Source organism: Lutjanus erythropterus, chromosome 7 (genome assembly GCF_056507025.1).
Source record: "Lutjanus erythropterus isolate fLutEry1 chromosome 7, fLutEry1.hap2, whole genome shotgun sequence".
Classification (NCBI taxonomy): domain Eukaryota; kingdom Metazoa; phylum Chordata; class Actinopteri; order Lutjaniformes; family Lutjanidae; genus Lutjanus; species Lutjanus erythropterus.
The window spans coordinates 9,029,565-9,259,447 of NC_139323.1; the positions used below are offsets into that span (position 1 = coordinate 9,029,565).

At 38.4% G+C, this 229,883-nt stretch overlaps 3 protein-coding genes across 10 annotated transcripts; 1 reads left to right on the plus strand and 2 right to left on the minus strand.

Moving 5' to 3' along the window:
* Positions 1-45,122: 45,122 nt before the first annotated feature.
* Positions 45,123-122,053, minus strand: gabrg3 (gamma-aminobutyric acid type A receptor subunit gamma3). Of its 5 annotated transcripts, none has more exons than XM_084722135.1 (10): positions 122,001-122,053; positions 121,603-121,748; positions 97,984-98,051; positions 87,437-87,640; positions 71,253-71,473; positions 66,140-66,222; positions 57,139-57,276; positions 53,172-53,324; positions 48,433-48,632; positions 45,123-45,904 (listed from the first exon to the last, which is right to left on the minus strand). In XM_084722135.1, exons 1-10 carry the CDS (start codon positions 122,051-122,053, stop codon positions 45,626-45,628), a joined length of 1,545 nt encoding a protein of 514 aa, XP_084578261.1. In that variant the 3' UTR covers positions 45,123-45,625. The 5 variants fall into 5 exon arrangements, with proteins under 5 accessions (XP_084578261.1, XP_084578264.1, XP_084578265.1 ...); XM_084722138.1 differs by lacking the exons at positions 87,437-87,640; positions 122,001-122,053 and adding exons at positions 47,971-47,980; positions 48,171-48,186 and having other exon boundaries at positions 48,429-48,632; positions 121,603-121,855; XM_084722139.1 differs by lacking the exon at positions 87,437-87,640.
* Positions 122,054-134,595: 12,542 nt separating this feature from the next.
* gabra5 (gamma-aminobutyric acid type A receptor subunit alpha5) lies at positions 134,596-169,818 on the minus strand. The gene is made up of 10 exons (XM_084722566.1): positions 169,389-169,818; positions 167,507-167,591; positions 167,191-167,315; positions 165,023-165,090; positions 162,866-163,086; positions 155,992-156,074; positions 143,524-143,667; positions 138,279-138,431; positions 137,924-138,135; positions 134,596-136,509 (listed from the first exon to the last, which is right to left on the minus strand). The coding sequence occupies exons 2-10, from the start codon at positions 167,587-167,589 to the stop codon at positions 136,234-136,236; spliced, it is 1,365 nt and encodes a 454-aa protein (XP_084578692.1). The 5' UTR covers positions 167,590-167,591; positions 169,389-169,818; the 3' UTR covers positions 134,596-136,233.
* gabrb3 (gamma-aminobutyric acid type A receptor subunit beta3) lies at positions 141,224-214,167 on the plus strand. 4 transcript variants are annotated; one of them, XM_084722564.1, is made up of 11 exons: positions 141,224-141,710; positions 171,947-171,994; positions 176,345-176,436; positions 176,549-176,616; positions 196,632-196,852; positions 198,974-199,056; positions 199,645-199,782; positions 202,608-202,760; positions 209,109-209,356; positions 211,573-211,653; positions 213,694-214,167. In XM_084722564.1, exons 1-11 carry the CDS (start codon positions 141,610-141,612, stop codon positions 214,039-214,041), a joined length of 1,581 nt encoding a protein of 526 aa, XP_084578690.1. In that variant the 5' UTR covers positions 141,224-141,609; the 3' UTR covers positions 214,042-214,167. The 4 variants fall into 4 exon arrangements, with proteins under 4 accessions (XP_084578690.1, XP_084578691.1, XP_084578688.1 ...); XM_084722565.1 differs by lacking the exon at positions 141,224-141,710 and adding an exon at positions 157,898-157,954; XM_084722562.1 differs by lacking the exons at positions 141,224-141,710; positions 171,947-171,994 and adding an exon at positions 175,651-176,256.
* The last annotated feature ends 15,716 nt before the right edge of the window (positions 214,168-229,883 follow it).

Here is a 229,883-nt window from a genome sequence, read left to right on the forward strand (position 1 = left end):
CTGTTTGTTACAGTCATCGGGAATCTATTTGTGTTGTCCACTTTGTTGCCATTACAGAGCCATGCTCTGGATCACAGCATTAATTAGCATCTAATTTATTAAAGACACTTCCGCCCTCAGAGAACTCTACGTGGTTATACATCATTAATGTGTTAAATGTGTTCCAGGAGTAACACAGTAATTAACGGCTGGAGGCTGAGACCCTAATTTTTGTTCTTCTCCACTACAGTGAGCTGTAACTCAGATACCATACATTGAAAAAACAACCAAAGTTGGTCTATAGGTTTGACTTTTTTCCCATCAGCCACACAATTGAAGTGTTATGACCCTGTGGGTCATTTGTGAATGTGTTTGTCCTTTGCTGCAGTGTCTCCTCTCCCAGTGTGTGTGTGTGTGTGTGTGTGTGTGTTTTTTGCTCTCCAGCGTGAATTGGGAACAGGTGGCGCAGGATGATGATGATGATGAGGAGGATTGCTGCTGTGCGATTGGTCAGGGGGCGGAGCCCAAGGCCTATTTGAACGCCGGCGGCCTGCATTCTGTCTCCTCTCCAGTCTCTCCACTACAAAGAACCGCCAGCATGGTGTTGCGACTTGTTTGGTCAGAGTAATTTTTGTAGACAAGTAGACGTAAAATTGTTTGTATTTACTTAGAGAAATTGTTTGATAGATCACTAGGAGCATGTGCAGAATAAGCCTCGAGCTTTTGTAAAAATGGTAAATAAGTGTAAATAGTAGGGCAGTTTAGTGGGGGGGGGGGGGGGGGCTTTTATTTTTAACCTTGTTTTCTCCTGTTTATATTCAGTTAGGAGCTCAGGTTAGTATTTCGTCATTTATTTTCTATTACTTTTGTTAGGTAAGTTCAGGGTTTTCTTTAGATTGTTATGTTTGTTATTTTGGCCTGTTTCTCCCCCTGAAGTAAAATAAAACTGCACCTTTTCTTAAACTTGGCAACTTGGTCGCTGGCCTTCTTTGGAGTGGGAAGACAGAGGGAGCACACTATCTGTTATGTCCAGGGTTCCCCTAGACCGGGGCATAACAGAAGTTATACTTCACATTTTGATAAATTACTGAAGGTCTTTTCTTAAATTTAATGGCTCCTCTATATATTTTCAACACAGTCTGGTGTGAAAGCACAATGGTTATCGATGGAAAAGCCTGTAACAGAGAAATTCACCACCATGATAAAAATATTTTGTGGTTTCTCCTCCAGTGTCCCCTGACAGCTCAGCTTCAACTCTTATTGATTTCATTTCTTGATGGACAGATAGTTTAAGCAGCTTACCTGTTGCTTAATGTTCCCATGAAACAGTCAACAGAGTGCTTATTGATTATTGACTTGTCGCACTGATTGGTGTTTACAGTAGCACGGTGTGTTACGCCCACCCGCCATACAACTAAAGCTGTCCATGCATGCTAGGAGGGAGAGCAGATGAATTAGCAGACCTAGCTGACAGCCTTTAAGACCAGCAGAGGCCAGTTTGATGACCAGAAATTGGCTACAGGGATTTGGTTCCCAGCAGCCCCGGGCCCGAGTAACTGCTAACCAAGCTAACAGCAGGTTGCCAGGGCAAACAGTGCTAAAGTAAGTTAGCTCAGTTAGCCTGTTGGGAGTGCTGGGAGGTAAACCCAGCAAACACATTACCTCACTACGATGTTGGTGCTGAGAAAATACAGCACCAAGGTTGTTTATGTAGTTTCCACAAGAAAAGATACCTTCATTTTTTTCTAAAGAAACTAAACTAACCGCTAACTGCCGTTAGCTTGGTTAGCCGTGTCTCAGAGCCATGGTAGCACCAGGAACCAAATGCAGCAAGAAAACACCTCTGTGCTGTAGCCTGTTTCATGTCATTAAACTGAGATTCTTCTTTTGAGCTCACTTATTTATTTCTACCAAGAACCCCTCAGGAGAAAAAAGGACCAAAACAGAAGCTGAGTTCATAGGTGTCTCTGAGACCGTATGGAGCAACAAGATTTTAATTTAACCACTGAGACAAATTTAAGATCGTGTTTAAGACAACTGAGTTTTCTTTTAGAACACACTGCTATCTCGAGAGTTGATTATTTAACAAAATTTTAAGATCAGTGCAGTGAGACCAAAAAAAAAAAAAGAACATTTAGAGATTTTAAATTGGGCTCAAATTAGTCTGGGGCTGATTTTAGAAGTAGGAGAAAGTGGTCAAAGTTTCACATTGATCTTAAGTTACAGGCTAGACAAAGACGAGATCTTATTTTGAACTTTTCCTTTCCTCTGGGAAAGTACTGAGAGATGACCAGCCATATTGTTGTTTTCGGTCTTTTCACTGGGTCTATTGATAAGAAATGTAGCCACCAGGCCTTATCCTCCAGAAAAAAACTGAGAGCTTTGCACACATCGCTCAGCACACGTTCAATGTCTAAACTACATTTTGAAGCTGCTGCTGGTTTACAATTTTTTTCTGTGTGACTGTTGAACTTTTAGTACAACCTGGTGAGTATGTTGTTTTGTTTCAGTTCTTGGGGACTGATGCAAACATCTGTTCTCTGCTGTTGTTGGTTTAGATCATTGAATGTCTCCTTTATTAAACTCACACATCACACAGCTGCAGAGCTCTGTTATATTGACTGTCTGTGTCTGCACTCCAGCCTGTAAAAAAAAAAAAAAAAAAAAAAAAGAGAGCAAGACAGCTCCTGCTGAACAATTTCTGTCCTGTTTGCTTTGCTCTTTTGCATAACTGCTGACATTTTGTTGGAGCTGGAGCTAATCCAGCAGTCCAGTGAGCCACTTATCTGGTGCTCAGTGTGGCCGTCCTCAGCGAGAGTTAGGAGCATATTTATTGTGGTCACTGACCCAGACGCCTCCCTAAAGACAGTCCACTGAATATTCAATCTTTGTTTCTAGGAATCAAGAAAGACTCAAATCAAGTGGAAGAGCACACAGAGAGCGCAGACCTCTGCCAAGGCCAATAGTCCGGTCTTCTTTGATATGTAAATATGCAAGTGCAACCACTATATATGTCAGGATATATTTCCAGAATTATGTCAAAATATGGCGGCGCCCAGCTGTAGCCTTATAATCTCGCATGTTCATTTATGTTCTTCTTGAGTAAAAAAATGATTTCTGTGTCCATCCTGTTATTTTCTCCAGAATTGAATGGGTTCTTTTTTGGCCCGTGCTACGCCCTTGCAGTTTCATGAAAATCGGGCCAAAAGTTTTTTTTTTTTTTTTTTTAATAATCCTCCTGACAAACAAACAAACTGAACCAAAAACATGACCTCTTTGGCGGAGGTATTAACAATGACAAGGGTTTTCAATTACGGAAATTAGAGAAATATTTTGAGGCTTCATAGCCACTGGTGCTGTTGTTCCTGTTTTGATCATTGAAAGGATGTGATGTGCTTATCGTGAAGGTAATAATTGCTCAAGATTATTTAACCAATCAGACCTTAAAGTCACAAAAACATGATATGAAAATGTAATATACTTATATTTAGTTTATTTCATAGGGACTTCTTAGATTTTTCTTTATTCCATAATTACAATAAATATAGCACAATAGCCAAGTGAGTAGCAGTGCACATTAAAGGGATAGTTCATCCAAAAATTAAAATTCAGTCATTATTCAGTTGAAGGTTGGGTTTAGTTTTTTTGGTCCATAAAACACTACTGGTGTTTCACAGGAAAACAGCACTGCAGAATCACTTCTAAACAGTTTGAGTGAATGGTGACCCCTTTTCAAATGTAAAAAACACCTCCATACTGACACGACTGCTGTGTCAGAGACTTTGTTTCCTGCATTCTGGTAACTTAAAGAATGAAAATACACTGCAACAGCATTTTTAAGGTAAATACTTTTAATTTTACTTTTAATTTACAGGAAATGATACAGAAAAAATTGCCCCACTGGTGTGAACTTGCATAAGTCTCTGGCATAAACTAATATTCATCAGCTGTCTACTATTCCTTTTTTTGTTTTTGTTAATGCCCTTCAAAGAAAACTGATTCTGCAGATGTTACAAAATGCATATTGCTTTCCTTTAAAACTGTCCTTAAGAAACAGGATTTCTTCTTTTCAGATCTGGTTTGATGTAGCTGTATTATTATACACATGGAAACAGTAGACTTTTAGAGTCATACTTTTAGAGGTTATACACCCTGTACAGGTGTCAGAAATTGGTTGTGATATTGAAAAGGACAAATGAAGGTGTGAAAATTTGTCAAGGGCAGAGACTCTGGGATGGTTGGCAAGTATGGTGTTATGCCCAAAAAACATATCCACCATTTTAACTGTTTTTTTTTCAGTGTATGTCTATGGGTAAAAGTCTTTTAGCCCACAGAGTATCAAGTGACGTTGTCATTACATGGTTTGGCCACTATGTCAAATTTGCTTTAACGCCTGGCGCTCTTCCTCAGGGTTTGCTTTTTCACCACACTACAGACGCTTGTCAATCATAGGTGTAGCTGATAACATTAATGACATGCCAGCTACAGGGCCCTGCTGTTCCTGCTGCCTCACTGGCTCACTCACTGACTGTGGCATCAGACCTGCAGCCTGCACTTCATTTAGAGGTTTTCGTGGCCTTGCCACCTCAGAACATCCAACCTGCTGGTGAGGACAAATCTAGAGCACCCAAATTCAGCTCAAAGCATCAACCTGCTGTTGCACCAACAAAGCTAAACTCAGAATTCTTTCTTCAGTATATGAAAAATAAAACAAAAGGGACCTCAAATTGAAGTCCCTGTTTAGTAGGTGGTCGTATATGCTCTCTCCAGTACCTGATCATGATGTGACATAGAATCAATGTTAATAGACCTTTTTCCCAGCAGCCGTCTTGATATTAAATTGTAGGATAAACACAGATGTTACTAATGATACTAATTAAGGTCCGTTCCATAGCAGAACCTTTCCAGTGAGCTCTGACTCTGTTTGACCTGAATGATTACCAGAACCTTAATTAGTATCATTGGTAGCACCTGTGTTTATACTACTATTTCATGGTAAAATGGTTGCTGTGACAAAGGGTATAACAGTATACTTCAAAAAACGGAAATAAGAAATAGGAAGTTAGAAAGTGAAAAACCAGAAGGATGATATATAATAGTTGGGGTATGTAAACTGTGTGTATGGATGAGAGCAGGCAATAGGGCGGCAGCCTAAGGAGTAGTGGTATGGAGGCCCAATAGGGAAGCAACAAGAGAAAAATGCCGAAACCCAAAGACACACATCAAACTGGGGGAAAAAAATGATTATAATAGATTTATCAAAGAAAACAACCAAAACAAAACAAGGCACACCCAAGCATAAAAAAGGAACACAGCAAGGATAAACAATGGTTTAATTAATTTATTACAAATTCAAAGATATGGAAACACACAACAAGCAGGGATTATTAAGGAGTGAATAAGGTCCTCCAAATAATAAATAATGATGGAACAAGTGCTAATGAGTAAAAGTGCTCAGGAGGTCAGAGGAGGTGGCTCTGAGATATTAATGATATATTAAATTTATTTTATTTATTAGGATAAGAAAATAAGAAAAAAGTTTGTTGGGTAATTCATAAGGAAATGAGATAATCATAAATAATAAAATCAAAAATAAATTATAAATACCCAATAAGTAATAATAAGAGACAGACAAGAAGAAGTGGGAAGAGATAATACGAGGCCCAAGATCAGGGATATTAAAGTTATATAAAGAAATTATTTTTAATGATGATGAAGATGTAATGCTGTGGTTATGGGGGGGAAGTGTGGATCGGGGAGGGGGGTTATGGGTAGTCTGGAGGTGTGGCGCTGTGGTTATGGAGAGAGCGAGTGGGAGCGAGAGACGCCAGGGTGCTGGTCTTTATTTTACTCAGGAATCTCTTAGAGTATCCTCGGGTACGCAGAGCGGCGAAAAGAGTATGGATGGGGGTGTGGAGGTCTGACGGTAGGGATGAGATGCAATGGAAGCGAATTATTTGTGATTTAATGATGCCTGTAAAGGTATGTTTGGGGTGGTAGCTGGTTTTATGTAAAAGCGCGTGTGTGTCTGTGGTTTTGAAATACACTTTGGTAAAAATCTGTTTCATTTGGGAGTCTATGTGTTGGAAAAAAACAGTAGTATCGAGGAAGTGGACCTGGTGTGGATCTATGGTGGATTTTACTGAAATGGAGGGGTGATGGCTATTGAGAGTGTGAATGAAGTTTTGAAAAGATGGCAAATCATGTGGCCAAATACCGAAAATATCGTCTAAGTACCTGAGATAAAGAGATGGCCTGAGGGTGCACTTCTCTAGCACCCACTCGCTCATGTAAATGTTGGCATAGGCCGGTGCAAAACGTTGGCCCATGGCTGTGCCGTGTATTTGGAGATAGTGAAGATTGTTAAAGGTGAAATCATTGTTATTGAGGCAAAGTGAAATCAGTTGAAGAAGTTCTGTGTCAGGTCTAGAGGGGTCTGGGTTTTTCTGGAAAACGGATTTGAGTACTGTGAGTCCAAGTTCTGATGTTTGTGTAGAGGCTGTCAACGTCTATGGTGAATAAAAATGTGTTAGTCGGGACGGTCCTGTGTCTGATGATATCAATGAAATGGTAGGTGTCTTTAACGTAGCTGGGGTGTATAGTGGATAGAGGATTAAGAAAGTCCAATGAATGTTGTCAGGCTCAGTGATGAAAGTGTCATGAGGTATTTCTGCAAGGAAAGGGAGGTGGGTGGCGATAGTGTTATTGATAAGTCTCAGATTGGCCTGTTGTGTAGTGGTGAGGTGTGGTGAGAAATTCATGATGGGAATATAGATGTTGGTGTTGGGGAAAACGGAGCGAGCCTGTTTGTATAGGGATTTGAGTCGTCAGCTTGGGGTCCAGGTCCTTATTATTGATACCAACAGATAGGATGAGTATTTTAGTAGTGAGATTAACCAGGGTTTTCTCAAGAACTTTTAGAAAGTGATAGAATGTGGCACCGGGGTAACTGTCTAATTGTATCTGTGGGTGGGTGTGTGTGTGTGGGGGGGGTTCTATTGATGTTAGAGTCTCTAACTCTAACCTTTGTTCTCCTTCTTTTACCTAAGCCTAATCCTTACCCTAACCCTAACCTTCTCCTACTCCTCCTATCCTTTGTCCCCACACACACCATGCACACAGACATACGTAAATCCTTTGCAGGCCACCTGCAACAATACCACCGCTGTCTGAAATTAGCAGCACACTTCAAATCCAACTCACAGAAGCCACAAAAACCCTTCCACACAGGCTCCAACTGGGAACCCGCTCCAAACACCCTACCACATCAACTACTCACACTTATCGAACTAGATAAAACCTCTGCCAGCCAAATACCACTAAAAAAGGAACACCCGAACCTAAACAAAGAGGAAAGGTCAGCCTTGAAGGATCTACGAGACAACCCAACAATAATCATCAAACCAGCAGACAAAGGATCGGCAGTAGTTATATTAGACCGGAAAGATTACGTAACGGAAGCCACACGCCAACTCTCAAACACAAACTACTACCAAAAACTAAACACACCAATCTTCCCAGACATGGCTAAAAAAAATACACACCATAATAGACAACATGGTTACGGACAAATTCTTAACACGCACCCAAGCCCTCTACCTGAAGGGCACATCTCCTCACCGCCCACTATACTTCTACTTGCTACCGAAAATACACAAACCCCCCCAAACCTGGCCAATCCCACACCAAATCCCAGCCGGGAGACCTATTGTATCAGACTGTGGCAGCGAATCCTACGGCTCGGCTGAGCTTTTGGACCATTATCTAAATCCACCGTCCAACAAACACCCAAGCTATGTCAAAGACACTAACGACTTCATAACCAAAATCCAAACTCTCTCACTACCACAGACATTCTACCTCTTTACAATGGACGTGGAAAGTCTATACACTAACATAGACAGAGAGATGGGTATGAGAGCCATCCAAAAATGCCTATCAAACAACCCAGATACAACACGCCCAGATAAATACATTTTAGAACTACTACACATAAACCTCACATGCAACGACTTTGAGTTTCATAGCAATTACTACCTACAGATTAAAGGCACAGCCATGGGCAAACGCTTCTCACCAGCTTACGCAAATATCTATATGGCGGAATGGGAACACTCAGTTTTCCAAAAATGCCCACTAAAACCATCGACCTTCCTGAGATACTTGGATGACATCTGGGGCATTTGGCCACACTCACAAGAGGACTTTGAACATTTCATGACAATCCTCAACACACACCACCCTTCAATCAAACTGCAACCTACATTAGACAAAAAAGAGGTCAACTTCTTAGACACAACAGTCTTCAAAGGGCCCTGCTTCACGGAAACAGGCCAACTCGACATAAAAGTTTACTTCAAACCAACTGACTCACATGCACTACTACATAAACAAAGCTTCCACCCAAAACACACCTACAGCGCCATCATCTACTCCCAATTACTCAGATACAAACGCATTTGTACAAACCATACAGACTTCGAAACAGCACGCGCCACCCTCTTCCGCGCACTACACCTCCGAGGATACTCCCTTAGCTTCCTACGCAAAATGCACAAAAAAATGACCAAAGAAAAAAACCCCTCACAACCATACCCAAACACAAGAATAATCCCACTAGTTTCCATTTTTTCAACCTACGGACAAAAGACACACACACAAATCAAACACAGTCTCCAAACAGCATTACAGAACTCAACCCTGGAAAACCTTAAAGTAGTATCTGCTTACAAAAAAACCCAGAGCCTCCAGGACCTCCTAGTTAGAGCAAAAATGCCCCCAAAACAACCAAAAAACAAAAGACAGGACACACATCAACCCACAATCAAGAACCACAAAACAGGCGTAACATATTTTGGACAGAAAGGCCTATCCTTGTCCACGGAAAATGTGATCTACCTCATATCCTGCAAAAAATGCAAAAAACAATACATACACGTGACGCCATAAAAACCCGCATGTGGGCACACCGCCATAATATCCGCCGCAGCCGCAAAACAAACACCCCTCTGGTACAACACTTTCAGGACCATGTATTAATAAACCTACACGTACGCCCCCTACAGAGCCAAACCGGATGGTCTTGCGCTCAAAGGAGAAAAGCGGAACTAACCTGGATCCAACAGTTGGACTCCTGGTTCCCACACGGTCTGAACCTAGCACTCCCGTAACAGCGCAACAGTATACAACACAGACTCGGCACTACAACGCAGCACACCACACCACAAAAGCACTCGGACCCCAGAAAAGAACAACACTTACAGGGGAACAAACCCTGTATTGTAAATAAATGTATATAAAGTGTGTGTGTTATACATTTTTTTTTTTTTGTCCCACAAAATGGACTCCTACTCAGGAGACATCAGAATTTACACACAAATTTTTTTAAAAATTCTTCTTCCTTCTTTTTTTTTACACTTTGAGACAATTCACCGATTTCTTTTTTTCATACATTTAAAAAAAAAATATATATTTTTTTTTAAATACAAAACTATTGGCAGGGAGTGGAATGACGAAACAGTAAAACCAGGGAAGAATCCCAGACTGTACAAAACCAACCACCCCCATTGCCATTTCCCTCCCTCCTAACTCCTCTGACACTTCTCTTCTAAATAAATACCAAAACCTTTCATTTTCAACTTAATCCCATCTACAAAATTAATTTACCCCACCTCACCTATTATAATTTTTTCTTCCCCTCTTTCATTCTCCTCCTAATTTTACTTTCTCTTTTCCTCTCCTCTATACTCACCACTATTCTTATCCTAAACCCAACCCCCTCCCATCCTTATCTTATTCAGTAATTGTAGCTCTCCTTACTATACTCTCCCTCATCTTTACCCTAAACACAACCTCCCCCCCCCCCCCCCCCCTACCGCCTAATCCCCCTTCCCTATACTATACCCACCCTTATACTTATCCTAAACCCAACCTCCTTACCCTCTGACAGATCAGAGCTACCTAGCGGTGTTAACAACTGATCTGTTGCTACCAAGCCAGGGGTAAGTATGCGGCCTCCCGTGTCCCGACTATAGGGCAATGCACTACGGGGCAGGTGATCCAGGGCATCAGCATCTTAAACGTAGCCCAAGTCTTCTAAGGAGAATAGCTCCACCCATACAACAGCACATACTGCACTACACACTTCACTACACTTGCAATTTGGTTTTTTGATTCCCCCCACAAACCTCAACTGAACTCCTTCAACTTGTCACCAGCTCCCCCAAATTCTCCATCCCCTAGCCCAGCTTAGGTGGCTAGGCCGTGGATGCACCGGGACCTAGGCAACGGCTACTTCTCACACCCAACCCCTCTTTCCCTCTACCTTAAATCCTTTCCACAACTCAATTAATACACAATTTGTGTATCCGGCACCTTTGCTTACAGAAATACCTTTAAATACTCAAACGTCCAGACTAATTTACACCAAATTATTATTAATAATGGAGATGGAACACAACCCTGCCCATTTCAAAACCCTGAAGACTCCTTTCTAAATCATACAACGACTTATGAAAGACTATTTTCAAACGGTAAGACATAGAAAATCTGAAAGTGAACTTAAAAGACCTCAACTGGAACTAAACCACTGAAACCTACCAGGACAAAACACATGACTCTGACTGACTACCTGCAAATCGTCAAAATATGACCACTCAATGCTAATTGGGCAAAGGACACACAGCAAGAATTGATCATCCTCGCCTGGGCCTCCCTCGGAGGAGGGTGTCTAGTGTTAATGGCCGAAACACCCTATGATTCTGAGGTCCACTACTGATGATGTGTCCTACATTTCGATAGTTTACAAACCTTTATATTCATGGAACTCCCGGGAACATAAATTTCTGGGCTTCTCAGGATTCCCTGGAATTTATGTCTTCCCAAAACTGGACAACTAAAAACCTTTGCAATTACTTACAATTAAAATCACAACTGCAATGAACATAAAATAACATCATAATGACTCTTCCTGGAAAAACACAATGACTTACCAGACTTAAGGCCAGGGATTCTTCATCATTAGTCTAAACCCATATATGCCAATCCACAAAAATAATTCACTTTATTACTTTCATCTAATTATTATTATCATTACCAACTTCTCTTGCATCTTGTTCCCACACATTCTTCTTTTTTCCTTCTTTCTATACCCACCCCTCTGCTCTTATCCTAAACCCAACCTCCCCCTGCCTTTTTCTTACTCACTGTCTCTAGTTCTCCTTTCTATGCTCTCCCCATCCTTATCCTAAACCCAACCTTTCACTTTTTTCCTCTCTCATCTCCTTTCCACACATTCTCTGCCCCTCCTTGCTATACCCACCCCTCTTCTCTTATCCAAACCCCAATCTCCTCCTACCTTTTCTTACTCACTGCCTCTACTTCCCAATTCTATGCTCTCCCCCATCCTTATCCTAAACCCAACCTTTCCTCTTCCCACCTAATCCTCCTCCTCTACCCTCCCCTATACTATACCCACCCTTATCCTTGCCCTAAACACAACCTTCTCCCTAGTTCTCCTTTCTATACTCTCCTCCACCCTTATCCTAAACCCAACCTTCCCCCTCCCACCTAATCTCCCCTTTTTTACTCTTCCCCATACTATACCCATAGTTATACTTATCCTAAACCCAATTGTCTCCCATCCTTATCTAAATACTCACTAATTCTATGCTCTCCCTAATCCTTACCCTAAACACAACCATCCCCGCCCCCCTCCTAACTAATCCCTTCCTTCATTATTCCCTATACTATACCCATCCTTTACTCATCCTAAACCCAACCTCCTCCCTCTCTGACCTAACCCCTCACCTTCACCCCTCCAACTAAACCTTAACACAACCACTTCCCCCCTCATGCCTAGCCCCCCTCCTCTGTTCTCCACCTCCAGCCTAACCCCCTTCTCTATCTTCCCCTATACAACACCCATTCCCCCCTTCCCTCTCCATAGATCCACTCAACCGACTCTGGACATACAAAGAATTTTTTTCACACACTGGACCAACCGAACCTGGACTCACAAGAATAATTTTTCAACACTCCCTCCCCCCTCCCCCTCCAGTTCCCCATCAGGAATCTGGGAGGTGGCGGGGAGACACAGTATGAGCCTACTCCGGACGGGTTTTGATCGAGGTTAACCGACTTCTCATTACCTCTATACTGTTGTCCTCCTTACCACTCACCCATTTTCCCATATGTTATTCCACACAACCAAGATGGTGAGGATTTGACATGTCGGAGATCTTTAGCAAGTAACATGCGTCGGCCAGTGCATTGCCTTTGACTCTCCACACCAAACTGAGTCGGTTACACGACTGACCCAGGGAAGTCATTGAGATAATTCCTACACCTAACCTTCTCCTACTCTGATCTTCCCTTTTCCTTGCCTGGGTGAGGGTTAGGGTTAGGTGAAGGAAGTTTTTTCTTGATGACTTCTTCAAGAAAAACCCGGATACAGAACTCCTCCAACTTATCTCTCTCTGCCTCAACAATAATGATTTTACTTTCAATAACTTTCATTATTTGCAAATACATGGTACGGCCATGGGCCAGCGGTTTGCCCCAGCTTTCGCTAACGTCTACATGAGCGAGTGGGAGTGAGAGGCGCTAGCCAGGTGCACCCTCAGACCGTCTCTTTACCTGAGGTACCTAGACGACATTTTTGGCATCTGGCCCTATGATCTCGCCTCTTTTCAGAAATCCTCTACCCAAACCAGGGTTTGTATCCCCTTCCTCGTTCCCCCCAATTCCCCTACCTGAAACAAGATCTGTATCCCTCTCCCCCCAGCCCTTTATCCCCCTACCCGCAACAGGACCCCCATCCTGTCTCCCCGCCCCCTCCCACCTCTTCCCCCACCCTGGAGGATTGGTGCAACCTCAGTATTCATTTGGACCCCCCAGAAACCGCTAACACCCAGCTTCTTCCACTCATCTCCACCTTTTCTCACCCCATCACGGCCCTCCATTGCCAACTCAAAGCCAACTTCTTCAAGATCCAACCTGACCTCCCCTGCTCACAGAATTTGAGAATCATCTCTGCTTATAGAAGGAATTCTACCCCCCTTCCCTAATTCTCCCTATACTATACCCATCCTTATAATTATCCTAAACACAACCTCCTCCCCCTTCTGCCTAATCCCCAATCTCTATTCTCCCCAATACTATACCCACCCTGACACCACTCTACCCACCCACTCCCACCCCACTCCAATTCCCCCTCAGGAATCTAGGAGATGGAAGGAAGACGCAGGATGAGCCTACTCCGGCTGGGTTTTGATTGAGGTTAACCCACTCCTCATTACCTATATCCTGTCGTCACCCTTTCCATTCACCCATTTTCTTAAATTATCGAAAAAAACAAAAACAAAAATAATGAGGTTTTGACTTTGTCGGAGTTCTTCTCCTACTCTGATCTTCCCTTTTCCTTGCCTGGGTGAGGGTTAGGGTTCAAATTCCAATAGAATTGGTGGCACGGGCCTACTAGCCGAGAGTCCTCACTTGTGCCAGAAGGGATTTGTGCTGAATAAAGGTTGTGTTGTGGAACGATGAGAGGTCCGCGGAATCCCGGGTGGAGGCACCGGGATCGAGCCCCAGCAGGAACAGGAGGAAGTCCCCGCCACCTCCCATCAGCCCTGTCCCATGTTGTTATTTTTTGTATTTTTGTATTATTTTTTTTAATTTTTTAATTTTTATATTTTTTATTCATTTTTTAATTTTGTTTTTATAGAGAATAGGGGGGAAGGGGAATAAAGGGCTGAGTGTTGGAGAGTCGGCAATCTGGAGGTAAGGCCTAAGGGGAGTGGTATGGAGGCCCAAAGTGCAAAATTAATTGTATAAAATATAAAATCAACACTCAAACTCATCACACACACACATAAACAATATAAACAAGGAGTAGAATCCGAATCAAGCAGGAGGAGGTAACAAGTGCTCAAACATGCCTAATTAAAAGGACACGGCAACAAAGGAGACAAAATTGAAAAGTATCTATAATTAAAAGCCATATTAGTAAAATTCTGGAGTAAACACACAGCAAACTGGGGTGATAAAATGAGAGGCTTCCAATTGCTGGTATAATGAGAAAAGTGCTGGAAATCAGAAGTGCTAAATGGTGGAGAGGTAAGTGCTCTGAGTGTTAATGGTCCTGTATAATTAAGTTTAAGTATAATGCATTACTCAAGAATAAAAATTGAGTGAGAATTATCATAATGAAAAGACTGATGAAAAATTAAAAGAATAACAACAACAACAACAACAACAACAACAACAACAACAACAACAAATAAGAAAATGTTAAAGTAAGGGTATTAAATAAATAAGATGAAAATAAATAAATCAAAACCAAGGGATAATTTCATAAAATCAAAAAAGATCAACTGCATGTATCAAGTTGACATCCTAAAGATAAAGTTAAATACAATTAAAGAAATATAATTAAATAAATACAAAACAAAAATAAGATTGAAACTGAGTGAACTAATTAGACTCAGACCAGGAGACAAGGAATTAGAAAAACTAGGGAAGCTGACATGAAGTGGATGAGGGGGTCGAACTGAGATGAGTTAAAATGTGGTAAGATGAACCAAAGTAAAAGGTGTAGGAAAGTAGGAGGACGGTAAAATAATGTGGACATAGGGGGGACCTTGTGGTAGAACACTATGGAATTAGTGCAAGAATATGGTATCTCCTAATTGTAGAAATATAATATTATTGAATACAACCCCAAAAAAGGATAATAACAATATGCAGGATGTCAGGGACAAAGCAGTAAGGCAACGAGGAGAACAGGAATTTGTTGAAAAGAGGGTTTTTATTTACCCAAAAAATAATGCCAAACAATATAAATCAAGAACTTAATAATTAGGCCTATAAAAGAGGTCAACAAAATATAACTATACTCAAAAATGACAGCAACAAAACTGTGTTAACTGAACAAACTGACCTAACAAAATGAAATGTGAGGGAACATATATACCAGCTTGGCCAAACCAACTAACACAAAAGGGGAAAACAAAATGGTATCTACTAAAACTAATACACAGAAAAAACAAACTAAACCCAAAAACCCCCTCTGACACGGCTGCAGATGGTACGGCCTGATGAGCTGGCCACAGAATTTAACAGGTTCCACTCCTGTGCCACACCTTTTGCCCGTCCAGGAGGAAACCACCCCCACCAGCATGGTATCTCAAAAAAAAAGACAAAGGAAAAATGATTAATACAACAGAAAATTACTAAATCTAACCTTACAGTGTGAAAATGTGTGCACTCCATTTAAACAGTGTAAAGCTAAAGGAAAATAAAGAAATTATAACTCAAACTGTGTGGACCTGAATTGTTTGGGGTGTGGTTGACTGCAAATTAAACTAACCTGTGCATTGAACAAAGAAGTGAGGTGAGTGTGCATGGTTTTTACCCTCAACTGTCCATTTGTGTGGCCTTGGCCATCACACAGGAATATGGCACACTTAGAGCAATTTTTCAGATAGACACAAGTTCAGGAAACACTTCTTGGATCAAGTTTTTTTTTATTATTTTCTCCCAAAGGTTACCTGGAAGAGGGGAAAAAAAGAGTTGCAGGTTATGTATTCTTAGGTGGTCATAATTTTTGGAGCAGTTTGAGAAGTGAGAATTTAGCGGGGTGTTGGGGAACACCGTAGTGATGGTCGCTGTGGGGAAGATGAGGAAGAGGACAGGGGAAAAGAGATTAAAAATAGGGGAGTGTTGTTAGAGTTAGGGGAAAAGAATGGGACCGAATAGGATAGGGGGAGGGAGGGAGGAGATGAGGAGAAGGGAGGTAAAGCAGGGGAGGGGTGGTTATGGTTAGGAGGATAAAGAGGGCAGGGTTGTGTTAGGGAAGGGAGGGGGGAAAAAAGAGGGAAATGGGGATGAAGCAAGGGAGAGGTAGTAGGGGATGGGGAATATGGAACGGGATTAGAAATAGAGATCTGGGAAAGGAGGGTAGAGCGAAAAGGGGGGACAAGGGAAAGAGCCGGTGAGGGGATGGTTAAGGTTAGGAGAGAGAATTGGGATGGGGTATATTACAGGAAGGGGAAAGGGAGAAAAAAGATGAGACAAGGGAGGGGTAGTAGTGGAGGAAAAAGAGGAAGAAAGAAGCCGGGGGAAGGGGAGGAAAAAAAGGGGGAGGAAGGAAAGGGAAAGGGAAAAACGAAAGGAAGAGGATAGGGGGGGCGGGAAGGAAGAAGACACAAATGAGGGTTTTGGTTAGAGAACAGAATTAAGGAAAAGGGGAGGAAATCAAATATCGCAGGGAGCCGCTCCAGAGGGTAGGTGGTGCCTGGAATAAAAAAGAGGAGAGGGGAAGAGGGAGGTTTTTGTTAGGGGGAGTCATTACGGCCCCTGGGAAAAGTGGTCCCCAGCCTCTCGATCCAAATTCTCTCCATCCTCCTCCTCTGTCCGGTGGTCCAATGGTCCACCGCTTCCAGTCCAGAAATAATCAAAGATGAAACCGGGTGTTGTTGGAAATGTTGGACAAGGTGTGTGGTGAGAGAATTCAGTCTTATGTTGCGAAGATGCTGTGTGAGCCAGGCGAATAGTGTATTTTGTGTTTCACCGATATAATGCATATTACAGGTGGAGCAGGAGATTATGTAAATAATGTTAGTGTGTTGTAGTGAGAAGGAGCCAAGGGTGGGGAAGGAGTGGTTGCTGTAAGGATTGATAATAAATTTTCTATTTTTGAAGTGTATTGATTCTGGTGATTGTGGGGACTGAGTGTGTGTGATGAATTTAGAGCAGACTAATATGTTTTGCAAATTTGGGTTTTTCCTGTAAGCCGAAATGATCTGATAATTCTGCAGGCACGGGAGGTCAGGTTGAATCCGTGTGAAGTTATCTTTTAGCTGGTGATGAAGAGATGTGACATGATGAGAGAAAGTGGAGATGAGCGGGAGGAGGTCGGTGTTATTGGTGTCTGAGGGGTCCGAATGTATAGTCAAGTTGCACCAGTCCTCTAGGGTGGGGGACGAAGTGGGAGGGTGCGGGGGGGTGGGATACAAACCCTGGTTCGGGTAGGGGAGGGGGGTAGAGAATTCTGGGGGAGGCGCAGGTGTGGGAGGAGCATTGATTTGAGATTGTGCGGGTGTGATGTTGCGGGTGTAAGGAGGGGGCGTGGGTGAGAGATGAGAGTTCTGGGTGGTCTGGTGAGAAATGGCAGTAGGATGGTGGGGGGAGCGAGCGGGAGCGAGAGACGCCAGGGTGCTAGTTTTAATTTTCCTCAGAAACCTCCTGGAATAACCTTGAGTGCGCAAGGCTGTAAACAGAGTACGGATGGATTTGTGTAAATCAGAGGGGAGGGATGAAATATGATGAAATTGAATAATTTGTTTTTTAATAATGCCTGAGAAAGTATGTTTTGGATGGTAACTGGTTTTCTGTAAGAGTGCGTGTGTGTGTCAGTGCTTTTAAAATAAACCTTGGTCAAGATCTGTTTGGGCTGGGAGAAAGAAAACAGTGGTGTCTAAGAAATGAACCTGATATGCATCTATTGTGGATTTTACAGTGATGGAAGGATGGTGGTTATTGAGGGTGTTAATGAATTCCTGAAAGGATAGTAAGTCATGTGGCCAAATTCCAAAAATATCATTGAGGTATCTGAGGTATAGGGAAGGTCTGAGTGTGCACTTTTCTAGCGCCTCTCGCTCCCACTCGCTCATGTAAATATTTGCATATGCTGGCGCAAATCGCTGGCCCATGGCTGTTCCATGAATCTGGAGGTAGTGACGGTTGTTAAAAGTAAAGTCATTATTTTTGAGACAGAGTGAAATTAACTGCAGAAGTTCGGTGTCGGGTCTGGCAGGGTCCAGTTTTCTTTGAAAAACGGATTGGAGCACTTGAAGGCTGAGTTCTGTATTAATATTGGTATATAAACTGTCTATGGTAAAGAGAAAAGTGTTGTTGGGAACGATTCTATTTCTGATGATATCAATGAAATGGTACGTGTCCTTAATGTAACTGGGGTGTGTGGTGGAAAGTGGGTTAAGAAAATGATCTATAAACTGGGAGACGTTGTAGGTAGCACTATTACAATCAGACACGATAGGTCGACCGGGAGGAACTTTATGGATTTTTGGTAAAAGGTAAAAGTATCTATTGCAGGGAGTGTTGGGACCGTACAAGAAATCTCTTGTTTTGCTGATATGTATTTTTTTTAAATATAGAGAATGAATAATGTTCCTGAGTTGTGATTGTGTGTTGATTTGGGTAGTGTCAGGTATGGAGGTGTAATATGTGGTGTTATTAAGTTGGCGGTTGGCTTCCAAGAGGTATTGTTGTCTGTCCATCAGGATGACTTTAGACTCCTTGTCAGCTGGTTTTATTATAATATTGCGGTTATGTGACAGTTCTTTTAATGCGCTCCATTCGGCCCCTGACAGGTTATCTGGGATGTCTGCCGGGGGCTGAAAGGCACGCAAAGTTTTCTGGTCCAGATTAATGAGTTTTATTGTGTTATGATGAAGTTGATTAGTTGTCGGTTCCCAGTGTGAAGGGTGAGTAAAAGGTAGGGGGGTATGGCTTGGGCGGTTGTGAAAGTGGTCTGTAAGTTTGATGCGTCTATGATAGGTGTGGATGTCCCTTCGAAGCTCCTCCCAGTTGAAACGGGTGGGACGGGGGATGAACGAGAGGCCTTTTTCTAAAAGTTGGGTTTGAGCGGAGGACAAGGTGAGAAGAGTGGAAAGGTTGAGGACATTAGAGTGAGAGGTGATGTGGGAGGCGACTAGTTGTGGGTTCTGGGGTGAGGTGGGGGTGTGCGTGGCTGGGTTGGCTTTTGAGGGATGGATAAATTTAGCTGTTGGCACCAATAACAAAATATTGCATTCGCCGTGGCAGGGGTCCAGTGGATGTGGTCCGGTTCAGTGATAAATGTATTGTGAGGTATTTCAGCCAGAAATGGAAGATGGGTCGCGATGGTGTTATTAATAAGTTTCAGATTTGCCTGTTGATTTCCCTGGTGGTAGTATAAGAGGGCTCAGATAGGGAAACAGTGTTGGTCAGTTTGACCTTTTCATTCCCTTTCATCATGTTGTTAGTGCCCTGCTTAAAATTGGGATTCTCTTTTTTCTGGTTTGGGGTACTGATGAAATTATCATTCTTGTTATTGAATTCGGAGGCCCGTCCGCCGTCACCATCCACCGTGCCGCCGGAGTTCTCTGTGATGGGGAGTGAGGGAGAAATGACTTCTGAGATGTGAACTGCAACATTAGACGGATGAAATGTAGACTGAAGTGGAATGGAGTCAAAAGAGGGGGTGTTGGGTGGCGGTACTTTGGTCGGGGGATCGTGGATCAGAACCCCAATCTCCTGTGCTGCAGGTGGGGATGTAGGCCCACAGCCATTGCTGTTATGATGAGAGGTTGGAGGTGTAGTAGAAGCCTGGCTGTGCTGTGGGGAAATGGGAGGAGCCGTTGTGACGGAGTCATAAAAACTGGTGCGTTGGAATGGGTAATATGGGTGAAACAGGTGTGACTATAGAAGATGATATTGTTTTTTTGTAATGGGATGTTAGTGTTATGGGGCTGGTTCTTTGGGGGAGTGGAGGTGGGAGGAGGAGGGAGAGGAGGAGGAGGAGGAGAGAGAGAGAGAGAGAGGAGATGGAGGGGCTGGAGGGCCTCACAGGTAGGAGGCAGGGTATGCCGAGGAAGGAAGATCCTCGTCTGGCAGCCCAACCCTATCATCAGTTCCACCGAATACAGCCAACACACGCTGGCTCCGGGACGGCCCACACCACCCAGCTGCCCAACACCCCCGCCCCCGCCCCCTGGGGAGGTGCCAGGACCCACCACCCATGTGACCTCCGGACACTCCACAGGGAATAACGGGGGACCTTCTCTCCCCTTACCCAGTCTATGGCCAGGCCACATCATTATCCAACTTGCCCGGACACAACCTCACAACCCTGAGGCCCACTTACCTGGGGTCAAACCAACCACCCCTCCACTCCCCTCCTTTCTCTTTCCCCTTTTCCCACCCCTTTCCCTCTCTCCCCTCTTCCCACTCCCACTATCCTTTCTCTTCCCCCCCCTTCTTTTTCCCTGCCTTTATTTTTTTCTCCCACAGCAGGCACATGTACGGAGTCCCCCACAGCTTAAACAAAATAACATAAGTCAGAAAATAAAAATATAAAATAATAAAAATAAAAATATGAAAATACAAAAAAATAAAAAAAATAAAACATGTCACTGAAACCTGTGTGTTCTTGTCACAATTTCACATATCTTGTGTATTGCTGGCAACTTTGTTATTTCTGACTCCACAATAAAAACTATATTTCTTCACCACACCACACCCCCTTTTTTTCCCTCCACAAAGACCACACACGGACGCCACGGGGCTTTTCTTTATTTCTCTTGATTTTTCATTATTGTTTCCCCCTTTCATTATTTTCCCTTTTTTAATTTTAGTCTTTTTAATTTTTCCTCTTTTTTTTACTTTGCCCTCACCCACCACCCTTGTGGGAAAAAAAAAAAAAAAAAAAAAATCCAGATGGAAAGGATATGACATACCTGTTGGAGATCTCACGAGTAACATGCATCGGCCAGTGCCTAGCCTTTGACTCTCCATATCAAACTGAGTTGGTTATACGACTTACTCAGGGAGAGTCATCGAGAGAAATCTCCTACACCTAACCTACTCAGATCTTCCATTTTCTTTGCCTATGTTTTACATGTCTGTTACATGGGGCCTTTGGATGGAGATCAAAACTGTATACTTGCAATGCCTACTTTATTGCGTTATGTCAATTAAGTTAATGTTCAGATTAATTAACAAAAAAAAAAACAAAACAAGATGATAACGTGAGAACTCATGCAGGTAAGTAGGCCAGACAATAGTGTCTATTTATTGCTAAACATGTTGTATTTTTGGGTTAGTCGTGACAGTATTATTCCTCTGACCATATAAACTAATTAATTACACCAGTTCAATGAGAATTCATTCGATTTCCTCTAAGAAGTCTCCTCTATCCACAGCTAATGCTCTTATTCATCAAGAAGGGATTAAATGTGTTCTACCCTCTGTAATTAAGAACTGGAGTGACGGAGCTTAAGAGGATCCACTTTAAAGGCTATTTTAAAAAAAGCCTGATCCTCCTGTTACAAGATGATATAGACTGGAATAAACATTTCCCTCTTTGATCACCCTAACATCGAGAACTGACCTGATAACATGTCTTTCTTTTTAATTAGTCTTACAGGGAAATGACACAGTGCGTTATTAAATACCATAGGAGCTATAAGAAGATGTGCAATGTTGTTAGATTAACATTCACAGACGATTAAAGGGCTGTTATTGTAATAGATATGAAAAAACAGAAGAAAAAGAACTTGAGTTGAAACAAAGTATGAGAGAAAGCAAAAAAAAGATGCCCAGTGACTTATGATAATGCTGTAAGGACTGTAGTTTGAGCTGAAGGATGCCAACAAGCTGAGTAAAGCTGATGGGCAGTTGATTCAGTTGATGATTATCTTTGGATTGATCACTACGAATCTTCCATTTTCCAGTCATTTGATCCATTGTTAATTTAAAAATATTAATCAGAAGTGCCTGAATTTCATAACTAGCAGAAATGCCGTAAGTGGTCATTTTGATCTTTAAATATAATCTCTTATGATAAAAATCTAATGCATTTATTCTGTTAGGATATCTCTTGAAAAATAGAAGTAGCGCAAAAATATAATTTTTGTAAGAGTAATTATGTATTTATCAATATGTATGCCATTGCATATATTAGACCATAGTGATTGCAGCAGTATTTTATTGTAGGGTAATAACCATCAGTGATCGAATTCAGATTTTAGATTCATCTTGACCAGAGGTGATAATGATTAATCAATAATTAATTAATTGGTTGTTAAGAATTTGGTTAATCAAGTAATTGATCTTCTAGCAAATAAAGATCTGAAACATAACAAATTATTTTTATGAGTGTGCTCCACATGTTGTCCAGTATTCAAGTACATGTGTTTAATATGTAAGCTTTCACATCTTTATGTTTCACAGGCTATGTAATGTTGTCAGAGAATATGCAAGATGATGCTGTAGAAATAAATAAAGTAAAATTGATTGTGGTGGGAAAAAAACACATGGTATTGTTTGGTATGAGCAAAGTTTTAATGTTTTTTTTAGCGATTAATCGATTATTTGATCATTAATATTACCAATGATTGATTAAGGGAAGTGCTTACAGTTTGCAAGACTAATTTTGAATGACTCCACTTAATTTTGTTCGAGCCTGGCACTGCCGTTTGGTGTATGCAGCTACAGTTACTGCTAGGGTTGCAAACATTGTGCATTTTCCTTGACTTCTAGTTGAAAAGGTAAACAATCAATTAATCGATTGATCATGAAAATGTAATAAGATACAAACTGCACATCTTTTTCCTCATTTTAAGTTTTAGTTAAGCAATTCTGTGGCCCGCTCATTTTATACACAAAGTGATTTTTTTAATCATTCAAATTTGGCTCAGAACACACATTTATTGTTGCTTTACATGACATCTAATTTATGAAGCAGAAAAAATTTACATGCACAGTAAAATAAATGAATTGATTATTGATAAATCGTTAACATCCCTAGTGGCTGCTTCTGCTGCTGTTTTACATTGTCTTTGCCTTTTGGGTAATTTCTATAAAATTATTGTAACACCAGTCTTGTATTTCTTAATTCAACAAATGCTTTGCACATATAAATTAGAAAACAGTCAAAATGGTTATAGTTAAAGGGGAACTATTATGCTTTTCCTCTTTTCTGACCTATAAATGTTGTCACGATGTCGGTATACTCATGTTAAAGGATTCCAAAGCGTCAAATAATGAGGTTCATGCATTTGGAAGTGAGCCGTGCAAGCTGTTTTGGAGGCTCTGCACGCTGTGTTTTACTGTCTTTTTTTAACGATGTAGTCCCGTTGACGTTAATGCGTGCCAGACTTACTTATATGGTCAGCGCTGCTCTGCTGTCTACAACGATTTCACAGTGTTAGCATGTTGAGCAATGGCTCCCAGAAAATGTTTGATCGGGTGTGAGGGAAAGTTAACTTTGTTTAGCTTTCCTAAAGAGTTGCTTCTTCCCAGCCAGCAAAAGCAAATAACCTCCATGTTTGACTGTTTTGTCAATATGGGCCAGTACGAAGCTGGATTAGCTGGTAGCCGGGCTCGGCAGCGCTCGCCAGCCCTTCGGAAGTCCTCGGGAGTGTGACCAATCACAGCGGAGTGGGCTTGGCGAGAGGCATACATGGAGGAGGGCCGGGGGGTGGAGTAAATTACACAGACCATTTTTAGCGGGATGCAGAAAATACAAAGAAGCGATGCAGCGAGAGGCACAGTGTCCTTAAGATCTACAAAGCTTTCTGTGCAGGCGATGGTGTGTAGCTGCTGTATAGGAGTCCAGAAATGAAATACAAAGGCCCAGAAATGAGTATAATAGGTCCTCTTTAAGTGATGCTTTGACACTGTTTTTGTGAAGATCCAAAACAGAATCAATTACCCTGTGTGTCGTGTGAAAAGAAGTGAGAGTTTATTGCAGCCTCTGAGGCTAACTTAGTGTGGAACTTAGTGTCTGTTAGGTTACGGAAATTTTTTACATGCCTGACAGAAGGAAAAGGAAACAAGATGATCACTAATGTGACACACAACAATCCCTCCCTCTGTGTGGCTTTGCTTTTATGGCAGGGGGGTTTAATCCTTCAGGCTGCTCTGGAAAGACATTCAATCTCATCGACAAAGCCCATCGAGATTGTGAATTTGTTCCAGAACGCTTTCAAAACAGCAGATTGATGGCGCACAATGAGCTCATCTCTAAACATGTTTTAATGTGTCTGAATTACATTGAAGTTTTATTAATTATTGCCTCATAGGGACATATGAACTCATCAGTCTGATAGAGATGAAATAATTACCAGATTAGTGAAATGAAAGGATTTCTCATGATACGATCATTTTCATCACTTCATGAGACAGAATAATTGGAAGACATTACTAGGGGCTCTGGTTATTTATGATAGGCTTTCATCCTCATTTGTGACATTGTAAGAATATTAATTAATAAATAACTTTAATATTACTTGATTGAAAAGTACTAAACATTGGGTCAATCAATAACTCTAACAGCATCATATTCAAACATCTGTATCTGTTAATACCCCCTGCTGCAGGACAGTATTTGAAATGACCTATTATAAATAAATAAATGACACTTTATTTTATTTTGAATGCTCTGCAAGTTGATTTACGTTGCATAGTGAAATTTTCCCTCCTGACACATTTCAAATCATCTGGTATAATTAATATTTTGTTCAACATGTTCTGCATAAAATCTGCCTTTTTTCTCTTACTGTGAAACTCTGGATCTGGCCTTGTCACCACAGCTTCTTACAGTGAGCATCAATGTACAAGCCTTGGACACACAAACAAAGGATATTCTCTTCACATCCCTTTGATTGGTCTTTGTCAACTTTAGAAATTAGTTTTTCCTCCAGCATTCACTCTGACTCAAAGTCTCACAACTTAAATTCTGTTCTTTATTCCTATTGACATCCTTGTCAAGAACCCACTGATGCTTCAAAAACATCTTGAAATGATCGATGTTTAGTGGTTGTCTCTTTGTAGCTTTAAATATGTGTGCTTTCCCCGTCATAATGATGATGTAGACAAGTCTTTTCCTTCTACAACATCTCTCAAATCACCAAACAATATTGTCAAAGGACAACAATAACAATTTGTTTTATAAGCAAAAATCCATTTTTCAATTTTAATCCCGAATAATGCTACTTCCTTACGGTACCAAAAGAGATGAATATCTGACTCATCTTCCTCTGTAAATTAGTTTTAGTTGTAACTCTCTAATGGTACAAAATAGTTGTGTTCTCCATGATACACTTGTCTTACAAATCCTCCCATTTTATCTGAATTGCCACTGGTGCAGCAGATATTTTATTGACATGTATGTGAAACTGATACATTCTATTGTTAATTTTTGTACTTCATTTTGGGACAAAATGGCATTTGATTTGTGCATAAAGATGATGAAGAAGTTTGTGTCATTGCTGTACAGAGTTGACTACATGTAAAAGGATCACAGGTGTCTCCATATGCTCCTGTAAGGACACCTTAAATTAAATTGAATTGAAATGAATATGAATAATATTCCTTTTTCAAACACTGATTCAATAAACAAAGGCTCATCCTTAAATAATATGTTTGTTTTGGGTTTTTTTTGCAACATAACACTTGATGTTGTTGGGACTGATATTGGTACTGACATCAGGCTACTATGACTTCTTCTAAAAACAAATCTGATAAGTATGGAACTTTCTTTTCTCTTTAATGCTACAAACTGAAAAGCAGTTAACTGAAGGTAACTACAAAGTTAATTTACACCATGTTTTTAGCCAATAAACAGTAGGCTGGAGCAGAGCCAAGTACACAAAGTGGACAAAAGGCAGCACAAGGACTATATAGACAGGGGAGGAGGGGGTAATGAGGGACAGGTGAAAACAATTAGGGCTGGGCAGGTAATCACAAAAGTGGGAAACACACATGGACGGAAAGTAAAGACCCTAAAACAAGAGACAAAGGTAAGTATCAAAATAAAATACTGACAGAAAAACTGGAAGTAAGGAAAACATGACCTTAACTGGGACATCGCTATGTAACAAAAACCTCTTTAAGCAGCCTATTTGGAATGAGGTCTTAGTGCCAGATTGATGGTTTAGATGAAGAAATCATTAAGGGAAGTGCAAAGACATCTTCCCTGTCAGCAGAGGAAAGTGAAAACACATCTTTAGTGACAAATATTTCACAGATACAAGTCAGTATAATCAAGGTCAGACATTTCAGAGGACATAAACATAAGAAAAAACTATTTTTAGAGTAGAAGAGCTTTAAATAAATGAGAGATATGAAATGAATGTACAATTTATGGTGCATTTCAGGATGGTGAAGCATAATGCCAGTACATTACATTATAATTTGTTGTTCCTGCAGTAAGATATCTAAAATCACTGCCATGGCCTTTAAAGAGTGAAGCTTTAGACCACCGTCTCTGCCTCGTTCATTAAAAGTGGTTTAATGGATCCATCTGACATTTGGCTGGATACACTTGTTTGCTGTCTTATTTAGAATCAAATGAACTTAACATTTATCTCTGTCTGCCCTGTACATTGTGGTCTAAAATGACATTATCAACAATGGCACATCTGTCTTCACACATCGCACATGTAATATGGTTTGACATGAAAATGTTAAGCCTGCAGGAGCGGTTACATGTTAAGGATTTGCGGACGACCGCTGGGTGCAGTGATTGAGCACAGCGTGGAGCCGGCTGCCGCGGAGGGTCAAGACACTGCAGGTATTCTTTCTATTCGAATGTTAAAGCAGCTGGTTTCGGTGATTAGGAAGTTTATCCAGACGGGGAGAAGTAATCGTACAGATCACCTGGTGAACCGTGTAGTCGGAGCTCAACCCTTCAAACTGTCACATCTCTGAGGCCTCGCACTCCTGATTCAGACCGAACAGCACTCCTCTCTCCACTATGTTCAACTTACTTGTGATAATTATCTGCCAGAACAAAAACAGGAGTCATTAAAAGGGCCCATTATTCTCTTTTCAAACCACCAGACAAGAGATTTCAGAGTAAAAGCTGCAGTGTCTCTTCCTGGTTGAACCACAGTTGTGATCCCAGCTGATCAGAACTCACTTGGCTTGTTACCGTTCCATCCCCTAATAATAGTGCATTTGCATATCTATGACAAAAATGTATTACACTTTGAATGGCTTATTGTTTATAGACATGTACGAGATGATTGCAGAAATGGGAAATAAGACTGTGTAGCATCAACTTAATTGGATTTCTTATCTCGGCATCGTGTGCATGATGAAACAGACTAAGAGTGAGAGTGCTGGAGTCACGATCCATGCAGAGTTTCACTCTTAACAACTGTTGTGGTCAAACTTTGTTGTCTTGTTGTTCAGATAATCTGATGGAGATGCATGTAATTACAGTGGTGACACCAATAAAACACAACACTGAGGTTAACTTCCTTCATAAGTAAGTTTCTTTAAAGAATTGTAATGTTTCAGAGTAGTCTTCAAATATAGGTAAAATTCTTCCAAAATAAAATAAGTAATAACTAATAAGAAAAACTTGATCAGTATTATGTTGCAAAAAAGTTTTCATATCAGTGCATACTGGACAACACATACATCGTTCCAAATATAAGAGTGATAGGCCAACTGATTGTTGAAATAACTGGTTGTCTTTAAGGATTAGGATTTTAAAGCAATAGTTCCACAATTTGGGAAATATGCTTATTCACTTGTCGAGAGTTAGGTGACATCCAGCTTGTCTGTTAAATATGAAACTACAGCCAACAGACATTGTTAGCTTAGCATAAAAACAGCGTCACAAATTAACATGCTACATTAAAGTAAATCAAGAAATATTTCAGCAATATCAAGAAATATTGCTTAGTTAAGTTTCACTGTAACTTCATTAAACAATAGATAGATACAGCATGTTAAACTAATGTTATGTATGCTAATGTCAAACATCAGTAGCTGTAATTCTAAATTGGAGATATCTGGAATTTTCCACTTGAAAATGATGAAAAGAACTACAGAAGATGCAACAAACTGTTTGCACAGTGGCTGCAAAGCCACCAGCGCTGGCAGACACTTAAATAAAGTCCAATATTAACACTAATATGGTTTCACTTAATGAATTGCCAAAAGGCTCACACAACAAACTGGCAGTCAGCAGTGAGTTTGCAGATCACAAACAGCTTCCCTCACTCTCTCCTTCCAAGCATGCAGGAGAACCCGCAGTAACAGGGATTTCTAAATGCAAAAATAGTTGGAATGATGGTGAGAACATCTTCTAACAAACCTGTGGCAAGAAGCTTTTAATCTTAGAACAACCAAGGCAGTCATTTTGACTGTTTTTAGATTTTGCAGTGTTATAACTTTTTTTAAACTAAAACCCACGTGACTATAGGATCATGACTTTTCCTATGTGTGTACATTTTATTCTATCATTAGTATTTTATCAAAAGTACAAATCACAAAAAAGCTGTGAATATTTTTTCATTTTGTCATTCCTGCTGTTTTAGATGCACGTCACTGTCGCTTACCAAATTTTTTTTACACTCTTGGAAAGCTAAAACTTAGCTTTAGCTTTGTGTCAGAACCGAGGAGAAAAAAAAAGTGTTCAGAACAAACATCAGAATTAAATGTCAGCATTGTTTATTACTATTATACTATTTGTGGAATTATATTCAGGGGTGGCTACAAAGGATTGTTTCTGACTCACGTTACCCGAACATTTCCAACAACTTCAGAGCGATGTAATGTCCAAATGCAAAAACAACAAATGATTGGACACTTGGGATGCACTGATCGACCGGTTAGATACCAGAACTGGACGGTTTTCAGCTTGACCGGCCCTGACCAGTGACCAGCCAGTCAGCGTTACATATGTGATTCTGTGCCAGTCATATTCACACACATATTCTGCACGATGGTCACATCATGCACGCAGCAGACACACTGACTGTAACGTCACACCCACAACAGCACTGATCACAGCTACATACACACACACACTCGCATGAAATCGGTGTTAGCGATAGAAGAGAGGACAGACAGTCTACAAGGAGACACAGCAGTTGAGGATGTCTCAGAACAGCAGTAGATTTTCTAGCATTTCAGACTAATGTTAGCCAGCAGCAGACTGCTGTTCACAGACTGACAGTTAAGATCTCTCCTCCTGTTCAGGTTGAAGAATAAACATGTTGATGCATCTCCTCAAACATTTTCACATCCAAACTCGTTCTTCTGCTTCTGTTTTTCTCAATGAAAAGCTTTACTACAGTAAACTGCTGCACCACATCTGTTTACGGTTTGTTTACATTTGCTTCCATACCAGATCATGTGAAATCGTGTCCCACGAAATCCCACCAGATTCCATGAGATCTCGCGAGATCATGTTCCCTCTAGTGCATAATCTTAATATAATAATATAATGAGGACAGGCTGTAACCTGGAGGACTTTTGTAGAAAATGTGAAATAGTGTTTAATTAATATTTAATTAATATTTAGCGAGTGTATGGACTTCGAATTGAATTTGACAAGAAAAGCTACAAACATGTTTGTGAATGCTGAAGACTGAAAATCGGAATCGGCCAAATTCAGAATCAGCAGGTCAGACCCTTAAAAAAACAGAAATCAGAATTGGCCTAGAAAATTGGAATTGGTACATCTCTATGGAAAACAGATGGATGCAGTCAATTCCAAAGTTTACAATATGGTTTTATCTAATGAAACATTCTAATTATAAGAAAAGATTATATTATGTTGGTGCTTAGCGCTCCATTTAAACTTTAAAAACTTAAATTATTCAAACTGAGGATTTATTTTCAAGGATTATTTTGCTTTTTAGGGTGTTGATATCATAAAGTATGACAACAGACTTCATTTGAAAACCTCAAAAGAAGCTTTGAAAATAAATCTCACATTTAGTGCAGCCTAGCATAAGTGGTCAGAATGGCCGTTCTAGTAATAATAAAATTCCGGTGGTTCTGATGTTAATTCTTTGAGCATGAAAAGACACTGCAGAGCTGGGAGATATGTCTCCTGATCATCCGACATCCCAGTGGGACACAGATTGTCTGGCCTCTACAGCGATCTAACCCTTATGCCTGGCCAAAAATAACATATAAGAAGTGTTTTTGTCACACAACCTGTAATTTCTACGGGACATTGAAGAGGTACCAAGATGCTGAAACCCACAATCAGTTGTGAAATAGTCTAATATAATGTATGAATACCAAAAGTTCTGAAGGATTCTCATCATCTTTGAGTTCAGTGAAGTATTTCTCTGAACTGTTGCCTGGTAACTTCCATACCGAAGCACAGCGTAGTTCTCAGTCTAATGTGGACTGATTAGGCTGTCAGTGAGAAACAGTACGAGGCAAGAAACAGACTATTCCAGCAGCTAATGTCTACATCCTCCAGCCTTCCCCTCCTCCTCTACACCTGCTCCCAGCTGGCTGCACCCACTGACACAATGTGCAGTCACTCAAGTTAACTGAGCAGCCTCCTCCTCCCTGAATGCACCAGCTAATGATTGTGTTGGAGTGTTGCTTAAACCGTGATAGTCACTATTAAGATAATTTTTTAAAAATGCTGCATTTATTTTTCCACAGCTAAGACAACCAAAGAGTGTTCCTCTATGACAAATGACAAAAATGACAAAATGTAAAATGCAGAATTCAAGAAGTGTCAATAAGTGTGTTTACCTACCGTTCAAGTTTGAAGAGATAGTGATAGATATGTGCAAAATTGCAGTTTTTCCACAAATTTAATATTTCTGTTGTTTGTATCTCTGAAGTCTTTGATTTTTACTGATAAGGCTTTATGGTTGACAATTTTGGACAGTCTGTCAGATGATCCAACACTTTGGACCAGACTGAAATATCTTATCTGCTTGATGCATTGCCATGAACTTCTGTGCAGACATTCATGGTCCCCGTAGGATGAATCCTAATGACTTCGGTGACTCCTTGATGTTTCTTGGTGCTCTCATCAGGTCAAAGTTTGTCCACTATTTATGCACAAATACCTCAAAACTATGACACTCCTATCAGCCTCAGCTGTACTCATTCATTGATAATTAGCAATAGAAACCATAGAAATGTGTTATTTAACACCCAGACAAATTTGAATAATTAAAATAACATACGCTTCAAAATCATGAAAAAATGAGAAGAATTCTCTGCTCCGCTGTCTCAGTGTCAAACAACAGTATGATCTGAAAAAGACATGGACGCTCTGTCTTGCAGCTTTATTGGACATGCCCAGAAATGTTTGAGCCACCAGAGCCAGAGGACAATGACAAGATGTTTTTTTTTTTTTTAACTTCTGTTTCATGTTGTTGGAACTGAAGTGAGCTGAAGTGAACTGCTGGGCTGTGTCGGTTCTTGGGGCTTATATAGTTTTAGGAGACCATGGTTCCAGCACGTCACAGAGACATGTTTCAGCTCCACCCAAAAAAGTCCTGAACACAGAAATCATGAACAACAGTTTACCAGTATAACGCCACAATTCAGTACATAGTTTTCAGCAACTATTTTCTAACATGTATACTGCATTTAGAAGAAAAACTCCCTCTTTCCTTCACAGGGAAACATTAGCATGACGCTAGCGTTTATCTCAATGCACAGTGCTGCTAGCATTGTTGTTCAACAGATATCTGCATATGAATTCATCTGGTGGCAAGGGGTTTTTGTGTCAAACTCTTCTGGTTTCTATATGTTGTCTTATTGTTGTGCCAGTAGTATTGACCAGTCATGTCTAAGTCGGCTTTGGTTGCATGCAGGTCAGCAGTCCACATGGAGAATAAGTCTCGGAACCAATCTTCTATTGCCTGACAATGATTGAGCATTGCATTAGCATTTTTTTTTTAAATGCCTGACGATGATAGCAAGGTAGTCTTTTGACAGTTTTTTAAATTTGCATTGTAATAACTTAGTAAAATAAAACCTGTGTAACTACAGGTTCCTGAATTTTCCTAAATATGTCTACATTTTATTCTAATATTATTTTGTTAAAATGACCAAACACAATAAGGTTCTGAATATTTCCTCCTTGAAAAGCCATAGCCATCCCAATGACCAGCGCACAGAGGAAAAAGTTTTGGCCTGGATGGCTGTTATCCGAGCATCCACTGACTTATACCAGAAGCCCCAAAACATTAGCTGTTGCCCCCAGAGGCTAAATCACCATCAGATTACCATATTTCTTGACACACACTTGAACAGCTGAAACCATCCATCCTGAAGGAAAGATTTTTGTTCCGATGTCTGCCCTCAGCTCTCAGGCTGCTGTGTTCAGACTGGCTTGCATATGCATTGGTTCTGAATATATTGGGCCAAAAACCATTCTGATCTTCTGTTGCCTAGCTCTCCACAGCCAGACATTCACAGACTCTTAGGAATATTTCATTCAATCCATCAGTGTCATTTTATTTCTCATACAGAATAACTGCCATCAACTGCATCCCCATAATTCTTGTTCTTGCACACAATCGTAAAGCTTTAGGTATTTTTTGATGTGGATTTTTATCTTTGGACAGAACCTGATTAGTTGTTTCTCCCTGCTTCCAGTCTATGCTAAACTAAGCTAAGCTAGCCATCCCCTGGCTCAATTTACATATTTAGCATAGCAAGCTTAGAGTACTAGAGATTTTATGACTGAAGATTTCTGAAGATTTTATGATTTTATTTTCAAGATGACGTTTATGCTTTTCAGGCATATTGCGTCGACATGTTGAACACATGACCTTTTTCCCTGGCAAACTGCATTGTGAGAGTTAAAGATCTGCGAATAACAGGGTGCCTCTATAGTAGGCCAAGTATTGTTGTGCTGCCAAGCCACGCTGTGAACAGCCATCAACAGTCAAGCCATGCAGGTACAGTGCGGGTGTTTTTGCGCTGCGTCGTAAATGGACTGCATTTATAGAACACTTTTTTTCAATCAAAGTGCTTTACAACACACGTCACATTCACCTATTCACACACACTCATACAATAATGGCAGAGGCTGCCATGCAAAGTGCCTTTGCTCTTTGGAAATTAACCGTTCACACACACTCACATGCTGACGGTTATGTCTTCAGGGGCAATTTGGAGTTCAGTATCTCACCTAACTGTACTGATCCCTGTTTCCCAGAGCCTGCTTGGTGCTACATGCATCGTGAGTTGTACCTGAAGGTCTCCCTCAAGCTTACGGGCTGTTTCCCAGAGTCTCCTTAGCTAAGGTGAACCTTCTGAAGGGTTTACCTTTAGAGGGGCGGTCTGAACCATTCGTAAACTGTCCCTTAGTGATAGGCTCCATTCATCCTGTCACTGTTTTAGCTTTATTAGGCCAACATTATGTTTTTGGACAAATGTACAGCTGCAGTATAGTGCACTTCTAGGCTATTTACACACATTACATCCTTTGTTTTATAATTAATTTGGATGAAGTTAATTTTAAACTAAGTTTTGTGCATAAAAAAATCATGAGAACGTTGTCATTTAATCGGTCTGTTCTTTTCATGATGTTAGTGATGCTAATAAAGTATAGAACCTATCCAAAACACTAATCCAATTTGTGAAAAATTGTGGGTTTTTTTAAAAAAATGTAATGGAGCTAACATAACTTTTCTGACTATCTGGTTAGTCGATAGTAGACTGAACCAGAAACTGACCCCGAGTGCTGAATACTGCCAGCAGAGAAGCACAGTGATGACACAGACCACACACACTGCAGTGAAATGTGGACATGGTGTTACAGGTGTGTATTGTGTGAAGACAACAAATTTGTATTAGATCCTTTGTTTGTATGAGAACAAATTCATTCACCCATTTCACTTTAGATTTTATCCTGGCTTTTCAAGAGTTTCAAGTGTTATATGTCCTGATTTATACTACTACTATTTTGTAGGCTATAGACTACGTATTTATTGGAACTATCACAAGATCTCGTCTGAACTCTTAAATAGATTAGCAGATGATCTTCAGTAGGCGCATGCTAGGTTAATTGGTGACTCTAAATTGCCCGTAGGTGTGAATGTGAATGTGAGTGGTTGTCTGTCTATGTGTCAGCCCTGCGATGAACTGCCAACTCGTCCAGGGTGAACCCTGCCTCCCGTCCAATGTCAGCTGGGATAGACTCCAGCAGCCCGCGACCCTTCTGGAATAAGGGATTATAGAAGATGAATGAATGAATGAATGAATGAATAAATAAATCTTCAGTAGGCATAGCTTAATTTGTTGCAGTATTAGATTGAGGTAAAATGATTATGGCAACACTTGTTATGCTAAAATGTAATTTATGAGCCTTTATAAGTGATCAGTTGACGCGTACACTGCGGTGAAAGACAGCTTAGAGCTTACGATGTACCTTAGTTCTTCCTCAAGACTGCCCGCTAAGGGACAGTCTGGGAAACACTCGTAGGAAGATAAGTTCTTTCGCTAAGGTATACCTTAGGAACCTTCGTAAAACACTAAGGTACACAGAAACTGGGAAACTTGGCCCAGCACAGTAAAGTAAGGTAAGCTGTTTATTGTGATGATTTGTTGGATATGTGCTGGTTACAAACCACAGTAAGAGCCTGTTATCTGCAGCCCTCTTCAGCCCACTGTGGGGCTGTCTCTGTTTTTACAATCTCAGAACCCATCAGCTGTCATCTGCTGACGATTTAACCTCTGGAGGCAGCGTTTCGGGGTTTTCGTTGTAGCCAGTAGACATCCTGATTAAAGATATCAGGGCATGAGAGTTTTGTTTCATGACAGTGTTCCAAATGTAACATTTTAATTCTGACAACAGTCTTACAGCAGCAAAGTGGACAACAAAACTAGAAAGAAGCATCAATTAAAACAATAAATAATGCACTGTGTTGTGTATTGTTAATATATTTCCGGTATCATTCAAGTGTGCTGAGGCCATTCAAATGACTGAGTGAATTGTCTGTGCAAATAGAAGAAAACTTTTAAAAGTTGCTCTAAAAGTACCGCAGACAAAATGTTGTCAAGGCCAGTTGATAAAACGGAGTCAAGTTCCCGTTGGTGCCTGTGATCAAATCTTTAGTTGCACTTCATTATGTCAGGAAGAACACAGTTACCATGGCAACTGACAATTTGTAGTGCCGAGTGGGCAGGAGGGCCAACACAGCACTGATCTATGAATGAGATAGAATAGTTCTGGTTTGGTTTTTATCCTGCACCAAAATCACACAGCTACAGCTGCCTCACTCCTCTGCTGCTCATGCAGAAAGAGACTTTTAATGACTCCACAGACGCCGTGTTTCCTGAATGAATCACTGTATGGACCTGGACTTGATTATTGCACTTTGGTTGTTTTCATTGGTGTTTTTTTTTTTTTTTTTTTTGCTCCTGTTTTGCACCCTTTTTGCTCAGGCTGGACTGTCTCAGAGACTTTTTTGCACAGTGTGAGTCTTGCCTCCTGACACAGGAGACCCCTGTCTCTTCTACACCTCTTGCATCTGCTGATGATGCCTTAGAGGAGTCTCCTGCCCCAGCACCTCCTCTCCTTTCTCACCCACACTGCTCTATCTGTTGTTGTAGCTGCACAAATCAATATTTCTAAACTGCAATCAGGGTTGGAAGGGCTACTTTAAAAATACATTTCAGTACAATTACATGATACAGAAGCATGTGGTCCAATATATAATTTTCATTATCAACCATTTTCTTCATTAATCCATTAGTTATTTGGTTCATAAAATTTAAGAAAGTGTGGAAAAAAATGTTGATCACTGTTTCCCAAAGTCCAAGATTATGTCATCAAATGTCTTGTTTTGTCCACAACTCAAAAATATTCAATTTACTGTCAGAGAAAAGAAAAAAGAAAAAAAAGAAAAAAAAAAAGACGTTTAATAAGCTGAAATCAGAGAATTAACATTTTTTAAAATAAAAAATGCAAAAACTTTGCTTTTGGTGTGAACATGCCCTAAGAATCTACAGCAATGCTAGTAGCTCTGTGAGGCATACTTGTTCTTAGTGATCATCATGTCAACATGTACACCATTCTAACATGATGATGTTTAGCTGATATGATGTACCATCTTCACCATCTTAATTTAGTGTGTTAGCACTAATTAAGCGCTAAACACAAAGAACAGCTGAGGCTGATGGCAATGTTTGTTTGGCTGGTATTTGATCATAAACCAAAGTACTGAACAAATTAAAATATATAATATATTTATAATAATAAATATTATAATATATACCTGATGATGGCACTAGCTGAAGAGGATTAGTTATCCTGTGGTGAATATGTACCATAATAATAATAATAAAAAGAAGAAGAAGAAGAAAAAACATGGCAACAGCAAAACACAGCTAATGCAGGTTTGAAGTTTCATGTCACTCAAATAAAAAAAAAAACATATGCTCTCACCTGTCTCTAGTCCCATAATGCCATGCAGTTCCCACCTCTGAATGTCTTCTTCTACTCAAATGCTACGTGCATTGCATTTGGACTTCTATCTGTGGTGTTCAGAGCACTGATAAAGTGCATTATAAGATTTAAGAGCAGCAAAACTGCAGAAGTACTTGAACTAGTAGCTACAGTATATTGTCTGAACAAGGAAATACAGAATGTAGAAAAAGCTCCTGACCTTCACCAGCGACAACATATTTTACAAACTTACTTTATACATTTCTTTCATACTTGCTGCAGTTTTGACCCTTTAAAACTGCTTTCCTGTAGATGAAGATGTGCCAGAGAGCTCTACTCTGCCTCTGACTGTTTTCTACCACAGAAATAGCTGCTCTTTCTATTTTGTTTCATTTATTTTGATTTCAGTGACCTGTAGAGCTCTTACAGTGATGGTTTGTGTTCTTGACAGTGATTTTTACACTGCACTGTAAATGTGTGTGTGTCAAAAACAGGCTGCATGTTCAATCCTTCCACCTTTGCAAAGCTATTGGATTTCAAACAATTGATTTTGAAGACAGACTGAGGATCAGTTTGTTATTTGTCTGAATATATTTTCTGTTGCAGTGTGGCTGGAAAAGATCTGCAGCAGATCACTGGTTTAAACACTGTGCTCAGATGGAGACTGGCGGCCATTTTGTCGGCCATCATACGGATAGTTCCTCAACAGGTCCCATCATGCTTCTTATTTTTCCAAAAAATAAAAACCAGTGGGGTACAAAGAGTCTATCAGGAGGCATTAAGTCCTTCTAAACAGAGTTGTACTACTACTACTGGTGAGTATGTGAGTAGTGCATGCACTAATCCAATACTGTGTAAATTATTAACACCAAAACCATGGCAGGGTCTGTTCTATGGCAGTGTTTCTCAAATAGGGGTGTGGGGACCCCCAGGGTCCGAGGCACTCTGCCAGGGGGTCCATGAAAACTTTTCAGATTCATTTATTTACTGTACATGATGATGACACACACAGAAAAAAGATTTTTCTTTTCCTCTTCATTCAAATAATACTTCAATTTTTAAATCTATAATAGTGATTAACTTATGTTCTAATCTGACAAGTCTATAACTTTTGATAAATATATTTATTTATGCTTATTATGGGAAACATGTTCATCATATTCATATTAATGTCCAACGCTGGGCCTGTTATTGTTAGTTTTACATGTATTTATTATTGTTATTATTATTATTTTATATGATTAACATTTTGTATATATTTCATATATTTTATTGTGTATTATGTGAATAATTAGAATCCACATTTTACTTCGACTCATTCTCTGCACTTAGAATAATTTGATGGAGCTTTTTTTTTTTACTCTACTCACTCCAAGGGACATACATGAGGGGGTCCTTCGTACATTTATTATCTAAAGTGGTCCTTGGCTGCAAAAAAAAAAGAGAACCTTTGATCAATGGCATTTATTCTCTGTGTGTTATATTTTCTAGGGCCACAGAGGGCATTGATATTTTTAAAAGCAAGCTACCTTTTTAATCTAACATTTAATTCAACTTTATTTATTTAATTATTTATTTATTGCCTATTTGTTTATACATATAGTCTGTTTGTTGTTATTTGGTACATCATTTTATTTATTTGATTTTATTTATTTATTTGTATTTTCTGGTTTGTTTTCCTCTTAACAATTTACCATTTTTTTTACTGTTTACCCACTGTTTTTAATTTATTGATGGATTTTAATTTGGGGATCAATAAAGAGTTACATTTTGTTTGTATGAAAAGTGCCACATCCATGTAGCCTGGTTGATTGATTGATTGATTGATTGATTGATTGATTGATTAGCACACTGGTATTGGTATTGGCCAGAATCAGAATGGTTATTGGGAAGCAAAAAAAAAATATTGGAACAACTCTGCTTTTTAAAAATCTTGAATTTAAATGCATTTTAACCAAAGACATCTGAAGCGTAAAACTGACCACACTGATGTACATTTATGAAAAAAACTTTATTCCATATTTTCCGGTCCTTGGTCGTAATGCACATTTCAAATATAAAAAGAACCAAAGGTATGAAAATAGCATGGGCATCAGAAATGGACTGTAGGAGCAAAATCATCAAAACAACCCCACTCACAGGACACCACGCTGCTGAGGAGTACAATCTCAACACTTGCACTTGACTGTACCATTGAGTAATGAGATATCTATGTCACAATGAAGCCACAAATATGAGAACACAAAGCAGAAAGAGTGTACAGTTGAGTATTGTGTGTACAGTTAAGTTAGATAGGAGATAATACATGTCAACAGAAATATGATTCACCACTGCAGAGGGCACACGTCTGGCTACAGAATGAAAGCTTGTGGTAGAAAACACACTTTGTTACAGCAGCAGAGACCCTCGTCGAAATCCTCTTCAGCAGCTGTTAGTGAGATTTCTGCCACAAATAATACAACCGTGGATGAACTGGCAAATGACATCAACTGTCTTAGAGCACTTCTAGACTAATAATTTCTGTTACGCTCAGAGTTTCCAACCATTTTACACTTCACAGTACTGCACTGAATACATGGAACTGAAGCCGTTCTCTTTTTTTAAAACCTAGGACAACAAAATATCCTCAAACATGATTCAAACCATCAAAGAATAAACTGAAACAGAAATATCTTTGGCTTATTCATCACAATAGTACTTACTGAATGTGGCTTAGATTCAATGCAGTGTTTGCACTGAGATTATTGTAATTCAAGTCACCAAAACTGCACCGAAACTCTCAAAACGTTTAAGTGACGATATCACCCGATCACGGAAACATACAACTTTCTTTGCACGGGGTTTACACAGCACATTAGTGACAGACTGATACGTTTCAAGTCTAAATATCTGCCCCTCACATGCCCCATCTGCATAATCCTGCTGATCCTCGGCGCAGATGACACTGTGCCCAGTGCTGGTTCACTGGTTCAGTCTGGAGCCACACACATGGCCAGACTGGCCGGGGATCAAATCCCAGTCTGAATCCCTTCCTGTGTTTACCCCCTTGGCTATCCCGGAGTCTGGAAAGATAATACTGAAAAATGTGGACTGTCCAGTTGGAAAAACATGATTCAAAGTCAACAGCAAATAAGACAGGGAGGGTGGGAATTAGGCTTTATAAACTTCAAATAGGGAGTGGAGGGAGCAGCCAATGGAAAATCTGTTGTGTCAGTTTAAAGGCACACTGAATTAATTTTGTTCAAATCTGTCATAACACTAAATGAAGCATCGTGAGGGTGCATGAATGTTCTATGTAAACCCCATAAATCACAAGTATCACTGCACACCAACTCCAATCAACAGTTCATCTATTCCTATCAGACAATGTATGGTTATAAGACATATGTCATTACACTGTGTTATGACACCTGTCATGAAGATGATTTATTTTTTATGACTGTTATTAAGTATCATTCTAATGCAAAGTTAACATTGTTTAAGATGTCTGATAATCAAGCCATTGATATCTTTAATTACAGCAACTTGACATTAAAGGTGGAGTCAGTAGGATTTGTTTGAACTTTTCGTAAATGCATCAGGACGTCAAATACCAATGTTCTGGGTTGGTGAAACAGCAAAAGAATGAGAAGAAAATGAAGAAATACAAGCAGAAGGAGGGGTCTCTGCAGATATAACCACCACCATGCACTTCTAGTGGGTCATAAGTGATGATTGAAAGAGATTATGTAAACATTTTGCAGATTATACCTTTAATCAACAAAATCAACTCAGTAAACACTCCCAGCAAACAGAGCAGTTGTGGTCAGTTTGACAAGAAATACAGTATCAAGGTGGTTTTCTTGCTCGATTTGGCTCCTGTCACCCGGGAACTGAGTTAGCTCCACAGCTAACCGAGCTAACTCGCTAACACCAGCTTCAGATAACAGCAGGCAGTGGTTAGCCTACTTTAGCATCAGGTAAACTAGCTAAGTGCTGTCTGTTCATCGGTAAGCTAAATCACCTTGGTACTGTAGTCCATTGTCAAACTGGCCTTATAACATTTAGAGACGTCTTTATGACAAGTCCAAACGGTACCACTCTACTTGGGGTCAAGGAAAATATTATGTCAACTTGTCATGACAAAGACATTGACAGGTTATGTTGTCTTGGTTAATGTCAACTTGTCATAGGACATCTAAAACAATGTCAACTTTGCATTGAAAATTAGGCGAAAAGGTGCCCCTATAGCTCAGTCGGTAGGGCGTGCGCACCATGTATTGAGGCTGTTAGTCCTCTGCAGCGGCCGCTGGTTCGAATCCCGCCTGCGGCTCATTTGCTGCATGTCATCCCCTGTCTCTTCACCCCCCTTTCCTGTCATACCTTCAGCTGTCACTGTCAATAAAGGCAAAAATGCCAAAAAAATAACCTTTAAAAAAAAAAAAAAAAAAAAAAGAAAAAAAAAGAAAATTAGGCGAATGGCACCTAATGACAACATCCATAACCAGGTATCATGGCATGGTTATGACATTGTAATGAAAGTCTTATGCACGCCCCTTCAAAAAAGTGTTACACAATGTCAAAGTCAATCTGGATATTTGATATGACAAAAGATATTTAAATACTCTCAGCAAGATCTTGCAGAAAATGTGATATTGGTGAACGTTCAAAGAGCCTCTAAAGCAATGTTCGCAATAGCTCTGGGCCTACATTTGAATCTGAATCAAGAGAAGTTACTGGGTTACATGGTAAAAGTCTTGTGTCTGTTGTTGCTAAGTGTTTTAGACACTATTGCCTGATAATACAGAGTGAGATAAGAATGAACTGAGTTGAAGGTCGGTGTGATTTTAACAGTCCTAAGTTTCTACTGGCAGGATACAAACATACATATGGGTGCGTCCCGGTGGCTCGGTTGGTGACGGTGAACCAGCCTGGGTCTGTCAGTTTGTCACACGCCTCCCCTCTCTCAGTCAGTTGTCTAATGAAGGCAGAAGTACCCCAGAGATAATCTTTTATCCCAACATGGAAATGCAACGGTTATTGTAAAGTATATAACCACTCAGAATACCTTATTGCATTGCCCTTCATCTGTCAGCAGAAGGGAGTCAGAACACGGTAACATCTGAGCTCCTCGGAGTGATGAATCAATTAACATTGCAGAACAACACTGATCAGAAATTTGCTGTATAAAACAACAGTTTTGCATTCACATTGTGGCCAACAAAACGCCAAGTGTGGCAGATTAAAGTTAGTTATTGTTCTTATTATTATTGTTACATGTGATTTCTTGTCCAAATGACTGCTCTGACCATGAAAAGAACCAAAAAGAGATTGTCAGAAGAAGTGCTGCGGGTACTTTGTGTTTGTTGAGGCGACGGGATGAACAGGTGCACTAACATATGTGGCTGCATCCATTTTCATTCAGGATCTTGTTTGTCTGCAGGCACAGTAGGCGGCACTTTACACCAGTGCTGGCTTAGTTCACAGTTGGAAATAATGACCGTTCACTTTCGCATCTACTTACTTACTGCGTACTGCCACAATGTGAACGCAGCATCAGCTCTGGCAATCATTAAACACTCCACAAGTCTAAAAAAGCCAACATTATACAGTACATATATTTCTTTTTCAACACCATACTATAGAGAGGTGTATAAAAGCTCAGTTCAGCCAGTGAAAGGAAAAAGTATCCCCATGGAAAGTCTTAATAAAGAGATAAACATTCTCCAACATTATTATACAATTATGACTTCCCATTTTTTCTTTCACTGGTGGAAATGGGCTTCCATAGGGCAAAGTCACGCCCCCTCTGAAGGACCACCACGGGACCTAACTTCGCAAAAAATATGAAGAGTAGTTAATGGCCAGAGACAAATGTTCTTTTCAGCCTGTTTGAATTGTGCCATGAATTAGACATATGATTTTTTTAAAGTTAAAAATGTTTGGCATTTTAAGACTGTGAAGATATGGATTAAAAAGACTACACACCCAGATGTCATATAGTATGAGACAAGACATTTAGTTCACAGAGCAGTTTAACACAAAACTAAATTAAACTACCACAGACCTACCACAAACTGCAACTTTTTTGTCTTGTAAAATTATCTTCTGAATTGCCAAAGATCATATGTGAAATTCATGACGCAATTCAAACAGGAACATGGAGCCATTGACTACTGTTAACATTTTTTCCAAAGTAAGATCCCACACTGGAATGAGAAGGACTTCGCCTCTCTATACTGTATGTGCAGCACCAAAACATATTAGTGTAACCATTTTGCTCAAACTTGCCTGAAAACATAAATGACAGGGCACTATGTGAAATATTTGGCACAAACATAGCAAATATATTAAAAAGAAAACAGCTCAAAAAAGGGATATATAAAAAGTTCCACTTAAGTATACTGCCCAAGGCAAAGAAGTGAGGTCTTCACCATGCTGAGGTTATCATCAGAGGTAAATATGTATTTTGGGTGTTCATCTCAGCTCTGGGTGGGCTACGCTAAGGCAATTCAACGGTTGCTAATGCCAAATCTAAACACAGGGAAAATCAAGTTATGATACAAACAGTCCATATTAAAACTATAATTCTATCTTCTTCAGGGTAGTGTTTAATTTTCTATTGCATGCAAACAAGAGTCAGCGGCCTTACAGAGATGAGTGAGCCTAATGAGTGGGATTATCATATTTGTGCCTACAGTAATATACAAATGACACCCATTATATTTAATTTGGGCGTCCCGTTCGCTGACTGTTCAGAAAAGAACTGAAGGGTTGCTGTTAGTTTAACATCTGAAAGAAGTAATTTCTTTGTCTATTCACTTCTTCTAATGTGTGTTAAGAGCTCTGGCGAGAAGTGGCTGCTGTGCAACACCAATACATGGTGAGAATATGTGTAACATCTCGAAATATAACACATGAATTATATGCATGGCTGCCTTTGTTCCCTGGGTGTTCCATCTCAGAGGGCCCCAGCCTGTGGCAGTGCAGTTGGCAGACATAACAAACTGCGGTGTTATATTTAACCTCAGATTTTTTTTTAACAAAGACTAAAACCTCCACAGTAATGCTGATGTAGAAGAAAATGCAGGCCCATACACAGCTCACACCGATCAATAAACCACTCATTACCATAGACTGGATAATAAATAGTGGATGGAGCCTCTCTGAGGTCACCCATAGGTTACTGAAGAGCTGTTCTGATGCTCAGGGTACACTGGCTTCGGCCTTTGCCATCTTGGCAGCGCCTGACTTGGCTGATCCTAAAATGAGCAGAGGTGTAAAACGAATGGACTCGTCACAAACCCAAGTTTTGTCGCAGCCCCTCAGCGACTTACACAGATGCACATGGTTATCTGTTAGCAGACTAAAAAAACGCCTATTCTTTCAAGTGACTTGAGTGTAAACCCATCTGCAACTGAATGAGACACAATGGGTTGTTGATGTAGTATAAAGAGGGAGAGATTCACATATGGAGGAGGTGGGGTGGATCAGTGGCTTCAATAAACATAGGACTTTCACCCAGCAGACCTGGATTCGTGTCCCATGTGAACCCACAACATTGTTAAAAGTTTTAAGCAGGGACAATCCTGGTGACTAGTTTCCTTCTTGATTAAATGGATATGCAATGTGGTAAACGTAACCTCAAACATGGTCTGATCTTAAACCTATCCAAGGAGTTTATTCGCCTAAATCTACCCAAACTGCGACCTTTCACAATGTTATCCATGTGATAAAAATGCTTTCCAGCAATATGTCATACATGCTAAAAGGTACCTTGTTCTTCATTATGAGACGATGAGGGGCAGTGACAAAACATCATTATGGGACGAGTTGGGATGAGAACAGATTGGTGGAGGTAGCCAAATGAAGCTAACTACCTACAATAGCATTTACCTGTCACTCAAAGCAGCCACTTCCTTAATTTATTTTAAGCCTTAATATCATTAAAACGGGAGAGTTATATAAAAATTTACCCCTCATATAGTTGTAATGAATAGGGAATAGCTATAAAGACCAAAACGGCTTTTTGTAACAGGCTGTAAACATGTTTATTTCTGCTGTAAAGTTGGGCATTTTAATATGGGAGTCCAGTATGGGAGTTCATTTTGAGAAACAGGCATAATCATTTTGATACCACTGTCACTTCTGTACACTGATCTGAAGCTTAAGCCAGCAGCAGGTTAGCTGAGATTATCATACAGACTGAAAACAGATGAAAACAGCCTGTTTCTGTCCAAAGATAAAAAATGAATCTCAGCAATTAAGACATTTATCTCATGTTTAACCTCTACAAAAGCCAAAGTGCTGGTAGGCAAATGTTGTTACCTTTGGACAGAATCAGACTGTTTCTAGGACTGGCCCCTGAAAGTGGAAACATCTCGGCCCCCGTAAGCAGTGGTCTCTGGCTCTTAGTTGATATCTAGTGTTGGGAAAAAGTGTTGCTCCTCTCCATTGTTAACATAGTTAGCAGATACAACCTCCAAAGGCATCAGTTCAGGAGTATTTGGCCTGTTTACTATATTACGTGAAACCTTGTTCAAAAATCTATCATTTCAGCAAGGTGTTGCCTAATAGTGTATATGGAAAAAAAACAAAACAAAACAAATAGTCAAATATTTATATTAAACAGCCAAATCCAGTCTGGTACAGGCCTATCTGTTTCCCTCTGCTTCCAGTCTTTATGCTAAGCTAAGATGAGCGGCTGCTGACTGTAGCTCAGCGTACATGAGAGTGGTATCAATCTTCTCGTGTAACTCTTGGCAAGAGAGCAAATAAATGTATTTCCTGACATATTCCCTTAAAGGAAAGGTGTGTTTTTCATAATTAGTCATTGAAAGGACTTCCCCGATGAGAGAGTTGTGCCTATATGAAGATAAACATAAATAAAATAATAAAGAGCCATTAAAATCATTGACACCACATCCTTTAAAGTAAAAAAAATGCTAGTAAAGCACATATTATGCTTCTTTCTGCTGTAAGGTTAATTCATTCTCTTCCCTGGGAACCAGTTTATTTATTATAGCGTATAGGGGTACTAAAAGTGTTGCAAGCAGGAGGAATGAGTCATGTCTAATGACTGAAAGTCAGTGTGAAGAGATAAAAACCAAATGATTTTTCATGTGGTTGTTATAACAAGCGGCTGTTTTATAAATGTGACTCAAAGCTCTGAATGAGAACAGCCATAATCAGTCAAAGCCAGGCTCTTGTATTTTTTTTTATTTTTTATATAAATCATTATTCCCTGATTATTGTAGCAGATAGTATCTACCCCTCCAGAGGAAGGCACTATGAATGGTTTGAATGTCCTTGGATTTTCATCAACTGGATTTGACTGATGGCTGGATAATAGGTGCCGGTACAATCCTCACAACACAAGTCTTCCTCCTGATTGAGAAGTTTGGGGTAGCAGTGCAAAGCACATTTCCTTCTTTGTCTTCACAGTCCATCCTGTCCTCTGCGTACAGCATATCGAAGGGAATCAGTATTGTGTTGTATTCTCATACCTGAAGTCTCAAGGCAGAAATCTCTGCTCAGCACGGGCCTGCAGACACACCCTGTCCTTTCTTTGTCTCCAGGTAGCTTCAGGTACCACAGGAAGGAGTTTATTTGGTGTTACCTTTCTTATTAACCTTGAATATCCTCCGTTAAACTGTTGCGTCCATCTGTCGTGACCGAAGGGGCTCCTGCAGTGTGCTAAAGGTAGAGATAGCCCACCCAGTACACGACGTTAAACAGCAAGAAGGAGGTGGGGAAAAAGACACGCGAGTATGCGTCCAGTTCAAGTAAGTCTATGTGGACGCGTCCTTTTCGCCACGCACCTTCTTTGCACTCTTCGAAGCAGCAGAAGAAGCTCTGGCAGTCTTTCCCGTCCAGACACTCGTAGACACAAGCGTCCTCAAAGTCCTGCCAGTACATGGAGTTGTTTAATGCGATGACGGTGTGTGGAGGTCTCACATCCAGGACAGAGTAGTTCTGAGAAGGAGAAGAAGAGGAAGAAGAGGTACAGGGAGGACAAATCATTCATTAGACCTTCCTTCAAACTCTGTGTCTCCGGTTTGTAGTGCACACTTTCTGTTAGAATTTGTAATCTCACGGTCCAAGTCAAGATACCCATGATGACATCCTCAAATCTATTTTCGCTGGCTGAGAAGTACACCTCATCACAAATTAACACATGTTCACATGTGGAACGTCCCTTTAAGTGACTAATTTCAACAGTGCTGTTAACTTGATTTTAAAAAACTTAATCCATTTGTGTTACCAATACAAGCATTTTTTTAAGTTGGTTTTTAATTTTAGTGTAATTAAATCTTTTATTCTGCACCTTTTCCTTTTGTGGACTTCAGTAAGACACATTTGAGTTGAAGAGCCAGATTAAGTAAAATACAGGCAAGTGAAATACTGGATACTAATAAAATTAAAGATTGCAAAGAAATCATTTTAAACAGGCTATACCTGATGCTGTGTTTTTGTGCATGACTGTATACTGATTGAGATTATTTCTATAATCTTCATCATTGTAGGTACATTTCTAAAAGTTATGGCATATTAAAGTCCACCTCCAGTCATATTTTAAACAATATAAAATGCTCTGCAAGAAGTAATTAATTGTCTGGTATGTGTGTTTTGCAAAATAAGTTCAAATACCTTGTTAATATGTCTTACATATAGCTCTACACCTCGTCATCATTTAGTATTTGAGGATCATATATATGCAAATATTCCCCACCCTCTCAACACCCCCCAACCCCAACCGACCCCTAAGTAGCTGCACTTGGCTTCTCCTCTGTTTTTCTAGATAATCACAGAAACTAACCAACTAACTAACTAACTAACTAACTAACTGCTTCTCCTGAGGGCTGAGCATCGCCACTAATGACATGTATAGCACCACCCCCTCGATTGATTGTGACTGCTCACTGCGGTTTCAAAGCAAGAAATGCTCAGACATGAAGCTTACTTCTTATTTTCCTCCTGATATGTCTTATAACATGTGAACACCACATGGGCATGTTAACAAGGTTAGAAAGGTGATTTTCACTGAAAAAAAAATACATAAAATGCATGACCATTAAGTTTTTTTAAAAATAATAACCATCCCACACATTAAAGACATGTAGTCCAGAAATCTCAAATCTCAAAAATGGAAACTTTCCTTCAGGAAGCAGCAGGATAAATCCTGCACTTAATACAAATTGGACACAAACTTAAAAATGTATTCTGATACAGTTACTAATTACCTGTTAAAAACATGTAGTCAGCAAAGTAATATCACAAAAAATATCACAATATTAAAGCAATGTAACTTCATTACTTTCCTTAACTTTTGGATTACCTCAGTAAAAAATATGGTGAAATTATTTAGCCTAATATAGTGTTTTTAGGGCTGCAACTAAGAATTATTTTCATCATAATTCGATTATTTTCTGTCCATAAAATGTCAAAATGTGTCAAAAAATGTTGATCAAAGTCCAAGATGATGTCCTTAACCAGAAAATATTCACATTTAAGAAGCTGAAATCTGAGAATTTGGACTCTAAATGATTAATTGATCATCAAAATAGATGCAGATTAATTTAATAGTCAATTAATAACAGATTAATCACTGCAGCTCTAAGTGTTTTATGGTCATTGTTTGGTTTATTACTTTGTCCAGCTGTTCCTTCCTCTCCTATGCGGTATTTATTGATTGGCTGATTGATCTGAAGAAAAAAAATGTCAGAATTTCTACTCAGTGAAGCATTTTTTCACTAGAGGCCATGATATTTAATTGACAGCTGTGTGTGCACTGTGCATGGTAGTATATTGTTATTTATTTTAAAACTATAATCTTACTAATAATCCTATTTCTTTACTAAATGTATCTGTAATCTGATGAAGTCTTTTTTAATCAGAAACTGTAATGGAGTACAATTGCCTTTTTTGTATCCAGAGTACCTGACCCTATTACATGTAATCAGTTACTCCTCAAGCCTGTTTATTCAAATAAACAGTGAGAATAAACTTATCTGGAGAAACAAGCTCACATTAACATCCACAGAGGCAAACCTCAGTCTCCAGTGCATTAATGCTCAGACAGTTCTGCATTTTGTCTGTCTACCATTAAAGCTTAGAGTTTTCTGCACAGAACATGAGGTGACAGTCTGCACTCTCTTCCCTCAGTTGTTGACGGGCTAGAGAGGGCCCGTCTGTCTCGGAAGCCTGTTCAGACTGATGCAGTGTCCCTTAAAATAGTAACAGTCTTATCAGGAGAGCTTATAAAGGGCACCGTCACATCAACTCAAACCTGAAAGATTCTCTCACGTCTGTCTTGAGATAACAAGACCAAAGCACTATCAGAGAAAAGCTACTTTTGTAACAAGTGACAGTAATCCTCTACATAAGGGCATCACCCCAATCTACATTTTATCATTTCTATCACTACTTGCCGGTTTTAAGGAATATTGTTGCAGGAATATTTAATACATCTGTGTATGAAAACTGATTCAAGGGCGACTCACTGATCTTTTAGGTGCCATGCAGCTGGGTCTCCGAGTGCTGTAGGAATAGTAATTTAATGTTGCATACTCCATCAGAGCAGCAAAGACAAACAGGAAGCAGACGGTGACAAAAAGGTCCATGGCGGTGACATAAGATACTCTGGGTAGTGACGTCCTGGCCACACTGCTGAGGGTTGTCATAGTCAGCACTGTGGTGATACCTGAAAGACACAAGAGAAGACAAACTCATCTCAGGTATCTTTCAAAGGATATAATGAAGATACACAAGGTTTTTTCTTTTTAAACTCAGGAATGAAATGAACTCTTCAGTTCGATGTTGTCTGGAGTTCTGAGAAGAAAAAGCAGAGAGCAGAGATGTTTTTTACTTCCTGATACTGATTCTGATGCCTGTGGAAGCCAGTTTCCACCAATGAAAGAAAACCTCATGGTAAGTTGTAATTATGAGATTTAAAAAAATCATAATTATGAAATAAAAAAGTCAAAATTATGAAACAAAAACTCATAGTTATGAGATAAAATGTTGAAATTATGAGCTAAAAGTGAAAATTATGAGATACAAAAAATCTAAATATGAGATAAAAAGTCAAATTATGAAATAAAAAGTAATACATGAGATAAAAGGTCATAATTATAAGATAAAGTCAACTATTACATAATTATGACTTTTATCTCATGATTTTGAGTTTTTTTAATCTCATAATTATGACTTTTTCTCATTTATTTTATATCATAATTTTGACTTTTTTTCAATCTCGTAACTTTGATTTACAATGAGGATATATTGTTTCTTTGGCTTCCAGAAATGGGCTTCCATATATACAAGTGTGTTTAAAAATATATATTATTCTTTAAAAATTCTGCTAATTCTGTATGGTTGTGGTAGCTGTCGTTGTATCATTGCTCAGGTAGAAACATTTGGTCTACATGACACTGCTGGGAAACTGTAAAACTATTATATTTTGAAATAAACTTAAAAAATTGCCAACCTACAATCTTTACTTGGGATAATGTCCTTTTCTTCTTTAGATAAACTTGATTCTTTGAGTTTTAGAAAACTAAAAAATTGTAATCAAAATATTGGTCACAATGAGCTGTGACCCTTATTTGTCATTGGTTTGGTGCCTGGAAATTAAATGGTTTTAGTAGAAAATTTTAACCATCATTCACTTTCACCTGAAAAGAGGAGGGGCTTGAAGCTTTAAGATTTAAGTTTATCTAAAGTGGAAAAGTAAATTATCTTCATTAAATATTAGTAGTTGGTAAAACCTTTCCAAAAACCAAGAGTTCGAGTTGGGCTGAAAACTCAACAATCTATTGCAGTACGTTGCCTTGAAATTCTGATCTGAGGGCCACTGGAGCGGTGTAAGAGCCACATGTGGATCCAGAGCTACAGGTTGCAGAACGCTGTCCTGGCTTTATCGCCTCTATTTTAGTAATTGTAACCATGGTAAAAGTAACCATATCTTCAGTTAAGATGTGTCACTTAGCTGCTAAGTTAGAAGCTGACATTTTCATCTTGACTAAGAGCAGATGTTGTTGATGTCACTCAGTCTGACAGACATGAGAAAAACCTCTATTCCTCAAGCAGATTTCACTCTTTCCTGTCTCCCATCTCCTCCTCCATGAGCATTATAGAGATGCTTATAAGAAAAAAAAAAAACACATCTGTGACTGTTTCGCTGAGGTTCCCATGGTAACAAGCTGGCCCCATCTATTTCAGGCGGACATCTCACACTTTTCCTTTAGCCTCTGCTTGCCACAGTGATTACACTTACCTGCCTTCTGCTGATGCTGTGGCACAGATTTGAGAGTTTTGCTCTAAATGATAGAATGAACAGCAGGTTGGAAGAGAAGAAAACTCTCAGAGGCATTTATCTTTACTGACAGCTTAATATGGAGGAAATTGTGAGGTTCTAATGTATCAGACATTAATGGTTGAAGGGCCCGGTGTATGTGAACACTTTCTCCAAAAAGAAGCATGTTAAAGCACATGATAACTTGCTGTTAAGGTAAGTTAGTACTGTAACAAGACTCGGTATTTGACCCAGGTGGGCGTGGTTTTGCAGGCTTAGCAGTGCACACTGAGCTGAGCTCATGGGCGAACTCTGTGACCTTTTCAGCCCTTGCTCTGAGTGCTCAGTAACAAAAAGTTAGACTGAGTAACAAAATATGGACTTTTTTGATTTCTAAAGCTTGGAAAATTAGGCAAACTAGACGGAGTAATACACACAGACAATATAAGATCATTTTAATTGATGGTTTTAAGCCTTGAAGCCCGTTTGCGCAAAATATTACACTGACATCAGAATAAACCCCACATCCTACTTTATTTCTGATGTTGGGCATGATTTAGATAATCTTGTAATATAAAAAATCATCTCTCTTTGGAGTTACAATGAGGCATGAGGCCCCCTTAATTCGTTTAAGTTTAATCTTGGGGTTAAGGCAAAAATTAGACTGGTAAACAACTTCTTATGTTACAGTTTTGCTAGTTTATCCACAAAGTGAAGACGAGCCAATGTGAGCTGACAAAAACACAGATCAGGTACACAACACTGTGTGCAGGACATATGGCTTGAAGTTTTAAGGTAGTCCCACGCTGTACCTATCTGCTATATACTGCTGTGGACAGGGTTAGCACCAACAAAGTCAGTATTAGTTTAAGTGCACACCATATTCAGAATATTTTCACCATTTTACTTTGCTGTCAGACAGACTTTTCCAACAGGGAGCTGCCATTACATGAGGCACATATCGTTGTCATCAAACCAGCCAGACACAATGATCAGTTATTTACAACCAAGAACACAGGAGTCGCTGCTCTACTGCTGCCTTGATTTATTAGTTTGTTTGTGTTACTGTGTTACCTCTGTGGTTTTAAAGGACAGTTCAGATTCACCAAAGTCACACGATAAAACAAAGAAACTGACAGATCGAGACAGTGGTAGACCAGCGGCTCCTTTGTTCTGCGAGGTAAAATGACTGATTTCCAGTGAAGTTTGGTTGGTTTGAAGAGAGTGATATTTGACTTATGTAATGATGGTTTCCTGAGGTAAACTGGTGGAAATATTCTAAATATTCCTGAACTATCCCTTTAAAGCTCAAACCTGAGCTGAAAGGTTGCCGCCAAAGGCTGACTCACCCCAATCCTTTATCTCTACTCCCACACTGACTCGGCTGCCCCTGTACCTCTACAATCAGCCTACATTTAATATCCATTCATTATCTTCATTCTCTCTCCTGGTTTGATCCAGATGCTTCAAATTAGATTAATATCACTCATTATTCATTTTCTTCCTTTGTGTCTTTCATCAGGTGTGGAGCACAGTGGCTCTGAGCAGATGATACAACAATGGGCCACTTGTGAAAAGGGCATAAGTCATTTGATGTTTTCATTAAAAGCTCAGTGAATGGCACATATTCAGAGAACAAAATTATAATTTAAAACAACTTCAGCAAAGATAGCTCAGTAGGTTATGTGAAAAGTGCCCTGAGATAACTTTGTTAGGATTTGGTGCTATACTGTCATGGTTTGTTAAAACGTTACACTATACAAATAACACTGAATCACCTGATCACCAGTAATGACTGTTAATGATGGTTTGACTGTCAATAATGTTAATAACTGTTAATAAATGCCAATGACCTTTGATGACTGTGAATGACGGTTAATGACAGACAATAATGTTAATAACTGTGAAGGATGGTTATTAACTTTCAGTCATGTTAATAACTGTTAAACAGTAAATAAGTGTTAATGACTGTCAGTGACCATCAATGATTGTCAATAATGTTAATAACTGTTAATAATTGTCTATGACTGTCAGTGATGTTAACAGCTATTAAAAACGTTAATAACTGTCAATGAATGTCAGTGAGTGTCGATGATGTTAATAACTGTTATTAACTGTTAATAACTGTCAATGATGTTTATAACAGTTAATTGTTAATGACTGTCACTGAGATTTTTTAATTAAAAAAATGACTCAAAACCATTAATCTAGTATTCAGTTGGGTGCAGATTGCAACCAACACCTCACCCGCCCCTTCTAACTGTGTGGTTGCAAAGCTGGCAAAAACACAAAAGGCTGTATCTAGAGCCAGTGTGTGTTCTGGGCTACTATATAAACATGGTGGTGCAACATGGGACCCATGCCTTCTGTGAATATAAGCAGCTCATTCTAAAGTAACGAAAACACAAAGATTCTTATTTTCAGATGATTATTATTATTATGGACTACTGAAAACTTACTTAGGAATATTATATTTCATTACTGCCAAACTCTGCCAAAACATGTTGCACACTGGACCAGTAATCAAAGGCCTGGCCAAACACAAGCTCATTCAACAATGTGAACAATGGATAAGATGTAAACAGAGAAAAAAAATGGATAAATTAAATTACCTTCACCAAAATATTCCACAGGACTGCACAACAACACACAGACAGCATGTACAAAAGAGGGAGAAAGCATAACAAAACAGAAAAAGCAGATGGAGTGACTCAGGTTAAGTGACAAACAAATGCAGTATAGATAAGAGCATGTGAAGACAGAGTGTATTCAAAGCAAAACATGATTAAAGTGTACAAATGGAAAACTCAAAAGTAGGACCTTGAGATGATGCCTGCATCAGTATTTCCAATTATCTCTACAGCTGAAATTTAAAACAATGTTCCAGACATGAACGGCGAGTCCTGGTGTGGACAGAGACTCTGGACTGCAGTGAGGCCACGGTACCTAGAGCCGTTCTGGCTGGTGTGGCGTCTTTTTTGATCCAGAAGGACACCCAGGAGAGGACCACGGTGAGGATGCAGGGGATGTAGGTCTGGATGGTGAAGTAGCCCATTCTTCTACTCAGGTCAAAATACACTGTCATCACCACATAGTCGCCTGTGTGTGACAAAAACAACACAACAACAACAAGTTAATGGGATTTTTTTCAAACACACACTGGTACAGAATCGGGCAAATTATGGTTGTAACCTTTGAAGATCCTGCATATGTAGTAGCAAACAATTATCATTGATCTCTGTGTAAAATAACTCCTCATAACCCATTTACAAGTAGTATATGAACATTTAAAGCTGTCCTAAAAATATGTTTTTGCTTTTTGTTCCTAGAGCTGAAAGTTCGATCTTCACTGTGCAGACTGATGTGTGCACAGTTTGACATTCATCTACTCAAAGTGGAAAAGTATCCTATAATAACTGAAAATCTGATTTTAAGGGGCGGGCCTACAAGCATGATTTGTGACATCACAACTAGTTTGGAAGTCAATCCTGGTCCAATTTGCAACTTATTCAAGTGTGATTAAAGCCTCCGTTGCACATACGCTAAGACTTTAGAGTGAAATAAGAGACAACCTATGTTCCGCAGGCAAACTTCAGAAATGAACAGCATTTGCATATTTATATATTTTGGAATTTCTTTAACACATAAGTCAACTATTGTATGTAAATATTTTAAGTGTTGGTTGATGTATTTGTCAAAACTATAATTCTTCACACGAAGCATCTGTAATAAATAATAAATGACAATATTACATAGCAAAGTTGTATTCATAAAATTCAAGTGTACATTTATTATGAAGGGCTAATATTAATTACTTGTACATACAGTAATTATTGTCATGTCATGCATTCAAAAATACTTAAATACAGATATTTTTATTCTTTGTCAAACTTCCTGAGGTCAAGGATGAAACAACAAACTCAACATATACTGTCAGTCAGTATCTGTTTATCAGTCATTTATCACCTTGTCATAAGGAAGTTTTAATTGTGGACAAATACTTTCATTAACATTTTAAAAGTGCCCTCATGTCTGTTTACAACTACATTAATGTGTAGTTTAATTTAACTTCAGTGTCAGTAGGACCTAATTAGGAGCCGGGCAGGGGGGTGCAGTTCTGCATAAAGTCTGGTACTGAAAGATTAATGAGAAATTCTACATGCAAATGATGTATATAAAAATATAAGGGCTGAGTCAGCTGTATGCAGATCACGTACAGCTTCCTCTTAAGGTGGACTCTTCGGCTGATATCAATTATTATTACTGGTGGGAAAATTGAACTGCATTATAATCCTGTATGAGATAAACTGTGGTAGCCAGCGACCTGGACATCACCTCACAGAGAAGCCTCCATACACACTAACAGTTATGCGACCGTGACACACAATCAACAGAAATCCAGGTGTGGTCAATGTCGTCAGTTTTTGGCCCCAAATAACGACTCATTACAGTTATAATCCTTAAGATTTTCAGGAAATCTAAACTCTTTTTTTTTATAACTATTTGTTGCCAGCATTTTTTCTAGCAATAGCCAGTGAATGGATTTACATTCTATAATTATCTGCCTACATGGTAGTTTTCATTGTTAGTGGCGGGGTCCGCCATTACAGAGTCTGCTCTTTACTGTTAACTCTGCTAAAACTGCATAAGAGTTGTATGAAGTTACACTCAGCTTGTGCTAAACCAACACTTCCCTTCTAGTTCAGGCACAGGCTCAGTGAACTGTTAGATGAAGAACTGCAGGTGACAAGCTGCACACCTCCAACCAGTGGAGGACTGGCCATCAGGAGCGGCGGGAGAGTTTTCGGGGGCCTGGCAAGCTGATTGGTCTGGACGTGTCAAGCCAGAGTTAAAAATGTTAAATGAAATAGGTAAATCTAACAGAAAACAACACAGGGCAGCCACAGTAGGTGCAGCAGGTGGAAATATCCAGTTACTCAGAGCTTTATGATGATAAACACAAATCCAGTCAGAGCTCAGAGGAAATGCCAGGTGCAAAACGAGCTCTCCAAATGTGAACAGAAATGAGATATATGAATATTTATTCCTGTTGCCTAATTTATGGAATTGACTAACTCTTGAAAATAAAGACACTTAGCTGTTTTAACTATTTTGGATGATTTTTTTTGTTTTTATTTTTTAACTAAAAGTAAAAGATGACATATTACTGGCACAAACACCGGCCTAAATTACTGCCCCAGTCCACTCCAACTTCTCAGCAACGTAACCAATTTTACTGTGACCTGCTGTTGTGTGGAAAATGTCTTGCATGATGTGCAGCATGAAATCAGATCACAGTTGCAATTAATATCAACTTCTTTTTTTTTTATTATTAAAACAAGGTTAATTTGTTTGGCTGCTGCACTCACTAATACCAACAGTAACCACTGGTGTCGACAAATCAACCAGGTCTCGAAGGTTACAGCTAATTATTTAAAATATGACATTTTATTATTCATGTGGAAGAGGTCATTTATTAGCAACTCTATCAAACGGAATAAGATTGTGATGTTTTAAATAATGAGAGGATTTTGCGCAGTGGGGGTGTTAAACAGTCTTCAAAAAGCTGTAAAAAAGAAAGAGTAAGTAGTTCAATAAAAAATTCAATGCAGTGGACGGTAATGATGGACTTTTGTGACTTGTACTGTCTATTTTTCTGGCTCAGTGTAGACAAGCAGCTGATATTACATAAGCAATGATGGGACAGCAAGTGGTCTGACTAATGGATTTGTCCCTTTATCTTTGAATTGATTTGGTGGTCTTCATAGGGGCTTTTTTTTATTTTATTCACACACTGCATTAAATTGTTGCAACTACTAGTGCCTCGGCAGGGAAAACTCTATTGATACTGGCTTATTTTTTGTCATATTTATCGCTTCAGTTTGTTTAAGTTTCTTCTCCTCAATCCAGCCTGGCAGGACTTAAATTCTGAAATCTAGAAAAAACACATAACAATCTGCGCTTCATGAAACAAACACAACTTGTCACATAATAAATGACTGAAGGAATGATGCTGAACTGACACTAATTTCTGCCACTGCATCTACAAAGTGAGCTCTAATGTATACTGGTAAGCTAAGGTAAAGTAAACTTTATTGTCCTGCAGGGAAATTTGCTTTGGGCTCAAAGCTGCTGCATCACACAACACACTACAACCATATAAACATAGCTTGAACATACTTAGACATGCTTAAATTCACATGTCTAGTGTGTGACGTGTATATGACATAATGAAAGAAACAACAAAGACAATAGGTCAAATCAAACCAGGTTCAAATTATAAAACCAGGTCAAATCAAACCTGTTTCAAAATAATAAAGCCAGGTATAATCAGACCAGGTTCAAATAATAAACCAGATTGAATCAGCCAGTTTTGAACAATAAAATCAAGTGTAAACAAGCCAGATAAGAAGTCAGAATACATATTTCTAGTCCCAAAATAAAAGAAATAGACTGTTACTTGTTGCTTCTTAATATTTTGATGGAGGATGGGATTCATTAATTTTAGTACTGGTTTAATCTACAGTTCCATCAGCCTGAAAGCAACATCTGAACTTGTGGGTTCAGAGTGTGTGTTGGGCTGTTTAGTATCCTCTGTGTTTCCCTGAGCACAGATTTCTCATATAAAGGCTGATGATAGTGCAGTTCCTTTTTTCCTCTGAGCTTCGTGCCTGTTTGAGTAAGATGTGCGAGCTTAGACTTTAGTTGTGCTGACATGTTACCATGCCATACTTGTCTGCCACATCAAATTACACTCTCTAAAACTGCATTATAGAGCAAAAAAATTGACGTTAGAATTGAGGCTATAAAGTCTGAACCTTCTCACTGACACTATACATAAAGACATATCAGAATGAGCTTGTCAACAACATGTTAAGCTTGAGGCAAAAACAGCACAACAGACAGATCATACCTGCTGTAGTCTTTATGATGTCTGTGGTGTTTCTCAGGCCCATAAAATCAAACTGGTAGAGACGCCAGGACTTTTGGTCAGCCGCCTCCACAGAGTTCTTCCTCCACTTGTAAATCATCTCATCTTGTGGGTATCCATCTGCAATTACACAGAGCATGTGTGTGTGACCCTTGGCGCTACGTGGCACATCCTAATGATGGATATCCTGCGCAGACAGACCTAGGGCCACCCAGCCCAACATTTGTCTTGTGCTGGAGGCTGGCTAATGAAAAGACAGTCTGGAATGAAGACAGAGGCAGAAGGAAAGTAGATTAAATGAAAGCTTTGGTTCAATAATGTACTGAATCCATCTTGATGCTTGCTCTGACCTTCACATGATGTGCACGGAGCCTGGGAGTCCTTTTACAATCGATCATGTGAGGTTACTGATGGGTTAATGATTGTATTTATGCTTTAACTGTCACACGATCCTGGATTTGTCCTGTCTTAAACAGACATATAATCATTTTAAGCAGAAAAGCTAACAAAATCATGATTGTGCCTGATAGCGATTTGATGTAATAGGCTTTCAATTAACAGAAACATTAACTGTGAGAGAAGCCGTCGCCCGAACTGCTAATTGTTTTCAAACATGCTTGATGAATGAATTCCATTAACATTTGCCACATTCTCTCATTCGCTATTAATGATGTCATTAAAGATTCAGCAATCGCTACTCAGATTGAAAATGATCAGAAAATATCAGCTGAAAATATCTCTTTAACCAACGACAACTTTTATGAATGACAGCACTGGATTAGCAATATTCTGTCTGACATTTGCATTAGTGACAGACTCACAGCACCATTCAGTGAATGATATTAATTTAACAGCAGGAGTGGAAGTAAGTGAGTACAAATATTCAAATTAGTAGTAAGTAGTTTTTTGGGGTACTTTTATGAGTAGATTTTCATGTCTGTACTTTTACCTGCACTTCAGTGTGTATTACACTATGTAATCTATTAAGTTACTTTTAAAATCATAATTGAGTACTGAGTAGAATTTGAATTGATATCCAAACCTTTCGTCTGCATTGTTGTAGCCAGGTGATCTGATCTGTTTGTTGAATAAGGGAACTTAGTCTTAAAATGAGAAGGAAAAAAAGACAAAAACCTCCAGAAAAAAAATAGAAAATGACAAATAACGTGTTTTGAATTTTATAAATTGATGATTAATCGATTACTAGTGTTTTCAAGAAAGAAAGAAAGAAAATCCACAAAAGTTGCAACCCTAGTTTGCAGAGGCGAGTGACTACTGAACACAACAGAGAGTGCATTAAACATCAACGGTTAAAAAGTAACTAATACTCTGAGTCGTTTTTGAGACGAATACTTTGTAATTTTACTTAAGCATATTTCTAACACCAGTACTTTTACTTGTAATTGAGTAGTATTTTAGCAGTGTAACAGGACTTGCACTTGAGTACAGATTTTCAGTTCTCTTCCCACCACTGTTTAACACTAATATTAGTTTAATCAGGCCTGGAGGTAACGGATTATATATAACAGGATTACTTAATCTAGATACAGAAAAGGCTGAGGGATTAGTGGGGATTATTAGGAGGATTATAATTTTAAAATACAGAAAGATATACTACTATGCACACTGCACACACAGTTGCCAATTAATTAAAATGGGCTCTTGTGAAAAAATGTGTCACTGGGTGGACATTTTGCCATTTTTTTGTCTTTAAATCAATTAATCAATCAATAAATTGCACACAACAAACTAATAAACCTAACAATGAACATAAAACATTTAGAGCTGCAAAGATTAATCTGATATTAATAGACAATTAAATTAAACTGCACCTATTTTGATAATGGAGTCATCATTTTGAGTCGGTTTTTATTTTAAAAGAAGGGCAGAATTCTCAGATTTCAGCTTCTTAAATGTGAATATTTTCTGGTTTCTTTATTCCTGTCTGACAATAAACAGTCCCCTCAATTATATTTCTGAGCTGTGAACAAAACAAGACATTTCATCTGGACAATCAATAAACGATTACTTGATTAATCGTGGCGGTTCTAGATTAAAGAGTTATTCATAGGATCAGAGGAAGCCGATCACGTGTTCTTTTCCCAGGTCATAATCTAAGACGATGTAGATGAAGTGTGTTAATTAGAGTCTATATTCTTTTCCCTTTGTCTGTCTTTTCAACTATGCTTCATATCTGCATTGTACTCAGTTAATTTATTCCAGTCGCCCAGAGACATGATGGTTTTAAGATAAGCAAATCTGACTTAATCATAAAACTGACATGTTGTCATGGAAACCATTGTAACATCTGATGATTTCCTTAGGTAAGGAAATGGGCTTGATGGATCACAGCGGGATGGGTGGCAGCGCAGTGAGCAGGCTTTAAGCCCTAATACACTGCACAAGGTGCAAGGTCTTATCACATTTAGTCACTCTGTGATCCTGATAATAGATCAGTGTGAGACCACAGCAGAGAGCAGATAGATCCACACGCTTCATTTTCAACACAATGCTCCAGCCCTTGGAGCGTCATCAGGTTTACTGGACGTCCTGCAGGGTGGACTGACAAACCTTTAAATCTCACGCCAAAGAGACAGAATCAACTCCATGATGTGAACTTTTACAGTGCACTTTCAATTGAGCAAAACTCTTCTGTTGAGCACAGTATATTATACAGTGTTTGTGATACACGTGGAAACTTATTATACATTATTAAGTACTTGTATACTTGATAATGGGTAGGCTGTCTGCTACTCGTGACTGTGGTTTAGTACTTCAGTGCACTTGAATACACTTATGGTTCAGTTTACTGTACTTATCTTTCCTTTATTTCTGTAGACACCTCTGTGTGAATTTCCACTAAGTCACATTGTTCAAATGTTGCCATAGCTACCTGCTTGAAGCCTGAAGTGAGAGGCGAAGGATATAACATACTGCTTTCCAGTGAGGGCTTGCAATGTAATATGTTGTGCTGCAGGTTTTCAAATATGAACACTGGCGGAATATACAGTATATATTACTTTAACACAAATACAGTACTTCAGTAGAATTTTCATTTACTTTCCATTTTATGCTACTTTATACTTCTGTTTGATACTACTGTTATGACGCCTAGCTTGTGGTGGGAAAGGGAATGCAACATCAGTTGTAAATGGTAAAATAAAGTTATTTATTTAACAGTGTTGCAAAATTGACAAACGATAAAAAAAGGAAAATGGCAAAGAGGGAAAAGGACTATGGGTGCAGCTCAACTCAACAAAAGAAAACAAAAGGAGGACTCACAAAAAGAGGAGCTAACCACTGGCTAAAAGTAATAAATAAACATAGCCTCAAAACTGTAAAAACCCTGTCTAACTAACTTACCTTGGTAAAAACAGTTTTTAGACCTAAAGCCTGACCCAGTCCTTTTATACAACAACAAAGTGTCTAATGCTACACAAAACATGTTACTCTAATCGACATACACAAGAAACAACACTGAGAGGCACAACTGCCAAGCTGAATGTCAGAATGTAAACCACCCAGACAGACGCTCTCGCCAAACTTATACAGTATTGCTCCCCCCGAGCTGATTGGTGGTCTGGAGTAGGACCGTACCAATTGGTAGATCGGACATGACAGGAGTGGGAAGGTGGGGTAGGCCACGCCCACCCCAGCTGGAGCCAAATACAGGCCGGGGTCCACACACTGTAATCAACATAGACATGGCAAGAGCAAAAAGGAGAGCATGGCGGTGGCCGTAACACAAGTAGATACCCGCATTTTTAAAACATGACAGTAGTCTTTTTTTTTTTTTTTTTAGAGTGTCCTAGGCACCAGAGGTACCAGGGATGCAATTCTTCTGGACATGACAGGAACGGCATAAACACTAACAAGTGCTGTAGTCTACTGTTAAATGCCAACAGAAGGAGAAGAACACCTACCAGAGCTGAACAACAACAGCTACATGTGTAAGATAACAACATGTGCAGCTGCAGCAACAGCTTCGCTTCAACTCATCTTAAAGAAAAAGTAGTGATGTGCAGACCAACCCAGTTACCCCACACAGCAGGCAGGTTTGGACTGACTCTCTAGAAAATATTACAGTTTAGGATGGGTGGGTCAAATGTGTGGTTGGAGTAGTGACTTCCAGAAACATAGTGTGTAATAGTCCTCCTTCTACGCCCCCTTCCCCCATCAAACACACACTCGCTGGCTGCAGCGGTGAACTCAGCGGCGCATCCCGTGCGCTCTGTCAGCTCAGTTAATCACTGCACAACAAAATAGGTTAAATCCTGTAAGTACAGACCTACAGATGTGTGTACTACAATTCTGTTAAAATAACTGTTAAACTAAGTGTTAAAATAAGAAGGGAAGAAGAGGAAGAGAATGAAAGAAAAAGCTACAGACACTTTCTCTAAGCAGGGATCACTTTTGCATTATTTTCCAGACATGACAACATGCTCCCCTGACAGTGATTTGTGGCAGGCTCAGTAAAACACCCCCTCAGTTTTTTGTCCTCAAACAAGCAACAATACAACCAATTTTATTCTTGTTTTAGTGATTTCCATGTATCAAATTATGAACCAAATCGTGGAAATTCAGTAGCATTGTTACTGACTACTAATTTTCTGTGAACCAACTTTTTGACATCCCTTCTACATTTCAGACAGAAATATTATACTATTTACTTTACATTTATTTCACAGATGTAATTACTTGTTATTTTTGACATTAAAAAATATGATATGCTCATGGAATATGATGTTATTCTAAGCTGCTATACAAAGTATTGTGGTGCTAATTGACTCCATAGCTGATTAATTACAACATTAAAATGCTCTTAAATGCATTTGTTAGTGATAAAAACAGAATTATAGTAATAATATTATAATATAATATTCTATAATAATAAAATACTTTGAAAGGAGCCAGTCTGTGTAATGAATACTTTTACTTCCGATACTTTAAGTACATTATGCTTATAAAACTTACTTGTTATTTAAGTAACATTTTAAATTCAGGACTTTTACTTGTAATGGAGTATTTTTAGGCTACAGTATTTCTACTTTTAGTTAAGTAAAGAAGTACCACATCTTCCACCTCTGTATATAAACAGTAATCATGGCACACTTGTAAAAATTTGTAAAAATGTATTTAGACTCGTATCTAAAGCCCTGGTTACTGACAATAATAAACTGCAATATTAATAACTACAATGTTTATTAAATGTAATAAGGGCCAAAAATAGTTAAATATTAAATAATATCAATATGTAGCTGCTATTTGTTAACACGTGTTAACACAATTTTTTAAATAAAAAAAGTAGAAATTCTCTGATTTCAGCTTCTTAAATGTGAATATTTTCTGGTTTCTTTACTCCTCTCTGATAGCACATGAAATATTTTTGAGTTGTGGACAAAACAAGACATCTGAGGATGTCATCTTGAGCTTTAATCAAGATTTTTCACCATTTTCTGGCATTTTATGGACCAAACTAATCAATTAATTGAGAAAATAATTGACTGATTAATTGATGATAAAAAATAATTGATATTTGATATTAGGCTACACAATTTCACCATATTTTATACTGAAGCAATCCAAAAGTAAAAGAAAGTAATAACGTTACATTACTTTAATATTGTGATACTTTAAAGTAAACCTCCCAGCCCTGCCTCTGTGTGGACACACACATGTATCTAGATGCAAGACAGTCGGGTGTTTGAAAAATGTTTGTTTTGTGTCTCTTTGTTGTCCTCTGATTGACTTTCCAACATGAAATATTAAAAGTCATTTCACACAGAGGCTCTGTCCTGTTATGACAGAACCTTTATCATTTTTTCTGCAGCTGCTGCACTTCACTTTCACTATGTTTGAATTGTCCTTCAGTCCTTCAGCCAGCACTGTCGTCCAACACTACTTTTGCGGATTAAAAAACATCAGTGAATGTTAAACACTCCAGATTTGCTTGTAAGTGGCCATTACAATGATTCTGCATGTCCTTGTCTGCTTTTCTCACACAAGCAGCTCACAAGCAGCTGTTTACAAGGGTGACAACAGTAAGGACTTGCTGTGCAGAAAGAAATAAAACCAATATAATCACCTGAAAAGTGCCAGATAAAAGATGGTGGTTTGTTGCACAGGATACTCAAAACCAAATATTTCACTTTTTCATACTGGTCACTTTTGTATCAGTTCTACAGTACATGTAGTATAGTGATAACTGTAAATAAATGCTATTGACCAGAGGTGTCGAACTCAATTTCATCCCAGGTCACATCAACATTATGGTTACCCTCAAAGGGGTTGGTAAGATTATACAAACATATCTAAGTGTTATCATTATACATAACAGCTTCTGTATTCAATTATTACTAGGTTTAGTATAATAACTTACTAATAAATAACCAATTCTCAAAAAATAAGTTCAGGAAAAACTCAAGGTGTAACATTCGGGTTTTCATCATGTCATTTCCTGTTTTATTTTGTAACTCTACCTCTTGTGTCTTTTCAGTTTCCTGTGTTTTCCCGCCTCTCATCAACCACACCTGCGGCCACTTACTCACCTGCCCCTGATTACCCTCCTTGCCTTCCCTGTGTATTTATACCCCCACCAGTTCCACATGTCTTTGCCAGATTGTCTTTGTTGTCAGTGGTGCTGCTTCTTGTTTTGCTGTGTTTGGCTCCATGACTTTGTTTGGACTTTGCCTTTTTATGGGATTCTAGTTTTGTGCCTTTTTTCCTGTCTGTTTTTGTTTGCCTTTTGAACTCTAGTAAAGACAGTGATTTTTATTTGAACCTCACTTTGCCTCCTGTGTGTTCTCTGCGCCTGAGTCTCAACCTTCCAGAGCTGTTACACAAGGCAAGCAGCCATTCAAGTGTACAATTAGAATAGTCTACAATTTAAAAAAAAAAGAGAGAAAAAGAAATATACAAAGTAGAAATAAGTAATAAATTTTAAAATCAAAATGACATTAAAAGTTCACTTCATTTGCATAGACTACAAGAAAGCTTTCAAATCAAATGTCTATTTTATTAAAAATTAAATTACAGCATTTTGCTTGGGTGCTGCTATTAGTGTTACTAGCTATAATCACTCAGCTAAGCGCCATCTAGCATATAGCATTAGCATATATTGACATCTCGTGGCTAGGAGCCTGCAGTGTGCGGATACCAAAATCCGGATGCATTCTGGGACGTGCAGTGTGGACATTGTACTTCCATAAAGCAGCATGGAATTCTGTTGCACAAATCAAATTCTTTACAAGCTCTTGTGGGCCACATAATATGAGGTGCCGGGCCAGATTTGGCCCACGGGCCTTGAGTTTGACACATGTGCCACTGACAGATATAGCAGAATCAGACTGGCTCTATGATGCAGTCATTCTCTGAGACTGGGTCAGGACCCTCAGGTGGGTCACTGGAGATTTTATTTGGGTCACCAAATAATTAAAAGACTATGGAAGAATTCTGTAAATTTATTTATATCTGCAGTATGACTACAATAAAGTATTTAAAATGTGTACATTATTTTACTGTTGAGAGGAAATAAAAACAATGAGCCTGTTAACTCATCCTAAATGAATGTATTTCTCATTCCAAAAATATTTAACATTTGTTTTCAATGACTCATGTCAAGATGATAGCGGAAATGTGAGTGAACATGGTCAAGAACATTCATGTATGCAGAAATAAACTCTGTGGCCTATAGGAACTGCAGTTTGTATTTTTGAAAAGTTAGTTCCATGAAAAAAGTTTAGCAAACTCTGTTCTAGCTTGTCCTAAAACAATACTTACATGGCACATCACTGTAATACTTCCTCCTGTCTAATATATGGTCATGACGAGAAGGTTAATTACAAAGAAAGTGTGGGGTGATGAGGAACAAAATGCACAGTACATAGACAATCTGTGTCACAATGCATTCTTTAGTGTCTTTTTTGTGTTTCTTTGCAGAGCTGCAGTGGAGGGACAGTGACACAGACGGTGAATTTTGTACTAAAAAAGATTTTGGATTACACTTGGATACACTTGATTTGTGTCACTCAGTGAAGCCCTGTATTAAAGGAATAATCTCTCAGATTTATCATTTAATTAAATGTCTGTTAAGTCACTGTCTATCTGTGAATGAAGTCATACCATAGTTTGTATTCCAGGGGACCTCGGCTCCACTGAAAAGAACATTGGCTCCCCTGAAAGCCTACTTTGAACCATTCAGGGGAATCTCTACAGCATTATCCTTTTACAGTGTTAAACATTATAATTTATTTTCTGTACATTATGGTTCCTGAACTAAAGAATAATAGCAAAAAATGTTCATGTGGTGTGTTTATTCAAGCGTAGTCTCCACTAATAAACGTGTATGCAGTTTGTTGTGTGCCACTGCAGCAGCCACAGTGTCCAGGGTTCGACATAGAGCGGAGGAGATTGATAGATGGACAGACTGTTTGGTTTCTTTGCCTTCTTGCCTTTCGTGGGTTGTTAATGGAACTTTTGGCCCTAATTCCATTTTTATCACATTGTAGCGATCCACAGACAGAAAGGACAGTCACTCAGAGACATAGAGGGCTGCAAGATGCAAAAAACCTGCAAATGACCATGCTGATGTGTGCTTCCATATAACTGTGCAAGTGAGCTGTTTTCATAGTGGCACACACCATAAAATAGAGCCACTGTTTAATGCAAACCCTTGGTAACACAATGGTTTTTGAGCCTATGGCCCACTATAGCAATATTTACATATTTGCAGTATTCTGAAGTGGGTGTCTGTGGCAACATTCCCAGGAAAAATGCTAAAGTAAGTTACTGCTACTGTTAGGCAATCTGAAAAATTCAAATTGCTCACATTGAAAGTATTTGACGGGAGAAACAACAGTTGACTTTGACAATGAACAGGCTTGAAGAGTAAAGGATTACATGTAATAGGGATCACATGATTAGGACACTAAAAAAATAAATATAATAGATATAAAGAACACTACACCGAACAAGGTGTACTCACAGCTGGAGAAGATGAGCGGACAGGAGTGTTCATCCATTGGAAAGTTGTGTAGCTGCAGCTGGCATTCTGCGTTTATTGTCAGCCTGAAAAAAAAAAACAGTAGAACAGTTTCTGAAACTCTCTCCTCTACAGAATGTAATACAAATCCAATTCACATAAATATATGCTTTCAAAATATCACAGCTATGAAAGTAATTTGTTTTAGATTATTTAAAAAAAGAGGCAGGATGATAATGTGGGCATGAATGCATTAGTACATGCTAATTTTGATTAAAAAAAAACAACCTCTCAGCCTCGAGTAGGGCAGCAATTTTTAACTAGTAGTCATCAACCCAGAGTGTGGAGAGTCAAGGACCATAATCAGTTAGCATGAGACAGCTGTAAGTACATGTGCTACAGCAGCACAATCTGCCCTCCGCAGCTAATTTTTCTACAGTTTAATTCTTGATTTCCCCTCCATTTGTAGTCAGTTTTGACTTTTCTTCTGATCAGCAAGTGTTAGTAAAGCACCAAGAAAAGTAATTTATTTATATAGCACCTTTAAGAACTGTTTACAAAGTGCATGGACAGACAAAGCAAAGGCAGGATAGTCATAAGGCAACAGAAAGCCAAAAAAGCAAGATAAAATGAAGGTAAAATTAAGATAAAGTTAAAACAAGAAGGCAAAAGTTAGCAAGCAAAAAAATACTAAATGTCAGTATAAATGAATACAATATCGACATATGTATATGTACGCATACATACATACATACAAATACATAGATATATACAGTGTTGTGCATGAACATGCTGAAAGAGTGGTGTTCATTGAATGGGCCCATATTTTTGGTGAACAGTGAACTGAATGATTCAGTTTGCAGTTAATGAACATGAATGTGAGCGTCATTCACTTCTGAGAGAGATAACAGCGCTCATATCCTCAGCTGGTTAAAAAAAATGTGACTGCAGCAGAGAGAGAGAAAGAGTGTGTGTGTGCACTAATATGATCAAAAACTTTCTTTGATCACGCAGCTTCATGTTTCTCTATAATTCTGTGGTTTATCAGTGAAGTGTATGAACTACACTGCAGGCTGGAGTCTGTTAACAGGGATGTATGCTCATGTTTAAACATCTGTATCTATGGCAACACATTTCTGCCAATATGATAGAAAAAAGAAGATCCTGTAAATTATTATGATGAGAATGAAATTAAATTTAAAATGACAATGCTCATAAATTGCTATAGCTATAATTTAGGGCATTTTCATTGACGTAACTGCAAAAAAAGATCAGATTGTGATGTTTATTGCAACTTCATCAGTATCTGCTGCCATTCCTTCGAAACACAGCTCTGCTCGCTCACCAGAGCAGCTCCAGTCTGCTAAAGCCTGTCTGTGGCACAGTAGCCCTCAGTGTTGATAGGCTATCACTCATGACGTGTGACCAATCAGTGCTGTAGGTGGGACACTGAGCTAGACTGCAGACAGAGCGAGGTGGCTGCATCGGAGCCTTAATTTTATTGGAAGCTGAATCACGAAAAAAAGAAAAAAAAAATCTGATGATTATAAAAACGCTAAATATCAGAGCCGATAATTGGCCAGGCTGATCAGTTAGGAAGATAATTGTTAGTTGCATCCTTGGCAACTGTAGATTTGTGGTTCCCAAACTTTTTCTGACAGGCGCCAAAAAAAGTTTGTGCTCCCCACCCAACAATTTTTTAATCAGTCATTTTGGGATGAAACTAATAAAAAGAGATTCAAAAGTTTTAATGAAATAAAGGTAAGCATGATAGAATCAGCAAACTATTGCTTGTTTATTTCCACTACATAAATCACATTCATTCAACTTTGTTCCACTCTTTATTTCTCTGGTCCACCATGTCCCCCCTGCAGTGGCTCTGCACCCCCCAGCTGGGCCTGCCCCCGAATATTTAGAACTATAAATTTAACATATTGTAAATAGATTTTTTCCTAGTATACATAGTTGTTCTCACAGCTACCTTGCATTAAAAGAAATACAGTTTCTATGTGAGCAGTAATATTAATTGAAAAATGAAGGTGGACTTGTATGACTTTTACGAGCCTTCAGTGAGCTGTAATTCATAAAACTCATAACAGACACAGTGACGAGTCACTGACTGTGTTCACTCTGTGGACTGAGAAACACTGGTGTGGTGAGACAATGTACAACTTGATTGTTCCCACTGCTTTGCTACCATGTGTACGTCCACAATGATGATGTATCAACAAACATATTTTAACCACACAACATATCATCGTGGGGAAAATACGTACGTGCTGTCCCTTCAGATGAGACAAACGTGAAGAAGTAATTATACAGCCAATATGTTTCTGACCCTCAAATATAAACCAGTTAAAGAAAGCAGGTAAGATGTCGTCTCTGTGGGAAAAGAGGCTACAGGCCTGACCTCTTTAAACATGATGGAATATACACATTAGCTTTTATTCACAAGGTTGAAAATAAGTCTGATGCTTTAATAAATCCAGAATTTGTTCCAATGAACCTACCAGGGTTAAGAGGTATAAAAAATGTAATTTGATAGAGTTACTAATAATCTGTTTAAAAATGTAGTCAGTAACATAATCCAAGTACCACAATATGAAAGTTTTACCAACTGAGCTATACAGGCACTCCGAAAAGTAACGTCATTTTTGGATTACCTCAATATAAAATATGGTGATATTGTTTAGCCTAATAGTGTCGTCATTATATTAGGCTAAATTCAGTTTACTGTCAGAGAGGAGTAAAGAAACCAGAAAATATTCACCTTTAAGAGGCTGAAACTTCAGAGAAATGTGACTTTTTGATTGATTAAAATGGCTCAAATGATTAATTGATTAATTAATCCTGTCACAGTCTTGTCACATGTTGATCAGTGTTTCATAAAACCAAGACGATGTCCTCAAATGTCTTGTTTTGTCCACAACCAAGAATATGCCGTTTACTGTCAGAGAGGAGTAAAGAAACCAGTAAAAGATGATTTTTTAAATGGAAAAAAAAAGACTCAAAACCATTAATTGATTACCAAAAGAGATGCAGATTAATTTAAGCTGATTAATAATATATTAATCGGTTGCAGCTGCAGGTGTTTTATGTTCTTTGTTAGGTTTATTAGTTTGTCCAGCTGTTCTCTCCTGTTGTTGTGCATAATTTATTGAGTGATTGATTAATTCAAGGGCAAAAAATTGTGAAATTTCCTGCCAGTGAAGCATTTTTTTCACTGCATGCCATGATAATGAATTGGCAGCTGCGTGTGCACTGCGCATAGTAGTATATCATTCCCTTCAAAAATAAGAGAAAAATACGTTTGTGGATTATACATGTAATGTCCAGGGTGGACACATGAGAGGAAAAAGAAGAAGAAAGTGGAGAAAGAAAAAAATCTGTAATGTCATTCTGGTGTGATCTTTAAACCTCATTAAAGCATGGAAATGGGACAATACCATGCATGTGGGAGAGGCATGGATATCACAAAATGTCATCTCTGTTTACTGCAGCCAAGCCAATGCACAATTAATAGCCAATGACATTTCATTGTCTTTCTCTCATGCCATCAACGGATATTACTCCTCAAAGTTTGCACGCTGAATACTCAATATCAATAGAAGTGCATGAGGGAGGATCTGGCTGGCCTTTGTTTGTGACTTGACTTGCTCATGGACAGGGGGTTACTTTTTTGTTCTTAGCGGAAATGTGCTCGCTTCATGTGGATTGTGAATGTTTTACAGCCTGACATGAATTTAAAAAAGCCACAGGAAAAAAAAAACTGCAACAGCGCTCGACTAAATCTACCTTCCACCTTTAATACAGTCTAAAAAAATGCAAAAATGCCCTTTAACACTGTCAATTAAAAATCTGGAGATGTGTCACAACATAAGGACACTGCCAAAAAAGATTGAGGACAGTCTAGAGATGCCTATTACTGAAGGAGCAGTTTATATTAATGTCGAGTGCTCCAATTACAAAGAGTGCTTTAGGGCACGAGGGTGGCTGCCTTGGTAAATTGGTCTTAAAGCTCAAGCAGGCAATTTGCACTTACAAACGGTAATGACAGGGGCTAATTGCTTTTGCAAGCTGCTCTTTTTGGGGAATGTTTGCAAATTATTTTGCATAAATTTCTGATTGAATATGACTGCTGAAGTCTGATTTAATACAGTGCAAAGTGACGGAGTGATTGATAAACCCAGAGGGAAGTTTAAATGGTCACACAGCACAAAGGACATGGAGATTCAGGGAGGTAATTATAGGAGCCATGCTAAGAAATATCCCATAAATCACACTGTACGTTTACTGTGACTAAAAGTTCAGGAGCACAGAGGGAACCAAGCAGCAGGGGTGGGAGGGTTACTTCAAAAATGTATTCAGATACAAGTACTGATTACCTGTTAAAAATGCTTTCAGCAACATAATCCAATTTCACAGTGTAACTTGATTACTGTCCATTACTTTTGGATTACCACTAACGTTAGCATTTGGTCTGTGTAGCTAACATTCATTCATGCATTTTCTGTAACCGTGAAGGGTCGCGGGGGGGTTGAGTCTATCCCAGCTGACATTGGGCGAGAGGCGGGGTTCACCCTGGACAAGTCGCCAGTTCATCGCAGGGCTGACACATAGAGACAGACAACCACTCACACTCACATTCACACCTACAGGCAATTTAGAATCACCAATTAACCTAGCATGCATGTCTTTGGACTGTGGGAAGAACCCAGAGAACCCGGAGAGAACCCACGCAGACACGGGGAGAACATGCAAACTCCGCACAGAAAGGCCCTGGGATTCAAACTCAGGATGTTTAGCATGTTTCTTTAGATTAGATGTTGAAACAAGATAATGGCTAAAAAAATTGCACCCATAACAATCTCTGCTTTTACAAAATGTAACTGTAATCTGATTACATTTTATTTCTTGTAACAGAATTTTTTGTAATAGAATACAGTTACCTTTTTTGGAAACCCAAATACCTAATCCCGTTACATGTAGTCTGTTTCTCCCCAATCCTGCCAAGAAATCCCATAATTCTCCACACCATATTAGCCTTGTTGCTGTGTTCCACTTCCATACTGTATCCTAAAACTCTTGACATCTTTGTCCTGTTTTCTGTGTTTACCTTAAGGTGTAAAGTATCTTCCCATCGTTCCATATTCTGAGCAGCTGGTTGGGCATTGTAATCCAGTGGGAATCTGCATTCTTGGAGTTTCTGAAGATGGTATCTGGGAGCCAAATAAGTCCAACCATATTGCTGTTCAGAGTCAGTTTTTTCATTGTGCTGTTGTATCTGAGTCGGCTGTCTGTCCACGTCTGGGCAAAGATGATGTCAATCTGGTATTCCTGAAAGAGAAAATCAGACAATCTTTTAATGAATACACCGTTCTGTATCATTTGATGCTGTTTCACTTCAAAAACACACAAGAACAACAGTGCTGTTCTCTGTCCATGGTAAAAGAGAGGGCTTCACCTGCTACTTGGTTTTCTTTTGAAATTGCGCTAAATAGAAGGATTATGAGTCTCAGCAACGCATCTCTGTACACCATCTATCATTCATCACTTTCACCAGCGGGAGCATTTATCATTTTATTTGTTCACTGGCCCATATGTTGAGCACAGACCTCACCTGCTACTGCTCAGTGATTTGCTTAACTCGCCATCGTGCTGACAGCAAACTCTCCAAGGCTGCAGCGCATCTGCCCGCAGTTTTAAGCTGCTGTCAGCACCTCCACAGCAACTCAATTTGTCTTGACACGTTTGAATAAAGAGTCAAAAATAATCGTCTATACCATCTGAAGCAATGTGTGGAAAAATATGGCAAGGTTAAAGCAGAGTTATACATTCATCAGCTTCATTTGTGTTATGAGACTTTGTTACAACCTCATTATGATCAACACAGTGATACAAAATGAACAAATTACAAGTCCTTAAACATATTACAAGGAGTTTTTAACCAGCCATGAAACAGTATCAGTTTAATAGAAATGACTCTATATGACTTTCATATGCAAACAAGACCATTAGTGAGAAGATCGGCTGTTTCTTTATAGTAATTCTTAATGGCTGCCATTGTGTTGGTTTCTCCTTGAAATCAGACGACACAAGTTTGTGTTTACATTTTCCCAGACAAACTCACAGCGAGCAATACATTATGAACCGGCTTTACTTTGTCATCAGCCAGGGTTTTACAATGAGAAACACCGTCTCTGCTGTCTTTACAAATACCAGACTCCACGGACAGAGAGTCGTTTTACCATGCAGGACATGGGAGTTTGTGTTTGTTTGGATTTAGTGTGACTTTGGTGTGTTAGCGCTTTTGATCGTGTCCAAACTAATCAGTAGACCAGCAACTCCCCTGCCCTGTGATGGAAAATTACCGATTCTTTTCAATGGAGTTTTGTGGCTGTGAGGAGAGCACAGACAGCGTCTTCAGTTTGCTGCCAGTAAAGACTGACTTACAGCAAAGTAAAAAGGGGAAAAAGTATAATATAAATATAGCGGACACTTTAACTGATATTAATTCGACCAGGTTAAATCAGTGTTTGTGTTAAAGCTGAGTTTGCTCAGATTGAGAGAGCAGCTGCAGCAGCAGAGAAGTTTTGTTGACCCGCATAGCAACAGACATGGATTTATAATTAGTTTGTGTAATTAATTGCATAACAAATCTCTGAGCACAAACACACCTAATTCAAACCAAGTACGGGAAAGTGTACAAAAACTCAGATGACAAAATTTGGATTAAATCTGATTTCTAATACTTTTTATAGCTTACTATTATGTACATAAGACCCTAAATTACATGGTTAGAAGGTTTAAATAAAATATGACACTTGGTGGTGCAGAGTTTTTTTTGGCGCTGTGCTGGATGTGAACTGACCCTCAGAGCTCTTTATCTGACACCTCTTGAATCCTCTATAAACATAATGATAGTTTACAGCTGTGCTCACAGCTCTGTGAGGCTGGACTTGGGCACAGCGGTGCTTTAAGCCAAATGTTAATGGAAGCATTCCATCAGCTCCAAATGACAATGCTAGCATATTGACATTTAGCATGTACATTTAATGTCCACTGCTTTAGTTTAGAGTGTTAGTGTTAGCACTAAACACAAACTATGACTGAGGCTGATGAATAGTTCTGCATGTACTTGGTCATAAACCTCAGTACTGGACTCACTGACTTGATGTTGCTGTTAGATGTTATGATGATGTGATAGATGTGACAATGTTAAAGAATCACTACAGTGATCTGAATTGTTCTTAAGAGGTGCAGGGACTTCTGTCCCAAATGTCATCGATGTACACATTGATTACTTGTTAAGATGTTTCCAGAGGTGTCAAAAGAACACACATTCTGTACTCAAGTAGAAGATACTTCTGCAACAAAAAAAGAGAAGTACTAGTGCAGGGTCTGTAATGTGCAAAAAAGATATAAAAGTAAAGTGTAAAAGTAAAATGTCACCATCTGAAGGACATTATCCCCCCCGGCTGTTTCTGTGCAAAGCTAACTGAACTTCACCTTCTCTCTGGGGTTGAGTCTCTCTCTCTGTCTGTTTCATCTTGTGTACTTTTTACTGTTTCATCTTGTTCGTTTTTCTATCTTGTTACATCCTTTTTGTCTTGTTATGTCGTTTTTCATTTTATTATGACTTTGACTTGGTTTTTGTCTGGTTACATCTTTTCTGTCCATCTTTTGATTTGTTATGTCCTTTACGTTGTTTTCTGTCTTGTGTTTTTTGTCGTTTCACCTTTTTCATCTTGTTGCATCTTTTACATTGTTTTTGTCTGGTTACCTTGATTTTAGTCTTGTTACATCTTTTATGTTGTTTTTTGTTACAGTTTTTCATCTTGTCACACTTTTAAGTACTTTTTTGTCTTGTTATGTCTTCTTTGTTACATCTTTTATGTTGTTTTTGTCTTGTCTTTTTTCATCTTTTTGATTTGTTATGTCTTTTACATTGTTTTCTGTCTAATGTCCTTTTTGTCGCATTTTTTTACTTTTATGTTATTTTCATCTTGTTGCGTTTTTTCATCTTGTTATGTCTTTTACGTAGGTTTTTTTGGTCTTATGAAGTCTTTTTTGTCTTGTTACATCTGTTGTGTGTGATATGCATTGATGAATACACAAGGAACTGTCTTGTCGATGTGTTATTGTTCTGTCCATTGAGGTTGAAATTGGTCTTGAGGTTGGGAAGGTGGCATACGATGATGCAAAATATAAAAATAAAAATACTTAAATACAGTAACAAAGTCTTTGTACTTAGTTAAATCCCACCTCTGGATGTTTCACATTCCTCATGGTGGCACTAGAAGTCATTCAAAGGGCTGACCTGAAGAGACAAACAACCATTCAGGTGTACATCCACACCTACAGGCAGTTTAGAGCTGCCAATTAAGCTAACCTGCATGTCTTTGGATTGTGGGTGAAAAACAGAACACCAGGAAGAAAGGTTTGAACCTAGAACCTTTCTGCTGTGAGGTGACAGCGCCCTTCATGAGGTAAGCATGGATAAATAAATTTACCAATAAAATTTCTGAAATAAAGCAGCGCTGCTTTCATTTAGCTAAGAGACCCCAAAACATCACAGCGCTTTGCAGAAACCTCCAGCTGCTTCATCCAGACTGCTGTCACTTAGAGCTTTGAGGCTAATCCATCCAAGTCACTGACTTGCTTTCTTTTAACAGAGGTTATCTGGCTGAGTGCTCAGCCAAGTGGATTCAGGAAAAGCAAGAAAACAGGAGCAGGAAAGTCAAGAAGGGAAACTAACTGGTAGACAGATGAGGAATTGTAGAGTCTGGAAAGTTAAAAAAAATCAGTACATGTCCAATAGGAAATAAGAGGGTCTGAAGCTGAGGAGTAAGTGCCACCATGACAGAACGCAGGGTCTCTGAAGTCTAGACCGTCTGGATCATAAACATGAACACTTCACTTATGCTTGGTTTTAAAAAATGAATGAACTGCAATGACGTTTCTTTCTTTTTATCTAAGTGAAACCACCACACCAAAGATATTCTAAAAATCACTAGAACTGGTGTTGTTTTTGCATAACATTAGGAATAGTTTGGCATTTTAGAAAATACTCTTAACTTTCTTGCAATGTCTTAGGTGAAAAGATTGATACCACTCAAGCAGCCAAGTATGTTAGCTTAGCATAAAAAATAGGGGCTTTTTGTGCAGATTGAACAGATGTTTTAGGCTGTGTTGCTGGTGATACTAGATAATGGTTTTAAGATCTCTTTTAGCCTGATGTTACCCCCACCCCCCACCCCCCTTGAAAGAAACAAACTAGTTTATTCATTTTATGTTGTGAATTCAGATGGCTTTTATTTTGGAAAAAAAACAAACAAAAAAAACACCTGTACATGGGTACCATCAGGTGTGTGAGTTCCTGATGTGGTGATTTTAGCACCTTGAGGTGTGAACTTTAAAAGTAGAAAAGCCAATATATGTTGGTCACACACACACATTTCCCAGGAGTAAATGTACATTGTCAACATACATACAGGTATGGTTGTACTTGATGCAGACACATAATGTAACTCTGAAAAAATCCAGTGACCATGTTTATTGTGTGTACATAGTAACTGGTTGGCCCCACACTACTGGAGGTTTAAAATCCTAACATATTCTAAAATCTGGTTGCACCAAACACATCAGGAGAAACTTTACAGATTATCCTCTCTCTAATCTCAAACACGCACACAGTACAAGATTTGAAAATAATGGCACAGCGCTCGCCACAGGATATTATTAAGATTACCGTGCCAGAGGGAGCACAATCTCATGTGATTTCATGGGGAACGTGATTTTGCATGATTTTGTGGTCAAACAGACGTAAACAATGGAAACAGTCAGAGCGGAACAACTCACTGTAATGAGTTAATGCTTTGTCGTGAGAACTGGAGGTGAGATTTTAGTAGTTCAAATATCTGTCAACAGTAGTATGCAAGCTAACATTACCTACAAGGGCTAGAGTTTACCGTTGCTTGGTAACACCTCTCTTTCACTTCCATACTGATGTAATCATCCAGATTTTAAATCATAAACATCAAACATGTTTGATAGTCACAATTCAGTATTGAAGATAGATCTCTGCCTGGATATTTGAATGAAATCTGTTTGAAATCACCAACATTTTGATAAGTAACTGTAATTTAATTACATATTTTCCTCCCTTCCTAATTTAATTACGTGTGTGTAGTTACTTCTCAACATTGCTGCCTAGTTTTAGCCAAGCAGTTGCCCCTATCAGCTGGTTAAGGGAAGGAGGAGTCAATAGTCAGCACACGTTATTTTTCAAGGTTTTTCAAGTTTTTTTTTTTTTTCAAAAATTGTGAATTGCAGCAACTATGGAAGGTGCTTGAGCATACAGTAATGAATGTGCACAAAACATTTTAAGGTGATACATCCAGTAGTATGCAAGATTAGATGTGGACAAGCTCCAGGCTTACGGGTGACAGAGATGATAAGCAAGACCAGTCCGTACTCTGTAATCTAACTGGCTTGAGAGTGATGCTGCCCTGGGAGCTCAGACAGCCAGAAATCTCCTCAGCACCAGTTGAGCTCTTAGGCTTCTCTTTAGCAACAATACAGATAGAGATGTACAATAAAATGAAATTAATGATAGCCTGCCCTCCTCTGAGAGCCCACACCTTCTTATGCTGCTGCCACCACCTGAAATGCGTTTGACCTTTTACCTTGTCTGCACCAGTTTGAATGGCTCACCAATTAGAATGAAGTCTATAATCAAGAGAACCACTGGGTGCTCATGACCTTTAATTGTATGGAGCTCAGGGGACTTGAAATAACTGAACATTATCCAGGATTCAATGAACAGTGAAGGAAAACTGCTACAAATCAAATAAGCTGAGCTGACGCTATCACATCTGGAAACAGTGAGCTACAGATGGAAGGTTAGAGGTAAATGTCTAATAACACACGCAAAAAAAAATTAGCTTTGTAATCTCCTATATAATTTCACATTTGAAGCAAATTATAACTATGCTGAGAGAGTATCGATCTCGCTTCCCTTCCCCGCTGCTTGCAGCTGTGTTCAGACACTCCAGCAGGCACTGCTGTGAAGAAAATAGGTCTTTCACCTCAGCTGCCTCAGAGGAGCTGCTAAATTAAGGTTGTTGATTTAGAGGAACTGTATATACTTGCGGTAAAATCAAAGACTCTGCTGTACAGTAGGAACAGACCGCATGTGTTAAATTCATTCACACTAAGGTACAGAACAAATGATCCCCTGAGACATGCAGACCAGTCACATGCTTGATGCTGCATGAAAATACCACCTATGTTGTTAAAGAGAACCTTGTTTTAGACTGAGGCATGTTCTATAAAAGTATTCTTCTGTCCACATACCTTTATTCTTTGTTCTTTATTCTGATCCCCATTAGCTTCCACCAAGTGGTTGCTAGTCTTCCTGGGGTCCTTTGGAAATTGTTTTGTCTGTGGCTGCTTTTTTAATGGTTTGGGATGGTCCCCTTAGTTCTAGTTCAATGAAAAGTACAAATACTGTTACATTGCTAAAATAATACTCAATTACAAGTAAAAGGACTAGTGTTAAAAATATACTTCAGTAAAAGTACAAAGTATTCATTGCAAAAACTACTCAGACTATTAGTTACTTTTAACCATTGGTTTAAACCACTAGGTTTACAAATTTTGTGCATTTTCCTCAACCAAAGGTTGCAAACAATCGATTAATCATTTTTAACACATAATACATTTTTTTTTTCTCAATTGGCTCCACCACAATGGAGCCACTGACTACCATGAATAAATGAATTAAATATCCATGACTACATTTCTAACTGATCCAATTCTTAATGGCGATTAATCGATCAATGATTTATTATTAACATCATCACTCTGAATCTGTGTGTGTGAGTGTGTGTGTGTGTATGTGTGTGTGTGTGTGTTTGTGTGTGTGTGCTGCTGCAGCATTTTGTTTTGTTTTTTGTTCACGTCCTGGTTTTAATTGGCCCATTTGTGATCAGATCACCTGATTGGCTTCTAAAATGCAGATGAAAGGTTTGGATATTAATTCAAATTGTGCTCTGTACTCAACTATGATTTTAAAAGTAACTAAGTATATTACACATTGTAATGAACACTTAAGTATGAGTAAAAGTACAGACTTGAAATCTTCTCATAAAAGTACAAGTACCACAAAAAACTACTTCATTACAGTAATTTGAGTATGTGTAATTAGTTACTTCCACCCCTGACTTTTTCTCCTTACATTTAAACACATGTATCTATACTTACTACTATTTAAATTTTAAAAACAGGCTCATTAGTTTAGTCTTAAAGTATTTAAAGGGGAATTATTAATTATCTTTAAAATCGCTGAACTTCTGCAGCCTAGTTTTGCATTTTACCCGTAAAACTCTAATTTTAATGTCTTTGTTTGCTTTCTGTAACTTGAAATCATCAATGAAATTTGTATGTTTTAGCACAAACAAAGTCACATTTCTCTGGACTGAGCGCTACGAGCCCTGTCATTATAATACTCAGTCCCACTAAACAGTAGAGGAGGCTGTACCAGAATCTGTTTTAAAAGTAACTGAACTGACTTTACTAAAGTTCAGCACCAGAGTAGAAATGATCTGCTCTGTCCCTTGTGATTCAATGAGGCTTTGCTTTTAAAAGACACCGGGTAGAAAGTGAAATATTTAATTCCATCACTCATCATTCTCTCCTGTCTACAAGATGTTAAGTTGTGTCGTGCTGAACAGATTTATTCTTATAATGGAATATTTCCCATCAGGCTTTAAATCATGCGGACAAATGGGAAAATTAGTCGTTATTGAAAATCTGCACATGGCTTGATGTCAACTCTGATACGTGGGGAATTATTCTGACACAGTTTACCTGGTGTTTAAAGTGACCAGAATACAAATCAGACAGCAAACGGGCTGACTAATGGCTCAGGAGGGAATAAACAGCTGGAATGTGTAGCGGCTGAAAGAGGCCACCTACCATGATGACACCACGGCTCTGCGCCGCCTGGAGAGGCGCAGCTTTTCATTTCTGTGAAAAGAGAGCGGAGGCATGTGCCACTGACCCTCCTGTCCCCTTATGCAAATAAAGCATTATTAATGTTTTTTTTTTTTTGAGAAATAAAAGGATGAAACATAATGATGTTCCCTCTTATATACCTGCATTGGATTATGTGTCTATAAAATGATGCTGTAACTGACAAACATACATTATATTTTAGGTCTTGTATTCCTTGTATTATATTGTTGTATGAATGTGTGATGTGTCAGGAAGTATTAGGAGCAACAAAGTATACAGGGGAGTAGTGGTGGATGGATGGATGGTCTTTTCTGAAATGTTAACATAAGCTGTGTTGCGTACTTCTGTATTTACACTTCCTGTTTTGAGTAAATAAGTGTGTTCATATTGATATTTACAGCCAAATGAAGTGCACAAGTACCTGGATGTTGTGCTCAAAATGGCCAAAAGGTTGAGTGTGAAAGGCTGGACACTCCTCGTCCTCAATGGTCGCCATCTTATCTATGTAGCCAAAAAGGCGGGGCTACCAAATTTGGGAACATGGCAGGTCAGGCAGCCAAAGAAGCAGCCGCAGTGACTGACTTATACAGATATAAGTCATGGAGGTAATTTTATCAGTAAGTATCATTATACTGTCAAATAGAAAATAACAATCATGCATTTTCAGTCAGTCTGAGGAGGGAGGGCCGGCCAGAGATTGACGCATATTATGGCGTATTTTTAACCTCCTGAGAAACAGAGGGGAAACAAAAGCAAACAGAACTAAAAGGACAAGCAGGTAGATGTTTTAGTGAGTGGCAGTAAAACTTTGCTGGGTTTCAGTTCGGCAACAAAGACGAAGTAGCAGTGATCAGAGATCAGCAGTTCCAGTGAGGACACAATGGCCTTTCTTGATTTGAGACAGCAAGACCCTGTTGAAATGTTTGCACTATGCAAGTGCGTACATAATGTGCAAAGTGTACTACATGACAATGTACAAACAGATTTATCTAAATTGAGACACAGCAATAGAGTGGTTTAAAAATTTGTGGTGCTGAAATTTCATTATGTTGTGTAATATAGATGAAATATTAATTTAAACCCAATCCACGATCTCTTCCTAAATATAACCAAATAGTTTTTGTGCCTAAACTTAACCAAACTGCTACTGTTCTACAACATAAACCATGTGTGTTGTGTCATGTGACTTGCCTAATGTAGTTCCATTAAGCCTGTCACTGCTGGTACTTTCCACTAGTCATATGGCCAAAAAAAAAGTCACCACCTGGATTTAACTAAGCAAATAGTCTTAGTCTTCCATTGGATAATTACTGCAGTGATTAATATGTTCCAGCTGGCAACAAGTTATTTAACCCTAACTGAGGCAGTGAGGAGCTTCTCATTTCTTAAACAACCTGACATATCCTGTGGTTGAGGAAAAGATGTTGCTCTGTTTCAGAAGGGTCAAATTATTGGCAAAGAAAACAACTACGAGCATTTCCACACACACAATGTGAAGAGAACTCAAGGATTGGGCCTTAAGAAAACCACTTATCAGTGAAGCTAATCAGAAGAAAAGGCACCATTTTGCTAAGGACCATTGACCCATGTACCCTGTTCTAGAGTGATGGGTACATCAGGGTGAGAAGAGAGGTGGATGAACTGATGCTCCCATCATGCCTAGTGCCTATTGTACAAGCCTGTGGGGGCAGTGTTATGATCTGGGGTTGCTTCAGTTGCTCAGGTCGAGGTTCAGCGACGTTATGTGTCCAAAAAATGCGGTCAGCTCAGCAACTGAATAAACTGAATGAGCAGGTTTTTACATCAATGGATTTTTTTTCTCCCCCGATGACACGAGCATATTTCAAGATGACAGTGCCAGGATTCACTGGTCTCAAATAGTGAAAGAGTGGTTCAGGGAGTGTGAGACATCATTTTCACACATGGACTGGCCACAAGAGCGTCCAGACCTTAACCCCACTGAGAATCTTGGGATATGCTTGAGAAGACTTAATGCAGCAGTCTGACTCTCCCATCATTAATACAAGATCTTGGCGAAAAATTAATGTAACTTTGGACAGAAATAAATGCTGTGACATTGCATAAGCTTATCAAAATGATGCAATAGCAAAAGCAAGCCATAATAAAAACTACCTTCTCAGTTGTGTGGGTAATGAGGACGTGTTGTATTAAACACTTGTGACTTAAAGTTTACAGTTTAACAATCATCTTTATTGTCCAAAATGACATCAGGTTTAAGTTGGATTAAGAAAAAAATAAACAAAATAATAATAGACAATATGCATTATGTTCTGTCAAAAAATAAAAAGTTTTCATTTTGAAAAATATTGGACAGTGTATATGCTGATACCAAGAGACTGATATTACTGTTACAGGCTCTGTTACATTTTCATGCTTTTTGTTGGGTTAAAAGTCAAAACAAAGTATTGGTGAAAACAAGAACTACCTTTTAACTTTCTTTCCTTGTATTCATGTATTTTTGTCAGTACTTTCTGGATTTGCACCGCTCATGTCTGACATTACCATGAACTCAAAGACTATAAGGATATTTTTCAGCTTTCACACTGAGAAGTGCTTCATCTCTTTTAAACACTTCAACATTCTTCCTCTCCTGGCTCAGATCAAGGTGAATGACCCCTTTTCAGACGTGAAATAGTCAGAAATCAACATTTCAACATCTTAGTCAAATAAACATGTTCTTGACTACATCTGTGGCAAATTAAAGTTATATAGTTAATTTCAAAAATTCCCCTCATGGTCACTGCACCAGAGACTGTAAACTAGGGCAAAGCTCTGCAGTGTGAAACTGGCACTTTATGATTATGCAGCAAAAGGGAAATACATTACATACTGTATCTGTCCTGTGCTTTGAGACACCTTATCATGTTCCTTTGTTGGCTTCAAGTCTCTCCTCGTGTCCTCATTAGAGACAGCTAAAGGTCGCCTGGAACAAGGAGACAAACTTTCATCATGTACCTGGTGTTGTTTGTCAAGTGCACAGACGTGGTCTGTTGGGGCAGGAAGTCTCAACAACTCACAATTTGATTGTGAGCGTCACGATGCAACAAAACCCTCGTTTTCAATTAGCAGTTCCTTTGTGATAGAACATCACAGAGGTAGTCATTTTCACACCGTATGGCTCTTAACGGAGCAATAGGTAAGACCCCAAAACAAAAGCACGCTGCTTCAGAATATACACACTCTGAGCTGGACTGTTTGCCAGACTCCATTCACATATTGCTCTATTTAACCATTTATTACATCTATTCCCTCTAAAAGATTATTAATGATTTCTCATGTCTCATAAATAGACACTTAACTCATTCAGTGAACATTTGGCATTAATTTGAACTCTGATTACCATGCAAACAAAAACAAGGGCATGTTAAGGGCAGCGTTGGGACGGTTACTTTAAAAATGTTAAAAATGTAGTCAGTAACAGGATCCAAGTATCACAATATTAAAATAATGTAACTTGATTACTTTCCGTTACTTGTGGATACTTTTGCCCCTCTTCAGTGGCTCCCTGTGGCTTTGACAAAAAAATATATGGAAATAAATAATGTTGTTTTTTTTTCATTTTCTTTTATGATTGCTGTAGGTCTAAAGTGATTCTTCACTTGTAAAAAAGTTGACAAAAATCACAATTTCAAGGCAACTACCTTCACTAGAGTTTTGAGTTTTTAATCAAACTCAGACTCTCAAGTTTTGAAACAAAGTAAACATCCTTGACAAGCTTTCATCTTTTGTTTAGATAATTTACCCAAAATTCTGTATTTCAAAAATTGTGATTTGTCGTTGCTTGAAAATCAAATGTTTGCAACTGAAAATATTAAGTTATTAACAATTATTTACTCTCACTTCAGTGATGTTAGTCTAAAATTTTGTGGGGTTTCTAAAACTCAAAGATTCAAGTTACAATATTGTTTTCAAAAATGTTTTCATACTTCGTCAACTGAAAGGTGCTTCATAGCCTGCATCTTCAATTCCTCTAAATTTTGCTGGTGGCCAGTCTCTTTAGGTGCCAAATCCAAATCCAAAAAAGGAAACATCTGTGAGAATTTAATAGTTGCAGCTCTGAACAAATTTTTCTTTTTTCTTTGCCAAAAATGGCTCTTTTGAGAATAAAGGTCATTGACCTCTGGTTTAACCAAATATAGTGTCTTTAGGGCTGCAACTAACAATTATTTTCATCACAAATTAATTAGTCGATTATTTTCTCAAGTCAGTTCTCAAGTTGTTTGATCCACGAAATGTCAGAAAATGCTTAAAAATGTTGATTAAGTGTCTTATTTTGTCAAAATCTCAAAATTATTCAGTTTACTGTTAGAGAGGAGTAAAGAAACCAGAAAACATTCACATTTAAGAAGCTGAAATCAGAGAATTTTTACTTATGTTTCTCAAAAAATGACTCAAAATGATGAATGAGATATCAGAATAGATGCAGATTCACTTAATAGTCAACTAACAATAGACTGATCGTTGCAGCTCTCAGTGTTTCATGTTCATTGTTGGGTTTATTAGTTAGCTTTGCAAAATACTACATTTTAAATGAAAGAGTATGAAAGCCATATCTGCATGAGTTTCCTCCCTCAGTCCAAACACATGCAGGTCAGGGAAACTGGAAGCTGTAAACTGCCCACCTTTCACCCAGTGCATGCTGGGAAGGGCTCCAGTTCTCCTTGACCCTGCAGAGTATAAGAGTTTGTTAAAATTCTCCACTGCCCTCCAGGTATCTCAATGTTACACATAGATGGCTTGTTATCGTGGTGTATTATTTATGCTTCACACTTCAATTAATTTAATCATCAGACCTGTCCAACATAATTTATTCTCTTTAACATTGTAGTTACTTTCTTCAACTCTTCACAATCTTCTGCCCGTCACAAACAACCTTGATGGTTATGGATCACTTCTCCCTCCTCAGCCGCACACAGGTTCTGTCTGCTTGGCACTAATAAAGATTTTCCAGCTCCAGTAACTTCCAAGATGGCAGGGAGGGATAAACCCAAATCCAGATTTAACAACGGGAGCAACACACGTGCTGGGTCCTTGTTTTTCTACCATCTAAAGGTTAAAGGAGCAGTTTTACTCTTTTAAAAATATTTGTTGACATTTCGTGCCACTAAGGAGCAAATTAAAACTTGATTTCAGCGCTGAAGCCATCAGGACTGGAAATGAAACAAACATGCAGCTGGAGGAGATCACTCAGCGGAGTGCAGATCTCCACCAGGTGACCTGCATGAATATTTGGATGTAACCAAATTTGTCAGGATCGATCAGAGTCACACATTTCATCTACCCCTTTATTTCAGAAACTTCAGATTTGTACTGTTTATGACATTAATATGTTTTAAATGTGTTTTTATTTACAAAATCGTCTAAGTGAAGGGAATATTCCTGAGCAGTTCAAGGCTTATTTTAGAGCGAATTCAGTTACATTCATATTTATCTCGTAAATCATCAGATCATCAAATTTCTCACTTGCAGAAGTCAATTTTCAATAATTAGTGGTACTAAATTATGAAATGAGTTTTTCCTACCTGTCAAAAATCTGTATCTCTATGAAATGCTACAAAAGACACCTGAAAAAGCATTTAAGTGATGTTTTGTAACTGTTTTGTCTCAAGTACACATGTCCATGTTTTATTTGTTTTACTCACTGTGATGCTTTTGTTTTTTACTATTGCTAAAGGGTCAGTACAGTATAAACTAATACCCCTCAACACACACTCACATTCACTTACACATCCCACAGTTATATCTTCTGTTTTTAAATGGATATTATTATCACAGTTGTTTTGTTGTTATTAGTTTGCCATCACTTGTATTGTTTTTTGTATCCTTCTGTTTGGTTTTATTTTGGGGTATTTCTGAGTTCTTAATAACTTTGTTAATATTTTATTAAGGTGGAGGCTCCCAATAAACCCTATGGGGTTTGTTGCCCCTCCTTGCAATGTACATTATTTGGCATTTCTGTCTTTTTTGTGTATTGTCTTAACTGTGCAAAAATAAAACTAAACTAAAGACAAAGGCGCATGAATTCTTGAGTTCTTTAGAGTGACCTTTGACCACCAAAGTCTAAGCAGTTCATCCTTCAGTCCAAGTGGTCATCTGTACCAAGTCTGAAGAAATTCCCTGAATGTGTTCTTGAGGTATCGCATTCACAAGAACCGGATGAGCCTGAAACATCATGCTTCTGACCACAGCCGTGTCAGCGTGGAACCTTCAAAAAATGATTTTCAACAATTGTGAATCACAGCGATTCTTCAGCAAATAGTCAAGATCAGCTGTGGAAAAGATTCAGCCCTCCTGATCACACACACACACACACACACACACACACACACACACACACACACACACACACACACACACACACACACACACACACACAAGTGGTTCTATGATCAGGCTCACACCTTGCAGGGATAACAAGGAGATTTTTTCTGTGGTCTCTGGAGCTTCCTTGATTCTGCCCTTCCAAATGTCAGTCTACTGTCCTAAAGTCTTTGAGTAAATCACTGGTGAGAAGTTTCTGAAGTGCACTTTGTGAAATCATCAGGAGACACAACCACAGCCATAACTTCTTTGAAAGTGCTGGATAACAATAATCTGCACAAAAAGATGAGAAAATTCACTCTAATTCCTGATTCCCAGTATATCGACTAAATGTGGTCTAAATGTTGTCCTGTCCATGTAACTTTTTAAACCTTTCAGTTGATAAAGAATATAAAATTAAACATTGTGACGGCCCACAACACTTTCTGCCAGGCCAATAATACGATGCTCTACATAAGTATGCCTTTTAAAGTGTCTGAAACAGAGAGAAAAGTTGCTACTTGCAATGATTGCTCAGTGTCTCATTTGAGGAGGAGCTAAATGTCATTGTTTCAACACTAAACTACAATAATTGAATTACCCATGCTGATCATTAAGATGAATCTATGAAGAACAAAGAGAAACTGGCACCAGTGGAAAAGTGTGTCCATTTTCAAAAATGTATTATTGTATTATTATTATTAGAATATTTTGTCTGCATCAGCGCCAGTGGACCATCATGATCAGAATAGGCAGAATACTATATTCATTCCACTACAGGAGAGACTTGATGTTCTCTGTAATTAGGTGGAAAAATATTAGGGATGGCTCAATAGCACATTTTCATACCAATACAGCAAACTTGAGTATCTGCCAGTACTGATACAAATATAATGTTGTCTTTTTCTCAACAACAAAGCTGTTAAAAATACATTTGTATGAGTGCAGTTTGCTTCACCTGGTCATCTAAAAGACATCAGGGTGAGTCACGACAGCTGCTAGCCAAAAGCTAAGCGAAGGATGGAGGGCGACTTGGCATAGGTCATTACGTTGAGCGAGAGCATTGGGCGAGAGGCGGGGTTCACCCTGGACAAAGCGCCAGTTCATCGCAGGACTGACACATAGAGACAGACAACCACTCACACTCACATTCACACCTACGGGCAATTTAGAGTCACCAATTAACCTAGCATGCATGTCTTTGAACTGTGGGAGGAAGCCGGAGAACCCGGAGAGAACCCACGCAGACACGGGGAGAACATGCAAACTCCGCACAGAAAGGCCCTGCCCAAGTGAGCTGGGGGATCGAACTCAGGACCTTCTTGCTGTGAGGCATACTCAAAACAATTAATTGGTTATTAAAATAGTTAGCTTTAACAGTGGGTTGTGGTTCAGTACGTCAGTTCATCTGTCATGTCTGAAATCAAAGCAGAACACAAAGTTGTTCAGAATGAAGCCTTAGTTTTACAGATGAGGTGCTGTAGATCAGACTGAGGCTGCTCAGTGGCCACACAGGTATCATGAAAGTCATGAACATGGGTAAAACAGGAAAGATATTTTTGTAAGTTCATTACATGCTGATTGAACCACAAATGCAGCATATTAATATTCCTCTGAGATCTGTTCTGTTTGTGGCGTTACCAAGAGCCTCATTATACCATCCTCATGCTGATGACTTCATTACCCAAATCTTCCAGCCAGAAAAATGGAAAAATCAGATGCATCACTTGGGCGTATTAAGTGAAAACATACTTTTCTTCTCGTCTCTGAACCATCCTGTAACTAAGTTGAACTAGCTGACCCACCTATTGAGGGAAGATTTTATGAGGTGGATAAAAAAATAAAATCAAGGTAATTTTCTGTCGCAGCAGGTTTGAGCCAAACAATTACAGTAAAGCTGCAAATTTCAGGAACATTACAAATTAATATTGTGCTGGGAGCTAAAGAAATCCACAGTACCGAGGATGTTGCAGTGGTCCTGCCAGCAGCTCGCTTACGCAGTGGGAAATGAACTGGCATGAATATTGTATTTTGGATTTCCAGTGTGTGATAGCCTGTGAGTGGGCAGCTCTCTCCACAGGGTGAGAATAGCATCAGGGACCCCACTGGCACCCGCTTTCGTTTTGGCAGGAATTCCTGGATGACTCCAGGTTGCCTTGGACACTGAGTGACCCACAAATATAAAAATAGCTTCTTTATAATTACAAAGAGGCTGCCTTCTCCAGTGTAACATATTGTTCATTGCTTATTAAAACATAGCTCAGCTATTTGTTTCTTCTGAATGGGTCATTCACGGTGTGTTGCATTGTCACGATGCCTAATGGAAAGAAAATGAAGGGCGAATAGACGGGTATCCCATTTACAAACAGTCCAGGATGTGTGTGCAGCAGCAGGTAGAAAACAGTTTGCCACAATGTCATGATAGTTTAATTATGGGCATTTCAGAATTTAATGAAGCAGCTTGCTGGAAACCAGTCAAAACACTGTTTGAAGGCATATTTGTATGCCACACTTGTCCTTGCATTTTAAAAACTGACACCTGCTGTAGCCTGTCAGCCCTGGCAAGCTAACACGAGACATGGAAATTCAGTAAGATAGAGCAGCTAGTAGCAGCGCTAAACATGACAAGACACAAAGTAAGCTCCACAGGTAATGAAACTGAATAAGTGACTCAAAATATGAACTGACAGCATAGATGAAAAGAACAGAAGGCGGTCATTGTCATGTTCCCCAGATTTATAAAGGAGTGCTGCAGGAAATCTGTCCAGAACTCCACCTACTGCATAGTTCTAAAAATGCTGGAAAAAAAAAAGAAAAAGGAAAGGACCTGCCGGGTGTGGTTACCATGACAACCACTGCATCACTGTGACAGTGCACGATTGGTCCATTCCTGCACGTGACCGAGCGGGCCGCCAGCCTGGATAGCTACCTAGGGCAACACCACTTGGACAAACCACGTAGTTTGCTGTTATTAACCTATTAGCCAGCCGCCTGATCGCTTCTGCGCAAGCAGCAAGATATGGCAACGCCACTGATTTATTAACAACACAACAGCTTACATTACAAATAACAGTATTAAATAAAAAGCTAATCACAACGAAAGGAAAAAAAAAAAGTAACTAACAACTTTAAAAAGTGAAATAGATATATTTTCAACCATTTTTATATTGTTGGCTATTGTGTTGTTGTTACATGACTTTGTGGCTGTTTGAAGGGACAATTCTTTTTGATAAAGTTGGCTGACTTTGAAATGTTTAACTTGCACCAGTGGTGTGTCTTTTGGGGAGGACTCTCATCTCGTCCTTCACATCCAGCCTTAGATTAATTTCATGCTCTGTCCCTTGATTTGGGACTCAGCATGAACTTCACAGATTTGGAAATCCTTTGGGTCTACAGTAAAATTAAGTCAATGAGACAATACAAAATGATCACTTGTCAGAACTCCGGGGTAAGCGGTGCCAAATGGATGAATGAATGGGCAGATGAAAAGATAAATCGATGGTTTGATAGCTCACTTGCTGTTTTAGCCGTGCAGGGATCGAGTGATGTCACCTTTTGTTAAAGAACAGCACAATCACAGCGATTCACTATTAATGACAAGCTCAGCTGCCACAGTTTACACCACTCCACTTAAACCTTTCAGGGACTGTGTGTAGGCAGTGCCACCTTTATGTCAAAAGACCCGCTACTGTACTTTAGTGGGCTAATGAACATTAATTAAGTCCACTTCTTGTGAGTTTTAAAATTGAAATTCAATCAATAGTTTCCTCTTTGATTGTACTTTAGTGCTGTGAAAATGGCCTAATTTCCTCTGAGTTTATTCCCACAGCGAAGGGAATTAATCACTGTCTGTCTCCAGGAGAAGTCATGACACCCTGAATTATACACCGCATTGCAATTAGAAACAATACACGTATGACAACTGATACTGTATATGAATTCTTCTCTAATAATGGGGCTTAAAATTAGCTTGTCACACGGAGGGTGTGCTGAATGGTTTGCTGCAGTAGCTCTGAATATGCACCGAAAGTGAGGTATTACAAATTCAAATTAAACCAAATAACTGGCTCACATGTATGCATGCTGCATACATGTGCGTGAAATATTCCAGGAATGAATTTCAGCAAGGCTTTGCTTGTCATATGAATAGAATGTCCCATACAGGGCTGTTTCTTGCTTATATGCAGACTATGCAGTTGCACAGGTTCCCACAGCCACCAGTGGGGAAGTGTAATGCAAGTCTAGAGATCAGCGGGGTCACATGTCATGTCACTATGTTATTCATGTGAGTACGCCTTGTGAGAATGTTAGCAGCTAGTTGTTACCATTTTTTTTATCATCTAAAATAAGTAACCCTAATTTCTTAAGTTGTAAAACTGTATTTTTTCAAATTTCCTCAGACAGAAAAGATGCTGGGTGCGTTGGATATGTTTCCATAACAACTGGCAGGTTGTGCTCCTTTTAAAAAATCAAAAGATGTTTGAATATAATAGGGTCGATTCTGAAACTTTTTCATGTTTATGCTGTCTGGAAATAGCATAAATACTTATGTTAGCTACAATTTTGTTCCTATTGTTTAAATAAACATTTTAATGAAAATGCAGCATTAGTCTCATTTATGCACATATGACATGATTCTGTAAATCCTATAAGTTTTCAAGAGTTTCTTGATGTACGGGAGCCCCAGCATTTCCTATTTATTAGCATTTTCTGTAGGTTAAGCTGCAAGGGATCAACTTGAAATGTTTGAGAAATTTGAGAAAAAAGAGTTTTTAACAGGTCTGGCCTCTTTTCCTCTTACAGTGCACCAAATTGATGCATTTGAATTTTAAATGCATGCCCAGAATTACCATAGAGGATTTGGTGCCCCCTTTAGTGCCCCCAAAAAGCTAGAAACAGCCCTGGTCCCAGATAAGACAGCAATATTTAGACATTATATGACAGGATAAACAGAGATAATGTTTTATCTCTAAAAGAAGTAAACAGTTTGGCGCGTTCAAAAGCAAACAATGAGGCACTCAGCTGTTGATCATACAACTTATCCTTTTTCTGTTCAAATGTGGCTTTCAGCTGCACACCCAGTACATGTCCTGAGAGCCGGAGAGCTGGATTAAGTTCACGTGAATTCTTTAATAAAAAACAGTCTCTGAAGGGTCTGAACATTTGTCATCTGTTCACACAAAGTGACTCGGGTGGCAATAGCTTAGAGCCACACACCCCTGGTGCAGACACACAGGTGGTTTCACTTAATTGTCCTGATTAATCCTCATCAAGACTGTGTGTGGGTGCGTGCAGGACACTTGATTGACAATTAACAGTAATGTCACAAATGTTAGTAATTACACTTGTATGTTACACCCAACGTAAACCCGAGACAAGATTTTATCACCCAGAATTAATAGAAACACCTGTGTGGCTTAGCATGGTATTAGTAGTTAATGCAAACATGCTAATGTTAGCATGAGAACTATAGCAGTAAAGCTCAAGGTACAGTTGAGTCTGAGGTACGTTGTGGCTAAGCTTTACATCGAATTTAAGATGCCTGAACTATTTTATCCCCATGAAATGAAACCAAACAGTGACGACATTTATTCTAGGGCTGGGATGATACACTTGTCTCTGTATTGTGATTGTTAATTATTGTGATAAATATTACAATTTACTGTGATTTTGTTGGCTATTTTTAACACCAGACCATGGGGAAATGTTGAGTCATACTGTTCGCTTTGAGAGACTGTTTATCATGATTCATATTTCCAAAAACATGCACATCACATGTCAGTCAGTCTTTGAGTTTTATTACAGCAACATTATTGCTATACTGCATATAAAAGTAGAAAGTTCAATGCTTTTTAAAGTAAACTTAAGGTGTTCCTGCTCATTAAGCTGGTGCTATAAAAAAACTTTCAATACCTTTGACTTGACTGCATAAAAAAGTGATAAAACAAAAAATAAAAAAGTATGTACTTTTTAAAGTAAAGTGCTACATCTAGCTATACCTGCTCATCAATTAGTGAACAATAAAAGAAATATAAAATATAAATATATGTGCTGCCTTTTCCTGGCATACATTGTCTCTTCCAAGTAGCTGTAGTTCGAGTTTGAGTTTTGACCCTTTGAGGCTGCTGTAGCTCTTCTAGTGGATCGTTGAAGCCCGAGAAAAATCAGCAGCCGTTAGCTTGTTCCAACAGAGCAGAGGAAATATATATCTTAAAGCCTGAACACACATGTTGTTTTATATCAAGCATTTGTTAAGATAATCTTATTCACAACGCTAATTACTGTTCAAGCATCAATGGGAATTCCCATTATGTGTTAGCACTGAGCTAACGGACCAAGCGCTAGTTATTTATATATGTAAAAAAAATAAATTCAGGGATATGAAAAAAGAATCATGATACTTAAGAGAAACTTCTCTGGTTCACACACAATTGTTTGTTGGACATCCTGGCCAGTGTTGAAACAGTTTCAAGTGAAATACAGATGCACTTTCACAGTTTGATCTGAGTTTAAGGAACCTCTGTTGGAAACTGGAGCCAAGATGGCAGCCGCCTGGCCACAATAAAAACTCATACTACAGCCAAACAGTGTTTTGGGTGAGAAAATTATCAATATTTAATCAGCACCATCTAATTTGACAGGTTTATCTGAGTTTTGTGAGCAGAGTGTGTTGAGATGCTGCTTTCTTCTATGCATTTGTTTTGATCTAACATGCTGGTGATCTACTGTGACTTGTAGTAGCTGCGAAAGTCAAATACAACCGCTTTAATTAGAGCTGGGTACTGAACTTGGTAATTTTACTGGTACTGTCCAGCTAATGTCCAGATAACGGCTGCAGACAGCATGTTACTTAGCCCATAATGGACAGCAAAACTTTAAGTGAGGCATTGACTTCATCAGGAGATTAATTAGCTCATGGGTTAAGGTGTTGCTGGAGATAACTGGACTTATTTTTTACCGTGATAACTGTCTTGGTTAGCTTAGCATTTTTAATAGTGTTAGCCAACATCTGAAATTCCTTACTAGCATGCTATTAAGTACACCACAACAGTGTGTGATATTTATTAGTATGTCTAAAACCTTCGTATGAAACCAATATTCATGAATTGCTGACTAGGGTACCGAAAAAAGGCACCGTTGCGTACTGGTACTGAATTCCAGGTTCTTGTACCTGTACCATATTGGTTCAAATGTGAAATTTGATTCCCTTTTTTTATACAGTTGACAGTCCAAAACCCAACGATGTCACTCTTTTCAGCTCTGAATGTATTTTTAGGTAAAGTTAAAAGGTAGATGGTTAAATAGGCCATGATTGAATACAAACATACAGGATATTATTTACTAAAAATTCCACTTAGCTGAGGAAATTTTGATGCACAAGCAGAGCAGAGAGGTTAACAGGTACACAGGGAACAGAAGGTCTTTAATTCACTGACAATATCCCCCAGTTCCTCCAACACGGCTCTGCGTCCACACTGAATGTCTGTCATGCTCTCTCAAGGTCTACAGACTCCTTCAGTACAGTATGTCTGAACATCGGTACATGTCCACTGCACATGAAGCACACAATGAGCTGTTTGACAGTGCTGTGAGGTGTTTTATGGTACCACAAAGCTCCATAATGTACATACTGCTAACTCATTTTCTAGTTCAACAGCAAGCGTTTGTGCCATGTTCCCTTAAATTAAGAGGCGTACAGACTTCAGTATTTGTGATCTGTAAAAAAAAAAGTTGCAGGGGTTTACATTAACACTTGCCCAGAGCAGGTAAACTCTGTGTTCAGTCAAGTGGAATGCCTCATGTAGTTGGGCAAATGAAAAATAAATGTGATTGTTTGGGAGCTCTGATCCCACAAACACTGCACAGCGGAATAATGAGCATCCGCCTTGTTTTTGGCTTACAATGTTCCTCCAGCCACCTACAAACAATGACAGTAAATAAAGATTGACAACACGACTCTTACTTCCTCCCACTGTACAAAAGTGAAGCCAAAATATTCGGGATATTTCCAGAATCTGTGCAGTAGTGATCAGAATTGGAGCTGTGGTATCGAGTTCCAACCCACACAGCCGGGCAGTCAATCGTTAGCAGAGCTCAGCTGTCAATCATGGTAAAAAAAACCCAAACAAACAGTTTTATAACATAATTTATAATAACTAAACTGAACTGATGAGATACATGATCACTTGAACATACATCACTGTACCAAGAGCTACCTAAAATGACAGAAAACATGTTTGGGAATAATTGATTTGATGTGTACTTCGATGTGCAACTGAATTAGACACCTGTTAAATGATTGGTTGTTTCCGTGTCGCTCGTAGCAGCTAGGGAGGAAGTGTACATGGGGTTTGTCAGTTTTGTCTGTTTGCAGGGTTAACCTATTTGGCCAGTACTCTGAGTCTGGTTTTTGTATTAGAATCAGTGCATGCAACAAACTCGACTTAAGCTCTGGATTCGATGCTGCGGATCAGGCTATCTTATTGGATCATTTTCATAAGTGGGTGGGCATTAGGGACACTGCTCTGAAATGGTTTGAATTCTCTCTTGAGCAGGACTTTCTCAGTAGCGATGGACAATGCCTGCTCTACAGCGACCCCTCTGACTTGTGGTGTTCCCCATGGCTCCATCCTTGGCCCCTTGCTATTCTGCATGTACATGCTTCAACTGGAACAAATCATAAACAAATACAAAGACCAATGATACATGATACACAAATATATTTCTCTTTAAAAACAGTGAAGAAGGCAATTTTAACCATCTTTTATGCTGTCTGTCAGAAATTAAACACTGGATATCCCAAAACCCACTACAACTAAATTAAAATAATTCTGTTTGGTCTCCTAAAGTCCACTGTGAGTGTACAGAAACATCTAGGATCTGTCATCTAATATCTAATATGTCGATGAACATCATCCAGGCTTTTATTTCACCTAGGTTGGACTACTGCAATTCACTGTATTCAGAGTTTAGCCAGAAATCCAATCTCATATCTTCAGCTGATACAAAATGCAGCTTCCCGGCTTTTAACCGATACAAGAGGACAAGACCATATCAGCCCTGTTTTAGCCTCTCTTCACTGGTTACCAGTTAGTTTTGAAATTGATTTTCAGATTTTACTGATAATTTGTAAAGCACTTCATGGTTCAGCTCCCGGTTACTGACATGATCCTCTGCTATGAGCCTGGACACAGCCTCAGATCCTCAGGCAGGGCTCTGCTGGCTGTTCCTGAGTCCAGACTCAAGACTAAAGGTGACCGGGCTTTTACAGTCACGACGTCTCTGTCATGTGTTTATATCCTGCCTCAGGGTCTGAGGCTTGCCTTAAAAAAAACAAACTTTTTATTAACTTTTTATTATTATTTGTTTGTTTATTTGTTATGTTTTCATTCTGTTTTTGCTTCATTTTTCTGCCTGACTTTACTTGTCCCATTCTGGAAATGGTCTACCATGTAAAGTATATTTGTTTTGAGAAACTCTGTTTAAGTTATCATTATTGCTAATAATGATGTGAGCCAAATGATTAGAGTCTGGCCATTAGTCCTAAAACATAGACCCCATACCACATTAGAGTTTCAAAAGAGGTGATCCTGATCAGACAAGCTGCTCAAGAAAAAAAGCCTTATCTGTTTGTCTCAGCAGTTCTTTCAACCTGCCTTCCAATCTGTTTCCCTCTCGACCACAGATCTCCTCTCTCCGTCTGTCCATCTGTATTCTTTTCCTAAACCCTTAGCTCTGCCTCCCTTGACCACTCTTCACACACACACACACACACACACACACACACACACACACACACACACACACACACACACACACACACACACACACTCGACTAAAAGTATCCTAAAATCTTCTGCCATTCACCCATCTCTTTCCAACTTTTCTGCTTTCCTTCCATTTCTACATCCATCTTAGACCCCCTCATCCCTCTGTGATCTGCCTCTCCCCTTTCTTTCCTCCCACTTGTCCAGTAAGTTTAAACCTCTCCTGCTTGAGCCTCATAAACTCCCGCGAGCTGTGATTTTAAAAAGAAGTCTGAAGTCACGCCTCTGAGCCGCAGTCTTTCCCTGAGTCCCTGTCCCACAGTAATATCTCATACAGTTAACGTCTCTCAATTTTAAGTGTATGTATCTCCAGGCGACAGTGCAGGACAATCAAAATATCATTTGTACATTTGAGCAGGACATTTAAACCAGAGTCCAGAGAGACTCAAATCTGTCACATCAGCAAGATGTAAAGTTTAGCTGGAAAGTCAATAAATGTGTGACTACGTTTGAGGTCAATACAACACCTATGAAACACTGCATTCTGATAACATTGTCAGTCTCCTGATGGACAGTTAAAAAATAAAGATAAAAATCAACGCAGCAGAACCAGAGATATTGTGTCTTTTACTGATGTCACATGAGTAACATCACACTTTGTCCATCCCTCTCTGGAGCTACAAAAGGCTTCATACAACTTACTTCACACATGCTCACAGAACGTGACGTGTTAATTTGTTGGTCTTAACCTAAATTGTAATGGTCTTTTCTGGTCTCAAGTTGGAATTGTTCGATCATTCTGTTGGTCATACACTTGATTTTAGAAATGTTGTTTAATTCTAACTCCTACTGTACACACAAATCATCTGTGATGTAAAGCTAAAGCTCACAATTTATGTGCTCAAACTGTACGCTATGATCTCGTCTCACGTAGCCTGATCCCTCTCTCCACAGTGATCAGTGCTGGAGAAAGGTCTGACTCCACGCATACACGTTCTGCTATAGAGGGAAGAACGCCCTGTCTTGTTCAGTGCTTAAGCCCAGGATGCAGCCGTGGTACTGCTGAAAAGTAATGTTGAGGGGAAACTTGTTTTGGTGGAACATTTACACTTTGGGAGGCGAGCTCTGGCATTCAAATGACTACATCACTGCAAAAGAAAAGGTAACAGCTGTTTACGCTCAGACCTTTAGCATCCTAGGCACTAATTTGCCATTTTCAGCGTGTAGGTTGCAGCTTGGGATTTGTTTCCCGGTGATTTGACAACATAGATAGTGGATTGTGTGATGCCACTTGAAACAAGCACTCAGTGGTAGACTTAAACTTACAGTGTGCAGACTAGCCACGACCTGACCTGTAAAATGTAAGATTAATTGGCCCATCTGCCCGTCTGGCTATCGACAATTGCCAATAAAGATTACTTTGAAAGCAGTAATATGATCTTTTTTGTCTTATGTCTTGTCTATTTTGCAGAGAGAATTGCAGGTGTGCTAGTTATGTTTCACTATCCATACATGACGGCACATGGCGCTGTGTTGCCATGACAGTTTCAGATGGTCTGTTTGTCTCTTCGCACAGAAGAAGGGCTCTGACCTCAGGGAATCAACTCATGGCTCTGCTTCAACTGTTGTGCGTGAGTGTGAGTGACAGGTCTGGACTGCAGGCAGGCCTGTCTAGTATCTGCAGTCTTTTCATACGAAGCCACACTGGTTTAACTTGTACAGAATATCTTGACATTGTTTTGCTTAAATAGGCGAGAATATCCCTAAGTAAGACATCTGGATGGCAGCATCTGCTGCTCCAAAATCACTTGATCAGTCCCGACTTCCCCCTCTACACTGCATGGCAAACAATGCCTGATGAAGCTGGGATGACTCTAAAATGAGTCCTGCAGGTCAAAAACCATCTCAGAAACACACTCAAACTACACACTGTGTGCCCAGAGTACACAAAGAGAAGCTGTAGCCTGTTTATTACCAACAACCAGAAGGACTAGAAAATGCTAACAACCAAGAAAAGAGGGTTACAATCTTGTCCCAGCTGTGTTTTTCTTCGTCTTTGGATTAATTTACTGAGGCATTCAACTAGTTTACACCCAGCAGGACTTATTGAACAGCGGCTGTGGTCTACAGGTGCACTCTGTGTGTTTATTTCAGTTTCACATGGACTGTTGAACAATTTTACACACAGTTGCCAGAGGGAGATGCAGGCCGAAACTTAAAATTGGTGCAGAATGAGGTGCAACGGTGCAACTAAGAAAACAGGGTAAGCATTAGCAAACGCCTTGAATTCTGTGTTGTGAGAATCTACTTTTTGTGAAATCGTATCAGGCGTAGTGGTATCACAGTTGCTTTTTGAGCACAGTGTCAGACCAATACCTGATGCTGGTATGGATATCAGTGCATCCCTGCAATAGATTATTAAATTAAAAGCTAAAGATAAAAAAACAAATGCTTTTCATCAACTGGAGGGAAAAGCTTTAATACCATTAATAAACGGAGCAGATATTGTTCAGAAGCTCAGCTCATTATAAACTGCTTACTGACGAACCACGAAATGATCAACTGAGGGACCTTGGATGTCTTTTCCCACAAGAACAAAGGCCTAAATTTCCCCCAGTCAACAACACCCTGACTAGCATTGTCTCAGCTACACACAACTCCTCCAACCAAACTATGGGCAACACACATTTCAAGTTCAGAAAAACATATATGAATTATGAAAGAAAGGGTTTGACTTACCATGTTTATTGATGACACCGGTCCGATGCTGTTCACATAGATGTCCACGTCTATAACAGTTGGTTTAACTGTGGGAGAAAAAGAGCAAAAATACTTATTGATCAAGACTTGTTTTTAGGCACCATACCTGCCTCTTTTGTAAATCAAAGAGAGGCTAAATGAAGCTGGATCGATGAGACTTTGTTGTTCTGAATCCTTTGAAGAGCGAGCGTCTGCTGTGTGAGGCCGTCCTCAGGGAGCTGCGGCTGTTAATAATGATCACACGTTAGTCTTCATGACATAAACTGCTGTCGTAAACGTTCTTTTGAATACAGTAATTACGCCTCCATGCATTCACAAATGATATAGGCAACAGGCCACAGACAAGAACCATAACACAACATACTATCAGACGTTGCTGACAACTCCATGTAGAATATCAGGGGAACATCACAGGAAGTGCAGAGTATAGTCCACTGGTTCTCAATCCCACTTATCCCTGCTGCTTTTCACTCCAGCAACTAATCATGAACTGAATTACATCTGGGGCTCCAGATGAATGCAATTAACTGATAATCCGGCAGCGCTTCTATCCCTGATTGGACCGAGATGAAGTGCTGTGGTGGTCTATGTCCTACTCCAGATTCCAACGTTTCTACCTCACCTGGAGGTAGACAATAATTCCAGGAATCAAAAAGGCTGAAACCTCCCGTTTGAAGCACAAAACAATGATGTTCATCAGCAGCAGGACAGAGAACACAACTGTGACACACAGTGGAAGAATCCTTATTGCTGGTGGGCTGCCTGACTTTATAAACTACTGATTTAATTATTGTTTAATACATGGGTTTTTTTTTTTTCTTTTAAAAACTATCCATATGTTGCTCCAAAAACCTGTATGTACCAGCATTAATGGGGCATTCACACACAGGTACCCATGATGCCTTGGGCTCTAACACACCCCCATACATCACAGATGCTGGCTGTTGAACTTTGTGCTGATAACAAGCTGGATGTTCCTTTTCCTCTTTATTCTAGAGGACATGACATCTGTGATTTTCAATAACTGAACTGAGCTGAACTTTCCAACTTTGCATCAGTCCATCTCAGATGAGCTTGGGGCAAAGAACTTGGCAGCATTTCTGGATGTTGTTGATAATAGGGTTTTCTCCTCACATGGCAGAATCGCAGATGCAGTGACAAGCTGTGTCGGCCAACAAAGGTTTTCCGATGTTGCTGCTGTCCAAATTCTTATGTTTTGCAGGCATCAAATTCAGAATGAGTGTTGATTTACAAAAAAATCATAAAGTTTATAGGTTTAAACATTAAATATCTTGTCATTGTGCTACACTCAAATGAATACAGGCCAAAAAGGAACTGAAAATCATTGCAGTCTGTTTTTATTTATATTTTATGTTCCAACTTTTTTGGAATTGGGGTTGTAGTTCTGTTCTCAGAAAAATATCTGCCTTCGTGGCTGCTAAATACTCCAATATGTTCACTAGCTAATGTTAGTTCATCATTTTGTCTGTTTGTCTGTCTGTTGTTTGGTACTGGGGCAGGAAGTATAGAGTGGGTTTAACAGAGCTTTCCACTGAAAACAGCTGCCTGCTATTACTGGGAAAAGGGTTGATGAGATCGTTCAAGTGAACCAAAATAGAAAAATTGCAGGCTGGAAAATGAAAACAATAAGCTGAAATATGCTAAAACATTCAGTAGAGCTGAGGGGAACTGCAGAGTCGGTGATAAATCCCTGTGGGATCATCACTGCAAGGCTCATCTTTTCCATTGTTAATATAAAAATATTAATTAGTGCAGCTTTGAAGGGGAACTCTCTTGATGTGACACATGAAAGTTTGTTAATAGCTCTTGGGTAGTACTATAACATATGAGAATAAAAAATATGTATCAAGTCTTTTCTCGCTACACAGAGAGACTGTGCCTTGCCTCAAGTGATGTCACTAGAGTCAAGGTCAGTTGGGTCTGAAGACGAGTTTGAAGTTGAAGTTTGAAAATGAAAAAGTCCTGAGTAAATGATCTCCTCTGCCTACTCCACATACCTGCTTGAAGCTAATGGCTTGGGGCTTCATTAGCTGCTGCTAGCATGACACACCTCAACAACACAATCCATCACAATCCCATAACACAACCCCCAACTGAACTATCAGGAGCTGACTCGCATTATGACCAATGCTGGCAATTGTTTTGCAAAGAAGCAGCAAAAAAATGTAATGATTCTGGGTCTACTACTTGAAATTTCATACTTTTTTTTTTTAACTGAACTAAAATTTTCTAGAAATTCTAGACATATGTCATATATTTGTTGCCTTGTGTACGCATATTATCCCAAATGTTTCCAACAATATTCAAACACAAAAAATACACATTTTTTTTATGGTAACACTGCGTTTACTGTGAGGCATTGCTAGCTAGTTGCTAATAGCTGTAACTTCCAGAAAACAGTAGATAAGATGGAAAGAGTGAGGAAGGAAGTCCCATGTGACTGTACATACTACAAATATAACTGTGATATTACCTGGTTCATGCAAATGATTTCTGCCTGAGTCGTGTCAGATAGATTTTCCTTTGCAATGGTGGTTGTTTAGTGAAGATAACTGCTCCCACAGTCCTACGCTACTTCATGATGTTGTCAAACCATGTCTTTTGTTATTGTTTTAATGTGAGAGAGAGGCCTGGGGACAAAACTTACATATGTTACTTTTCAGAGGTGGGGAGTACCTAAGTACAAATTACTGTACTTAAGTAGATTTGTCATGTATCTATACTTTACTTGAGTATTTTTCTGTCGATTTTTATACCTTTCATTTGAACACAAACATCTGTACTTTTAACTCCACAGATTTTCAAAACAGGCTTGTTACTTTGGTGTTAATGTCTTTAGGGGAAACTTGATTATTTGTATTTTGCATTATTGAGCAGCGCCTCCCCAACATCAAGATTGATTTCAACCTAAATCCATGGAGCAATAACACATAGAAAAGACATAACAAGACAAAAACAAAGTAAAAGACGAAACAAGATGAAAACAACATAAAAGAGGTAATAATGACATGACATAAATGACACAAAACAAAGAAACAAGACAAAAACGATGTAAATGATAACATGAAAACGATTTAAAAGACATAAGATGAAAATGTTGTAAAAGACCCATCAAACCATAAATGCCATAAAAGATGTATTAAGATGAAACAGACAGAGTGAAAGTCGACCCTGGAGAAAAGGAGAGGTTCAGTTAGCTTTGCACATAAATAACTGGTACAAATATCCTTCAGAGGGCTACTTTATAAAAGTTGAATTAGTACTTCCACTTTTACAAGAGTCTTTTTTTTTTTTTACACAAGTATCTGTGCTTCTATTAGAGAACAGAATGTGTGGACTTCATCCACCTCTGCTGCACTTAAAGGCAAAACAAGGACTTGATGTATCTCCGTGGCATGAGGTAATAATGGAAAAAGGCTACCAAGGCAACAATTGACAACATATATTTTAGTCAAGGTGAATCATTTCACTCTCACTAGTTTGACAGTGTCAGCGCTGTGTCATTGTCGCGGGCTGTCAGTCGGACTGCTGAGTCATATAATTGCACATATGCCACATTTGGCCAACAGTCGCCTCCACCAGGAAGGTCTTGGTAGACTGAAGAGGAAGGTCTGCCACACAGATTTCCAACCAGATTTCACAGCCTGCAACATCACAGCAATACGCACCAACACACTCCTAACAGTGTATGCACGCTAGCGTAAGAATATATTTCCTCCTCCTTACTGTTGTCTCCAATCTAACTCCTCCTCCCCCATCTGCCAGCTTCACCTGAGGTGGAACATCCCTGGTTTTCCCCACCTTCGCTGCTCCGGAGGATTTCATGCTGAGCGTAAGACTGTCACTTAAAGCTTGAACTTTTAAACCGGCTAAGTGGCAGCTGTGACATACTGCTGCCATGAGCATTCGCATTTACATAGCAAAGAGCTCTCCATCATTTTACATTACCTGTCTTTGGAGTCTTCGTGTCTCAGCCAATTAAGTCCACAGCAAGAATTTTTCCACCTGCCAGTCTCTGTTCCAGCGCTCGGTTCACGTGCTAACAGATGGCACACTAGAGAACACTTCTGGCGAGTCCCTGCTGAGGCAGCTTTTCAAAAGCACTATATTCATAACCACACAACACCTGGTGAGCAAACTGCGTAAATCCACTGCGTAAACCTTTAAAAATAAAATGAGACAAATAGCTCGAGAGATCTGCATGTAATATCAGACAATATCATTCCAAAACCTTTTATGATCACGCTTTTGTTCCAATTTGCGCTTTTCTGTAAATCACAGTATAATCAGCACCAGTTTCATGCCAGCTGGGACAGGGCTGCAAACACTTCAAACACACTCCTACGAACAAGTTAACAGCTCATTGCGTGTACGCTGGCAGGTAATAATGTCAGCTCCCACAACAGGATGTGTTTTGACCTGAGGAGCAACCACCAAGATAAGAAATTAACTGGAGAGAATCAACCCTTCTTCAACACAACGCTGCTCTGCCTCTCAGTCTTCTCCTCTCTCCTCCTGACCTGATCTTCTTTTCCAAACAGAGCGTATTTATATGCAAACATCCCATCTAATTAAGAGAGATCATTAATGACCACAGGAATCTCAAATGGTGTCACTCGCCAAGAGAAGACACGTTAAATTCTCTGATAATAATAGGGTCTTACATTTCACAGCAGTCATTATGGGGGGTGGGGGGGGTAGAGAAGAAGAAGAAGAAAAAACTCAATAATTTTGATCCCAATGGACAGATAAAATGGCTCATTACACTGTTTCCAAAAGAGAATATCACTGAATGAACGAAACAAGAAAGGTTTCATCTAGTTTAGATTACAAATGAGATCTAGAGTACAGCACATACTTCATTATATAAAGGTGCACTGCTGCATAACCCTGTTTCCTATGAATTAGGCTCATATGCAACTAATTCGCATTAGTAATTCATGTTTAGCAGGAAGTAGTAGTAAGAAGTAAGAATGAGGAGGTAGGTGTAGGGCAGGGGTTTTGCTTGTACTGACTCAAACCGTGCCACGTTGATTTGCATTTCCATTATTTCTAATAATGCATGTGGCGAGTCGTGCCCAAGATGGACCATCGCTGGAGCGGAGGCAAAGCAAATCTGACCCGCTTCCAAGGGGGCTGTGGTGATGTCTCACCTACCGCAGCCAACCCATGACAACCCCCCTTTGTCCCCTTAAAACAAGCGTGTGTTGCAAGACTCAACTCATGTCTGTGCAGGAGAGCAGGGACAAAAACATTTTTAAAAGTATGGTCTAAAGTACATGGTGCACATGCTTTTAGGGCAACTCCACTTTCCAGTTTAAGCAGTGCATAACCTGTGTGTTAAGTAAGGCGCAAGGAGCAAAGAGGTTTTATTTAGTCTCTTAATTAATCATAGGTGTGTTTTGAATTAAGCCAATGAAAAGTGTCATCTCCCATTCCCCTTTAAGAGCCAGGAATGCCTGCCTCTGGCACATTGCTATTTAAATGACAAATTTGGCAAGTTGAAGAGGTGAACAGGGAGGATAAAATGACCTACTTCCAGAGATGCAGGCACTGCGGTTAATCTGTGAGTTGCACGGGCCAGGTCATAAAAATTAACATGATGATTAATAGCAGATAGGCTGCAGGTGGGTAAAATAGGATCTCCACACTGTGCGCATTAATGCACACAAGAACAGCAGCATGGCTGCTGTGACATTACAGCATGCATGAAAATGTTACTCTGTTATTTATTGAAAGCAGCCTCTCTAATCATTAAATTAAACAATAAAAGAAAACACACGTACATGAATACAGCACACAATAAAGAAATCACCTGCTCAGCTTGCACTGCTTAACATGATTTATTAGATCATTTAATGATCAAAGATCCTGCTGTCATTTATGTTTCTGTGCATGCAGTAATGTCACTGCAGCAAATATTGTTAATATTTAAGCAACCGAAATAAAAGCAGTTATAAAGTTGACAGGACAGCTGAAATTCTCCAGAGGAAATACTGTTTTAGACAGTTCTGATGGAAGTCAGGATTTATACTGTATACCACAAAAATGGTATGAACTTTGACCGTGTGTGTGATATTTTGGATGTGTAGAAGAACAGAGGACATGAATAATTGTTAGATCCTGACTGATCCTGTCACATTTAAACAATCAACAGCTGCTGTGCCTCGTGTGTAAATGCTCACAGCGTCTCTATTGTATGTGGAGACCCTCCATCCTATTTCAACCACCTGTGATCATCCACTTTTGATCAGAATGTTGATTTTTATGACTGTTTATTTGTATGATGTAGTCACACCATCAGAATAATGTGTCTACTGAATATCAGAGAAATACTGCACCACTGACTTTAGACCAGGTTTTTGTTGGTCAATGATTCAGTCACTTTCTGCTACCTCTAGATAGAAATGCACCAACAATGCACCTGATGACACCTCATTTTAACACCAACACACCCATGGGCACACAGAGGGGTGTAAGTGCATTTGCTGCCTAGACAACGTGAGCGCTGGGCGAGAAAATGACAGCTGTGTCGGGCAGAAAATATCGATGACGGCTGTGCTGCACTGTGCACTGCTTTGCACTGGGCTGAAGATAGAGCCTTCTGTGTGCTCGGCTCGCAGTACTTTTGTAGCTTCTAACTGAATCTCTGTGTTGAAAGTTTAGTTTCTCTTCGGTGTCGCTGTTTTTACACTCAGGTATCCACCTTATTTTACTGTATCATGTTCGCTTTCAGCTTATAGGAGTTGTGTTACATTACTGATGGTGTAAATTGAACATTTCTTGATTTAGCTTCATAATAGAAGATGCTGACTAATAAAATAACAGGGGGTTTATTGTGAAGAATTTATAAAGGAAATGTAACATGTTTATTCACCATTTTAGAGTCGCTTCAAGTGAGTAGCCCCATTTTAATAGAGATGCAAATCCCTGCCATGCTGGGCCAATGTGCTGAGTCAAACCGAGTCAAGCCAAGCCAGCATACGTGAATGGAGAAGAGACTGAAGGCCTCCCCTAAGACAAACCCTTTGTTTACTTGCTTAGTTTTGCTCAATTTTCTGGATGTCTATGGTGTCATGATTAAGTAATTAGATCTCATAGACATTTTCAACTTGTTGCTGACATAACTTCAGACTACACAAAACACATAAAAAGGTCTGTCCTAAGGCATTAATTAGTTTAGGCTAATATTTGTGATCTCCTTTTGATAAGTAATGTGATACTAATGAAATATTTTTAATTTCCATTCGCTGAGGCTGATTTTAAAATCGTCTCATGTAGGCCATGGGTGCACAAGGATGCTACTGAAAGACACTGAGAACATTTCTATTTATGCACAGATCACATTTGAATTGATTCTCCTCTTATGGTCTTTACCCTGTGTCTCATCTTAGATTAGAACCCATCTTGAAATTATGAATGACTCATTTAGACATATGGGACGTCATATGCAGCTTTCTCGTTATAAAAAGATGACCAGCAGGAACACTTTGATCCACAGCCTCTCTCCATTAAGTCTATGGAGATAAGATCAGCAGGGTATCTACTTTCAATCTAACATGTGGTCATGTGACTCATGTTCAATGACAATGTATGCAAAAGCACCTGCTATTTTCATTCACATAGATACAGTGTACCACATGCAGAAGAGTCAAGTGAAGTGAAATATACATCAGTGATTACTTATTATATTCTCACATATATTTCTACTGCTTACTTTTGAACCACGTTGATCAACATCTATTGTATTCTTCCAATAAGTTGTAATTTTTCCTGTCTATGTTGGGGAGACTATTGTTTGTATATGATTTTTTTTTTTTTATTTCCCCACATATTCCGGTGGTGTACAAGGAGCTGTAAAAGTAAAGTAAGCATTGAAATGAACTTAAGTTAGACTGAAATAACATTTTTCATTTTAACACTGTGAATGAAACAGTATTTTCTCTTGTAGGACCACTGAAGATGATGTGTAATTTCAAAACCATACAGAATATAAAAGAAACAACCTTGGTCCAAAATGGTATGTAACCAATTTGATGTTTGCTCAAAATTTGTAGGAGTATTAGGAAAAATGACTGGAGCCATAATAACCTTTTGGTAATGTTTGTCTGAAGGCCTTTACTCTGAGTGAACAAATAAATGGCTCAAAATTGCAAATGTTCAGAGGCAAATTTTGACATGCCTGACTATTCCTGTCAAACATCAACTAGTTTTTTTTTTTTGTTTTTTTTTTTAAATGCGGCATAAAAGATATAGTCAGCATCATGTTATGATGATCTGGTACACGTTTTACTTAATAAAAAGAAGAAAATCCAGCACTGGCTGGATACAGGTTTGAAATATATGATTAATGTGCAAATTAATCATACAAAAAACCCCACATCTGGTGTGCAAGGGCTTTAATGAGTAATAAACCAAACAACGAACATAAAACACTTAGAGCTGCAATGATTAATATATTATTAAACTACTTTTAAATTCATCTCCATCTATTTGGATGAATGATTAACCATTCTGACTCATTTTGTTCATTTTAACAAAGCCAAAATGTCAGATTCCAGCTTCTTAAATGTGAAAAATTTCTGGTTTCTTTACTCATCTCTGATGTAAGACATTTTATGGACCAAATAAGTAATCAGTTAATGGAGAAAATGGTCGACAGACTGATCGATAATGCAACAAATCATTATAAGAAAGACTTGAAAAATAGCTCCACATGTTTGGACCTGTTTAACTGACAAAATTGTGACAACATTAATTAATTGGTTAATATTTTTATATTATTTTTTTATATCAAAATTTTCAGATTTCAGCTTCTTAAATGTGAATATTTTCTGGTGTCTTTTCTTGTACTCTCTGACAGTAAACTGAATGTTATTGAGTTGTGGACAAAACAAGACATTCAAGGACATCATCTTCACACTGATGTACATTTTTCACCATTTTCTGACATTTTGTGGAACAGCTAATCAATTAATTGATAAAATCGACCGATTAATCAGCCCTAAAAACACTATACTAGGTAAAACAGTTTCACCATTTTATACTGAGATCATCCAAAAGTAACTGAACGTAATCATGTTATATCACTTTAATATAATATTAATATTTAATTTAATATTTAATAATTTCATATTTAGGATATTTTGATTTCATCACTGACTACATTTTAACAGGTAATTAGTAATGGTATCAGAATACATTTTTAAAGTAACTCTCCAAACCCTGCTGTAGAGTCAGAGAGAGCGTCATCAAAAGATGATTATCAAAAGAGTTGGCGATTCATTTAATAGTCTAATAATAATTGATCATTTGATTATGCAGCTCTAATTCTATTTTTAGTGCGAAGACTCATTTTTGTCAGGAAAAGAAGGGACATGGAACAGATGAAAAGTTATTCACAATGAAAGTGAAAATACACAGTCAGTCAAACTTTCAAAATGTTGCAATGTAAATTATTCTCAAGAGTGAAAATCGTTACTTACAAAGCCAGTTTTTTTTAACAGGGGTCAAACAAGCAGATTATTACATACATTACAATTATTAGTAATCAAGGGAAGTGCTGTTTGGAACTGTGCTTTTACATGTGCAGTAAAAATAAAAATTTTGTTGTCAAAATTTAATCCAAACTCCAGCACAAAACTTTGTTGAAATGCCTTTGAGCTATTTAATTAAAATAGAAACTTTTCAACATGATCTTAAAACAAAATGTGCAGGGAGCTGCCAGCAGCATTTCTTAAAGTTTAGTGAATATTTTAATCAATTAATCAGTAAAATAGCTCCTGGAATATTTATAAAGTAAATAAAGTAAGAATAAATAGAACTTAAATTTGTACTGAAATACCTTTAAGCATATGTTTGAGCTTAAGTAGCACAGTTTTTAAATTATGTAAAAAAACAAAACAAAAAAAAACAAAAAAACAGACACACAGATTCTGATAATCATACAAATGCTGAATATTGGATCCAATAATGAGCCGGCTGATGAGCAGTCAGACCCTGTTTCATTTATATAGTCAAAGTTATGACATTTTACAGACCAAAAGAGTGTATGTTAATATTACATTGCTAAGTCAAAATGACAAAATAAATGAAATTCTGACTTAATATCTAATAATCTTGATAGTTTTCATAATAATTTTAATAGCTTATGTCAGATTTTTTTTAAAATTAAGAATGAGTATGTCTTTGGTTATTTTTACTTTTTTACTATCATTTGTTTTCTTTCCCTAATGGAAATAAACTTTAGGTCAACTTTATCTGTGTTTGTGAAATCTTTTGTATGTGTTTTGTTATTGTATTCTGCCAAAATTAATCGGAGCAAATTGTAATTAAACACAGTAAAACAAAAGTTTTTAAAAAAAATTTTTATGTTTTCTTCACAGGTCAATGCTTTTAACCATAATTTGATTATCTGATGTGTGATTTTGCAATTTTGCAATATATTCTGTTATTTATATACCCTAAATATCTATCAGAAAGTTTTCATCAGTATTATAATACTGACTTCAACCAAGTTGCCCAACACTGTTTAACATTCAAAGAGGAAAAGTTAATCCTCTTTATTCCAACAGTGACCTGCCATCGCTTATATGCAGCGTGGGCAGCACCCACTCCCAAACACCCCGTTTTGTGATTGGTGATGAGGAATTATTGAAAATCAAAGATGGATTATCTTCCTGACCGAGGAGCCATTCAGGAGAGGCTGTGGTGGGAAGATCCAAACCCACTCAAGATAACATGCAGGCCAACAGAGGTCAACAGAATTGATCGGTCTGATGCTTTACATAAGTGGAAGTCTAATTCAACTCATTAAATATTTCAGTCTTTTGTAAACAGGGAGAGTTATCCTTGATGAGGACAGACTCAATGAACCTGCTGCTGTTTTTTTCTTTTGTCAAACAGTTCACACAGACAAAAGTACAAAAAGTAACGAGTAAAGAGGTGGGAATTAATGCAACAAACTCCTTCACATCCCAGTTAAAAATGTTGGTAACACATTATTTGAAGTGGTGTGCACAAGATTGTTATTACACTGTCATAACCATGAATGAGTCTTCACTACAGTTGTCAAGTGTTGTTTGGTCAATTATGTAATTTTAATGCAAAGCTGTTGTTTGAGATGTCTTTGTTATGACAACTTGACATTAACCAAGACACCATACCCTGTCAGTGCCTTTGTTAACCTGACATTATGATGCTTAAAGAGACTGTTTAGCTTTATATTTAAACATTACATTTTAGTTCAGTTAGCCACGTTGCTAGCTGCCTATTAAGCTGATTCCGCCCTGGGGTGCCAGGAGCCAAATCTAGCAAGAAAACCGCTTCAGCACTGTATTCCCTATCAAACCACCTCAGTACTGTATTCCCTATCAAACCACCTCAGTACTGTATTCCCTATCGAACTACCTTAGTACTGTATTCCAAAATAGCCACTGACAACCAGGGTTGGGTACCATTCACATTTGAACCAATACAGTTCAGATACCAGTGGACTTCAGTACTGGTACCCACTTTAATCTCTCTGTAGTAAAAAAAATGTAATAAGTCAAAAGTTCACAATTTCAACAGTGTTAATTGTTTTGAAACTTTGGTTTCACATTACATAGACAGCAGCGACTGCTGTCTGTGTTGAGCTTTGAAAAGTTTAACCACACTTGCAGCCGCTTTTGGCTCACTATTACCCCGACTCCGTCACGGCGCTCTCTGACTTAAACAAGCTGCTGCTGCTCACACAGGGTTGCTCCCAGGAATCAGTATTTGGCAATGCTCTAACGTGAATTGGTACTCAGTAGTACCGATCAGTACGCTTAAAAAGTGCTGAGTTCGGTACCCAACCCTACTGACAGCAGTCAAAAACATTAACAAAGACTCTTTCATGTTCATGACAGGTATCTGGCACTGTTATGCCAGTGTAATGACAGTGTTATGCACACCCCCGCAAATGTTTAAAACTTTATATACTTTATTCTATTCTATGTCTGTCAGGGTCTCTGCTTCCCTTTTTCTTACTTCCTTTACGTCTCTTTGAATAAGGCTGACAGGATTGTGTAGCTTGACAAGGACATTTCTAATTTTATATTTACATGAAAAGGCAAATATGCAGCTGTGGTCACATGTTCTTGTTTGCCATAAATATCCCTGTCAGTACGTCAAACAAATAGACGCGGCTGCAGTTTGTCCCTGCTCCTTGCTCGCAGCTAATGTACAGCCATTCATCAGACAGGGCCAGGCTCCAGTGCAAACCTGCACAGAGATTAGCTAATGTCTCTGTGGACCTGTTCATCATCCTCTGCCCACCTTAATGACAAATAAATCTCACCAGAGGTTAAGGCTTGCCTCTCCCCCTCACCGGATGGTTGTATAAAATGTCTCCGAGTACTCGTTCACCATTGCAGAACAGATTATACCCTCCCCTGAGAGGGTTCACTCTGTTATTCTCTTGTTTTCCTGTTGTTATTTAAAACTGCCCATCTTCACACAATATAACTCTATTATATTAGTATCTGAGGAGACAGCTCAGTATATTTAGTAGATGACCAGTCCAAATGTTTCACTGATGGCTGCACTGATAAATAACACACGCACAACCACTAATTAATTTCTCCTTCATGTTATCTATTTTCCTAAAGTTAATGAGCCATCCTCATTTACTGAATGACGAGTCACAGCCTAACTGCTGCTAAGTGGCACTGTAGGCAGGTGCAGAATTATAGCCTGCAACACAATTAGTGCTATATAATGAAGAATGTAATGTAATTCAGCCTCATTGCCAAAGGTGCAAATTTTCAAATGGACATACAGCAATTAACAAGTGAACAACTCATTGTTCTTGGGGTTTTACAGGCTGCACCTCAGGGTCTATTTTTGCCGCAGCTCAAAGACTGACACAAGCAGCGCTGCACTGTGCTCCACTTCCTGACCGTGAGATGTGCTCTGTCTGTCTCTTTGCCGTTTTCTGTGGAGGCACAACAACACCAGAGTGCTGTTAGCTGGCGCCGAACGCTGCCTCTTTGGCCTTGCGTTCACAGCTGACCTGTTTCTAAGTTCCACCCCCTTATTTACTGTTACTTTATCAAGCGCTCCATTGTAGCAGGTCACACATGCAGCTTATAATAATAGCAGCGACTGATTTACCACTCGAGTAATTTTTTAAAGGACAAGTCCTTGATTTCACACTGAGGTAGATAAAAGCAGCTTTTTATCTGAGTTTTTTCTCAGCTGAAATGACAGCTAGCTGATTTGATCTCTTGTAGACGGTTAGCTAATTAACATTAATTGATAATTTGATTATTGATTGATAATGAAACTAATCATTACAGGAGGAGAGACTTCATGTTCGTCTATGGGCTCCACATGTTTGGACCTACTTTTCAATTGACAAGATTGTGACCAAACAATTAATTAATTAATAGAGAAAACACATTAATCATCATTGAAAGTAATGGATAGCTGCAGCTCTGAATAGAATGTACCATTACTTTATATGTTACTTTATTTCCCTTGAATACTCTGACCCTCAGGACCAAAGCAAAGCTTTATCATTGTCTGCTTTCTCAGACACTCTCCACTTCTGTACATTTTTGTTACTCATTAATCACACAAGCTAGCAGGCGCTCCCGATGACATAACTACATGTGGGAAAGTCGCAACCTGCTCGTGGTTGGCGTCTGTGTATTCTGAGCGGCAGCATAATGACTTATGGCATACAGACTTCAACTTCTCCTCTTGCTGTCCGGGCTCATTACTAGGAGAAATGCCAAGGGCTCTGAAATATTCAAAAAGCAGAACAGATCACCTCCCTCCGGCCAACTGTACCACGGCCGATCATCTGTCACCCAGTAAGTAGCTAGACACCAAAGCTAGTTTAAGGAGGGCTCTGTAATGAATGTGCAGGAAAATATCTGCCGTGTAGCTGCAACTAAGACTAGAGCTAAATCTTAGTGTAGATAAAACCTTTTGTCTTTATCTTGCAATACAAGTCATGCATTTTTTTTTTTGTTACAGCAAATCATGAACATGCTACATAATAATATTAATAAATCATGCCAGACATGTCATCATGAGATCAAATGGCAGAGAGTTGTTGAGTCTTTGTGGCCATTTGTCCATTTATTTCACAAACAGCAGGGGGGGATGAAGCATGATCAGAGGTTGTTCTTTCAAAACGGTCCTCAATCACATCACCAGGAGGCTTTTAAAGCCACTCATTCCAAATCTGTTGCTCACTAAGAACTGATCGTTCTGCTGTTTTTGGTACAACTTCCTGAAGACAAAAGAAGTCTGCTTCTGCTTCATTAGAAGTTCTTCTTCAAACGACACATCTGAAGATGTGAGTACAAAGTATTGTTCTTGCAACTAAGAGCAAATATTAATGTGACCACTACAGAAAACTGCAGATGAACATTTAATATCCAGAAAATTCATATTATAGATACAACCACTGACTGTCTGTATAACATTTTGGCCACAATTTAGAACACTGACCATTAGAGCTGCAACTAATGATCATCCATTTTTCAAGTCTTTCCTGTAACAATTATTGTCATTATCAATCAATCTGTTAATCTTTTTTTTTATTTTTATTGAGCAATTAGTTATGCACGTGGATTATTTATGGTTCATATTTGTAACTAAGTGTACATGATTGTAGTAACTGTCAATGACTGTTCCAGATGGTTAATGAATGTCAATGATGTTAACTGTTAATAACTGTCAATGACAGTAAATGACAGTAAATGACTGTCTGTGAGGTTAATACCTGTTAATGACTGGCAATGATATTAATAACTGTTAATAACTGTCAATGACTGTCAATGAGCATTAATGACTGTTCCAGACGGTTAATGAATGTCAATGATGTTAACTGTTAATAACTGTCAATGACAGTAAATGACTGTCTGTGAGGTTAATACCTGTTAATGACTGGCAATGATATTAATAACTGTTAATAACTGTCAATGACTGTTACTGATGGATAATGATGGTTAATCAATGTCAATGATGCTAAGCACTATCATTGACTGTTAATGATATTGATAACTGTTAATAAGTGTCAATGACTGTCAATGAGCATTAATGACTGTTACTGATGGTTAATGAATGCAAATTATGTATATAACGTTTAATAAGTGTCAATGACTGTCAATGACCATTAATTACTGTTACTGTCAGTTAATAAATATTAATGAATGTCAATGATGTTAATAACTATCAGTGACAATCCATGACTGTTAATGACCATCAATAACTGTCAATGACTGTCAATGATATTAATAGCTGTTACTAACAGTTAATGGCTGTTAGTGATGTTCATAACTGTTCATAACTTTTAATTAATTAGTTCTATTGAATGTCTATATGTGCCCCCCACCAAGCTCCTGTCTCTTGTATTGAGAGGATCAAACTGTTCATGCACAACCATCCACAGAATGAGAGTCAATGGAAAAAAAAAAAAAGAAAAAGCCCCCCCAAGCTGGAAACACATGACGTATCAGTAACTTTACCCAACAGAGAACATTTTACACACTAACTACACAATATTATCCTTTAATAAAAATATACAGTATATATTTTTAAGTAGTTAAGTTGTATTCACTGAAGTTCTGGAATGTGGGGAGAAGTGGGACTGACCCCCTCTAGCGCCCTCTGTTGAACAGCCACTGTGTGTGACATGTTTTTGTTAGATCCAGTTAAACTGTAGCTCTGTAGATTGTGCAGGACAGACAGGCAGAATGTAATTAAACTGACTTAAGTCAGGATTGTGCCCAATATCATTTTATCTACAGTAGTATTGCATTACTGTCTAATAATTTCACTGTGCAGGACACACAGGCAGAGACCAAAGTCAGCTGGAACATAATCTCTTCTCCAAAAATCAACGCTGTTCTTCCTTAGAATGAAAGTTTATTCTTAAGTTTGCAGGTAATAGTTTGATTTTTCTAAAATGTAGGTCTGCTTTCAACCTCATGTCACAATCCTATGTCATATGACTCGAACACACCTAAAATTCTGATTATTATGACAAACAATATGCGTCTGACATGGTATACGCCTTTACAGTTTGGCAACCAGAGAGTTGTAAAATGCAAATCTGACTGATAAATTTCAAACTTGAGGAAGAATTATTCCTCAGTCCTCACATACCTCATTTGACTGTTAGCGTCTTGACTTCAACATTTTCTGTTTTTTTTCTTTCCTCCGACATTGAGACATGCAGCTCTGACTAATTACCGTGAACTCAGTGTACAGCGTGTGAGCCACATCAATCACTCAGTGTCATCTGCTGAACTGAGTCTGACAGATCCTGAAAGAATCTTTTGTAACTGACTTAGTTACGAGGTGATGATTGGAACAAAAGCCTCAATCAATTTCTGTGAGAAAGGTGGCATTTGAGACGCCACATTCCTGTTTCCCTTTTTCTGCCTGATGCTCTTCTTCTACTTTCAAAGCCTATTATAATGTGATGGTGTCAGCTTTTAACTGCTTTTCACTTGACATCATGTACAATGGGGAGGAGAAAAAGAAAAACACATCTGTTAATTGTGGGGGCTTTTCAGTCCATTAAAGAGCTACACATGAACTCATGGGCAGGCGTGGAGAGTAACAGATTACATCTAACGGGATTACATGAATAGAATAAAATAAAAGGTAACTGTATTCTATTACAGCCTATTCCTTATAGTTCTTAACAATCATTTAGAGTCATTAACAGTCATTGACAGTTATTATGGTTATGAACAGTTATTTACAGTTATTAACCATAATTAATCCACAACTTATTGATTAATTAAGAAACTGATCAACAGATTAATTGTTAATTAAAATAATGGTTACAGGAAAATAGTTGTCATGATTATCGATTAATCTGTCGACCATTTTCTCCATTAGTCATTTAGTCATTGGTCCATAAAATGACAGAAAATGGTGCAAAATATTGATCAGTGTTTCTTGTTTTGTCTGCAACTCATAAAAATACAGTTTACTATCAGAGAGAAGAAAAGAAAACAGAAAATATTCACATTTAAAAAGCTGAAATCAGAGAATTTTTACTTTTTTGAAATTAAAATTAATTAATAATAGTCGATTAATAATAGATTAATCATTGCCGCTCTAAATGTTTTATGTTTGTTGTTTGGTTTCCCTCCTTTGTTGTGTGCAATTGATTGATATAAAGACAAAAAAAGTGATAATGAATCAGCAACTGTGGATGGTAGGATACTGTTCTTTATTTTAAAATGTAATCCTACTAATAATCCCCCCATCTGTAATCTGATTACGCCTTTTTTTTTTTATCCTTAACTGTACTGGCATACAGTTACCTTTTTAAAATCCAGGTTACATAATCCTGTTACATGTAATCCGTTACTGCCCAAGCCTGCCCACACAGTGTGGCTCAGTGTGGCCGCTTTCCACATCACCAGCGCAGGTATCACTTTACATTCAAACCACGCTCTAAAAATGCCCCTTGTTGTTTAACCACAGAACATTATAAGCTTTCAAAAGTCACATTCATTAATGCTCAAGAGGACAAGGTCAAACAACTTTAGTGCACCATCTGCCATCAAAGGGCCAGCACCACAACAAATGACCGTCTAATTTACTTATCTGTGGTTTGTGGTCAGGGGAATTGAAAAAAAAGAGAAGCTAATTGCCAACATCCTATTTATCATTGCTTCTTTGAAATTATCCATACAAGTTAATTTAGTCAGCTTTGGCCAGGCGGCCAGGGAGGAATACAAATTGGTGATACACAATAGAATGATAATTTACTGTGTGAATGAGTGTGTGTGTGTGTGAGAGGGGAAAAAAACAGACAGGAAAAGAAAGTCCCTGAAGTATCTCAGTGAAAAGGTCACTGTGTTTATTACTCAGACACCTAGTTGCTACATCCAGTGGCTGACAGCTGCACAGAGTTGCATTCACATCATCCAGTAAGTGTGAAATTCCTTCTTGATTCATGATTTTCACTGGTTTACTGGATTGATTCATACATCTGTACCTCTAAACAGTCATTTCCATCACTGTGAACACGGTCTCTATGATTGACGTTACCCAGATTGTGTTAAAATTTAAAAAATGATTCAGTTTAGTGTTAGAACTGGACACCTCAAACACATCACTGCAGCCAAGTTTGATATTTTTAACACAAGTGACATCAGGGTCATCGCAGGGAGGTTGCAAGGACCTGTGCGAACTTGTTGTGCTCACATGCACGTGCATGAATCACAGACACGCACACATGTTGTGCATTTTGCAGTACTGTGATATAGCAAGGGGTACTGTGATTGTACCCCTTGCAATGACAATAAAGCTTCTTAAATCTTAATCTTAAATCTAGCAGGGACAGTTCACCTCAAAATCAAAAACATATTTTCCCCTGGCCTGAGTAGTGTTTTTTAACCACGTAGATTTTTTTGGTGTCAGTTGCAGAGTTTTGGAGATAGTAGAGAGAGAGAGCAGTTCTGGTAAATTTCATATCAGTAGATATCAATAATTTAGTAGTACAATAGTACACATTTGCCATGGCATCGTTTAGATAACCTTATGCAATGTCACATTTATTTCTGTCCAGTGTTACATTAATTTTTCGCCAAGATCTTGTATTAATGACGGGAGAGTCAGACTGCTGTGTAAAGTCTCCATCCCAAAGATTCTCACTGGTAACCCCTGGATTCTGTGGTGGCCAACCCATGTGTGAAAATGATGTCTCACGCTCCCTGAACCACTCCTTCACTATTTGAGCCCGATGAATCCTGGCATTGTCATCTTGAAATATGGCCGTGCCATCAGGGAAGAAAAAAATCCATTGATGGAAAAACCTCTTCATTCAGTATATTCAGTTTATGAGCTGACCTCACTTTTTTGGGGACGTAATGTTGCTGAACCTCGACCTGAGCAACTGAAGCAACCCCAGATCATAACACTGCCCCCACAGGCTTGAACAGTAGGCACTAGGCATGATGGGAACATCAGTTCATCTGTATCTCTTCTCACCATGATGGAACAGGGTAAATCTGGACTCATAAGACCACATGACCTTTTTCCATTACCCTCACTGATAAGTGTTTTTCTTAAGGCTACACAGCTGTTTAGTCCCTGTCCCTTGATTTCTCTTCACATTGTGGAAATGCTCTTACTTGAACTTAACTTTAACTTAAAACACAGCGGTGAGTTCTACTGTTGAATTTTTACCATTTGATTTCACCAAACATTTAAATGATCTCCGATCACGATCATTCACGTTTTTTTCTCGAAGATGATGGTTCACCACTATCCTTCCAGGTTTTAATAATGAATTGGACAGTTCTTACCCAATTTTAGTAGTTTCATCAATCTGCAGGACAATAAATTGACCCTTCTGAAACAGGGCAACATCTTTTTTATCCAATGGAAGGCTCTTAAATATTTGCTTAGTTAAATCCAGGTGGTGGCTTTTTTTTTTTTTTTTTTTTTGGTCAGGCAGTGTATATTGGTTTTTCCTTAACATGTAGTTGAAAATGCTAAAAACGCACATCTTTCTCATTTCTTTCTCATTGCCGTTATTTTCTGCCCCCCCCCCCCCCCCCATTTTAGTAAGTAAATTTAAATTTAAGTTTACATCAAGTAAACTTTCCTTATTCAAAAAAGTTTAAAACTTAAAAAAAGGAAAACACTTATTACATATCACAGTAAAACAATGTCTAAAATCTATGATGATGATACAATATAATATTGATATATTATTATGAAGTAGAGTCTACTGTAAAAAAGAAAGAAGTTCCTACATGAAACTGCTCACAGAGTAACCAGGTCATGATTTTTAATGGTTTCAAATTTAATGGAACTTAAATGATGCAGCTGCTCATTTTCAATGGCGAACACACAGCTAATAAAAAGAATAATAAGGTCTGCCCTTTGTGCTGACATAAATGCTTGGGTGGTTCACCGTCCATACATCACAACACGCTGCTGGAAAATCTTTAAATGATTAAACTGACTCGTGTTTGTATGTGCTTTAAGGCACCGAGGGGTTAGAAGACTGAGTGAGGGAAATAAAAGCACCTGAAAGTGGCCACAGGGTGAGTGGAAGTAAAAAAAAAAAGCCTCAGATGTGTTACATAAGAGAGGAGAGTGAGAGGTTAGGGTTATTTATTGGAGTCAAAATGACACCTGCAGAAATTGACACAGAGAAAGTGGCACTTAAGAGAGGGATCAGCTCTCTCAGGACGGCATCAAAAGGTCTTTTCCAGCGCTCAACGTGCCCCTCAGTGACATCCTGTGTACTGGTCAATATTTGTTCTTTTCTGTCCCCCTCTCTGTCAGGCCCAAACAACAGAGCTTACCTGGCTTGTATCCATAGTAACAGGTGAAGCATACATGCAACAACTGCCCTCAGGCTCAAGCAATACAGATGCTAAAGACTGTTTGCTAAAAGTACATTAACAGGACTGGACTGAACATGTTAACCTGATGGCTGCACCTGTCTGTCAGAAACACTTCATCTTTACTGAAACCAGCCACGTTAATCCTTTCACACACTGTTCAGACATTGTTAACAATAAATCAGGGTTTGTACTGTTTGGCAATTTGCTAGCATTTTTGAAAATTTTTACAGCATGCACATTGGCTGAATTAATTACCAACCTGGGCCCAGACCCTCAGGGACACAGAGGGCTCACTGTGTGGCAAATCATGTGTGGTTATTTGATTAATGCACATTTGTTTGGTACTCTGATAAGCTCCACTGAAGCACAATATAAACTGATGATGATAATAGCCTCAAAGTAAGAGTCAGATTTGGGAGACATATGCGCCTGCTCTCGCCAAGAGTTTGATGAGAAGATTGATGCCACTCTCATAGTTCAAGTCAGCAGGTGTTTAGCTTAGCTTAGCATAAAATGTGGAAACAGCCAGTCTGAGTCTGTCCAAAACTCAAAAATATGCCAACAAATCATACTAAGTAACATGTTGTATATTGTTTGTTTAATTCATACACAATCAGAAATATAAAGCTAGCAATTGTGGTTTTGTGGGGAGTCATGGGCTGCATCTATTTCTTGGCAAACAGCAGCTGGATGCAGAGACTTGATGGAGTTAATAGTCACCATGCAGTGACTGAGTAAGGACTAACTGACACTAGAGCTGTGACGATCAATCGATTATCAAATTAATCGCCAGCTATTTTGATAATCGATTAATAGTTTTGAGTCATTTTTAAAGAGGCTGAAATTCTTTAATTCACAGTGAGTCATTATCAGTTATTAACAGTCATCGACAATTATTGACAGCCATTGATCGTCCTACTTTTCAATTCTTTCAATTTCAAGTCTCTCCTGTAATGATTATTGTCATTATTGATTAATCTGTCAACCAACTTCTCCATCAGAAACCAGAAAATAGTCACATTTTCTTAAAAAATGACTCAAAATGATCAAACAATTATCCCCATAGATGCAGATTAATATAATAGTTGATTATTAATAGATTAATTTGTTGCAGCTCTAAGTGTTTTAGGTTCATTGTTAGGCTTATTAGTTTGTCCAGCTACTCAGCTACTTTGCTGATTGATTGATGATTGATTGATTGATTTAAAGACAAAAAAAATAATAAATTTGTGAGACCATGATAATGAATTGGCTCTGTGCATGATAGTATAGCGTTCTTTATTTTAAAATTGTAATCCCACTAATAATCCCCATTTTTACTAAAAGTATCTGTCATCTGATTGTATTTTTTTTTATCTATATGTAACTGTAATGGAGTACAGTTACATTTTTTTTTGTATCCAGATCATGTAATCCTGTTACATGTGATCTGTTGCTCCACAAGCATGATCATTCATCTATTATAACTCATATGGCAGGATATGACCATCATGCCATTTCTTGATCCAGACACTGAAGACAGTCAGAGAGGAAACAGCAGCAGGAGCCGAGTGTAAAACCCTGACTCTACAGGTCCAACACACCCTGTCGTAATGTATATGACATGAGAAATGCAAATGCAACAGGCACGGGAGTCTGTGAATTATAAAACTCATACCTCCCTCCTGCACTCAAAGTTTCAACCTCCGAATGTAATTTATATTCATGAGGATATGCTGATGAGATGCATCTTGACCTTTTTTTTTTGCTGTAGGTCAGTAAGTAACAAACAAAAAAACTGGGGGATTCTCTCCTCCCTCGAAACAAACAACCATGGATAGAATGTTACAGTGAACTGTGTCAAAGGCAGTTATTATACCAGTGTGCAACCAGAGGGAACCGCTGGTTTGTCTGACATGCAACTCATTCTGCTCTCTTGTTTTTAAGCTTTAAAAATTGCAAATAAACATTAAATATCCTAATCAATTCCTTGGATAATACAAATATTTATTTAGTGCAAATTTTTGATAGAATATATTAGGGGTCGACCAATGTGTTTTTTTCAGGGCAGATACTGATATCCATTATTAGTAATCAAGAAAATCTACAAACAAGATTTAGAACCAATATATACTTAAAACTTTTAAAAACTTAAAAAAAAAAAAAAAAAAAATCTTACAGCATATGTTTAATTAAATTGGAACCTCTCAACATTCAACCAATCAGATAGTGTTGTGGGCGGGACATCGGGTGAGACCACAGAAAGGTGACTACAGACAGAGAGATGGTCACATCAGTTTCACAGTGACACATTTTTCAAATGAATTTATCATATCAGTGATTGAATTAAAAAAAGAAATCCAACAATCAGAAAAATGCTGATCACTGGATCTGATAATCATTCAGGCCGATGATCTGTCTAGCAATTCATCAGTGTTGCGCCAGTCACTGGAAATGAGTAACTAGTTACAGTTACAAGTTACTGCTCTCAAAATGTGAGAACTGAGTTACTGCATTACAACACTAACTAGTTACTAGGAAAAGTAACTTTTGCATGACTTTTTTTTTTTTTTGCTCAATACTCCGATTGATGCACACAGTTGTCCTCAACTCAAAAAATATGCAGCTTGTTGTTGAGAGGAGTAAAGAAACCAGGAAATATTCACATTTAAGACACTGAAATCTCCTTTTTGTTAATTAAAAAATGACTCAAAACGATGAATTGATTATCAAAATAGATGCAGATTAATTCAATAGTCATTAATAATAGATTAATCATTGTTTTAAGTTGGTTGTTGGGTTTATTAGTTTGTACAGCTGTTCCTTCCTTTGTTGTGTGCAACTGATTGAGTGATTGATTGACTGACTGATTGATTTAAAGACAAATAAGTAGAAATTTCCACCCAGTTAAGTATTTTTTGTTTTTTTACTAGAGGCCATGATAATGAATTGGCAGTGCACTGAGATATGATTACATTTTTTTTTTATCTGTAACTGTAATGGAATACAGTTATCTTTTTTGTATCCAGGTGACATAATCCCGTTACATGTAATCCGTTACTCTCCAAGTCTGGATATGTTATATTGTATAGGACAACACATACTGACAGACAGCAGCAGGTATCAGGTTATAACACAGACTGATGGTGGTGGTTCAGGTGTGTGATCCTCAGCTGATCTACATCTCTCAATATCTTGGATTTAGGTGAAAAGTCACAAAAGAGTGAGTTACCTCCGATGTCTGGTCGCAGCTTCTTGTCATATTCTTTGAGTAAATTGTTGAGTATTTCCGTGGTGTCCGTTTCTTGAGATTTGGGAGCCAGCATTTGGTTCACAGTGACATCCTCATAGTCCTCCTCATACTCGATAGTTAGAGAGCTGCACAGGTAGAATGAAAGAAGGTGGTTTGAAACAGGCGATGCCATGAAGAGAAGCCTTTTTTCTGCAGACTGCACGCACCTAAACATGACATTAGAGTCCTTCAGATAAACTTAAAGCTGAGCGCAAAGTTTTCTTTAGCAAACAATTGGAATTAGGAGAGCTTAAGTTTAATTTTACCAAAATCCCTGAACGCAACGCATCTTTTTCAGTCATTTAAGAGCGGTTTTGACAGAAAAGTACGCCACTTACCATGTGTAAAGGACAGACAGCAGTAGGACATAAGCCAGTAATTTGGATGTCATGTTTCTCGCAGGGGGGGACAACAAGTAGAGATCAGTGTCAGAGCAGAGGACGGTGCGTATCGGTGTCTGGACACGATGGTCACAGCTGCTCGGAGGATGAAACGAGGGAAAAGCTCTTCATAGTTTGTAATCCATCACAAATTTCACTCATTGTTAAAATGGTGCGGGCTTTTTTTTTTTTTTTTTTAAGAGATCCTTTCTTTCCGGCGCTTTCAGACGGAGCAGCAGCTTCTCACTCGTCGGGCTGCAGATTGCGGACACTGCTGGTCTTACGCAGGTGCGCACACTCTGAATGCGTCCTCTGAAAGACCCCGATTCATCCCAAAACTCCTCCACGGTGAGTCTGCGTCACTCCACTTTCTTAAAGACTACTTTCTGCACTTTTCTTCTAAGAACTGTCTAACCAGGTAAAAATACTTTTTGTTGACCCTTTCTTTCCCTTTTCTTTCTTCCTAATTAGGATATTTGGAACATGTGCCAGATAAAAATAAAATAGTACCACTTACCCTTATATTTAATGATTTATAAATGGTTTATAACCAGGATATTAATTGGCTTGTAAACACTTTATACATCATAAATAAACAGTTAAAAACAAATTATAAGACCATTTTATAGGGGTGACTGAGGACAGTTGCACCACTTAATGCATCTGAGACCATTCTTGACATGTTAAAGATCTTATAAAGCAACAATAAATGTGTGGTCTGAGTTTGTCACACCACAGAAACATTTGTTATTACTCACCCAGTCAAATTTGAATTATTTAAAAAAATCACTAAGGATATAAAATTAGGTCTCAAGATCATAAAAAAATGAGCAGTTTTCTGGGGTGTGTCCACTCTGCTATCTCGATGTCAAACACTACAACCTGAAAACAACTTGAAACAGCAGCTTTATTGAAACTGTCCAGACATGTCTGAGCCGCCAGAACCAGAGGAAGCTGGCAAGGTGTTTCTTCTTTCTTTTCTTCTGTGTCGGGTTGTTGGAACTGAAGTGAGCTAAAGTGAACTGCTGGGCTGATTGGGACTGAGAGAGTCGCTGAAGGTATGTTCGTAACTGACTGTTAGGGAGGGTGAGGTGGGGTGACCATGACGCTGGCACATCACAGAGCCATGTTTCAGGTCCACCCAATATATCCTGATCACAGAAAGTGATTGAACTCCAAATCCAGTACTACATAGTTCTCAGTGTTTTCACAAGTTTTAAGCAACTTTATTCAAACATGTATAATGTGTTTAGAAGAAAAACTCCTGTTTTCCTTCATGCAGACTTTAAACTTACATCTGTTTGCTAATTTCTCATATAGAAGATACATATGACATATCGTTCACAACAGATTTACATGCATGGAAGAAGTCAGAAGTTGTAGCTGACCTCAACCCATAACAGCCATGACAGACCATGATGTGCTAGCAAGACACACTGACACATGCTAGTCATGTCACTTAGACGTCAACAAAACTTTTAATAAATTTATAAAAAAAAAAAAAAAAAAAAAAGGTCAGGATCGTGTGACAAAAATACAACTTGTTAAAAAAAATTACTTTCATACCTCCAAAAAGTTTTTTCAAATAAACACAGCCACATATGTTAACTGTGTCTTCTGTCTTCCTGGTGAGGAGAGGGTCGAAATGAGCATGTGCTGTATGTTTCTGAACACGGGAATAAGACTTGTCGCTACCATCCCCTGTTGAAACTGTCCCCAGTCTACCCTAATTAATCTTGCTAATGAGCTACTAACATTTAAAACTTGCAACAGGGAACGTAAAACAGTGCATGCTGAAAATGTCAAGGTAAACAATACTGCCAAAGCCTCAGTGTATGAGTCTGGTCATTTTGATATGTTAATTTGATATGCAATTTGTTTTTTTGACAGTTAAGATATGCTGATGGTGGTTAAATGATATTAACCTATTAACAAATATCTGATGAAGCTGACAGGTATAAATGCTGCTGATGGAGACGACAAAGAAAAGAAATGAGGTCTGAGGCTTAACAGTGGGCTCACGATTTGGCAAGCAGCAGGTGATCGTTGCCCTTTTTTATCATTAGGTGAAATGTTTCCCATAGGAAACATAATTAATAACCCAAATACCCATCATAAAAAAAAAACATTATTGTAAAGTGGTATTAATAAAACATGTCTTAAATTGTGACTCGACTGAATTTTATTTCAGTTATATGACACATTATACTAGACAATCCATTAATTTTAAAGTAAATAAATGTTAGTGCCACTAATATTAATTACATCCCAGCTGGTCTTTCATGGTAAAAAAAAAAAAAAAAGAAAGGGGTGGGTGGGAGTGGTGGGGTTAAATATGCCTCTGTTCTTGTTGTTGTTTTTAAAATTATATTTTTTCATTGATTAAAATGCACCTGCAGTGGGAGCACAGGAGATGTGTTTCGAGCTCTTATTAGTCGTCACCTATTCATTTGAAGTCTTGCATATCAAAGTGTTGAAAGAGCTCTTTTATAGTTGCCAAATTTTACTAATTGGCATGCAGCCTTTGTAGCAGTGTTTGTAATTGTAATTGAGGGACCTTGTCATGCTGTGTTTATATTGTCCGTCTCCTGTACCTACAGTAGCAGTTAGGTGGACAACCAGTGGTAGAGATTAAACACTTGAGGTGATTTAGTAATGGGCTTTCATAAAGTTGGGGGACTCATGAGAGGCACGTTTTAAAAAAGTGTGAAAAGTGTGAGGCTGAGATGTCCCAGTTTTCTCAGACATTAGCAAGTTCAGAAAACACAATCCTGTATGTCCCATTATGCAATTTGATAATACTTGCCTCCGAAATACTTACTTCTTTCATTGAACTTTTTTTCACAGCAGCCATAGTTATATGAAAAAGCAGGTTAAACTCAGGTGTTACCAACGATACAACTTTAGGTCCCATTCCATTTAGTGTAGCCAAGCCTTTGCAGTGAATCAGCAGCCACAATAGCAGCAGTCTGACTCTGTTTGACCTGAATGGAACAGAGCCTTAAACACACAATATATTAGTTGTGCCACTAGGGGTCTCTCTCACATTGAAACAATTACAAAATACCTGGTTTGATGACATCTTAAATACCATGGAATCATGGGAGTCGTTGTCTTCATTATTAAACGATCACTATTGAAGAAAAAATCTTTCTCCCATATTTAAGTTAGAAATCATGTTCATTAACGAGGTAAATAAAGTTTTATTCACATTATGTTTCGGTCATGTTTGCCAGCTTCCTTCCTCACTCTCTGACATGTCCAGTCTGTTTTCCGGTAGTTATAGCAACCAACAGCTAGTAGGAAATGCTCCATTACCTTAAATAAATCTTGGAGTTTCCTGAAGTTGATCATTGTTGGAAATTACAGCTGCAACTAACAATTATTTTCATTGAATAATCTGTTCATTTTCTTGATTCATCAATAGTTATAGATACAAATGTATTATGGTTAATAGTTGTAGTTAACTGTATGGTCATATCAACTGTCAATGACCGTTAATAACTGTAAATGACAGGTAATGATGATTAATAGCTGTTAACTATTGTTAACAACTGTCAGTGACTGTCAGTGATGTTAATAACTGTTCATAACTGGCTGCTGTGAAAAAGGTCTATACCCAGGCCTCTGGTATATAATGCTATAAGGCTTTCTGTTAAAAAGCTCAAATCTAAATCCAAAGCCAGTGTAACCCTGATGACATCACAATGACATTATCAGGGTTAGTTTTTCAAAACTCCCTCCACAGCTAATAAGCTAAACTTCATGGGTAAAATAGGTGGCACTGCCCTTTAATTAAAGGTTGTATTGTCACCAGAGAGAGAGCATTAAAAATTTTTGTTTAACAACCCCATGTTGTATATGAGGGCAGGGTTGGGAGGGTTAGTTTAAAAATTTATTCAGATACAGTTACTAATTACCTGTAGTCAGTGAAGTAATTAAAGTATCACAACATTAAAATAATGTAACTTAATTATTTTCCATTATTTTACCTCAGTATAAAATATGGTGAAATTGTTTAGCCTAATATGGTGTTTTTAGGGCCGCAGCTAACAATTGTTTTAATCATCAATTAATCAGTTGATTATTTTCTCAGGTAATCAATTAGTTGTTCGGTCCATGAAATGTCACAAAATGGAGACGTCCTTTTCCTCCTCTTGTTTTGTCCACAACTCAAAAACATTCTGTCAGAGAGGAGGAAAGAAACTAGAAAATACTTGCATTTAAGAAGCTGAAATCAGAGAATTTTGACCTTTTTTTCTTCATTAAAAATGACTCAAAATTATTTAATTGATTTATTAATCCTGTCACAGTCTTGTCAGGTCCAAACATGTGGAGCACACAGATGTCCTGTCAGAAAGGATTAAAGAGAACCAGAAAAGAAATAATTATAATAAGTTGAAATCAGAGAATATGAACCTTTTTCAAATAAAAAACAAACTTTTTAACAAAAAACATTTTACTCCTATAATAATCCCCATTCCCCATCCCCAATCTGAGTCTGTACCTTTTTTTAATCTGTAACTATAATGGAATACAGTTACCTTTTTTTTGTATCCAGATTATGTAATCCTGTTACATGTAATCCATTACTCCCCAGCCCTGACTGTGAATTGGTTCCCTCTCAGCAGTCTTTTATTTGGGGTCATGCAGAGGTTCTCTTCAGAGAGTAATGGGACTGGCCCTTGGCCCTTCTTGGCCATCATTTTAAATGAACTGGATGACTGGCTGAGCCTCAGTGAGATACTTGTGCACCAAGAACAAACTGACAGTTTCTCCCTCTGTCGGCCTCTTGTGTTTTTCCTCTGTCACATGTAGAAGAAATGAGCTGCTGAGATAAATAATCTCCCGATGACAGCCAGATACCGCAGTATCTCATAAATATAGTTCCATTTGGGTTTGACGGTACCAAATAATGTGAATCACATCTTTGTCAAAGTAAGAACGACGACAGATTCTCTTTCACCCTTTACAAAAACACAAACCCCTCCCTCATGGAGAACAAGGGTGCAGCCACAGTAGCACCGTGACGCTCGCATGGCTGCACACAGCTGCAGGCAGCAGCTCCAATCTGTTGTTTAACAGACACTGTGATGATCCTGTGACATCGATCGTGTCTGCAGTGCTGCTGCTGCTGGAGCTGACTGCTGCCATCCTCTGCTGGTTGAACAGAGAAATGCAGACACGCAGCAGGAGGAGCTCATACAAACATGAAGGGAGCGTACATCATCCACAGAAACCAACTGGAACCTTGCCTGGTGCCAATGAATCATATGCTGCCCACTGCAAGACATGTAACCTCAGTGGTCCCATGGGAAATTATTAAGGATGCATGTTCATTTTTTTTTATTGGTTTTTTTTCTTTCCATAATTTGACTCTGAGTGAGGTAGTTGCAGTTGCAAACAAGCTTACTTTTAATGGATGTAAATTATTTTAATGGGGTCAGAGTACTTCTTTTTATATGGGAGATAATAATTATCTGTTTTCCATTCATTAAACTCATAGTGTTTATATTCCTGCATGTTAAGTATCAGTGTTAATATGAACCTATTCATCCTCACCTGAGTACAGCATGGAAAATGGAACGTGTGACAATCGGGGCATTATTGTGGAAGCCTTCATTATGTGTGATGACTCATGCATGTATATGTATGTATTCACATGAAGTTTATTATGATTGCATTAAGCAAACCAAGATAATTTTACAGCATAATTCAGTCTATAAAACTGTGATAATATGGAATAATTCTGGTGACATTGTCCAACAAGACAAAGAAAATGTATTGTGACCATTAAAAGACAGAAGTCACATCTCGGAACTCATGTGGGGTTAAGTCGGAGGTGGGAACTAACAAAGTACAAATACTTCATAACTGTACTAGTTTTTAGGTATATTAATTTTTTTTTTACTTTTTACTCTTCACTCCCTACATTGTAGCACAAATTTCTACACTTTCTGCTCCATTTTTTTCTTGCTACTTTAGTTTTAAGGCATTTGTGGGGAATTATTGATTATTTTAATTTTGCATCATTGTGTGCTGCTTTCCTAACATTTCAACCTAAATGAAGGAGGGACGATTCTTTGGTATATTCATCAGTGCATGTTGCACACAACATAACAAGATATAAAAGACATAACACAACAAAAAAGATGCAACATGATGAAAAAGATGTGACAAGATGTGAAAGGACAAAAGGAGTAATGACAAAAAAGACGTAAGATTAAAAAAAGGCATAACAAGAAAAAAAGACAAAAAATGTAAAGACAACACGACAAAAAAGATGTAACAAGATAAGAACATAAGACAAAAAAGAAAAAATTCATAAGACAGAAAAGACAAAAAATATGCAAAACACGTAACAAGACATAAAAGTAAGACAAAAAAACTGTAGAAGACACAACAAGATATAAAAAGATGTAACCAGGTTTAAAAAAACCCCCATAAAATATGAAACAAATGAAAAAGTCATAACAAGCCAAAAAAAAAAAAAAACGTACGACGTAACAATATGTAAAAGATGTAAAAGAGCTAATGAGATAAAAAATTATATAACTAGGAGTAAAAATTTACGTGACAGAATGAATCAGAGGGAAACTCATGGAGAAAAGGTGAAGTGTCACTTAGCTTCTCATAGAAACAGTCATTATGAACGGCCTTCAGAGGACTACTTCTTACTTTTATCATCTGCATACATTTCAGAGCCTGAACTTTTTTACTTTTATTGCAGTGAACAAGTTGAATCAGTACTCGTACTTTTACTAAAGTCTTTTTTTGCACAAGTAAAAAGCACAGAATTTGTATTTGTACTTTTGCCAATTCTGGTTGTTTTTATTTTGGGGTAGCTTTGCTCATTAGAATGCAGAAGAGGACAGAAAACAGACATAATAGTGTGTCCATCACATTTCCAGTCTGCAGAATACACACACCTTATATGAGTTTCAGCACTCAAGAAGTGTAAATATCACTGAGTCAATGTGTTTGCAAGCATTTATTCCAATTTTAGAGCAGTAGTTTTACTCAAGTGAGCAGAAGTGCAACATTATTGCAAAAAGAAAGGAAAACAAGAAAAAGAAGTGCAACTTAATTTCCCATTTGATTACTGTCAAAATTCTGTTGTATCACTGTAGAAGTCTGTTACAGTCGAGTAAACTTGACCTCCTGAGACCCTGCGTCTACATATAAGAACAGTACGTTTTGGGCTTGCTGCCTCTTATACTTTATTCTGTTTAACTTAGACCTGTTGACCTCAGTAGTGGCTGGTCTGTTCCCAGTTTAGGGTGTGATTTTGTTTTTTTAAACTGCAGAAATGTTCCATCTTGGCACCAGCTGCCTTTAAATGATAAGGCTGAATGATTTTCTTTAACTTTCAAATGACTTTGTAAAAGTCTTTTTTATAGTCTTGTTTGTGTGTAAAGTCCTGTCTTGGTTTTGACCCCTCCCCCACCTTTATGATGCTTTCTTATCTTTAGCACGTTTTATATTTCTTTCCTATTTTTATTACTTTGCTGTCAAATTTGTTTTCATCCTTTGTCTGGCACTCTGTTAATGTTTTAAAAGAGCTGTATTAATTTAAAAAGGCTTTTTATTACCTGGATGAAGCTGCAAGGTTTGAGTCAAGGTGACCTATTTTTTTTTTTTTTTTAAGAAATATTATAATTCACCTCTGTTATGATGCAATAGTTTGCACACTTTCTTTGCAAATAACACAAGTAGAGATAAGTGATGTGATGTTTGCTTCCTGAAAAAGCGATGTATTTCTACTCATTTTGAAGCTGTGCAGTAAACAAAACTGTATGCTGTACTAGGTTCATGGAAAGAAAAGGTCAGTTACACACAAAAATATAACTTATATATATGATACAGTGTTACAGTACTTTGTGTTCCTGCACTGGAGAGGTAAATTCACACTTGGATCTGTGGTAACCGCAGACAAAGCGCTCACTCAGCACTCCAGAAATCAAATGAGCCACATGCAGGAGCCACAGATATTTTGTATGCTGATAAAGCAGCTGCAGTATATGTCTGAACATAAGGTACAGCGAGTGTCCTCTCATCCCTACTGACTAAGCACTTCTGCAGACGTGTCATAGATAGTGCCCATAATGAATAGTGCCTTATATTAGAATTGCCTTTACATACCCCACTGGTTTTTCACTCTGAACGCTTTCCAAGTTCTTCAGTTGGCCCTGAGCCACAGCCTGGAGGCTGTACACCTAACTGATACCTGTGTGTGATGTAACTGCTCCACAAATGCCTGCCCACAGTTTGATTGGGTAACACTTTATTTGAAGGGGTGTGCATAAGACCGTCATTACATTGTCATAACCAGGTCATGAACATGAAGGAGATTATAATGATTTTCTTTCTGTTTGTCACTAAGTGTAATTTGGTCAATTATACCATTTTATAATATTATGTATTCCCTTTTAACAACATAGTTATAAGACAAGACACAACATATGCAAACTTATCAAAAGTGTAAATAACAGGTTTATAGAATTGATAAATGAGGATCAGTCACAACATTTTTCAAGGTTTCTTTAAAGCTGCCCAAGCATGACCACTGGCAAAATGACTCTGTCTTATTTATTCATTTTTCTATTTAAATTTAATTTATTGTTAATTTTTTATTTAAAATTAGGCATCTTTGCCATATCAGGCAGAGAACAAAGTCATTGATAATGTGTAGTTCCCTATAACTGTTAATCAGATCCCTTATTTAGTTTTAATGCATTGTTGACATTGTTTGAGATGTCTTTGTTATGACATCTTGATATTAACCAGGGCAAAAATAGCTCGTCTTGTCTTGATTGATATCAGGGAATACAGTACTGTGGTGGTTTTCTTGCTGGGTTTGGTTCCCAGCACCCCAGGGCTAAATCAGCTAATTAGGCAGCCAGCTCCACAGCTAACAAAGCTAACTAGCCAATGCTAGCTAGCCAGCTACAGATACCAGCAAAGAGCGGGTAGTCTACTGTAGCAACAAGTAAACTAGCTAACCGCTATCGGCCCATCAGATAACTCTGTAAGTTAAATCACCTTGGCACTGTGCTTTGTCGTCAAATCGGCCTCATAACATTTAATGACAGCTGTATGACAAGTACATATGCTTCCACTTTACTTGAGGTCGAGGAACATATTCATGACACATTTGTAATGGTCTGATAGCTAATATCAAAACCAACCACATATGACAGTAAAATGTAATGTTCAAACATAAAGCTAAACACTTCTGTAAGTTTGAAAATGTCAAGTTGACATAACACAAACATCTCAAACAATGTCAATTTTGCATGAAAAATTACATAACTGACCATATGATGCTTATTGACAACAGTCATAGACAGTTGACAGTGTCAAAATGCATATCATTTACATACATGTATGATATTTTGTTTGTATCACATTTGATACAACATTTCTGCATTCAATTGATCAATTATGGGTTCTTTTCATTTTGTGAAATTTATCTTAAATGACATTTCAATCTTTAATTAGTTTATTTAACATTTGTATTTGTGACTGTGGTAGGCATAATATAAATTGCATCATGAAATTTATTCAGAGCAGAGAATGGAAGTCATCTTCTCCCCCTTTGTTCCAGAAACAGATAGCTGATATGAAATCAGTCGTACAGATGGAAAGACTCAGATTCCTGAGGACTAACTCAATCAGGAAATGTTCAGCTATCTGGGACCCATTTCTTGCTCGCCTGGATGAGGTTGGGGTGGGATAAATGATAAAACTCGTTCTGCTAGACCTGACACGCAGAATCTTTGAGCAGACTGCACACTGGGCAGCCTTTCAGTTTTACTGAGCATGGCTCCTCATCTCATGTTTATATACTACATTTGGTTTTGTTCTGTTTTTAATACATGTCTGAGCCTAGTTTTTTGTTTGATCTTGTTGTTTTGTCTGTCTGTATGAAAAATTTACAAATAAAAATAATATAAAAAAGAATTTAATTAGAGTAATGATTAAGGAATTCACAGATAAATTGTCTTATATACCTGCTATATGAAATAGGGTAAAAAAAAAAATTAATTAATTATAAGTTGTTTTAGTGGCGTAAATATTCATATTGGAATATTAAACATATAAATAAATATATTAATGTTATTTTTACACTAACTTTTTTAAAAATAGCAAAGATATCCCTGCGAAAACATTAAAACGTTCTTATTACATGAAGGCAGCCATATTGGATTTTGCACTCACAGACAGGCTGCTGCCTGCAGTGCACCTATAATCCACCAGAGGGCAGAAGACATGTCTCAGATTGCATACAACAGGTTTTCCAAGAACATCTGGGTCATATTGATGTTGTAGAGGTCTCAGAAACTCGGTGTTACAGAACAAGGTCTCCTTTTGAATTAGTGAAAATTCCTAAAATTGTTAAAAGCAGTATGTTAAACATGTCTGACTACCAGTGGTGGGCAAATTAAGAATGAATAAACCAATACAATTTTTGGGAAATTGTTTCATCAAAATAATTGTATTGTTGTAATCACATGGAAATGTACGTGCCTCAGAAATAACCGAAACTGGCTCAAAATAATGTATGTGAAAGTTAGCAAGCATGAGCATGTTGTGTAGCATGGAGTAAGTCTTGATAGTGTTGTGGTGGACGGTCCTCTGCACCAGCAGATACTGCAGCCCATCTCTGCTCTTCAAGCCATATACTATGATTGATGTCATTTGGTGCCATCAGTGACAGCTTAATTTGGCGTAGAGTATGGGCCTGCTGAATGGAAAAAGCAACTTAAATGGAGCTAAATCCTTCACAAACAGATGTGAGCCAGATGTTACCGCCACAGAGACCCCCAAGATGGATTTACCAGTAGACCAACTGTAGAGGCTGCAGGGTCTGGATGTGCATGTGTATAATCAAAGGAGAAACAGCACGTGCAGACCGTTTGTTCCATCATGCGAGATTAAGACCAGCGTTTTATCACGTCCACTGCATAAATGTATGTAAATATGTACAGCAGATTCATGCATCAGCTACTGAATCCTCCTGTGTGTGTTGATCTGGACTCCAGCAGCAGAGAAACCAGATGAGACATGAAGAACTCTCATTTGATATTTATAACGTGACACTTCATGTCATGATAAGGTTTGATTATTATAGTATTTTTGACCAATAACAGCAGTCAGGTAGAGTCAGTGAAGCTTTATTTGGAATCAGGTATGCATAACAATTAAGAAAGAAAAAAAAAAAGGTTTCAATTCAGTAGTGCCCCGGACCCTTACATTGGCCATCTGCACGTCTTTTACAAAAAAAAAAAGACAATTTTGATCAAATAAAATAAATAATAAAATACATTAAAGATGGTCAGAGAGCACTGTGCTTCCAAAGAGGGAAGGGATCAGCTAAAATGAATCAGAGTATAGTCATATATAGAAAAGGACTATTGCCAAAAGGATCAAATCTGGATAAAAAGACATGAAGGTCAAATGATCACACACTACCATAAACAGAAGTCATTATTTATAATATGAGCATTATTTATTGCTTCAGGTATTTGCATTTAAAGGACAGCCTGTACCTAAAATTCACTTAAATGTAGTAATACAATACAACTGATGTGCTCCATTATCTTATTAAGTAGTGGCAGGCCACACAGAAGGCATGAAGTCACATGAGTGGATCACATTCATGTATTCATCCTAAAAACCCAAACAGACGACAGGCTCAGATTCTAAGTGTCCCTCTACGTGAGAACCGTGAAGACCGCAAAAAACAGAGTACTCTGCTGAGGTGAGTGTAGAGCATGCAGCCTCTGCAACGAGCATCGTGTAAGAAAAAAAAACAAAAAAAAAACTTGTCTAACGGTGACTTTTAAAGCACTTCAACTTGGAGTTGTTCCACTGAATATGCTCCTTTGCTTTCTTGCCGAGAGCTAGATGAGAAGATCGATGCCGCTGTCGAGGTGGAAAAAGTACACACATTCTGTACTCAAGTATAAGTAAAGATACTTGTGTTGAAAAAAGACTAAAAAGTAAAAGTAGAAGTACTCGTTCAACTTCTTTACAGTACAAGAGTAACATTTCTATGGACGGTTTCTATGCAAAGCTAACTGGAACTCACCTTTTCTCCGCAGTTGACTCTCCCGCTCCCTTTTGTCTTGTTATGTCTTTCATGTTTTTTTTTTGTTTGTTTTTTTTTTAATCTTGTTATGTTCTGCTTGGGCTTTTATCTTGTCAACTTGTTATGTATTGTTATGTCATTTTTGTCTTGTTACGTCACGTTCATCTCGTTACAGCTTTTACATCATTTTTGTCTTGTAATGTCTTGTTAGGTCAAGCTAGGTCTTTTATCTTGTCAGCTTTTTATGTACTGTCATGCCGTTTTTGTCTTGTTAGGTCATATTCATCATGTTACATCCTTTGTGTACTTTTCACCTTGTTATGACTTGTTACGTCTTATTACGTTTTTTTCGACCTATTAAACTGAAAACTGAAAAACTGTAAAAACCAGTTGCGTTTTTTAGGGAGGGTTATGCACTGGACTTTTTCTTGACTGGGTGCAGTGATTCTCAGCTGCACCATAGACTTATCAATATAAAACTGGATGCACCTTTGTAGGCGGGCCTCTGCTCATTCCTATCAGATCTGCTCAGTGGAGCATGAAGCCAACTTTGTACCTGGATCTTCCACATTTGCTTCCTTATTATACGGTACATAGAGTAAGCGCACTAGAATAAAATTTTAAATTTGCAGACATGAGAGTAGCATCAATCTTCTTATTCAAGCTTTGTCAAAGAAGTAAGAAAGCATACTAGTAATTCCTTCGACGGAATTACTTGTTTCCAGTCCTTGTGCTAAGCTAAGCTAACTGGTTGATGTGGTAACTACATATTTAACATACAGGCATGAGAGTGTCATCAGTCTCTTCATCTAACTCTTGGCAAAAAAAGAAAATAAGCATATTTTCTAAAATGTCATACTATTCCCATTAAGATCACACTTTGACATACGATAATGACAAATTTGTATTAATATTTGATTTCATATTTTTGCCCCAAAACCCTAAAAACAAAACAAATCGTGTGATTGTGGTAAAATGCAATAATCTGGTCATTGTGGCTTTCTGTCTATTAACTACAGCAATTATTCTAAATTATGACAAAAAAGTGATCCTGCTCAAAGCATCCACATATTTATCAAGAATATTTGCACGTTGTCATCAAAGCTTATATAAACAAACTGATCTAAAAAAAAACTAAATAATTTTAAAAAGCATCGTATATTCTGTCAAAATTGCTAAAGCTTAAGCTATTCTGCTCATTTCTCAATATCAGTCAATGAAGCACTAGACTGGAGTAACACTGTGTTGCTGTATATGCATAACATAGAAGCTAAACTTACTGGTTTAGTGGTGCTTTTCTAAAAGCGGGGCATATATATACACACATGTTCTTTAAACTACGTACATACATACATACAGGATTCTCAACATGGTGACCAGGAAACAGAAGCTGCCACTATCACTTTAGCTTGAAATCTGTCCCTTACTGAATCTCTACGTACAGAAGAACCATTTTTATGGATTCATTCAAAATTGAGGGAACAAAAAGTAGCAAAAAATGAACAAAATTGAATGTACGTGGAAAAAATTGCTTCTGAAAAAGTAACTGCAGGCGATTTCAGTGCATTCATAATGAGTTATCACACTCTGAAGGCAATACATTGAGCATGGCTATTCATCTGCTTATAACAAGGAAGCAAAGTTCCATGTGCCTGGGCCCAGCCGCGCACACCTGGACCTCCAGCCCATTTGTACAAAATAAGAGTTATAAAGGTAAAAGCTGCAGTAAAAATGTTGTTTTGCATAGCATTTGGCCTTGCTGTACCATCATCTACTAGACTTGAGAAGAAAATATAAATGCCAAATGCTAAAAATGTTAAAATATCAGAATTTGGCAGAAACTAATCAGTGACTGGAGTTCTAAATGTGATTAATTAAACTGTCTTTGAGGAAAAGTCATATATCGTACATGTACAAACTCAAGGCAAACATGGCAACGTTTTCCTGAAGCGACAGACATGCAATGTTATCCAATGACCTAAAAAAAAAACACACCTATGATACAAGGACTAAGTGCTTGGCATTGATTTTGATTGCGTTCCAGTCATGAAATCCTGAAGTGGTTGTCAGGAAGGTGAACGGGCCTGATAGCAGAGCTTACACGGCTCCTTTGATCACTGGTTCCCTGTTGAGATACGTGGCCCAGTACACCAGGTTGAAGGTCCCAAACAGCACCGGGAACACTATCCTGGCCATCTTGTCAATCTTGCTCACGCTGTTGTAAGTCTTTTTGGGGTCCGGGACCTTGGTCTCAGAGGGTTTGAGCTGTACTGCCGTGCTATTCGAAATGGTAGAGATGGACGCGTCCTTCGTAAGGTTGGTTGTGTAGCAGGTGTTGTTTGGCTTTTTCGACAGAGCCAAAGGGTCCTTCTTCTGTGGGGAGCCCAAAAAAAAAACAAACCAAAAAAATGCATTGATTGACCAAAACTGATGCTGCACATTTATCAAACAGAACAAAATAACACAGGCACTCTTAGACAAAAACACAGGGAGAAGAATAAAAGACGGCCAGTGCAGGTTGAAAGTGGGGATCAATGTCCTTGGGGTATAATGAACTGGCACTGTGCCACGACACTGGCAGACTGCACTGTGAATTTATCGATCGACCATTTCTGAACTTCTACATCTTGCCTAATTCATCTCTTACTTTATTATCAGGTCTGACATGGACTATTTACTCCTCCTTTCCTCTCTTTCCACACCACCACGCTTCAGCTTTAAGTAACACAGAGAAGAGAAGAGTGAATGGAGGACAGAATTAAAGGAAAGGAAAAGAGGAGTCAATTTCTCACTGCAGTTGACATGGCCTGAACCCACAGTAGGATTTAAAGCTGCTCTGTCCAATATGGTTGCACAAACTCTCATGTCCTCAACTTCTGGGATAACGTGTGCTGTGGCAGTCGTCTTCTAGGAGATAAATGTGCTATTGCAATACAAATGCAAGTTGTCTTTTTAACTGTTTAAGATCTTGCTGAGGAGTTTCTGTTTATTGTTAGCTACTATTACCATAAGTGAAAAAGCCTGGCTTGAATTAACTTCAACTTTCTCCATGGAGAACATTAGCGCAGGCCGACTAGTTGATTGTCAAACAGATGATACTATGTCACAAAAAGAAGTCAACACAAGAATGTTTTTCTTCTCAGCAGTGAAGCAAACCCTGCAGATTGAACTATATGAAAAATATAAAGGGTCATAATGAAAAAAGGCCAATAGTGCTGCAATTAACAAGAGATGGCTGGTGAAAAAAACCAAAAAAAAACCCCAAAAAACTCAGACATACTACATGCCGAAGTGATAAAATCGAAAGGTGCCTCACCCTGCCTCATCTACTGAAACCTCAGCAGCTGCATGGGTTTGTTTCCCATCTGAATCATGTAGGAGAAAAATCTAAATATTACAAAATTGAAGTTTTAGGTAAAAAGGTCTGAACTACTGTTTCCACACAGACAGAAGTGATGAGAACAAAAAAAGAAACTTGGCAGAACTGATTTTTGACGTTCTGTTTTTGATACTAAGCTTGACAATTAGCAGGCTAGTTCAGTGGTATCAGTTACCATGGTAACTGAGAAGGCTTTTCCTATAAACCACAAACTTGGAACGGATCTCTCACTTAAATTAGCCAGACTTATCAAAATAAGCCAGGCTTTTCCCTTATCCATGTTGATGGAAGACCCCTCAGCTTTCCAGTAATAGTTTGGTCCCCACAGTGTGAGTCAGCTGCCGGGTTTGGACTCCCTCAATGTGTTGTCAACACACACATGTGTACACAAAAACAAGAAATACATACCTTGGGCTGTTGGGCCTCCATTGCCTTTTTTCCATCCCAGGCCCAGCTCCTTTTGGTAAAGTAGTTAACTGTGGCAAACTCAATAAGGGCGGAGAAGACAAAGGCGTAGCACACTGCGATGAACCAGTCCATGGCGGTAGCGTAAGCCACTTTGGGCAGCGAGTTTCGAGCGCTGATGCTGAGAGTGGTCATTGTGAGCACTGTGGTCACACCTGGTGGTGGAGAAAACTGGGTCACTTTTAATAAACCACACTTGCTCTTCTGTTCTAATTCTGACCTACTTGATCATAGTAAAAGGAGAGCTCACTTCAGAGCATATAGATAGAGATGAGTGCGATCAGTCGACTACACTCACCGAAGACGGTCCGCGCTGGCACAGACTCCCTGTTGAGCCAAAAGGAAACCTGTGACAGGATTACTGTCATGAAGCAAGGCATGTAGGTCTGGATGACGAAGTAGCCGATCTTCCTCTTCAGGTAAAAATGAGCCATCATCACGGTGTATTGACCTGCAGGAAAAAGTGTTGACATTTTAGTTTTCTGAAAATGTAACCTCTACTGTGAATAGTGGAAAAGATATTGTATTATAATACTGAGGTAAATGGTATTTGGGACAAAATCAACCAAACAACAGCTATATGTCTATCGGCTACTACGTGTCTCAAGCCGCACGATTATTTTCATTATTGATTAATCTGTTCATTATTTTCTTGATCAATTGATTAGTTGTTTGGTCCAGAAAATGTCAGAAAATGGTGAAAAATATTGATCACTGTTTTCCAATGCTCAGTGTGATGTCCTCAAACATCTTGTTTTGTCCACAAGCCAAAGATATTCAGTTTTCTGTCATAGGGGACTAAAGAAACCAGAAAATATTTACATCTGAGAAACTGGAATCAAAAAATTTGGACACTGTTTGTTAAAAAAGGATTCAAAAAGATCGATTAATTGATTAATGTTGCAGCTCTAAGTGGTATTATCATAAAATCACAGACAGCATAGCAAAGCCATAAGCCCATAATCTGCAGCTTAAAACTGTCTCCAAAAAACGCATTATTTATTAGTAACCTTTGCTAAAACTACAGTGCCCAGCTTTTTTTGGAAATTACACAGCAGGAAGTATTACAGAACCAGTGTGTAGAACTGTAGAATTTTTTGTTGCATCGAACAGTGAGCTTGCAGATTGCAAACACTTCACCTCACCCTCCCCTTCCAAGTGTGTAGGGAAATCTATTAAACTTGCAAAAGCCACAAAAGGCTGTTTGGTTTGTCTGTTCTGGGCTACCGTAGAAGGCAGTGCAACATGGCGGCCTCAATGGAAGAGGACCCACGCCATCTGTACGCAGAAACGGCTCACTCTGAGGTAACGAAAACACGATTCTACACTAATGAATACTTTCTTATGAATACTATATTCCATTTCAGCTGTACATTGAATCTGTGTAAATCTTACACAGACTGGACCTGTGAGAGAATTTACTGACAAAAAAATACAATAACACCAGCCTTATTGTGTAAGTAAAAAAAAGTTACAATCTGCTAGTAAAATTATAAAATTGACCATTTGCATGGTTTTGTTACATCCCTTCATTTACAGTGAACCAAGAATGTTACCTATGTGCTTACATAGTAAGTTAATGTAAGACTCCAGTAAAATATATAATCTCTCTGAAATATCATTTCATTGAAAACGATACAAGAAAACCAGGGTCTTAAACACTGGTGCTGGGGTTTGTAAACATAAATTCAGACTAAAAATAACCCAGAATTCATCTAAAAATGTTGCAAAACTCTCTGTTTTCTGCCAACAAAAATATTGTTTTCACCTGCTCTAAATCTACCTGCCTTACTCTCTAGTCCCTGGTGGCCTATTTACAAAACAGCCAGTAATGCCACATGTGTCACATTTGTTTCCAGGTGTTTCCTATTTTAGCTTGTGACTGCTGCTGGTGTGCATCACAGTGGAACACTGGTGGAATACATTCATGTTGAATGAGACAGCGCTGATGTCTTTACATTGTGTGACCTCTCTATGTGGACATGAAGGTAACCTACTTCAGGGATAGACACTATTGTAAGAGCTGTCCCCACTGGCTACCAAGCACCTAAATTTTAGTGGCCAGAGTACATTTTTGGCAGCCAGAATGGAAAATTCTGATGAAAAACAAGCTAGACTTCTCAGCTTGTTGAGGACACTGGTGGTACACGCTGCTGTATATTACATCCTTATTTGTCCTATTTTAGCCACTTAAACTCCTGCTTCCATTCAACCATTTTTTTTTTCAGCATTTAATTTTTTTGTAGTCCACCTTTTGTGTTCCTGGTTCTTCTGTAAGGATCACATATACTTCAGTAGCCCTGACGTATCAGTAGCTGGCCAGTGATGAGTACTGTTCACGGTTTTTGTAGAACGTTGGACTAAAAGACACAAAGGATCAGGACGTTTGTGGAACTGTGGCATCGTGTCAATGAAGGCTCGCAGTATGGGGATAAAACTACCTGGAAGATTTGGTGGCCACAGACTATTGGGCTACAGTAAATGTTGAATGTTCATGATCTTTTATGATCATTTCTTTTATATCTGACCTGTTGTAGAGGGGGATTCCTCTGTCTGACACCCTTTTATTCCACCTGTAAGCCACTCAGATCATCAGAGTTTTCTTATTTATACCCCAAGGTTGACTGTGCTTTTGCCCATTTGTCTGGAACAGTCTACTTCCTTCTGTTAGATCAGCTGAGTATGTAAATGTCTTATCCTGTAGCTGTGACGCACACTGACAGACTCCGACAGCGGGGACTCCGACTGATGATTTGAATCGTCCACTATCAGGGGACAGCCCTACTTACTTCTAAAGCTTGTTCTTTGTTTCATTATTGTTTTTGTCCTTAAAAGTCTGTGATTTTCTCCAGTCAGTGGGCGTTGTGTAGTCCTTGGAGGCTGTGATTAAGGGCTGATGCACAAGTAAACTTTACTTGACAACCTCCGGGCCAGACTGCTCCTCTAAATATGAATGTGTGAGCTAAATTATTAGAAAACAGGTTTGTGGGGAAATCATCATATCCTGTTAATCAACTGAAGATTGCATTTGAAGGATTTTTTTTTCTCAAAAATCCTGTCGAGCCATGGAGTCTGATAAACTATAGAAAATCCACAGATGACTGCTGCTTTCTCCTGGCAAAATCGGATTTTTCTGTCTCGCTAATCCCTTGTCACAATCTGCATCCTGTATATCTCTCTCGCTCTGTCTCTCTCTCGCTCTCTCTCTCTCTCTCTCTTTCTATGTGTGTAAGTGTGTGTGTGAGTGTGTGTGTGTGTGTGTGTGTGTGTGTGTGTGTGAACAGACAGTCCATCCCATTCTGTCAAGCCAGGCCACTCTTGATTGGGGACATACATCCTTGGCTGCCTGAGCTTGAACACTAAAACAGACCTGATCAGCGGTGATTACAGGCAGGTGCACAGATGACTGAGGCAGAGGGGGGTTGAGACGGACTGGGGGAAAGTTTGGACGGTCCGTCCGTGCGATGCGGCGACGAGCATCATGTCCTTAATGAAAAGGGCACCTGTGCTGCCTTCGCTCCGAGGACTACTAGCCAGCAGCAGTGCTGCTCTGTGCTGGCACGACTGGGCGACCCCCACTCTGATCTGACCGCCTGCTGGGCCTGGAAGTGGATGGAAATCTGCAAGGCATGAAAATGCGGTTGTGGTGGATTTTACTGTTTGGTTTTTGGAGTGCCTGCGGGGAACTGCCGTTCATAGCGGAGAACAACGCAGCCATGCTGGTCAACTGGTAAGTTCAGATCGAAACCATCTGTTGAGCTCTGACGCTTCCTATTTTGACCTGAAAGCGCCGATGTGTGTAACCAGATGAAATGACAAGGTTTGCCTGTCATCAATTCAATTCCTGTGTCTATATTTTCATCCTCTTCAGCTTAACCTGTCAGGGTCAAAGGTCAGCTGCGCCCAGTGTGAGCCCTCTGCTGAGCTATTCTTGGCTTGTTAAAGAGGGTTTGTACCTCAGATTAGCAATGCTAATTAAGGCCATGCTGGCTCAGTGTGTCTGAGCAGTGAGGGGTGGGTACACGGAGTTACACACACAGAAATAGAGCAACCTGTGTGCTAGAGCTGCAGCCATTAGTCAATTAATCCATCAGTTATCAACTATTAAAGTAATCGCCAACTATTTTGATGATTGATTAATCAATTTGAGTCACTTTTCTAAAATAGAAAATTCAAATTCTCAAAGTTCAAAGTTTTAGCTTCTAAAGTGTGAACATTTTCTAGGTTTCCTTTCTCCTCTGTGACAAGGCATTTGAAGATGTCATCTTGGGTGTTGGAAAACAGTGATCAACATTTTCTGACATTTTATGGACCAAACAACTAATTGATTGATAGCAAAAATGACTGACAGATTAATCAATAATAAAAAATAATAGTTACAGCCTTACTGTGAGCTGGTTTAAGTTTACTGACTTTAACGAAGTGCCAACAATTTAAATCGTTTTTAGTCATTTTTTAAAGAAAAAACATCCAAATTCTCTGATTTCAGCTTGTGAATGATAAATATTTTCTGGTTTCCAGAGTCCTCTGTGACACTAAACTGAATATCTTTGCATTGAGGACAAAACAGGACATTTGCGGACATTTGGGAAACACTGATCAGCAATTTTTTTTTACATTTTCTGACATTTTATGGCTCGATTATACAAGAAAATGATCGACAGATTAATATATGATAAAAATAATCATTAGTTGCAGCTCTGCTGTGTGTTAATCTGAACTTGTAAAGCGTTTTGAGTTGTTCACCAGCAGCCTTGTTGGATTTTCTCTTGCTGCTTAAAAAGCATACTTAATGTAAATGTTTGGATCTCATGCATTATCCAGCGTAAACAGCATCTTTCTCCAGCAGATTCAGGATAAAGCGACTGGCTCTGTATACATTACAGCTATAGGAACGCCCCCCTGCCGTAATAAACTCACTAGCAACAAGCAGCAGAAATGTATTATCATACTTCTTTACATAACAGAATTAAGCAGATGCCGCTGCCCCAAGCCCCCCCCCCCTGCATGTGTCTCCGCCGCGGCAGCCAATCCCTGAGCTGTGACGTCACTCAGTAAAAGCACAACTGATGGGCCTGCATACGGATTAACCCTACAGACCCAATGGCTCAGACCACGGATAAGTGATTTTTTTTTTTTTTTTGCCCCCCCTCCCTTTCTCTTCTCTGGCTGCCCCAGAGACAGCTGGCCATGTGTGGGAGGCATTCTCAAATCCTTGTGATTCATTCATTGTCTCTATCCAACTTGATTTGAAAAAAAAAAAAATTCTTCTCACAACATCTTTGGATGGCACACACTGTAATAACACGAGCTGAATAATAGGGTTGGAGTGGGGGCTTAACGTCCCTGCCTCTGCCTGAAGCTACTGTATGAGTGCTGCTGTAAGGGAGGAAATAACGGAGGGATATAAGATAACAGAGGGATTAGGCCACATGAGTTCTAGCTCAGGTGTATGATCGTGTGTATGATAAAACAGGTTAGTTTTAATCCCAGGCCTGGTCGTCCAGGGTCAGGCGGCGGGGTCCGCTCTGGCTTCACTGTACCTCGGCTGGTGTAGATGTCCTCCGTTCCTGCGGTCTGACTGATCAGATGGTACTGATTAAGCCGGGAGCCTTCCTCTGCCACCACCACTGACTTGGCTGCTCCCTGAGTCCACGTGTAGACCACCTCTGAGACTGGATACGCATCTGCGAAAACAAGACAAAAAGATCTGTTGCAAACCATATATTACTGATACGCAGTTCTAAATGTTTGAGAGATAGTTCAGATTATTTAATGTGGGGTTGTATGAGGTACTAAAGCAAGAGGGGTCAAGCAATGTGGACAGGGTTAGCCACCGTCTATGTGAAACAATCTATATAAGTTTAAGTGTATACAATGTTTAGAATATTTTCACAGTTTTACATTGACATCAGACAATCTTTTCACATGTGAAACCACTGTTATTCCAGATATCGCTCTCTCCAAACCTGCCAAACTCCATAGGTGAAATCAGTCATTTTACCTCACAGAACATTGGAGTTGCTGGTCTACTACTGCCTCAATCTGTTAGTTTGTTCGTGTTATTGTGTGACTTCAGTGAATCCAAACTAACCTTTCAAAACTCTGAAGTCACAAAATAAGCAGTAGACCAACAACTCTTGTGATCTTGGAGGTAAAATGACTGATTTCACCTTTGGAGTTTGGTTGGTCTGGAAAGAGTGATATTTGGTTTGTATAACAGCGGTTTCCCCTTGGAGAAAGCTGTCGGACAGCAACGTAAAGTGGTGAAAACTTTCTTAATATAGCTTACACTTAAACTGTTATTGTTGCTGACCCTATCCAAACCAGTACATTGCTTAGCTTCCATCCTGATGCCCCACTCTGCTTCTCTGAATTGGGGATATGCTGACAGTTATCTACTGAAAGCAATACACTGATTATTGATGAGTACCTTAGACAACTCCACTTCAAATAACCCAAACTATCCCTTTAAAATAAGGCTGGTGTTAATTTATGTATAACTGTAGTTTTTTTGTCAACAAATCCTATACAAAATCAGCTGTGTGTTCACTCAGCATGCTCAGGGAAACACTTTTTAGTTGACATTTTTCTACTCTGACAAGCCAAGAGGAATAAAGTGACTTGTTAGCGGCTTGTCAAATCTGGAATGGCTACAGGATGACAAAAATAACTGAACTATGTGATTTGATCTGCTTAACAATGGGTCCATGTTTGGATTTTTATGATATCAAAGTTCACAGGGGGGGAGCTAAAAACGACAGCGCACCTGTACCTGAAAACAAACACGACTAAAATGTAACTCTTACATAATTTTAATCACGTAACATGTCATTTTTCAAACTCATTTTTTGCTTGAAAGGACAAAACAGCAAAACCTCACAGAGAACATGGAAATAATATAAAGAACATTCACCTTTTTAGCTTCATGCTGTTCAGGAAATGATCTGGTGTGTTTTGTTTTGATCCACCACATAGGATTACATTTCAATACACTGACATAAGGCTTTAGCCAAAGTGACTTTAAATTCAGCCCCACACACATCAGTCGCAGTTTGTAGTGTTTATCTGAAGGATACTTCAACGCGTAGACAGGAGGGTCTTGGAATTTAACCACCTACAATTAATAGCCATTTTACCCTACCACACTCACTGCTGCCACTCATTAATCCCTCATATCATTTAGTCCCGCCCCTTTTTGCTCCGTGCTCCAATTACAGTTAAGCAGGTGCCAGGTTGACATTCTCTTCTGTTTCCTGTCCTTTTCAAATGCTATGTGCTAGGATCATTTATGTTGAAAATTAAACCTAGTTTTCGGGCTGATTAAAAGATGTTGTAAAAGTGACAAGTTAATTAAGGTTATCAAAACACTACTTAACTAGCCAGCTGATAAGTGACGTAGAGCTAGCTATTTGACTGGTGTTTTGATAAAATTAGCTATCAGATGTTTAGGTAGCTAACATTAGATGTAGAGTGGGCTAGCATTTTGCAACAGAGCAAAACACTTGCTAAGTAACTGCCACTCTTAATGTATGTATTTCATCATGTAAAATTTTGTGATGTGCAGATACACACATATTAAGTGCTGCCTTTTTTTGCTCTGTGCTTCAATAAAAGTTAAGCAGGCACCTGGCTGACATTCTCTTTTCCTGTTTCCTATATGTTTTTAAATGCTATGTGCTCGGCTCATCTATGTTGAAAATATTCAGGATGGTTAAAAGATGCGGATAGTAGAAAGGGATAGTTCGGATTATTTGATGTGGGGTTGTATGAGGTACTTATCAATAATCACTGCATTAGTTAAAATAGATGCTAGCAGGGACACCCCCAGTTTGGAGACGTAGAGAGTACCACCTGCATGGAAGCTAAAGAAAGAATTGCTGTGGAGAGGGTCAGAAGCAAAATGTATTAGAGGCACTTACAAAAGGTCCACCTAAAAAAAATCAATGTGCACTACATTTAGAGCCTTTTCAACACTTTACCTTCCTGTTAGAGAGCTTTTCCCAACAAGTAACTGTGTTATATAAGCCAAATTTCTCTCTTTCCAAGCCAACCAGACTTCTGACAAAAGCATTTTACACATTTGATCTGTTAGTTATGTTTTGTGTTACTGTGTTTTAATGGTATAATTCACTGGAGTCGCAGTTTTCTTTTTTGGTGGTCCTTTTTAAAGTGGCTAAAATATGTTTTGCAGCCGTGTTGGGTGTTAACCCAGAACAGTAGGAGGTCAGAAGCTTGTGTCCTACAGACCTTGTTGCAGAAACTTCTGGTCAAATATTCTCTAGCAGCAGCAACATTTCCTTATGAACCTTCAGAAACGTCAGTCAAACACTGTAAACTCTTCACATGCTGGTGTTACTGTGTTCCTCGGCTAGCTAAGAAACATCGCGTGGCTGTGATACAACACTTGACCTTTCACCCACTTTGCTTCATTACACAGAGATTAACTTGGTGTCACTGTTAAGAGCTCGTGTTTGGATCTGATGTAATCAGTTTGAGTGTATCACAATATGCAGATGTCACTAATGGTATGATGTTATGTGTGAATGTTGGCACAGTTTGACAGATTGCCGCGGGTGGTTGCGGGTTCGCTCACGTGGTTTGACCTTTCAGCCTGGGAATTAGTATTTTAGTGGCTTGGTTACTGTCGCGCGTGGAGCACAGATGATAGTAAGCCGTAGATTCTGTTTGACTCGTTCGTGTGCCGATGAGTTTCAAACACATTTCTGATACGCACACAGTTTGTCATTCATGCAAGTTCATTTTGAAAACGAGCAAGCCCTGCAAAATGCAAAAACACTCTCTTTCAGTAATACGATACAGTAGCACAAACTGCACACACACTGTAGATGCACTAAATCTGTGTGTGTGTGTGTGTGTGTGTGTGTGTGTGTGTGTGTGTGTGTGAGTGTCTCTCTCTCTCAATTGTACTGCAGTGCAGTGTCCAATCTAACAGTATTGCACTAATCCAGCAACTGTGGTGTTAGAAGACTTCACAGCAATTTAGATTGACCCCAGGCAACCAGTCTGTGGATTATAGTCTCAAAGACACTCTGCATTGTCTCAAACACATCTTTGTACAACTGCCTCACATGTGCATTTGAATTTGTTTTCTTTTATAAACACACACTACGTTCACATTTTATGAGCAGACATGCTAAAAATATATTGGTGACTATTAACCTCCTACTGCTGCCAATGATTTTGTCCACGCTTGAAGCAGCCTGAGAGCTTTGTTTGTGAATCAAGGCAACGCTTTGAACATGGGAAGATAAAAGATGCATTATGTAATGGCTTAGTCATTCATTGCTTTAAAAGTAACATTTAAAAAATGAACTTTAAGCCAGTGTAATCAAAGATCGAGGGTTTCATAGTTTGGTTACATTTGTTGCTGCTGTATTCTGGACAAGCTGCAAAGGAAGATTGATTTTAAATAGTCAATATGAAATTTAAATAAAGGAATAAATTATTTCCAAAAGCGCTAAAACATTGCAAGGACTGGTAACGCTCCAATTACCAGGTTCCATAATTTCATGGTAAATAGGTGGTCATTTCCAAGTGATATATTTGAAATATCTTAAAAAAATTACCTACAAATCACCTACAATTTCCCCCTAAAGATCGTAGTTAATTACCAAGTTTTCGGGTAGTGGGCTGTAATTACCAATTAACGTATATAAAATGTTTTAGAAATTACCTGCAAATTTCATGGTTAAGTATGTGATAATTAGCAAGTACCACTTTTATGTAGTTACAAAGCCACCTACCTACATGAAAACAACATTTGTGAGTTATCACATACTAATCATAAAAATCATTTATGGATAAATTCTGAGATATTTCAAATATATTACTTGGTAATTAACACCTATTTACCATGAAACTACAGGACCTGGCAGTTGAAGCGTTACCGAAGGACCAACTGTTAGAGATAGTTTAACACATTGTTGGCTTCAATCAAGACTTACTTTCCTGAGATTAAGGCCAGAATAAACAAACAACTGCCAAACTTGTGTCTTCTTCCAAGTCTTTTAGGCTATGCCGACTTCAGATCTGAAGAATACCTAACATTTATCACATGTTAGTCATTTATACTGTCTGTTGCTGCTGGTTGCCTGGCAACCTTACAGTGATGAAAAGTCTCACTAGCCTGGTTCTGCCTTGTCCACATCCCTCCCCACCGCCCAAAGGCTGTACCTCTTTGTTCCACCCTACTGTGCTGTGATTGGCTACCGTTTGTTATATTGTGCTGTGATTGGCTCGTTCTTGTTGCCTTGATGGTGTGTCCTTGCGATTACCAGAAAGCCTTTGAAGCGCTGTCAAAGGGTCTGTTTTTACTAAAAACCATGATATTTTCCTAAACCTTCTCAAGTAGTTGAAAACAAACCAAACTGTGACTGAAATCTGAAAACCGAACTAGGCCAAGTAAGTCTTTAAAAAACTTAACAGTGACGTTTAGCTTCACTCAGGACATGAAGCCCAGTCTCCTCTGAGTGAGAGTCCTGCGTTTGATCCACTTACCCACCAACCATCCCACTCACTGACCATCCTAAATGTATCCCAACTGCCAATAAATACATTCAGGCTTACAGCCAATCAGAGCACAGCAGTAGTAGTCAATCACAGCACAGTTGCGCAAGACTAGGTGGAACAGCCTTGCGAGAAAAACAAAACAAAACAAAACAAAAAACCCATGAACTTAGCAGATTCATCCAGTTTCCAGGCTGGGAAATCACATAATATGGATTTAACAAAGAAGATAACATGAGAGTTTTAGTGGATTTTGTTAGCTTTCATCCAGGGACCAAAACTAGCACCATCCACCAGCCAAATGCAGGGAGAATATGCAAGTGTCTGGTCGATTTGCTTCACTCACCACCAATCTAACTCATCTAACTCTCAGCAGGAAGGTGAGGGTGATGCTATTCTTTCTTTCATCATGCAAATAAACGTAGGATTAATAAGTACATGGAAAATATGTGTAAATTAAATGCTGGCTGGTATGTAGTCTGCTTTTTTCCATTCTCAGAATCATAGCAGCATAACTGTGTCTGAGGTATGTCTGTTTAGTCTTACAGAAATTAACCTTTGATCACTTCATTTAACCAGACAGAAAGATGGCTGAGATGTTTGGGTCCATGTGCAGCAGCAGGGTCAGCTGGAGTAGGGAGACACCTGTAGTTATCTTTCAAAGAGAGAGATGGCAGACAGGAAAGTCTGTCTTAAAACAATATCCACATGCCTGTATGAGTAATGAAATAATCTCCAACTAAAACTCCACAGTTCTCATTTAATGCAAACATGTATTCAAAATGTTATTTGAAGGGAAACTAAAGCAGTCTGAGTTAACTGAATCAGTCTTGTTAGTACTGTATAACATTAGAGCTGCAATGGTTAATCAAATATTGAATTAATTGCAAATTATTTAGATAATCAATTAATGATTTGAGTCTTTTTTTTTTTAAGGAAAAAAGTCCAAATTCTCTGATTTTAGCTTCTTAAATGTGAATATTTTTTTTGTTTCTTTACTCTGACAGTAAACTGAAAATCTTTGGGTTGTGGGCACTTCTGTGTGCTCCACATATATGGACCTATTTTAATTGCCAGGTTAATCAGCAATGAAAATAATCATTAGCTGCAGCCCTATATAACATTCAGTCTTTTTGTTTCCCTGTGTAGTGTTTCTGTGCTGGGCTGTGGTGCAGGCAGGGCTAGTTACACAACATAGTGAATTACTTTATTTAAAGACCTGATTAACTTCAGATAAACTCTGAAACACACTGCGGATTTTGTCCTCCTTCATGTACACTGAAAACACATGAGATAAGGATCACTTAATGGTTGGTATAGACAGGAAGAATTATTAAAGCAAAAATAAAATGCTTTCACATGCCAGCTTTCTTTTCTATCTGCAGTTACGTCAGTTACGTTTCACCATCCAGTTGCTTCAGCCGTAAGGAACGTACAGTCTCATCTTCCAAAACTGTTCAGGCGATCGTAATGTGAAGAACTGTGTTTTTACATTTCTGATGATTTACTTTTCTGCATCAATTCATAACTTTTCAAGACAGAATTGCAATGCATCTAAGAATCGATTTTCTTCCCACACCTACTGGTGAGTATGCAGTGGTGGATTCATTCATTGGACCAGACCACCTGCTAGTCATAAGAGGAAGGGGGAGCGAGGTGAAATGCAAACACTGGAGAATGTAATGGACTTCCTGTGGCTACAGTTACCATGGCAATGATAATTTTGTGGCTGTAAGAGGTTTGTTGTTTCAGTCTTTGCAGAGAAAGCAGGTTGGCCAGCTTCAGTTCATGCCAGTTATAATGGAGTCCAGCTGTGACCAGTTTTTACAACCAGTCATTGTCCATATTTAACCACTATTACATGTTCTTCTGTCCATCCCGATCAGTCCAATCGTTTTAAAAATGGATTTTATGTCTTAAAACACTGTTCCTGTCTTAACCCTCACGCGCAGCTCTGTCAAGATTACAAGCAGGTGGATGTGTTGGTTGGCCTGCAGACACCTCAATGCATGGCTGCTATAGATAGAGTTAAAAATGTAGCTGCAAGATTAGTGCCAGGCAAAGGGAGATATGGCAAGATGAAAAAATTTAAAAAAATATATATACATACTACAAATCTGAGTTAACTAAAGCTACCTGCACTCTCTGGGGAAAATAATACGCCAAAGTCCCTTTAAGAAATATGACATTTTAACAATTCCTCACATGTCTGGAAAACACACATGACTCTAAAAAGAAAAGGCATCATATGTTGACAGTCTTCTTGTTGATTCGGCATTAATAAAATCCATAAAGACAGACTGTTGTAACATACAAACTTTGGTTAGCTGAATGGGAATGTAAGGCAAACTTTATCTTTAATTAAGGTTCATCACCGTGTTGGTTGGTGGATCAGATACACACCGACTCATAACACTTTTAATTCACCGTCCACTGTCTGTGTGATGGTATTTAAAGAGAAGGGGGTTGATCTAGAGAAATGGGGAGGCAAGAAAGTGTCATTGAGACTTTAAGGGGTGGCAAGAAAGTATATATGCCAATTTAATCGCACACAATCATATATATTAATATTTACTGAGAAAAGTCCCCAAATGAAGATATTTTAACACAAAAACATTACAATATTGTGGCACATGACTAAAGCATTTAATAGAAATACAGAAAGATGGCATTTGAAATCAAATAATTGTTTTATTTACAAATCTGCAAACATTTTTCCAAATACACGTATTTTTAACATGTCAGCAGCTCAGCACTTTTTCCTGTAAATTTTGCCAGTGGTTAGACTTGAGTCTAGTTTTGGTAGTAAAGGTTGCAGACCCCTGCATAAGAGCATCATCTCTTGCTTACTTACTTACTTACTGATTTCTTGAAATGTTATGAAATAACAAACTTGTGTAATCAAACCACACATGTTTGCTCCCCTAAGTGTAACAGTCGGGGTGCGTCTTCTCCACATCGCTCAGGCACCTAAGCCTCCATGTTCTAAAAGCATTTGGCAAATTAACCAACCAGAATTGTTCTCTTGCACACTGGAAATATGACATGCTGTCCCTGCTATGTTTAGTCACTGACATTTGGGTGAATCCCTGTTTTGAAATGCCTCCAAGTCCTCAGCAGATGTGGTTAAATACTATAATTCTAATACAAAGAACTGTCATATGTGACCTTTAGTTGACAGGCACGATTGTAAAGTCCAGGACGTAGAAGAGCATGGTTAGCATACCGATTGTTTCAAGTCATCCAGAAGAGAAATCAACGGTACGCAGGTTTTCATAGGGAATGATGGAAATATCAAATGGGTTAAAAATCTCTGATCCTGTGTTTTAGTGCTACTCAGAACAAAGTGGTTTACAAGCCAGTAAATGTGGGCACTTTGTGAATTTGCAGACTCACAGCTTTTTCCCAGGTCCCTGGCTTATTTCAAGTCTTTCTCCTGCTGTGTGCCCTTTTGGTAATTTCCTCCTTCCCCCTCCTCAGGCTATTCCCCAACACTTCTCAGTGTATAGTTAAAGCCGCCTTTGCTCCAGCTGTTGGAAACGATGATAGATGTCTTACATTCCCGCCCCATGTTTTTCTGTCCACCGTTGAGAGCAAAGAGACACACGGGTCAAAAAGAACGTACAAAGGCAGCCTCGTAAACGTTGTCTGCCTGTGTCAGGATGTGATCTTAAATAAGAGATTAACTATTAGACAAACTGAGTGAACAGACTGTCTGAAAATGAGACAATTCTCTGTCCTTTTTTTTCTTTCTATTTGTGTTTCAGGCCATTTACAGGCGCTCCTCCTCTATTCATTTGTGAGATGCAAATTATTCCAGATGTGAATTAGAACGGCTGCAAGAAAACGGAAACAAAATTAGCATTTTACTGTGATAATGACCCAAATATAATGAAGGCCAGAACAGCCACAGTCTTACAAATATACCAACCGGCTACAGAACACCTTGCTGTGTGTTTTTTTTTAATAGAAATAAACCAATGGAAAATTATGACTGCGTATGTGCACAGAGTAAAACACATTTCAAGATTTGTGTGTGCTAAAATCTAGGGCTCCAGGATATGGTGGAAAAAAAAAAAAAGTATTATGTAATACGATTAGTGAGAATGATCATTTTTGCACTACATTTTTCATTTTTACTAAAAACAAAATAATAAAATCGTGATGATGTGATATTTGTTAAGGTCTGTACCAAACAAACATGATTTATTACATCCGGAGATTTTTAGGCCAGGTCATCTACGTGGATTAATTGTGCAGCCCTACTAAAATCCAGTACATTTGTAAAACAAAGAGAGAAAAATAAATGGTGTTCTGTTTAAGTATGTGTTCACTGCGAGGAACAAAACCTGTTTTAAATTTCAAGAAAACACCAGCTAAGACAGGCCCAGCACCATGAGGGGTCTTAAACTGTATCTACCTCTGTTTAAGCTTTATGTGAAAAAGAAAATTAGTACAAACAACTAAATTATTGGTGCTGGATGGTGCTGGGAGAGAGAGCACCAGGCCACAAATAGCTGTTTCTACTCGCCTACTCGCTGTTTTTGACAGAATTGTCCATTTTTTTATTAGCTAACTGTTGGTTTCCTCCCTAATTCGAGTTTTTATGCTAGGCTTAGCTAATGGCTAACTTCATATCTGCTGGACAGATATGAGTGGAGTGGAGTCAATTTTTTTTTGTCTAACTTGTCAAGAAAATTAATGAGTGTGAAGGTTTATAAGGCAGAGAGGCAAAACTACATGGAAAATCACAAAAGGTTTAAAAGGGCAAGTGATAATATTAGCATAGTAACAAAACAGAAATGGAGGAGTCAATGGGAATCTACTGTGTACTAAAAATACAAAGCTCACCATGTGTGACTTTTTTGTGAACCAAAGAGCTGTTGGCAGAAATTAAATGAATAAAACAAATGTAAAAGAACATTACTGCTGCACACCAACACTAACATAATATTGTTCATGCCATCATCTGAACAATTTATGATCATCATACACTTCCTTTAAAAAGATACAGCTGTGTGCTGTCACAGACTGTTTGGATCTGTAGTGAAAGAAGCACGAGGCGGAGAGCAGTACTGATGATACTAGAGCTCAGTCCATGAGAGGTGATTAACACAAGAGCACAGGACAGGTCTACTGTAGCTCTGAAAGCCTTGAGCTCGTGGGTGAGTGCTGTCCATTAGGTCAAAGGATTAGCTAGGGTTAATGGAGCCGGAGAAAACAGGATATACTGCACCACGGTAACTTTTACAGCTTATAACATAACTAACATAGGCTCTACTTTTACTGTGACGTGAGGTTTCTAACATTATTTATGGTCAAAGAGGTGCATCTTATTGTTAAGTTAGCATTCTATAGTTTGTGTTAGATGTGCAGCAGGGTTACTATAGTTTTATATTTTTCATTAGTTTGTATTTCTTTTATAATTCTTGTTTTTTGTTTACTTTCAGTTAGTTTCCACACTGTAAACCTAAATAAGGTAGCAAAACTAAAAAAACTGAAGCAATCGGTTGCCACAATTTCTTTTGAACTGATAAAGTTAAAAGATGGAGGTTATCAGAGCTTAAATACAGTTTGATGACAGTTAAATTAAAATGATTGGTTGAGCCAGCTCAAATATTTTCAGTTCATTCACCCATCTCACTGAAACAAGCTAAAACGCTGAGAAAAAAAAAAAAAAAAGCAACTTAATTCAGTAGTTTTGAAGTAGTAGTAAGTCAATAGTAAGTTTTACCAACTAATAATGTTTTGTTGAGATAATTTACTTTTCTTCATTGGATAAACTTGGACCTTTGAGTTTTACAAACCAAAAATATGTGTATTTCAAATCAGGTTCATGGTTCACTGTGAACAATATTTAGTTTATTTCAATACTTTGAGTTTTGAGAGTTTGATTCAAAACTCAAAACTCTAGTGAGGAGCTGCCTTGAAATTACAACTTTTTTCAACTTTTCAACTGTTTTATAGAACCTCTGTTGTAACAGATAATACTGACACACAGATAATGAAAGCTCTTTGAATGAAAATACAGCACATACAGTATCTGTCTAGAGAGAGATATAAATATATGGAAATATATATCATCATACTGTATATATTAGTGCTATTGTATGGCTCAATTTCTTTGTGGATTTTTTTAGATGTGTTTACAGTTAATTATTGATGAATTTATTGCTAATTACACATATATTTTTTAGGCTTTTGATTGTTTTTGGCTCTGTGATTAACAGTTGACAGGTTTGCATCCACTTTTTTACATCCACTTTTACCCCTACACCAACTTTTCCACCTCAAGTGTAAAACCTTTTTTGCAATATTTTGAGGGTTTTTCAGGGGGCATTTCTTTAGTGCGCAAATTGAAAATGGACACGAAAGCAGGTGGATGAAAATGCACTTGCCTTGTGTTTTTCTTTCCTGTCCTGTTAAGCCTGTTTATATTTGTTGAGCTTGCAGGGATAAATAAAGTTGCATCAAATTTAAGTGAATTAAATTTAAGCATCTCCATCAGCTGTGATCTCAATTACACTAAATCCAAAGGACAGCAGGTGGAGACCTGTATTTAAACTTTGTGTAATTAATTCAAGGCAGATTTTGACATTCTGGGCTCCCTGATAAGTTAATCGACCTCAGATATCTTGGCGCCAAGCATGCAAGCCAGTATAGCCGCAGTTAGTTGCTCTGATCATCCCTATCCTCGGTCTCAGCTGGGGGTGGAGGTGACCAAAGCAGGTGTGGGAGTGGTCAAATGTCGTGACACCGAACATGCAGCCTACCGGAGTCCTGCCTCTGAGTTCAGAGAGCCCAAGATAGCCCGCCAAACGTCAGTGGCAGGGAAGACCTCAAATGCTAATCTTTAGCTTACGTGGCCGGAGCTCCCCAGATATTTTTGTACCTCTGGAGCTGAGTGAGGTGACCTAACTAGCTTAGAAGTCATGAGGAAGGCTGGACATCAGCCACAAGCATGGTTTAGCTGTGATTGTGCAAGATGCAGAACTGGATTTTTAAAGGTTACCTTGGTGGTAAATGTAGGTTTGGTGCGTGTGTGTGTGTGTTTCTAGCAGTTTCCACCCGGTGTGTTTCGAACATTTCCCATTAAACGTAGCTGAGGCACTGAAGGCTGCAGGAAGAGAGCAGCCCTGACATGTTGATTAATGGCTTAATCAGGAGCAGTGTGTCAGCGTCTACATGGCTATCTCCTGCACCGCCACAACAATAGCTTTGCACCTGAGGGACGCGGGCTGTCAAACACACCCAGGTACATCCGTCCCCACATCCCCTGCATGGATGGAGACACTGAAACTGATGCTGCATCAAAACTACATGCTCCTTTTTCTCACTAGTGACCTCAGGTATTTTTAGAAAGATTTGGGAACACGTCTAGTGCCTGGCTGCTGAAATGAAACATTTGCACTGTACCTTTCCATGCATTATTCAACGCAGTTGCTCACTGCGTGCGTTTGCTTATGAGGGTGTTTACTCACAGCTTCCAAATTTTAGGGGACAAGCGTGGGCGTCCATTGGGAAATCCTCCAGTTGCATGGGACATTCTGCTGATATAGTCAGCCTGAAAGAAGAAGCATCCAAAGTTAGAGAGGAAATAAACTGACTGTGTGAGACGAGACATCATCATCATCATCACCACCACTCTCACAAATAAACATGTCCACTTATTATAAATAATTTGCCTCATTTGGGTTGCGCTTCATTTTGTATCCAGCCATTAAGCAATGAAAACTGTAGTTTGTCTTTATTAGTGTGCCTCAGATAGTTAACAATCATTTTCCCAGCTCAACGCAATGAGCAACCGAGCCACCAGAGGGACCCATCATGATACCTATCTAGGAAGAATGATGCAACTGCATGTGCAGAAGTATCATCTGAAAGGCAATAGAGGATTATTTTTGTGGAGTAATGCTGCCACCTGTCTGTGGACTTGCAATAAAGCACAAATAAAAGCTTTATTGGAGACAAAACACGAAACAAATGAGCTCATCTAGTGGGTATAATGCCTGAACACACAGGGGAGAGTGAGACACACAGCTTTATCTAATGCTGCCCTCTGCTGGACAGACAGTAGTAATAGTCAGGGCTGCTGTCATCGCCATGGAAATAAGAGTCAATCCACACAAACATCCACTGAAGCCACCAGACAAAATAAGAATACGTGTCACTGGATCTACAGTATACTTACTTAAGTATATTCTGCTACTTTCTTCTTCTACAGGGAAGGAAATAATATATATTTTCTTCCACTACACGTGTTTTATTGCTACTGTGGTGTAATTTAACATACAAATCATACAACAATCTTAGAAAATATGATGCGTTTCTGTAGATTAAAAAGCCCTGATGAGCACCAGGCGACTGATGGTTCGCTTGTTACAAACCCTAACTGTGCAGCTAAATATAGTTCAAACCCACAGAGCTTTGTTACTATTCTGGTCTAGTTGGGATCCCAAAGTTTCCCAAGATACAAAATACGTCAGTCTGAATTTTTGGAAAATTTGGCAGACATGATGTGCAAGAAATCTAGAACATCTGTATCTGATGGATGATGCAGCCATAAGACACACAGAGTACTGGGTTTTCAATTTTCCACTTCCTGTCTTCCTAACATAGACCCATTTTTGTCTTTTGTGTAGCAGATCAACAGAATATGCTACATAAAAGAGGTATACATCATCTTAAAGCTGTGAACCTGAAAATTAATTTGACTCTATTGTTTTCCTGCAGAGAAGAAATAAAAACAGTTAGCCTAAACTAAATATATGTATTTATTCCACATTTATAATGTATTAAACATGCATATATGTTTTCAATAACACGTCTCAACATAATAAGATGATGTGGAAATGGCAGTAAAAATGGTCATGAACATTAATTTATGATTTATTGATAAGGACTTTTGTGCCTGTTGTGTCCCTAGAAAAAAAAAAGTTTGGGAGACACAGTCAAAGTGGTGCCTGGGAGTGACGTCTTACTCCGAGGTGCTGGTAAAAACAGACAAGAATTTGTTTTTCAAAGCGAGATGACAGTCACATCACTATTTTTAGAATTAGATAAACATTCAAAAATCACAGTCCATACTGTCATGGTTTGTTTTTTTGTCATAGTTCCTGTTTTATTTTGTAGTCCTATTCCTCCCTCATTCGTCTTGACTTTACTTCCTGTCTTTGTCTTTATCCTGCCCATTTTGATCAGCATTTGTTTCACCTGTGTCTGATTAGTTCCTTGTCTATTTAGTCCTTGTGCCTCTGTTTCAGTGTCAGTTCATCGTCCTTCTTTTGCATCAGTCCCCTGTGCTTTGGATTTACGCTTCATTTTCGACTTTGCATTTGTTTCATGGATTTTTGCGTTCCACTTTTGCCTTCTTTGGATTTGTTTGGATTCATCTTTGGGTTTGACCCAGTTTAATTCAACACACTGTGACACACTCATCCTAAGGTAACGAAAACACAACTATTCTTATATTCAAGTGATCAAACACTACAGGAAACATACTTGTGAATAATTTATTCCATTTCTGCCACATTCTGCCAATGGATCCCTATAAATCTTACACACTGGACCTTTAAGTAGAATCTGAGTTCATCTACCACCACTCTTAATGCCGCATACTACACTATACTAACACAGTGCAAAAATAAGATTGAAACTGAGAGGAGGAAGGAATTCAGTATATTAAAGGCCATCTGCTGTCTCAGCTGTTTTAGTAAAAATACGCCCCACATCAACACACACCAGCCTCAGTATGTGAATAAGAGGATAGAGATAAAAAGAGAATAGAAAAATACTGATGAGTCTGGAAGTCACAGCATTATACTGAGCCTGATATATTACAGAGCACAACATTATACTGTATAATAATCAGTGTTTGCTTCCTGGCCTGTTGAGTGAGGCTGTGTTATGTCCTACATCACTCTCTAGTGGACTGTTAGGCAAAGCTCAACTGAGGAATACTGATTGTGTGTGTTTGTGTAAAGCATACAAAGAGTCCCTCTGTTATTCACCTTAATTTATTTTTTTAAGGAACGTGTTATCTGAGACGATATTTGATTAATTGATAGTCTATTGACAGATGATTAATTGGCAACTAGGGCTGCAGCTAACGAAGATTTTCACAGTCGATCAAATGGTCGGTTATTTTCTTGATGTTTTGGTTTATAAAAGGTCAAAAAATAATGAAAAATGTCACTCAAGGTCTAAGATAACATCATGGAAGGTCTGTGTCTTGTCCACAACCCACGATATTCAGTTTACTGTCAGAGAGGAGTTAAGAAAACAGAAAATAGTCACATTTAAAATAATAATAATTGCTGCATTTGTTTTCTGAAGCAACAATACCAAAGATTTGTCGCTTTTGCTGAATGTCTGGGTTTTGTACAGACATTTTATGGACAAAAAGACTGATTAATTGAGAAAATAATCAGCAGAATAATCAATCATGAAAATAATATTTAGTTTCAGCCTGAGAAAAAACAAAACTTTATTTTTGTAACAACAAAGAAAACTTAAATATGTGCTTCTGAGTGTTTGTCTGAGGTGAACTGCAAACAAAGTGTGTCACTATCAAAGTGCAGAACTACAGGAGGATATTCAGGTCGTCCAGGTTAGTGCAGCTTTGCAGAGCTCTGACATTTCTCTGAGCATGACTAATATCCACAAAGGGACTTTACAGTAAACAGGCAGCGCTGAATGGCTTTAATTAGTGAAGTGAAATATATGAGGCAGTGGCTCCTTAATAAATCATAATGATCAATAAGGACAGTGCAGACAAGCAGATAAATTACCAACTGAAACTACGAGGCTAAATTGCTGCTATCATTGTTATTTCACACAGGTACGTATTATGTTTTAGATTCACAGGACTTTATTGTGATCGATTGTGGATTACTGAAATACACCGCACTGTGAGGCATGAGCCGCCTGGATCGAAACTCTGTCTTTCCCTCCGAGAGATATTTTCATGGTACACTAGCCAGGGCGCTGCACGCTGCTTGTTCTGTGGACGACCGGCGTAAGAGAGTAATGCATGCATAAAATGTTCCTCTAATAACCTTGTTCCCAGAACACAAAAGCATTAATGGGCCATCTTGAATCCATTTCTAATGGCTTGTAGTGTTAGCAAATGTACTGCAGATTTGTAGCAATTTTAAAGTCAGAGGATCAATAGTCATTTTTGACATGCGCCCACGTCCATTTCCTCCAACTTCCTCTGTTATTTGATTTGGAGGATTTATTGTCCTGATAGGATGATGATGCTGAAATGAGAGTGCATCTAAATGAGATGTTTCTGTCGACAGCAGGACATAATATCTCTTTCTAGTGGAATGTATTGCTCTCAAATAGCACCCATAAACCACTCTTAGTCCTAATAATGAATGGATTAGACTGCTTTGACTGAAACAAAACCACACAAAAACCAAAAAACAAGACTTTCTGTGAGGACCACGTCCATAGGGTGTTATGGGGGCACTCATACTGTATTATAATGCATTCATAATGCTTTATGACTACACCCATAAAGAAACAAAACCCTTTCTGATGCTATATCCCCAGTTATAAAGTTAAGCTTATAACACAGTTTGACCGTCTCCACTCACCCATAGAGGTGCACAGAGATGTCATTATTTGTATCTGTATCTGCTCAACCAACAAAATGATGTGACTCTGTATCTGTATCCGGATTGGAGAGCAGAGGTGGGCACGATTAATACCGGAAGTCAGATTAAATTGGGCAAACGCTGTATTTTCTAACCTAATATTCATTGGCAATGCAACTGTAATCTGCAGCATTTTTTTTCCTACAGAGAACAATGTGTAAACTCATTTTACATAATCCCTTCATTACCCATGGAGGTTTTCTCATTGTCTTGCTGTGCTCGGGACGTATCACCAACCCAAGACGATGGTATTTGATGTCCTGATGTATTTAGGAACAGCTCGGACAAATCCTGCTGACTATACCTTCAATAATGGTATATAATTAATAATGCAATAAATTTCCACGTCCTCATACTGTACTTTTCATCAAGCTCTTTTCATTTCAAAGTAAACCAAGTTTTATGACGTGTCAGAAGCCCTTGCCTTTAAGTGGGGGATATTGAAAAATCAGATACACAAGTGCATAAAAATATCCTTCATTTGAAGAGAACAATCTTTGTGCTTTATATCAGTGATTTATTAAGGTAGATGCAAACTGATCTGACTTTTTCCTGAAGAATAATGATCAATAGTCGGATAAAAGAAGTATCTGTTTCCACTGCATTATATGTGCTTTCCTGAATAACGTATCCTGATGCATCTCTACTCACCAATACTCAACAATCAGCTGTAGTAAGAAGTCAGTATGCTCTATTAGTCCATGAAGTATCATATGTTATGATTTGTGTTAAGTAAAGTGTACATATTGATGCATCTATAGTAATGCATTCTTCATTATAACTTTTCATTGTCGGTGGTGAGTACAGTGTAATACATTTTCATGCATTTAAAAGATTCTATGCTGCATCATAAATGATTATAATGCAAGATGCCAAAATGCAGATGCATCCATAAGTACTTCACCTTAATTTACATGTACATATGACTGTTGATAGAACGCATCAGTCTCTCGAGGAATCCCTATGAATTCTGCACGACCTTGCATTTTTGTCCATTCACTGCAACTTTTCTGCAAATTTGACCAATTATTGTAGTTCCACCAATAATATAAGTCCAGTGCAAACTTAATTCATCTACAGCTCAATGAATTTCTTTCTGTCTTTACTGTTTTATTTTTATGTTTTAAAATTGTTCATTTCAGTACCCATGAACACAAGGTGTCAATGTGCACTTTAACATTTTATAATTTTGTGCTGTTTTGACTGAGTTTGAGCTCCAATAAGATTTTGCTTCCTAGCAGAATTTCTTCATTTAGAAAAAGCACATTTTGTTAGATTGTTTGTAATCCTGAGCCTTTTCTGTCAAGATATTCAGAACTAGTCTGACTCACCAGATGTACTCTGCGTATACTGGACAACCTGTTTCAGTCGGGACTGCAGCATTGACTACCTGCATTTCCCCAGGAAACACCTCTTAGTTAGCAACCGGCGTGCTGAGGGACACTAATGGGACACTACTGGGACGCTGATGATACGAACGTAAACAATCTTGCAGCTGCTGCCTTTACTTTTGCAGCGATGTCACCATTTTAAGGCCAGGGATTCCCTCCCAGCCTGAAAACGCTCCACCAAAACAATTGACGCTATTTTGCAAGGGCATCATCGCTGCGTCTTGGGCTTAGCTCCATCCAAGATACCTGTGATTGGTTTAAAAAAAGAAAAGAAAAACCAAGCCAGGGACGTGTCTGTCCTTTATAGCAGAATGGTCATGTGTGGAGCCACATCTGGAGTTCTGGCTATGTGAGAAAACTTAGAGCACTCAGAGTAGAGTAAGGTTTTAATCTCACCAGAACAAGTTGCCTTTTATTTGTATTGAATTTTACAAAAAAAAAAAACTATAAAGTCTCATTAAAACAAATTACAAGTAAACTGTTAAGTGACTTTTAGGTAACAGAAAATGCAAAATAGATGTACTTCACACTAGGGATGATTGACGAGAATTAGATTGATCTACTATCAAATAAAAATCTGACAGATTATTTTTATGAGCTTAATATGTAGGCCTTTACCTCTTTATATGTTTCATCAGAGAATATGCAATATGTTGCTATGGAAATAAAGGTTTGATTGAGGGGTAAGAAGAAGTTTTGGTATTGTTTGGTATATGCAAAGTTTTGTTTTAATTACGATGAATCAATAAATTGATGATGATGAGTGCTACCAATTAACCAATTTATAACCCTACTCTACACCTTTCCATATGACTGCACATCATTTACTGTAAATCGTGGCTACAACACATAAAATGGGAGCTGTGATCAACTGTTAGTAAGTCAGGCTTGTTTCCTGTCGCAGTAACCTCATAGTTACTTGGTGATGGAGGAGGAGTGAAAGAGCCCCGCTCCCCGTGATGGAGCACTGGGTCAAAGCAAACATTTCAAGTTCCCCTGACCTCCAGTTTACAGTATGAGGACAACATGATGACGCATCAATGCACCACTGAGACATGTAGTACGAGTGCGTGGGCTGTATTAGTGCAGCAGGGGTCTTAAAAACCATTACTGAAGGAGTATTACAGGCTGATGGATGCTTTAGTCATCTCTCCACCTCTAATTGGATTACACAACATTTCTAAATTGCACTCGTCAGCTCTTAGGATTCAGTGTTTTCGTTGTAAGACTGATTGGAAAAGAAATGTTTATCCTACTGTGGTCTGGAGCGTGATTATAAGGTCAGCCATGGGAGAGCTTACCTCATGGTGTACAGCAGAGTCCCGTCATCTTTCAGCCGCAGGAGCTTGTTAGGCGTAGTCATGTTATGCGCGATGGATTTCTTTCCGTTGAGGAAGAAGGTGTCCGGAGTCCAGATGTTGCTGGCCAGGAGATTATTCAAGGGAAGCATCTCCATCGGGCCTTTAAAGCAAAGTCTTTCATCTTTCCAGCTCTGACGGAAGAACACGTCGATGGTGTATTCCTGCAGAGAAAACAACAGTTATAAAGAGTGAAAATTAAAAGCAGCTGTTTGTGCTACAGCACATGGACCCTCATTTACATTATCAGTATAATCAGTACATAAACAGTATGACACTACTGACTACAGCTTCCACATGTTACACTACGAGTCAGTGATTTCCAATATCTATTAATCTGTCAGTCATTTTTTTCAATTAATCAATTACTTGTTTGATCCATAAAATATCTGAAAATGGTGAATGTTGATCACTGTTTCCAAAAGCTGAGGGTAGAAGTAACTGAATTGCTGTAATTAAGTAGTTTTGTCTGGGTACTTATACTTTCATGAGTAGATTTTCAAGTCTGTACTTTTACTTGTATTCCACTATGTAATCTACTTAGTTACTTTTAAAATCATAATCGAATACTGAGCACAATTTGAATTAATATCCAAGCTATTTATCTGCATTTTTGTAGCCAATAAGGTGATCTGATTGCAAACAGGCCAATGAAAACAAAAACAAAATCATATGGATGAAAAATTAAACACTGCAGCAGCACAAGTTTGGAGTAAGAATGTTAATGATTAAACATTAATCGATCAATCTTCATTGAGAATTTAACTAATTAAAAATGTATTCATGGATATTTAATCAGGTCTAGAAATGGCAGTAATTGCACCTGATTTGACAAAGTTTTGTCTGGTGGAGTCATTTGTTAAATAAGGAAATTTAAAATGGCAAAACAAAACAGAAAAAATAAATAAATAAAAATTAGGAAAAAAATGTAGAGAAAGTTGTTTTGTATCTTATAGTGTAGTAGAATAATTCAGAGGGAAGATTTGGAGAAACCACTTTGATTGAATGTTGCTATTGATGATGGATTAATCAACAATAGTTAAAAAGTAACTAGTACTCTAAGTAGTTGCTGAGATGGAAACTTTGTACTTTTACTCAATTCCAACACCAGTAATTTTACTTGTCATTGAGTAATATTTGAGTAATGTAACAGTATTTGTACTTGAGTACAGGTTTTCAGTACTCTGTCCACCACTGCCAAAAGGCCAAGGTGATGTCCTCAAATGTCTTTTTAAAAAAAACAAAAAACAAACAAACAAACAAACAAAAAACTTTGTTTATTGGGTTTTTCAACAGACCACAGTTAAACAAAGGAGCATACTGTGCACATGTTAATACAGGTCAACAGAAAAAAGGACCAAAAAAAATAAAAATAAAATTAAGAAATATCACACAAGAAACAAAGAAAAATCACATGAAAACAAACCAGAAAGGCAAAAAACAAGATTAAAATGTACAGTACCACACCCACCTGACACTCACTACACGATCCTCACTGTCAAATATGTAACTCACTGTGGAGAACTGAATTCTTTAAATTAACTGAAAAAAGGACCCCGAGTGTCATTTAATTTATTTGATAAACCAGTGACTGAGAGCCAAATCTTTTCTTGTTTTGTCTACAATCAAAAGATATTCTGTTTATTGTCATAGAGGAGTAAAGAAACCAGAAAATACTCACACCTGAGAAAAAGAAATCATATTTTTTGCATTTTTTCTTACAAAATGACTCAAAATGATTAATCGATTACCAAAATAGTTGACAGCTGAATAGTTGACAACTAATCGATTAATTGATTGTTATTGCTATATCATGAAAGATAAGTTAATGTAATTTGTAGGTGAAATATTCAAGGTGCTTGTTTTAATAAGTTTAGGCCGGACAATATATTTTTTGAAATAATTTTGTTGTGGTTGTCTCTGATTTTCAATCTTACATAATGGCCTGTAAAACAGAACTGGATGTACTCAGTGTAATTCAGTTGGATTTTAAGAACATATTTATAGAAACACACAGTATTATGAGAAAAAACTCAGCTCAGCTCAACTGATCCCTTTAGTTTAAGTTGAAAATGTAACTTAATAAAAGGAGCTTCTTACCATTTCAGTGTCAGAGACTGGACCAAAGCTCGTGACAAAGATGTTGGTTTTGATCTCTGTCACCTTTTCTGTAAGAAAATGTAAGAGATTATTATTCATTAATACTCAGAACAACATCTGTTGTACATTTGAAATCCTAACGCAGGTTTCTGCTTTCTGTGACATTAGAGAAATTAAACGAGAAACAATAGACAATGGATCAGTTGTTGTATCTGTTTTGTATGCAGCATGAATCTAACAGATACCAAAGTCACACCAAAGTCAACATTCAGCACACCGTCAATCCTTTTACATTTTAATTAAAGCCCCTTTATGTGAGTTTGGAAAAGTTCTGACTGTGGCAACTCCTAAAGGAAATATCAGAAAAGATACTGTGGCATTCTGTATGTTGTTTGTCTTTATGAGTTAACCAAAATAAAACTGGCATAAAAAAAAGAATTTCTACTCAATATATCACACTTCATATATGACATACAGCAGGAACTTTTCAAGGGTCCTAAACTTAACAACTTAACTTTATGACATTTGTTTTTTATTAAAAAATGTGTTGGTAATAAGCTTGTCAAAAGTATTGATAATTTTTCGATACCACAAGTTTAAATGGATGGTTCACCCAAAAATGAAAAGTCAGTCATTATCTACTCACCATCATGTTGATTGAAGGTTAGCTTTATTTAATGGAGTTTCACAGGACAACAGTGTTGCAGAATCTCCTTAACAAAGGAAGTGAATGGTGACCAGTTTTCAAACAGAAAAAACAACCATCAGAAACCATAAAATGCCTCCATGCTGCTTGTCTGCTGTAACCAAAGTCTTCTAAAGCCTCAACACGCTGAGCACAATTTTTTTTTTCTTTTTCTTTTTTCTTTTTCAGTTGTTCCCTTTTGAAAACTGGTCACCATTCACTTAAATAGTTTGGGAGATTCTGCAATGCTGTTTTCCTGTGAAAATCCAGCAGTGTTTGTAAAAAAAAAAAAAACTAAACCTGACCTTCGAGCCGCAGCACGAGGGTGGATGATGGCTGAATTTTCATTTTGGGGTGAAATATCCCTTTAAAATGTTACAATCTCTGTCAGTTTTATATTAGATATTATCGAAAGTAGACAAAAAAGGTATTCAGTAACTTTTCTGTACCAACACTCTGTGTGGGTTGTTAATTAAAAAAGAAAGAAAAGAAAATATATCATTATTACCTATTTTGTGTACTTTGCACTATTGTTTTTCTTTTTGGTATGTTTTTTGTACAAGTGCGGAAGTTGAGAATTATGAATTCTGATTCTGTGACATTAGTTGATAGTTTTTTTGTTTTTTTTTTATTACACTGTTACTTTGTGCTGCATTCACTGACACACTCCAGATGCATGCAGCGTGTCATGACAGCCTGAAGCCATCAGAGCAGCTCAGTGCCCTCGGCACGAGTATCTGCAGGTCCAGTGCAACAGTGTGTGTCAGCAGCACATGCTAACTGCACAACACAACACTTTTACTTTAATAGAGGCAGAGTTCATGATACATAATGATTTAATGGTGTTTAATGATCTAAACACTGCACTGCTTCATAAAGCACTGCAATAAAACCACAAAGCAGAGAAACATTTTCTTTACTTATTGTATCGACCAGATTATCTTTTCATGTCTCATTTATGATGAGAGCTTCAAGTCGTCACTTTGACCTGCAACTACTGAGAACAAACGAGCTGCTGTGTAAAGACAGGAGAAATGGTTTTCTCAAGGTCACACTGGCATACTGGGAGCTTCAGCGTTCACAGTGCCTTTAAATCATACTTAGAGGAGATGCAAACAGCTGATTGTGTCTCTTTGCCAAATGGACCTCATGAATACAGATGCATCTTCTGGAATAAGCAGAGGACAGATGTTGCAGTGCAGAGCATTGTTCTCTGCGTGGACCGTGAAGGGCTGCGATCTCTCACGCAGAGCTCTCCACACACACACACACACACACACACACACACACACACACACACACACACACACACACACACACACACACAGGCTGGACAGCTTTCATCTCTGTCCAAAAGTGCAGAGCTCTCTGTGTTGTGAGACCTTTTCACAATGACTTAATCAGTTCTCACCTAGCAAGTGTGAGACTGTTTTAATTACCAACATGGCAGAGGTGTTGATGTTTGTATGTCCAGTGGGCTCACCTCCCAGTCCAGGGCGGAGTCTGTTGTCATAGCCGTCCAACAGTCCGTCCAGAATGCGCGTGAAGATGGTAATGTTGTCATTTAATTCGGCCTCTTTAGGAGTTCCAGTGACTTCCTGGGAGAGGCTGGATACAAGAGCATTTTCACACAGTGACTTTAGAGAGACGCAGACACTTAAAAAGAGAAATAATCTAAAATAATCTCACTTGCTTTCAAAATTTTAGTCATTCAGTCAAGTATTATTTGTTCACTAAGAGGTGAATTATTCTGAATGTGTCTTTATGTTCGTCCAGAGTTACAGGAGTCAGTTCCTTACCTCAGACGGCAGGTGATGCTCACAAGCAAGACACAGACCCACAGACGTCTCATTGCAAAGCTGTAGCACATTCCATCGCCCATTCCTGAAACGAGACGTCCTCACTTGTTTAAAACTACAATAACTGTTTTTCACCAGCAATACTGACAGACTGTTCTTATCTCCAATTAAAGTAGTATTAATAGAATCTTATTTTAGAATTACTTATTGTACAACCTCCTTTGTCTCAGCACTTTCACAGTATAAATATCATATAATACATATATCTCTCTTATAACCTAATGAAATCAGCTTTTTGTTAGCAGAAGTGAAGTGATATTTGACCCTCAGTGCATGCATTTGGGTGTAAAGTGAAGAGTAAATCTTCATCAGCTGCACAAACCATTTCACTGGTACATCACAAATGCGCAGGAACATGCTGACAGTATCTCAGTAACCGGTGCAGCGATCTTCAACATTTAACCTTTCTAAACTCTACAGTACAACAACAACATCTGGAGGACCTGCAGATGTTGACTAATGTGTGTGTGTGTTTTTTTTTTAATTAAAGCAGATAATGCAAAGTTCCTGTTTCGTTAGATCCTTTTACTTGCAGACAGTGGGTCCTTTCTTTGTTGGACCATCTCCTCACACACCCAGCTCAACTGCCACAGCCTCTCTTCAATTTCACTAATTAACATTTTGCAGAAGCTGATGACTTCTGACAGGATACAGACTGAGATAGATAGATAGATAGATAGATAGATAGATGGCTGCAACCACTGATTATTTTCATTATTGAATAATCTGCTGATTATTTTTTTTTTGGTCCACAACCCAAAGATATTCAGTTTACTGTCGGGGGATTTAGACTCTCAACAATTACTGGATTATCAAAACAGGTGCATTAATTCAGTCATTGATTAATAACAGATTAATTGTTGCAGCTCTAAGTGTTTTATGTTACCTTTTTTTTTTTAAATATCCTGATCATGTAATTCCATTTATATGTATAATTACATGTACGCTGTTACTCTACAAATCTGAATGTCTCATTCGTATTCAGAAAAATTCTCATATAATAGCCATAGAGGAATAAAGACAGTGGAAAATATCCACATTTTAACAGCTAAAATTAGAAATTTGTCACATTTTTAATTCAAAATGACTCAAAATGATTGACTGATTATAAAACTAGTTGTCAATTCATTTAATAGCCAATTATAATTGATGAATAATTGCAGCTCTGGATAGACAGATAGATACTTTATCCATCCCTTTACCTCACATATATAAATCTAGATTCAACACAGTAAACAAGTAATAAAAGTCAGTAATGCTGGGTTAAGAGGAAATGAGAGCAAGGAAGTCATATAAATAAAAACACAGATGAAAAAAGGTCCCAGTAAAACTACTACTGCTCAGTCCTCACAGTCCTCAGGTCTCCTCTACCTGTCTCTACCTGTACACTGTGTCTACTCCCCGTCCGAGATCCTCCATGAACACAACTGCAATCCTCTGTCCACCTCCTGCAGCTGGACTCCTCTGAACACACAGTAAATCCCCCCTCATCACCAGTGTTGCTGTGTGTGTGTGTGTACGCACACTGCGCCGCATTGTCTCCATTCACGACTCGCTCGTGCGCTTTCTTAGCATCCCTACAACCCGCTAAATGTATCTCCCCCTCAGTAGGACTGAAAGTGTGAATACCCCCTCTTCCTCCGGTCCAGCCCCGGTGCAGGTCCTCTCCTCCTCCAGCAGCAGCAGCAGCAGACACACACACACACACACACACACACACTACTGTAGCCTATAATTCTCCTCCACTGCCCACACGTCCCACTACATCTCTGTATAGTACTGCACGCTGGCCTGTAACAACGCTCCGCTGCGCAAAGCTTACCACACAAGACGCTGCGCAGTCAAACTTCTCCACACGCAGATCTCTCCGGTCAGTATCTGGCATCAATCGTGAAGAACGTCACCTCCATCCGCGCACGATAATTGCATATTGGAGAGGGAGAGAGAGTAAGGGGGGAAAAAAAAGAAGATGTGGACTAATTTCTCTGTCAGCGAGGTTTATTTCGCCCCAGAGCGATTAAAAGGTTGGCAGCGAGAAAATAAAGGCTTCTTCCCAACAACACTTCTGCTGACTGACCATCCTTTAGTTTGGTCTCCGAGGGGCCACCAGCGCGCAGCAGCAGCAGCAGCAGCGGCAAGCTTTGCACAAAATCCAATACTGTATCCAAAGGCAGAGTACAATGCAAATAGACTTTGGTGGCGAATTTGAAAAAAGAGGCGAGCGTGCAGGAGGATGTATGAGCAGAGAGTGGAGGAGAGATGCTGGAGACTGGAGGGAGAGATGGAGGGACAGATAGGGGAGGGAGGGAGGGACATGGCAGGGGAAGAGAGAGAGAGAGAGAGAGAGAGAGAGAGAGAGAGAGAGAGAGAGAGAGAGCAAGAGAGAGAGAAGGGAGGAATAAAATGAAGTATCAGTAGTAACAATGACAACCGTAAGAGGGATCTCCACAACAACAGAGAGCTCTTAAAAGCTTTAATGATCTTCTATTAATGCTTTATCAGCAAAGTACAGTGCAGCACCACAAAACATCACAGTCTGTGTATTTTAATGTTAAACTTGCGACAGAAAAAAATACTTTCTTAGTCAGCAACCAATGGGGTTCTTCTTCTTCACATTGTCAAGTCAAATCAGTGGATTCCACAGCATCAAATCATAAACAATCTCAGGTCACCTTTCATATAGAGCAGGTCTAGACTAGGAACGCACAATTAAGCGCAGTAAAATAGCAATACGGCCAAATGCAATATCCAAATTGCAGAACCAGAAACAAACTAAAAGAGGAAACTAAATGGAAAAATGTGGGAGAAAACAGTGTTATAATTGTAGTGCTATATAACTGACCTGGCCTGAAAATCCTGTTCTCCAAATGAAAGAAAACAGGTTTGTTTAGTAAGGACCTCAATAAATATCACCTTATGACGATTTTAATATTTTTTTTTTGATGAACATGTAAATTGTAATGTAAAAGTGATCATTTCCACTATTCTTATCACATATTGCAATCACAGTTTCAGTCAAACTAATCCCAATATGACTTCTTCACCACATCATGAAGCCGTAGTCCAGACCGTGATCTTTATAATATTCAGTTCCTGCAGTTAACACAAATTCTGCCAATCCAAGACCTTACCAAACACCACTGTTTCCCAGCAGTTCTACCAATCTCCTGAGCAAACGTCGTACATGTATGTCTCAATTTACTATTATTTTTGTACTTATGTTTTTTATTTTGTCACATGTACTGAGAAGAACACAAGGTTTGTCATTGTTACTGACATTTATCAAAAACTCTGTGCACTTTTTTACTTAATAATTTTGTGCTGTTCTGACTGAGTTTGAGCTCCAAAAAGACTTTGCTTCCCGCCCAGGTGCACCTCTTCATTAACTCGCCCTTGCTTCCAGTTTATCTCAGTGGGTACTTGTGATACTGCAACAAAATCCCCCTGCAGCCCAAAAGCCACAATTATAACAGAGACATAAAACCGTCAAACTGCAAACAAGCTAATTTGTGACCCTTTCTATTATGAAGCGTATACCTGCAACTAATGATTATTTTCATAGTTAATTTACAGGCCGATTATTATCTTGATTAAAATCGATTAATAGTTGTTTGTCCACGAAAAATGGTGATCAATGTTTCCCAAAGCTCAAGGTGACGTCCTCAAATGTCTTGTTGTGACCCCAACCCAAAGATATTCTGTTTACTGACAGAGAGGAGTAAAGAAACCAGAAAGTATTCAAATATAAGAATTGGAATCAGAAGATTTTGACTTTCTTTCTTAAAAAATTACCCAAACCAAAAAGCTACATCACACATATCTTAATTCTAGAGGTATATAGAATCACTACTGCAGCAGAACAAGTTGGATCTGGTGGTGGTGGTGGTTTCCTTTTTGTAAAACCACTACATATATATAAATGCCATGCTTTTTGTTTCACTTTTGATAGTGCAGCCTATTGTAGTCCTGACTTAAGTGGGACACAAAGCTGGAAAAAAAAACAGAGTCCTGATTTTGTTGGTTAATGGTCCAGATTGCAGGAGGAGACAATATGTCACACATGTCTGCCAGCAGCACAAATAGAACTCTACTCTCACTATATTTCATCATTCTGCATTCATCTCCACCAGGATTAGGGTCAACTCACTCCCAACCGACTCACTTATAGAGGTGGATATGATCAAGTGTAAAGAGACGTTCATAAAGGTGCAGCACCTTTATGAATTTGGACTGAAGTTGAAAGCCTTCTGGTACCTCTGTTTCCTGACAGGGTGGATCATGAACAAATCTTTTACCCGGGCATGAAAAAGAAAAATCAGTCAGGCAAAGTCTGCACTGTATCGACACTTAAAGTAATTCCTCCTTCTTTTGTCTTTACAGGAACGCTGTTGATGGAAACAAAAAGCTGTACGCCATCTATGACACAAGGTAAGAATCACTCCCTAAAGAGATTCGTGAAAATCATAGTTTTAATTCTGAAATGTGGAGGAAGACCGGTGTCTATCTCCTGAATAAATGAAAGGAGAAATGTGTTGGGAAGAGTCCAGTTCAAGCACACTCTCATTCCCTGCAGTAATATTGAACTTCCTCCACTACAGCAAATACTGTAGCAAACAGAAAAAAAAGAGCTCAGAGAGAAAGTAAACAGAGAGCGGTCTCATGAAATCTTCACAGGAACAACTTAAACTGACTGACACAAAAGCCAAATCGTTCTCACTTCTGCTTCAAGGATCATTTATTTAAGCAACTCCATAGACGTGGAGACTCCTGTGAGCCCAAAGATGTTCTGATACCAAAATAATAATTCATCTGTATTTGTAATATTTTTCTTTTATTTTGAAATAATATTTCAGGCTACATTCAGACAAAAGTGGCCAAAATCAGATTTTATTTTATTTTTATTTTTTTAATTCTGATTTGGGCCACGTTCATATCTGGTCCTGAAGCAGATGGTATGATTTTTTCCAGTGCAACCTCAGTGTGAGGTAATTTGGCTCTTGCAACTCAAATATGATTGGTGATATTAGAGGAAATGAAATGAATGATGAAAATGATTTTTTTTTTACATTATTTTTATTTTCATTCATGACTATGGTGGGATTTTTGTGGGGATCTGTAACAAATACATTTACTTAAGTCTGCAGAATATAATGTGAAGGTCTGTACGTCTCTGCAGCACACATTTGACACACACTTAACCTTTAACAAATATTCTTTGTTAGTGACAGAAAGTTTCTAATGTTGAGAAAGTGTCTCTTAACCAGAAACCATGGTCTTTTCCTGAACATACCAAAGTAGTTTTAGTTGCTGAGCCCATCTAAGTAGTTCTTAAACCTAAACCTACCCAAAAGAGTTTTTGTGCCTATATCTTACCTAACTATGTCTGCAAACTTGAAATAACCTAAGTTGAAAAAGTTCTCCTAGGTAAGAGTCTGACAATATCTACACTTGTGCTCACAGCCAATCAGAGCACAGTGGTTGTAGCTAATCAGAGTATAGCAGGGCAAGACTGGGTGGAATAATCTTGGGGAAAAGAAATAATGCCACCCAATGATATGTTCACATTACCAGCAACAAAAGTTTGCTTTTTTATTTAAACCTACCCAGAGGAAAAAGTTGTTTCTCACAATCGTCATTTCTTTGTGGTATGAGAAATAAATGAGATTCTTATTTTGAGCTCACTGAAGTCTCATCTTCAATCAAGACTTTTATTTAACCACTGAGGCAAATTTAAGATCTCATTTAAAGACAAGAGTTTAAGACTTTTCTTTTAGATCTCACTGTTAATCTCAAGAGCTGATTATGTAAGACAAATTTAAGATCAGTGCAGTGAGACAAAATAAGAACAGTTTAAGATCATCAATTGGGCTCAAATTAGTCTCAGGCTGAGACGAGACAAAGGTTATTTCTCAGGAGCCAAATTTAAGAAGTATAAGAAAATGGTCAAAGTCTCATATTGGTCTTAAATTGAGCTCATTTGTGTCTAGGAGAACACAGGCTAGACAACGACAAGATCTTATTTTTAAACTTTTTCTTTCCTCTGGTTACCTTTTTATCTCACTTGGTGATCCATGTCAGCTGACTCTACGCACAAACAGTCATTGACGAGCGCTAAGCAGCATTTCAATAGTGACTCTGTGACGATGTAGCCAGCCATGTTTGACCGTTTTGTAGCTGTGTTGCTGGTAATGTGGACATACGGTAACAGCAGCACTAGCAATTACACCAGCACTGGCACTGATCATACCAAATAATATACTGAATAAACTTTTCTTCATAGCAGCCATATTAACATGAAAAAATAGGGGTAAACCTACAGTGTTACACTTTTTCATGTCAAATGGCTGCTGTGAAAAAGGTTTACTGAGCAAATGTGTAAATTATAGCTCATGAATTCAACTTCTCAGATAAGAGAATGTGTTATTTCTGCTTTTAGAAATTACACCAATTCACACAGGCAGCATGGCAGTTTGCCTCATATAAGTGAGGGTCGTGAAGAGTTTCATTTGTGCCCACGTGATGTCACACCAGAGTGGGATTTGAAAACTTAACAGGAGGGGTGTTTTTTAGCTAACCATCAGGGCATGTTGTTGGGCTGACAAGAGACACTTTGGCTGCTCGGGTGCCCCTCTGAGCTGCGACATCGGAGCAAAAAATAAAACATGGAGGTGTCTCATTGTGTCACACACACACAGTATTTCTGTAAAGGATTCAGCCTCCTACCTAATGCTGCTGCAGCTTCACATAATTCTTTTTTTACTGTTATTATTACTGTTCAAACAAGGAATGCACAGACATGAAGACAGGACTTAACATCCAGGATGAAGTGAACAGACAGCACATGACACAAAAAACACACAGACAACTAAAAAGGCACAAAATGAAATAAATGATCCCACTTGACAGGGAGTAGAATTTCATTATAGAAGCCAGTGAAGGCTTTCAATATTTTTTATCTGCTAATTACACACCAAAAAATACAATTATGATCTAAAACAGGCATTGCTGTGGTTTTAATTGAAATCGTACCCTGTCTGAGACTGGCACTGAAATTACACACAGGCTGTAACGTGATCTTTAATGATGACCAGAGCCCCGCTCACACTGTCATGAAGAGTCAAACTCAGACTTAGCTTCAGCATGAACCATACACCATACGGTGGCTAGAGGGTGGCATGGAGACAAAAAAAGCATATATGCCAGTTGACAGTCATATATAACAATATTTGCTGAGAAAAGCCCACAAATGTACTCAGAAATATTACATTATTGTGGCACACAAGTAAAGCATTGACCAGAAATAGCTGAAGGTGGCATTAGAAATGAATTGACTATTTTATTTCTAAATCTGACACATTTTTCCAAATCCATGTCTTTTTTTGACGTATCTGTGGATCAGAATTTTTTCCTCTAAATTTTGCTACTTGAGTCTGGACTTTTGTTCCAAACAGAGGGGTTTTTTCTGTTTGTTTGTTTGTTTTGGCCAAAAATGTCTCTTTTGGCAGTAAAGCTTGCAGACCCCTGCATAAGAGCATCCCTTATTGCTGCATTCACTTGCAGTCAGACTTCAGACTTTCAGTCAATTTTCCACCAGTCTTTACTTTGATCCCGAATAACATGAGAAGCACGCTCATAAAACACGGTGGCTACAGGTCCTTAAAAAGTCTTAAAATGTCTTTTTTTCACATTTACTGATAAAAAGCCTTATAAAGTATTAAACTGTCATAAATCCTGTTTGGGAAGGTTTTACATTTTCCCTGAAAGGTGCCCTGAGATACCTTTGCTATGATTACGCACTATACAAATAAAATTGAATTGAACTGAACTCAGAATATTCATTGATCGAATGCTCCAATGGTCTAAAAATTCACTCTAACTGCAAAAGTTGAGTTTTGCTTTACTTTCAGTTTTGAAATGACAATATATTTACCCAGAAGACCATTTATAGCATACCATTTTTCTAGAGTTTTAGAATTTAAATACACTGACATTAACTTGCTGATACATGAAGACTCCCTGTAAAAACAATCTGTTATATTTCAGATCTTTACTTGATCAATCTTTAGTAGATCGATTACATTTTACTTGATCGACAAAATTCATATGTATATGTATATACATAAAACCACAGCTGTCCAAAACTAGACCATGCCACTCCTCTAGATGTGCCCCTGCCACAGACTTTAAACCTCTGTGAGGATTATTTTAAACATGGACGACAACATATCCTGTATTTTACGCACGCGGGTCCCCTGGACACGGACCTGTGGATTTATGTCCTAAAAAGGGTGATCATGGGTATTTGCCAGACACTTTGTGTTGTGACTGTGAGCTGAGCGGTGAAAAGCTGAACCCTGCTGACCGGAGGATGGAGACACAGCAGCCTCTCCTCCTCCTGTATGAAGCGTCTTTACGGCACAAACACATCTGACACCCAAGTAAACGCGCCTGTGCCTCATGAAGCATGTTAACGACACGGGCTGCGCTGGAGGCTGCAGACACAATGTGGAGGAAGAAGTGTCACCTGCTTTAGCGGAGTGTGATGCTGCACCGCGGCTTCTTCATTCGGTCATCACCCATCCATCCGTCCATCCAGACACCACACAAGGGATGCGGGGACCCCAGAAGACAGGGCTCTTTGACATCCTTTCACTGCCGCTGGTCGTGGCGGTGATGTGCTGCGCCCAGAGGTGGGTGTCTGGAGCTCAAAGCCGGACACAAGTGAAGGCGTCCGTCCTCAGAAAGTCTGATCAGTCCTTGTTGTCTTCTGTCTTTCAGCGTCAACGAGCCGGGGAACATGTCTTATGTCAAAGAGACTGTGGACAAACTGTTGAAGGGGTATGACATTCGTCTTCGGCCAGACTTTGGAGGTATGTCTGGGGTTACCTCATTGGCGTGTCACTCTACATGTTTCTTTGGCTCATTGTTTTGTTGTGCTGAATGACTGTGGTCCATAGTTAACTTTAGTTTGTGTATTTCAAGGTCCACCGGTTGCTGTTGGCATGAGCATAGACGTGGCGAGTATAGACATGGTGTCAGAAGTCAATATGGTAAGTTGTATAAAAATCCTCAGTCTTCTTTTTGGTTTTTGAGTCATTTTTTAGCGTTGGATGGTGGACTTCCGGGATTTATTGTTACCATGAAAAGTGTTCAGAATCGAAACAACTTTATTACTTTATTAATGATTAACTAATGCTTCATATGCCAGTTTTGCTATTATTAAAAAGAGGGTTTGGGTTGCCAGATTGAACAAAAACTCTTAAAATGTGTTTAGTCAATTTGAAAAAACAAAACAAAACAAAACCAAATCCATTAATTAGTTCACCTAAAGATGGAAATCCAGTCATTATTTACTCACCCTCATACCAAGTGAAGGTTGGGTTTAGTTTTTTAGTCCACAAACACTGCTGGAGTTTCACAGGAAAACAGCGTTGCAGAATCTCCCAAACAGTTGAAGTAAATAGTGACCAGTTTTCCAACACAAAAAAATAACAAAAGATATAATAATGATGATAATAATAATAATAATAATAATAATAATAATAATAATGGTGCAATCCAAGTCTCCTAAAGCCCCAACATGCCAAATTGACTTGAAAGGTGTCATTTACATCATGTTTTTAGCCTAAATCTTCACTGTAGATCTTTACTTGGGAGCCATGTTCACGAGTGAGTGCACACTGTCAAAACTGGCTGTGTGTGTTGTGACGGTGTGTGCACACAAGTAAACAGCATTTCGGGCTTTATGAGACTTGGATGAGCACTGTGGAGGCATTTTATTTGATTTTTTGGGTTGTTGTTTCCTTTTGAAAACTGGTCACCATTCATTTAAATTGATTCTAGGGTACCACTTTAAAGGACTTATACTTGAAACTACTTCTATTACTGTATTAATCATTAACTAACCATTTAATAATGCTTTGTATACCACTTATATCTATTATTAAAAAAAACACAAAAAAAAAAATGCTTTGGATTGCCAGATTATTTAAAACAAACAAACAAAAAACTTAAATTGTTGTTTACCCAATTTGAAAAAGAAACTGAAAACATAAGTTATTTAGGAAATGTTGGCAAGCCGGTAATAATTCATGGGTTTCTCACTTCTTGCTTATAAAACCATCGTTTCAGTAATTACCCTCAAATGTCATGTTTTGGCCAAAACCCAAAGATTTTCAATTTACTGTCATAAATTAGCAAAGAAACCAGAAAATATTAACATGTAAGAAGCTGGAATCAGTTATTTATTCCTTTGAAAAATACTCTAACTAATGAATTGATTGGCAAAATGGTTGTAATTGATTAATTATTAAATTGATTGATTTAATAATTGAATAATTGATTATTATTACATATAGTACTAAGTAAATAGATTTTTTTTTACAACAGTCTATTCAGTCTGCAGCTGTGAATAATAATAAGTTGGTAATAAATACGTTTTTCTCCAAATGGCTCTGCCAACCACTGGAAAACCTAAAGTTGTTGACATAAATATCTTATATGACACACATATTATTGGTTTATGACTTATTTATTATTATAGTAGTGCTACCTCATCTGAAAGTAGTATTAAAGTGGGTACCAAAATGAATTTTCACAATCTGGCAACCCAAAGCCTGTTCATTAATTCTGTTTGTTTAAATAAGCCATCATGTCAGCAGCTGTGAATCCTAATAAGTTGTTAATTAATGCCCTTTGCTCCAGATGGTTCTGCCAACTAACCTGGCAACCCTGAAGTTATTCTGATTAATAATAATTGGTAAATGACTTATTAACCACAAATAAAGCCTTTAGTCATGCCACATTATTAATACTGGCTTGTCTGAAAGTTGACCCAAAGACGGTATCAATGTAAATTTTCACAACCTGGCAACCAAAAATCAGGTGGTCATGTTACTGGATTATAACTGATAAATAATTTAATGGTAAATGACTCATTAAAGGTGTGATGAGCAATTTCCTAGAAAGATGGTTGATTGTTGATTCTCATTCCCAGGTCATCACATACTCAACAATCAATGATCTTACTGAGCTGTGATTGGCCAAAGCCTCCTCTTCCCGCTAGATATTCAAAAGCCTGAAAACAGAGTCAAAAAGTCTTGAATTACGTAAAGCTTACCTTTTGTCCAATGACGCCAAAAATAAACTATGCCTACCCAGTTTATAATCACAAATAAAGTCATTCATTACATCTTATGATAAATGCAGCCTTGTCTGAAAGTAGCACCAAATGAATTTTCACAATCTGGCAACCAAAAACCTGTTTATAACTGCTCTGTAAAGCCTCACCATTAATGAAGCCACTGGTTCAACACTTTATAAAAGGAAGATTTATAAGACATGTATCAAATCTAGAATCTATACATCATCCTGAATTGTTCTGTAAACAGAAAGCAGTTTATGGAGGCTGTGTTGTGTTGTCGAGAGTGGTTTGGTCATCTGCTGTGTCACATTATGGCTCGTTGTGTGGTTTTACATCCTGGTTCACTGGCTGTGTGACTCCAGCAGATGCCCTAATGGTCCTGTTAGAAGACAAGGTCAGTAAGTTCTGCTGCCATGTCCTCTCCTTTCAAATATGAAAAAAAAAAAAACAAGCTAGACCAGATATGTGCGTCAGTATGTGTATGTGTGTGCATGTGTGTTGGGGTTGGCACACCATGGGCTCTACAGTTTAATGCCTGTATGCCATCTATCATTGGTCTGAAGTGCTGACAGAGCTTGATGCCCTGTCACATGCTACCAAGAGGAAATAGCCCCTGACATGCTGTCCTGACAAGTATGTGTGATGAAATGTACCCGTGGTGCATTTTAATGCATCTCCACACAGCAGCAGACTGAGAGCCACAGAGAGGATAAACAGTGACTTCCAGTGACAACTTAGATTCACATTAAAATGAAATAAATGGAGTTTGTCGTGTTAAATAATGTGGTTATGTGAAGAAAATACTGATCATCTTTCAATAGAATTCCATGTACAGTTAATTTGTGTTTTCTATGTGAATCCCTAAAATGACCAAATTTGAAGTTAGTGAAACATGAAATACAGCAGAGGTTTTCAAACTGTGAGGCGTGACCCACTGGGGGGCACCTCAGATTTGATGAGTGGCCATTTACGTCAAAATCCGTACTCCTTTTTGAGGTTAGTTAAATCTGAACACAGACGAGATACACGTATTTTTAGATTTAGTGTGACACCCACGTCCTGAGGATATCATTATCTCTGATGTCCGTTGCAAGTACGCGTCCATAAATCTGCTTTGAAATCACAGAAAAAAGGCGCTCCTATTAATTCCAGAAGTTGCCTGAGAATGTTTTGAAAGGAGAAATATGTAAAATGTTGACTGTAGTAAATCATAAAGTGAGTTGAAATACCGGCTTCTCCAACATCAACGCTGCAGCCATCAGGTTCTCCTGTCAAACTTCATTTCCTGTCTGGAACGTCACTTTTTTTTTTTTTTTACCTGTTTCACATGTTTTTGCGTTAAAAAGCAAAAAGAATCTTGCACAGTGTCTTCCGCACTTGCAAAGACAAGATTTTATCAACAATGTTTCGTTCTGTTTAGCCTTCATACTACAAGCTGACATCCTGACCTGATTGGTCCAGAGAGTTGTCAGATTTTTTCAATGAATGATGTCAGCTTGTAGTATGACCTGATTGGTCTATGTGGATTACGCTTCGTATTTAAACAGTCTTTCCCTGTGTTTTGTAAAATTAACCTGATGAAGGTCATCGTGTGAAAATGAGTACAGGAGTCTTTTTGCTTTTTATTGTCAACTTTTCTCCCCAATGCACCGGTGTGCAAATGTTTTTCTCCATTACGTTTGGTAGCATTCAAATTATTGCTGCATATTTGCCAAATGTGTAAGCGTCTGTTTATGAATCAAAAGAAATCATTAATAATCTTTTAGAGGGAGTTAGATGTTTATAACGGTAAAACTGAGTAATTTGTTCATGGAGTCTGGCAGGCAGTCACTGAACTCCAGGGTGTGTATTTTCAGAGCAGTGGGCTTTTGTTTTCAGGATAACCGACTTAGCTTTACATTGCCATATAACTAACAGTTATAAACAGCTGATCAACAAACTATAATATTTCTGCAGCCTGCAGGCAACCTGCATGAGCTTCGAGTTATATATTAAATAGGGATTCAACTTATTTAATATACCGTCTATGGCTCCAACTTACTATTTGGACTGTAATACTCATTTCTGAGTGCTAAGATCTTACATATTGCTCCTTTAAGGTTTCTTAAGTATTAAAGTAATCCAGCGATAGTTGTCTGAACATCCATAGGGACTCTGCAAACAGGAACTGGTAATTTGGCATACTGGATGCTTGCAGTTAGCTAATTAGTGGGGGCTGCTGGGAGTAGGGCTGTACGATTTGGTAATAAAAATAATAATAATAAAAAAAAATAAATAAATAAAAAAGCCAGACTGCGATTAATTTGATTGAAAATTCAATCACGATTAGTGGAAATGATCAGTTTTGCGTTACAATTTTCACGTTCACTAAAAAAACAAACTATTAAAATCATGATGATGTGATATTTATTGAGATCTGTTCCACACAAACATGTTTACCTTTATCTGGAGAACAATTTTCAGACCAGGTCATCTTTGTTTTCTTGTACATTCTTGCATTTTCAAAAAATTGCGATTTGGTTGAGGCTTGGCCATACTGCGATTTTGTTGCGATTGCGATTAATTGTGCAGCCCTGGTTAAGATGGTACAGTTGTCTCACTTTTTCTGCAGTGTCAGACTTTAGAAATCCCTGGAATACAGTATCTGACTTGACATATAGGAGGAATAATGTTTTTTAGCAAACAGAGGCAGACACGTTTTATTTTTAATTTTCTCTTTAGCTTTGAAAATCTATAGTTAACTAAGTCTCAGCACTTAATGGGCCGAGCCTAATTTCCCTTGTAGAGACCACGCCCGCTTTTAACTTGAGAGTTGCTGTCTGTGTATCCGTGCTGTGTGAAAGCATCTGGCGATCATATCAGACCGTCTGTGGTAATGCTTCTAACCATGCAGATGGGACAGAGGAAAAGACATCTCCTCCACATCGCTGGAGGAATCGGACATGTTTAGAAAACACAAACTCCCAGGGACACTCGAGCGCGTGCTAAAAATGATTCACTCATGATACAAATCAGGACTGAGGACTGCATCCTGTCCATGAGTCATTATGGTGTTGATAAAGTATACAGCATCAAACACACAGGAACCAACAGGAGCGCTGCTCGCTGGTCAGGACGCTTTTAATATATCAGACTCTGCTGTGACTTAGGAAGCAAAGTGACCTCACATCAGCACTACCTCCACTTATTTATTTATTTATTTTTAATGCCCAGAGCTATAGATCACTTTTATCAGGTTATCCCGAGCAGCCAGCGCTACCGAACGCGGTGGTAGTTTATCTGTGGTCCTGAACATTATTTTATTCCTTTCTGTCGAAGCTGCAGTCCAGTTCCTTCTCCAGAGGCTTTGACATTTGTAGCTTTTTCTCACTGTTGTCTCACTAGAGCCTCTGAAGGCTTGAAATACAGTATTGTAAAAAAAAAAAAAAAAAAAAAAAACTGCAAAACCTCACATTCAAATTCAAATTCATTCAAATTTCTTCTTTTATCTAAACAATCCAAAGACGCTTCATTCACTGTCATAATGACAAAGAAAAAGTAGCAAATCCTCCATTTTCCTAAAAATGGATTTTAAAATCATTTATCACCCTGCTTACAGTATCACAATATATCACTCGTACGTATCGTATTGCCAAATTCTTGCCAGTATACAGCCCAAGTGTCCACTGTAAGTGAGGCTTCCACACAAAGCAATCGCTCCATCACATTGTAGGTTAACATATTAATAACTCCAGTCTTTCATAGCAAAATATGCTGTCATGCTTGCTTATAACAAGAGTTATCCCAACTGTAGCTGTTGTGATGTGACCACAATGTCCGGCCTATATCCCAGTATAGGTCATTTCATATCCAGATAATGATACATATCACATTTTCAGTAAATTCAATGAATAAATACAGTAGTTTATATAAAATGGACATATAGAAATTTGATTAATTTTCTGCTTTTATTTAGAAGTTTTGTGCACATTTTCAATTATGAATGTAACATGTAAGAATATGTAAAATGTATAAACTAAAAAAAGGTGTTGTGGATGAAGGCAAAGTCCAAATGATGAAAAATGCTGGTGTTAAGAGTGTGATTCATCACATTAGAAAATAAACAATAGAACATAGTGTGAAACTTAAGCAGTTTTTCTATCGTCACACAATATATCATCATATCACACAGCCCTAGTACCAATCAGTGTTTGGTCTTGATCCTTATCCGAGTCCTTAATATTGGGTATTTGCCAATACTGAGCCCAGTGTAATACTAAAATTTACTTAAATGTTGATTTAAATATGAAACATCAAAATTATAAGCTGTAGCCTGTCTAATGTGACACACCTTATTTCTATGAGCTGCTTGATCCAAATACCAAAGGTCTTTGAATTTTTTTGTTTTAATTATTGGTTATGAGGCTTCTGTAGTTGCATCAGTTTCCCCAAAAACCTCACAGATGTTTTGGTTATTTGTGACCTGTCATATTTCACATCTTTAGAACTGTAATCAAATACATGTGCAATTTTGTAAAATGTTTTTAGGCAAATGTAAAATGTATATGTACATATTATAGCATCATTCTTAAATGTTACAAAAGATAACAAGCAAAACTTCCATATTTGAGAAACTTTTAACAGGTTTTAACATTAATAGATTTAACACCTAGTCTGAAGTTATAAAAATCATAAAAAAAATTATAAAAAGGTTAGAAAAGACAAAGTGTGTCTTTTCTTCCACTGGTTTGAATATCTGATTAACCCTATCTGTAGAAACTCCAGCTTCAGTCACTATAACTGTTGCTTGTTATACTCTTAAGACCTTGATTCTCAAATGTCTCTTATTGCCTTCTTTGACATGACTTTAAACAGTTCTAACTGTGTTTCTAAAGCCCTCTGAGATGAACAATTTAATATACATAAGTGGTAAAGTGTAGGCTCACAAAGCCAGACTATATCTTACCAGCTCAGTTTTCATAAGATTCAAATCTAATGAGACTCTGTTGAGCCCAGTGGATACATTTCTACTTTATCACTGATGTATGGAGAGTGTTTAGATGATGTAATGACTAAAAACTATTGATTTTTTCAAATTTGGCACAACTGCATTTATTATGCTTTTTCTGTCTCAAATTTATTCAGACATGTATTGTGATGAATAGTTGATGGTAGAAATTGGACATTTCCAGAACAACTGCCATGTCAAAGTTTGAAATCTGAGGCAAACACAAGTGACAGCCCGGTGAGTGACGTATCCAGCGTCCAGTCAGATCACTGAAGCCTTCATATTGATGTCTGACTGGAGATGAGAACTGTCAGTCATCTATTGTGCAGCTTGATTGAAAAGACATCTGTCCTGTGCAAGAGCCGAGCCCAAGGGCGGCGGATTCATTCCAGGAGTGGGGAGTCCAGACAGTGTGTGGCATGATGGTGAAATACAGCTGGTGTCAAGAAACAGACATTAGTTTTAACCATTAGAGAGCAACAACATAAACCGCTATGTTCTAAAAAAGACACATTAACAAAACTAACAAAAGACTAACAAAAAGTAAGCATTTTGGAACGTGAAGCAGCAAACTTGACTTGTCCAGGGTGTCTCCAACCTCTCGCGCTGTGTCAGCAGGCCCCTTTGCGACCCATCAGGATAAGCGGTTACGGACGATGGATGGATGCATGGAAACAGCAAACTTATCCAGCAAACTCAATCCAGCATTGCACCATCAGAAATATGGCCTGTCACTACAACATTTTAACCTACCTTACAAACTGCAGCAAAGAACCAGAAAGCAGCGCTCTCTGCTCCACCTAGGGTGCAAAATGTGAATAAATATATTGTTCATTGCCTTTTTATTGGACATAAACTTCACTTTTACAAGCGGATTGTTGGGAAAATAGACTTGAAACACCAATAAATGCTTTAGGAGGCAGTTACACCTGACACAGATGAGAAGGTGCTGCTGCAGACAACTGCACAGATTAAAATTAAAGTGTATCTCATGCATGAGTGTGCACCTCAACGTGGCCTACACATGCAGAGGGTGGACTGGCGTTTTACCAGGGTGTAAGGTATTATGGGTACGGTATTTGGGTAAAACTTGTGTAAAACAGCTCAACTTGACTCTACTCCACTGCAGGTTTTACTCCCTCAATGTAGGCAGAGCTGATCGTCATAGCGACGCTACTCCTGCTGTTGGGAAACAGCACATGGTCAGGAACTTTGCTTTTCTCTTGAGAAACTGCAGCCGACTGACAACTTCACTGATCATGCTCACTCACCTTAAGTTATACGCTCACTGTACTACAATACTCTGACCAATCAGATGTCTGCTGTCTTTGCTGGCTCACCTTTATCATTTTGACTAAACCCAAAATATTCCCAAACAGGGGCAGACGCATTTTCTCTTTTACTAGTTAGTCCTGTAACTTTATCATCCAGAGGCCATGCTTCACGGCTCAGTTTCACTGCCGTGTCCACCTGTAGAGAGACTGACCTCTGGTGGCGTGTGCTGTGCATTGCAATACATCATTATTTCTTAGTACCCTGGTATACCGTAATACATTTGTACCACCTCAGCATACTGGAATAAAAACAGTCTAAAAAGTCTGAAAATGTCTTTACAATATAGATGCATTTGTGGGAACAAATGTGGGACAGGGGCTGAGAGTTGCGGGTCCAATGGCCCCTTCAACTCCCTACTTCAGGCGTCCTTGGCTGAGTCTCACAATACTACGCTGAGAGGAGCCACAACTTTGTGCAAATGTTGAAAACACAAAGCTGGATTCTGTCTAAATGTAAAAACAATTTTTCAGTATTTTTGTTTAATTGAAGGGGTGAAAAGGAACAAACCTTCCATTACTGCTGAATACTAATGAACTGTGTTCATTGTCGATTAATCTGTTGATAATTTTCTCCATTACTCAATTAGTTGTTTGACCCATAAAATGATGAAAAATATTGATCAGTGTGTCCCAGAGTTCAAGATAACGTCCTCAAATGTCTTTTTGTCACAACTTATAGATTTTCAGTTTACTGTCACAGAGGAGTAAAAAAACAGAAATATTCACATTTAAGAAGCTGAAGTCAGAGATTTTTGACTTTTTTAAATTACTCAAATTGAGTAATTGATTATCAAAATAGTTGCCAAATTTAATAATTGAGTAATAATCAATTCATCAATTAATCATTGCAGCGCTATCTGATGGCGACTAAACTATCAGCCTCATGGAAATATCTCTTGACCACCTTTGGAGTGCTGAGTTGCTGATTGGTTGCTTGTAAATCGCCTGTGCGTGGTCATGTGTGTGTGTTATTTGCAGTAACTTTTAATCTGTTAATAGGATCAGAGACAGTATTTAGTAAAGCAGTGTTGGATGACAGCGCTCAGTTTAGAGCTGGGCTGTAAGAGGAGTGGGAAACAGACAGATTAGATCTGCAATGCAGTACATGTCCTGTCTCTTTTCATATACTTCAAAGAGGTCCTGTTGGTGGGCTGAATCTTCTTCACATATAGTCCAGAGGAGCTGGAAAGTTGTTTCTCTGCAGTCCAATCACACTTTTCACAACCTGCTGTGATTACTGAGCGATTATCAATCATCATCACGGCCATTACAGTGGAGTCTCTCTTAATTTGAAATGTGACACTATCTCAGGCTGTTTCTGTGTCAGTAAAATGTCTTAGAAAACAAACTCAAATTTCAAATTTAAAGATGTGTTTTTATTGTGTGTGCCTCTGGCTCTGGGCTGGACCCTAAAAGTGACGCTCAGGGCCTGTGATAGTAGTCTGTGCTGCAGTGTCTTATTCCCTGACACAGTCAGGTTGTAAAGTGGTAAAAAGAAGAGCAGAAAGGAGAAAACTTGGCTCAGGATCAAGTTCATCTCCCTGACTTTTTAGCTGGATGCTTTTCGATGTGATACACAGCTCTGTTCCACATACCTCCCACTGAACCAGACTATTCTTTACCAAGTTGAAGTTTTCTCCCATTGGGAATTGTGTGACTTTACCAAACGGAGTTTTAGACTAAAGACATTTTCTTAACTTCTAAAATGATACCTTAAAGCCTGAAAATAGGAATTGTTGTTTTCGTTACCTTAGAACGCGTATCTAACTCAGGGCCCACAGGCCAAATCTGGCACCTCATTTTATGTGGTCCGCAAGAGCTTGCAAAGAATACAATTTGTGCAATACAATTATATGATCTGCACACTGAGAGTCTCAAGATGCTGGATGTCAATATAGACTAGATAGCATCTCAGTGTCGTTTAGCCATTTCCAGTAGTGGCACTCCTCCCTCATGTCATTGTAGCTAATAATGTTAATAATAGCAGCCCAGCAAAATGTCCAAAGAAAAAAAAGTTAATGCATGGTGAGGGGAGGTGTTTGCAATCTGCAAGCTCAGCACTAGGTGCCACTAAAAAACTGTAACAGTAACTGGTATGTTGGTAGTCCAACTGAAACTAACACTTTGATTTTGTTACTCTTGTCACAAAGTCTGGTTAGCTGTTTCACAATAGTCTTTATTGTATGCTACGCTAAGCTAAGCTAAGTAACTGCTGCCTGTAGCTTAATGGACAGATATGAGAGTAATATCAATCTCTATCTAACTCTCTGCAAGAAAGCATATAAGATTAATACCCAAAATGTCAAGCTATCAATAAGAAGAAGCTCAGTGAAAAGCCTGACCTGTAATGGATTTATGAGGCTGATACTGATAGGAATGTGTGGGAGTTTAACAAAAATCTGATATCGATATATTTGCCAGTAGCAGTTTCTTTAAATATAAATACATAACATTCAAAAGCCATGTTGATATGGATCCCTCAGATTTTTTTTCTTTTGCGACCAACATATTGAGTAGGTTGTTTTAAAATTTTAACATTTTTGTCACTCATCAGCCGATACATACTGTATACACTGTATCTGCAATAAACCAATATCAGTCAATATGTCCGCCCGTCCAATTTATTAGTCTAGCTCTAATGTTGATATTGTTTTCTGGTTTGTGTGTAGTTTACCTGCTGAATTTTGACAAGTTCAGTCAAGCCTATGTGTTTGGGACTGGGGCTTTCCTTGTGAAGCAGCTGGATTTGCGGGATCATGCAAGAATCCATTTTGCCAGGCGAAGTTATCTGTTTGTGTACACACCAAAACTCATGCAGCCAATCAGCGTCTTAGGAAGGACTACTGGCCGATAGAGTCGTGGTTTTAGGTGTGACGACAGTGAGAAACGTCCATAGAAGTGACTCATCTTGAACAAACAATGGCTGCTTCTGAAGAGGTTAGCATAGATGCTGCGATAGCATCAGTTATATCAGAACTATTTCTTCACTGAAAGAGCAAAGAATGACACTGAAGGCTTTTCTCCACGGAAAAGATGTTTTTGCTCTTGCTCAAAGAGAAGATCAAGATCAGATGATGGCTCATCCAGTCATGTGCCAAGTGTTTTTTGAAAGTGCTTGCCCATTTCCAAACAGTCTCTTAGGACAACCTCCCAGATGGTTCTGTGTAACAAATCATCTGGCATGTCAGGCTAGACTGGGCAGCCATAGAATCATTCATTTCAACTATTTATTTGTGTATTTTTGATTTGAAAGTACATAGTTTTGTATTATTGTATTTAATGACCATTAATAGAACAGTTCAGAACAAACTTATTGTCAACAAATTTTCAACATATACTGTAAGTAAACTTCTATCATTCATTTTAAATATTTATAACGCAGTATTTAGAGCTGTTCTCAGCAGTAAATCAATGTAAAAGCCTCTGATGACCACTCAGTCATACTCCTTATACAGACCAAAGCAGAACTTGCCGTCTCTCCTCAGAGAAGTGGAGAGCATAGAGGTGTTGGCGGCGTGCTTTCAAACAGCCCAAGTCACACAAGGTATTGGCCCGTTATATCCTGTGTGGGCGAGCTGCAGAGCTTGTTGTCTAGGAAATGAGATTATTAATATATTTCTGTCTTTACTCGCTGCTCTCCCTTTATTTTTAGCTTGGGAATTAAGATTTCTCTGTGCCCTTTTCTATTCTGCCGTTATTTTTAGAACGGCATTCATGTTACACAAGTGCACGCCAGGAACAAAGTGCAAAATTTCTGCGTTTAATAGGGATCGCTCCTTCAGATGAACACTAAAGAGCGGGGACACTAAAGACCACCTGTCTGGGAACATAAAGCACCTTAAACTGTAAAGCAGATCCTCCCAGCGGCGTTGTTACACATTTATTCAGAAGCCACAGCATGAGTCAGCGGGAGGACGGATCCATCATGTGCTAAAACACCCATCCATTTTGACACTTTAACATTATCCACCTTCTGCCAGGAGGAAGCAGCACCCTTCAAAAACTCCAACTACAGATGTTCTCCCAGATTTATATTGAAGGGCTTAGTTAATAAGTCAGCCACATAACACTCCAAATAGCCTCAAGCTGCAGATACTCACACGGTAAGGAGAACTCAGCTAGAAATACTCCTCAATATCCAGCATGCTGAGTTTTCGACTGTGCTGGAACAGTGCTGCATTTAGTGTTACTCAGTAGTGGGATGTGACCCTACAGGAATATAAACCCTCTGTGCAGCAGGATCGCTCTACTCGTCACTCTAACAGTGTGCTTAAAATAAAAATGGAACTTCAAGGGCTTTTATTGAGTTGATTCGCCTGATTCAGGTGAAATTAATTGTAGCTGAAGAACTTTTGATTTATGCAATAAGCTGCATTTAGGGGCACAATGTGAAGAAATCCTCAGTGCCTTAAGTGAGTTGAGATGACCCCCGGCTGGCACGTAATTCCATCATGGGTTTAGGGCATCAGAAATGTTTTGATCATGCCATTTTGCAGTGCATGTATAAGAGCTTCACACACCATATCTAAAAGTGTGATTAGTGTGAAGGCTTCCATGTACTCATCAGGCAAAAAAAGCAACACACACTGATATCTTTGAATGTAAAATAGCACTTTAAAGCTGCAAAACTCGCAAACCCTCTGTACTCTGTGCACAGTACCAAACAGCTGACAGTCAGTTAGCAACTAATGTTAACTGGCAGAACAGATATTTCCCTCAGGAACTGCTGATGATCAAAATATAGCTTTTGACATCTTGACATTTACAGGTAACCAAAAAAAAAAAAAAAAAAGAATGCTGATGTTTGAATGATGAGTTTTACGGCAGACCTGAAACATCATGGCTTGGTGATGTTCCAGAGCCATGGTCCCCAACACCATATAAGCCCCATGAACGACACCATCTCACCCTGCGTACGTACCTTTGGTGACTCTCTCGGTCCAAATCAGCCCAGCAGTTCATTTCAGCTCACTTCAGTTCCAACAACCCAGCACAGAGGAAAAAATATCATCCTGTCACCGTCTTCTGATCTGGTGGCTGGACATATCTAGTTAGGCTGCTAGGTGGAGCATCCATGTTTCAGGTAGTAGTGGTGTTTGACAGTGAAACAGCGGAGCGGACACACCCCCAGCATTTAAGAGCAGAGAAAACTACTCATTTTTTCAGGATTTTCTGTGGGGGGACTACACCCTCTTCCCTGAAGGCCGCAGTGTTGCGCTGCCATGTTTCTACAGTAGCCCAGAGCAGACAAACCAAACACTAGCTCTAGATGAGGACTTTTTGTGTTTTTCGTGAGTTTCGCAGTTACTGTGGTTCCTTCTGCATTCTTTGCCGGGGAGTTGAGGCATTGGGTATTCAGGTGATTGCAATCTCCAGTCTCACCGCTAGATTCCACTCAGTCCTGCATACTGGTCCTTTAAGTTGTCCTGACCTATTGTCATATTTTGTCCCATCTTATCTTGACCAAACCATCATCATCAGTGGTACATATTTTAAATTACAAATTAATAAGCTGGGTTGTATAGATGTGAATACATTCCACTGCAACAATCATTCAATTAATCAATTATGAACTGATCATTGAATTAATCGCCAAATATTTTGATAATCAGTTAATCAGCTTATTAAATGTGAATATTTTCTGGTGTCTCTACTTCTCTCTGACAGTAGTGGGTTGAGGACAAAACAAGAAATCTGAGGATGTCAGCTTCAGCTTTGGGAAACACTGATCAACATTTAGCACAATTTTCTGACATATTATGTATATTATGCACCAAACAACTAATTGATTAATAGAGCAAATGAAAGACAGATAGCTCAAAAATGAAAATCATCACTACAGAAATATTTTTCAACTGACAAGATTATGACAGGATTAATTTATTGATTGACTGAGAAAATAATCCACTGATTAATCGACAATGACAGCAATTGATAGCTGCAGCCCTAGGCGTTTGAAACAGGTTGAAGAACGTGGCTTTTAGAAATGAACAAGCCTTTGTGGGACTGATCTATGTCCTGGCTGCAGCTGTCACATGTTTATAGTTATCTTGTTTATTGATACAATATGTTGTGAAATGTCCTGTGATAATCTATAATAGATATAGGCTTTCAGATGTTTCGAATCATGCACCATAAATACTCATCAAACAGGTCAATGTAAAGTTATTCTTAAACCAAAGTGCTGAGAGGCTTGTAATACTGCAGGATGCATCCTCGTACGGCTGTCTTCTGGGATCTTTGGGCCTGAAAGATTCTCTCAACTAAACTAAAATTATATGCGTTTTTCATCTCAAGGATGAATGTCGGAACTAAAAAGTTTTCTTTCTTCTGAGATCCAGTGTTCATCATAGAACCAAATATGGTACCTGAGAGAATAACTTCTGACTGAACACCCCTCAACAATCTAACAGAAAAAAAAGGTTTCCTCTTGAGCCCTCATCCCTCTACTCCACAAAAATAGCTCACCTGCGACTTCGCTCTTGTAAGGTAATGGTGCTTACAAGTCGTCTGCTGTAAGGTGGTGAAAGAAATTAAATCGTGTAGTGAAAGGATTTGTAAAATGTTGTGTGGGAGGATGCAGAGACGGAAATTATTAAACGCATGGTTTGTAAAACACATATAGTACACTTTTGAATTCCACTGAGAACATTTAACTGTCTTGCGTAGTGATGAAAAGCCCCCCTCTTGCACGGGGCAAGCATCTCTGAGTGCTATTCCTGTATTCCCAGCAGACACCCTGGTGTTAAGTTGACGTAGACGATGTTTGACTGGCACACAGTAACCACGTCTGAGGATGAGACTGTGCACTCCGCGAGCCGAAGATGACACGACAGTCTCATCCTCCCACTGGGCCTCATTTACTCACTGGTGCTGAGAACAAACCTCTTTCTGTCTCTTGTGGTCTACATATCTGACAACACAAACAGCACCACCCTGTAGGGTGCCTAAACACAAATCAGAGGAAGGAGTATCTACATGTATTTTTAAAAATTTTAATTACTTACCGTTTTGAAATCCTCCACGGGATGGTCTTTGAAAGCTTTTGGTTATCAGATATGGCTCTATAATGGAATATTATATCCAAACTCTTCAGATGGTCGGCACTGAATGTTCATTTTCAAGAGAGCTGGGACATAATTCAATATTATCGCTAATGACTTTCAGTGGAATTGTTGATATGAACATGTTGTTAGCATTTAGTGAAATTCTGTTGTAAGCAGAGGCACATTGTTATCATTAATGGAGCTTATCATTAGTTCCGGCAGAGTCCCACATGGGTCCATTTTTGCAAAGCCGCACCCACAAAGCTGAGAGCCAAAACTGACTCTTTATCTGCAATTATCTGTAAGTCAAATCCGCACCCACCTGGAACTGTGGATTTAAGTCCCATGACCAGAACACACACATAATGAAACACATACACACAATCACTCATCACTCACTTGTTTTCTCGACCTGATCTTTCTTTCTGTTTAAGTATTTCATTAGTGACCTACTGTCTAACAGTAGGCCTAATTCTTTTACATAAAGACCAGGGCTTCTATCAATTATTATTTCTGTTGTTGATTAATCTGTCGACGTATGCAGACATACCTATGTCTTTCCTGTAATGATTAATTTAATTATCAATCAATCTGTCTGTCATTTTCTCTGTTAATCAAATCCTTGTTTGGCCCATAAAATGGTGAATAATGTGAATCAGTGTTTCTCAAAGTCCAAGATGATGTCCTCAAATGTCTTGGTTCAAATCAGAGAATTTGGACATTTTTTTTTTCAAAAGAATAACTCAAACTTATTAATCAATCAAACTAGTTGGCAATTAATTTTGATAATAGATTAATAATTGATCTAATACATTCATCATTGCAGCTCTAATAAAAACATAACATTAACAAAGGATGTCTTAAATGTTTTTGAAAGAAATGTGACTGCGGCTGTTTATTGTCAAAAATCTGGAGATACAATACATATCCTGATATAAGGGTTACTGAAAAGAAAGTGATAAATTTTAATAATGTTTTTGGAAAACTGTTGTTGGATAAAGAAAACAGCACCATATGCTTAAAATCTGAGTTAAATGAAAAAAAACTTCATGCAATCAGAAGACTGGAGAGAGATAGCAACACTGCTATTTAAAAAAAAGTGATTAATTGTATTGCATATTGCAATTGCAGTTGCAGTCAAAATATATATATATTTTTTTTTACCAAATCGTGCAGGCCTAAGCTCTACTATATATGACTGGTAAGTTCGATATTTTAAACAGTTAAAGGTGTAACCTATGCAAAGCCAACCATGTTGTCAATATTAATGATCTCAAAATAAATTCAAACTTTGGAATGTGGCTTTCTGCAATTTTCAAATAGCAGGAGGTGCAGTATTTGTTAAAGGGACAATGCGTGTCTAAAAACGTTTAATGAATTTCGTGAGACAGAGATGTCCTGTCCTACAAACCAGATTCTACAGACTTCATGTGGTATAGATTCCTGCAAATAAATTACACCATAGTCATTTTAACATGTTTTTCCATCAAAATAAGAATAGTGATGCAAAAATTAGCATTACTTCTAATATCAAAATCATATCACAATTGCTATGTCAGTCAAAATAATCACAATTAGACATTTTTTTTCAAATTATTCATCCCTAACTTAGATGAGCTATTTTTGCTTTAAACAGGGAACAGTTTCAAATATTTCTACAAGTGAATTAGTGTATGACATAGTCATAATCTTTTTGTAGCAGCCCGTACCTTTCATTGGACAAGTGTTGGCAACACTGACCTCCAGCGTGGCTGCCAGAGGGCGCCTCCCAGTAGACAAACTGTAAACTCTCTGCCTGGAATAGAGCCCTGTGGGAACCAGCAGGTTACTCAGGGTACCGGGGGCAGGAGGGCGTACTGTACTGTACAGCATGTACAGTGAGAGCAATGTGGCATAGCTTTATTTCTGAGATGCTAAAACGGTCTTAAGGCAGTCAAGGACAAAGACAAGGTGGGATCTGAAGTTCTAAAACAGACTAAAATAGTTGTGGTCCAGACTTTAAGTGAGAGGGTTGGAAGATGGGCTCCATCTCTATAGTATAAGAGCTGTTGTGTAAAGCTGATTCACCCATCCATCCCACACCTCTGCTGCGTGTGGGAGAGAGCGTAATGAGGGCATGTTCTGTTCACAGGGGGTGAAAGATAATCGGGAGGGCGAAGGCATCTCTGAAGAGACTCAAAAAATAAAAGAGCTGAGTCTAAATCCAGGAAAACATACTGTCTTCCACTGATTACTACAGAACCTACACCTACGCAGACAACTTGAAAAAAGAATCTTTGGCCTTCTTTTTAGATTCAGATTAAGGAGAAATGTAACCAGGAGCACAATCAATTTCAATTTTTAACTGGTGAAATATTCTGTGTTACAAAAAGGCCAATAAATGAATGAAAACTCACACAGTTATTTTAATACAGTGTTGAGTTTGAAACTTAGAAATCCACTAAAGCTTTGCCTCTACATTTTTTACCAAAACACGTAACAAAACATTTGTCAAGAGACTGGTTTCTTCACCAAGTTGCCTGTTTAATAGCCCATTTACAGACTGATAGACTGCCTGAGGCTGCAAGTCATTCACACTACGGGGAGTGTTAAAAATGATGTGTGACTGAGTCGTTAAAATCCCTGCTTCAGCCAGCAGGGGCACTGCTGAGTATGCACTTAAACACTCACACACCTTCATGTCCCCACTTGGCAAAAGTTAAAAAAAAAGAGAGAAATCACCAGAGTGGTTTAGACATGATTTTACCATGATTTAAAGCATAACCAGCAGGGGATTTAAAAAATGTCCCCAGTTGGCTGTCAAGTCCCCTGTTGGTGAATGAGGCACGGAGGTCCACTGTTAGATAGGTTGGCAAGTGCGCACACACACACCCTGAATTATTCATAGAAATCAATATTATATTATATTGTCAGTCAAATCTCAGTGTAATTCATTCCAAACACAAAACAGGTCTACACTTTGTCAGCCGAGCGTGATGCTGCTGCCCCTTTGCACCACTGGTTGTGTGCAGTGTAATGAGAGGATCAACAAAAATAATGCAATTCTTTATTTTTCTCAAAATGAGGTCAGCAGTTTCCTGGCCAAGGAACTACGCAGTCGTAATAATTAGTTCAGCGTGAAGAAAGAAATACTGGTATTGATTTTTATATCCGAAGGAAATCAAGGCATTTTTTGAACGCTTTATTATGAATACGTTCTAGCACCAGAGGATTGAAATGCAGGCATTGTCAGCACAGGCCAAGTTTTTGTTTATTTCCTGGGACCTGCTTATTTATTTAAGAGAACATTAGTCAGCAGAATAAAGCCAAGTGAGCTAGTAAAGAGCTCCATTAAAGGCCTGGAAAAGCTTTTGTGTTTTGATGGATCTACTTGTGGAGCGAGCTGCGAACGAACAGCCAATAAATTATTGAAACAGCCTCATGTCATTGCATATATGGCCGGTAATATGTGATGAAATCTATTTATCTATTTTTCTATCTATGTAGCAATCCATCCATCAATCCATCTACATATAACCATCCAATAAAGATGGGATATTATTTAAAATGTAAGTAAAAACAGAATACAACAATTTGCAAATCTTTTTTTTTTTTTTTACCTATATTTAACTGAGTTAGGGCTGTAACTAACAATTATTTTTTATTATCAATTAATCTGTCAATTATTTTCTTCATTAATCAAGAGTCCACGATGATGTCTTCAAATGCCTTGTTTTGTCCACAACCCAAATATATTTAGCTTAATTTGCTAGTCGATTTATAATCAATTAATCATTGCATCTATCTATCTATTTATCTTTCTATCTATCTACAACCTTTCCATAAAATTGCTACACTGTGTAAAATGTAAATAAAAACAGAACCCACAACCCAACCCAAATACATTCAGTTTGATGTTATTGCAGACTGAAGAGACCAGAAAATATTCACATTTGAGAAACTGAAAATTGGAGAATTTCAGTATTTTTCTTGAAAAAAATGAGTCAAAACAATTTATTGATTATCAAAATAGTTGCAGACTATCTATCTATCTATCTATCTATCTATCTATCTATCTATCTATCTATCTATCTATCTATCTATCTGTCTGTCTGTCTGTCTGTCTGTCTGTCTATGTAGACTTGAGTTTCTGTACTGTAGTAGCAGCGTGCTGGTCAAAGCTGAAACCTAACGTTGATGCTGTGCCTGCATTAATGGAAATCTATAGTCTGAGGGCTATAGCACCAGTTTTGTGCACAGAACAGCTGAGAGAGGTTTCTCGTTGAGACAGATCTTTAAATATGTTCACCCGAGGCAGACTGATGACAATCAGAGTTGTTTGACAAATCTATAAATATCACCTTTGATACAAATAAATTCAACTTCCAGAGCTCCAGGCTGCAGTCTGGCTCCAGTTTGGACAGGGTCGGCACCACCGGCCTGAAGAAATTGCAGACGTCTTGAACTAAATCCATTTATCTATACACTGTATCTGTCATTTAATATTACTGCATTTCTCTGACTCATATTTATTACTGAGTATAAGTACATTATGCTGTATGCTTACTCCCCACAGGACTACACATTGACCATGTACTTCCAGCAGTATTGGAGAGATAAGAGACTGGCCTATGCAGGGATCCCTCTCAACCTGACGCTGGACAACAGAGTAGCAGACCAGCTCTGGGTCCCCGACACCTACTTCCTCAATGACAAGAAGTCCTTCGTTCACGGCGTCACTGTCAAGAACCGTATGATTCGACTACATCCTGACGGCACTGTTCTCTATGGCCTCAGGTGAGCGCTGTCATTACCGAAATATCTTAAATAGTGGTCATGACGGTTCCCCAAGTAACTGCACAGTCTATTTACTAACATTATATTAATAACAATAACTTTATTTGTGCAGAACAAATATAACAATAACAAATATAACAATATGATAAAACATTAAAAATGATTAGGACTGCAACTGACAATTATTTCCTTGTGGATTAATCTTTTGATTATTTTCTTAGCTAATTGATTTTCATTATTGATCAACCTGTCAATCATTTTTTTCTTTTTTTGGGAGATTGTATCCAGGGTTTGGAGGGTTACTTAAAAAATGTATTCTGATAGAGTTACTAACTACGTATTTAAAAATGTAGTCGTAATCCATGTATCACAATATTAAAGTAATGTAACTTCATTACTTTCCGTTACTTTTGGATTACCTCAATATAAAATACAATGAAACTGACAAAAGAAAACACTTGAGGACTTGGACTTTGGGAAATGCTGATCAACATTTCTCACCATTTTCTGACATTTTATGGAACAAATTAGTAATTGATGAAAAAGGTCAGCAGATTTACTGATAATGAAAATAATCGTTGTAGGAAAGACTTGAAAAATAGGTCCAATTTGTGGAGCACACAAACATATGGGCCTATTCTTCAACTGGCAAGATTGTGACAAGATTAATTAATCAATTTCTTGTTTTGGGTCTTTTTTTTTATTTAAAAAGAAAAGTTAAAACTCTTAATCTAAAACAAGACATTTTAGAAAGTCATCTTGAGCTTCGAGCACAGACCAAACAACTAATCAGTTAATTGCAAAAAATAATCAACCAATTAATTGATGAAGAAAATGAATTGTTAGTTGCAGCCCTAAAATCACTATATTAGGCTAAACAGTTTCACCATACTTTATACTGAGATAATCCAAAAGTAACAGAAAGTAAGTTACATTACTTCAATATTGTGATACTTGGATTATGTTACTGACTACATTTCTTAACAGGTAATAACTGGATCAGAATATATTTTTAAGGCCTGTTTCCACTTGCCACTCATGTCCTTCATTTTCTGATAAAATCCAGATATGCTTCACTTTCATCACTTGAACACTTACACAGACTGTATATGCATGTCCATTAGCCAGACGGAAGTCCAGTTGGATGAGTTTTGGTTCTCCAAGTCCAATCCCATCAGGAGCAGCAACGATCACACACTGTGTGCATCTTGGAGAAACGGATGTATTTATGTATTTTCATTGTCAACATCTCATACCGCTTCATGTGGTGGTTTTAACAACTGGCAAGAAATCCATCATTAATATTTGTTGGTTGCATTTACTCTTGGCTTTTACACATATACCAATCTGCATTAGATGCATGAAGTGGGAAAGTGTTTTTTTGTTTGTTTTGTTTAAGCCATTTAAGCTGCAGTTCTCACAATTCAGTGCTAATACAACAGATCTCCATTAAAACACTGCAGCTGTGAAAAGCCTGAAAGTGTCATTAGCAGTAACTGACAAGAGTGTGACTTTCAAACAAAAAATAATGAATGTTGCCAAGATGTTTGTATCCTCTTGTAATATATTATTCTATTTGGAACTGGTTTTTATCTCACCTCTACACAAACTACAGGAGAGCACATCTCTATGAATTTGCAGTAACACTTCAATTTCCTGGTACCATAATTTCATGGTAAATAGGTGGTAATTACTACATAATATGTCTGAAATTTCTTAGAAATTACCCACAAAATACCAACAACTTACCCACAAATTCATGGATAATTATGCGATAATTAGCAAGTACCGTTTTCATGTAGTGGGTGGTTATTACAAAGTAATATGCTTGAAATTTCTTTGAAATAACCCACAAATTTCAAGTGTTGTTTTACCAACTACATTAAAATGGTACTTGCTGATTATCACATACTTAACCATGAAATTTGTGGGTAATTTCTAAGAAATTTCAAATATATTACTTGGTAATTACCACCTATTCACTGTGAAATTATGGTACCTGGAAATTGAAGCGTTATCAAATTTGCCATTGTATCCTCCTCTGTTTGACATCATGCTTTACATCATATAGAACAAGCTCACTGTACCGTATACCTGTCTTCTGGTTTTGTTTTGTTTCAGAATCACGACGACAGCAGCCTGCATGATGGATCTGAGGAGATACCCGCTGGACGAACAGAACTGCACCCTGGAAATTGAGAGCTGTAAGTTTAAGCCTCGCATCTTGTGCTTAGCATAGAAATACAGCGGGCAGCTGTACTTTTTCATCCCGTAAAAATATGAACAGCACAGAGATTCTCATAAAAAAAAGTTCTCACACTCCTCATCTGGTGGAGACAGAAAGTGCACAGACTGCTGAATTGCTTTCAATTTATTAAGCTGTCGTATCTCATTGAGATTGCTTGCTTCGTCCTCTCCAGTTTGAGCTGCTGTGTCCATCCAGAGAGGTTTTAAACCAGACGGTGATTTCCATAGTAGTGCACATTAACGATTGGACCAACTTCATTATTCTTGATGACATGTTTGGCTATCTGTGCTGAATCTATTGACAGTTTTGGATCCCATGCATGTGGTATAACTCTGTCTGTGCCCATGAAGATTTACATCTCATACAATCAGCGTTTACTGCCGGTCGAGTCTGTATGATTCCCAGGACTGACAGTAAATCAACTGTAGCTATTAGACTCCAGATTTTACTTACGCAAATAAAATGCATTATTAATTTTACCCCTCCAACAACAACCACTCTCAAGAATCACATCCTGCCTCGTGTCCTGTGTCCCTGCTCTCAGATGGTTACACAACAGATGATATAGAGTTCTACTGGAAGGGAGGAGACACTGCTGTGACCGGGGTGACGAGAATCGAGCTCCCTCAGTTCTCCATAGTCGACTACAAACTGGTTTCCAGGAACGTGGTCTTTTCCACAGGTGAGTTCACAACTACACTGCCTACACGCTAAAAAAAACTAAAAAAAAGAGTTCGAGAGTTTTGTAAATCTCAGCTGTAGAGGTACCTGCCTTCTCTCCAGTATAATGGAACAAAATAACACTCAGTTTGTCCAAAAAATACATTTAAAAAAATTCAACACTAGTGTTTCTTTCAAAAAATCAGGATCACTTTACTTGTTGTTAGCAGTTTCATGTAGGAACTATTTTCTATCTGCAGGAGAAAAGTACCAGTGCTACTTTTTGTGTTTTGAGAACCACAAGCCAAATTTATTGCATCTATTTAGTCCCATTATATTAAAGAGAAGGCAGACATCTCTACGACAGACATCTCCAAAACTCTGCAACTCACACTAAAAAAATCTAGATAGGTAAATGTATTTTTTGTATCACGTAGTTTGAATTGAGGTTGCCTTCATTTACAATGATGCAGAGTTACAGACAAACTCAAAATAAATACGACAAAACTCAGGTGAAAACAAAGGAAAGAAAAAGTTTAAAAAGTTACACATTGAAGCAAGGATATTTGTGATTATGATTTTAAATTATCCACGGGTTGGTGAAATATTGATTTTTAGCATGCGCAGAAGATTGTTCCAAGGATTTGGAGCACTAAAATAAAATAATGGTTTTACAAATTCAGGCTGCTTAGGGACCATAAACAGAACCCAGTCATTTGATCAAGTTCCAATCCAGCATCATTGAGATGTAAGGTCGCAGGTTTCCAAGGAGAACATTAGAGATAAGCAAATATCAATGTTTATTTCGCCTTTTTGCTATAGAGGACTGACCCATTTGATCATACAGGGTACATTAGTAAGTATCGTAGTTATCACCAGTAATATGAATAAATCGGACAAAAGAATGGTGGTGTGTTGGGGTTTAAGAGCGCAGGGAGCAGCATTTCTATAAATTACATCCACCACATCCAAAACAATCCTCTTTCTACTAATAACCGGGAAAATAAGCCAATTTTTTTGGCGCAGTTTGCCGGCAAGATGTCTAGATGATATTTAAATCTCTTTCTCATCAAGCCAGACGCCAAGATATTTATATTCAGTAACTCTCTTGCTGTTAGATCCATTTGCAATGTATATATGCATTCTATTATAATCAATATCTCTGGCTCTAGTAATCAGCATGAATTTTGTTTGATTTGCATTAAGTAGAGTTGCATCAAAGGTCGTGTCAAAGGTGTTATTTATGAAGATGTTAACACTCTGCTAATCTGCTTTATCAGGACTGTGTGGGTGTGTGTGGGGGGGTTGATCAGATTTGATTGACAGCGACCGAACCGAACAACCCAGCAGCTGTCAGCAGATTTTCATCCAAAAGCTGCTTAATCCTTATTGGTTCACAGAACATCTTTTCCCAGTTGAACTCGCTAATGTTAAAAATCACAAATTTGTCTAATGTTGACAGAAAACTTTTCTCATGTAAACTCCGATCAAGTTTCACATGAGGCAAACAAACGTCTCCTGTGGATCTCCTGCTCTTTGTTTTGCTGTGAGAGTCCATGTTCACTTTGGGCTTTCTTAATTACGGGATTTACATCATACCATGACCTCTCTCATTATAACACCAGAACTGGGAATAACAGCGGAGAGGCAATCACCCCTCTGTTTCTTCAAGGGCTGTACTTACAGTGATATAATGTATTCATGAGGCAAAGTGCCGACACCATGAATTATTCTCTTATAATATAAAATCTCAGAGGCAACAAAACAGGGATTATTCCCACAGCTGAATTAATGACATGTAGGATGGATACTGTCCGAACACTTCTGAGCAGATAATACAGAGAGGGCTATTAGAGCTCATTACGATCAGGGTCAAAACTTGATGCTAATATACTCTAAACATCTTCCTCACGTGCTGTTAACATCCTCTCAGTCTGTGAGAAGATGCTCTGCAACACCAGGAGCAACACAGGTGTATATTTAGTCACTCTGTTAGCTTACACAAGGAAATATACGGCAATAAGGCAGCGTAGTGTTGTCAGAGTCTGTTGTCGTTTTCACTACAGAGCTTCAGGTACAATCTCATCCACATTCTTCTCAATCACAACACAGTTTTAGTACAGCCAATCACAGCACAGGTGTTTTTACAACAGCCAATCACAGTATGGGTGGTTTTTACGACAGCGAGTCACAGTACAGGTGGTTTTTAAAACAAGCAGTCACAACACAGGAGAGTTTGACAACAGCCAACAGCAGCACGGGCTGATTTTAGCACAGCCAACCACAACAGCAAGTAGTTTTACAACAGCGAATCAAAAAACAGGGGGGTTACAACAGCCAATCACAGCGATCACAGCACAGGTGGTTTTTATAACAGCCGGTCACACTAAGTGTCGCCACAGTACTGGAATTTCTAATTTCAATACGATGCCTCAAAATTTAGATAAGATAGGCTAAGCTAACTGCTAAGGTGGCTGCACAGGGGTGACAGTGGTGTCTATCTTCTCGTCTGACTCGAGACAAGAAAGCCAGCGAGCTGTTTGCCAAACTATTCCTTTAACACTTAAAATATCCGAATGTGTGTGTGTGCGTGTGTGTGTGCGTGTGTGTGTGTGTGTGTATGTGGGTGTCTGTTAATGTTCTGCATTGTGGTGTTTGCACACAGATAATCTCAAGGCTAGGTTTCATAAGATGATTTGCAATTTGAACCGCGCTTGCTTGTTTCCATGGTGACGAAACCAGTTCATGAAGCCATTGCCATAGGAACCAAAACAAAGTGCTAGACATCCCCTTGTTCCTCTTGAATTAAAGAGGGCCTTTTTCTTCTTCGCTGTGTTACCCCTGCAGGTGCCTACCCTCGACTGTCTCTGAGCTTCAAGCTGAAGCGAAACATCGGATACTTCATCCTGCAGACGTACATGCCCTCCATCCTCATCACCATCCTATCCTGGGTGTCGTTCTGGATAAATTACGATGCCTCGGCTGCCAGAGTTGCATTAGGTATGACGTGTCCCGTGCTGTAGTTTGACCTCAGCTCCGTAGTTTCACCTTCTGTCAGATGTTTTTTGTGCTTCGTATTTCGGGCCTGCAGGCTTGTGATCAGTGACCGCCTCTGTCCAGAAGCTAGAGACAGACAGAAGTCTTTAAACTATGATATCATCAAAGTGGAGACCCTGCAGTTTCAAAGAGAATAAACTTGGAATTGATGGTAAATGTGGCTGTAGGTGGATTTTCTGCGAACCGAGCAACACTTGAGTTCAGAAGTCAAGAAAAAACAGTGTCAGGTTTAGTGTTATGCAACAAAGTAGCTTTGACCAAAATTGCACAGAATTTCGGAGACACAAAGCACTTGATGGGCGCTGTTTGAAGAGGGCAGAGCAACAGTGTTTAAAGAACAAAGAGAATGTGACATATTCTGTTGAAATGAGCAAAAAGTAAAAAGCATTTTAGCTTTTATTCATCAAAACAGCAGTGTGCATTTTTTTCTTCTAAATGTTATAAATGAGGGGACCAGGTTTAGGCGAATACAGCTCCATCAAACAGCACTAGTAGAGTACAAGACAGTAAAGCAGTGTGGCAATGCATACATGGAACACTGTGTCAAAAGAAAAACTATTACAAAAAACGTGGAGCCTCTACCCACTGAAAGATTACTGTGATATAAATGTTGGCAAAAAAAAAGGACTGTCAAAGGAGGCTCGTTTTTTTATGCTCCAACTCCCCTTTTCTCTTCAGAATGTGATTTGCAAACCTCCTCTTCTATTTTCCTCTCTTTTCTAAACACTTACACCAGCAGTTTTCCAATACGTTACTATGGCTGTGCAGCGTCTCGCGTGCACAGGAAGTAACGGACAGATTAAAAAACATGAGGCAGAAAGAAAAGGACGAGTTGACATGTGAGTGGGAGGCAGTGAGGACGTTCTGAATGGACGGCCACACAGCAGAAAATGTGACTGTGTTGTATTGTGGGATACATTTGTGATTGATGGCCTCTCTTCCCCCTCACAGATGCTGTACAGTAGATGGAGCGTTCATCAGATCGTGTAAAATTCCAGGGTTGGGATGGTTACTTTAAAAATTTATTTGAATACAGTTACTAGTTACCTTTTAGAAAATGTGGTCAGTAATATAATCCAAGTATCACAATATTAAAGTAATGTAATCTGTTAATCCCATGTATCTGACCTTTCAGATTTTGGTTTCTAAAACTGTCTTGACGTGACCTTTCCCGTTCCTAATGTGGAGTCTCTGGAATTTGTAGCAAAACGAGGACAAACTTAAACTTTGTTATCAGATTATTTGATGCCAGATTTAAAAAAAAAGTTCACTTTACATTGTCTAAGCCTTGGAACAGTATTGTGTTTGGAGTTAAAGCTGCACCAAGAAATATTTTTATATTAACGATGGATCAAACATGAAAAGCGTTGCTCATAGCGACAAATCCACAATGAGTTATGACTCACAGTCTAAGGTCCACCTTAACTCAGAGGATGTTTTTAGCCTCTTTAAGTTGATTGTTTTGCTTCTTCTTGTTCTGTTTTGGTTCAGTCTTTCAGTTCTCATCAAGCCCATTAACAGTCACAGCTGGCAGCTGTTTTCAGTAAATAAGTGCTGATAAAAAAACCCACTGTGACCTACTTACCAAGCACCAAAACAAGACAAGAAAACTGCAAAAAAGCCATAGAAAAAGAAAACATAACAAGATGTAAAACAGCTTAAAAAATATAACAAGACAAAAACAACATAAAACACGTAACAAGACAAAAAACAATGTAGCAAGATGAAAACAACATAACAAAATGAAAACAACAAAACCAGATGAAAACAACATAAAAGAGGTAACAACACAAAAATAACGTAAAAGACATAACAGGATAAAAACAATTTAAAAGACGTAACAACACAAAAATAACGTAAAAGACGTAACAGGATAAAAACAATTTAAAAGACAAGAAGGAAATAATAAGATGAAAAAGTCATAACAAGACGAAAACAACGTAATAAGATGTAAGAAGACAAAACCAACAAAAACACTCAGTTAGCATTTGAGAGAAACAGTTGGTTGAAATGTTCTTCATTTGGTGACTTTTTACTTTTAGCATTTAGCCGCTAAAGAGGCAGATATTCAAGTCAGGAGTTGGTGGAGACCAAAACAGAGCTAAAAGAAAGTGAGGATTAGACTTCATATTGGTCATCAGCTGTCCAGAAGCATGACTCCAACACTAATGTTCCTTAGTGTCTGCTGGATGTCTAAATAAGCGACTGTTAGCTAGCTTCAACAAGATAATAATATGTTAATGTTGTGTTTTATTCAGCCAGCACTAAAGGTTTGACATTAGACAGATTTAGCCTCTTTTATTGCATAGAAAAGATGATTTTGTGGAAAACCATATTTATTCAAATTCAAATTGACAAAAAAATATTGCTTTGTTTTGATATCAGCACCACAAACGGTGGTTTCATCCATATCAAATGCATGTAGAGCACTGTTGATTGATTTTTTCCACACTTCAGTCATATGAATAGATGATATCTGATTCAAAAAGGACATTTTATCATGGCTGTGTGTTTATTTCAGTCTGTCTGAGGCTGCTGCTGTGTGCTGTAATATGAGACTGGACTCGATCTAAGACTCACACTTTTCACTGGCCTCAGGGACTGAAACAAATATGACTGGAAAACACCCCGTCATCCCTGACTGCATCGATCTCTGCTAGAATATTTGCCTTAATGGAAATCCTCATTAAGCATCTACACACACAAAGTACTGACTGTGAGAGAGAGCGCATTACTGCAGCATTCATTAAATCTCAGGTGTGTGGTCAGTGCAACGTAAAGATGGATGTAGGACATTTTAAGGGGCCTGCTGAGGATCTGGGTTTGGAGGCACCTCTGCAGGGTCAGACTTGTTTAGAGGACAGGGAACGGTCTGTCTGTTGTAAGGACTCCTCATTGAGAAGACCGCTGTCTGAGACACTGTGGGATCGATGCAGTTAGAAAGCATTTACACTCACTGTACCACCCAAATTCAATCACTGTCTATGTGGTGATTCACTAAAGGTTTCCATTCACTCCATCACGCCATTATGGTGGCATCCTGAAGAAAACTACATTTGCAGGGATGCCTGTTAGGCCTTATATGAGAGCAGTGGAAAATGACGCTTGAAGTGTGGTGTTAATAGATCGTGCTTTGTATCTACTCGCAATCTTGCTGTATAGATTGAGTAAATCAGCCAATTGACAGATTGCTAAGTGGTGGTGGTAAATTTATTCTCAAAGTCTTAGTATTTTTTTAAACAACGTGTCCTTCACATCAGAAAGAAGACAAAATTGACTTTTTATTTCTAGTCCGCAACCAGTCAGAGTTTGCCGCCTAAAATGACAACTGTAGCTGGCAGATTATATCAGCTGTAGCTAGCATGCTAATTAAGCTACTGTTAACTACATGAGTTTGCTGAAAATGTTGATTTCTTTAAGTGTTTATAGCCAGGGATGCGCCAATGATTAAAATAACAATTTGGCCAATAGTCAATGGTGGCACACATTGCCCCATCAGGGGTATGCGACCTACTGATGTCAAAGTATTACCGCAAATAACGAACAAAACAATGTAATTGAAAATTGATGCAACACAACAGATAAACATCGGTCAGTATCATTGATGACTGTCATCTTATTCACCATCGGCTGATACCAATGTTCAGCCCATAAATCAGTGCATCACTATTTATAGCTTGACATTTTGAAACAAGAATAATATATAGAAATAAAGAAACAGGATTGTTATTGTATTGCAGTGTCACAGTAGTTTTTTAGGCCTAGTTACTTGTGTTTTCAAATAGTAGGTTTTCACAAAAAGGCTTTTAGGATGAAGACTAAGGTTTGCTACCAGAACACTATCAAGGGTAAAGTTTGATAGGTTTATTAGAGTGTAAACTCAACGCAGATGTCCCAAAAGTTGCAGTTCCTCAAATGGCCACTTGAGGCTCATAGACCTCCCTATTAAAATGCCAAACGTTACAGCAGAAATAAATATCCTGTCAATTTTCATATATTTCAACTATTTAAATTGTGTTACGGCTTAAATTTACGTATAAGGGCTTGCCCACTCTGAGAGACAGGTGAGTTTATATCTTTATTCAGCCCACCTCAGCGCCACCCACGCTCCACCTCTTTGTCCATTTTTGGATTAGCCAGGAGTTAGCCGGAGTCAGGCACATCCAGGATGGTGACACACTTTGAGCTTCACAACACCTCTTCAGAAACCTCTGGAAGACATCAGAGAGACTATATCTGTGTTTTATACAGTCTGCGGGTCCCAAACTGTGGGATCCATACACTGTAACACCACAAACTAGTGAAGTTAGTCAGTGATCTACATGGTCCTTTAAAGGGACAGTTCACCCCAAAATACATATTTATCCCCTGGCCTGTTGTGCTGTTTTTCCCATGTATATTTTTTTGGTGTGAGATGTAGAGTTTTGGAGATAGTGGTCTTCGAAATGTCTATCCTCTATCCAATATAACAAAAAAAAAATCAAATTAAAATTAAACAGAAAAATTCAAAACCAATGTCTCTTTAAAAGACTTAGTTACTCAAGATAATCCACAGACCATGTTGTAAACAGTTTCATGAAGAAACTACTTTACTACTATCTTTTTAGTAAGAAAGTAGTTCTAGTGGATTCAGCTGCAGTAAATTCCAACTTGCATTACAACAGACAAAGAGTGCTTATCATGTTCCTTACCCTTTTACTCATGCTTTTGGATTTTAAAACCTAAAAAAGTCCTCTGAACTCTTCAAATACTGAATATCACTGTTACAGGTCTATACAAATTGCAAAACAGTGAAAAAAGCTTTAAAAAGCTTGAAAAAGTTAAAGTTGCTAAGGCAACAGTAGCACAGGGAGGGGTTTAGGAAATTATCATTGCTTTAATCGTCCCTGTACTTTTACTGATGTAATGTCAGAGACATAAGTAAACTCTGCAGTGCTGCACTGAAAATATTTCAGGGATTTGTTGAGTAACCCTCTCCTCTGAGCTCTGAGGGACTTCAGATTTTCGCTCTTCCCTTTGTTCTGCAGAAATCGATGCCATAAACCCACAGCGCTCTTAACACCCCCACACATACAGTACTGTTACTGTACAGTGCAACATTTTGGTTTTAATTATGTAAGCCTGAGTCGACAGAAATAGACACACCGTCCAGGTTGGTGAGCCGTCCAGGAGACGCGAACACAACACAGACACATTTGTTGTTGATGGTGCACATTACAGAGAGAATTACTACACTGCTGTTTATTGTGTATTTGCTGAGTCTGGTGACTGGTTGTGTGCTACATGAGCCGTAAACCATATCATATAGTGGAGCCAGCGTTTTCTGCTTATCCAAGCTCAGTAAACTTGTCAAGATGAGGCACCCAGCAACCTTCATCATATTGTTGTTTTTAATCATTCTAATCAGGTGTAAAAGAAATGTTTGTATCTAATAAAAATGACTCATGGTTAGACCTTGACAGAGAAGTACAGGGCTGTCTCTTAATAGCATTCTTATGAGTTTATCTTCATATTAGCCTCTGTAATGCTACTCAAATGAATTTTTAATTAAAGTTGTTATTGAAGAAACTTTTGAAAAATATACAGTGAGCATGTATTCATTCCAATGTTTCCATTTATATATATAAAAAAATCTAAATTATAATTTCAACTTTTTATCTCATAATTTTGACTTTTTTTTTAATCTTATAATTATGATTTACCTTGGGGGTATTTTTTTTCTTTCAGTGGCAGAAATGGGCTTCCATACAGTAACATCATGATTCATGATCATAGAAAGTTTTTATATCAAGTTGACACATCTGTCCATATTCACACACTTTGTCCCTCTCTCTCTAATTTGGGTCAGCTTCTTTTTTTTTTTTCAACTTTTACCTGATTTCAATCCATCAGCATTCACTCATCTTCCTCCTCATATACCTCTCTTTCTTTGCACTGAGTCAGTTGCCTAAACAGATGGTCATTTGACAGAAGCTCACGTCTTTGCCACTGCGAGCTGATTCATTTCCAGCTGCTGATCCAAGTGCTGGGTCAGGCTAATCCATTAGATTCGTCATCAACATGACCACCTCCATTATCAAGAAAACTCTTTTACTTTACCTGTCTTTTACAGTCTATTTAATCAGGTTCCTTTTTAAAATCCAAAAAGGAGCCCGTCAGTAAGGATGACAACCGTACACTGTAGAAAAAGTAGTGGCAATAAACTAATATGTTCTACATCACCTATAGGTTTCTGAAAAAAATTCTACATTGTGATTCTAATTCACTTTTTTAAAAAAATCTGTCTTCCAGGGATCACTACTGTCCTGACCATGACAACCATCAACACTCACTTAAGAGAGACTCTGCCCAAGATCCCCTACGTCAAAGCCATAGACATGTACCTGATGGGCTGCTTCGTGTTTGTCTTCCTGGCTCTGCTGGAATATGCCTTTGTCAACTACATCTTCTTTGGAAGGGGTCCTCAGATGCAGAAGAAACTGGCTGAGAAGGCACAGAAGGCAAATAACGACCGGGAAAGATTTGACAGACCCAGACAGGTGAGTCATTTCCAAACACCAGAGAATCAAAGTAAACTCATCATTTCGCAGGTTCAGAACAATGGACCGTAGTGTTTAAAGAGCTGCAAGCAACATTTTTAAGTAACTGCAGTGAAGTCAAACTTTAATGCATTTGAAAATGCCCAACTTTGGCACCGCCGTGGGTGTAAATCATTGTGACAGCAGTGCCTTTACTCCTCCAACAAGTAAATAAATAAATGTCCATATCCACAGTATGAATATGTGTAAGGATAATTCAGTCAGATTGAAATGTCATTTCTGATCTGTGTGCACATGTTGTAAGGAAAATTAAAGGGGTGCTGCAGGTATGTAGTTTTACACTCATAAGAAAAAGGATATGGTCCTAAAATTTAGTCTCTTGAAAGGTTTAGGGTCCAAAGAGGCTGTTTCCTTTATTTCCTGCAGTACATCCAACAGCATCTTTGCTGCATACCTAGGGATGCACGCTATTGAATTTTGCCCATATTCAGATATTTTCCAATTTATTTTGGACAGTTGTTTCAGACACTTAAGAAAACCTCCCCACCGCAGACAGACTCACATCTTATGCACATAACTGACCCTTTGCTAAGCCCCACTCTCCTTAGATACTGTTGCTCAGCCTGCCAAACTTTCCATTCTCACACTGCATTTATGCAGTGATAACAGTGGTAGATATAACATTGAAATTAGAGGTAATTGAAGAGTGAGATGCATCGTCGTCTACCCACTTTGATTCAAAATCAGCCCATATCCTCCTTCTCAAAGTCCCACATAACAAATGCAGATGCAGTGGTATCTAACAAGTTAGGCTGGAGGTAAAGTTACTGCAGCTTAGTAAGCTAGTCCTAGTTAACTGGACATGCTAACATTTGCAGACTCATGTAAAGCTGAGTATCACTGCTCTCTGAGCCTCCTGCACACCGCGTCAACATGTAGAGAAATGAAAAGCTTGTCAGCTCTAGTTACGGTTGCTAAGCTATGATTGGACACTAGCTGTTTGGAGGAGGGGCTTAGCGAAGGGTCAATTATAGCTTCATCTTATCAGCCTGTCATATTGGCAGCAACGTTCCGTTTCAGGCCAATGCCAATATTTCATTTTATACCGGCAACACGCTGATATTATTGTGCATCCCTACTTGGATCCTTACTGCCTGGTAAACACTCATATCTTCAAGTCAACACCTCCAGTTTATACCACAGGCTCTTTGTTATAAAATGTATAATCCTGCTAAAAAAAAGGAAAAGGCCAATGACAAATAACCCTAATGACATCACTCAGGTAATTACCTCAGTCTTCACAAATCGCCTGCAGAGCCACAGAAGACATGCAGCAGTTCTCTCATGCTGAGCAGTGCTCCCCATGGCAAGCAACGGACTGTTATGATTAAAACTGGTGGAGATGTCCTTAAATATTTAATAGCCATCTTTAATTTTACTTCTTCTTATTTGAAAATGTATCATTGTGTTGAAAATGTCAGTGGTGCATAATGTGCAATATCTTCAGGTATAATGGATTCTAAATTTATTCTAATGTTTGTACTTTTAGTTTTAATCTGCCTGACTGTGATTTTAGTATGATATTAATTTCATTAATTTCATTTAAGAATAGGCAGGTTGAGTCAAAGCGTGGTTTCTGATAATCTGTCATTGTTCAAAATTAGGAGCTGGTAGAATAAATCCAAGATTAACCGTAAATTGAGCTGCTTTACTCCTTAATGACAAACATGCGGAGATCAATGCTCAAGAAGTATCACTGCTTGAAAGATCAACCATCATTTATGACTCAAACAGTCCCAGCAGATGGCCGTCCACACACAGCCTGGTACTGCTTGAGGTGTCGAGGAGTTTTTCCTGCCTACTGTCACCATAGTGCATGCTCATGGTGGGAATTGTTGAGTCTCGATATGAAAAATAACTAATGATTTGTTGCTATATAAATAAATTTTACAAGTTTTGAAATGGAAATTATGTCAGTGATGATGCATGTTTAAAGATGAGATTAAAAATAAAAAGCTGGATCATAGATTTTTATTAATTTTCATCTATATCACATGCACATAGGTGGAAATGAAATTTCACTTTAATGAAAAGATTTCTCATTAACTGGATTGGACTTGTCTGATTCTATTTTTCCCCTCATCCTTCTGATTGTGAGCAAACACCTGACCAAAGCTCGGACAAAAAGGCTTTCTGTTTGTGTTTCTCCCGGCTAGTCCGTTCTGGAAGGAGGCAATTGCAAGTCTTCGTCCATTAAACAGTCCAATCAGGTACAAGGGCGTCGTCACTCACGAGGGGTGAGTGTCTGTCACTGCCTGTTGTGTCACGTCTGTGAAACCTCCAGTGAAACTTTGCTGCTGCAGGGCAAAGTTTGACCTCCTCATTTAACAAGTGAACATGTTTAATCACGACATCTCACCCAACCAGCCATTTCTGTCTTAATCACCATCACATCAGCAGTATGTTCCTCTTTATGTTCCCTCCTCACCACCTGCTGTATGTGGTGTTTGACCTTTTTATTGTCTCTATGTCTCTGTGGCCCTTATATCATATATAGTAAATAACAACAAACCAGAAATTTCATGTACACACAACTAATACAAACGCAATGCCTTCTCATCATTTCTACTATGATGTACAAAGTCTGACAAAAGGAATCACTTACAACAGTTACACATAAACAAAGACATACAGATACACATACAAACATTAAAAGAAACGTAATTAGTTTAAGGTCTATATGCACCGTATACACTGTACAATTTTAGAAATGATGTTTAATTCCAATTAAGAATAAACTGTCTACAGTGTAAAGCCGAAGCTCATAATTTATGTGCTCGCAATCTAGGGTCCAACTGTCAAACTACAACCTCAATGCTCATGCTGTTCTTGTAAAATGTAAAATAAAATGGCCTGTTGGCCCCTATGGAGCGTTCTGGCTATTGACATTTGTCAATAAAGATTCATTTGAAAGGTGGGTAGAAGTTTGTTTGCTAGCAATAATGCTAACCAGGCAGAAACGTGCAGTCTGTGCCATCCTATGTGCTGAAAGTTCTTAAAGAAAAATTAAAAGACGTGCTTGCCAGCATATATGGACTCACAGTTGGCCAGGAATACATGGACAGTATGGCTCGTCCATTTTGCGGACAGAATTGGAGGTATGCTAGCTAAATTAAAGGGATAGTTCACCCAAAAATGAATATTCAGTCATTATCTACTCACCCTCATGCCGACTGAAGGTCAGCTTTAGTTTCTCAGTTCACAAAACACTGCTAAAGTTTCATTGGAAAACAGTGCTGCAGAATCTCCCAAACAATTTAAGTGATTTCAAATGTAAAAAAAAAAACATAAAATGCTTGACTGGCATAATCCAAGTCTCCTAAAGCCCCAATATACCAAGCTGACTTGAAAGATGTCATTCACACCACATTTTTAGCTTAAATCTTCACTGTAGGCCCTTAGCTTGGAGACACGTTCATGGCAGACCAAAATTTCCGCCAGGTCAGAAATTCAAATGTTTCGACGTCCCTTTTGGGAGCAGCTGATTGGTCCTCACTCACCTCTGTACACTTCACAGCAAAGAATACCTGGTGAAGCTGAAATTCAGCCCAAGGTTACACCAGAACTGTGCAGTGTATGCCCAGCTTTAACATGCTAAAACTTAAAATCATCACCATTACATAAGCATAAGCATTGTTTTTTCCGTAAGGTGAATGAAGTAGACAGTATTTCAGTGTAATTCACAGATTGAACTGTTTAGAGTCACTGGATTGGTTGGTTTCATGGTTTTAAGACAAAAACATAAATGAGGCAGTTGTTGAGGATGTCTCCAAATTTGTCGTGATTAAACACTGAAGAAATAATCAGCTGAAGGACTTAATAACACATGAGCTTGAGTTTTTATATCATATTCAATGTTCACTGTGGAAAAATACCAGTTTCTGTGGTTAGCTGGCACTGGAGTAGAAATATTCACCCTGTCACTTCCTCTCATGTCTTGTAACCATGTTGTTATATTACTGTGTACATACTGTGCCTCTATTTTTGCCACACTGGTCTGAATGATTTATTTGTTTTTGTGTGGGAAGCAATAGCTGTCATGACACGAGTATTAGAGGCATCCAGTCCAACCTTGAGCTGATTTGTGAGAAGTGATTTAACTTTGGGACAGGAAACCTGGTTTCGAAGGCCGCTCTCTGTTTCCCAGGCTGTAATCTGTCAGCCTGCTGGAAGACGCCGGGCCCCGGGGCCCGACGCACACCGCACATGTGTCATCAGTCACCGAAGCCTCAGCTCACGGCCCATTTTTAACAGCTACTCCTGTCTGTCGTGCCTAGGTCGACTCCCAGGGGAACATTTTGCTGACAACCTTGGAGATCCACAACGAGGTGGGAGGGAACGAGATCACAACCACCGTGAGCGAGACCCACAACTCTTCCTCCATGGTGTTCGACAACTCGGGCGTCCAGTACAGGAAGGCGAGCGTGCCGCGAGAGCCGGGCCGCCTCAGCCTGGACAGGAACGCGCACCTAAAGAAAACGCGTCTGCGGAGACGATCGTCGCAGCTCAAAATCAAAATCCCAGACCTGACCGATGTGAACGCCATCGACAGATGGTCACGGATAATATTCCCCTTCACCTTCTCCCTCTTCAACTTAATCTACTGGCTTTACTACGTCAATTAACGCACTGATGTTTTTTAACCCATTGCTGTTTCTGTTTTTGAATGAGTGAACACTTCTCAGTGTAAGGAACGTGCGGTAAATTCCTTATGAACTTTTTTTTTTATCGTAGCGAGTGAGGACTCTCAAGGAACGATCTACAGAACATGTATTTTACAAAGACGTTCATGTGCTGTGAATGACTGTCTGCTCCGACCCTGTGAGGAGCTGGGACAGTACATCTCATGGGCAGAGGCACAGACTCTGCAGTGCCTACAGGACACTGCTTTAGGTCAGTTACTACAACTGTACCCATACTGTCAGTCACAGTAACACAACTTACTGCTTATGACAAGACAGCTGACAAAGATCCATAGTAGCCTACCACTCCATCTGTAATTAATCTGCAACATGGGCGAGTATGACGCTGCGTTAAAGGAATGGTTCAGTATTCTGAGAAACACACACACACATTTTCTGTCTTGCTGGGAGTTAGATGAGAAGATCACCGTGACATCGCACTAACAACGGTCACTTCAGAGATATTTCAGGTCTGACAGCCCAATCATTGGCATGTGATTGGCCATCACAGCGTGATATTGGGTAACATGTCTATGCTTCGGTTGCACGCTGCTGCATTTTTTTCCCGGCGCAACCTAAACACCTAAACTAGCAGGGGTGTAAATCACAAGTTTCATCACGATAAGATATCATGTCGATTAATAATATAATACAATATATATATGTCAATTATATATATAATATAATATAATTTGATTCAATTCACGGGCCTGCGATCGATATCAGGCGGTTTCATATGTCCATTTAACACCATCACTTACATTTATGTCAGCTCTCAAATGATGATTTAACAACTTAATGACTGAATTCCTCCAGACTTTTAAGACACAGACATACCATGTCATTACTAAAACAAAGGTGTATGTTAAAGATGGCAATATAAATCGATATTTTCACTTTGCATCTTTAATATTGAATCATTGAACATCAAATTGATATATCAGTCCAGATCAATGTATCATTACACCCTATAAACTACTCCAATTCAAAATGAATGAGATGACCATTTTTGCCGTATTTCCTGATTCTTTCTGGATGTGCTCATTTTGGGTAAAAACAAACTGTTATTTTCTTTAGTGTGTGGCCCAAAAGGTAAAAAAACATTAGAGAAAGCATAAAACGTGCATTTTCGTTGAGCTGTATAAACTATGAAATAAGACCATGAAGAAAAACTAAACATTCAACCTGTTGCTGTCATTGAATTGTATTGACGGTTCTGTAGCCAGCAGACGGTTAGTTTATCTTAATGCAAAGACTGGAAGCAGGAAACAGCAAAGCGTACTTCCTAAAATCTCAAACCATTCCTTTAATTTGCCTCAGAGTTGATGCCACTGACTGTTCACTGGTTGTTTTGCTATGGACACTGGAAATGCTGTGACTTTGCTCCCGTGATTAATGCGGATGATCACTGTGTAAGGATCAAAAACATTGATTTTAAATTTGCTAATGGTTTCAAAGCTCAGTTTTTATTAACAAAAGAGTGGCTGGTGTATAGGAGCACATTTCTGCCAGTGAAAGAAAAAAATAGTCCCATGTTGTTTTTTTAAGTCGAAATTATGAGATAAAAAGTTGAAATTGTGAGATGGAAAGTCATAATTATGACTTATGACTTAAATTATGACATATAAGTCGTAATTATGAGATAAAAAGTCACAATAATAATTGTTTCATAATTTCGACTTTTTAATCTCTTAATTATGACTTATCATGGGGATATTGTTTTCTTTCACTGGCGGTATTGGGCGGTTTATCAATATGAGCATTTTATAAAATTGTCATCCTGTCATTCACTGCAATTATTTGATGGAACATTTTGGCATCTTGGGATTGGTGTGTTTATTTACTTTATTTCCAGGATGTAGATGAAAAGAAAATTAATACCACTCAGTCAGTTAGCTTAGCCTAGCATAAAGGCTGGAAACAGGGGGGAGACAGCGAGCGTGGATCTGTCCAGACAGATCTTTACATGAACAGAAATGTAAAAACAATACATTGTGTTTTTATGAGGAGTCATGTGCTATTATTTATTTCTATGACTTACACTGTGATTTTCATTTTTACATTTGTGTGTGTGTGTGTTTAGGTTGAACAAGCAATTTTATGTGAAGGTTGTTGTAACTTTGGACAGAACCAGGCTAGCTGTTCCCCTCAGTTTCAGTCTTTATGCTAAGCTAGGCTAAATGGCTGCTGGCTATAGCTTCATATTTAATGTACAGACACGAGGGGTATCAATCTTTTCATCTCACTCTCAACAAGAAAGTTAACCAGAATATTTCCCAAAATATTAAACGATTTCTTTTACATTTTCGATGACCATTTACTATTGTTTTTCAGTATCATAAAATATAACAAAAAATCAACAAATGGACAATTTATGTGTCACATGACAGTAGCAGAAAGGTTCCCAGGCTTTACAGTAAACATGTACAATATCTGATCACTTCACACTGTTTAAATCTTTTTCATTTCAGGACTGATTTTGTGAAACATGAATTCACATGGCCTTTGTTCTGTCAGACTGGATGTTGTTTTGGACTCTGCAGAGATCTCGTGTCAGATTCATCCACATTCATTCAGATTTGTTGACTCTTCATGAAATTTACTGTACATACTGTAACTCTGATCATTTTCTTTCAGTTCACATGAATTACATGGCTTCGTTGTCAACAGTGTTTTGCTCAGTGATTTCTGGCCTCGCTGTTTTGTTTTGTTAGTCTTCACACATTATGATTTCCTATTTGTGTTGTAAATATAAAACACAATATCACAGCGTGTGATTATTTCCATTCTTTCCTTAAAGAAGTAACAAGAACATGTGAAACTCACTGTGAAGAAGGAGTTTTGGGGGGTTTATAGTATCCCCAAAACGGCGACTGTTGGCATACATAACTCGCAACGCACCATCTGCACTGCTCGACGGAGCGGCTCGCAGCGTGTGGGAGTGACACCACCTGTCAGAAGTCTGCTCAGCTCGATGACACCCATGTGCAGCCGCCTGACGGAGCCCAACATCCCATAACAAGTCAAACAAAAACGCATCACTGATAAAGCGGGTCAGGCTTGATATTTTTATGGTTACATGTTCCTTTAAAATTGTTGTTCAGTATATTTGGTGCCCATAAAGTCTCGACAGCCAGGATCTGGCTCAGTGAATAAACGCTTAATAAATTGTTAATAACACAATAATAATGTTTTGTAAGCAGATGAAAAGATATTTGTAAGTGTTTATTAATGCATTTGTCAACAATTGCAAATTCTTGCATGAAGCATCTCAAACTAGTATAAAAACAGATAATAATTTATAATACAGCATAGCACAGCTGTAATTATATATAATGAATCAACACATGAACAGATCCTTAATTAACATTTATTAACAAATACAATTCACAGGCATGTTTAAAACTATTTATAAATGTGTTTGAAACTCATTCTTGATGTTGGAAATATTATATTACATTTTTAGGGTCAAAACTTAAAGAAGTCCTTACTCAAGGTCCACTGACTAGAAGTCTCTCAGGGCTTTCAGCCGCATGTCATGACCTTCATTAGTGGATGGTGTTTGCTCCGTTCTCAAGGAGAGTGAAGAAGAAGAAGGCTACTGATAAGTACTTAAACTTTATTAGCAAATATAACTGATAAAATGTTGTAAATACTTTATGTCGTACATGATCACAAGTGTGTTATACTGTTAGTAACTAAATACATCAGTTATGGATCTTTCATAGGAGGATTTATAGTTGTTGACATGTATTTTACAACTGTCCAACAATACATTATAATGTGTATAACATTCATTCATTTTTTAAAATTGTTTACATATGCTCTTTGATTAAGGTTAAATTATTTAAGATGTTATTTCATTTTTAATAAACTCAATATAGTAATAAATTAAATAGGTTTTTAAAATATTTTTGAATATTTGTGTTTTAGGGACCCTTCTTCCCTCTTTGATAAATAAACAGAAGTTGAGTTTTCACTGCTTACTAAAAATAATTAATTTGAGCATTTGGTTTTACAGTATACAGGTTGTACATCTTCACAACCCAAACATCCTCAGACATAAAACAGAGATTGTTTTCATATATATATCACATATGTTTACTGTTGCAGGATAATAAAGTCAAACCATAAATGATCTTCCGCAGCACAATCCAGCCAGCAGAGGCAATTTTCTTGTTGGGACGTCGTCAGCAGAAACAGAGCTTAAACAACCATTACAGTGATATGATCCCTGTTTTATGGTGTGTGTATCAACACCAGTGAGGTCATGGCACAGCGGCTCTCAAATGAGCAACGCTGCTGTAATTTTCATAAGCCACGAGACAACTGTAAGCACGCCCTTGCTCATTCATTAGTCATCTGCATTCTGCATTTCTTCTGCTGTATTATATTCCAACCAACGTTAGTCATTCTAATCTCATTCGGGTCACTGTGCTCATGTTATGATTGGTGTAGTGTGGGATGAATGGGTGAACGGCTGCGCGCTATGCTGCAGCTGCAATAATTCAATTCACAGATTACATCTGATTTATAGCAGAGCGCGTCAGATAAATGAATAGCAGGTGTGTGTTTTGCTCTGAGACGTACATTATGATGATGTGACACACGAGCGCCACATTTTAGGACTCTGTCTCCTACAACATCAGGAAATCTGGATCCTGAAACCTCTGGTCCTCTGCACCCTGATTAAATGGCTTTATTCTGGTGACAGATGAGATTAATGGACCTACTGGAACAACTCTTGGATGTAATGACTGATGATAACGAGTGAATGAAACAGGGATATTGTACACGTCCCCTGTCCCCCTTCTTAATACTACAATGGGTTTTTGTTTTTTTTGACATAACGTTCATAAAGAAAAGGTTTTCTGTGTTTTGTGTGGAATATCTTTGCTGTGGTCAACTCAGTTTCATATGTTTTGAGAATGAGATGCTTGACAATCACATAGCATCCAATTAAGCAATATTAACATGGCATTATGGTCAAAAATGTGTTGGAGATGTGTGAGCCCCTTTTCTCTCCATTTGGTGCATTTGTTTGCATAATATGTTTGCTTGTGTCGTGGGTGATACTGTAGTGTTTTTTTTTTTTGTTTTGTTTTTTTTTTCTTACTTTCCTCATTCAAAATTTAACTGAATGTTATATTGCTTTCTAGCCAGTGAAAGTTAATAATATGTTGTATTGTTTGCTAGCTAGCTAAAAAGTTAAGTTAAAAGTTAGCTAGCTAAAAGATTAAGTAAACGTTATGTTGTTTCCTAGCTAGCAAAGAAGTTAAGTTAACGTTATATATATCACCCATGTCATTAGAACTCTTATGTAATGAAACATAATTTACTACTACAGCAAGTAGGCCGGCCCTAAGCAACAACCTGGCAACAGAGAGGGTCTCTAGTCCCTGCTGAGTTTAACATTAAGGCTTTGTAGAGATCTTGAGATTTCCCAAACTGAATATATACCACACATACAAAGACAAAACTGCTTTGTTAGCTCAGTTTGGGTGTAACTAAGATATCGTCTGAAAAAAAGCAAATTTTTTTCATGGCCCATAACCCCAGAGCATTGTAAAGTCCAAAATTAAAAATATTTTTTTTAAAAATGTATTTAAAAAGGACAGGTTTCCAAAATGTCCATATTCTATATTTGTTGCAATTTATCCTCTCAAAATCAACAGTTTCACTGCGGTCACAAAACTATTTGCTCTCATCAGCAGATTTTTGTGCAGTTTGTAAGAAGTGAGAGCCACACAAACAGTGTCCAGAAAGTGGTCACTTTTAATTTTATCAAATGTGTTGTGCATTATTAACAAAGGACTGTGTACTGCCAAACTAATCCCTAAAGCTTTTGGCTCAAACTGAGATTTAAAGTACAGGACAAGCAACAAGAAATGTCCACCAATTACCGCATAGTGACAATGAAACTGATATAAAGTTGCCACATCAAAGAGGGTACACAATGTGTTCAGAGATGACAACTCCTGGAGAAAGTCTGATACAAATCCCTGAGGATGCTGGACTGTAAACCCTGCCCAAAAAACACTGCTTTGAGGAGCTGACAGCATAATTAGGGTTTTTTTACAGGCAGACTGTCAGATGGGTGGGAGAGTGTCACTCAGTAATGGCCCTTTAATCAGGAATCAGATGGTAGTAAAGAAAGTGCTCCTCGCTGTGGAGTTTAATGACTGAAATCAAAGTAAACAGTGAGGTGCTTCTAACCATGACGTAAGAATATTATACTATAGATGAAAGTATGACTATGTTGCAATCAATAAGATATGCCAAAACACAGTTTAGCAAAACTAGGTTTAAAATGAGTAAATCCAGATTTAAAAGGACAGTTCACTCAAAAATCAAAAATACTCATTTTGTCTCCTGGCATTAAGTGCCATTTATCCATCTAGACTGTGTTGGTGTGAATTGCAGAGTTCTGGAGATACCTGACTTCTCTCCAATATACTGGGACTAAATGGCTGGTGGTGTCCAAAGCACCAAAAAATATATTTGAAAAAATCATGAACCAGTGTATCTTTACAAAAATCTCAACCCAGTTTACTCAAGAGAATCCACAGACCTAATATTATCAAAATGCTTTGAATGAAAATACAAAAAATATGAGGTCACTGAAATCATCATCAGTCAGTCTTATTCAATCCATGATTACTGGTTGTTACGAGCTAAACTGCATGGTGAGAAAGTAAGTGGCGGTAGAGTGAAGAGACTGATGATGAATGCTTCAAAAACATGTTAATCATGGCTCTAAACAGGAACTATTATGAAGACAAGTGCAGCTCAAGTGTCCACAACACCTGTTAGCATCAAACGCTGGACAGTAAGGTGGTACTTGGAGAGCTCATTAGTTTGCAAGGTGGTACACAGAGAAACTGTGCATTATGGTAAATTGCTTGGTTAGTGACCATTGGTTGTAGTACATTAATTTTCACAATGCATTGTGGGATACATTGAGTCCATTACATAGAGTATAGCAATCCTCATTATACATTTGGAGGGCGCTACAAAATCGCGAACTTACGATGCCATGGACTATTGGGTAAGTAGTCAGTAATTTTGGACTCAGCCATTATATTGTTTGCTAGCTAGTTAACAAGTTAACAAAATGCAACATTGTTTTTTAGCTAGTTAAAAAGTTATCTAAACATTATATTGTTTGCTAGCTAGTGAAATTTAACAAAATGCTACATTTTCTTTTTGCTAATTCAAAATGTAACTAAACATTATATTGTTTGCTAGCTAGCAAAAGTAAACAAAATGCTACTTTTTTCTTGCTAGTTCAAAAGTTAACTAAATATTATATTGTTTGCTAGCTAGTAAAAGTTACCAAAATGCTATGTTGTTTGGTAGCTAGCTAAAACATTAGTTAGCCTGTATAACTTACTCATGATGGCTGGGCAGGGAAGCTCTAATTTCTCCTCCTTTCAGAAAAACTTGTCTAAGTTTTCTGGGGTCTGCAGTTAACTGGAGTGAAAGAAAGAGGACAGATGATACAACTCAGTTGAGTTGTGTTTGTCCCTTAATGTATGTTAATACTGTATCACAATTTGAATTTAGCTTAAAGTTTTGGTGTAACAGAATTAAATTTAACCTACATTAGAGTAAAGACTGACCTGAGGTTTAAAGAGAGGTTTAAATATAATGTTTCTCAATTTTGAGATAGTTTAAAACTTTGGTGCAACACAATTTAAAGTGAAACCGTGATTTGATCTCATTTGAAAATTAATCCTTGTTGGTGAATTATTGTGTAATTTTTCTGTTTGTTTCTCACCTCAAAGCATTCAGATTCTCTCCAAATGGACTTCAGGGCACATGTGAGCAATAAAAGCAATAAAAGGACGACTTTATTGAGCTTCTTTTGGAAACTATGAGGGAGCTAATTACACGGATGCAATAATACATTTCTGGGTATAATGAGACCGACAGTTTGAATATCTGTACATTCACACTGGATAATTAATCTAAATGAGTGATATTAAAACTGGAGGCGGGAGCAACAACAGCGACAGCCGCCGTGTGAGTAATCCCCCCGAGAGCAGCTGGACCAATAACCAGGAGGCAAGGCTGCAAACACAAATTGGATCTCCAGGTTCATCAAAGAAGCTCTTCATCACCAGCGGAGTGTGAGCACAAAGATGTATGATGGTGATATCACCAGCAGACCAAGTCTGCATGTCCGCTCATACACTGTGGAGCATTTTTTAGGATTTATGTCTTTGAAAAACAAAACTTTTTCCAACAGTATAGTGTAAAATCTTCCACCAAAGTTCAAAAGTAGCTGTGTTTGACCCAAACAGTGCATGTAGTGTATAAGAAATACTTTAACAGCTCTTCTTGTGAATGGCTGTTACATATTTAGACATTTTTCACACACAGCCAATTTTCCAAAGAACGTCCATCACACCAGCTACTGTTGCTAGGAGATTTGTGATGCAACTGTACAGCCTCATATGAGATCTAATGTATTGGTTTCATACATATTATATTTTATTATTAATAATAATAATAATAATAATAATAATAATAATAATAATAATAATAATAGGAGGAAGAAGAAGTAGAATTAACTGAAAATGTTTGAAAGGTAAATATTGATTATTAACATTTCAGCAATCTAACCACTGCTATACTCCTTAAGTAAAAATGATGTTAGTTAGACGAACTGGGTAATATTTTTACTGTATATATATACTCTATTTAGCATTTCATAAACCTTTTATAAGCAATATCTAAACATTTAATGAATCCTTTATAAGGGGTACATACACAGGTATGTACATACGCAGTCAACTCAAGCTGCACCACAATCACATGTAACATGCGTCACACTCTGTACACACCAAATGCACCCTTCCAATCTGGCGGTCTATTTAAACCGCTAAAACCTCCCATCTCTCCCTCTGCCTGTCAATGCCATTTCTGCCCTGCAACAGCGTCACTGCCTGTTCATTCAGCCCCAGCACCACCTGCAGGCTCCAACAGGGGGTCCGAGATATGTGGTCATCACTCCTCGATATCTCTTTTTAAACATAATCTGCAAGGAGTGATGAGGTCGAAGCCTAGACGCCAAACTCTAACTATGTTAGACTTCACCTTTAAAGTATCCTCATGTGGTAAAAATAACAGCAAAGTAAAGCAAACATTGAATCACCATCAAAAAAGATCAATAAAGTAAAAGTATCACTATGACACAGTCACACATGGTCGTACTCTAAAGATTTAATAACATTTATTTATGTTTATGGTTTATGCAAATGAGAAATGCAGATGTGTTGTCCCACCCTCTTATTAGCATGAACACCATTAAGCTGACAAGAGAATCAACTATTCAGACGAATGAACAGAGGATTCACAGTATCAGTATCAGTAACTGTCGTTACCACCTGAACTCATCACTTTTATTACTCACCTCAGCGGGCTGCTGCTCACCAGCTGTGCTGCACTGTGTCCAGATGGTCCTGCTGCATTCACACGCAGAAATACAGTCCGTCCTTAGAGGTGTGGAGAGCTGCATTAAATTTCCGTTTTTAAAAAAAGTACCATGTAATCATTAATATAGTACAAAACATTTTGATTTGATAACTGTTAGCCCCGTTGTCGTAGCTGTGTAAAGAAAAACACGCTTTCCTGAAAAAACACACTTGAACTCAATGTGTTTGTGTCTTGATATAATAATTACATGTTAATTATCAGTTGTGCCACATGAATGCATAATTTCAAGCACTTAAAGGGACAGTTAAATCAAAAATATATATATATTTTTCCCTGGCCTGTAGTGGTTGTTAAATATTCAGTATGGATATTTATTTATACATCAATATTTTTGACAACCGTAGTGCTATTTATCCATCTAGATAGTTTTGGTGTGAGTTGCAGAGTTTTGGAGATGTCGGCCGTAGAGATGTCTGCCGTTTTGAATTCAATTTTTTGGGTGTTTTGAGCACCAAAAACCGAGTGCCATTTTAGTCCCTTTATAGTGGAGAGAAGGCAGACATTTCTATGGCTGGTATCTCCAAAACTCTGCAACTTGCACAAAAACTATCAAGATGGATAAATAGTGCTACAGAGAAAAACATATATTTTTGATTTTGGAATGACCTGTCCCTTTAAAATACCTGCGTGTCTCCCAGTAGAGATTAACTTATTTACTATTTATATACTACATTTATTTCCTCCTCAGGATGAATTGTAATAACTTAGGTGATCCTTTTTTTTTCTACTATGTCGGTTTATGATTTTATCATCAGCATCATGGAAGCACATTTCTGCCAATATGATGGGAAAAAAGAAGATCCAGTCATTATAAGGACAAACTTTGTTGAAATAATGTGGAATCTTGGAATCTCAAAATAATGATTTGGTATTTCAAAATATTGAGTTAATATCTCAACATAGTCAGGAACTTTCTCAAAATGACTTACATACTAAGTCATTCTTATAGATATCAAGTTATTATCCTGAGATGCTAACTCAATATTTTATGATAGAGGAGACTGGGGGCAATTGTAACTTCTTTTTTTCACATTTTCCTTCATAAATCACAGGCTACCTGAAATACAACTGTCATCTTTTCATATGAGAAACATATAAATATGCACTTTTTTTTACATTTTACATTTCCAAATAAAATAAATACAAAAACATGAATATTGCGCACCAGTGTCTCTTGTAGGAGGAAGTTCTATTTCAAATAAAAAATTAGGGGTAAAAAGAAAAAAAAAAGGAAATGAATGTTTTTGGGACTGTTTGAAATTTTAAAATGACAACTATGAACACGAACTGCTTCATTTTAATCTCTGTGAACTGAACTTTGAGCTAGATCCTATTAAATGTGAACTTTGCTCCATCAAATTAAAAGTTTATTGGAAACAGCAATACAATGCAATGTAAATCATTCTGAGCTGGATCAATGTAAAAATTCAAATCAAGTGAAGTTTGGTTGAATAATTAGTTTAAAGTCTTATTTGAGTTTTGTAAAAAATTGGGTTAACTTAGCTGACCTGGAGAAAATGTGCTCAATAAGCTGTTCAGTCACACTGAGAAAACATTAGAAACAAATTTGATTTCCTTTGTTCGTTTCTCAGTTTCAGGAGTCAGTTCCTGAAAGTACCTGCAGCTGCTCCTGTTGGAGCTACTTTGTTCCAGCACAAAGACAGCATGTGAACTTGATCCCAGTGAATTTATTACACTTTAAGTGTAGGGGGGCCTGAATTCACATGATGTAGAAACGGTCAACTTGCAGCATTTTTTCCACCTTATACCAGCACAGCATGGAAAACATGCTTATTGCAGTGAAAAATGAAAGCTGAAGTGAAATGGGGTGGAATTAAAGATTTTTTTTTGCTGGCTTAGTATTTGTGAACAATCAGAGCACGAAAACAAAATATCTGTGCTCCTCAAGTTCCCGTCAGTTCGAGGCGAGGAGTTGTAAAGGGCTTGGTAAGCAGTCGGTGCGCTCCAGAAAACTCGCCATTAGTTCAAGGTCAGTAATCAACATCGGAAGTGAACTATGATCACAGATGTATTTAATGAATTTCACACACAATTCAGTGATGAGGAAACATGAATTATATTCACTCACTGGAGAATCGAAACTGGTTTATAATAGATTAGAAGAATGTGGTGGTGTTCTTGTGAAATGATCACATTATTTTTGCAAAATGATATCATGGTTCAGTTTCATGTGTAGGAATGAGAGAGATAAAAAGACCCAGCGCCTCTCCAAGCCTCTGCTACTTTTCTTTCTCTTCGATTGATTAGATATCTCAGAGTGGAACCTTCCTGGACTCCAGCGTGCTCTGTCAGCAGTCTTCGGCGAGCGCAACGTCTCAGCTTTTCAATGCCTCCTTTCTATTGCCTCAGTCTCTCTCCCACTTTGACGATACAGTCATTATTACAATCAGCAGTAATGCCCAGGCCAGTGACTGTGTGTGTGTGTGTGCGTGCGTGTGTGTGTGTGTGTGTGTGGCTTGATTTTGGCAGGATGCAAAATGAATTAAAGTGTTTCTAAATAACAGGCAGACAGAACTGCAGACAAACGTAACACAGTCAGTTCGGTTATTCACTGTATCACATACAGTAGGAGATGTGATAAAATTAACATCTTGTCTTGCAAATATTCAATCTAATAACCAACACAATATTTTTATAGGCAAAGTCCATAGATCATGTAGAGGAAACACTCTGTATGTAACACCTGTAATACTGCACAGCTCTCACCTGGTTTAGCAGCCATGCACAGTTTGTTTTATGTGTTTGGGTTTTGAGATATCTTTAATATCTGCTTACATTATAATCAGAGTTGGGTAGTAACAGATTACATGTAAGTGGGATTACATACTCAGAGTACAAACAGCCCAGAACACATTTGAGCAATGTGTAATTGTCAAGGATTACTCGATTACAATGTTGATTAAATCTTTAAAATGTAGCAGTTTTTAAATGATGAAACTTTTTTCATGATAAACAATGCTCTATTAACTCGTAAAAAGTGTGTTTGACATACAGGTTTCTTAGACAATCACTCCACAAACAAGAACCACAAGCAAAAATAAATTTCACTTGTGTCTAAAATGTTTTGAGACGTTCAAAAGAAGAGAATATTTGTGTAATTACAATACTAATTACAAATATTATAATGTAATTTGTTTTTTTCGTGACTGACTGCTTTTCAAAGTAATCTGACCCAACCCTGATTATAATAACAGATAATACTAGATAATAACATACATGGTGAAGCATAGCTACACAACAGAACAGGTCAGTTGCCAGAGACCTGGCGCAGCCTGCAGGCCACTCTGATATCAGCTGTTTAGGTTTACCCTGCCTACAACCATATTTATGTAATGCGTTTTACCTTGACCTGTGATAAAATATCCCACTGACGGGCTTTCTGCTTCCTGTGGTGTGGAAGAGCAAACACATCACACAACACATTTGTTTCTTGTACTTAAGCGGCCCTACGACACCAGAGAGCAGGATGATTTTAGAGCCCCTGTACAACACTCACCCTTAACCCTGCATGTAATGAAGCATAGTGCAGATCATTGTAATATCTCTAAATAACATTAGCTCTATGATGCTCCACTACCTTGGCATACTTCATCGGAGCTGGCAGGACGCCCAGAAACCCTTTAAATTAATGAGATAACTGTACATATGCTGTGTTCACCTGATTTCTCTGAGCCTGCACCGATGCGGCGAGCACACACACACACACACACACACACACACACACACACACACACTTGCACACTTCTCCTGCAGCACTGCTCGGCCTCTGGATTCACTTTGCAGGAATCTAAAAAGAGAATATGCGAGTCAATAATCAGGATGACACTTGTAGAGTAAGAAGAAAGTAGGGCTGAGGATATGATTTTGTTTTTACCTGCATTTTCAGTCATTTTACTGAAGTAGTCTTACCTTGTTTATGTAATCATAAGCATGGTATCTGGCTACATAATAAACAGTGTTATATATGGACTGTGTGATACCTGAGAGTATATATATAGATATATATATAGATATATATATATATATATATATATATATATATACATATAAACAGTTTAAAGCTGCTATAATCAATAATGAATGAAACAGACAAAATTAGCAGCTAGCTACTGAACATAGAGGAGCATTTAGTCTCTAAGAACCAAATATTTTTATCAGGAGCTGGTGGGTATTAAAACAGATGGACAGAAATATGACTCCATATAAATAATGTTGTTCTTATAAGCTAGGTGCTTAAATGAGCAATTGTTTGCTAACAAGTTCACCATATAAATTGGAAGGGAAAGTTTGAATTTTCGCAGAGCAAAGTGTGACCTATCATCGCTAGTTTCCTGAACTACACAGTTGTCATTTTAGAGCCCAGCGGCCACACTGTGTAGGCAGAAAATGTACTTGCACCCACGTGCAACATAAACCTGGTCTAAAGTCAATGACGCACTGTTTTCCTGCTATTTAAAGGACACATTCACAGATGAGTTTACAGCAGTCTTACACTCTGTTTGTTACACACACAGGGACGCAGCAGCGTTCATTTGCTCACACACAGTGCCAGTGCCACAATACTTGTCTTTTCCTGACTTTTCTTCATTGGCCTCTCACACATCACAATCACAGTTGTCCTGTGACTTATTTCTGACACTGTACATAAACCATATACAACTCTAAAAGTCAACTTGACAATCATACATCTACACCGACCCAGACTTCATAAAAAGGAAAGTTTTCATTTTTAAGAATGAGAGAGAATGAGAATTAAAAGTAAATAAATGTTGTTACAGTGTACTTGCAATTTTTGAGTTCTCAAGGTTGGCAAGTATGAATGGTGCTGTGGACTAAACAGAGGACTGAGAGGTGCATTGGCCAAGGATCACATACCCATCCCGCAGCGAAGACTTTGCTTATCCCGCCAGGCTGTAACGGATATCGGTAAGTAATCCCAGAGGTCCATATGCACTCTTCACTGCTGTCAAAGTGACACTCTGATGGGTTTAATTCTTGTTATGCCCAAAACACATCTATGATTAATTAAGAAACTAAATGCAACACCGCCTAAAAAGTAGTTGAGTTGGACATGCTTTAAATGCACTTGTAGTCCATGCTGTTTTTGTCTGTTTGGAACAAAGCAAGGCTTACTTACAACATTTTCTAAGCACTGACTGTAGTGCAGTAGTTTGGGAACCCCCACCAAAAAAACACAAGATAAATCTGAGAAGATGATTAACAGTACAGGAAAGCTGCTTTTATCTTGTGAATTACTGGGTAATTTTGCCTCTTTATCTCTCTATATTTGTTTGAGTGAAGTCTACTCTGCCTGAACTGTTCTGGACCCAAACACATTTGCAACCAGTGGCAAGTAGACATAATCTTTGTTTTAGGAAGTCATAAGCCAAAAAGGTAGTAAATCACTGCTGTACTCACCCCTAGTCAAGTCTCCAGTGTACTTACACGGGTCCTGATGTGTCCAGCTCCTTTTTGGAAGGACGTGGAACACCACCTGAGTTCAAAAAGTGCCCGATCAGCCGGTTTTGAAAACACGGAAAGCCTTAATGAAATTACAACTCGCACAGAGACGTCTGCCACTGCTGGCAGAGTTTTCTCTCTCCTCTGAGACGTGTCCAAGTCAAAGCCAGCCCGCACAGAGGTTACTGTATCAGTGGCACAATGCTCCCTCTGAGGCAGCAGCACAGCCAAAAGCTTGGTGTTAGAGCAAGTCTCCTAAGGGGAAAATGGAAATACTCATGGCTGCTGTTTCCCATGCTGCATCACTTGCTGTATGACTCTTCACATGATGGATTTGGAGCGCAAATCTGCTTCTCCCAAAGGCTAAGATTGCCGCCACTGCCATCCTTATCCAGGAATGCTTATCCATGCACGTAAAAGTTTTTCATGCTGCTGGGATCTTTTGTGCGCTTCTTCATCGTGTTTAAGTCCTTTGAATCTCACACTTATAGCTGAGTCTCTATCCCACCATCGCATGTGAGCTCGGCTCCTGTTGGGCATTGAGTAATAAGGATTACCAGATACCCCGAGGGTCGAGACTCTCCTCAGTCTGACACTTTGTCCTTAATAGACTTATTCATCCACCCATGCTTTGCTCCACATCATGACACAACACAGCACAGAGAACAGTAACTGACACGGAGTTTGTTTTTTGCAAAGTACATCAAAAAGTCTATCTTTTCTTTTACTCCCTCACCTCATGTAACTGGAAATAACTTGAGAGAAGTGAAAAGAGGAATACAGGAGAGGAGAGAAATAGAAAA

What these genes read in the sequence shown, in the direction of transcription:
- gabrg3 (XM_084722135.1), bottom strand. Translation starts at nt 122,053, where the DNA reads ATGACATCCAAATTACTGGCTTATGTCCTACTGCTGTCTGTCCTTTAC. An exon ending in CTGTCTGTCCTTTACACATG is followed by an intron (nt 121,749 to 122,000) that starts GTAAGTGGCGTA and finishes CTACCTGTGCAG; the next exon opens with CTCTCTAACTATCGAGTATG. An exon ending in GGACCACTGCAACATCCTCG is followed by an intron (nt 71,474 to 87,436) that starts GTACTGTGGATT and finishes TTTCTCTTTCAG; the next exon opens with GAATACCAGATTGACATCAT.
- gabra5 (XM_084722566.1), bottom strand. Translation starts at nt 167,589, where the DNA reads ATGGGCGATGGAATGTGCTACAGCTTTGCAATGAGACGTCTGTGGGTC. An exon ending in ACTCCGCCCTGGACTGGGAG is followed by an intron (nt 165,091 to 167,190) that starts GTGAGCCCACTG and finishes ATTTTCTTACAG; the next exon opens with AAAAGGTGACAGAGATCAAA. An exon ending in TGGAGGCCCAACAGCCCAAG is followed by an intron (nt 136,510 to 137,923) that starts GTATGTATTTCT and finishes GGCTCCCCACAG; the next exon opens with AAGAAGGACCCTTTGGCTCT.
- gabrb3 (XM_084722562.1), top strand. Translation starts at nt 176,024, where the DNA reads ATGAAGCATGTTAACGACACGGGCTGCGCTGGAGGCTGCAGACACAAT. An exon ending in CACCCTGGAAATTGAGAGCT is followed by an intron (nt 199,057 to 199,644) that starts GTAAGTTTAAGC and finishes CCCTGCTCTCAG; the next exon opens with ATGGTTACACAACAGATGAT. An exon ending in GGCGTCGTCACTCACGAGGG is followed by an intron (nt 211,654 to 213,693) that starts GTGAGTGTCTGT and finishes TGTCGTGCCTAG; the next exon opens with GTCGACTCCCAGGGGAACAT.